The sequence below is a fragment of the Macrotis lagotis genome, chromosome 2 (genome assembly GCF_037893015.1).
Source record: "Macrotis lagotis isolate mMagLag1 chromosome 2, bilby.v1.9.chrom.fasta, whole genome shotgun sequence".
Taxonomy (NCBI): Eukaryota; Metazoa; Chordata; class Mammalia; order Peramelemorphia; family Peramelidae; genus Macrotis; species Macrotis lagotis.
In genome coordinates this window covers 222,831,029-223,119,386 of record NC_133659.1, presented here as the reverse complement: position 1 = coordinate 223,119,386, position 288,358 = coordinate 222,831,029, and the positions used below count along the sequence as shown (strand labels likewise).

Sequence of the window (288,358 nt, the reverse complement as noted above, 5' to 3'; positions counted from 1 at the left end):
TCAGTCTCTCACAACTCTAGCCCATCCTTTAAAAAAACAAAACTCTCACATCATTTCTTCCCCTTAAGACATGCACTTTGTCTCTCAGGTTTGTAACCTTGTTGTTACCCTCAACTCCTCACTTTCCCTCATCCCACATATCCAGTCATGTGCCAAATTGCAGATTCTACATCTATATCATCTCTCACATTTGATCTCTTTTCTCTATTCTATTATTTTACAAACTACTAGTTCAGATCCTCATCACCTCTCATTTATATTATTACCTCAGTCTCCTAATTGCTCTCCTTTCCTAAAATTTCTCCCTATTCTAGTACATACTCCAAATAACTGCCTGCCAAGGTGATTTTCCTTGAGTTAAGTATCTGATTGTGATTCAGTAGTCTAAAGGTTCTCTAGCATTCTGATCACAGTCTGAATTGCTGGCTAGGTAGTCTGTCTTACAAGATAATTTGATGTATTGATGCTCTTCACCACTTTTCCAATCTCATTTCGTGTTACTCCTCTTCCTAAACCCTGATATCTGAGTAGATTACAGAAATCTTTCACTTTAATTTATAAGGAAGCTAAAGAGATGAACTGAGCCAGGAATGAACATTCATGAGGCTGAAAACATAGATCCAGCACATTTGTAAAGCAAGTTTTCAAGCTAAACAAAGGGACTAGAACATCAATGCCTCCAATATCTCCATGCCTCTACACTGCTCGCTCTTGTCTTCCAGATATAAGCCAAACACCACCTTCTTCATTCAGTCTTGCCACACTTGGTAGCTAACTGTTTTGCATTTATTTTCTTCATATTTAATTTGAATAACCTTTTTATTTTGTACTTGCTTTCATCAACATTATAATGTAAGTCCCTTGTGAATGGAGAGTTTTATTTATTATATTTGTATCCTCAGTGCCTAGCAACAGTGTCCATGCTGGACCCATAGTAGGTACTTAACAGATACTTGTAGATTAATAAGGAGAACCCAAGAGCCTTCCTTCATCAAGATGGCAGACTGAGCCCACTCTTCCACACCCACACAGCACCCTAAGATAACACTTCTGTTTTTTGCATAAAAGAAAATACAAAGAAAAGAGACAGGAAAAAAGCCATCATAGGAAAACAAATAGCAAATAGAAAGAATTGAGTAATGTTTTCTTTCTTCTGAGTCTGATTCTTCTCTCATTTTCTCTCAATTTTGATCTTTGTTTATCATGGCTACAAACATAAAGCCTATATCAAACTGCTTTCTGTAGAAGATAGGGGCTAAGGGAGGGAGGGAGAAAAATTGTAAAACTCAAAGCCTTGCAAAAAAAATTATTGGTTAAAAACTACCATTGTATGTAGTTGGAAATATAAATAAAATATTTATTACTAGTGGAAAAAAAAAGGATTGAGTAGGTAAAAATTGTCACCAACGTAATGAATAAAAGAAAGTCAAAAGAAATCTCCTGAAAGAACAAAACTATAAGAGTCTACCTTCAGAAGAGAAAATGGACAAGCCCCAGGAACCTTCAGATTTAGACATAATAAGAAATATAAAGCCAAAACCACTGACATTCCTGAAGGAAGAATTCACAAATATTAGAACCGACTCTACCTACTGGTGGTGGAAAAATCTTAGTGAAGCAATAAAGTGTCTGATGAGTAGTAAAAAAAAGAGATAGTAAAGAGATAGTAAAAAAAAAGTTAAATAAAACTAGAACTCAAACAATAAAACAAAACTAGAATGGTAAAACTGGAAGACTACAGACCTCTACAAATTAAAATAACAGAACTAGAGAAATTAGCTTAGTAAGAAATAGTGGTTTCTGAGAAAATATTTAAAAAGTCTTTGTCTCCATATTCCAGGAAATAATATGAAAAAATTTTCCAGAAGTATTAGAAAGGCCACAGGGTGGAAATCTGAAGAATCCTCAGATAAATGCTTCCAAGGCAGACAATTAACATACAGTGACTAGCTGAAAAAAGGAGTAAATAGGATTTCCTATACTATTTTTCATTCCTTATTCTCACTTCTTCATCATTATATTTGGAGTAAAGCTGTTTGCCCTGGGTAGTCTTCAGTAGTCTAAAGGTTATCTAGCATTCTGATCACAGTCTGAATTGCTGGCTAGGTAGTCTTTTTAGAAAATAATTTGATGTATTTATCTATGAGATTAAAGTGGCACTCTCTTCCAGTGGTCCTCTGATTCTTTGATGTCAGGGGAAAGATATACACTTTCTACAGCACCACAGAAGCAGTTCTACCACCTATACTCATTGGGGACATAGTCTTTTGCATGCTTTCCCACATACTCTCGAATTACTTAGAGGAATCAAGAAATGACCAGAGAATCAGAGCAGGTTTTTGTTTAAGATCATCCCTCCTAAATGCCCAGATTGTGCAGTGGAAATAGTTGTTGAGAGTATCTGAAGAGTCATTTTGGGAACTGGTACCCTGACTTGAATTCTCTTGGGTCACTAACAGTTATCGTTTCAACTCTTAAATGAGAAACATCCCATTTCACGGAAATTGGCCCTTGTAGAGCTATTTATTTTGGCAAAAGGAGCAGCTTCATTTTCTCACTAATTCAAGGTTTATAAATCTCAACAGAGTCCTGCATTTAGAGTCAGGTTCTACCACTCTGATATTTCTCCTGCTTTCTAGAAGTTTGCTGGGGTTTTTTGATGGTTTGAACTTAATCCCCTTCACTATTAATTCCTCACCATAGACTTATTTCCCAAAATCAACATCTGTAAATTTCATTATACTTGGACATGCTCATTACTTATCTTGACTTCTTCCAAAGAAACTACTTAGTCCTTCAATTCCTCATTGACCTTTGGTCCACCCTCAAATGTGGCTAAGTTGATGTTGCATTTTCAGAAGTTACTTAAATCAGTCCTTTTGTTGCAATTAGATAATACACATTTCACAGGAAACTTTAACACATGGAGTTTACATTTAAAAAATACTTAATAATCAAATCAATATTATTAGCCATAGAGTGTTCATTGTTTTCATGTTTGACAAGTAAAATGATTTCATAGGCAAGTTTTCACAACTAAATCACTCCTTTCCCTTTGAGTTGAAGCATGTTGTGAATTTGAACATTCTTTTCTGCACTCATTTCACTTTCCTTACTCTTTTGAGTTTCCCTTCTAATCTTGCTTTGTTTTGTTTTAATTTATTTTGCTTTGCCTGACCAACTTACCCTTAGCACCAATCCCGTAATCCCTATTTTCTCACAGGTCTGGCCCGAAGGGTTTCAATCTATCTTGACCGAAGTAAACAGGGAGGTGAGTGCTTTCTTTCCACTTAACTACAACCATCCAGGGTTCTGGGGGAGACTGGGAGTCTGTCCTTTCCTTCATTTTGTTAATTTTTTAAAGTTAATTTTTTTGTTATTGTTCATTTTTACTTCTTCTAGGTTCTTTTGCTTCAGGGAGACAAAGTTAAGGGTTTTAGATTTGCTTCTTTTACTTTATTCTTTATTACATGTGTATAATCTGGACAGGCTTCTTGAATACCAGAATAAAGTTGATCAGTAAAGATAGGACATGTCTGAGTGGAGAAATTGGGTAAATATAAGGAAGTGGAAAATAAAACCCAACCCACCTTCTTAAAATGTTTGAATATTTCATCTAGTGCTTTCTGTGGGCTCTTTCAAAAAGCATGCTGGTGGCCTTAAAATTTCTATCCTTATCCTCACTACTCTTATGTTTGTGACCCACATTTTTCCTGTTTATTCTCCAAGCACTTTAAATTTACTCTGTATAAGGGGGACTAGTTATTTTCATCCCACCACATTACTTTTCCTCTTAACATTTGAGTTGTCAGATAAAAAAATAATCCATATCCAAATCTAATAATCTTTACTTGTTCCATTACAACTATATTCTTTTTTGTTTTGTTTTGTTTTTTTACAACTATATTCTTGCAAAAAGATTAACAGATAAATGAAATGTTCTCATTGAATTTAGATGTTGCTTACTAGAAAGAACATAGCTATTGGAACAAATGTGAAAGCCTCTCTATTTTAGAGAGGGCTTTATAGCAATGGGATATTTCTTCCAGACCCAAGTACCAAACCATTTGAAATAACTGTTTTCATCAGAAAACTCCACATATAAATACAGAATTTGTAAGCAAATAATATTCTAGGTTGCCAGAACATCTAAATGACTATAACTACTTAGAGTTCTAAAATATGTTTGGCTAACTTTACATATTTAACTTTCAAGATACTAAACTCTTACTTGAAACTTAGGACTTCTTTTATCACTTAGACCAAAAGTTTTAGAAGATTGAAGGTCACTAAAAAGAGAATGACTACATCCTTTCTCCTCTGATTTTCAAAGCTCAAAGTTCAATTTGTGATCATCCCTCAAGTAAACTGGTCAAAGCCTAGTTTTTAGTTATTCACTGCTTTCTTCAAACTAATGGCATAAATGACATTCCCAGCTGGATGACTCCTAAAGAAAGATTATCAAGGAAACTCTATGGACTATGAAAATCAGTCTTGAAAACCAGGAGCCACTACAGATAGTACTGAATCACTCTTTGTAAAGTACTTATGCCTGGAAAAGCAGAATATAGAAAATAAAGCAAGGCTAACAAATATAGAATTATTTTGCTTAAAAAGGAAAAATTTAAATCTTTAAGCTACAGGAAAAGTTCTGTGAAAATATATTGACCACTGATTTTCCATGTGCAGAGACAAAAATCCTAAGAAAAAAATCCAAAAATCCAATTTGGAAAGGTTTAAATTAGACAAAAGGAAAAAAGTTTTTTAATCAAAAAGGGTAGTTAAGCATTGAAATAAGCTCTTCAGGGAAATTATGAACTCATCTTCCCTGGAAAATCTTTAAGATGTTTATTTGCCTCCTTAATGAAGGAAGTACCATTTCATTTTTGTCTTTCTTTCCCTTGTGCCTAGCAAAGTACCTTACTCAGAGTATGCATTTAATAAAGCATTGCTGAAGGAATAGATTTATATTTCTTGGTTCGGGTACTGAACCATACATGCCTCTGTGAAATCTAGAGACATGATTAAATGACCTTTTCAGTTCAATAATTGATTGAATTCTGGGTAATAGAAAGCCAGAGGGGGCAGGCATGGAATTCTGGTGACTTCTATAGGTCAAAATGGTTTACCTTAACAAAATTCAGAGGAAGCTCACAATGTTAATCTGTACTAACCCATTAATACCCAGTTCTAAATCAAACACTGGTTTGTCAGGAGCACCCAGTATTTCTTAAAAAGCTGAAATCTGAAAGCATAGCACATATCCTCCTTTGACTATACCTCCAAGCTCTGACCCATGACCTAAAGAAAGTAAAGGCTTCTTTCTCTACTCATGATATTGTGGCAGTGTACATCTAAAAAATTGCCTAAGCTTTTGTGTGAATGAACATTGACATCAATCTTGGGTCTTTGATTAATTATTCATATTTGTTAATTGAGGACTAAAATGCAGATATCATGATTACCATAGAAGAGCTGACTATGTTAGAATATAGAATACAAAAGGAAGTTATAAGTCAGAATCCTTTAATTTGAAACCTTTGCACTCCCTCTGCTCATCAGGGAGCTGATGGGAACTTTCTAGTGGACCATTATCCCCCTCCCTTTTTGTTCTTTTAGAAATTCACCAGGTGGTGCAGTGGATAGAGCACCTGCCCTGGAGTCAGGAGGACCTGAGTTCAAACCAGCCCCCAGGGGCTGATTGTATACTTCTCTTATCCCAGTTATGAGTTATACTACATTCTGTCCCCTTTTTTCCTTGTTTCTTTCTGGGAAGGTAGGAAGGATAGGAGCATTTGTTGTTCACTGTTTGCCAAGTCTAGAATATTCCTTTTCTTCTTCCTTTTTCTTTTCCCTCTTAAGACCATCAAAATGGAGCAAGACCATCCCTAGTTACTCTCTTTGTCTTGTGCATATGACTCCCTCTGTAACCTCTGAAGGCTTTAGGGATCAGAAAGACCCCATTAGAACGTAAATGTTTCATCATTGTTTTAGCCAATTTCATGAATGTTTTCATCTCTTAAGGCTTCTCTTGACTCCTAGGTTTGCATCTCAAAGTTTCTACTGGGTTCTGGTCTCTTCAGCACTACTTTAAAATTTTCTGTTTTGGGGGTAGCTAGGTGGTGCAGTGGATAGAGCACCAGCCCTGGAGTCAAGAGTACCCGAGTTCAAATCCAGCCTCAGACACTTAATAATTACCTAGCAGTGTGGCCTTGGGCAAGCCACTTAACCTGTTTTCTGTTTCTTTAAAGATCCATTTTTTTTCTGTCTTTGAAATTGTACTCACTTTTATAGGGTAATTTATTCCTAGTGAGGGGCATTTATTTTATAGTCCAAGATATCCTCTCCTAAATGGTAGTAGCTGCCAAATCTTGTGTGATACTGACTATGGTTCTTTGTCATTTAAACTCTTACATTGTGTAGCATGTACTATCTTTTCTTTGGCTTGGAAGCTCTAAATCTTGACAGATGTTCCTGCAAGTTTTTCATTTCTTTCAGGAGATGATTAGTGAATACTTTCTGTTTTTGCTTTGCCCTCTAATAATAGTTTCTAAAAAGTTGATTTCTTGAAAAAGGGTATCTAGGCTTTTTGTTGTCATTGTTCTTAGAAATTTTCAGGTACTCTAATGAAATGATTCTCAAATTCTCCTTTTGAAGTAAGGTTTACCAACTTCTATTCTAAGCTATTTTTTCTCCTTTTAATTACAAAGCTATTATTTTGTCTCTATTTTTTTATTTCTTTATTTTGTTCATGTATTCTTATATTCCTTTTGTCCAAGGCTTTTTTTTCCCTTTGTATCTTGCTCATAATAATTGTGTAGTTAATTCTGTTCTTCTGGAGTCATATTTCTTCTTAATGCTCTGTGTCTTCTGCTTGCTCATATCCCAAGTCTCAGTTGCCAATTTGGGTCTTTGTGCCAGGGCCAGGCTCTATTCTTCTCATACTCTTGGACAGGATGGTCAGCCCTGCTTGTTTCTCTTTGCAGTGACCTGGGCTCCTACTATAGATTTCCATTCTCCTTTTGTAAACTCCTAGGCTTACAATATTACTAGACTTCTGGGACTCTGGATCAAACAGTTGGAAAGTAGTATAGTATGCAAGGCCCTTTGGAATGTTATTGGACAGAGTACTTGTACCCCTGAGCATTCTGATCTTGATATTAATGGTTCCTGACTACATGTCTAAGGTGAGAATGACCAAATCATTATAGGTTCCTCAACCCACTTGAGTTTCCCTATCCATATGTGCTCCAGGTTTTTTACTTTCCTACTTCCCAAGCCCAACACAGAACTTTACAGACTTGAGGTGCTCCTGAAGCATCTGTGGTCTCTACACAGTGCCTGGCAAGCAGTAAGTGGTCCTAGTTTGTTTACACTGGCTTTTCTGATAGGATCCCAGGCCTCTTGAAGGCAGGCTGACAATCTTTTACAGTGCAGTCTTAGACTGAATGGAAGCACTTACTTTCATTTTCCTTTAGGTTGGGGGATTTTGTTTTATTTGCTTGTTTGTTTTTTGAGACTGAGTCCTTCAATCTTTCCCAAACTAGAAGTCAGATGGCCTAGCTTTTCTGCTTCTCTTGCTTTGATTTTCTGTAGCCCCATGGCTATTCTTTCCTGAAGGTTCAACACCAGATGCCAGACTTAGCATGCATACCAGAACAGCTTTATTTGTAAAGTTCCTAGTGTTGGGCCCAGTATGTAATAAGCACTATGTAAATGTTGCTGTTTTAATTCCCGAATCTAAGTAATCTACCCCACACTCCTTCTACCCCCTCCCCCACTTGCATTTCTTGGTTGTTGTTCAGTTTCTTATTCTTTTTAGGTTTTCAGTGGAATACTTTTAGGAAAGTTGCCCGTCTCTTTAAACACAAGTGAGAGAACAGGAAGTTTTGCCTGTCAGATACAAGTCAGCCTTTTATTAAAACAAACATAGTTCATCTGAAAACAAATCAATTAAGGCTTAGGAGAAAATGAAATTCATAATTTCATAAGGGATCTCAGTGAAAGGAGAAGAGAAATTCAAAAAATATCCCTTTTGCTGGAGATAGGTCCTCAGTGAAAGAATTTTGCTAAAGTGGAAGGGTTTAAGGGCTAAGATGAAGGTAAAAGAGGATCGCTCACACCTTTCCTGATGAGAAAGATAAAAGGAATGAAATCCAGTTTTCCCCACTCTGGTCAATAATAATTCACTTAGGGACAGAGAAACAATGATGTTTAACTCTTTTTTAGAAATAGAATAATAACTCTTTACCTCTTTTAACCAGCATCATTTTCTTTGCAGGACTATGTTTTAATAAAAAAGCAATCATTGTTAGTCTTCCATTTACTCAATCTCCTTCAGTTTTCTTACATGTATTCCTGACAAGTCAATTAATCCCTTAATCTATAACATTTCAATAGCTATACCTCCATTTTTATTAAAGGAGGATGGGAGAGGAAAAGGTTTGTATGAGATGGATAACAATGTGTCTATTCAGCTGTAGGTTGCATTTTCTTTCTATACTATAAGATACAGCAAATACCCTGAAGTCATCAGGATAGAACTCAGAATGTTAAATGCAGGATGGCTATATGTTAAGAGAGAGAAAAAATTTTAAAGTATGTATTTGTTTATTGATTGTAATTGGATTGTTGCTTTTTTTGTTTGGTGATAGTGGGTGGATGAAAGAGAGAGAGAGTCTGTGTGTGTGTGTGTGTGTGTGTGTTGTGTGTGTGCGCGCGCGCGCGCGTGCATTTACATGCACATGTGTTTCAAGATGGTAAAGAATTTTGGTGTCGGGTTTTCATTTTAAATTGATAAAGGAAAAAATTCCAGTGTTTCATTTTTCTTAGGGCATCCTACAGAATATGCTCTATGTTGTTCACAAGTTATAGTCAATTTTAGCCAAGATATTTTTTCCTCTTGTTTGATTTTATGTAGAATATATTAAATTTATCATAGTAGTTCTAGTACTTTTCCCTTTTGTGTTTCCTCTTCTGTGTATTTTTCCTATTTTATTTGTTTAAATTGATTTTTTGAATCAACTGGACATTTATTTTTTTGTCTACCCCACCCCCCACTTAAAAAAATACCCCTATAATTAATACACAGTTAAGCAAAACAGATGTTCACATTACCCGTGCCCCAAAAATGTATATCTAATTCCCCATATTTAGAATTTCACTTCTTTGTCAGGAGGTAGAGAACATTCTTCATCACCAGCACGCTGGAATCATGGTTAGTCACTTCATTGATAGAGTTCTTAAATACTGTTTATTTTTTGCAGTGTTGCTGTTACAGTACAAAGTATTCTCCTGGTTCTATTCACATCATCTTCTAAGTGCTTTTTTGAAGGTTTCATCAGGCTTTCTTCTTTTGAGGGGAAGGATGTGGGAATAACACTATTATTCTTCTCCTTATCTATCTCTCAGGAGAAAAAAAGAGGCCTTTCTTGAAGGAAATCAGTTTAGTCAAGCTAAATAAAACCACATCTTAGTTATGTCTAAAAATATGTATTTCACATTTTGTATGTCTAGTCTATCACCTCTCTGAAAGGAGTGATCATCCATTCATAACTGCAAACCTCATTCTGAAATTATGATATTTCTTAATTGGAGGAGTGTCCCATAATAGTCTTTGCCTAAATGAACAGGTTTGTAAATAGTGTTTCTTTTATAAATTTTTTTTTAGGATTTTGCAAGGCAAATGGGGTTAAGTGGCTTGCCCAAGGCCACACAGCTAGGTAATTATTAAGTGTCTGAGCCTGGATTTGAACCCAGGTACTCCTGACTGCAGGGCCAGTGCTTTATCTACTGCGCCACCTAGCTGCCCCTCTTTTATAAATCTTGATGAGAAGTATTAGCATATGAAATATTAACCACAGCTTAACTCCCTTGATCTGACCTTTGAATATTCAAACCTATAAAGTATAAAAAGAAATATATTTATAATGATATTAATCAAAATATGACCTACTAGTTAAATAATTTAAAGAGCCTTAAAAGTCATCTAATCCAGCCTATCCCCTCTACAGTATCCCTGTTGACCTTTAAAGGAACACTTGGAAGTTGGGCTCTCACTCTCTCAACAGGGCAGCCAATTCCATTTTTGGACAGGTTTCATTATGAGATCATTCTTCTTTTAACTTTTTGAATCAAAACCTGACCTCTTTATAACTTCTCTCCATTGGTACTGGTTCTCCCCTGTGCCCTGGTTTACTTCCTACACTTTGAATTTGCCCTGCTGTCATTCAACTATGTTTCTGGAAACTCTAGACAACCCAAATCCCAAGGTCTCCCTTTTCTATTTGCATTACCAGTTTAGATGGTATTCAGGAGCTCCAGGTTGATTTCCTTCTCACTTAATAGTGTCATTTTGGGTATCCCATTTAGCCCACGAGGGACCTGAGCCTCAGAGAGTTTGAATGGCTTTTTCCATGTCACACAGCTACGAGATGTCAGGAATAGATTTTGAACCTAAGTCCTCCTGATTCCCAACCCAGTACTCTGTCCACCATCTGGATTAGCTAGAATATTCAGAAGTGATCTAAATAACATAGAGCATAACTAATGAATCTGTTCCCTTTCTATTCACATAGCTTCCTTAGCAATTTCCTCACTGTCCTTTGGGGGGAACTTCAAAAACTGACATATTATTTATATTACTGACAAAGTATATATCTAAGCTGGATAACAGAAAGGTGATTAGGATCCCTGACTCAAAATGTACTAGATTCTATATTGTTCTCTCATCTTCCACCACACTGAGAATCCAGACCACCTTTACAATAGTCAAGCCTAAGGTTTACAAAGAATTGTGGGCTTGCCCTTCCACCTAACCTGTGATCCCTATGGAGCTACAGGTCCTCCTAGGTCACTTTCTCAGGGTAAACCTTTCCTTACTTATGATTTTATAGTTTTTCAGTGTTTATGCCCCTCCTCACAGCCAAGAAGATGACATGTGCCCTGTGCCTCTTCCCCTGGTACCAGTAGTATGTCCTTAAACTTCCAGCAGAGAGAAATGAAGACCCCCAACTGTTTTTGTGATGACTAGAGCTGATCAAACCAGAGAAAATCATTGTCCTCAGATAAAGGAATCTAACTAGAAAATGGGAGATTTCAAACTGACACACAGAGCTTTTGTCCACCTAACTTAATCAGTGATGTAATGACATTATCCATCTCAAGCCTGCCAAGTTTATCTTGTCACATGGACCATAAACAAGTTGACAAATGTAAAGACTTTGGAGGCACTTATCATCCACACCGCTGTCAGTCTGCTAACTTCCTGTTCTGCAGCAGACTTTAAGATGCCAGGCAATCCAAAATAACAATCAGTTTGACTCACAAGATAAATATATAAGCTGTCAGCTAAGCTGTGAAGCCCAGCATTTCCTGCTCCAGAATGAAATGATCGATTAGTCTCTGAGCCTTGCCATCACTGCTGTTCGGAGAAGGGAGATTAGTAGGAATCCTAAGCCAGCTTCAGCACTTAGTCAGCGTGACTGCTTGAACATTCCCAACAGAACAGATGAATTTGCCAAACTCCTTGCTTCCTATTTTATATGTGACAGGAATGATTGCAGCATTGATTCTCTTGATGTGCACTATCAAAGTGTACTTACTTTTTTATAACTGAGAAGCAATAGAGCTGTTTTTCTTTTTTCTTTTTTCCAATTACATGTAAAGATAGTTTTCAACCTTCATCCTTTTTTACAAGCTTTTTTCTACTGCCCTCCCTTCCCTCCCCCCTCCCCATAACAGCAAGCAATCTGATAGAGGTTGTATATTTACAGTCATGTTTAATATATTTCTGTACTAGTCATGTTGTAAAAGAAGAATTAGAACTAAGGAGGGGAAACTATAAGGAAAAAAAGCAAAAGGGGAGAAGCTAAGTGGATAGAGCAACCGGCCCTGGAGTCAGGAGGACCTGAGTTCAAATGTGACCTCAAACACTTAATTACCCAGCTGTGTGATCTTGGGCAAGTCACTTAACCCCATTGCCTTGCAAAAAAACAAAAAATAAAACAAAAGGAAGAAAGAAAAACAAAAGTTTTAAATTTCAAAAAGTGAACATAGTATGTTTAGATTTTCATTCAGACTCCATAGTTTTTTTTTTCTATGGATGTGGATGGTATTTTCCAAAACAGGTCTCAAGATTGTCCTTGATCACTGAATTGATGAGAGATATTGCATCCATCATAATTGATCATCTCACAGTGTTGTTGTTAATGTGTACAATGTTCTCATCATTCTGCTCACTTCACTCAGCATCAGTTCATGCAAGTCTTTCCAGGGATAAAGCCATTTTTCCAAGCAGATCCTACTAGATGTCAGTTAATGTCTGCATACCCATGTGCCCACCAATCTAGATATGAGTTCAGTTCTAGATAAAAGAGTTCAATTTTATGGGATGAGAAGTTTGTGCATAAATCTAGGTTACAATCTAAAAAATAATCCTCTCCTGAATTTGTTGTGCTGTAATGATACATCTAAACATTCCTGAATTTTCCCTCTGTTTATTTGTCTATTTATTTATTTATTTTAGGTTTTTATGCGGCAAATGGGGTTAAGTGGCTTGCCCAAGGCCACACAGCTAGGTAATTATTAAGTGTCTGAGGCCAAACTTGAACTCAGATACTCCTGACTCCAGGGCCGCTCTATCCACTGCGCCACCTAGGCCCCCCTCTGTTTATTTTTTGCAGATGCCTTCTTCCATGCCATAATTTCTTTTCCTACCATCTTATTTAATTTGTGGAACTAGAGAAGTAGTGTTTATTTTGAAAAGATACTTTTTTCTCTCTACTTGAATTAAAATTCAGGATTTTTTAAAATAGATTTTTTTGCATCCTTTAAGACAAATTCATAAGATAGTCTAGGAGCTAACCAAGGCTTTTTCCCCCCCTTATCTCTTCTTGGGTAGTAAAATCTTAAGGCTACGAAATGAAATGCTTGTGTTCAAGCCAACACCTTATTTTCCCTATACACAACTTCACTTCCATTAGCGTGACTACTATTGATTGACTGACAACTGTGTATACACTGGAATCTCTAGGAGAAAAGGAACACATATTCTTTGTTCTAGGAGTTCACAATATAAATTGGAGCAGTAACTAAAGAGAAAAGTAAAAGATTTTTTTTAAGTAAACCACAGTGCTTTTTAAGTAAACTACAGTCTCTGGACATTTTTATTTTTTTCCCTTAGAAATTTGATTTTGTGATGCCATCATCTCTACCAAGAAAATTTTCAAGAATTACTTGGAAAAAGGGAGGGGTGGCTAGGTGGCACAAGTGGATAGAGCACTGGCCCTGGAGTCAGGAGTACCTGAGTTCAAATCCAGCCTCAGACACTTAATAATTCACCTAGCTATATGGCCTTGGACAAGCCACTTAACCCCATTGCCTTGTAAAAAAAAAAAGAGAGAATTACTTGGAAAAGCTAGTGAAGATCAAAATGACTGAGAAATTAAGTTTACCTAATGCATAGGGAGAGCGAAGAGTTGATGAAACCCCTGAGACACACACCTCTAAACATTTCCTCATTCCTATAAATGAGGCGACTAAATTAGATAAGACAGTCTTTCCCATCTCCAATATTCTGTGGTTCTAGCAATAAAATGAGGAAAAATCATAAGAAGATGCAGGATTGGAAATGACTTCATAAGCCATCCCATCCAATGCCTTCATTTTACAGATGAAGGGAACTGAGGTCCAGGAAAGTCAAATGACTACTTGCCCAAGATTCCACAATCCCTGAATATTAGTAGTCGAATTCAAACCCAGGGCCTCATTCCACTATACCACTAGGAATATAAATAAAACATACCATAGAATAAAAGGTAAGATAAGAGTTTTTTGATGGAGAGAAAAATTCTAAGATTAAAGTAAATTGGGGTTTTTTTTGTCCATTATTTTTGAAAATTATATCCCTGATTCATCCAGGTTGGAAGTACAACACAATTTTAATCCTATCTGCTTCATTTCTGACCTGGATGAGTTCACTCCTTCTTACAAAACCTTGTTGTTCCCCACTTCTAGAGGGTCACCATATTGTCCTTCAGAACTTTTTGTGTTTACAATGGTGTTAAAGTACAAATTGTTCTCCTGGTTCCTCTCATTTTAGGCTGCATCCATTTTTATTAGTCTTCCCAAGTTTCACCAAAACTGACCCTTTCATTATTTATTTTGACACAATGATATTTATTACATTCACATACTATAATTTGTTCATCCACTCCTTATTTGATCAATACCCCTCACAGCCCACATTTCATCACTACAAAAAGAGCAACTATAAAGAGTATTGTACAAATTGACCCTTTTCCTCTTTCTTTTACTGCTTTGGGGTATAGACCTAGTCATGTATGCTGGGTCAAAGGGTATGCACAATTTAGTAGCTTTGGGAAGGAGCACAGCTCCAAATTGCTTTCCAGAATGGGTGGACAAATTCTTTGTTTCACCGACAATGGACTAATGTACCTGTTTTTTCCTACATCTTCTCCAACATTTGTCATTTTCATTTTTTGGTTAAACTTTGCCAATCGGAGCATGAGATGGAACTTCAGAGTTGTTTTACATTATATAAATGCTAACTATTGTTAAGAACTATTGTTCTTATCATCATCATTAATGAATCAGTGCCAGTATATGAGAATATTTTCAGAGGTGGGCCTTAAGAATATATCTTTAGGGGCAGCTAAGTGGCGCAGTGGTTAGAGTATCAGCCCTGGAGTCAGGAGTACTTAAGTTCAAATCTGGCCTCAGACACTTAATAATTATCCAGCTGTTGTGGCCTTGGGCAAGCCCATTGCCTTGCCAAAAAAAAAAAAAAATACATCTTTAGATATCCTATTCAATATGTTATTCATTGATTTGGATGAAGACATTGATGACATCATGCTTAGTAAACTGAAGATGACACACAGTTGGAATGGTAATAGATAGATTAAAAAACATCCTGATGACTGAAACAATGGACTAATAAAATGAAATATAATACAGATAAATGTAAAATTCTATATAACTTAGCAGTTAACATGGGGGAAAAACAACTTAGAGTTCTTACTTGCTTAATTCAAATATCATACATGACTTGGCTCCTCAAAATTCAGTCTTAGGCTGAATTAATAAAAGTATAGTCTACAGGGTGGGTCATAATAGTCCTACTCTTCACTAGCCAACAAATCCAAAGATGAATAAAAGACAGTCCCTATCCTCAAAGGAATTTGCAAACTAGTAGAAATAAAACATGAACCCAAATTAGAGGGCATAATATAGAATACAAAGTGCTAGAATTATTTGGAAGATCTAAGAATTAATTATCACTTGGGTAATTTAGGAAGGTTTAAAGAAAGAGGTAGAAGTTGAAGTGGATTTCAAGGGGCAGAGATGAGATAGAAGGCATTCCTGCCTATAAAGGGGAAAAAAAGTGTTTGTTAATGAAACAAGATACCTACTATCCCTGCTTAGGAATCATTTCCCATTCAGGAATATGAAGAGATCTCAATTGTCCATGAAAATGCTAGTAAGCCCCATTGATCTATATTTTTACTAATTAATAGCTCTATCCTCTATGATTTCTAGATAAAAAAGAGAAAGGGGTTACATGGTCCAAATTTTTTTTTAAGTTTTTGCAAGGCAATGGGGTTAAGTGACTTGCCCAAGGCCATACAACTAGGTAATTATTAAGTGTCTGAGGCCAGATTTGAACTCAGGTACTCCTGACTCCAGGGCCAGTGCTCTATCCACTGCACCACCTAGCTGCCCCCATGGGCCAAATTTTATATTTAAGTTTGCCTCCTGTTTATGTTTATATATCAATGAGAGGTACAATGTATTAAACATAGCAAATTACATTAATACTACTCTGATGTCTGTGGATTACCCAAAGTTCAGTCTTGATTCTTTTAGTAGTACTTCTTGACTACTTACATTTTTTTTGATTCTGTTCTAAACCAGTAAAACATTCATTATTTAAGAATCTAGTCTGAAACATGGCAAACCAGACATTGATGCTGCATCTTAGTACAGGATTTAGAGTTTTCATATGAGGGTTCAAGAAAGACTGCTGAGTTTTCATAAGTTAAAATAATTCTTCTTTTCTATAACCAAATTCTACCTTCACTGACTTTCAAGAATTCATACATGCCAAAGGTTTGGTAGAAACATGTGAATTAGGATTACAGGACCTTAATTGTTAGAAAAAAACAAAACACCACACACACACAATGTTAGAGGTCATATAGTCCCTCTCCAGCCCATGCTTCTTTCTTTCCTCACATCCCTGACAGAAACAGGTTATTCATCCACAAGCAGAACCACTCTTGTTCTTGAGAATAAGCTATTTCCCAAGCTGACCATTCCACTATTGGATAGATGTAGAGTGAAACTATTACAATTTTGATGTCAATACTAATGTTGCTCAAGATTTCATCAACTTTTTGTCAGTCAGATCAGTGCCTACCCCATAGTAGACCCTCTATTAAATGTTAACTGAATGAAATCTTTATCTCCTGCCAGGAGCAATGGAGCATGCCTTTAATCCGTGCTTCCAGGGAAGCATAGGTTGATGAATCTGTTGAGTGAGCTCCAATGGGATACCTCAATCAGCTGTCCACACTAAACTGGACATTAATAGAGACAGCTGGATGGTGCACAGTAAAGAGCTCTGGACCCAGACTTAGGAAGACCTGAGTTCAAATCAAATCTCAGATACGTACTTGCTCTATGTTCCTGGACAAGTTACTTAAGCTCTCTTTGCCTCAATTTCCTCAACTATAAAATGGGGATAAAAACAGAATCTTCTTCCCAGGATTGTTGAGATCAAATAAGACAATATCTGTGAAGCACTTGGCACAGGGCCTGGAACATAAGAGATGAGCAAATAAATGGCCTCCCCTTGGGGAGCAGAGGACCATCCAACTGCTTCAGGTAGACTGAGTCTGCCCAGTCAGAAATGGATAGGATCAAAGGTCCCATGCCCAGGCCTCCACCCTGGCATACCCAATCTTTAAAAATAAGAAAAGAGAAATACTGTTCTAATGAATAGGAAGGTCCAACAGTTTTCTTGTGTTTTGTTCCCTGGGATTGCCTGTGAGATAACAGTTAACTCATTAGCCATCTTTGATCTTTCTTTGAAGATCTTTTCCCCATTTGCGCATCATTCATATCTTGACATCATTCACATCCCTTATTCCATTTGTATTAACCAAGTACCTGGTTTTTTTCCCCCATTCCTTTTATCAGCATCCATCAGAAAACTTAATTCATTTTATTCATTCCCCAGGGTAATTTCCCCAGGTTTTATTGAAGCCTAGGAAAGTCATTTCTTCCTGTACACAAAGTGTTCTTCACAAAAATTCTGTCTAGGGGTAAGTGTCCCATGCTAAAAATACAGCTCTATGAAGTCAGGCAGCAATGCACTAGAAATGGAAAACATTAAAAATAAAAAAAATATATTCTTCCTCCAAGGTAGTAGAACCTACCAGTCAGCCATGCTTTGTAAATGAGCTCCAATTTCTTGGGCCAAGAATTATTTTCATGCATGAAAGAACTTCTGAGTAAAAATCTATCCAGGAAAGCATCAAATATGAGGTCATCCTACCTCCCAACACCAGAAGTAAAAGATAATTATTAATTGACTGCCTTCAAAGCAAACCATTTAAGCACCTTCTAGGGAAACTCTTACCTAGTGTGAACAAGCTCATTAAAATGAAACATATCTAGATAATGATTTTTATCAGTTAAATTTGTGTGGAGATGTTTATGTATTGGACAAATCTTGGTGGCCTGAGTAGGCAGCATGTTCTGAAGTGAATATCCTTTGGGACTAATTTAGGGATATTTATGTATGGAGAAATACAGAAAAAGTGTGACTATTTCACTTACTAATTATGCCTATCTATCAAATAGTAGAATGGTTTCATGCCCTCCTAAAATAAAATGAGATGTCATCCTTGTACATTCTATTCCACTTCAAAAACTGTTCACAGTAGTTTCTGTGACATAAATGCTCAGTTGCTCCATCTTGTTAGTTTTAGCACTTCAGCATCTCTCTTCTCACACTATAACTTATGGAATCCTTATTACTCCTACCTGGATGATTACAAAAGCCTCGTAATAGGTTTCTCTGCTTCTGGTCTCTCACTTCTCCAGTTCCTCTTCCACACTCATTGCCAAGTAATATAGTAAAAAAGCACAGGTCTGATCGTACTACTACTTTTACTCAAGAAGCCATTAGGTGAAAGTATGGGCTATTAGTTATAGTATTTAAATTTTTTTTAAGGTCCATTGAAAGCTGACTTGTAGCCATCTGCCTATCAGACTAATTGCATCCCTCACACATTCTACTCTCCAGGTAAACTGGCTACATTTACTGTCTTGATCATGTTGTATTCCTCTAGCAGAACATAGGCTCCTTGAGGGCAAAGACCATCTCAAAAATGTATTTGAACCAAGATGGTGGCATAAAGGCAGCATTTCCTGGGAACTTCTTTCCCCCAAAACTCCAATAGTCAACAACAAATTATGACTCTAGCCAAAATTTAGAGGGGGCAGAACCCACAGAAAGACTGAGTGATACATTTTCCCAGTCCAAGATAACTTGGAGGTTCCGTGGGAAAGGTGTTTTACCAAGACTGGAGGTTGAAAAAAGCCCCAGTCACAGCACAGCCCCAGAACAGCTTGAAGGGGTGGGGAGAGAATTCTGCTACACCAGAATGAGTGTGGAGTGAGGAGCACTGGCCATAAAATCTGCAGGGAGAATCTAGAGAAACCAGCCTGCACCCCCAGAGCAAAACCCACAGGTGGTAAGGGGGTAAGGAAGACTGCAGAGATTTCTCTGCTCTCCCTCGGGATTGCACTCTGCTGCTAGCCCACACTCAGATACAGGTTGCAGTTTGGGCTTCCATACCGAGTAGCCAAGCAGGACTCTTCCTTACAGCTCCAGGGCAGAGGGAAGTGTGGTAGTCATCTACATATCAAAGCACAGGCAAAAGAGCATAAGACCTTGGAGGACTAAAGGTCCCAGTGGGGCGTCATCCCCCCCCCCCCCAAAAAAGGAAAAAACCCAAAGCCTTGGAAGTGCTGTCTTGGGCTGAGGAAATAAGTAAACAACAGAAAAAGAAGAATCTGACCATAGAGAATTACTTTAGTCCCATGGAAGATCAAAACATATTCAGATGACAACAAAATCGAAGCTTCCATATCCAAAACCTCCAAGAGAAATAGAAAATGGGATGAGCTCAAAAAAGACTTTGAAAAGCAATTAAGGCAAATAAATGTCCTTCAAATGGGAAATGGCTTAGCAAACTGTGGTATATGTATATCATGGAATACTATTGTTCTATTAGAAACCAGGAAGGAAGGGATTTCAGGGAATCCTAGAGGGATTTGCATGAACTGATGCTGAGTAAAATGAGCAGAACCAGAAAAACACTGTATACCCTAACAGCAACATGGGGGTGATGTTCAACCTTGAAGGACTTGCTCATTCCATCAGTGCAACAATCGGGAGCAATTTGGGGCCATCTGCAAAGGAGAGTGCCATCTGTATCCAGTTAAGGAGCTGTGGAGTTTGAACAAAGTTCAAGGATTATTCCCTTTAATTTAGAAAAAAACAGGTATCTTATTGTCTGATCTTGTTACCTCTTAGAATTCTTGTCTCTTCTCTAAGGATATAATTTCTCTCTCATCACACCCAATTTAGATCAAGGTACAACATGGAAACAAAGTAAAGACTGACAGATTGCTTTCTGTGGGGGGAGGGAAGTAAGATTGGGGGAAAATTGTAAAACTCAAATAATATCTCTAATAAAAATTAATTAAAAAAACTTAAAGAATACTAAGGAAAAAATAAAAAAAGAAAAGCAAGGGAGATGGAGGAAAAATTGGGAGAAGAAATGAGAGCAATGCAGAAAAATCATGAAAACCAAATCAATAGCGTGGTGAGAGATATATACAAAAAATATGGAAGAAAATAATATGTTAAAAACCAGTTTAGGCCTAATGGAAAAAGCAAAACAAAAGGCAAATGAGGAGAATACCTTAAAAATCGGAATTGGCCAGCTGGAAAAAGGAGATAAAAAAAGCTCTCTGAAGAAAATAACTCCTTCAAATGCAGAATGGAACTAAAGGAAGCTGATAACTTTGCAAGAAATCAAGAAGAAATAAAACTCTTCCAAAAAAAAAAAGCCCCAAATTAGAAGAAAATGTAAAATATCTCAATGGAAAAAAACAACCAACCTTGAAAACAGAGCCAGTAGAAATAATTTAAAAATTATTAGGCTATCTGAAAGCCACGATCAGGAGAAGAGCCTAGACTTCATATTTCAAGAAATAATACAGCAAAATTGCCCTGAGATTCTAGAAGCAGAGGGTAAAATAGAAATTGAGGGAATTCACCAGTCATCTCCTGAAAGAGATCCCAAAAGAAAAATTTCCAGGAATATTATAGCCAAATTCCAAAGCTCCCAAATCAAAGAGAAAATTCTAAAAGCTGCCAGAAACAGACAATTCAACTACCAAGTCAGGATTGCACAGGATCTGGCATCATCTACATTAAAGGCTCGTAGGGATTGAAATAAGATATTCCGGAAGGCAAAAGATCTTGGTTTACAACTGAGAATCAACTACCCAGCAAACTGAACATCATCTTTCAGGGGAAAAGATGGACTTTCAATGAAACAGGGGACTTTCAAAAACAACCAGAGCTGAACAGAAAGTGTGATCTCCAAGTATAGGACTCTGTTGAACTGTAGAGGGGGTGGAAGAGAGAAACTAACTATGAGGAACTTGATGATATTGAACTGTTTATATTCCTGCATGGGAAGATGACATTGATAACTCATATGAACTTTCTCATTTATAAGAGCTGTTAGAAGGAGCATATATAGATAGGACACAGGAAGGAGCAGAAGACAATGATATAGTAAAAAGATGGAGTCAGTGGGTGATAAAGGAAAGTACTGGGAGGAAGGGGAAGGAGATGAAGAAGAAGCTAAGAAATTTCACATAAGAGTCAAAACTTTTTCAATGGAGTGAAAAGGAGGAAGGCAAGGGGGGAATGAGTGGACCTTCATTCTCATCAGAAATGGCTCAGAGAGAAAAATAACGCCACACTTAATATGGTGAGGAAATCTATCTTACCCTAGAGGGAAAATGAGAAGAAAGGAATGGGATAAGGGGGAATAGGGGGAGGGAATGGGGGACTAGGTGATAGAAGAGAGGGAAGACTGACGGAGAGGGTACTCAGATACAACATACTTTTGGACAGCTCTAGGATGAAAGGAGAGACAGAGAGAATAGAATAGAAAAGAATAGAATACAATACAATACAATACAATACAATACAATACAATACAATACAATAAATGAGAGTGGGGAGGAACAGAGTGGAGGTGCAACTAGTAATAGCAACTGTGGGAAAAATATTGGAGCAACTTCTCTGCTGGACTTATGATAAAGAAAGCAATTCACCCCAGAGACAAAGCCATTGGAATCTGAACACAGACTGAGGTATATTTCTTTTCTCTCTCTCACTATGCTTGAGGTTTCTCATTTTCTTGGGGGGGGGGTATGTTTACTCTTATAACAAAATTATTATAATAATAAATTAATGTTCACTTGCAAAAAAAGAAAAAAACCAGGTGGGAAGGGAATTTAGGGAAGCCTGGAAGGAGATGCATGAACTGATGCAGAGTGAGATGAGCAGAACCAGAAAAACATTGTACACCCTAACAGCAACATGGGGATGATGACCAACCTTGATGGACTTGTTCATTCCATCAGTGCAGCAATCAGGAACAATTTTGGGGTATCTGCAATGAAGAATACTATCTGGAGAAAGAATTGTGGAGTTTGAAAAAAAAAGGACCAAAGACGATTACCTTTAATTTAGGGGGGAACCTCATTATCTTACTATGTAATTCTGCTATGTCTCATACTTTATTTTTCTTCCTTAAGGATGTGATTTCTCTCTCATCACATTCAACTTAGATCAGTGTTTTTATACCTTAGAAACATTGTGAAACATTGTGAAGACTAACAAACTGCCTTCGGGGAGCAGGGAGGGAAGGAAGATTAGGGGAAAAATTGTAAAACTCAAAATTAATAAAATAAAATAAATGTATTTTTATGTTTGGCACCCAGCACAATATCTGATACTTAGTAGACACTTCATAAACACATCATAAGTCCTTATTGATCCATTATTTGTTTACTCACAAAGGTAGAAAGTCTATTCTAGAGTTTTTTTGGTATGGTTTTGGGTTTCTGCTTTTTTTTTTTCTCCAGGGAGCTAAAAGAAAATAGATTCAATCATAAAAGAAAATAGATTCAATCACTGCCTCAACAAGCTGGGGGTGGGGGGATTGTTCACTGTATGAGATCAGATACTTCAGAACAAACATAGTTTCACAGACAAATATGTGCATTCACACACATTTGATAAGTGTTCAGTAATATCTTCTTGAGTTCCCAAATCAGTCAATCCATGGCTCCTTGAGAGTGGAGATCTATGTGTTACTTTTGTTTAGGTTGAAATGATTGAGACTAGGTGGTAACATATTACTAACAAAAAACTATGTAAGAGAAACAGTATGAAAATTATTACCCCCCAAAAAAAAGATTGACCAAAAAGAAAGCAGGTCCCCAAAATGAAGGATAACTGATGGGACAAAAGGTATCCTATAGTAGTAACTACAAATGTCAAGAGATCTAAAGCCCTAATGTGCTGGGTAAACCCACAATAGAGAACTAAGGGGAGAAAATCGACCTAAGGACCTGATACTGAGAAGGTGCAGATGAGACATGATCCACCCCATGGAGGAAGGCTCCATATCCATGAGATCTCAGATCCATCAAATGTGAGGTTGCCATCTCCAGTCTCTTAAAATAGGCCATTTCTTCTAGGGCATCCTTGAACCTATCCATCTAGCCAAGGCCTTCCATTTTTTCCTCCCTTAGGCTGTTTACCCCAAATGGTGTTTAGCCCTAAGCACAGTGCCTGCTACCCAGCAAGCACTTAATACATATTTGTTCATTTACCAAATTGTCTACCATGGGGAGTGAGGGGGAAAGGGAAAAGGTAGGAACAGGTGGAACTCATAAACTTGCAAATTGATGAATGTTGAAAACCACATTTGATGTAATTGGAAACCAAAATTAAATTAAATTTTAAAAAATAAATACTTGTTAACTTATTGATATGTGCATTATAGGAGTCCAAGTCCCAAGGCAGGCTTTCACTAGTATTCTCCCAATCAATGTGGAGTGCATTCCCCCTGTAACACAGACTTGCTCTTTGTTTCCATTTAGGAGCTGGTATGGTAGTAGACTGGGAGCAAGAGACTGGTCTCCTCATGACCTCAGGAGATGTGCGGATCATCCGAATCTGGGACACAGATAGAGAGATGAAAGTGCAGGTAAAAAAATACCAGATTTGTCTTGGCTGGTGGAACATGTTAGCCTCTTCCTTTTACCATTCTTTTAGAACCCTGGCATGTTCCCCAATTCCAGAGCTGCCAAAAAGACAGCATCAGCCTTTCTCCTCAGATGTTTCAGATTCAGGGTGTTAAGTCATTGGTTATATGATCAGAGACTCAGATCTGGAAGGAACCCTCAAGGTCATTTGAAGGATTTGAACTTATGTCTTCTATTTCCAAATCTAGCTTTCTTTTACTGCACTTCATAGATGGTGTGGACTATTATCATCTCAGTTTTTTTCTTTTTTTCCTGAAAGTTTAACTCTACCTTCAAATCCCTCTTAAGGTGCCTCCTTGATTTGTAATTATAGAGAAATAGATTCTTCCCTTTCAAGCAATGTATCATCATCAAAAGGGACTTGTGGTAAAACTTAAATATTTCAGGGGAGGAGGAAAGATCAACAAGAAGAAAACCATTACTTGGGACAAATGAATTCTAGACTTCAGAGCTTTTAGAAATTAATTACCCCTGGATGAACATTAATTATGACACTTTGACCCTGCAATGCAGCATAATTAAGCCTATGCTAATCCTAATTATTTCCAAATATTATTTTATCTGTGTAAATTAGGGAACGCCAGAAATCAGTAGGGTGAAAATATTTTAAATTAGAAAGATTAATTACTCAACTGTGTGCTTCTGAAAACATTTTTTTTGTTTTCAGTTTTAATGAAAAGTAAGAAGTAAATTAGTTTTGCTCAAGTCAGCCTGGGAAGTTTGATAGAGGGCCAAGAAAGAAGGGAAGAAAGCTAATATAGATCTTGTCAAAAGCATCAGAGGGAAAGGAGCCAGGTGCTGCTCTTAGAATAGTCCTTTAGCTGGTTTTAGGGTGCAGAGGTTAGCTTTAACCCCAGAACTCTATGAGATAAGAATTTTTCTAAGATAAGATTTTTTTCTCTGGGGGAAATAGTTGTTTCCAGCTGCTCTCAACTTGTGTCCTTGACCAACTTGGATTCCCAGCCAAGATGTTTGATTAGATAAAAATTGACATTGTCAGAGAAGGATGGGTGTAGCGCATGTGCTCACAAAACCAAAATAGAAAGGAAGTGTGAAGTGATCTAATGCAATGTGAGGAGGGCCTGATTATTTCCCAGTTGTTAGAAGATGCCCTTCCTTTTGTAGCTGTTAAATTAAAACTATTTTTTCTTTCTTACTGTTATTTCCTTTCTGTGACAAGCAGTACTGTCATTGGTGGCCACATGTGCACCTGGTGGGGAGCTACAGTCTGTAGAACTACCATCTAGGGCAGTAGCCCGACAGTACCACCTCGACACTCCACATTCTTATCCTCTGGACACCCTTGACCTTCTATTTTGGAACTTGTCATCTTTTGTTTCACACTCCCTCCTGTTATTAAATCACTTGCAGTAGAACTGCACAACTCTAATTGGCATCTTTTTCTGGAAAAGATGTTATTCCGGTTGGAAAATGTTCCCCCCAAATGACAGGTTTTTTTTTTCCTTAGTAAAATATAATTCCTATACTAAGTAGCCCTCTACACAGAGTGAACATGACTTCCCTAGAAGCTTTGTTTCTTCATCTTTGTTTGAAAGACCTCTGCTAAGAACATATTGAGAGATACAGAAAAGCTTCTCTTAACTAATCAATGGTTTTATCTATTTGAGTTGTTCCTTCCTATCCCCTGGTAGTATTTTATTTCATGGAGATATAAGAATGCTAATTACAGATTTGTACTCTGGTTTTGATGCATAGAAAAATAATAACTCTTTAATAGAAGCTCCTGTTTAAAGCAGTAACCTCTTAATTTTCATATATGTTAGATTTCTTTTTATATATGTGTTAGTTGCAAAATTTTTTTATGTTCCTGAATGCATTTTTATCTCCTGTGGCCCATTTTTTTTTGTCTGGTGCTCTTTCTTACCAAACATTTATCACCACTTCTGCCCTTCCAACAGCATTTATGACCATCAGGAAGGGAGGGGAGAGATATTTTATAGGAAGGAAAATTCCTCCTGGAGATTTTCCGTAACTAATTATAAGTTTTAGGAGGGAGATAACGAGAATTCTTCCCTGCTAAATGTGCTTTGTCTTTCTTTTTAGAAAGGAGGGTTATGTTGTTGAAAAGTTTAATTGGACCTAAAAGGCAGTCATTACTAGATTGTGTCTATGAGCCATGTGGCCTCCTGGGAAATGCATGTTTATGGTTTTTCCTTTCCAGGCTGGTGAATCTGAGATACAGTTGACCCCATTCCTACTATAGGGACAAATACCCCCATCCTCTCAGAATTTTTTTTACTTTTCCTCTCTCTCTCCTCCTAGGTTCTTCAGGAGTTTCAGACTACTTTTCTAGATGGACAGAACATCCCTAAATGTCTCACAATAAGGAAATGGGAGGGATTTCAGTCAGTAAAGACAATGTCAGGTTATGTTTGGAAAGAGTGATAGGGGATCAATCTGATACCTCCTTTAGCATTCTCAGGAAACCCCTAGAAAGACTCTTTATGAGAGGACTCTATTTCGATGCTCTATGATTGTCTACATCATTATCTCTCTGTTTGTGCCTTAGGATATCCCCACAGGTGCAGACAGCTGTGTGACAAGCCTCTCCTGTGACTCTCACCGCTCCCTCATTGTGGCTGGCCTAGGCGATGGCTCCATTCGGGTCTATGATAGGAGAATGGCACTCAGTGAATGGTAACTCACCAGAGCCTGCCCACTCTCCTACCCTCAAGTATTAGTGGTTTTTTCTGCTAGGCTCACTCCAGTTGGTTCCATGGAAAGTCAGGGTCAGTTCAGTGGCTGCTTCTTTGTATTTCTGGGACCTCTTTTCCTCAGGTACTTACTTCACTGTCTCCCTCAGATATGAAATATGAAGCATTTAGAAAGACTGGTCAGAATTTCAGGTGCTCAATCTGATGCTGCTTCCCCCCACCCCACCCCCACTGAGTCTTCATATACTTCATGGCAAAGGTCTGCAAATAGAACAAAACCCTTGAAGAACAATTTTCTAGTTACCCAGTCATAAATGTTGGAAATTAAAATCTTGTAGAAGCTAAAAGAGCTTCAATTCAAAATTCATTTCAAGTCATTAATTAAGAACTTCCCATGTGCTCAACTGTAAGATAAGTGTTCTTTCCTTCCAGGAGCTTACCTTCCCATAGGGGTATGTACATAACATATTAATTCGCAGAAGAGCATCATACAAATTAGGAAGTGAAAGGGACAATGGAGAGAAAAGGGAAAATGAGGAGGCAGAGATCCCCAGCATCTACACTAGAGAGTATATAAGGAAATAAGGAAACCACAGTCAAAAATATATAAGGCAGATTTCATGCATGTCTGTGGGAACTTTATGCTCAAGTTGGAGAGATAAAACATGAGCCAGCTTGCTAACATTTAAATGCTAAACTCTAGGGATGGCTAGGTGGCATAGTGGACTCAGGAGTACCTGGGTTCAAATCCAGTCTCAGACACTTAATAATTACCTAGCTGTGTGGCCTTGGGCAAGCCACTTAACCCTGTTTGCCTTGCAAAAACCTAAAAAAAAAATGCTTAACTGTGATATTCAGTAAACATTTATTAAGCACCTTCTACATGACAAGACACTATGCTAAGCACCAAAGATACAATAAGAACTAGAAATATAGTCCCTCTTTCAAGGGACTTAACAGTATAATGGGAGAAAACCAGACTCAAAAAGATCCTGGAAGGCAGGGAGGGGAACCTCACCAGAGGGTGCCTGGTATAGGGACACCATGTTCAGGAGTCCAAACCAAGTAGAGCTACAATGAAAAACAGAGAGTGAGCTGATGAGTCCAGGTAGACATGGTACACACTGTATCTGCAATTGGAAAGAGAACTTTGAGCTGAATTAATTTCTGATCCCTCCATCTACTAGTACCCTCCTTTCCAAACTTGTTCAGTCACATCTGACTTTTTTATGACTCCATGGATCATACTGTCCATAGGGTTTTATTGGCATTGATACTGAACTGATTTGCCATTTCCTTCTGCAGTGGATTAAAGTAAATGGAAGTTAAGTGAATTGCCAGGGTCACACAATGAGGAAATGTCTGAGACAGAATTTAAACTTGGGTCTTCCTGACTCCAGACCCAATACTCTATATACTGAGCAACCTGGTTGCCAAATTTCTTCCCTAACTACTTTGTATCTATTCTCTTTCATTATTTTCTATGTGTACTTGTCTCTGTCAGAATGTAAGATTCTTATGAAAAGGTATGGTTTCATTCTTAATATTTATATCCTCAGCTCTATAATAAGTGCTTAATAAAAGTTGGGATATCATAGGCATAGAGTAAGTATGCCAATTAGTCAGGGGTAATTTTTAATCCACTTACCCACTATACTAGGTTTGGGAATACAAAAACAAAAAAAAAATAGTCTCTGTTTCCAATAAATTTGTATTTTTAAGGGGAGATAGCATGTACTCATATAATGTTTGTCCTTCATTTTCAAAGAACACCATGACATCAAAGAGATGATGCCATGACAAGCATATGAATTGGATTTAAATGAGGGGGATGTTGTACTAAGTCACTAGCCTCACTTTCTCCTCCAGAGAGTGGCCAGATATGAAGCAGGATGACTGGAGATGGTCTTGGATGGTACACAGTCAGGGTTAAGTGACTTGCCCAAGGTCACACAGCTAGTCAGATTCAAACTCCCATGCTCCTGTCTCCAAGGCCAATGCTCTATATGTATAAAATAAAGACATATTTTAAAATGATATTGGAAGGAGGCACTAGCAAATAGGAGGATTAGGAAAGGATGAGTGTAGAATGGGACATTAGGAAACTACAAATCCTAGAGAAGGAAGTATATTCCAGGCTTGGGGAGCAGATTGAGTGGCTCACTGTTTGTGAAGCTGAACTGTAGAGAGCATGAAGGGGAGTAATACATGATAAAGGAAGAAGGTAAATTGACCAGGTAGTAGAAAGCTGTGAGATCCAGCCAGAAAATTTGATATATGAGCTCAGAGATAATAGAACATGTTCAAGGGATTAGGTGGTGACAGGAAGAACAACCCGAGTCTAGACAGGAGCTAGAAGGAAAAGTAGCACCAAATAAAGTGAATTTTTGAGATGGTGCAGACTGAAGCCAACCTAAAAATAGGCCAAGTTCTCAATGGGAGATGAATCAAAAGGTTTCCAAGGGAGGATCATCTCAAAATTAGCATAAAAATATAGTGAGCCAGATGGGTCTTTTTTTTGGTACACTGTAGAGAGAGCAAGAAAAGAAGAGTAAAACTGCTCTCACTTCTTGTCATACTGCCTGAGGAGTTACCCTTAGGAACACTAAAAAGAATGACTAGGGACACTTGGCTAGCCAACTCTTGAGCCAGGTCACATCAGAACCAAAGGTGACCTTCAGTCTAAACCCCTCAGTCCTTTCACCGGCCATCACTCCTATATTAACCACTCTCTCCTCTTACCTATCCTAGACCCTTGGTGAACCAGTGCAGTTCTACACTGTCCTGGTCTCTTGATTCCCTGGCCTCCTTATCTTATCATGGATTACAGTCAGCCAAGTCTCAGCCTGGATCACTCCCACCATCTTCTAAATATGTGCTGCAGAACAGAGGTGCAGAAAATTCCATAACCATTCTTTGTCCACCACAAATTTGTTACACAACCTCACCTGGACCCTCACTACTACTAGACAATCCCTACTCAGCCTTCCTTTTCAACTCGACATCCCAGTTTCCATAATGTCTCTTTCAAACCTTCTCATCCCTCCTCAAATCTCTCATGGCTCCCTCTCTCAGCTAAGAACCTTGCCTCAAATTTCACTGAAAAAAAGGGGGCTAGTCATGTAGAACTCTCTCCCCTCCCACCCTTATCTCATATGCAGATGTTTTCTACCACTATTTACTCTTTCACCCCTGTGTCACACAAAATTGCCCTCTACCTACAAAACTGGTCCCTTTCCATCCCATCTCTTCTAATAGATTGCTTGCTCTCTCTCTCTCATTCCCACTCTCACTTATTTTCAGTCTCTCTCTGTCCAGTAACTTCTTCCATTCTCCCTACAAATCCAGCTATTTCTCCCCACATGCTCAAAAAAAACCCCTCAATTTATTCTTCCATCACCACTATCAAACTATATCTTTTATGCTTTTTGTGGCTGAACTCCTTGAGAAGGCAACTACAATAGGTACTTCCACTTCCTCTCCTCTTACTCTCTTCTTAACTCTCCACAATCTTCCTATCTCATCATTCAACAGAAACTGCTTTCTCCAAAATGACCAGTGATCTCTTAATTACTAAATGCAATACCCTTTTCTCAAGCTTATTCTTCTTGACTCAACCTTTGCCACTATTAATCACTCTCTTCTCCTGGTTTTTTTTTTTACTTCCCTAGGTTTTGGGGTCAATGCTCTTTCCTGAGTCTTCTCTGCTGGATCTTCATCCAGGTCAAATCCTCTAACAAATGAAGTCCCACAGGGTTTTTTCCTGAACTCTCTTCTCTTTTCCATCTGTACTACTTACTTGGTGATCAGCTTCCATAGAACCTATTATCATCTCTATGATAATAATTCCTAAATCTATTTATCCAGACCTAACCTTGACAAACCTCCAAACTCACATCTCCAACTGTCTTTCAGACATCTAAAACTGGATGTCTGAGCTCAACCTATCTAAAAATGAGCTCATTATCTTTCTCCCCAAATTCTCCCCTCTTCCAAATTTTCCTATTACTGTCAAGGACACTACCATTCTTTTAGTTCCTCAGGTTCAAAACCTGGGTGTCATTCTCGCTCATCTTCTCACAATTAGTTAACTCCATATCTAGTCTTATACCAAGGGCTATTGATTTCACCTTTTGCAGCATCTTTCAAACATGTTCCCTTCTCTGATACTGCCACTAGCCTAGTACAGACCCTCATCAACTCTTGACTAGACTACTGCAATAGCCTTCTGGAAGGTCTCCCTGTCTCAGATCTATCCACATCAATCTAACCTCCATTCAGCCACCAAAATGATTTTCCTACAGTGCACATTTGACTTTGTCATCCTCATAGTCCATAAGCTTCATGGTTCCCTATCATCTTCCTTTATCAAATACAAAGTCCTCCAGTGTTCAAGGATCTTTAGAACTTTGTCTAACTTTCCACTCTGCTTATTATACTTCCCACCCCCACAATGATTTCATTGTAGTGACCCCAGCCTCTTTGTTGTTCCTCAAATAAGGCATTCCTATCTCTAAACTCTGGGCCTTTTCTCTAGCTGTTCTCCAGGCCTGCCAAGCTCTCTCTCCTTATCTCTGCTTCCTGGCTTCTTTGGTCTTCAATCCCCAGCTTAAATCTCATCTTCTGCACATAAGGTTTCTAGAGCCTTCCCTCTCTTTGCATTTCCAGCCTGTAGCAAAAAAGCTGGAAACCTAGAGGACAATTAGTATATGCTTGTTGACTGATTGAAAAAGTAAGGAGGAATAAGAGTAAAGGAAAGAAAAAAGTACAAATGGGGAAAGAATATATGGAGGGAAATAATTAATTAGTAATCTTAACTGTAAATGTGAATGGAATGAACTCTCCCATAAAATGGAAGCAGATAGCAGAATGGATTAAAAACCAGAACTACATCTTCTTAAAAGGCACCATAGACTAAGAAGTTGTATCATTATTAAACATATATACACCTGGTGGTGTAGCATTCAAATTCTTAGAGGAGAAACTGAATGAATTACAAGGAGACATAGACAGCAAAACTATAATAATGGGGGATCTCAACTTCCTTCTCTCAGAAATAAATCTTACCACAAAATAAACAAAAAGGAAGTTAGGAAAGTGAATAAAATCTTAGAAAACATATATAATAGACCTCTGGAGAAAACTGAATGGGGATAGAAAAGAATATACTTTTTCTCTGTAGTACATGGTACCTATACCAAAATTGACCATGTACTAGGACATTAAAAACCTTACATTCAAATGCAGAAGGGCAGAAATAATAAATACATACTTTTCAGATAGTGATGTAATACAAATTACATGTAATAAAGGGCCATGGAAAGAGAAACCAAAAATTAATTAGAAAGTAAATAACGTCAAAGAATGAGGTGGCACAGTGGATAGAGCACCGACCCTGGAGTCAGGAGTACCTGATTTCAAATCTGGCCTCAGACACCTAATATAATTACCTAGCTGTATGGCCTTGGGCAAGCCACTTAACCCAATTTGCCTTGCAAAAACCTAAAAAAAACAAACAAAAAAACAAACAACAAAAAATATAACTTTTCAAGGACCCCATCTTGCCTCTAGAATAAATTTACAAATGCCTCAGCCTGGCAGGTAGGGCCTTTCACAATTTGACTTTACCTACCTTTCCACATTAATAAAATATTCACCTTTACAAACTTTATGTCCTAGCCAAACTGGCTTGCTAGCTATTTCTAGAACCCAGTACATATCTGGCCTCTTTGCCACCTTCACACAAACATTTATTACTCATATCTGGAGTCTAAATCCTACTCAAGCCCTGCTTCTTTGGATAGTTTCTACAAGGCTAAGCTTAGATGCCATCTCTTAGGCAAAGCCTTTCTGATTCTTCCCATCCCAGTGAGCTCCATCATTCTCGTTCTCTCTGTCTCTCTTTCTCTTCTCCCCCAATCCCCCCCCCCCCAGTTTAAAAGTTTAAAAAATGTTTATTGAATTGGCTTCTCAGTTGGCTATTATCCCAAGCAGACTGAATGGAGTATAGTGAAGCTCCTGTTGTATTGCAGAATAAATGATCATGATTGTTCTCAGGCAGAAGGAGAAAAAGTATGTTCTACTTCATATTTTGAGCATGTATTATTTTCCTGCCCCAAAATTTCAATGATTTCTTTCCTTTGCTCACAAGTAAACACCTCAGTCTGATCTTCCAAATCCTCCCCAAACTCCTCTTTCAAAAGTGCCATGTTCTTTGCTACTTTTGAGCTTTTGTCCATGCTTGACCTTTATCTCTGCCTTACCATAACCATCCAAGGCTCATCTTAAGTCCTACTTCATCCAAAAATTTGATGGTTTCTCCTTCCTCTCTTGTTCTATAGCACTGTACCATTCAAATCCTTCATCATGTATTGAATCAAACTAATATTCACACATTTTTTCCTAGTTAGGTCTTGTCTCCTTAACTGTCTCCTAAGGGTAAAAGTTCCTTAAGATGAAAAACTATCTTACATTTGTCTTATCCCTTGCAGTGCTTACCACATATATGTGCTCAATAAATAGTTAAATGAAGGAACGGCTATGTAATCAGAAAATCATAGAAGTCAATTGGTAGGTACCATAGAGGCCACGTAGACCAGTTCTTTCATTTTATAATTTAGGAAACTCAGACCCTGAGGAATTAAATGACTTTCTCAGGATCACACTGTCAGTGAGGTAAAAACCATATTTATTGAGAACAGGGCCAAAATTGCTTTACTAACTATGGTCATGGGCTAATGATCATCCATCATAAAGCTGGATTAGAATGACCTTGAAAAACAATCAAGCATTGATGCAGTAGTCAATTGAGAAATTTGTACTTTTATACTTTTCCATTGGGAGCCATTTAGTTTTGAATCAGGCTAAAATAAAATTAAGAAGTTTAAAAAGAAACAGGTGTCTCATTAGATCACCTTAGATTCCTCTCCATTTTGTAAGATTCTCAACTCAAGAAAAATACTGCCTGCCTTTTGTGCCATTAACAGGAAAGCCCACACATTGATTACCTTTGCTGCTGACTGGAAAAGGTGGATAAGGCTAAAACATTTTCATCTCCTCACTAGAAGCAAATAGAACTAATGATCAGTGTTCCAAGTCAGAAGACCTAGGTTCTAGTCCTGGCCTTAGACTTGTCATTAATAACCTTAGACATGTCATTTATACATTTCAATTTCAAGAAATATAAAACACTGAACCTCATTCCTGTTCTTCTTGGGTCTACAGGCCTGTTTGTCAGAATAAATGAGTTAGAGCGATATGAGGTATGGGGGGAAGGGGTGTGTACACACACACAAAGCATTTGAAGGTTTTTAGGAGAAAGATGCTTATAAGGCCCTTCACCAAAAACCTTATAGAATAGAAAATTTGGAGAAAACACTGGAGGAGAAAATAGCTATGGGCTTTTAACCCATCCTCCCTGACCTACATTTTTTTATAAGAGGAAAGAACTTGAAATTATAGTTGAGACATTGACCCCATTGTCAGACCCCTCACCCCCCAGCTTCCCATAATATCCCATAAGGATATTAAGATATTACTAGTCCTTTTTTACTGTCCTAAAAATTTCCAAAATTTATAGATTAACCCAACATCCACCAAGGCCTAATTACACACACACACACACACACACACACACACTTAGCCTCTGCTTGCCTCAGTTTCTTCAAAGTTAAAAGGTGGGAATAACAGCACCCAGCTTGTGGCAAGGATCCAATGAGATATCTACAAAGTACTTGGCCAGAGACTGATACACAGTAGGTGCTTAATAAATGCTTTTTTTTTTCTTTCTGATTGATCACTCCATTATCCTCAAAAAAGAGTTAAAGTACAGGGATCTGCACCTTTGGGAGCAAAGGAAAGTGTAGCCTGTTCTTCTCCTATAACATTTTACCAGCCAACTCCCAATCTTGGGGTGAAAAGTGTTCAGGTGCTTTTTCCATGATACCTCTCTTTGTAGCCATCAAACCCAAGAACCATGAATCTAGACAGAGCCTTCTAAGTTGCACCAGGGTTTCCAGTTGGTAATTGAATGTCAAGAGCTCCCCCCTTCTTTTTCTCTAGCCGAGTTATGACCTATCGTGAGCACACTGCCTGGGTGGTGAAAGCACACCTTCAGAAGCATCCTGAGGGCCACATCATGAGTGTCAGGTATGAGGGGGCAAGATTTATAAAACACTGTGCTGTAAAAAGATGTTTTTCATCTCCATTAAAAATGTGTGTCTGGTATTTAAGCATCCAGGAAATGCATTTTGGCATTTCAGGGAAGTCATTAACTTCTGCCTAGGACTGGCCAAAGGGTCACTGATTAAGGCAGAAGGTTGGTAAGGAGATCTGTCTGTGTCTGTCAGTCTGGCTGGTCTTGTTTGTTGAATCCTTGGGGCATTTTCCTTAGCTAAGCTTCATTGCAAACAGTAAAGGGAACAAAGTAGGGAAATTCCCCAAGGGAGCATGTGTCCCCTGTTTTTCCCTTCCATAAATTAGGCAGACAGACTATAAGGAAGAAGATGAAACAGTATGTGTCTGTTGAGCATATTGCTGAGCAGGATTACTTCACCATCTAACAATTTTCTGCTCATAAATCCATGGCTGTTGCTTGGTAAATACTGTGCTGAGAGTAGTGAATATTTATTTGCCCATTAAAGGGACAGCAGAATGTAATTTACTGTCACAAAGCTACCATGCCTTCTTCACTGAGTTCTTTCCTTATTTGTGGAAGGCAGGTGGGTGTTAAAACTCTGCCATATTGAAAAGGGAGCTTAACACCATAGCTGTCAGATGTATGCTATTATTGGGGCATTGCTCCCAATCCCACAGAATCTAATCTTCCTGATAAAATATCAAAGAAATAATCCATGCGCTGCTTCTGCCCAGCACTTTATTTGATATTTTCAGAACCAAAAGAGATTGATATTTCTAGAATGGGCAATGATAGTTGCCAATGCCAATTTACCAAACACTTCTTTCTCTTAAGAAAAAAAGAAAATTACCCAACCCTGGTTTCCCAAATAAGTGAAGTTTAAAAGAATGCCAAATTTTCCATGTTGTTATCTGACTGTCATTCAGAGTCCAGGATATTTTGAACTTGAGCTATATTTATATAAATAGACAATTAGAGTCTTTTTTCATGTACCAGAATAAAGGGTCTCATTCTAGGTTTGAGATTGTACCTGAATCCCAATAGTCCTGGCCCTTAGTCCTTGATGAAGTGTCTTCCCTGGAGAGGTACCCACAGTCTACTCCTTTGTCAAGAGAATTCCTTCCATCAGATTGGCCCAAGTCATAATGCTTGAAAATGTTCCCTCTTGGCAGTGTCAATGGAGATGTACGTTTCTTCGACCCCCGAATGCCTGAGTCTGTGAATACCCTCCAAATAGTGAAAGGATTAACAGCCCTCGACATTCACCCACAAGCAAATTTGTTTGCATGGTAGGTGCCAGTCTTCTCTCTTCCTTCCTCAACAATCCTCCTTTAGTGCAAGAGAGAGAAAATGTCATTATTCTCCCAATTCCTGCCCCCACACACACATACCCCTACCACATACTTTCTTACTGTTAAATTCCCAAGAGGAAGAGAAAGAGGAATTCTTTATCATCCTAGACCTCTAAGTTTCATGGTCTCCACCTTCATTGCCTCAGTGTAAACAGCAGATGCACTTAGGAGGAAATGTTTATAATATCATGAACCAAGAATACAAAGTTTCTATTTCCTTGTTGCCCTAAGAAAGCTCTAGGAATTCCAGCATCCTTAGAGCTGAGGAATTTAAAAGTGAGAAGAAAAAAATGATCTGATTAACAACAAAGACAGCAACCACATACCTCTACCCTTGCTTAGGATAGGAGAGAAAAGGAATAGTAGTTTCTGAACCTTCAATTCATGCCGGGCCCCAATTTCCCTTCTCTCTGGTTTTGTTCCCCATCCACTGAAAGTGGATCTGAGACCCCTTACTCAAAGAGATCTTATTCAAAAGTTCCCAAGATGTCAAAGAGAGACACAAAGATCTATCTCTCAAGAAGGGTTGCTGAGCCCCAGCATCCATATTATAGAGAAAACTCTATTTCCTGACCTTCTAATGAATAGTGTCACTCTAGGGGAAAACAGTTTTAATCCACCCCCAACAGTAGATCTTTTCCAGCTGCCTCTAAGTGAATTGAAGAGAGTATCTATTTGTCTTCATTTCTGTTGACCCCTTCTGCTCAATATTTGGGGCAAATCCCATTTTAGGAGTGACTTGTTTTAGCTCCCTCTTGCCTTTATTTCACACACATATGTGCAAAAAGTAAAATCTTGACTCACACATGTTTTCTCTTTCCTGCCCAACAGTGGCTCAATGAATCAGTTCACTGCTATCTACAATGGGAATGGAGAACTAATCAACAACATCAAATACTATGATGGGTTTATGGGGCAAAGAGTTGGAGCCATCAGCTGCTTGGCTTTCCATCCGCACTGGGTCTGTATCCATGCATCACGATTTCTGTGGTTGAATGAATGTTTTGCTTTGTTAAACTGGATTTATACTTGCCCCCTGAATGGAGCTAATAACCTGTCTCCCTGTACCAATCAGCAGCATCCATTCACCTCTGCTCCTGGGATAATTCCAGCTTCACTCACCTGAGTTCTGGGGCCAGTAGATCCCAGGAATAAATGATCTATACCTATATTCTTCTGTCCCCATTTACTTCCAGAAAATCCCAAGGAAGCTGACAGTATTACTGAATAAAAGATAGCCTGTGGAGCTCTTCAGGATAGATACTATTATTGATATATTGACGTAGGTTCAAAAGCAGAAAAATCAGCTTCACTTGGCCCTCCTGTGAAATAAAACCAATAGCCTTCAGCAAATAATGATATCTGACTATCTTCCTGCACATTTTTTTCTCCTTACAAATGCAACCCAACAAGATCAGTTAAGTTAAGCTGTTCAGTCTGGCCATTAATAATCCATTCATTTAGTTAAGTGTTCTGTTTTTTTTTTCCATTAAGTTGCCTTCTTCCAGACTGAAACTCAAATTCAGGAATTTTTAACCATTTTTGTGTCATGGGCTCTGCCTATGGTGAAGTTTATGGATCCCTTTTCAGAATAATGTTCTTAAATGCAAAAATAAAATACATAAATATTCCAGAGAAAAATAATTGTAGTAAAATATTGCTATTATAATATTGTTTAAAATGTTACAGAACCAGGTTAAGAACCCCTACTCTAGAGGATTCTGGCCCCAAGATTTTTCCTGAAATGTATTGGATGAAATATATAGAATTTGTCCTTATAGGATTAGCCTAGAAAGAAAAATGCAAGGCACTATGGGTAATATGCAAATTTCTCTTAATAGAAGACAGGTAATGCATTGTTCCAGCTACAAGCTGGCAGCTAATCACAGCCATCATTTCTGGGCCTGCCTGGAATAGCAATGTGTACAGTAGGATTAATGAAAACCCTTAGGTGAAAGACAGACTGTGCACATCATTGCAATTTGCACCTTCTTAAATCCGTTTAGGATCAAGATAGCCAGATGACTTCATAAGTGATTTGCATATCGCTGCCCATAATGCTTTTTTGTCCTCTTGAGTTTTTGTGCTTGGGCCCCTGTGGGAAAGTAGGCTGAGCAAGCTGTTTATTCCTCTCTCATTTGCTTTCTCTTTTGCAGCCTCATTTGGCAGTTGGAAGCAATGACTACTACATCTCGGTGTACTCCGTGGAGAAGCGTATCAGATAACAGGAGCCTGCAGCCTCCCCAGAGACTGGGTTGTCCCTCCCAGGCAGGGCTGTATCTCTCCTGTCATGTACATAGTGAAATGATCGACTTGAATGTTTAGTGTTGGCTGCTACTGCAACCTGTAACTTGAACATTTTTTTCTTCTGACTTAGCTACTGATGATTTGAGGAGAGACAGTTGCCTGCTTTCTTTTGTTTTTGCTATAATGTCTAGAAAGTAGAGGAAAGGAAGGGGATTTTTGTTCTTTTTGTTTTCAATGATTGCTTCTCTGCTAAGAACACAACTTCTGGGCTCAAAGGACTTGAACAAACCACACCTGTTTTTGTTACCATTTTGGTTGAGGTTTTTTGTTCTGTTTGGTTTTTTTGGGGGTGGGGGGAGATCCCATTAGTTTTGTGTATTTTATCTTGCTAGAATCTTAACTGGCAAATAGCTTACAGAGGGAAGTACAGACTGGCCAGGGGCTTGTGTGTGGGGAAAAGCAAGCATACTTCCTATCTCTGCAGACAGTATCTGCAGATGGTAATGCCTGATCTGGCCATCTGTGGACTTAACTCTAGACTCTGGGCAGTTGTGATGAAGCCAGGGGAGCATGAGCCATCCATGCAGCTTCTCCCTATTTCTTTCCCTTCCTACACAGAGTCGGGAGTGCACTCTGTTTATTAAGAATGTTTGATGGTAGGAAGTAGGAAAGACCAAGAAAAGGATCAAGTAGAAACATCCTACTGAATTGTGTATATGAATGGAAACCCCAAGTAAGGCAACTTTAATGGAAGGAGATGAGGATGAGGAGTGACTGAACAACTTTCCTTTGTTGGTAGGAGTGCATGATGATAGGCGTGAAGAGGGATATGATTGTTTACTTTCTCCTTCTTTCTGTCAGTCCTACTCTGATTGTTATTTATCAAGTCTGTTTGTTTTTTAAGTTGTTCTCCTTCCTCACCCAAACAAATCCCATCAGCACAAGGTGCTTTGCTGGCTCTGGACAGATGGTAGAACCCTTTGGTTGTTATAGCTGTTGCCTTAAACCACTGGGTTTCATTTCTTGCAGAAGTGCTAATATTCAGATTACTGGCAGGCTCGGTAATTCTAAGCCCAGGAGCATGCCTATCAGCTTGTGTGCCCACATGTGTGTTTATATGTATAAGAATAGAAGAGCAACTGGACTCTTGAATCACCATGGGTCAGTGATGGGTATTTTTTCCCAGGACAACTCATTCCCTTGTTCCTGGTCCTTTTCTCCTATATCCTGGTATAACTGAGATATGCATCTTGCAGAATGTAATGCAAAAGAGACTTCCCTGGTGATTGCTTTAGGATATGGGTGTGTAGGGGTGTATGTGTGTGTGTGTGTATGTTTGTGTGTGTATATGTCATGTGCAGCCTAAGAGAAAAAAATACAGAAGGGATAGTGATAATTATTTTCCCTGTTAGGTGCCAGAAGAATGTAATCTTAAGCAGTGTTTAAGAACAAAAATGGCATTTACCAAACTTAACCACAATGATGATATTTTGAAAAACATTTTTTTCCAATTTTCTTTGGATATCACAATTATTCATAGGCTAGTGTAGTGGCCTAATTAATTCTGCAAATAATGAGGCCAATGATAGTGGTAAAAAAGTAATGAAATATTTTTGTTCGCTTTATTATGGAAGGCAATTCAACTTTACCCACAGGATTCTGTCTGATGGAGCTATGACCCAATTGTCCTGGATAAAATGCCAGGGAAATTCTTGGTCTTGAGCAACCCCTTGGTGAGTTGACTATGAGGGCTCTCCTGAGGAGGTACAGGGCAAATGAATTTCTCCTTCTAGCCACCCTGTAAAAATGTACCTACTAAAAGAAAAGCTATTGTAAGATGTCGATACTGAAATTCATGGTGAGGGAGGTTCCTCCCCACCTTGGCCTTCTCCAGGAATGATGAGGTTAGCTTGGATAAAATCATTTTGGTATCAAGAGGGCTATACAGTTGCCCACTCACTTCCATGGCTGGAGAATGACAAAAAGCAAACCACTGTGGAACTTTAATTTAAAATAGGTGATTGAGTTAGCAGTAGCTGGTAGACAACAATGTTGGTAGCCTGTGCAAATGATGTGTCTGTCCATCAGGCTACTCTGCTTGTCTTCATTGTGTCCAAATTTAGGGTTGAACCAGCCAGCCTCTACTGAACAGGAAGGTTCAGAGAAAGTTCTGTGAGGTATCCATCATTAGGTATTAATATAGCTACTAATCTGCAAATAACTGACTAACAAAGTTGAAACTCCAGAGATTTTTAACCTAATTACATTTCTCTTTGTTCTGAGACAAAACCTTTACCTGGCAAAATGTAGATGGTTTGGGAAAGAGAAAAAAAAAGTTTTTCTGCCTGCAGTCCCCAATTCTTTCCAAGTTGGCATAGCCAGGAGAGACTAAATAACTTTTACGGTTAGCTTTCATTGTGCGTCTGTGTGTTTGTGTATGTGTGTGTGTGTGCGTGTGTGTGCATATGTGTATGCGTGTGCACGTGGGCTGTATTTTCAGAGGTTTGATGCGAAAATTCAATCATGAAGTTAACCAAGGCTCTAGAGAGCATCCTACCTAAAGGTTCATTTATCTATTTATTTTACAAAAATTAAAAATAAAAAAGACTTTAAAAAAATGGAATTGTAATGTGAAAGTAAGAGCAATGACAAACAATAAAATGTTAATAAAAAATAAATGCAGAAATAGCTGGTCATCAGTTTTTTCCCGGAAGGGAGAGAGAATGAATTGTTTTATAGCATAACAATGTCAAGTCACCTCTCTAATGGAAATTTATGACATACGAAACATTTCCCTCATTGTCCCATAAGAAAGATAGAGCAATTATGATGATGTCTATTTTACAAAATGAGACACTGAGGGTCACAGAGATGACCTGAATTGTCCAAAGACAATTCTGTTGGAGAACAGTGGAGACAAAGCAGTATTACCAGTGGGAATAGGAGACTGTTGTGAAGGAAGACATCCTACAGATATACCAAAAAAATGGAAGGACAGATGGTCAAATGAAAAGCTGTACCCATGGGTTCCCCTTATTGAACATATAAAGTCATTCTAGCTGTAGCATTGAACTCATCCCCAGTCCATTATGCTATAATTTCTAATTAAGGTCATTCAGAGGCTTCCTTGAATAATTAGAAACCCTGAGAAGGAAAACTGATCCACCTGGCTCATGCTATGGCTGATTGCCAAAGAGAAGCCTCTTTTATTGGATGGTAGACCCAAGAAGTATGTGATCTTTTTTAATAAGCATATGTCCTCTGGGAAATTCAAGTTCCAAAAGTTATCACTCCATCATCATCTTTAAAAACTCTTATTTCTAGATTACTGACACTGGATTAGGTCTGAGTTAGTAAATACACCTGCTTTTTGCTCCTTCAAAATAGTTAGAAACAGTTTCAAGGGAAGAAAATTTCTTGTGGAAGAAAATTCTGCATTCTTTATTTTAGGCACAAGTCTACCAGAAACAATTTTTGTTCATTTTGATTAGCCAAACTTAAGTACTTCTGCTTAGAAAGGGAACCATAGGCAGGCAGAGTCATTCCATGGCTCTAAAAATGTTTTAACATTTCAAAAATTTAAGTCATTTCAAAACTATAGTATTCAGAATATTAGAACAAATTCCCCAGTGAGAACAATTTCAGTACTCAGGATAAAGTTCAGTTAACATTTTGCTTTATCAAACAGAACAATAGTTACTTAATATTTTGTCACATCTTTAGAGAATAATTTTCCTAAAATTTCTCAAAACCTCTTTGACCACTTCCTTTGAGGATTCTTTTTCCCAGCTGGTCAAAGATGAATTCAAGAGATATTCTGGGGCGGCTAGGTGGCGCAGTGGATAAAGCACCGGCCCTGGAGTCAGGAGTACCTGGGTTCAAATCCGGTCTCAGACACTTAATAATTACCTAGTTGTGTGGCCTTGGGCAAGCCATTTAACCCCATTTACCTTGCAAAAAAAAAAAAAAAACTTAAAAAGAGATATTCCCATTAACTAAAGTTGTGGAGGAGACTTTATTTTTCCTTCATAGGACAGTTGCCAAATCTGGTGGTTCAGTCTTTTCTCCTTTCTATCTCCTCTGTGTCCAAAGAACTGAAACCTTTTACCTGTAAAACTCCTCCAAATCTGAATGCTTTACCTTTGGAAGCCCATTTACTTCAACCCTCTTCACTTTACTATCCATCTTCTTCCCAACTCTCCCAAACAGTTTTCAGTTCTAGAACTTCCACTCCTCTGTTACTAGAAAAGGAATGTCAATCTACCATCTTAGATTCTCACTCCAGGTATTTTTCCATTCCAAAATACCCCTCCCTGGCTACATTCCCTTATAAGTGTAACTCGTTCTTTAACAAGCCTTTAGGTCAAAGAATTTTGGCTTTTATTTTTGTGATTCCAGTTTTTAGCACATAGTAAGCATTCAATGTTTTGCCATTCATTTATTTTTGTATTTATTCTACCATATTTCTTGCATCCAACCCCTTTTTACTAGTGGAATGAATCCTACTTTACCTCTTGCCTAGACTATTGCAATAGCTTTCTAATTGATCTCCCTTCCTCAGGCATCTCCCCACTCCAATTTATTGTAGATAGTGTCACACCCCTTTTCAATACTAACCTATTGGTCCTATGATTGCTTTTAAATCCTTGTACAACCTGTCTCTAATCTACCCTTCCAGCCTCATTATACATTATTTTCCTTCTGGATCTCTATAATCAACCAAATTGAACTTCTTGTTCCTCACATAAAACATCTCATTTCTAAGTTTATGTACTAGCTGTCCCAATGCCTAGACTGTATTCTCTTATTTGAGCCAACTCCTGAAGTAAAGAATTCTTTGCTTTACACTTGGAAAAGGCATGTCAGTCTATTCTCTTAGATCTCTACTCACTTTCCTCCAGATACTCCAATCCAGAGTATCCCTTCCAAGCTCCTACTTCCCCATGTAACCACCTCTTTCACAATCCGTGAGGACTAGGACTATATTGGTTTTTTGTTTTCCACCAGAAAAGAATCCATTCTTCACTTTAAGAGTTGCCTTAAACACCACCTTCTCCCAAAACTATGTCAGATTTCATTTATCTGTATATACTTGTCTCCCTCCATTCAGAGTAAGTTTCTTGAGGGTAGGGACTGTTCCATTTTTTTTTTGTCCTTTGCCTCTTTGTTTGTGGATTGGTTGGTTATTCACAATTTGATATCTATCAAATTCTACCTCATAAATGTCATTGAGATTTGGTGAGATGGACTCATTAATAGAATATATCTTATAAAGAATATGTTCAATTAAAAATTAACAAGAGAAGTAAAAGAATCAGTAAAATAGCACTGTGTATTAGAAATATTGCCTTGTGAACAGGTACCAGAGTAAGAATAATTAGGTGAGGATCAATGAAGGGAGAAAGAAAAGCAATTTTAGTGCTTGAGAGGATCATAGGCCCTGAGGACATACAGAAGCAATAGAAGGAGTTAAGAAAACATCACAAATCTGTCCCAGAGTCATGAGGACCTTTAACTCTCCAGATATCTTTTGGAGTTTTCTTGCTCTCTCTGCCAAAAGCAAACCAACTATCAAATGTTTTTACTTGCCTTGATAAAGAGTGAAGATTTCACCCTTCAAAATGTAGGAACAACAAGGGACCTGCTATTCTGGACCTAAGATCTGCTTGATAAGTGGAATTAGTTGCTGAAGTAGATATGTTCAGAACCCTGGGAAGGGACCCTCCTCCCTCCTTGGAATTCACAACCAACACAAAAGAGAACAGTCTAACATATTAAGACAGCCTTTAATGTTTGTGATTATAGATTTCAGAGTTCAGAGAAAACATAAATAGGATCTCATTGCCTGAGGTTCTATAGGAAAAGTCAGCCCCAAATAATTCTGATGAGGAAAGAGAAAAAAGAGAACTGCTACAAAAAAGAACATAACTACTAATTTAATTCATTAAGAATGCATGTATAGAAAACCAGGAACAGGAAGCAGGTAAGGATGAATATAAAATATGATCTTTTCTGTAAGGATACAGTCAGGAATGCCAAAATTCAGAATAAGCCAAGGTGATGATGACTACCAAAGGGAACACTTTTTTAAAAAGCATTTTTAAACCACTTTTGGAGCCAGAACAATGTCAAAGAAATTGATATTGCCATCCAACTTATATTTTGCTTCTTTTTTCCTTATGAAGGAGAATCAGTCAGCATATTGAAAGGAAAATTCTTTGGGCTTTTACCCTGATTAATGAGGCAAAATTCAGGACAGAATTAAGAGAAGTTTATTATAAATATGTCAAGGTAGCAACACATCAACTAGCTGATTGTCCAGATTTTATTGATAACTATTGAAATGAAATAAACGCAATTCATATAGGTCAATATCAGAAAAAGAGATTGGGCCCTTGCATCTTGGTTCCTCTCTAAGATAGAAGTAGTGCATGGCAATTTCCAGGTAGGAGGTGATGATTCCATGAGGAATAGGAGACTGACATCTCTTCCCAACACGGACAAGCTGGTCTGGAAACAATGGGTCACTGAATCAACATAACTTTAAGCAAGCAGAGTTTCCTGACCTACATTTGGGGAGCACCAGGCACAACTTGGGGGATCAGTGGGGGACCTCTGCCAGAACTTTAAGCAAGCATTTATTAAGCTCCTACAGTTTAACACTGTGCTAAGTGCTGTGGTCATCATTTTACTGCAGAAGGAAAAACTAAAATGGTTAACAAGAAGTTAAAGTCAAAGCTAAGCAAAGTATTGGTAGTAGTAGCACACTTAGCTGTCTTCAGTGAGTTAAAGTCAACAGGGTAGGATAAACTATATCCCCAAATACTGAAAAAATTGTGAATTTGTGCAAGTAAATTCTTCTGAGCAGATGTGATTGCTGAACTATTGTCAGTGATCTTTGAAAAATCAGGAGGGACAGAAGATGTGTCACAAGACTTGAGACAGGCAAATGTTTCCTCAATTTTCAGAAAAAAGCAAATGAAGTCTGAGTCTTCAAATCACAAGCCTAGGAGCTTGATTTTGATTTCTGGAAACTTACTAGAATATTAGGGTTTTTTAATTGTGATCATTTAGAATTGGAATAAAAAAATCATTAAAGTCAGAATAGCATCAACTAACAAGTCATGGAAAGAGTTAATTTGGGGAGTAGGGAAATATTTGTAGCAAGTTACTCTGATAGCCAAAAAAAATGAATTGATATATATATATATATATGTAATATAAATAAATGTTGCCTAATAGATAAATGGTCAAAGGATGTGACTAGGTAGTTCTCAAAGAAATCCAAACTATCAACATCCATACTGAAAAATGTTTCAAATCACGTAAAAGGAGATGCAAATTAAAACAAATTAGGAGTTCCATCTTATACTCATAGAATTGGTAATGGTTACATAGAAGGAAAATGACAATTTCATTTGCTCTTTCCAAAAGGAAAGAACTAGAATCAATATTTGAAAAAATGATGGAGCAAAAGATACAGTCTAAAAGCACAGCTCATTCAATAGTGTGGTATGGTATTCTTAGGAAGCAGTTACTTTCCCATCATTGGAATTATTTTAGTAAAAGACTGGGTGTTGTAAAGGGGATTCCTTATTCAGATACCTCTGAAGTTCCTTCCAACCACAAGATTCTATGATTCTGCAAAAACCATGAAGCATCTGCCACCACAAGCTTGAGAGAACCAAGGACAGCAGGTGATAAACTTAAAGAGTTATTGTCCCAAGAAGAAATACATTGTATGTGCTTTGGCAAGGGCCAGGCCTGCTATATCTCCCACCCAGAATACTAAGTTATCCTGAAATATTAGAATGTATTATCAGACACTTAAGCTCCCATCAACTGTGTCTCCCCCCATTTCTTTTGAGATCAGTGCAAGACACTGGTACCAGTACCAGTTATATTTAACCACTTAAAATTGGTAGCTTTTACAAAGGGATGTTTACTTCTAAGATAGAGCAAAAGAGGAAATGTATAAACATTTTCCACTTTACCTCCAGGGCACACTCTGCCCTATATAACCTTAGTTTCTGAGACTATAAGCTCAAAATTTAGCTCAGTTCCTATATAGCATTGATTCCATCAAGTTAACATCCAAAGGTAGCATCAACAATAAATCTTTGTTTTAGCTTTTACCAGAATGGTTCCAAAAAATTGATTCTAAAGATTGCTGCTTGCCTTTCAGAGCATCAGTGTTAGGCTGACTGCTAGCTACAATACTTGTCCTTGTCCCCAAGATCTGAAATTTCAAGATACCAGAGTATACTTGTGTTGTTTTTTCAAATTCAGTAGGTCTCAAAGCCCCACTTCCTTTACCTAAATCAAATAAAGAACAAAAAGGCCAAGGATCTAAACCCATTTCTTAAAAGCCAAATAGACTCAGAGGGAAGAACCCCTAAGGCCCTTCCTTTTACCACATAGTCTGAAAAAAGCACTGAGTCCCCTCAGACATGAATGAAGCAAAGAGCCAAAGTTGGCTTAGGCTTTTTTGGAAGACATTGATAGTTCTATATAGACAAACAAACCAAAATATCTCCCAAACCTTCATGGTTACCCAACTGGAACCAATTACAGAATGTCTCTTCAAGTTCCATAGACTCACCAAGACACTTCCCTGACAGCCAATAATCTGTCAGCACAATTGTCCTTGAAGCCATCTCTCAGATTCTCCACATGGGGAAGCTGCATCAGGCACACATTCCTACAGTACTCTCTCAACTTGTGCCTTTGCCCATTCCTTCCTTAGTATTTGAAATTGAACTCTCTCTCTCTCAACTATGAAGGAATAGGAATGAAAGGTATTATGTGCCAAGAACACTGGCATATGAAACACTGGAGATAGAAATTTAAAATCAAGAAGTCCCTGATCTCAAGGAGCTTACCTTAATTCTATTAAGGGAAGATAACATAAATAGGTAGGTAGATAGATGAAAGATAGATGGGTGGATGGATGATAGATAATTTATTAAACACCTACCACAAGTCGGGCATTTTGCTAAAGGTCAGAGATACATATACAAAAAAAAAAATCAAAAATCAAAACATGCTTAAAGATGGTCTCAAGGAGAATGTATTCTAGAGGGGAAGATAAAACATAAAGATAAGATTGAAATCAGGAGGAATGAGGAAGCAGGGGTGGGGGTAGGGGGTGGTCAGTGGGAAAAGGTGCCAGCAGTAGGAAGATAGAGTTGCCTGGACAGTGAATTTAGCTGTGATTGAAATAGATGTGACTAGCCCCCCCTCCCCCAAGAAATGGTGATCTGGGAACTCACCAGGAAGGGAAAGGATGTTTTGGTTTGAATGGAAGGAGTGGGGGGGGGGGTGTAGCCACAGGTCCTCTAGAAGCAATGGTAATACTGATTTCATTATAACTCCCAGAGTTGGAAAAAAGATGGTTGGGTTGTAAGTGAAGGATAGTCTGAAATGAGGTTATCTATATAAAGTAGGCTATGTGAATTTGCACTAATTCACACTAATATTTTAACTCTCCCAAGGGAGTTTCAAAATAAAGTGGATTATCTCCATCTTTTTTAAAAGTCCTTCTATTTCTTCAAGGTCTAATAAAAATACCTATTATATACTATACCCTTTGCTTGATGCTAGGTTTATAAAAACAAAGCAATCAAGGGAAGCAGTAATTATTGCCAGATATAAATGAATACAAAAAGTATACAAAGCAAATATAAAATTTCTTCCATGAAGATTTCTCTGACACCTTGCTAGCCTAGAGAAAAGCATTCATTGATTTCTACTTCTTGATCCAATATTATTTGAACTGGCGTTAAGCTTGCCTCTAATTTGGGGCATAGGAAGACTCATAAGAGACCAATTTTCCCAGAAAACCAGAGATATATAATAAGAGAATTTCTGAAAGTTAGAATATTCACTAAAATGCAAAACCCACAAAAAAAGATTACCACTCTTTCTTAATCTGGGCAAAGAGAACTGTCTATGAATAACAGTCACATATCTATCTCAAAGGGGCTACATTAAAAGCATCAAAAAATAAATAAGCACCACCTCAAAAATCATAATGAATCCTCAACTGGATCCAATGAGTTAAATCTTTGAAACTAGAAATCATTGTGTTTTATCCCTTTATATTAACATAAATAAAATCCTTCATATTAAAGAGATGGAACCACTAGAATTCAAGTGAGCTTTGTCAATTATATAATGAAACATCCTATACTGTATATTATTCTCCATATCCATTATCCCATATACTGGTAAAAGCTCTGATAAAAGGGACTACCCTTTCCCTTAGTTTTGAACAGAATACATTAGAAACTAGAAATATTAGTCCTGAAAATACACCAACACAATTTTAGAAACTAACAAAATTCCTTTATAAACCCAAAGTATAACAAATAACATTATACTCTTAGGCAACTTTTTGATTATACTCAGGAAAAATACCCTTGTACTCACTTCCTTTGAAACAAAAACCAGAAGATGCTTTGCTAAGTATTTTAAGAAATTGTACAAATAGTTGAATAACAACGCTTTTGTAGTAGTTCAGATGATGAGGAGAAACTATCTTCATCTATGCTTCCCATCTCAGTTCTATAGTCTAATTGTAATTCATAAACTATTAGTGTCCTGAACACTTGTCAACCCTAATCTAGTTGGCTGCCATAACCAGTCCTCTTCTCTAGTTACATGGATCCTCATCACCTGCAGTATGTTTTCTTATAGATAAGAGGGATGACAGATATGAAAAGAAGATCCAAATCAAATATATCAACCAAATTAACAGTATTTTATTAATTGCCTAAAGTTTATTCATAGGTAAATATCTTCAATACTTCAAAAAATATGTGGTTTCATCCTTGTGGGTACTACTTCCATTGCAAATTACAACTCTTCCATTCCGAAATGATGGGTTTTGTGAAATGCTATAGTCAAAAAACGTAACTGCCTAGTGGTCCATGAAGCTGGGGTTTGTAGAGAAAGTTCAAGAGGAGAATCAGGAATGCAGCTAAGAGAGGAATAAAGCTGGGGCCATGTCTGATCATCCTCCTTAAAATGGAGGTTCTGGAAGGAATCTTTGGGAGAGGTCAAGGGGCAGAGGGTGTGAAGGTGTGAAGACCAGGGGAAGAGTGAGTTTCCAGGGTATATAGGGTTGGGGTGGGGTGGCATTGTAAAAAAAGATCAGGAAAGTCACAGCAGTGCAGACTGGACAAGATGAATACCAAATTTAGGAACAGACAATGGGCCTAAGATTTCATTGACATGGGGAACTCCCAGGGGAAGAAACTTCCTCTACCAATGCAGCTTCAAGTCTTAGGAAGTTGTCTAGAGACCATGTGTCCCAAGTAGTATTCGAATACAAGATCTTCATAGTTTCCAGACCAGTTCTCTATCTACTATATCATACTACCCTTTCTATTAGTATAATGGGATATTAATGTATCATATGAACAAGTCCAAATTGTTCAAATTGATGTAGAATGAAGAGCTGAGAGAACAATTTATAAAATAAGTACAATAAAGCAAAGAAAGCCTTAAGACTGATGATGAATCATAAGTCCCACTTCTTAGCTGTGAGTTAAGATACTAGAGTTGCAAAATGAGACAAATTTTCAGACACAAGAAAAAATAATATTCCCATTTATGTAGTATTTTAAGATTTGCAAAGGACTCAGTGTGTTACCTCATTTGACTGATTTGATCTAGGGTTTTGTCATACCCAGTGAAAATTTCAATAATTATTTACTCAGCACCTACTATATATATATAGCCCTTTTGCCAGGCCCTGAGGAGGATTACCAAAAAATTTTAGATATGTTATCAAATCTGTAGAAGTTTGTGAACTAGTTAAGAGAATCAAGGAATAAATCAGCTAAATAACATTACAAGACACTCTCATCAGTCCTATATATGGATAAAAATGAGTTATAGAAAAAATAAGTACAGAAGTTCAGACAGTGAATTGAAATGGCCAGGATAGGCTTCATGGGATGGTTGGGGTTTTTAAAGCTTCTTAAATTAAATTAAATTAACAAAGATAGTAAAAAAATGATAAAGTTCAGTGCTAGTGGGCTATGGAAAAACTGACATACATTGGAATTATGAATAGGTTCATGGTAAAATATTGTGAAATCATGCAATAAAAGAGTTTAACATTAACTCTGAGAAGACACAATTTGCTAGAAACAAAGATATTATTGAAATAACACAGTAAAGCAGAAGATTCCTAGGCATCTTGTCACAGTTCTACTGACTCTGAAGGAAGGTCTCTCTGGGTCTGTGCTGCTCCTCCACAAGATGCTCTTGCCAATAACTAGCTGCCCTAGAGTTCAGTCAAATTTGGATAAGGAACTTCTTCATTCCTTTTAAAGAAGCAAAGAAGTGAAAGTATTTCTTTATCTTCTTGCCATCTCTACAAACTGTGAATGGGTTATTTCCAGTTTCCTATGCTTTAAGATTTGGGAATAGGGGCAGCTAGGTGGCGCAGTGGATAGAGCACCAGCCCTGGAGTCAGGAAGACCTGAATTCAAATACAGCCTCAGAAACTTAATAATAATTGCCTCGCTGTTTGACCTTGGGCAAGTCACTCTTAACCCTGTTGCTTTAAATAAATAAATAAAATTTGGGGGTAAGTCAGGATTGGAGTCCTCCAAGGTTTCACATATTTAACAAGCCATAATCATAAGTATTCAGCATATGAAAGGGGTATAAACCTTAATACCTCACTTTTTCCTGAGAGACTTAATTATTCAAGGGTCCCTTGCTCACTTCTCCCTCCCCAAATAAATATGAAAAATGTACCAAAAAATACACTGGGTACAAACAAGGAAAGGACCTTGAAGGAAATGAACTGAGCCTTGAAGGAAGATGGGGTTCCTGAAAAATGAGGAACTACACTTATCCCTTCCACATTATGACATTCCCCATTGAGGACTCCATCTAAAGCAGATCAGCATAAGAATTTAAATAGGAATTTTGGGAGGGAGTTTTGCAGAAGCCATGGACAACACATGAAGACCGGCAGATCACACAGAAAAAGTTTAAAAACTCAGAAATACATAAAATATATGTAGAATATTATATGATAACAATATATTTTATTTATTAATACCATAATAATTCAGTTTTCTTCTCTATTACAAAGGGAGAAACAAAACCTTTCATATAGATTTTCCAGATTGCAGGTTCACTGTGATGTGAAAAGGATAACTATAGAACATTACAGGAATGAAAGATAGTTTTTGCAAAGGCCTGGAGATGGAAGATGGAATATTGTATATATGGAATAGTAACCAGGCTGGTTTGACTGGTGCTTTGGATGTGTGAGTGGAGTAATGAAAAGAGGCTGGAGACAGGTTGTGAATGGCTTAAAATTCAGAATAGAAAAGTTATATTTTATCCTATAAGTATAGGCAATCAATGACACTTCTTCATCAAAGGAATGGCAAAATATCTCTTTCTTTGACAGCTGGGTGAAGGATGAATTTCAAAGGGGAAAAAGCAGATAGAAGGAGGAGACTATCGCTATGTGATTAATGGTTATGATGCATGAATGTAAAAGAACTCATACTATAAGAAACATTTACAATGACCAGTTCAAAAAATGTAGGAAGATTGATATGAGACGATGCATAGTAAAGCAAGCAAAAATCAATTGAATGAGGCAGCTAGGTGGTGCAGTGGATAGAGCACCGGCCCTGGAGTCAGGAGTACCTGAGTTCTAATCCAACCTCAGACACTTAATAATTACCTAGCTGCGTGGCCTTGTGCAAGCCACTTAACCCCATTGCCTTGCCAAAAAAAAAACAAAAAAAAAACAACCCAACAGAACAGTAAACATGTCAGCTACAACTATTTTTTTTAGAAAGACAATTAAAAAAAAAAAAGATTTGGTCCCATATAAATAACACACACATTTTTAATTTATTTTAATATTCAGTAAATAACAAATGTACAATTATAATCACTTTTCTGAAATAGTTTTTACAATTTCTTTAACCCTTTTATTTAAAAACAAATACACAAATGTACAACAAAGTAAAAAAAAAGTAGAATGAATGAATGAATGAAAAGAATTGACAGAATTTAGGAAGATGGGAGAAGTACAAAGGAGATAGCATTCTGGAGAAGTAGGACAGCAAGAAGAAAAGGGTGATTATTTTGAATGAGTGTGTTGTATTCTGGTTACAGAAAGAAGACCTGCTGGCTTCATACTGGGGAACAGTAAGATTAGATAGGTACCGTGATTCAATATATGACTTATTTAATATATTTGGATGTGGTCCCTGAGAACACAATGTAACCCAAATGGAGCCCACCACATTTACAGGATTCTCTGTGTGGAAACAATTCCTTGCAGGTTGGAGTCCACAAGCTTCCAGATAAGAAAGTTCTGAAATCAAAGCCTAGGGACTCTTACTGTCGACACTAGGGGTGAGAAACAATTTGTTCTCCTTCTACTTTGAAGGGGAGGAGAAAAGGAGAGAATCAGATGAAAGGTGAGGTGCCAAACTTTCTCAAATTTACTTGCTGTCAAATCTGCAGGCTTTGCTTGAGTGAGTTATTGTCAAATGATTTCTCATCTTCCAAGGGGTGACTGGAGGTATGGCAGACTGCCACCCCTTGACCTGTGAATCTATCACCATTCAATGGACTTTAGATTGCCAGGAATATGCTTGAGGGCCAAAGAGAATCTTGTCAGTAGGATGTGTGCTTTGTCTGTCAATAATTGAATTCCATGAAATTCAGCAGCACCAAGAGACCTGGAGAAGAATGTTCAATAGCCAACTGTGCCTGCTTAAGATTTATGGACAAAGAGGATTGCTAGAGCTTGGTAAAAGGAGGAAAGAACAGTTGTCATGGTAACCCTGAAGGTGCTACTGTGGTATTACATTGTCTAATCAGTCAAAACAACTGTACTAAATTATTCTTTGTTTTAAATAAGAAGTAACTCTTGCGTTTTATGCAGGTTTGTGGAGTGCATGCTGTAGTTGAAAGGGGTAATATTTTTCCCATTAGAATCAATTCTTTTTTGTCCCTGAGTCTTAAATGCAAATGGGGTACCCATAAAAGTGAAGAATTAACAACCACAGGCTGGAACTTGCAAAAAAGAAGAAGGTGCCAGACATTGCTCTACTGAGTTTCAACTCAATATTTTAGGCTAGTGGATGAACATTTGGGCCTAACCTGCCTGGTCTATCTAGAGGGAGATTAAATGGGCAGAGAATTGTGGGCATGTTGCATGACCTGACACAATCTTACCCATCATGAAAATTTTGGTATATAAGCAACCTGTCTTGCTGTCTTTGACATCATTTTGTATATGCCCAACAGTGGAATCTCTGGATTAAAAGATATAACTAGAGAGGAATGTGATTTTCAATGCATAAATTCCACATTGTTTTCTAAGATAATTGGATCTATTTAAAGCTCCACCAACAGTGCATGAGTATGCCAATCTTCCTACAAGCCCTCCAACATTGAGCATTCCCTTTTGTCATCATTATCAATTTGTTGGATTTTCACCTCAGAATTATTTTAATTTGCCTTTCTCTTGGTATTAGTGATTTGGATCAGTTTTTCATATGATTGTTGATAGTTTATAATTCTTTTGAACACTTAACATCCTTTCACCATTTATTTAGGAATAATCTTGAGCCATATATTTGTAGAAGCTCCCAATATTCATTGAACATTAGGCCTTTATCAGGAATATTTGATGCAAAGCTCCCCCGCCAAATTGACAGTTCCCTTAATAAGCCTAACCGCAAGGATTTGAGAGGGTAGTGCCAAAGTTTTTTTTAATTTTATTTAATCAAAATTATGTTTTTAAAATGATTTCTTCTTTGACTTTGGTTAAGAATTTTTCCCTTACAATCATAGTTGTGAAAGGTTTCATTCTCTTCTAATTATCAATATTTTTTAAGATAAATTCAACTGTATAGGAATATGAGGAAGGTATTGGGAGAGATCTCGGACCTCAGGATCCCCCCAAACCCCAGCTACCACAAGAGTATCACTGGTTGATCACCATGGAGCAAGAAGGAGAGGAGCCAGAAGTAAGGAAGAATGGACCTAAAATATGAGAGGATGAAACACTTGGTAGCTTCCACATTTTAATGAATTAGTCTTGCTAACTCCATCCTAATATTAGATGTTTTTACCTTCCAAAGAAGTCTAAGGACACTGAATCTATTCTACATTTCTGGGTCCTGAGGCAAAGTCCCATGAGCCTGATTATGAGCCTGTTTTTTTAATCTACTTCTGCAGGTGCATTTTAGCAGAGGATCCTTTGTGTTCTGTGACAGCCTGCCCATGAGCAGAAAGAATTCCATGGGAAACATCTATCCTGTACTTCATGATCATAATAGCTAACATTTACAGCATGTGCCAGGCACTATGGAAAACACTTTACAATCTTTCACCGGATCCTCACACTAGCCTTGGGAGGGAGGTGCTGTTATTTCCAAACACACACTTTACAGATGAGAAAACTGAGGCAAACAAGGATTAAATGACTTGCCCATGATCAAACAGCCAATAAGTGTCAAAGACCAAATTTGAAACCAGGTCTCCTGACTCCTGTCCCAGTACTATACCTACTTTGACACCCAGATGTTCTCATGGTATTTTTGTAAGTATGGTGGTACTGGAGAGCTAGGATGATTGAACTATCAATCAACCCCTGCAACAGCAGCCCTGAAGACCATTCTGGTACAACTCATTCCCCTTCTTTCATGTTGGCAATGCTTCCTTATTTGCTCATTCCTCTTCAGGGGTGTAGCTTTCCCTTTCCAAGAACTCCCTCCCTTTCAGGGACTTGATTTTTCAAGGTCCAGATGGCAAATAGCTACCAAGAAAATGGAAAAGGAAAGGAAATGCATCCACATGTTGCTTCCTTTGCAACCTGCTCTTCTTAACAGCTCATAATTTTATCTCTTAATCCACTGTCAGGTTCATAGCAATCACTCTATTTATTAAGCCCATACTATGTGCTAGACAAGTATTCAATACCAATCCCTTACTTGACTCAACTGTTCTAAATTAGTTTCAAACACTCTAGATTCAGTCTGAACCATCAACACTTTTGTCTCTTTAGCATAAGAAATGTTCTTTATCTCTTTCTCTAGTTCTAGATCTGTAACTATTCATTAAGATACCCAAACCACAGATTGGAATTTCTGTTAATCAACAGCTTCAACATTTTTTTTCGGTTTTGTTTTTTTGTTTTTTGTTGGGGTTTTCTTTTTCAAGGCAATGGGGTTAAGTGGCTTGCCCAAGCCCACACAGCTAGGTAATTATTAAGTGTCTGAGGCCGCATTTGAACTCAGGTACTCCTGACTCCAGGGCCTGTGCTCTATCCACTGCGCACCCCTAACTTCAACATTTTTTGCTAATTGAAGTAATAATGCAGATATGGGAAGCAAAGGCCTCCTAAACTCAGAGGGAAGCAAGAGAGGGAAAAGGTAGGACATGACCCACCATCCAATTGGCCCATATCATGACATCTCCTTCCTGATGTCATGGTTCTTGAGAAGACAAACAACAGGCAAAAACATCCTGGAGAGAAGAAAAACCAAAGGATGGAAGATCATCCATCTCTTTTTCCAGACCAAACTGGGTCAGCAGCAAAAGATTTGCAATTAGACAAGGTTCTAGTTCATGCTTTAAACATTTTCACTGTCCTGACTTAGGATCCTTCATAGTTGCTCTAAACCTCTGCCATCTATGTCCCTAATTTTACAACTCTTGATGACATCTGCTCCCAGTTTGTTTCCTTGTGTTTTGCTTGCTATGTTTGACATCTCTTACCCGCAAGGTGCGTCAGGTTCAAGGTCAAGCTGAAGGGAAGGGCCACCAATCATTCATGTCCCCATATTCCATGTTCAAACCTTTAAAAGAATTCCTAAAATTGGAGTTACATATTTAAGTTTGACAAAGTTCTTTCCTCATAACATTCCATTGTTTCAGGACCATCTTCATACCATCCTCTTGTTGTCTGGTCTGCACCTCTCTCCTGGCACTCCAACTTTCTCCCTGGGTAATTAGTTGGCTGGTTTTCACCAAATCTTTTTTTTTAATTTTTATTTATTTAAGGTAATGGGGTTAAGTGACTTGTCCAAGGTCACACAGCTAGGTAATTAGGTGTCTGAGGCCACATTTGAATTCAGGTCTTCCTGACTGCAGGGCCAGAGCTCTATCCACTGCCACCTAGATGCTCCATTTTCACCAAATCTTATAGCCTGACTCAGGTACTGTTCTTAAATTTCTCTTCCCAGACTTCATTCCTTTCTTTCTATCTCTAGAAACCATGATTAAAACAACACTTACTTGTTCATCCTTTTTTTTTTTTTTCAAAGAGAACAATGACAGCAGGAGGATAATGTCTTGACTTGCAAGAGAACTGGATTTAAGTGAGTCAGGACTGTCAGCTTCACTCTCTCCTACAGTCATCAGAGTCCAATGGCCCCATATGCAGTGGAGGCCTTGGCCTTTTTAAACTAAGGTCTTTCCCAGGTTTCAATTTGACAGAAGTAATGTCCCTTCAGTATTTAAAGGCTAAGTAAGAATTAAAGCAAAAGACGACTTAGTTTGCTTTCCCAAAAAGAATCAGTCTAAGAAGGGATGATCCATCTAAGAAGGGATGATCCTCAGAATTTCTGGTCATAACAGAAATAATTATTATTTACACTCATTCAGTCATCAAAGCCCAAAGTATGAGCAAATGAAGCTTGATCTGGGAGTAATTATTGGTTCATTATGCCTGTGATTTCCCAGACCAAAACACCTTTCCCCTCTGTGAGTTCTGGTTCCCTATTAGAATGTAAGCACCTTGAGGGAAGAAACTATCTTGTTTCTTGTATATCTTATATAGCATCCCCTTCCCTTCACCCCCTTCCCCTTTTGGAGGATGCACAGTGCTTTCCAGTTAGCTGTCTTTTGTTTACTGTTTCTGTTTTTATCCTTAGCTGAACTCAATTCCTATTCCAGGGCTGCCTATTAGAGGGTCCTTGAATCCTAGAGGTCAGGATTATCCCATCCTGTCGCAAAGTCTGTATAGGGAGATCTTTAGAACAGTGGTACAAGCTCTAATATAAATGGGGCAACTAAACCATGATGATTGTTGTGGGTACATATTGACTTAGGATACCACAGATTAACATTATCAGTGTTTATTGTATTATTATTTATTTTGTAGATAGAACACTAGACTAGGGATCAGAAAGACTCATCTTACTGAGTTCAAATCTGGCTTAACCATGTTTGCTTCAGTTTCCTTATCTGTAAAATGATCTGGACAAGCACTACCTTTGCCAAGAAAACCCCAAATGGGATCATAAAGAGTTGGACACAACAGAAAAACAAAAGAAGGAACAGTATCCAGGCATAGATCCACCTGTGTTACACATTTATGCTTCCAGAGGAGGATCATTTATTCAGCTTTCAAGGGTATCTCATTCATTCATTCATTCATTCATTCATCATGGTGTAGCAGAGTTGGATCTATGGGGACTGTTCTTTCTAACCCCCAAGTTAAGCCTCTGGAGCAAATCTAAGTGAGTACCAGGATAATGCATAACTAGCTCTTACCTACGCATTTTAGGTAAGGCTGGTAATAGCTCAGGGGGATTTGAATAATCTTATTCAATAGTCTCAGACAGATTTTTTGGAATTTAAGAGAGGTAATTAGGGAGAAATGGGGGTGTTCTGTCAGCTCCAGTCCAAATAAGATGGTGACTTAGACTCTCTTGGAAAGGGAAATTGTCAGTGTTTCTGCTCCCTGGGCTCCGGGGAAGCAGGGAGAGTTGTGTCTGATGCCAGGCAGGAAGAATTCTGGAGGTCTTCCTATCTGCAGAGCTGAAACCTAATGCAAGTAGGGGTTCTGTCTCAGTCATGCCTGATGCCATCTGGTAGTTATTTAAAATTACAGGGAGGTAGGGGAAGGAAGGAGCAAGCCACGGCAGTAGGAAGAACCCATCCCTGCTCCATCCCTTCTCCAACCCTAGTAAGGCTAGAGAAGTAAAATCTATTGGAGGAGGGTCAAGGTAGGAAGAAAGTCTAAGAACCTTCATAATAAGGCAATAATGTGAACCTGGAAGGTGGAGGGAAATGGTCTGGCCTTCTTTGCCTGATTTTTGTTCTTTCTCAATCAAATTTGTGTGCCATTTTTCAGACTTTAGGATTAAGATAATCCTTCTAAACTCAGACTCTATGGAGGTTCTATAAATCTTTTTTTTTGGCAAGGTCCAAAAATGTCTTTTATAAGCACAAGATATCCTTATGGGTATTATAAGGAATTTTCTAATTCTAAATCAAATAGTTATTAAGTTAGCAAGTAGTTAGGTAATATAGTATCCAGGGGATAGAGTTAGTTAGACCTGAGTTCAAATCTAGCCTCAGACACTTAATACCTGTGTGACCTTGGACAAATCACTTCCCCTCTGGTTTCCTTAATTGTAAAATGGGAAAATAACAGCCATCTTCAAGGGTTGTTGTGAGGATCAAATGAGATCATATTTATAAAGTGTTTAGGATAGTGTCTGGTACATAATAAGCACTACATAAATACTAGCTATTATTATTAACAAGTGGTTATAGAACCCCTCCTACTTTCTCCATACTAAGTGCTGTGGATCCAAAGAAAGGAAAAAACTAGGCACTGCTCTAAAGGGACTTAGTCTAAAGGGGAAGAAAACAGCAAATAATTATATACAAACAAGAAATAAAAGTGCTGAAGGAGAGATATTAGAGAAATATTTGTCTAGCTTTTCCTGTAATAGGAACTATTCTCTGTGCTTGTCAGATACTTTCTGTGGACTGTGGACTCTCCTCCATTGTTCAGTTTAACTCTCTTCTCAAATGTAAATTCATTAAGATAATAGAAAACAAACTTGGCCCCTTACCTCTAACCCCCTCCTCCACCTGTCAGGCTCCTGGCCTTCCAAGGTGAGCCTGACTCCAGTCAAATCCAGTTGGGTCACTTCCTGAACTCCTCCCCCTGACTCCTCATTGCACAAAAGGTGGGCTAGGTTCCCTATAAAACTTTGGCCAACCCTTTTCTACAGATTCAGCTAGATCCATGTTGATCTTTTGCCCGCTTCCAATCCCCTTCCTTTTTCCCTTTCTTGTTTCTGCTATAAACTTGTCAATTTTTTAGTATCCTGTGAACTTTTTTATAAATAACCTGTGAATTAAAATCTAAGCCTTTTCTTACCCTACTAAGAGGTACTGATGATTTGAGCCACCTTCCCCAGCATCAAGACAAATTGGATCTAATTAACAGAGGGAAGGCACTAGAATGAATGTAGAGTGGGAGACACTTCCTGTTGAAGGTGGCATTTTAACTGGAACCTGAGGAATCTAGGGAATCTAGAAAGTGGAGATGAGAAAAAACAGCCTCTATCCACAGAAACATCATGGAGTCAAGAACAGCAAGATGGACAGTGTCCTTTGTATCACAGAGTACATGGTAAGGAGTGAGGATGGGAGGAGAACTTCAGGGAATAAGATTAAGAAAACCAGAAAGGCAATGAAGCAGGAAAGCACTGAGCATAAAGAAATAGAGTAATTTTCTTTTTGTATTGACAATAAATCCTGTCCTTTTGTGCTGTTAAAATATTCTCCATTCTGTACATAATGGAGAGTTTTAGAAACCCTCTCTGAGTATCCCTATGTCTGGACCTGATGGTGGCCCTGTGCTTGACCTTAGCCATACCCTTGGAGCAGTGATATGGACAATGAATACTATATTACCATCTGGTATTAGCCACTTCTTTAGGATTCCTTAAGGACCATTTCTAAGGTATGTCAGTGGAGAATCTCCTCCTTAAACACCAACATCCCTCCCACCATATAAGTGTATTTAGAAGAGGGTTGGGCCCTCTGGCTCCTTTTATTCCTACTGTGACCCAGTGGGGCAACTGCTGCCAGTTTCTTTTCCCCTTCACACAATATCCATGTGATCCCAGCTCCAAGTTGTGGGACTCATGTAGTCCCCGCTCCATGAGATTGGATCCATGTTGATCTAAGCCCAGTCAACATCTCATGGCTGCTTCCTTTCCCTTTCCTTTTTTCCTTTCTTAACTGTCTTTACTATTCTTCCCCAGCTGTCTTTTCTTTTCCTAACCTATCTTCTTAAAAAACTCACTTTCTTTACCTTATTAAAGAAACTGACTTGTGCCTATCTTCTTAAAAACTCACTTTCTTTAATCTAACTTGTACTATTTCCTTAAAAACTCTCCTTCTTTTAACTTTGCTACCTTCTTAGAAACATTTTCTTTCCCAGCTTGTAACTGTCTCTTTGCTTAACCTTACTATCTTCTTAGAAACCCACCTTGTTTTTCATGTTAAAGAACCAAAATATGTTTCCCCACATCCCTCTCTTTCATTAGGAATCAGTGGTTTCTTGCCTTCACTTTAGCCTCTCTTTACCTTTAGTTCACAGCAGTACTGAAAACTTGCTATCTTGCTGCTTCTCCAAAGAACCTAACTTGTAAACCTTTTGTGCAACCTGTGAATTAAAGTCTAAGCTTTTCTTACCTCCCTGAGTCAGAGAGTTTGGTGATTTCATCACCCAAAATGAACTACAGTTATCCTTCTTGGATTTCCCCACCCCACCTACTCTGGTAGCAGTAGGAATGAGCCTGATGATGAAGTCCCAAACTTTGGATCAGCAACAGACACATAGGCAAAAAAAGTGACTTAATCTTCATCAGGGGCTACTTTGTCTAGTTTGGTTGGCCACTTATGGTGATTTAGAGTTCCAGTGGCTTAGCCTGCAATGGTAGCATAGAAATAGCCCTGAAGACCTGAGGACCAAGAGACAGAAGATAGCAAAGAGTAATGCAAGGAGATCATCCTCTTATTTAAGACAGTGGTGCTGAGTAACATCTGAGGTGTGAATTGTCCTGACTTTACTATGTATGTCCCATTCACATATGTACCTCAACCTCACACTTTTCTCTCATGTCCTCCAAGCAGGTTTCCAAGTTACATACCTCTTCTGCATGAAAGTTCTACATCATTTGTGAGTGAAGTCACTTTATTTGCTAAATTGTTTATTGAATGTCATAGGCTTTTAACTAATATATTCTTAGGGGACTTGTGAGTTCTAGTTTCTGGTGGATACTGACCAACTCTGATGTCCTTTTGGGAGAAGCTATGTTTATAAGGGGATATCCTTTACCTCTACATTAATGGATATCTTCTCACCCATAATCCGTGGCCATGGGCATACTACCAACCACATTCTCCGCATAGAATAAGGGATGTCTTATGTCTCTATGTCCTGGCCATAGCTTTAGCTTGTGGCTTAGCTGGGTTCTAATTATGGTTCTACCACTGTGCTATCTGACCTTGGGATGATTTCTTCAAACTTCTGGATCTCTTGTTTCCTCCTTTGAAAAATGAGGGAGATGGATTAAGTGATGGATTAAGTCATAGACTTCCACTCTATGACAACAGTTCAGAAAGTGGGGGTGCGGATCTGACCCAAGCCCCACACAGTGTGCCTAGTCTAGTGTTGTGGTCATTTGCTCACTCTACCAAATATAATCTATCCCACCCTGGTAGTGGCTACATGTCCTGGATTTAAATCTTTCCCTGTGTTTTAAAAGATCATAGAACTGACATTTAATATAGAGCTCTAAGGATTACAAAGTGCTAGTATCCGAATCAAATTTGAACCTGTAGCTTTCTGACTCCAGCACCAGTCCTCTATTCTTGATATCATGCTGCTTTTCATAGCATATCAAAACTAGAAGGGACTAATATTCTTGGCAAATCCCCCATTTTACAAATAAAGAAAATGAGGCCAGGGGCAGAGATATATTTAGAAATTCTTGCAGAGGAGGCAAATTTAGTAGTGTGAATGAGTGAGTGTGTATGTCTGTATGTCTGTGTTTGAGGAAGGGACTTGTGGTGATGTATAAGACAGAGCTTCCCTAGGTGTCAAATGAATTGTATAAAGGTTGATCCTAGAAGGATCTCATCTGACAAGACCTCATGAAAGGGTGCCAGAGGCATCATATAACACTGAGGGTTAACAGAACACTGTGAGGTAAGTTGCAAGGAAGTCACTCATTATGGAGAAGAATTACAGCTCCCCTTTAACCCAAATCAGTTCTCTGAGGCAAAAACCTGAGTTCCCTGGGGCAGATATGGTTCCAGATGGAATTAGAGGAAAAATCATTCCCTAATCTGGAAGTTCTAGAATCCGTGGCTCTTACTGAGGTCACTTCTGCAGCTCCCACATAGGCAAGCTAAAGGCAATAAAGGATCTGTTTTCCTGTACAGGCAATCAGGTGTATGTTATAGTCTCTCCTTTGGCTCTGGGTTCTCATAGCTTTCCTTGGCAGCTAGGATAAGCAAAATTTTTACTCCCTAATGAGGGCCATGGTGACATTTTAAAGGAACCATAGCAATGACTCACTCTCCACTGGATGAGAAGCCACTGCTTCTAAGACAAGTGCTAGCAGTAACAGACCTTCCTCTTCTTTCTCTCCTCTGCTGGCAGCATTTCAATAAGCTAAGTTAAGCTGCCTGTTCTTGTTTGAAAAAAAAAAAAAACAGAGAATAATACCTTGGCTGAGTCAACCAGCAAATCCTCTAATGCTTTCCCTCACCCTTAAGAGTTTTTGATGCAGTCTAAGGGATGTCAAGGTTGAGACTACCCCAGAGGGCCTACAGGGTAATCTAAACTTTTTTTATGAGAGGAAAAGATAGACTAGTGATGGCTAATCGAATCCTGGGGATGTAATTGAATGTAAACTTCTTGAGGGTAGGGACTGTTTCATTTTGTCCATGTATTTCTCATTTGTCCATGGTTTCCTCATTTGTAAAATGGAGATAGCAACTATCTCCCATAGTTGTTCAGAAGAACAAATGAGAGAATGTTTATAATACACTTTTCAAAGCTTAAAGTGTTATAAAAATGCTAGCTATCATAATGCTTGCTATTAATGCTTAGCAAAGTGCCTTACATATACAGTTGGAGTTTAATAAATGATTATGAATAAAGCATGGGGCAAGACCTTCCATGAATATTTCTTACTATGGACCAGCCCTATGGGAACATGTCTAGACTGTTGGGCAGAGGCTGTTTTCCTGCCTCCCCTCCCCAAAGGAAAGGACTATCTATGTAATTTCGTAAGAGAAAAGCTAGGTGGTACAATGAATAGCATGCCTGCCTTACAGTAAGGAAGACTTAATTTGGATTTCAAATCTGGCCTCAGACAACTAGTAGTACAACCCTGGGGAGGTTACTTAGTTCTATTTGTCTCAGTTTTCTCATCTGTAAAATAATCTGGAAAAGAAAGTAGCAAACCATTATAATATCTTTGCCAAGAAGTCCCAAATAGGGTCATAAAGAGTCTAAAATGACTGAAAATAATTCTGTAGAGGTAAGAGACAGTAACTGAATTTGGGGAGGGAGATACTAATGCAGCTTTGGGGCAAAGTCTTTTTCAAACTTTGCCCTTTTCAAACCGACCATAAGTTCTGTGTAAGTTGTGATACTCACTGGTAGGCAAATAATAGAGGCAGAAATTACAGGCAACGGGACTCCCTGCTCAATCACTGAATTCTATCATCAAGAAGAGTCAAGTATCTAGGGTTGTCTGGATCTGGGTTCCTACTTGGGAGATGGTGGACCCTAGAGTTAAAAGTCTGAGTTTCTGAAAGAGCATAGCAGTACTTTAGCCTAGGATGCTTACAGAGCCCAGAACTGGAGGTGGTGATTACAGTCAATTAATGAAGCAGCATTCATTGGAGCAGCATATGGTAGATATCTAGTAAGAGCAGCATCCAGCAATAATGAGTGAAAAGAATCTAGTAGATACTGAGAACAAGGTTGACAGGAGCTGTGTGAGGACATCAGGGTTCCTATAGCCTTACAGCACTGGGAGAGTGAATTGCATCATACAAGTCTTTGTCATATTGTGACTCTTTACTTGTAAAATTTTTATGTGTCCACTCTTTCTAGTGGCATTCTATTTATAGGAGTATGCTTCCCAAGACTAGGAGAAGGAAGATGTTTTGTTGCTACTGTTCTTAATTTGTCATTCAGAAAATGCTTGTTCTTTGAACTAATTGTGTCCTCCAATTGATTGGAGTCATTGTAATATACCAGTGGGATTCATAAGCTGTAATTTTAGGAGTATATCCTAAATGTACCTTATTATTTGTGGAAGTCATCTCCTTAGGAAATGTAAGTGGGAGAGAGGGGAAAATAGTAAAAAAAATTGCTACACATTTAAATATGGAGGACCCTGAAGAGGGAACCCCATCTGAAAGAAACCTGGCAAACTATTCCTCTCACATGAAGCAAATGGGAATGTGGCTGGGTTTCAAAGAACCAGCCTTAGTTGGTTCTATTGAACCAACAGAATTTTTTATAGTGCAATTTACCTGCTGAGTTAATTAAGATGTGACAGCAGGTTTTAAAAAATCCTTTTTGTTCTATAGTTCCATGTGTGCCATAGAGAGGGAGAAAAGGGGAGGCAAGTGTTAGGTTTCCAGGGATTTGGAAAAGTGATTCAGTTTTAACAAATACAATTGGACTTGACCAATCTAATGAAGCAGTTTTTGCCTGACTATTCACACTTGTTACAATAATTTTGTTTTTCTTTCTTTTTCAATGTGAATTGGAAGATAGCAAAAATTAGATTTTTGTCAATTGTGAACAAAGAAAAAAATTTAAGCCCCAAAATATAAATGGGTATCTTAGAAAGTTAGGGGGGTAATGGGGAAATAGTGCAAAAAGCCTGAAGGGGAAATTCACCTCTTCTCCTTGAGATCAATTCAGTTCAACTCAGAAAACATATATGAAGTGCCTAATCTAGGAAACAGACACTGGGCTCCAACTGAAGACTTAAAAATAAAGACAGTTCCTATTCTTCAGGTTCTTACATATTATCAAAAGAGCCTGCTTCCTAAGGTCAGAGCTGGGAAAGCCTGTATATGAAGAGGTAAGTTGAGTAGCTTCTGAGAGAGAGAAAGGAGGAGAAAATAGGCAGGACACTCAGTTTCACATTCAGCCTTAAGCTTAGTTAGGAACATAAAATACATTAATAAAGAATGGGTCAAAACTTAGTACAAGTTTGAATTGATGCAAAACTAGATCTTTAGTCCAAGAAACTGATCTAAGAAGCTAATCAATTTCCAACTTTATATTTGAGGAGGAAATTATGAGGGAGAAATTTAAGCAGTCTGCTATAATCTAGGCAGGCTCCAACTACGCTTCCTTGACTCTCACTGATCTCATTTCCCTAGCCCCCTTGCTGCCTTGTTTATAACCTCTGAACTCCAACCCTTTTTCTAAATACCACTTTTAAAGACTGGAATCATAATACTGTCATCTCTACTGGAAAAGATATGCTAATCTTCTCCCTTAGGGTCCTAGTGATTCCAGTAATTTTCCAAACCAAAATATTCCCTTCTGGCCACCAGTATTCTATTTGTGTTGTATTCTTTTAGAATGTAAGCTCATGGAAGGCAAATACTCTGATTTTGTATTAACATCCCTAAAACTCAGTATGCTGTTTGTCTAACTCAGAATCCAGCTTTCACATTATTGTTATATTATTGTAACCACTGTTTATTTTATTCTCCTGGTTCTGCTTACTTTATATCAGTTCATAGTCTGAATTCCTGAATTCATCATTTTTTTGTGTCACAATAGAATCCTATCACATTCATTAGTCTAGTCTATTATAGTAGGATATTGTGAAGAGAATTCTGAGAACCTTTGAACTCCCCTGGGTTTGATTTCCTCCAGAGAGAAAGGTAATGGCTCCAATTCATAAGGCTAGAACCTGGCAACAAATAAATGCTTTGACTGCTGAGCAAACTGAAAGAATGTTGAACTTAATGAAAAAAAAAATGAAGAGAAGAGAATGAAGCCTCTGGAACAGTTGATTCCATTAGGACTTAACTCTCATCTTATAGGCTATTTCCACTTCCAAAAAGCTTTGGCAAAGTCCTAGCCTTGCTGGCTTTCTCAGTGATCCCTCTCCACGGTTCTGTTCTCAATCCTATGCCATATATGCTGAACAACAGAAGCAGAGAAACTGTTACTGTTTTCTGTCCACCCCATCTTCTCAACACTGGACCATGCTGAAATACAATTTCAACAGCTCCATTTGACAAACACTTATTAAGCAAGTATTATGTCTCAGGCCCTGTGCTAAGCACTGGAGATACAAAAGCCTGAGTAAAAGTAGAAGCTCAGATTCTGAATTGTCCTAAACTTCTCTGGAAGGATTCTGACAGTCAGAACACTGCTAGTCCAGGGGCTGGGAAACTGAAGTCCCCTGATTCAATGTGCAGACTTCTAGAAGATATTTTTTCTGCTCTGGATATCCTTCTACTTCTAGAGATAAGACAATCTTTTCTTAACTGTCGGATTTTTTTTTTAGGTTTTTGAAAGGCAAATGGGGTTAAGTAGCTTGCCCAAGGCCACACAGCTAGATAATTATTAAGTGTCTGAGACCAGATTTGAACCCAGGTACTCCTGACTCCAGGGCTGGTGCTTTATCCACTGCGCCACCTAGCTGCCCCAACTGTCGGATATTCTTAAGAGTGTCTCATTTTGTTTAACTCCAAATATGAGGTGCCAGGCAATCGCAATCCTGAGTCAGACCTGGCCTACTATATGTGGATTTACGTAAATTATCTCCCTAGTATTCTGCTCTTTATGAAAAAAATAGTACATATTTCTCTACCATTTTAAGCATTTACATACAAAGTGCTTTTCTCACAACAGTCCTGTGAGGCAGTAGGTAACACAACCATCATTACAATCTTTTATAGATGAAGAAATAGACTCAGAAAGGATAAGAAACTTGTTTAAGGTTCCACAGTAACAAAGCATCTCTTCATCTGATTTACTGGCTTGATGTCTTTTAGATGTGCTATCTCTCCATATTAAAATATAAGCTACTTGAAAACAGAAGCTGTATTTCTTTTTTATTTGTATCCCCAATGCTTAGCAATGTGTTTTGCAAATAGTAATCACTTAATGAATGCCTTTTCATTCATTCATACATTTTTTCATTCATAGCAGAGCAGACACTCATACTAAAGTCTTTGGACTGCCAAACTAGTGCATCTCCTTTACATACTGACCTGGTTCAGTGAACAAGTATGACTTGGTGGAAAGTTGACTGGATTTGGAATCAGAAAATAATAAGTTAACATTTCTATAAAGTTCACTATGTACCAGGCCCTAGGCTAAGCACTTCACAAATCTGATCTCATTTGATCTTCACAACAACCCTAGGTGGCAAGTGATACTATTATCTCCATTTTACCAATAAGGAAACCAAGACGGGTTAATTGACTTGCCCACAATCACACAGTTAATAAGAATCTGAAACTAAATTTGTACACAAATCTTCCTGAGTGTAGCCTGGGTGTTCTATCCCCTGACCTTACTATCTTACTATCTTGGGCAAATTACTTCTCTAGGCCTCATCTATAAAAAGCGAGTTAATTTTCAATTTCCTTGCAGCTTTAAACCTATGATCCTCTGACTTCTACCTCCTCCCCTTCTAATCCCTCCCCACATATCCTCTGCAGCATCAGAGTGGTGCCAAGCATTCCAGGCAAGTCTCCCTTGGGGGAAAAGGTTTTCCAGATTACCAGGATGCTGACAAATTCTATCTTCCATTGTTATTTGCTCTAGTCTTCCAGGATTCTGCAAAATCAATCCCTGCTTCCTGATATGGGGTCACTCTTAGCAGGGAGGTAGAGAAATAGTGAGCTCAGAGGCTACTGACAGCATCAATTAGTGCAAGAAGAGTGTAGGAGAGGCCTTGTGGGCTTGATAGGGTGTCAAGTTCCCAGGCTGAGCTTTAAACAGGCAGGAGGCAAAACTGAATTAAGTTAGAATCTCTTATGCCCCTCCCCAAAGAGACTGCAGCCTCATTTTTAACACATATAGAGCATAGCAGCTTCATTGCCCCTTTTCCCAAGAGGACTCTTGACAAATGGTGAGATCAGGATTGGATAACAGGGTACTGGGAGAGAAAAGTAGAGAACCTAAGCAGTGGATATGCATCACCCTAATCTTATCCATCCCCAAATATTATGGGGAAGCATGAAGACATCATCAGTAAACAGCATCAGTAAACAAACTCAATGAGTCATCAAGGTGAGTGAAAACCAAAAAAACCTTTTGAGATCTGAAGCTACAATTAAGAGTATCTAGAATAGGGAAGTGGATAACCCTGATGCTCTCTGACACACACACACACACACACACACACACACACACACACACACACACACACAGACACAGCCCCAGATGGAGAATTGTGCTCAGTATGGGCACATTTTAGAAAGATATTAATATGCTGGAACATTCCAAATGAAAACGATGAGCGGACCAGAAACTATGTCACATGAAGATTCACATACTTTTATTACTTTTTTTACTATTTTTACCCAGGGATGTTTACTTTCAAGGAGGAGATTTAGGGGAAGACATGAAAACTGCCTTTCAAGTTCTTGTTCTGAAGGTCCCCAGAGGACATAATTCAGAATAATGGGTGGGAAATAGCTGAGTGGAATGGAATGGGTATTTGGCAAAGTTCAAATCACAGCTTTATTAGGCTCCACAGAATCACAGGGACCCCTTCAAAGAATTTATTATAGTAAACACAAAATCATAGGACTATAGAATGTCAGAGTTGGAAGGAAACTCTGAGACCACATGAAAAATGAGGCCTGGAGAGAGGTGAAGAGTTTTGCCCAAAGTCATAGAGTGAATTAGAGGAAAGGACTAGAATTTAGATTCCCTGATTCCTGCCACCATCACTACTACCTATGGCCTCCATTCTGATTCATGTCCTACTGAATGGGGTGGGATCAATTACAAAACTGCCTACTGGCTCCACTGAAAATCTGTATTATGGAACCATAGCTGGGCTTTCATAATAGCAAGGCAATCCTTCCTACTCATGTCATTCCATACTCATTGCAGGAGCTTTTCCTAAGATTTCAATATCTCTTTTTTTTTTAGGCTTTTGCAAGGCAAACTGGATTAAGTGGCTTGCCCAAGGCCACACAGCTAGGTAATTACTAAGTGTCTGAGACCAGATTTGAACCCAGGTACTCCTGACTCCAGGGCTGGTGCTTTATCCACTACTCCACCTAGCCTCCCCACTTCAATATATCTTAATCTGGCCTCATTTCTTCATTTTAAAATTAGGTTTTTGAAGAGAAAGCACCTGAGATCCCTTCTAGTTCTAAATCAATGAATGATACCTATAGTTACCAGAAGCCAGATTTCAGCCCACCTTCTGAACAACTGAACAGCTGTCCAAAATTGGAATGGGCTTCCTTAAAAGGCATTAAGTTCCCCATCACTGGAGGGCTTCAGTCTTATCTCACTTAAAAGATATAGAATAAAAAATTCCTGCTCAAAATCACTGCTGATAAGGTTTCTCTTTCAGATTAGACTGAGGGCTTCATGCAAAAGTACTGTGCCAATATTATTTTTAATATCTTCCTTTACTCTGCCCCCCCCAAAGGAATGAAAGGTGGTATGTTTAAAGATTCCACAAAACAATGGATTCTAAGAAGATTTAGTTGACTGTAAAAACAAGTCCTCAAAAAGCTCTCCAAGTCCGGAAAATTGCTCTGCAAAGAACCTCTGAATTAGCTCCATTAGATCATGCCCTCAGGAGCCATGCTCCAATGACTCATCAATTTTCTATTAGAACTACTCTAATAGCCTAGAAGGTTACTTTGTAGTAAAAGGAGGTCCACCCAAAATGAAAGAAGTCTCATTCTGGAGCATAATAATAGGGTTAGCCCAGGGTTTGGAAATTCCCAAGTCTCTTTCTCAGTTCCAGGCATTTTCTCATCTTAGGACTCTGATTTCAGCAAATAGACTGTGCTGTGCACAGATAAAATATGTCAATAAGAAGATCATTTTTGCTGGACCAAAGAGTGCATGAAGGTGAATGATGTCTAATAAGGATAGATATCATAATGCTTTCAATGCCAAAGGAGTTTGTAAGTGATTGAATGGTAATATAGAGTTTAAAAGGTGGGGGAAGAAAGAAAAATGATAAAAAGAAGGGAAAGGGAGAGAAAAGGAGAAAATAATGTTTGTGTGTTTGTGTTTGTGTGTAGAGTAGAAAAAGGACCACTAAGAGATGCTATTCAGTGACACTTTTAACACATTACTCCAGTCCAGGGCTTGACATATAGTAAGGGCTTAATAAATGTTTACCGATTGACTGATTCTTGAGTTCTGCCCCGCTCTAGGTTCTTTCAAGTACAATAGAATCTAATGCCAACCAGTTGGTGGGAATTCTGCCATGTGAGGTACAGGGTCCTCCCACTCCCAAACCCTGGGGAGCTCTCTGGGGGAAAGAGAGGCAGCCCCCATCCCTGGAACAGGTCATGGAGGTCAGTGTACTTCTGCAGTCCTGGGCAATGTTTTCCAAACTGTTTACTCATTGGTATACTCATAGAAGGAACTAGATATGGCAGGCACAGAATCCTAGAACTATAGAATGTTGGAGCTGGAAGGGACCTCAGAGATCAAGTAGTCTGTCTGACCAACTTCTTCATTTTATAGATGAGGAAAAGGAAGGCCACAAAATGGCAAGATCACAGAGTGAGCTAGTAGAAAAGAACAAGGACCCTGGTTTCCTGATCCCCAGTCTAGTGCTCTTTCCATTGCGTTAGGTTGATTCCTTTATATTTGTTTCTAGAATCAAGTCTAAAATCTTTCTTGTAGTCCAGATTCTAGGGTCTCCACTCCCCAGTATTTGATACAGTTGAGGGGGGTGCAACACACATAATATGAATACTGTGAGTTTTGAGGAAATATCTCAGAAAGAGTAACACCTGAGATCAAAGGAACAGCTAGTACTTTAATATCCTCCTTATTGGTAACAGCAGGATATATTTTATTTACAAAAGAGCCTCCATCATCCTAGAGATTTCTTGTCAATAGAGGAAATTCTGATAAAACAAATTTAAAGAAAAACATAGCATAAGATAGGGGGAAAACAGAGGAAAATACCTTTCCCAGAGAAACAAATGACTTTTAGCTACTCCTATGGCCTCAAGGTTTGCACACTTCCCCAACTTTTCAGATGTAAAGTGGTAATAATTGTGTGTTCTATAGTCAAAAAAGCTATAAAAACCTAATATTGCTTACCAACTCAAGCAATCTTCCTTAGTGCACTAAAAGTGCACTTTTCCTTTTAGTATAGATACTTACTTTTTGACTCCCAGTCTTAGAGACTTCATGATGGATTCTGGGCTCTTGTGGCATCCAGGATGGAAAACTTCCACAAGACCCACTGACCTCATGAATACCTTTAGACTGAGGTTTCCAGGTCTTATTTCTAGTCCTAGCTCAGCTACTGATTCAATGTATCATCTAGAAAACAAGACCCTTAAGCCTTTTTTCCCTACCTGTAAAAAAGGAGAGGAAGAAGGGAAGGAAATAAGCAGTTTTTAAATGATTATTATGTGCTCAGCACAGTGTTAAGCTGTGAGGATATAAAATGTCTTTTTGATGTTGCTTGTTTTTCATTCTGGAAGAAGACCACAACATCTGAAAGGTGACTTGCAAGTGATGTGGATTTAAATGAGGGAGGGCTGTGCAGTCATCATCCTCACTCCCTCCTCTGGAGCCATCAGGCTTCAGTGGCAAGATATAGATCAGGACGACTGAAAATGGTCCCAGATACTAACTGAGACCTTGGTCTTTTTGAGCTAAGGTCTTTCCCAGGTCTCAGTTTGACTGAGGTATTGTCCATGAGGTAAATGAGGCATGAATGACCTCTTACCTAGTCCAAAAAATATCAATCTGGGAGGGAGAGACCCTCAGGGTTTCTGACCCAAACAGAAACAATTGCTATTTATATTCTCTTTTTTAAAAAATATCTTTTTTTGTTTTTTTGCAAGGCAATGGGGTTAAGTAACTTGCCCAAGGTCACAACAGCTAATAAGTATCAAATGTTCTTTAAATTCACTCTTGAGCCCAAACCAGGTCAAGCAAAAAGACAATTCTAGTTTCAAGGAACAATATACAGAAGGGAATTTGGGGGGGGGGGAGAGAGAGAGAGAGAGAGAGAGAGAGAGAGAGAGAGAGAGAGAGAGAGAGAGAGAGAGAGAGAGAGAGAGGATCAGTAGAGGTGCAGATGTGGAGGCATGGTTTTGAAGTCCAGAAGTCAGGGACAGGGCCAGGACTGGAATGAAGGTCCATCTTGGCACCTCCATAAAATGAAGATTCATCTCCAAAGAAGGTATTCATCAATGAGAACCAGGGAGGGCATTAAAGATAGGATGGTCCATGTTAAGAAGGATGCAAAGAATAGCAGGAAATGATTATAGTAATCTGCTGTTTGATGAACTCAAGAGTCCCATTTCTGGGATAAAGAATCCCATTTCTTTGATAAAAACTGTTGGGAAAATTGGAAGTCAGTATGGCAGAAACTTGATTAGACCAACACCACACCCCTATACCAAGATAAAATCAAAATGGGTACAGGATTTGGACATAAAAGACAATATTACAAGCAAACTAGGAGATCAAGGAATAGTTTACCTGACAGATCTTTGGAAAGGGAAGCAGTTTATTACCAAGAAAGAGATAGAGAACATCATAAAAAACAAGTTAGAGGGGCAGCTGGGTGGCACAGTGGATAGAGCATCAGCCCTGGAGTCAGGAGTACCTGAGTTCAAATTCAACCTCAGACACTTAATAATTACCTAGCTGTGAGGCCTTGGGCAAGCCACTTAACCCCATTGCCTTGCAAAAAAAAAATCTTAAAAAAAATAAAACAAGCTAGAGAATTTTGATTACATTAAATAAAAAAGCTTTTGCACAAACAAAACCACAGTAACCAAGTTCAAAAGAAATGAAGTAAATTGGGAAACAATTTTACAACTAGTAGTTCTGACAAAGGACTCATTTCTAAAATATATATAGAGAGAGCTGAGTCAAATTTATAAGAAAAAAACAAAAACAAGCCATTCCCCAATTGACAAATGGTCAAAGGATATGCAGAGGCAATTTACAGATGAGTAAATCAAAGTGATCCATAGTCATATGAAAAATTGCTCTAAATCATTACTGATTAGAGAAATGCAGATTAAAGCATCTCTGAGATACCACCTCACACCTCTCAGACTGGCCAATATGACCAGGAAGGAAAATGATCAATGTTGGAAGGGATGTGGGAAATCTGGGACACTAATACATTGTTGGTGGAGCTGTGAACTCATCCAACCTTTCTGGAGAGCAATTTGGAATTACGCCCAAAGGCAATAAAAATATGCATACCCTTTGATCCAGCATACCATTACTAGGTCTATACCCTGAAGAGATCATGAAAAAGGGTAAAAACATCATTTGTACAAAAATATTCATAGCAACCCTATTTGTGGTGGCAAAAGAATTGGAAATTGGAATGTCCATCAATTGGGGGATGGCTTAACAAACTGTGGTATATGTATGTCATGGAACACTATTGTTCTATTAGAAACCAGGAGGGATGGGAATTCAAAGAAGCCTGGAAGGATTTGCATGAACTGATGCTGAACTAGATGAGTAGAACCAGAAGAACACTGTACACCCTAACAGCAACATGGGGGTGATGATCAACCTTAATGGACTTGCTCATTCCATCAGTGCAACAATCAGGGACAATTTCAGGATATCTGCGATAGAGAATACCATCTGTTTCCAAAGAAAGCATTGTGGAGTTTAAACAAAGACCAAAGACTATTACTTTTAATTTTAAAAAGTTATCCTATGTAATTTTGCTATCTCATATTTTATTTTTTTCCTTAAGGATATGATTTCTCTCTCAACACATTCAATTTTGATCAATGTACAGCATAGAAATAATGTAAAGACTGCTTTCTGTGGGTGGGTGGGGGGAATAGCATACAATTCAAAAAACAATTAAAAAAAAGAAGGATGCAAAAGTGGTTGACCTCAGGTGATAAGGAAAATTCCAGGATGAAATATTATGGTTTGAAACTCTTGAAGCCAGGAACAGGATATAAAGGAAAATGCAAAGGAAAATCAGCCCTTTCTACAATGGAGATTCAGTAATGAAAAGGGCTTTGACCTTTTCAGAAAAAGGTGTCCAAAATATATCTATAAAATTGTGATTAATTAAACCTGCTACTCAAATACTTAAATGGATCTATTATTATCATCAATTTGGAACTTTTTTTTAATGATAAAGGTTACTATTCATCCATGTCTGTCCATCTTGTGGCAGATACTTTTGGTCAGGTCCTTCTATTTGTTCCAGGGTGGGGTGGGGAAGGAGAAAGGGAGAGGGAGAGTCAGCACCCCATGTTCCTTACAATTATTAAATAACACCACACAAAAAAAATCATATTTTAAAAGATTAAAAAAAGACTTCTTATTGATGTAGGAGTCATCTATGAATCAGTGATCTGCATACAATTAGATCACTGACATCAGAACACATATCAGAATTAGTCAAATGTAAGGAGAAACAGTAATGAAAAAAGATAACACATACAATTGAAACAACTTAATACTCTAGTATTTAAATAAGAAATTGTTCTCAAAAGTAGGAAATGAACAACAAAGATGACAATACTAATAAAAATAATTTTATTAAAAAGTTTAACCAACATAAATTAGTTATGACAAAACCACCAAGAAAGTCTAGATAGTTGAATCAGTTATCATACAGAGAGAGAGATGGCTGCTAAAGGCAACATGGAGTCAGAATATGAATTTTGCAAAACTTTACCAAAAAAAAGTTGATGGACATTATGAGCAAGATCATCTCACAAAGCAGAAACAAATGATTGCAAGAAAAAAAGCAACTTAAAGAAAGCTTGGCTAGACACCCAACAAAGCAAAAGAATACCATAAGCATTAAAATAGGACAACAGAGGAAAAGAATTGTAAAAAATGATCTTAACAAACTTTTCTCTACCAAGGACAGCACAACTGCCACACTTAACTGCAGCCTCATAATCCTAGATACGATTTACCTTGTAGGGAAGATGGCAATAACACTGAAGCAAAGATAAGAAAAGCGGCTGGATTGGAAAAGTACAGAGAGAGAGAGAGGGAGAGAGATTTGCTTCGGATTCAATACAATTGTAACAGTATTGAAGGATAGATATACAAAGTATCTGAAGGGGGGGGGACTCATAAAGCTATGGAAAAAACCTTGGACCATGAAAAAAATGGTGACCAAGATTTTTTTGAAAGTTTCAGGAAAGGAAAGCAAATGACCAGATAATCATCCAAATCAACAAACATTTATTAAATGGTTACTTGTGCCAGGCACTGTTCTCTTGACCACTGGGGATATAAAGACAAGACAAAATGGTTTCTGATCTCAAAATGTTGTACTGGGGGAACATGTAAATGGAGTGGGTGGTTTGGATCATGGAATTTATTACATCTGGAAGAAATAATCTAGTCCAAAATCTGTGAAGAAACAGGAAGCCAGAGATAGGATTTTAAATCAAGGTCCTCTGACTTGAATCCAGTATGCTTTTCACTTCTCTCTCTCTCTCTCTCTCTCTCTCTCTCTCTCTCTCTCTCTCTCTCTCTCTTTTCCTCTCTCTTCCCTCCCCTCCCAACTTGAATCTGGACGTGTGAGTCCTTCAGTATGAGGATTGTGTGAAAACTCCACTGATAACAATCTAAAATTTAGCCTTTTTAAAATTGATCAATAAAGATCTATTGCATTTATTGATATCTAGTAATTTTCTAAAACTGTATTATAGCATTGTGGATTTTTAGAGCTGGGCTAAAATCTTTTGGTTACTGATAATAAGATGTAGAAGAATGGAGGTGGGAGAAGAGACAGGACAAACTTTGAGAGGAAGCAGCATCCATCCACTCTAAAGTATCATGAAATCAAAGAAATTTGAATGAGAACTAGAAAATCATTTGCCTTCACTCACCTCATCCCTTACCCCCTGGCTCAGTGAGGCTTCTCTGGAAAGACAAAAGACAGAATCAGTTCCAGTTTAGGATTCCCTGTTTCTCTTCTCCCTCTGCAAAAGTTCTTCCTCCAAGCCCCTGATTCCTTTCCCTTGTTTCCATATATCAACAACAACAACTATCTATCATTTATACGATACTTTAAGATTTGTAAAACATTGAATGTAGCTAAATGCTACAAACTGGGTAACTTTTAATAGATTCAGCCCTTTCTCCTCATCCTTGTTGTTTGGATGCAATAACCTTTCTGAAGTACAGCTACCAGTGGGAAGATTGATCTTATTGATTTCCCTGTGGATGAAACTTATTGATTAGTCAGGTTAAATCACAGGCCAGGAGCTGAAGGATTGCCCTGTCCCCCATTCAGTGGATGATCTCACACAGAGGGTGTCAGCTTTAATCCAGGAGAGGCCATAGTTAAATTTTTAGTGTGTACATTTACACCTCAGAAATTAGCAATCAGCTACAAATCAGAACTGGATTCATTATTTTGTTGCTCACCTAGACTTAAGTCTAGTATTAATATTAAGTATTACTAATATAGATTACACTTAAAAGCGTGCAAATATATTAATTTCCCCTCGAGAGACTGATTGTCAAACATTTACCAGCACATCCCAGTCTTATTCTATAAACATTACTTGAATTCAGTAGAAGTATCCTACAAGGTTCAAGAATAGAAATCATCATTTGGAGATTTGGTGACTGAAGATAATAACAATCACCACCACTACAACTGGTATTTATGTAGTACTTTAAGATCTGTAATTAAATATATTAATTAAAATAATAACAATAATGAGGAGAAGAAAGAGAAGGAGGAGGAGGAAGAAGACAAGGAATGAGAAGAACAAGGAGCAGGAGGAAGAGGGGAGGATAGGGGAAGGGGATGGGGAAGAAGAGGAAGGGAAAGGGTGAGGGAAAAGGAAAAGGGAAGGGAGAGAGGAAGGGGGAGGGGAGGAAAGGGAAGAGGGACTAGAGAAGAGGAGAGAGGAGAAAGGGAAAGAGAAAAATATGTTATTTACAGAGAGCTTTCAGTTTTCCAGAGTGGTTTACATCTGTTATATCATTTCAGCCTTATAACTCCTCTGGTCCTTGGACAAAACCAAATGAAGGCCCTCTCAGATGAGCCACTGTGGAGAATACAGACATGGAATTTAGATTTGGAATTTTGAAGACTGTCTGATCCTAGGTGCACAGAACTCAAAAGGTTCTTAAAGGTAATTTACTCAGGTTTTGTTTTGGGTTTTTTTAGACAAGAGGTCCAGATAAGGGAATTGATGTTTCCATTTTCCTTTTATTGAAAGAGGTTGTGGGCCAAAATGAATAGAGTGCTGGCTTTGACTTTAAAGCCAAATTGGGTTCAAATACTACCATTAGTATTTACTAGTTGTGTGCCCCCATATCTTCTCTGAGCATCAATTTCCTCATCTATAAAATGGGTATAAACATAACTGCAATGTCTCTCCCATTAAGTTGTTGTGAGGCTAAAATGGGTACCACTTAAATACTAGTTTACTATTGTCATTGTTTCACACTAGTGAAAATTTTTTTTACATTAGTGAAATTTAGTAGCTAGATCAGATCAGTAGGAAATTAGGGAAAGAGATAAGTTGTAGTGCCAAGAAAACGCAAAATTCTAGATTAAGGGTGAAAAAGGACCTTGGAGGCTATCTAATGCAACCCTCTCTTTTGAAGAGGAGCCTGAGACCCAGAAAGAACAGTGGTCCTAGGTCACTTAAGGTATCAGCGATGGTCAGTCCCTTCTGAACCCTGTATATTGTGTCTACAGGTGTATGGCTGTCTGAAATTGGTAGCAGAGAGGACAGTTGGAACTGTATTCCCAGTCTGGGGCTTCTATAAAGACCCCGACAGTGAGAGTAAGAGAGGGAAGAGTGCGGGCTCAATGGGCAAGGTCCACCTTTTCAATCAGCTGCGATTACCGAATCCGCAGTGAATTTCATCCCACAACCGGGTTACCCTGACTAGCGCCGCAGTGCCCTCTAGTGGGAGGTCCAAGCTTTACAGTCATAGGCCCCTTTCAGGAAAAGGGAAGAGCCTACAACTGTTCCTAGGGTTTTATAGCAACATAGCATTTTAAAAGGACTCAATACAACCGGTCCAATATCCTTGCCTGATAGCAGAGGACTCGAGTTCGACTTCTCGTCTTGCTGCTTGCTACTTCAAGCATTTAAAAATTTAAACAATAATTTAAATTATTAAATTAAATAGATTTATTAAAACCATCAGGTATCTCTGCAATGGAGAATACCATCTGTATCCAGAGAAACAACTGTGGAGTTTGAACAAAGACCAAGGACTATTCCCTTAAATTTAGGGAAAAAAAACTGATATGTTATTGTATGATCTTGCTATATATCTCTTATACTTTTTGTTTCTTCCTTAAGGATATGATTTCTCTCTCATCACATTCAATTTGGATCAATATAAACCACAGAAATAATGTAAAGACTGACAAACTGCCTTCTGTGGGGCTGGGGGGAGGGAAGTAAGATTAGGGGAAAATTATAAAACTCAAAATAAATAAAATCTTAAAAAAAAATCAGGTACTGGGGATATAGACACCCCCCCCCCCAATGAAATGGTCTCTGCCCTCAGGAAGTTTATATTTGATCAGGTGAGACAACAAGTACACATATAATTTTATATGCAAAATTAAATTAAAAATTAAGTGCATAGATAATTTTTAAAGGGGAAGGCTCTAGCAGCCAAGGGATCAGGAAAGATTTCATGTAGAAGGTACCTGAGTGAAGTCACAGACTTTTTCTAGACCTGTTTTCTTATCTCTGAATTAGGAGGGGTTAGACTTGATCCAGTTGCTCTGGTATCTGAGAAAGTTTAAAAATTTTTTCAATAACTATTTCAATATACTTGGTTTCCTTTCTAATCTTCTGTATTTCATTTTATGCTTTTAAAAACATTCTTCTGAAAAAAGGCCATAGGTCTGCTAAAGGGGCCCAGGACAAAAAAAAAGTTAAAAACCTTAGTCTCTTCTGGGACTAGCATTCTCTGTCACTTTTTCTGTTCTTTTTTTTTTAATTCTATGTTTCTTGAAGAACATCTTTTAAATTTCTGAAGCAGAATAGAATATAGATCACTGAATTCAGGAAGACCTGAGTTCAAATATCAGATACTTAATAGCTAGTTGTGCAATCCTGGGGATATCATTTAACTTCTACCTGCCCCAGTTTCCTAATCTGCAAAATGGGAGTAAAAATAGTGGCTACCTTAATGGGTTAGGGTAAAATGAGATTACATTTATAAAGTATTTTGTAAACCTTAATGCACTAAATAAATATTATTATTAGGTCTCACTCAGAATTACCACTAGAAAATCTGAGAATATAGCTCAAATATAGTTCATTTCTAGGTCCCCACCTCCCACATGAGCACTTAAGGTAACAATGCCCATATTGGTTCAGCACAGGGTTTTTTTTTCTTCCATTTTAAATTTATTTATTTATTTACAATTTTTCTCCTAATCTCCCTTCCCCGCCCCCAACAGAAGGCAGTCTATTAGTCTTTACATTGTTTCCATGGTATACATTGATCTAAGTTGAATGTGATGAGAGAGAAATCATATCCTTAAGGAAAAAAAAGTATAAGAACAAAATTACATAATAAGATAATGGGTTTTTTTTTTAATTAAAGGTAACAGTCTTTGGTCTTTGTTCAAACTCCACAATTCTTTCTCTGGATACAGATGGTATTCTCCATCACAGCTATCCCAATTGTGCCCGGTTGTTGCACTATTGGAATAAGCAGGTCCATTAAGGTTGATCATCACCCCCATGTTGTACAGCACAGGTTTTATTCCACCCCACAAAACAACCAACCAAACAGTCAAAAAATATATATACATGAAAGTGTAATAGGAGTTTGGATTGGAGTACTTCCCATGAAACTTGGTATGCATTCTTTGGCACTTCTGGTCCTTTACTAAAGGATGGGTGAGGGCAGAAGCTCCTTGTTAGTTCCTTGGTCTCCAACCCTCATAATAAGGGAATTGTAACAGAGGACTGGTGAAAGACCAAGAAGAATGGCTAATCTTTAGAGACCGTGAAGAGGTCTTTTCAGGATGGTCTTTTTGTTGGTACACAGTAAATACCAGCTCTGCTTAGGAATTCCAGCAGGAGCTGGGCATAAGGAGGCTGATTCCCTTTCTTGTCCCCAGCAGCAGCTATGATACCACACATATATAGCAATAAAAATAAAATTCTTGACTGTTTTTTCTCCTTTGTACATCTTTTCCTGAGAACAAGTTACCAAAAAGTAATCCTAAGTAATGAACGTTTTCAACCTTGATGACTCCCTCATGAGATCAAGAAGTCTCAAGTCAGTGACTCTGGTGATGGTTGCCCAGTGGGGATGTTTTCTGCAGCTATGCCTTTCTCTAAATAGTCCACCACAGGAAGATAAGTTGTATATGAATTTTGTTGCTGCTGAGTCATTTTTCAGTTACGTTTAATTCTTTGTGACCTTATTTGGGGTTTTCTGGGCAAAGAAAATGCAGTGGTTTGCCATTTCCTTCTACAGCTTATTTTTACAGATGAGGAAACCTGAGACAAACAGGGTAAAGGGACTTGCCTAGGGTCACACAGGTAGTAAGTGTCTGAGGTCAGATTTGAACTCATGAAGATGTCTTCCTGACTCCAGATCCAGTACTCTATCCACTGTACCACTAAATTGTCCCTTTTGTTTGCATAGGACTAGTAAGAAGGTATGGATCTAGAATTGTTGCTTGAACAGATTTGAGGTGAATTATCTGTTCAGTAGTTCACAAGTCTAGAAATCTTTACTGCTCAGGAGAATGTCATAGAGATGATAAATTATAGGTTTATGTTTTAAGTATATAATTACTCACTTATGAGTCTTTTGTGTACTGAACATTTCTTTTGTGGTGGAGAAAACAAATAGTTGTCCTTTACCTGATATTTTCCATCCATACATTGAGTAATTTTCCTAGAAGGGGCTCTGTTAATCCACTGGGGAAAAACTAGACATGAAAAACTAGGAAAAATTATACCTAACCTTGAAGTTCTTTCTTAGGCATATGGGAATAATGAGCCAGAGCAGTATCCCTTTCCTTGTATGTACTGCCCCCTTCCCCTGCCCCAAAACCAGGAATGGCAAAAGACTTACAATAATTCTTAACAATCAATACAATTCTTAACATTCTGGTCAGTCCCTCTTTTTATCCCAATAATTCATAGTTACACCTGGTCTTTTGGTACTAATCTAAAGGTATTGAACTCTCCTTGAAGGAAACTAATTTAGAGGTGCTAAAGACACAAACCCTTTTCTCATCAGGGCTAAACTGTCTAAATAAGCCAAAATACTAAAAAGAGGGGAAAGCCTTTTGTTCTCCCTTAGACTCCCCTGCTTTTCTTCCAGTTTTGGAGGCCAAAGGGCCATTCCCTTTTCTTTCCCAAGGCTGGCACTACCCAAGAAGTCTCCTTCTTTTGACACACAACTGGATTTTAGAACTCTGAAAAACAAGGTTTCCACTAATGCAATTTGATAGTGATGTTCAGGGCATCTCCTCTCATTAGAAGGCTGGCTTCCAGCATCAAGCTGTCCAAGAAATCCCCTCCTACTTTTAAAATAGATTTATATTGATCCTTATTTTTATATTACTGAGATTTTCCCCTTTATCTCTCCCTTTCTCCCCTCCCAGATAGCCCATCTGCTTACGTCACTGTGTATCTGCTATCTACCTTGCAGTAGAGACAATTGTGTGTGGGGGTACAATGTATAGAAAACTGAGCCTGAAGTCAGGAAGACCTGAGTTCAAATCTGACCTCACCAGGTACTTCCAATACTACAATTCAATGGCACCATGGTCACAGTTGTGTGACCCTGGGCAAGACACTTAATCTCTGCCTGCATCAGTTTTCTCAAATTAAAAATGGAGATCCTAACAGCACCTACCTCTCATTGTTGTGAGGAGCAAATGAGATATCTCTAAAGCTCTTATCACAATGCCTGACACATAATAGGTGCTTTTGAAACATTTCCTCCAAAAAAATGGGAAAGGAAAAATCCCCAAAGGGGAAAAGACACATGTCAGTCATCGACTCATTCTGGATCTCTGCTCTCACCTACAATTCACCATCCTTCTCACAAAAGGCAAGTCCATACCAATCAAGGAAGAGACCATCAAAGACAAAAGCTTGCCATCACCCCCAACCTAGCCCTCAGGCATCCTTAGTCCTCTCACAGAGTTGGCATCCTTCACAGGGCCAGGCTCTTCTAGGCCCACCACCATCTTGGGTGGTGCCTCACTCATCATGCTCATCAATGGGACTTCACAGATCCCAATGGGTAACCTTAACTTGCCTTTATATCAGGCTTGAAGATTTATACATAATTTCCCAGAATCCTGTGAAATCAGAGGCATTTTTTAGGATCACAGTTCGGTTTGCTCTATGGCATTCTGGCTTAAATCCACTGAACTAGGAATGGAGGGAATGGAGCTCAAACCAATAGCAGATTTTGTTCTCAGGGAGGGGGAACAAGTGCAAAATGGCTGCACAGCCCTACAGGTTGGTAGACAGCAGATTCGGTCCTATACCACCACCTCGTGGCCAAAAGAAGCAAAACTAGGTAAACGCACCAGACCCTGTGTCTCCCATCTGTTTAAACTATGAAGAAATTTTCTCATAGAGATGATAATTTGTGGCTAAGCTCAAGTCATAAAGCCAGCATGAATATAACTTCTAAAAATGGTAATAATGATTATAATAACAAAAGCAAAAGCAAAAACACCAATAATAATTCTTTATGGTTTGTAAAGGGCTTTACTTATCTCAGCTTATCATCCCAGATCTTGGCACAGAGCACTCTCATAGTAAGTGCTTAATAAATACTTATTGAATGAAATTGCAATTGGGAATTCTGACCTCTAGGGTAAATTCAGTTAAGAAATGTAGGGCACTGGCTTTTAACTCTGGGCAAGTCACTTAACCCCACTGCCTTGCAAAAACTAAAAAAAAGAAAAAGAAAAAGAAAAAAGAAAAGAAAAGAAAAGAAAAAAAGAAATGTGGGGCATACCTGGTTTGAATCCCCTGCTGAATGCACAAACTCCAAGACGGCTCCTATAGGGATTCCACTGCTGGGAAGGAAGCTTAATGGTTGGTCTATGCTGGGGAAAACTTACCTGTAGTGAGGGAAGCCTAGGATCTCATTTCACTCACGATGTACCGTCACATGGGTTACTTAATCTAGGATATCTCCTGAGAAAGGTATGGAGCAGATACCTAGGTCCGGCAGCATGACATGGAAGACAGTCTATCCCACTTGGATGTAGTCTCATTGGGACAGGAAGTAGCTCATCCCCAAGAGAATCTATCTAACTCCTACTATGTGATTCATATCACTTGACCTCTGGCCCCTAACATCTTCCCTGAAGGGATGAAGGATCCTTATGGGATCACTTATAAGGAGAGGTGATGAGCAAAGGGTGTGTTGGTAGGGGAAAGTGAACTCTGGGATAAAAGATCCACAGCAATAGAAATGTGGGAGTTGGGTTAGATGATGGTCTAGGTTCAGATGTGAGAGATGAGGCTGTTGTGCTGTATCATACAGGGATGGTGGGTCAGATAATATCCAGGGAGAAAATGCTTCATCCTTTGTCAGCCTGCTTGTCATGTCCTTTGCTATTATATAACATAACTTGTTCAGCCACTCCCCAATTGATGAACATTCCTTAAATTTCCAGTTCTTTAGCACCACAAAAAGAGCAACTATAAATATTTTTGTACACATAAATCCTTTACCCTTTTTAAAAACTATCTCTTGGATACAGACTTAGTATCTCACCACAATTTCTCAACTCTTCTCCAGGAAGAGGCCCATCTTTTGAAAATTCGTATCCTATCCAGTGTTATTATATGGCTATAAGCCTATGAAGAAAAAAAGTTGAGGACCAAAGGGCAAGGGTGAGTATGGGTAGGCTGCAATTCAATTCAAACAAGGAATTATGCAGGAGAAGAGGTATTAAGAATTAACAACACCCCTCCAGGAAACTTTCTCAACATTCATTCACACTACCAGGCTGTGACCTAGAGTGTGGTGCTACTTGGATTCTAGAGATAACTCTGGGGATTACTTCTCCTAATAACACCAGCTCATGAGCCAGTCTCCAATAGTTTGCTCCAGTCAGTAGACACACACAGCTATTAGTAAGGCATAGCAAGAACCATAGCTCCAAATATTTCCCATAAATATGGGTATACTTTCCTAGAAATATATAGAAGCCTGGGTTCAAACTTAAGAGTACCATAGCTGAATAGCAACTTACAACTCCTGACACTATACAACCTAGAAGTCCTTTCCCTCTACTGAGCAGCTCCATGCAGTTCCCCTGCTCAGCTGGATTCTCAGGGACTCTTTCTTTCCTTATTTTGACTCTCCAACCGGAGGACTTCTTCTATGAATCTGCTTTTTCCATAGGTAACCATATCTCTTGGGACAGTTAGATGGCATACTGGATACAGTGTGGGTATGGAGTCAGGAAGACAAATCAGGTTTTAGACTTACTAGCTGTATGACCCTGGGTATATCACTTTACCTTATTTGTCTCAGTTCCTCATCTGTAAAATAAGCTGGAGAAGAAATGGTAAGCTACTCCAGTATCTTAGCCAAGAAAACCCCAAATGAAGAGTTGGACACAAATAAAACAACTGAACAAAAACAAATGGTATCTTTTATGCATCATAAGCAAAAGAACAACTCTACTACTTTGGACAGATCTTGCTTAAGCAAACCAATACTAGAATTTAGATCAAAATGAAATTCGTAAAAATTATTTCTGACCTGAAATAGAGAGTACAAGTGTTACCATTTTTCTTCAACAAGATAGTATGTGCAAGAATAAATATAAGGTATGATGGCAATATGGTCCAGAAAAATTTGAGGAAGAAGAGAATATATTCATCTAGGTGAAGGATAAGGGAAGACCCTGCAAAGAGATGGTCCTGAACAAAGATTCTGAAAGCTGGCTAATTCAGAGGAATTTCATTCCTAGTGTATGGAGCTGTCTATATAAATATAAGGAAGCAACAGACAAAAATGTGAAAGTGAGGAAATAAGTTGTCTAGTTCAACTAAAAGCAATTTAACAAACATTTGCTAAATGCCTTCCATATTCAAGACAATGTACTAGACACTGGCACTACAAAAATAAAATAATCTGCTCCACAGAGCAGGTAAGTATAATCTTATCTCTGTATCTCTGTAAGTGTGGAGTGTGTATCTCTGCTACTGGTTGGAAGCACTGTATCCTACTGATCCATTAACTTAGATAATACGGATGACTAGAAGACAGCCAGGGAAGGGATGTTCTCTCCTTGTTCCCCTCTCAAGAAGGGCCTGAAACCTTCCAATACCATGAGCCTAGAGATACCACATAAAGTGGAAGTCTTGGCAAGAGCTCAGATAATTGGGAAAAGAAATAACTAAGGCTATGTCCAAGAATGTGGAAGCGAGTAGAGACTTGTCCTAGCACAAAATCACAAATCAGAAACAGAGAGTGGAGAAATGAGTTAAACAGAAGATATCAAATACTTTAAAGAAATATTTTCAGTTAGATGCCCAAGAGGTAAATCAAGAAGAGAGTATAATGTTTGCATTCTTTGGGAAGAAGAAACAAATATTGTCTCGGGACTCTAATATCTTTAAGAGTCATAGAGAGAGGGGCAGCTAGGTGGGGCAATGGATAGAGCACCGACCCTGGAGTCAGGAGGACCTGAGTTCAAATCTGACCTCAGACAGTTAAAATAATTACCTAGCTGTGTGACCCTAAGTCACTTAACCCCACTGCCTTGATAAAAAAAAAAAAGTCACAGAGGGAGTTAAGTATGACAAATACATGTATGGATTCATTTTGCTAGTTTATATCTATTTGTTTCAGGCATATTTTTTTTGAAAGGCACAGATTGGAAGAGAAGAACACAGATAATCATGACTGCTTTGCAATTAAGAATCACAGTTTAATAAACTACCCTCTTTGGTTCTTTCTCATGGAAAATTTTCATATTTGTTGGTGTCTATCAAGTTCAAAATTTAAAAATTTCAAATAAAAAATTCGGGAAGCTCATTTAGTGAAAATTATGGATAATCTATGGAAAGTCATGTTCATTTGGTATTCTCTTGAAATAAATAAAATGTAAATAAGACACCCCAATATGTTGGATGGATCCTCTATTTGAATTTATGAGAAGATATAGAGTTGGTAGGAATGGATGGATTTATGAACTCCATCATTTGTATGTGACAGAGAGCTTAGGTTTCTGAGCTCTAAAGCAGAGGTTGGCAAATTCATAGATAGCAGGAAGTCATCCCTAAGAAGATATGATCGTCAAGAGTCCTTCTAACGCTGGTTAGTAACTTATGGTCAGAGGCAGGAGGAGAGAAGAGAGGAGTTTCCTATCACTGAGGTACAGAGTTTGAACTCAGTTGCTACTACCCTCAGTGAAGGCAGGAGGTCCTACTCTTGAAGGTACAGTTGCTCAGTTCCAGCCCTGGACATTAACTTATAGACCTAGGAGGAAGAAAGGAATTTCTTTTTATTTAGGCACAAGGTTCAGTGATTTAACCTTTGTATTTCCCAAAGAAGTGAGAATGACAGTGAAGCTGCCTAGTTCACTCTGCCTAAAGAGGTAAAATTGTGAAGAAACACAGTCTCAAACTTTGGTTAGCAGCTCATGAATTAAAAATGGAATGGAATCAAGGATATTTGAGAAAGAGCTTGGAAAGTTCTTTATCTGATGCAGGAGTAAAAAAAAAAATAGACGATGGTACAAAAAGTCTTGAATGATGATAGATGAGGAGAAAAGGAAAAAAAGATCTTACAATGAATGAACCCAATTTTCTCAGTAAAGTGTGAGGCAAGATCTTCAGCTTGAAGGGATAGAAGGAAAGGGATGCAATGGAAGGTTTGAGAAGAGGTGAGAAGATATGGAACAAAGATTGAGGAGAATTTTAGGGAGGAGTAGAAATGGATGCAATAAGCATGGTTTTAGTGTGATTTCCTCCAGTTCCATTCAGCAGCATGTGAATAAGAGAGAATGGTAGGGGTAATTTAAAGTTCGGATTATTGGCAACATATCAAGGTGACAAGGGATTTGAGAGTAGAGGGTAGTGTAGAGTTTAACTGAGCTGGGTCACTGGGAGGGGGGGGTCAAGATAGGGAAAGGAATAGAGTATACCTAGTAGGATAAAGGGAAAATAGACTGAGAAAGAATAGAAGGTTGAAAGTAATGGAGATGAAATTATAAAAGACTATGACCAGAAAAAGTGACCTCTCCAGGTTTACACAGCCAGTACACAACAGAGGCAAGACTTGAACCCAGATTTTCTTGGCTCAGGGGCCAGTTTTCTATACCACTATACCACTCTCATCTGTTTCTAGGTTGTATACCCTTCAGGAGAATGTAAAATCTTGTAGAGCGGGTGCTATTTAGTTTTTGTAGTGCCAGTGTCTAGGACATGAGTTGTCTTGTATATAGTAGAAATTAAGGGCGGCTAGGTGGGGCAGTGGATAGAGCACTGGCCCTGGAGTCAGGAGTACCTGAGTTCAAATCTGGCCTCAGACACTTAATAATTACCTAGCTGTGTGGCTTTGGGCAAGCCACTTTACCCCATTGTCTTGCAAAAAAAAAAAAAAAAAAACTAAAAAAAAATTTGGGGAAGAAATCAAACAAATATTTGTTAAATTGCTTTACATTGAACTAGACAACCTATTCCCTCACTTTAACATTTTGTCCAGTGCTTACTTTACATAGACCATTCTCCATACTTCAAATGAACTTCCTCTGAATCAGTGTACCTTTCAGAATCTTTATTTAGTTACCACCTCCTCTCATGAAGTCTTTCCTTCTTTTACCTAGTGGAAAAGTATTCTTTCTTTCCTTAAATTTCCTGGACTACTTTGTCTGAAATTTTCCCCTTGCTTTAACATCTAATATTTATCCTTGTATTTGCAGGAAAAGAAAATTGTAACACTATATGTTCCATTTCAGGCGTGGGTCTACTAGAAGCAATTTTTATGAATTTAACTTTAATCTGAATTCTAGCATTGATCTTCTCAAGAGAGAAAATTGTCCAAAATGACAGAACTGCCTCCTGCCCTTGGACATGACTCAAACATAAGTTACCTTGCAATAATATCTTTAATTTATCCCATGTATATCTAGCATTTCTGTAGTTGTTTGACTGTATTAGACTTCTAGCTCTTTAAAATCAAGGGGGTATTTTAGCCTTTCATAGTGTATCTTAGCTTCTTAGCCTTTAGCTCAGTGCCCAGGACTTGACTTAACTATTTCCAGGAACCTTGAACTAAGGAAACCCAATTTGGAACATTCTATTCCAACTACCATTATGCTTCATACATTATGGGGATTGGGCTGGCAACCCCTCAATCTGGAAAATTCCTGTAAAATTTTTTGGCCCTTTTATGTATTTCTGAGTGTCTAAACTTTTTCTGTGTCTTCCAGCCTTTGCATATCTATGGCTTTTACAAAACTTCAGAAAAATTCCTATTAAGTTTCTTATGCTGCCCCATTAAAAATAGAAATTGTGATGGGGAAAAGTCAAATTATAGAAGGAATAACTGTAATAAGATTCTAATAGAACAGTACTCAATCTTACCTGAGTCTAACCCCAAATTACTGCCCTTAAACTACCCAGAACCCTTCCCTCTAAGGCTCTCCTGAAGTAATCAAAGCAACATCCTGATATCTAATAGTAGAGTCCTTAGATGAAACAAAACTTTATTAACAAGATAAAAGCTATTCCTGGGTTTGTGCTTGCCCTTAATTTTTGTTCTTCCTTTTATGTGTTCCTTCATTTTAGTAAGGTATTTTCTTGTAAACATGTAGGCTTATTATTGTTATAAAATTAATAAGAGTTTTAAAAACATGTTAATGCTATTTTCTAATGTAAATACCTATTCATACAACACACATAAGCAAAAGTTCCTTGGGGTCCTCAATAATTTTTAAGAGTTAGGAGTTCTTCATTCAACCTTTCTGGAGAGCAATTTGGAATTATGCTCAAAGGGCAATAAAAATATGCATACCCTTTGATCCAGCAATACCATCACTGGGTCTATATCCTGAAGAGATGATAAAAAAGGGTGAAAACATCACTTGTAAAAATATATTCATAGCAGCCCTGTTTGTGGTGGCAAAGAACTGGAAATTGGGTAAATGTCCATCCTTCAATTGGGGAATGGCTTAACAAACTGTGGTATATGTATGTCATGGAACACTACTGTTCTATTAGAAATCAGAAGGGATGGGAATTCAGGGAAGTCTGGAAGGATTTGCATAAACTGATACTGAGTGAGATGAACAGAACCAGAAAAACACTGTACACCCTAACAGCAACATGGGGGCAATGATCAACCTTGATGGACTTGCTTATTCCATCAGTGCAACAATCAGGGACAATTCTGGGCTGAGATGAAGAATACATCATCTGTATCCAGAGAAAGAATTATGAATTTTGAACAAAGACCAAAGACTATTATCTACAATTTAGAAAAAAAAACTGTTATCTTAAGTAATTTTGCTCTCTTATACTTTATTTTTCTTCCTTAAGGATATGATTTCTCTCTCATCACATTCAACTGAGATCAATGTATACCACAGAAACAATGTAAAGACTAATGGACTGCCTTCTGTGGGGGGGGGGGGAAGCAAGAATGGGGGGAAAATATAGGGAAAATAGGGAAAAATAGGGGGAAAAATAAATAAGATCTTTCTTAGATCAAAAAAAAAAAGATTTAGAAGTTCTCAGACCAAAAAGTCTGAGAACCACTAGTCTTTTTGTTGTTCACTGTTTTTTTCAGTCATGGCTGACTCCTGGCAACCCCATTTGGTATTTTTTTTTAGCAAAGATATTAGAGTGATTTGCCATTTCCTTCATCAGGTTCCCTCCCCCCCCCTCCTTCTTCTTAACAGATGAGGAACTAGTTAGTTCCTCTAATAGCTAATTAGTGTCTGAGGCCAGATTTTTAACTTAGAAGATGAGATTTCTTAACTCCAAGCCCCAAACTCTATCCATTGTGCCACTTAGTTGCCTTTAACCTTTATATATACACTTTCCTATAAAAGTGGGGGGAAGCCTGAAAAGGATTTTAGACTGAAGAAATATTTATTTCACAGAAGATTTTTTATCTTAAAATTTTAAAATTTATTTTTATATTTGAATTTATTATTTATTTTTAACATTTAAAAAAAATTTTAAGTTCCAAATTCTTTCCCTTCCTCCCACACCCTCCCACACTCACTGAGAAGGTAAGCAATATATTAATCATACAGGTGAAATCATGCAAAACATTTTCACATTTTTTTAAAAAGCAAAAAAAAAACGAAATTATACTTCATTTTGCCTGCATCACGTAAGGTTTGTAATGTGCTTTCAGCGTCCTCATTTGAATCATTCTATAAGCAACTCGAAGGCAGGGATGGTGACATTTTTTTTCTCTTTGATTCTACAAGAGTCCCTAATAATACAGTGGGCGCCAAATGCTTGTTGCTTCATTGTTGAGGTAAACGCTTAGTATTTTGAGCTACTGGTTAGACTGAATTAAGCTCCTTCCATCTAAGTCAGCCAATATACATTTATTAAGCTATTTATTTATTATTGCTAGGCATTGTTGTAAGCGCTGGGCATAGAAATATGAAAAAAAAAGACAGTCCCTGTCCTCAAGGAGCTTATACAATGTAATGGGGAAGAGACCCCCAGGGTGTTGAGGGTCTCTGTGTGTGTGTGTATAAATGTGTGTGAACAGTTTTGAGTCCCCCCCCCCCCTTTTTTTAAGGTTTTTGCAAGGCAGTGGCTTGCCCAAGGCCACACAGCTAGGTAATTATTTAGTGTCTGCGGCCGCATTGGAACTCAGGTCCTCCTGACTCCAGGGCCACCTAGAAGGGTCTCTTCCCCATTAGACTGTAAGCTCCTTGCAGGCAAGTGCCCTTTGTCCATAGGTATATATACATATATGTGTCCATCTATGTGTGACACAGACATCTCTACCGTCCCCTCCCCCGCGGGCTCCCTTGGGTGTGTCCTTCCTCACGCTACATCCCTGTGCCTAAAGCACTCGCAAACCTTTGGGGCGCTGGGTGACACCTATCCTGGTCCTCGTCCTTATTTGAGGCGTAAGCTCCTTGAGGGCGGCCGCGGCTTCTGATCTTCGACAGCCCGCACGCTCCCGGCGCCCGGCGCCCGAGGCCTTTGCTGATTGGCTCCCGGCGCTCCCTCTCCAGGGGTCAAAGGGCGCGTCCGGACGCCCGGGAGAGGCCGCCCGATCGAGGCTCCCTTCCCAGAATGCCTCTGCACTCGCCTCGCGGCCCCAGGCCCGGCTCCAATCCCCGCCCCCCACGCCGCCAGCCCCTGCCTCCGGCCGCTGGCTGAGCCGGGCCACGTGGGGGCTTCGCCTTCCGCCGGCGCTGGGCTCCCTCGGCCACCGTAGGGCGGCGGGGCGGCCCCGGCCGCCGGGGCTCGGGCTGCGCCGAGGACTCGCGGAAGCGGCGCCGGGCCGGGCAGGGCCGGGGCTCCGCGGCCGCCATGGGCAACCTGTTCGGCCGCAAGAGGCAGAGCCGCGTCACGGAGCAAGACAAAGCCGTGCTGGTGAGCGCGCCCGGCGGGGCCCGGGGAGCGGGCACCCGAGCCGCCCCTCCGGGCCGGGGGGCCTCCGCGGCTCCGCCCCCGCCGCGGGCCTCGGCTTCTTTCCGGTGTTCCAAGGGGTCTCGTGGGGGGTCGCCCGCCCGGCTGAGGACAGCGCGGGTGCCCGGGCTCAGCTTTGCCCTTCCGCCCCACCCGGCCTCCCCCTGCCCTCCCTGCGGGCGTCTTCGGGGCAGTGAGAGGAGGAGGGTGGGGTCTGGGTGGGGGTCCCCGGGACGCGCCCCTTTCCTTCCCAGTTCTGTTTTGAAGGGGCCGGAGCATTAAGGTTTGCAAAACAAAACCTGTCCGCATTGTGTGGCCCCATGACAAGCCCCTGGAGGGGCTGCCGTCGCCCCTGGCTTACACAGAAGGAAAGTGGTTCCTGTCCTCAAGTCTTTTTTTTTAGGTTTTTGCAGGGCAGACGGGGTTAAGCGGCTTGGCCAAGGCCACACAGCTAGGTCATTACTAAGTGTCTGAGTCCGGATCTGAACCCAGGTCCTCCTGACTCCAGGGCCGGTGCTGTATCCGCTGCGCCACCTAGCCGCCCCTCCTGTCCTGAAGTCTTGAAAGACCTGCCCCTCAACCAACATCTTTAAAAAAATTTGTTTGGGGAGGGCGGCTGGGAGGCGCAGCGGATAAAGCACCGGCCCTGGAGTCAGGAGGACCTGGGTTCAAATTCCACCTCAGACACTTAATAATGACCTAGCTGTGTGGCCTTGGGCAAGCCACTTAACCCCATTGCCTTGCAAAAAAATCTAAAATGATGATAAAATAAGTAAACAAATAAATAAAGCATGTATTGAATTCACTGAACACATGTGGTATCTCAACAGAGTCAGTTGGGGACTTGGAATTGACTATTGAATGAATGGGTGTTAGTTATAACTCAAATACACTCAATTTTTCTTTTCCTCCTTTCTAAAATGCGAGTTCCCAAGTTTTTTAAATCTATTAGGGACTAGGTATTCTAAAAATAGAAAGGATTAATTAGGAGGCTGGGTTGATGGACTTTTCTACATCCTTCTGAATTTGGCCTCAGTCATTTTATGATGAATTTATGAGCTACTCCTAGGGCACTCAAAAATGTTTGATCATAATTTTGATTATAGATTAATATGCCTTTTAAAGGGAAACTGGATATAAAAGAGAATTTCTTCCAGAGGTTTTTAAGGCTTTTGTCCAAATCCAACCAAAGCTGATGATGGGGTAAACTGTAATTTAGCTTTTCGTTGCTTTCACCTTTGACTGTGGGAATTTTTTTTTTGAGAGGGTGGGGATTGGAAAGAGTTATTTCTCAAATGTTATCAGTTTGCCCCTAAGCTTTTATACTTTTGTCTTTGTGAAGACAATTTCTTTTGGTAATTGAGAAAAGCACCATCAAGAAGCTTGCTACTTGGGGCAGCTAGGTGGCATAGTGGATAATGCATCAGCCCTGGAGTCAGGAGTACCTGGGTTCAAATCTGGTCTCAGACACTTAATTGCCTAGCTGTGTGGCCTTGGACAAGCCACTTAACCCTGTTTGCCTTACAAAAACCTAAAAATAAATAAACAAAAAGAAGCTTGCTATTTCTGAAAGTTATTCTTTTTATTGCTTTCTTAATAATTTAGTGTGTTTTGTAGATCACAAACTTGCCGTTTTTCTTTAAAAAGGAAAGAAAGCAAGCATTTGTTTTTGTTGTGTCCAACTTCTTCCTTTTGAGGTTTTCTTGGCAAAGAGGCTGGGATGGTTGGCCTTTTCCTTCAGCTCATTTCATAGTTGAGGTACTGAGGCAAGCAGGGTTAAGTGATTTACCCAAAGTCACACAGCTAGTAAGTGTCTGAGTCCTGGCACTCTGTCCATTGTGCCACCTAGTTGCCCCTTTATTAAGCTCCTAATAAGTGTCAAGGCACAACACTAAGCAGTTTACAAATATTATCTCATTTGATCTTTAGTCTTCTCCCTCTCCCAGGAACCATGTATAATCACAGGCTAAAATAAAAAATTATCTAATATTTCTTTGAGATATGACCCAAGGAAACTGTATACCCCAATCTCCTACTATTTAAATCAGAAGTTAAACAAACCAAGAGTTAACAATCTTTCAGAAGTAGTGTTCCAAGCTGACAAACCCCTTCTAAAGATAGAGCAAAGAGATCATGACTTTTATCCACTCTTTTGAATATGTAGGTGAGACATATGCACATGTTACTTGGCAGGTGGGCAGTGTTCAGAGAAAGAGAGATGGTAGTAATGACTGTTCCATTTGGTGTCTGTATAGTTATCATTGCATGAGTATGTTGTCTCAGTGTATAGGGATCAAGATTGTTGTTATCTCTCCTGGAGCAAAGATTCCCTGAGGATAACACTCCCATCCATGTAATTTGGTGTGTATGTGTTTGTGTGTGTGTGTGTGTGTGTGTGTGTTGCATGCACACACACACACACCATGTTTCTTGATAAAAATGGAGATCGGTAATATTGTCAGAAGCATTTTGGCTTGATAATGAGAAGTAGAATTCCCTACATCAATCAAAAGTTTTAATGAATTGCCATTTTCTTTTGCTTCTAATAGCAATTGAAACAACAACGGGATAAGTTGAAGCAATACCAGAAGAGGATCACCCAGCAACTGGAAAGGGAAAAGGAAATTGCCAGAAAACTTCTTCGAGATGGAAAAAAAGAGTAAGTGAGAGGATAGTGAAAACCACTGGGGTGGAAGGACTGAATTATTTGTAACATAGAATTTTCTGGATAGCTCTTCTTTGCTTTTTTTGAACGTCAGCTCACTAATTCCACATATGTTCCCTCTACCATTCAAAGGCTATGTTTTGTTAATGATGCAGAGGTTGTCCCTTTTATCAGGTTTCTACTCAAGGGGGCCTATTTGCTTTAGTAATTAACAGGCACTGAGCTTCCAACCCAAAATGATGTTGTGATTCTTTTGTTGCTTCCATCTGTGTCACTATATCTGTTGTTGGGTTTCCTTCTGCAGAAGGGCAAAGTTACTGCTTAAGAAGAAACGTTACCAAGAACAACTCTTGGATAAGACAGAAAATCAAATCACAAATCTGGAAACTATGGTATGTATTTATAAGTCTCCATATCCCTGAGTGGTGGATATACCATAAAACCATAGACTGTTTTGATAAAAATTAAACAAAAGTGCTCTTGTAACAAATATAATCCTTTGCCAGGTCTATATTGGAACTTTGACTTCACTACAGATATAATTGTTCTGAGAAGAATTAAAATAGCTATTTTGAAAAGATTGGATTGGATCTTGAGCCAGTTTAGAATCTTGTTATAGAGAAAAGAGTCATGAAGTATGCAAGTGAGGGTTAGCATCCAATAGAGATATGGGTTATATGGAAAAACAGTTTTCCAGCTGAGTAAGAGTTTCATACCACTTTCCTATTATAGGGGGGGGAGGAATTTTGACTTTTACTTCCAGAATATTGCAGGAAGTTAGGAAACTGCCTTGGAAAGAGAAATTTTACCTAACTACTGAAGCATTTCTAAAAGGCAACAAAATTTTATTACTATAGGCAGCCATTCAACAGATAACCTATCTTGAAGCCTAGATGGATTTAGTAATCCTGCCTCTAATTCTGGCTGTGTGACTCTGAGTAAGTCACTTTACCTCTTCATGCACTAGACCAAGGATGTCAAATATGCATATGACCCACAGCACTTCTGAGGGCTGCCCAAACCAGATTAAAATGTGATTAGAACAAACAACAAAATGAATAAAAATACAATAAAACATAAATGACATCAAATTTTATGTAAGTCAATATGTAGCCCACAAGAATATTTATGTATTTTAGTGCCTTCTTTCCCTTGCCCCCCCCCCCAGTTTCTAGGCAAATCTATGTATAATCCTCTAAATTTTCACCAATACTTTCACAAAAAATAACAGACTACTTTGGGTTTTGTCCCTTCTCTTTTCCTCTATCCTAATGAGACTAGGGCTAAGTATATTGTTTAAAAGTCTTGTTTCTGAAGGCAGGAGGGGTCATACATACCATCATTATTAGTCCCTGAAATAGACATGAATGACTGATTATGTACAAATAATAAAATTAGTTCCCATTTAGAAAGTGAAGTTTGGCCTTAGAATGTCTCCTGAACAAGTTAGAATTTGGTTTGTCTTGTTTTTTTCTCCAGGTTCAGAACATTGAATTTACCCAGATTGAAATGAAAGTGATCGAAGGTCTGAAGTTTGGAAATGAGTGTCTGAATAAAATGCATCAGGTAGGTCAAGCTATGAATGTACTCCTGAGATGGAAGAAGAACTAAATGAAGCAACAAGGGATGGGGCAAATAGTGCAGTGACCCAGAGACCTGTGAAACAAAAGGGTAGTTTCGGAAAGTATTATTGAACATCTGCCAGGGATAGAACGTTGTCTTGGTTGCCATAGCAAAAATAAATAGAAGACATAATTTCTGCCTTTAAACTATGGTTTTTTTTTTAAGGAGAAAAAAAAACATACCACTGTAAAATGACTTAACAACAGTTACCTATCAAATGTAAAGCAATGCAAACTAAATCTCTAAGTGCCAAAGAGTTGCAGAATAAAATGTGACTAATTTAAAAATTAATTGAGGCAGACTTGATATAGAACATGGGTTTTAATCTAGGTCTTTAAAAAAAGGAATAGTAGAGTTGATTAAAAGAGGATTAGATGTGGGAGGGATTTGTAATCCCACTGCTCCTCTTTTGAGTATCTAAAAAGAATGTCCCCTTGTGGCATAGGGATTTGGAGTTTGGAGAAGAGAGATAGTTACCCTAAGATATTTTATTTTTAATGGAGATGCAAGACTTCTATAAGATTTATATACATTGTTTTACTCTTCTTCTGATAAAATCTTTTAGAGGAGTCACTAACATTTTTTGGCTTGTTCAAAATCAATGAAAGCAGTAATCCTGGGAGATCAAGGGTAATCTCTTTACCTGACCTAATCTGCATTTCTTATCTGGCCAATAGAATTCATAGTTGATTTTAACTAGGGACCAAAGTAGTAGCAGCTTGGTATGTAGTGGCACAAACACTGGGTTACCCATTTTCTAGTCCTGGTTGTGCCACAACTGACACTTGTTCTTTTTTTTGGCTTCAGTTTCATCGTTATAATGAATTAGATTAGATGAGTACTGAGGTTCCTTCAAGGTGTAAACATTTTTTGTTATACTATTAGGTCATGTCTATAGAAGAAGTAGAAAGGATAATGGATGAAACCCGGGATGCTGTGGAGTACCAGAAGGTATGGATTTTGTATGTGATGGTATCTTGATCTCTTCTAAATAATAATAATAATAATTGTCACTTATCCACTTACTCTGTGATGTAAATTTGCAATCTTCAAGGTTATTTAGCATTTACTGATTTCTTTGATGTATTCCCTTGATTAGTGAAGTCTTGTGGCAAGAGACAATTTTATACCTGACCTTTCCCATCCTTTTACCTTGCTCCAGGCTTCAACTGTAAGGAGCAAGGACAGAATGACAAAAAGTGTGTAGTCATTGTGATCTTTCTCTTTGTAGCAAATTGATGATCTCTTGGCTGGCAGTTTTACTCAAGAAGATGAAGATGCTATCTTAGAGGAACTGGAAGCTATCACTCAGGTAACAGTTGAGTTGATTGTGAAAATCCCAAACTTCTGTTAATTCACATATTTGGATTATGAGTTAAGAACTTTTTCCCCAATTAATTTTCCTTATTATTCAAATCAGTGTAAATATTTACATCTCCTGAACATAACATTTAGCTGATGAAGTAGAGTCCTGGGAATATCCTGAAAAGTAGGCTGGTTAGAATTATCTTTTTACTAATGATCCACATGAATATTGAGAATTTGAACATAGTTTTCCTTGGAAATAGAGAATCAGTTTCCTTGTTCTTCTTTACCCTCCACTAACAGTGTTGTGAGCTTTTTTGACTTTTTCTATTCTGTGGTTCTGGTCAATGGTCATTGAATGGATGAATGAGGGCATGCATACATGAACAACCATCTCCATCCAAAAGAGACCTTTATAAGGAATTAGCCCAGGCCTTTCCTTTTCGTTCTCACTTCCTGAGCACTATTTATTCTTCAGGGTCTGTATCAAGTCCCCTCAGTCAAGGATTCCTAATCTTTCTGGGCAGCTCTCTCAGTTTGCCAGACTGTAGCTTAACTGTGTGAACTCATGTCTGCTGCCTCCCATTTACAGGCCCATCACAGAGCCTGAGTTATAAGGCTGGTTTAATAAAGCCCACCCACCTGTTATACTAGTGAAAAGCCCCAGGGTTATGGGGGCTTATCCTCAAAGCTTATTGAGATAGTGAAAGGGAAAAGAATTGGGTGTGAACTGTGATAAGAAGGAAGATAGACATCTACTAAGTGCCTGCTATGCTTTAGTTAAGTCCTGGAAGCTCCAGAGATAAAAGCAAAATAATTTTTACCCTCAAGGATGGGAGAAGGGAGTGGGAGAAGAAGAATAACATGCAAGACACACATAAGCCAAACACTTGGTAATCATGAAGTCTGCACTGGCAGTTAAGGGAATCAGGAAAAACCTCCCAGATGAAGTGGTGCAAAATTGAATTTTGAAGAAAATCAGAGATTCCAGGAGACAAAATGAACAGCATTAGAGATATGACATCAACCAGTGCAGAGTCAAGAGATTAGAGTGAAATAGGAAGTTGGGCTAGTTTGAGGAACCCAACTATGTGTAAAATACCAGGCTGTGAAAAGATTTGATTCTCCATTAAATAGAGCAGAGTTTGAGGAGAGGGATGACCTATACTTAAGGCAGCATGGAGGTGGATTGGAGTAAGGAGAGACCTAAACTAGGAAGACAATTTAGAAACTAGTTCAGTCATTTAATGGAGAGGTAACGAGAGCCTGAACTAGAGCAGTGGCTATGGGAGAGGAGAGAGAAAAATTGAAGATCAATGACAAGATTTGGCAGTTAATATACCTTATATCAGATTAGGGACATTGAAAAGTTGTGAACCTGTGGGACAGACGGGAAGGATTATTGGAGGAAGTGTAATTGTAATTGGGAATAGTAGGATTGTTACAGAAGATGGGAGTTCTGTTTTAAACATGTTGAATTTGAAATATCCTGTAGGACCAATTTTGACTCCAAAAGTATTTTTTCTACAACTTGGTAGAGATATGATATGCTTTGGGTACAGAATGAGTAAAATGTGTTTTCAGACACAACCAATAAAATGTAAGTAATTTGATTGACTTCTATCTTATAAAGGATTTTTGATGGACCAGGAGTTGGGTGATAATGGTACAAAAAAATCAACAGAACACATAAAATATACAGTAAAAAGCAAAAGGAAAGTCAAAAAAGGATGATTTTAAGGTTGATGTATGCTTTAGAACAAGGCTTTTATAGTTTCATTTGTACATGGAAATGTTCCTATTCATTGACAAGTATTAATAAAAAATATTAATTTTTTTAAAATGTCTGTTAGGTAATTGGTGTTCAGGAGAGGAAATAGGGATTGGATATAAAGGTTTGAGAATCATCTGCATAGAGATGAGCATTCACAGGAACTGGAGGATGCTAGAGCTCAATGAAATTGACTCATGAAAACCAGTTGTTAAATTTTCATTGTGAGCTTTCATCCCTCAAATCACAAGTTCCATAGATCAGGGCTTAATTTATTGTTTCGTTGATTATCTAGACTTTTAAAAAGTAGAAAAAAATAATATCAGATTAAACTTAAAATTGTATCCTGAATTTTTGGAGGACAGGTTTTTAGACATTTCTCACCTAAAGCAAAAGATTGACAGTTTGAAAGGGAAAGAAGGGAGATGGAACTGGGAGTAGCTTGCTGGAGAAGACAGGAGAGAATGAGATCAAGAGTGCCTAGAGGAACTGGCCTGGGTGAGGAGAAAGGGCCACCTCTTTATTAGAGCTTGGAGTAAAGTGAAATATTAAAAGATTTAATTAAGAGTTTTGAAATGCAGAAGAAGAGAAAAAACTTGATAAATGACTTGTGGGGGTGGCTAGGTGGCGTAGTGGATAAAGCACCAGCCTTGGAGTCAGGAGTACCTGGGTTCAAATCTGGTCTCAGACACTTAATAATTACCTAGCTGTGTGGCCTTGGGCAAACCACTTAACCCCATTTGCCTTGCAAAAACCTAAATAAAAAAATGACTTCTGTATAGCTGCTAAAAGGTACCATAGGATAGAACCAAAATGTTTAGAATTAGAAGGGAACTTAGGATAATAGTTCACATTAATAAAATTTAACATTTTTCTGTAAAATGCACCATGCAAGCATTATCCTCTTTTACAGATGAAGAAACTGAGACACACACACCCCTCCCCAAAAAAGACTTATTAACCTGTTCTTAATAATATGAGTGATATCTGTCAAAGTCCAAGTTTTGACCCCAGAGCTTCTGATCTCCAAATCGGATGTTCTTTCCACAGTGCTATGACTAGGTCAAATCTCATTTAACAAAAGAGAATTCAGGTTTAAATGAATTCTCCCAGGTCATAGCTAATTACTAGTCAAGTCAAGTTTAAGAAACTCCTGACTTTGCTGCCTTTCTAGTATTATTTTAATGACATTTCCATGCACTGCTTCTCCTTCTTTCTTTAGCACCTAGGTGCTCACAAATAGGGCTTTTGACTTGACCTGACTTGATAATGACATAAGGAATGGGGCCCAAAACCACAGCAGACCCTCCTGAGAGTCAGAAGCTATTGAAATTGGTCATTCTGAATCTAACTCTATATTGCAAGGACTTTTGATGTGGGGTACTTAGAAACTTATTTTTAAAAATACATCAATGCAGGTTGGCTAGGTGGTGCAGTAGATAAAGTACTGGCCCTGGAGTCAGGAGTACCTGGGTTCAAATCCGGTCTCAGACATTTGATGATTACCTAGCCGTGTGGCCTTGGGCAAGCCACTTGACCCCATTTGCCTTGCAAAAGAAAAAAATAAATTGATGACTGTACTTCATTATTGATGTCCTTAGTTATTTTATATATTTTATTTTATACATTTAGTACCATTATTCTAGAAGAGATCTATAGGCTTCACTATATTCTGTCAAATAACAGTAATAACAACAGCTGACATTTACCTCAACTTGTTGGGTGCCAGGTTTTAAAGTGCCAAGTGCTCTACTGTAATCATCAACTCACAACAATTTTTCAAGGGAGTGCTGTTATCCCTATTTTACAGATGAGGAAACTGAGGCAGACAGCAGTTCAGTGACTTGCCCAAGGTTGAACAGCCAGTAAGCATCAAGGCTACATTTGAATCAGGTTTTCCTGACTTCAGGCCTAGCTCTCCATCCACTGTGGCACATGGTGTCCTAGTTGATGTGTTTCGAAGACCACAAGGACATAGAAGTTCATGATTAGGAGTTTTAGTGTCATATAAAGCTGATAATTAAATAAAACCCTTTCTATTAAAGGAACTTGTTTAAGTAGAAGGTGAAAAGACAAAGTTAAGCTAGATTAGGGAAAGCTACCAAACCCTAAACGTTTCCAGAATTTTATTTCACGACATTTTTCTCTTTTGTCTTTGTAGGAACAAATAGAGCTTCCAGAAGTTCCTTCAGAACCCCTGTCAGAGAAGATTCCAGGTTTGTCTTTTTTTCCTTTTTAATTAATATTTTAGCATCTTTAAGGTTATCAAGAGAGCTGAGAATTTTTGTTGAATTTAAGGCATAACCAAACTGTAAAACCAAACATCAGCCTAGGCTTTCCTCATTCAGTTCTGACTGGGAGTGAGGAAGCCAATTTCAACCTAGGGAATGAGAATGATGAACTTGGTAATAACTCCTAACCCTCTTGCCTGGGAATTCCAAGAGGGAAAATATTTGCCAGTGAAGTCATTCTTCTGAAAAAATTGCATGGGATTTCAGAAGCATTGAGTTAATATATTTTTTCCTCTTGGCAGTGACATTATTTTCAAAAGAAAGTATGTCCTACAAATGGAGAATACTGTAAAAATAAGATACAAAAAATATTTGACACCCCCCCCCAGGAACCAACATAATATTTCATATATTCTCAGTAGAGTAGGGTTGTGCTCATTACTTTCTGTTTTAGTAGTGCTCTTCCCTGGGGAAGAGTGACTGCTTCTTCCCATAAGTTGGACTTAACTGACAAAAAATATCCATTGACCATCTGCCCTTGCTTTGCTTTCATAATTTTTCCATTTTTGCTATTTTTTCTTGCTATCATCTAAGTAGTTCTTGTCCTCTACTAGAGTTTCTTTTAGTACATCTGTGGCCAACTTTGTTCTTACCAAAATCAGTTTTCTTAGATTTTTTTCCTTTTATATTACCATTCCATCTTGTTAGCAAGTTTTTCATATTCAAGATGTGGAAACAGGCAAGATCTCTCAGAATGGAATGTTTTGCCTTCCCTATCAAACCTTGTTTTTCCATTAGGGTGGCTCTGTTTCTGGGTGTCTTGTATAAAAGTAACAAGTATTTTTTTTCCTCCACAGAGAAAGAACCCATCAAGATGAGGCCAAAACAACCAGAACGGGTGGCAGCATCTTAACCTTTTTTCCTCCCCCACTGGGGCCTTGAAGGCACTTCTTAAGGAACTATGACCCCTGGAGGGTTTGGGTTCTCAGTCCCAGGAATAGACATGCTCTGGAACTGTCCTGGACTGGACAGGGCAAAGCAAAGTGGACAGGGGAATGCTGACTGATGAGCAGCACATTTATTGCTCTTGTATCAAGATTTTCTTTTCTATAGCATTTTTTTTCCTGATGTTTTAAAGTCTGAATGCACTTTAGTAGTGCTGTCTTTCTCTCATCTCTGGATTAAATGGTGACTTGCAAACTTTTCAAGCCAAAAGCCGTTGCTAAAGGTTGTGATTTCCATGACAGTCAAGCCCCAGTCACAACACTCTTGGTGCTGTATTTACATTCCCCACCCCAGACCCTATGATGTGCTTGAAGGACTGCCTTTTCCATAGATCTTTTCTAAGCGTTTGGCTTCAATGGGAAAGAGCAGAGGATACTTCTTGAATTCTCCTGCCACTGAGAGAAGAGGCCATTTGATTTGTGTTCCTGTTGAATTCTGGGTGTGACCAGAGGAAGGAAGGGCAAAGGAAATCCTTCTAAACAGCATCTTTCTGTGCTGCTCTTGTTCGGCACTCCATCCTCTCCCTACCTGTTGGGATAGGACAATGGCATGTTCAAATCTGGATCAGTTTATCCACACTGAACCAAAAGCTTTAGGAGAGAGAACATTGGTGTTAGCTTCATTCTCATTATTTTCATTGTGGCATTAAAACTGGGATGGCCTTGGGAAAATTAGCACTGGACTTTATAGGATTTCCAATAATGTTCCTGAAAGGTTCCAATGTGTATTAGGAAAACTGTGATTCTAGCAGGGAAGTTCTTAACCTGTGAAAACCCAGAATGTTGGGTCTGTTTTAACCATTTTTCAAACCCTAAAATTCATTGAATTTGGCTGCTATATTCTCCCTGCCATAACACTAATCAGCTTAAGAAGTGTGGGATGAGAATTGCTTCAGTTCATTTGCATAGTTCCTGTTTTTAAATTAGGCAATAGAACTGACATTTGACTTTGTTCTCCATTTGAAACAAGCAGGAGCAGGATTCTAGCAGAGGAGCCTTCTAACAATGATTCTCATTAGATTTCCCTTGTAATCTCCTCTGTCCAAAAAATAGAGAAAAAAGTGTAGCATTGTTTTAATCTGGTCTCCACAGTCAGTTCTGATAAAGGTAGAATGAGGCTGGACTTTTGCCTCTGTAGAACTTGTAGTGGAATGTACCTTGAGGCCTGAAGTTACCTTTTTGGCAACCATGTGAATAAGTTAACTGGGGCCTGGCAGCAGAGATTTGGAGGTGGATTCTAATAATAATGTTATCCATATTTGACTAATCACCTTGGTACTGTCATAAATTTGAGTGTATTTCCTCATAAGTACATTGTTCTGTGATTCGGAAAACTAATGATCCTTGAGGCACCAGCTTATCTATCTCTTGTTGAAATAAGGGAGATAATTCATATCATCCCCTGGATGTTTAAACTAAGGATGTCTTATGTATATAAATTAGCCAGCAGGGGGAGGCTCGTCCTCTCATCTACAAAGTTAATCTTTGTAAGAAGAATCAGGCCTTGTCTGACTGATTTGAAACTGACTACCCTCTCCCCATTGCCTGCTCAGTAACAAAACCATAAATCTAGAACCAGAAGGGACCTCAGAGACTATTTTTACAGGTGAGGAAACTGAGGCTTAAGGGTATTAAGGGATGTGTTTAAGGTAATGGAGCTTACTATCAGACAAGATTTGAACTTAGCATTTCTGATTACAGAAAGCTGTGCAGAATTGTAATAAAGTAGTTAAGAAAGTGATAGTTTTCTTTGAAGGGAGGATCAGACAGTTGGGTTTTGTAGAACAAAGACATAGAATCATAGAATTTTAGTGTTGTAAGGGACCTTCAGTAATTATCTAGTTCATCTTTTATCTGAAAAAGAATCCCTATTTCAAAAGACTCAGTTAAGTTGCCATCTAGCCTCTGCTTGGAGAACTTCAATGCTGGTTAACCGGTTTTTCTTGACATGAAGCCTAAATTCGTCTCCTTGTAACCATTTGCTCCTGGTTCTACCCTTTGGAGCCGATAATAGTGTTCCACATGATAGACTTCAAGTCTACTCCGAAACCCTAAGGCTTTTCCTCTTCAGGCCAAATATGCCAGGCTGCTTTAACTAATCCATATATGTCATGGATTAAAACCCTTCATCAACCTGGTTGTCCTCTGGAGTCTCTCCATATTCTCTGTGTCCTTAATTTGTTTTTTCCTATAGCAGATATACCTAGTAGTGATGGAATTGACTGTTTGATCTTTTTGTTCAGGAAAAATGAACCCTTGGAAATTATCACCTCACTTCTTGAGGCCCCAGTTTCCTCACTTAGAAATGACCTTTGATGTCTCTTCCAGCTCTTTGACTGAATTGATCCTTGACTCATTTATTCATAGTTAGCCATATTCTTGGAGAAAATAGCCTTGGATCTTGAGATCCATATATTCCATAAGCCCTCCTTTTAGGTAAGTTTTAGTCTTCCCCACCAGACTATTAACAGAACTTCTAGTGGGTGCAAAAAAGAATGGAACAGGACAGCTAGGAGATTCTCTTTTTTTCTCTCTGCCCTATTATCTGAGCAAACTAGATTTGGAGGAATCCTAAACTTCATCTCATCCAACTTCCTTGTTTCACAAGTGGAAAATGAATTCCAGAGAGGTTTAAATGAGTCACCTATGATTCACAACTAGTAAGTGATAGGTCCTGCACTCTTTCTTTCCACTGCACAATATTACTTCAGGGGAAATCAAGGAAATGGGGAAGAGAATTAAAAGGTTACAAGAAAAGTCAGAGTATGAAAAATCTATATACTAGCTAATTTCACTGTTGAAAACTACTTACATTTCTGTAGTAGAGAGAATAGATTGTTTTGACTTAAGCTTGGAGATTAGGTCTTTAGGGATCATCTACTCACAATTTGAGAGGGGAATGGTGTAAGGAAGTGGTTAATGGAGCCATCTATCACATGCTACTGCTGTCACTGAAACACTAACAAATCCCATTTGCCTGAGATATACAGCAGCCAGTTTTCAAGGGCTTGCCTAGAACAGTTTCCTGTTCTAACCTCTGTACCAAACAGATTGTACTGTGTATATCCTTGAGAGAAAAAGCCGAATGTGTTGTGATCTTCATATGTTGTAACAATAAAGTATTTTTAATGGTTTCATCACCAAGTTCTTGCTATTCAGATTGTCATAAAAGAATCTATTTGATGGAGAAGCACATCATCTTCTCAGTGGCATTTGGGGTGAAGCATGTTTTAAAAGCTGCAGGTTTTTGGAGAATAGTAAGCCTGCCTTGTGATTAAAATTGCCAGTAACCTTAATTATAAGTTGCATTGTACAACTTGTACAAAGCATTGCAGAAGTCAATCCAAAGTGACAAAGACTAACCTGACAATAGAAAACTGATATATGGTGGGTGGCCATATACATATACACATGAGCATCATCTCAACCTTTTGGTTTGGTGATTCAAACCTTTTATTTTGTGTATGGGTAGTATATGTGGAGTACTTACTAGTAAAGCAGACAACTTTATGTACCACTATCCCTGAAGTTATTGTTTCTAATGTGGACAGTGAGTCAGAGCAAGAACCCTGAACCTATTGGAAGAGGAGCCTGTTTAGGTTCTCTATTGATGCTCCTAGTGCTGGCTTTCTGGCAGTAGGAATAAGAAGCAAAAATGATAGAAGCTTCCTCCTATATTTTTCCACTGCTAGTCAAGGTAAGATACTCAAGAATCAGTACTCCTAGGCTGTTTTTTGGTGTAACAAATTAAATTTTCTGAGTCTCATTACTTCACCTGAAAAGACAATCTGTAAATTTATAGAGGCATTTCACTTACAATATGCCTGAGAAAAGAAGCACAATATGTGAAAATCACAAAGAATTGGGGCTTGATGTAAGGAAAAAAGTTTCCTAACAACTAGAATTATCCAAAACTGGAAATGGGCATCCTTGAGAAGCAATGATTTCTCCTTTACTGGGTCTTCAAGCAAAAAAAAATGGATGACTTCTTGACAGGTATATTATTGAGGGATCCTTTTCCTCTGGTGTCCCATCCTTTGCTGAGATTTTGGGATATCCATTTCACAGGTTTCTCATGGAGGATGCATCTTGTAAAAGGGCATCAGAGGCAAAGTTTTAAGTACCTTCTATCTGCAAAACAATACTCTGTGGTACACTGGTTAGGTACTGTGCAGAATTCATTTTTTTTTCAAATTTTAAAAACAACTGGAGAAAGATACAAGGCAATCTTACATACTAAATTGTGTGGTGGAAATTCTAAGTAACAAAGGTCAAGATACTTCTGCCTTGCTCAGACTCAATCTGGGGTTATGTACAGTTCCAGAAACCACAATTTAGGAAGTACATTGTTGATATTTCTAGAGAAGAATAACCAGAGTGTGAAAACCATGCCATATAAAGCCTAGTTGAAGAAACTGGGGATGCTTAGTCTAGTAAAGAACAGAATTAGGGGCAAGATATTTACTATCTTCAAATATTTGCATTGGTGGGTTTTGTTTGTTTTTACCTGTAGAGCCATTTTGGAAATAAGAGGTGAAACTAAAAACTAATCATATTATCCTTCTCTGTTGGTAGTAAAATATTGTGTAGTCAGTATTTTGGAGATACTTGTGGGTCAGAGTCTCCAGCCCACTGGAAGAATTGAGCCCTCTTGGTCAGTCACTCTACTACTAGGATAAGAGCAGGCCACTCAAGGATAGAAGGGAATTGGCAGAGGTTACCAAAAGTCAATCTCTTTGATTTCTCTGCAGAAACCAGGTCCAGGTCTTTCAGAATCAGCCATAGATTGTGCAGCAAAGAATCTCAGAATTTCAGAATTATAAGGTACCTTCAAAGCTAATTCAAACATGAATAAGAAAAACCTAGTAAAGAGGGCATCTCCAATCCTCCCAAGGCAAACCATTCAAGAGTTATAGTTATTAGGAATTTTTCCCCATCATCAAGATTAAATTTTAACTCTTTGGGACTTCAACAAATGTTCATTCTTCACCTACAATGTGTAAGATTCTTTCCTTCCTCCTTTCTCTTGAAGACCCTATCCCCATTTAAGATTTATCTTAAATTCTGTTCCTTACATAATACCCTTCCTGAGCCCTCTTAATATTAGTACTGCTTACTACTCCCCTGCCACCAATTTTACTTTGTGTTTATTTCTCCTCTGTAGGATATAAATTCCTCAAGTGTGGCAACTGACTTGGTTATGATTCTTAGTGACCCCATTTGAGATTTTCTTGGTAAAGATACTGGAGTGGTTTGCCTTTTCCATTTCCATCTCATTTTGTAGATGAGGGAACTGAAGCAAACAGGTTTTAATGACTTGCCTAAGGTCACAAGGCTATGATTTTAACTTCCTGACTCCAGGCCTGGCTCTTTATCCACTGTGTCATCTAAATTCCTCTGTGCCTGCTACAGGTCAATCAGATGTGACTTCTATAAGACTGGGCAATTTTTGGATTATAGGAGACAGCTAACTTACCAGGGGTTCAAATTTCTGTTTCTGCAACAGCACATCTGCCTGCTGTTCATCAGAGATGATGATAAATTTAAACCTGCTAAAAACAGCACCCAGTTGGATCTGACAGCACTTGAGCTCACAGGCTGCCTGAAGGTGCCCTGTGTTCTCATAGACTCTATGGATGATTATGGGGGAGTCAGACTACCTCCAAATGCTAATGTTGGCACTTTAGATGTGGCCTTTACTACAAGTAGATATTTCTACCACATAACACCAAATTCAGCAGCTTATTAATCTAAAAATATCTCAAAGGATATTCCTTGTACCAACCTACCTTTTTGTGGTAGTATATATAACTCCATCACACTCTCTATCTCCAACCAAATTGATCTCAGGTAGATCAATCAAGCAAACATTGCTTGCTTTACTTTTTAAAAATATACATATGTGAATGTTTTTAAAAGTATATACAAATATATATATATATGTTGATAAATATTTGTATATATAGTAATATTGTACTTGACAAACACTAGCTAACATACATATTCCTGTATATAAAGGACAAAGAGTTTGCTTATGGGATACCAAAATGGAAATATTCAATGGGCAATTGATTACATAGAACTTCAATTTAGGAAAGAGACTAAGATTGTGAGCCAAAGCTGACTCAGTCCAGTCTGATGGTTCAGTATCAAGAACGCAACAAAATGAGATACTCATAGACAATCAAATAGCCAACAAAGAACTTTTCTTTAAAAGAGCATCGTAAGGGGTGGGTAGGTGGCGCAGTGGATAGAGCACCAGCCTTGGAGTCAGGAGTACCTGAGTTCATATCTGGCCTCAGACACTTAATAATTACCTAGCTGTGTGGCCTTGGGCAAGCCACTTAACCCCATTGCCTTGCAAAAACTATAAAAGCATTGTAAGAATATTTAACCTGTGTATTTGCCATGGTGGTAATGTCCAATTAGCAATATGTATAAAGCTGGAAGAGCCTTAGTCTTTTGAACCAGTTATGTCTTTAGGACAGTACAATTGCTTTTTATAGCAAAAGCAAACATAGACTGCATGGGGATAGACATTTCTCCAGCTACTGGGAGTGAACTACATGTGCTTGATAAATAATCCTAGAAGAGCTAATGAGATCATTGAGAGAGAAAGAATATTGGGAAAGAGAAGAAATCCCAGAGGAGAGTCTTGAGTTATGTTCATTGTATACAGGTGATGGCTCAGCAAAGTAATGTGAGAAAGAGCAACAAGATATATAGAGAATTTCAATATAACAAAATTATTTGGAAAAACAAAGGAAAGAAGGGATCTTAGAAAACTTCAGTGACCTATATGATCCTGATTCTTAAATCAGAGATAAAGGAGAAAATGAAACTAGAGACTAATATTTCTAATGAAGATTGTTGTAAAAAATTAATAAAATATTAGCAAACAGGCAACAACATATTTAAAAGAGTATTATAGTGTGATAGTGTTAGATTTCTATTATGAATTCAGGGTTTTTTCAATATTGCCCTTTTTATTTATTTCATCTCCTTCTTTGAAATGGTAAGCAATTTGATATATTTTATATGCAATCATGTAAAACATATTTCCATATAAGTCATGTTATGAAGAAAGAAAAAACATGAAAAAATAAAGTGAAAAATAGTATGCTTAGACCTACATTCAGGCTTTATTAGTTTTTTCTTCGGATGTGAATAGCATTTTTCATCATGAGTCCTTTGAGGATTTACTTGGACCATTAGATTGCTGAGAATAGCTTTTTTTTGTGCTGAAAACTATTGAAATTGATCAGAAGAGGGGCGGCTAGGTGGCATAGTGGATAAAGCACTACCTGGGTTCAAATCCAGTCTCAGACACTTAATAATTACCTAGCTGTGTGGCCTTGGGCAAGCCACTTAACTCCCATTTGCCTTGCAAAAAACCTAAAAAAAAAAAAAAGAAAGAAATTGATCAGAAGGCAGAGCTGTTGGGCGCTGGGCCAGAATGGCACAGGCCATGGTCAGGGCACCTTCTCTGGTGTGGTGCCCACCAATGAAGCTGTTGGCATGAACAAAAATGCAGCCAGGGATCCCAGTAATCTGGTCCAGGGCCTCATCCCGAAGACCTTGCCAATGCTCAGGCAAGGGCAGCCCACTCTCAAAGAAGTGAAGCTCTTTTGGTGTATACCCACCATTGTCCATTCTGGTCAGGAAAGAGTACAAATGCAATGGGCACTAAGGGGGTCAACCCAGATTCAAGATCAAACAAATGGTCTTTCCAAGGGACAACCACCTTGAGATAGCTCTATAATTTCTCCACTTGGGTCTACCTGAAATCGATTTGCCAGGGCTTCTTCCACCAGGGCCTGGGCAGGTAGCCAGCTGCGCTTATAGAAATCTAGTCTATAGAAACTCCTCATGTACTAGCTCTATGGCACGATGAAAGCCAGCCTCTGTGTCCTGATTTGGCTGGTTCCAGGTGGGGTTAAGCTGGGCAACCTGAGCGCTGAAGGTGCATATCGAGGCTTTCTTCCCTCCCACTGGGAAATTCCATCGTCCACTGCATCTACTTCCTCCACAAAATATTCATACATCTTATCATAGAGAGTGTCTACAATGTGGTCATCCATGCTGGTGATCAGCAGCTGGGCCAGAAGCCTCTGGCCAAAGTGCAGATAGACCAATGTGCTGCTCAGCTTCATCTGCCAGGGCTTCCTGGGCCACAGGTAGCTCAATGACTCGGTGAAAGATCTCTGGTGGTGATCATAGCGGTGTCTCTGCGGGTCATACTTGCCACCCACCACGTCACAGATGGCCAGCAGAGTCAGGTCTCAAGTGCACAGGATCTCGGCCTCCTGAGGGGACAGGGAGAGGGAGCTTTTTTCATTGGATGTGAATAGCATTTTTCATCATGAGTCCTTTGAGGATTGGCTTGGACCATTAGAATGCTGAGAATAGCTAAGTTATTCACTGTTGAGTTCCTTTTCCAGACTCCCTTAATGTTCCCCAGGCGAATGTTGGAAGGGCAGGAGACAAGGAAGACAAGGATGACAAGTTCTCCCTTTGTACACCAAGATCTCCAAGGTCTCTGTTTATTGAACCAAATAGCAGTGATCGAGGACACCAGGTGATGAAGGTTCACAGCACTCCCACACACAGCAGTCCCTAGCAATTTACTTATATCATCAATGTTGTTATTAAGGTGTACAATGTTTTCCTGATTCTTCTTGCTTTACTTTGTATCACTTCATATGTCTTTCCAGGTTTTTCTTATATAATACAAAAGTATTCAACAACTTGTTTAAGGAACATCCTTTCAATTTGGCTCTGGATATTTTCAGACTGCCCCCCCCCATACACACTCTCCTTATCCTCACCTTCTGGATTCCTCAAGTTCCACCTAAAAGTTCACCTTCTACAGAAAGCCTTTCCTGCCCCTCCCCCACCTATACTAGTGCCTTCTTACTGAAATGATCCTAAATTTATCGTGTTTATAGTTTGCTTGGGGCAGTTAGGTGGCACAGTAAATAGAGTGCCAGGCCTGGAGAAATACTCAAATTCCAGAGTTCAAAATCAGACACTTATTAGCTAAATCTCTTAAATTTGTTTGCCTCAGTTCGTCATCTATGAAATGAGCTGGGGAAAGAAATTGTCAACTGCTCCAGCATCTCTGTCAGGGAAAATTCCAAACAGGGGTCATAAAGAATCAGACACAACTGAAAAACAACTGAACGGCAACAACTGAAGCTTATTTACACATAGTTATTTTCATGGTGTCTTTTTTCTCTTTGATTGTGAACTCCTTGAGAGCAGAGACTAACTTTTATTTATATCTGGAACACAGTAGGTGCTCAATAAATGCATTGCCTGACTGACTCTATGGTAGCCTTGGAAAAGAACTCTGAGATGGCACCAACTTTAAAAGTAGGCAGGACAAAATAAGAATACTCACAAATGAGAAGCTCACTGAGTGTCAACGAACAGCAGGGCTTCTAAATACTTAAAGGAACAGGTAAGTGAATTAGAAGAAGCAATTGACAACAATACTATAATAATTGAGATAAAGTTTTTTTTACTCTAGATAAATCTAGCAAAAAGAGATATGCAAGATATATAGAGATAAGCAAGTTAAGATCAGAATAAAATTTTAGGAAAAAATATAATGGATCTCTGAAGATTACAGAATGTGATAGAAAGGAAAATATATGTGTGTGTGTATATATATATATATATATATATATATCAGTCATACATGGCACTTTTACAAAAATTGATCATGATCATAAAAATTTTATTTACAAATGCAGAAAAGCAGAAATATAAAATACATCCTTTACACAACACTAAAAAGAATTTGAATAAAATGTTCAATATTAAATGGAGACTAAGTAATTTAATCCTAAAGAATTGGTGGGTCAAAGAACAGATTGCAGAAATAATAGATGATTTCATCAAAGCAAAATACAAAGAACCAAATCTACCAAAACTTGTGACATACAATCAAATTAGTCATTAGAGGTAAATTTATAATGAAATAATTTCATCAACAAGAGAGAATGAATTAATTCAAGTCAGCAAATATTTATTAAGCACTTGCTGTATGACAGGCACTATGTTAAGTGTTAGGCAAAATACTTCATAACAGTACTTGCCTTCAAGAAGCTTATTGTTGAGATAACATGGTAGACAGAAGGTAAACTGAAAGGAAAAGATGCTAGTGTCAGGAATTACCAGAAAAGATCTGCAGAAGTTCAACTAAATCTTAAAAGAATATGGTATACAATTAAGAACACTAGAAAAATAAAAAATCAAAACATCAGCTAAACACAAAAATGAAATTCTAATTAAAAAAATTGATCATAATAAAATTTATTTAGCTAATTTGACGAAAAAAAGAGAGGAAAAGCAAATTGCCAATATGAAAAAGGGGAAAAGGATAACTTGCAATAAGTAAAGGGGAAATAAAAGAGGTTATTTAGAAACAACTTCTGCTCAATTTTCAATTGGTAACTTAAAAAAATTGATAAATATTTATAATAATATAAAATAATCATATTAACAGAACAGGAAAGAAACAACTCAAATGATCCAGTCTCAGAAAATGAAATTGAACAAGCCAAAAAGGAACTCCTAAAGAAAAATAAAAACAAAGATCATATAGATTTATAAGTAAATTCTATCAAATATTCAAGAACAATTAATTCCAATATTACACCAAATGGGAAAAACTGAGAAAGAAAGCATTTTATTCATTATTTTCTATGAGAAAAATATGGTCCTGATACCTAACCTAGGGAGAGATATAATAGGATAAAAGCTATTGACCAATATTTCTAATATATATCAATTAAAATTGAATAAACTATTAAAGAGGTTACAGAGTATTTTGAGGGGGAGAGAGAGAGAGAGAGAGGCTGTACAGCATTATCAGGTTAACAATACTAGAAATGTAGTGTTGGTTCAATATTAGGAAACAAAAACTGGCTAGGACTACAGATGGGATCTGTGATTTCATTGGTAAGTGAACCTCCAGGTAAGGAAACTCTTCTGACATTAATCTTAGAGAAACCCTAAGTCACTAAATGATAAAGTGACTTACCAAGGGTTACACAGCCACACATCTGAGTCAAGACTTAAATTCAGATCTTCATTGCTTCAAAACTGTCTCTTTTCACTATTCCATGCTCATATAAATTTAATGGATTATATTAATGACAAAATAATTAAACCACATGATTCTATTAATAAATATAGACATTATTGACAAATATAATACTTCTTTTTATTAAAAACATTAAAATATATAATAATTATTTTTTTAATATGGCAAATTGTGTATATCTATTGCTAACAGAGAAACACTCAGTGCCTTTCCAATAGGCATTCCAATAAGAATAGAAATAAAGCAAGGTTACCCATTGTTATCACTGTGACTGTGAAAAGTTGTGAAAAGCTTGATGAGTTATTGAATATGGGGGATGAGAATGAGAAGCTGAGGGTGACACTGCCTTTGTAAACCTGGGTGACTAGAAGGATACTGCAGTTTGGGATAAGGAGTTCATTTTTAGACATGTTGAGTTTGAGATGTCTAGCATTTTGTTGATAATACAATAGGACCTCAGGTTAGAGACTAGGCATTGTGTATGTATGTATGCATATGCATATATGTGTAAATATCATATGTATGCAAGTATGCACACATGTACATGAATGAATATATACTTGAATTGTCAGAAAGAATTTCCTCACCTGAAAGTTCATTATACCAATGACATTACAGGTCCTATCCCTGTACCTTATCCCTATCCTGTGTATATAGTTTTGTAATTTGTTGTTTTGTTGTTTAGTCATTTTTCGGTTGAGTCTGATTCTGTATGACCCATTGGGGGTTTTCTTGGCAATGATACTGGAGTGGTTTTGCCATTTCCTTCTCCAGTTCATTTTACAGATAATGAAACTGAAGAGAGTTAAATGACTTGTCCAGGATCACCCAACTAATGTTTGAGACCAGATTTGAACTCAGGTATTCATGATTCCAGGTCTGGTGCTCTATCTTCTGTGCCACCTAGCTGAGTCAATATTAGGAAATAATATATTTGAATATATGCACATATGCCTATGCATATACATATATATATATCTATGTATACTCATATACACTTACATAGGTAAAGGCTAGGGATATAAAGGTCAGTATGTATGTGTATATGTATGGTGTATATTTATATATGCATGTATATACACAAACATATATACATGGATAATTATAGTAGAATATCCTTTATATTTATCCATATATGTATACATATATGTGTTTATGTGTGATTCAATAACATAGATAATTAAATCTATGGGAGCTGATGAATTCACTAAGAGAGAGGGAAGAAGGGCTAGGACAAAGTATTACAGTATCCTTACAGTTCCAGAGATTTTGTGGATGATGACACAGAAAAGACTAAGAAGAAGTAGTCAAAAAAGTTCGAGAGAAACCAAGAAAAAGAGCAGTGTCACAAAAAAAATAGAAAAGAGAAAATATCTAAGAGGAAAGCAGTTAATGGTATCAAATTCAACAGAGAGAGGTCAAGAAGGATGAAAGTAGAGAAAAAGTCATCAGATTTGGCAAGAGGCACAGGTGAGGGATCAACCTGTAAAAAGTACAAATGCAGGAGACAGAATGTGAAACAAGGAGAACAAAGACCAGTCTGGCTAGAGCATGGTATAAGGGGGGAGTAATATCCAATTATCCTGGAAAAGATAAGTTAGAACCAGGTTATAAAAGGCTTTCAATACAAAAGAGAAAGAAAGGAATTGAGCTTTTGTTAAGCATCTTCTATGATCCAGGAGCCCTTCCAAGCATTTTACTAATATTATCTCATTACAGCCTCATAACAGTCTTTCAAAGTATAATTATTATAATAATAATATTATAAGTTAAATGACTTTCCCAGGATCACAAAACTAGCAAATATATCAAGTCAAATTTGAAATTGACTCTTCCTGTGTTTAGTTTCGGGGCTCCACTCACTGTGCCTCCTAACTGCCTCTAGGTAACCTCCTAAACAAGAGTTTATATTTCATCCTAGAGGCAAAAAGTAGTCAATGAAGTTTCTCTTCCTTCTCTTCTTCCTCCTCCTCTTTCTCTTTCTCTTTCTCTTCTTTCTCTGGCTGAAAGTACAAGGATTATTCAGGGCTTGTTGCCAGTATATTTCCAACCTAAACCAGTTTATTCATGCTTTGACAAACCTGTAGAGCCCTGCTTTGTCAGGAAACTCACCAGGCCAAACTTACTGTGGCCACTAGATTAATCCACTGCAGCTCAAATCAAAAGATTCCCCCAGGCTGAGCTTCCCAGGAAGCAGAGGTTACAGATATGTGCCACCAAGCCCAGCACTAGGAAGCTTCTTGGGCAGAGTGGTGACATGGTTGGATCTATTCTTTTAGATATCAGTTAGGAAGTTGTTTGGAGATCCAAGTGGAAAGGTGGAGCAATTGTCAGCAGGAAGACCAATTAGGAACCAACTTATGCTTTGAAAATACATGTAGATATGATAGAAGCAATAAAATGCCATGACATGATCCTGTAAGAATAGCCTTAGAAGTGCTGAAGTTCAGAAAGAGCTGAGGCTAGTGAGGAAAGCCGAAAAGTTCTTTTTAGCAATGATGGAGATGATTAAAAAAATGCTGTCCCCTCCAGGTAGAGAACTGATAAACTCTGAATACAGATGGAAGCATATATTTTTTTAAAAATTTATTATTCCTGGGGGTTTTCTATGTTTTCTTTTTTCAAAATGGCTAATATGATGTTTTGCATGATTTCACAAGTTCAAAAAGATATCAAATTGCTTGCTTTCACAAAGAGAAGTACGGTTAGGTGGGACAGAATTTACCATTCAAAATTTTTTAAAGTATTTAAAAAAAATTTTACATGTATTTGGGATTTTTTTTAAATTTTTTCCAGTCACATGTAATGATAGTTTTCAACATTCATCTTTTTGCAAACTTTTGAATTCCACATTTTTCTACGACTCCCTCCCCCCACTACAGTGAGAAATCTGATATAGGTTGTATATGTATAATCCTGTTTAACATATTTTCATATTAGTCATGTTGTGAAAAAGAATTGGAACTAAAGGGGAAAAACATAGACATTTTTAAATTTTAATTTATTTATTTATTTTGAATTTAAAAATTTTCCCCTAACCTCTTCCCTCCCCCACCCCCCATAGAAGGCAGTCTGTTAGTCTTTACATTAAAACATATAAGTTTTAAAACTTTAAAAAACTTATAAATGGAATATGGTATCCTTTGCTCTGCTTTTAGACTCCATAATTTTTTTCCTCTGGGTGTGGATGGCATTTTAATTGAGAAATATTTAAAGAAATAAATAAAATACTTTTAAAAAAGATAATGGAGAGTAGAAGAGTTATTGATGAGTTGGAGAAGGTTAAATACTCTATTTTCTCAAAAAGAAGAAAAGCTATTCTCTGAATAGTAAGTTTGACTTATTGTTAAAGAAATAGGTAATGAACTTTTTTTTTTGTCCTAAGAAAAAGATGATCAAAACTAGGAGAAATGTATGGAAGTCATAAAGAGGCAAACTGGAGACTCAATATAGGTGCAGAATTCATCCTTAATTGGGGCAGCCCTACTTTCTCTCTGAGATGAGATACTTCCTTCTTAGGAGGACCCACTTTCATGCTTCCATTAACTTCGTCCCTTTCTTTCTGTTCATGATGGTTCTGCTTCCACATTAGTTGGAATTCAGATAAAAATGACACTTTCTAGCATCCAATTAAAATGCTACACTACTCCAGGTGCAATTCCGGGTACTATTCATTTTGGTGTTTTGTTTTCCTGGGCAGGGGAAAGGATGTCATTTTGGTCCCATCATTTTCCAGAACCTCATTTTATCTTTTCCAGATAAATCAGAACTTTTTACATTCAAGAATAACACAGATAATTTTGTTTGCTTCATCATGATGGTGCAGAGATCTTTCTGAATTTTGACTCTTTTCTTTCCTCAAACTCTTTGAATGACAGTATTAATCAGGGAATGTGATTTATTTATGTGATTCAGTGCTGAAAGGGCTTGCCTGTTCGGTTTGGTAGTGTAAAACCTGTGTGGTCTGTTATTCAGGTTTGTAGGGCAAAGTGTTTCATTAGTAAAAAAAGAAGAAACAGTTTCTAGCTTCCTTTGTTCTTTTGTATCAAGTAGCGTTATTTTGTTACTGCACTTTTGAGAGGGTGATAATGTACTGCATTCCCCCCCCCCCCACCTCTCAGATGCTCCCATATAGAGATGGATTTAAATCCATGGCTCTAGGCTGGTTAAGTCCTGAGACAATCTGCATGCCCGAGCCCCTGGTTGCTTTCTCTGTTTTGTGTTACCTTTTTTTGAGCAGATGACCAAGCATAGACTTTGAGAGGGATATGTCCAGACTTGAAATTAAAGTGGTTAGAGGACTTTTGCCAATTGGAGGCAGGAAGAAGTTTCTCCATTGGAGAAAATGAGCACTAGTAGAAGATATGGATTAGATTTTGTTTGCAGAGTGAAGAGATGAGATCTGAGGGAGGGGGGACCAACTAGTGGGCTGACCTTTTTTTAATACTCTAAGTCACTGGGAAACCTATTGATAACCTACCAATAAACCAATGGGAAAATTATGTCATTGGTTCAAGCCATAGTCACCTAATAATAACAAAAAGATATAAACTTAGCATGTCACATAACAGAGAAAAGGATTACATTCCACTAAGGTAGGAATTATTTGTCATTTTCAAAACGGGGGGGGGGGGTAAAAAACTCTTCCTTTTATTGGTAGCTCTATTATATAACACTCCTCACTGTGGAGCACAAGAGTGTCTGGTTCTGCTCACTTTCCCATGTCATCCAGAAGGAAGTTGAAACACAGTCCTTATATCTACTAGGTTGGTTGAAAGATGGAATTCTCTCCTCTAGTTCCTCCTGGTTCTTTCCTTCCTTTAGAATGGCATTTAGTCTCAAGAACATGGTCAGCTTTACAATAACCTTAATCACCCCAGTCTTCTAGATGAAATCTAAGTAAATTTTGAATTCCAGTTTTAGGGTTCTCTTGAGAAAGTTACATATCTATATCTATATCTGTATCTGTGTCTATATCTATATATCTACAAAAATGTATGTATATTGAAAAATAGCCTAAATGGCAAAGATCTTGGGTAAATATCATATACATACAAACATATATATATATATATATATATATATATATATATATATATATATATATACTATTTCCCTTTTTTTGTATCTATGTACGTGTGTGTATGAATAGTCAGTTGGTTGTTGTCCTTCATTTTAGAAGAGCAAAATGACATTACTATATTGGGATCATGGTACAATGTGTCATCTGTGGCTGATTAGACCAATATGAGCCCAGAAGGTTCTACCACAGATTGGGCACAAATAGTCCATATAACATTTGAAGTGGAAATGTCTCTAAATTTGCACATCTCATGTTTCTTTAGAGCTTCTGCATTTCTGCTTTTCTCACTGAGCAGAATCTTTGTGGATATGGGTGCATTATGCTGGACAGTCTCTCATATCTCGCAATTGATTCCAGAGTTCTTTGAGAAAACATCTCTGAGAGACTCTCAAGTGTCCTTTTATTGCTTCTTGGGACTCTTGTGTGAGCTCTTGTCTTATGTGACAAATTAGTCATAAATTAGTCTTTTAGACAAACAAACTTCTGGCATTCAAACAATGCAACCAACCCATTGAAGTTGCATTCTTTTCAACTTTGAATACTTAGCAGTTCATCAGGAAAAAGAACCTCTGGTACTTTATCTTGCCAGGGCATCTTCAGAATCTTCCTAAGACAATTCAAATGGAAAAGATTTAGTTTCCTGGCCTAGTACTGGTTTTATATGCATACAGCAATGAGGTCAGCATATTGTCCTTATACATATAGACACACATACACACACACACACACACACACACACACACACACACACACATACACTCACTAATTCCCTGCATTTTAGTGGGGAGAGGGATAGTTCAGCCTATAGGGTAAGATCTTAGATAAAATTATTCTGTTCAGTATTAACAAGATAGCTTCCCTGCCTTTAAGGAAAAGAACTAATCTTAGCCTACATGACAGAGATCCTGGTGGATATTGCTTCTACCATGATGATCATATTTACAGAACATTGTTTGTTAGAGCCTTTATACCCCCTGAGAAATTTACCTTCTGACCCATCTCATCAATGTAATAAACCCTAGGATATAGAGTACTTGACCAAAAACCCTGAATGGATTTTAACCTTTTTACTGTACCTATAGCAAGTTTTAGGGTTTAAAGACAGATTCAGGAGGATTGAGTCAGATTAGAATTCAATCAATGAACAAACTTTAACAGCTTTGTTCTTTGTATGAGCTGGTGATTCATTCATGAGAAGAGGGTTTCTCAGAATTCAGCCAAGGCCTTGAATAGCAAGCTCTTATATCTATGAAAGCAGGTCTCAAGTCAGACATGTAATGTATCAGATTTTCCTTTTACCTCCTATCCCCACCTTCCCTTTTCCCCCACTTTGCCTTCATAACCAATTGCTCAAAGATCCCAAAGTATAGATCTTGTGAGCAGAGGTAACAGACAACCCAATCCCTCCCTAGAAATTCTGGGAAGTAAGCAGAGACTGCCTAGCAGGCACCTCCTACTATGGACCTGGGCATACAAAGAAAGATAAAAACAGTCTTTGTCCTTAAGGAATACAGAGTCTAACATCAGAGATTTTTTTGTACAAAAGGAGAAAATTGGGAATCCATTTTGGTGAACTATAATCCTCTCCTCATTCTCTCTTCCTATCTTCCAGAAAATGAGTTGTGCAACAAGATCATGGGTGTAGCCTATTATCACCATGTTATTCAATATTTTGCTAGAAATGCTAACTATAGCAATAAGAGAAGAAAAAAATTGAAGCAATTAGAATAGGCAATGAGGAAACAAAACTATCACCCTTTGCAGATGATAAAATGGTATGCTTGGAGAATCCTATAGAATCAACTAAAAAAAACTAGTTGAAATAATTAGGAAGATTAGAAAAAATTACAAGATATAAAATAAATTCACATTATCATTTCTATATATTGCCAAATAAGTCTAGTAGCAAGAGATAAAAATAGAAGTTCTATTTAAAATAATTACAGACAATATAAAATACTTGGGAGTCTACTTGCTAATTCAAACCCCAAAACTATATGAACACAATTATAAAACATGTTTCGCACAAATGAAATAAAATCTAAACAATTGAAAAAATATTAATTGTGGGTGGGTAGACTGAACCAATATAACAAAAATGATAATTCTACCTAAATTAATTTACTTATTTAACTCCATATGAATCAAACTACCACAGAATTATTTTGTAGCCCTAGGAAAAATATTAAAAATTTACCTAGAAGAACTAAAGGTCAAGAATATCAAAGGAATTAATGGAAAAAAACATGGAGATGGCCTAGCCATAACAAACCTCAAATTGTATTATAAGGTGGTAGTCATTAAAATTGATGCTGGCTAAGAAATAGAATGGTGAATCAGTAGAATAGATTAGGTACACAATACTGTTATAAATTATCATAGTATTCTAAGTGTTTGATAAAGTGAAACTCAAGCTTTGAGGACAAGAACTCACTATTTGACAAAAATTGCTGGTAAAATAGGAAAAGAATATGGCAGAAAGTAGGAATAGACCAGCATTTTACAAGGTAAGATCAAAATGATACATGATTTATAAAGAGTGATACTATAAATAAATAAATAAAACAAGGAATAGATTACCTGTCAAATTTATAGATAAAGGATTTAAGACCAAACAAAAGATAGAGAGCATTATGGGATACAAAATAGAGAAGTTGAAGTATATTAAAAAGATTTTGTAAAAACAAATCAATGTAACCAAGATTAGACAGAAAACAGAAAACTGGGGAAATTTTTTTTTTACAGCAAGTGACACTGATAAAGGCATCATTTCTCAAATATGGAAAAAACTGAGTCACATTTCTAAGAATACAAGTCATTTTCCAATTACTAAATGATAAAATGATATAAATTGGTAGTTTTCAGATGAAGAAATTAGAACTATCTATAGTCTGAAACTATTAAATTAAAAAATACTATAGCATCTGAAAAATGGTCAATCATTATTGATTAGGAAATGCAAATTAAAACAACTCTGAGGTACCTCACACCTATCAGACTGACTAAAAGGACAAAAAAAGTGAATGATCAATGTGGAGAAGATGTGGGAAAACTGGGACACTAATGCACTGTTGATGGAGTTCTCTGAATTGATCCAACCATTCTGAAGAGCAATTGAGAACTATGCCCAAAGGGTAATAAAACTGTGCTTATCCATCAGTCCATCAATACCACTACTAGATCTGTATCCCAGAGAGATCATAAAAAAGAGGGAAAGACCCAAATGTACAAAAATATTTATAGCAACTCTTTCTTTGGTGGCAAAGATTTGGCATCAGAGGATGCCCATCAATTGGGGAATGACAAAAAAAATTATGGGATATGAATGTGATTGAAACTATTGTTCTGTAAGAAAAAATGAGCAGCAGGTAGATTTCTGAAAAGCTTGAAAAGACTTGCATGAACTGATGCTGATTGAAGTGAACAGAAGCAGGAGAACATTGTTCTAATTAATAACAATATTATGAGATGAGCAACTGTGATGAGCTCAGCTTCTTTCAGTAGTTCAGTGATTAAGGACAATTTTAGAAGACATGATTAAAAATGGTTATTCAGAGAAAAACCTATGAACTCTGAATGAAGAGCAAAGCCTACTATGTTTACTTCTTACTTGTTTTGCTTTTTTAATGTTTTTTTCATCCTCTCTCTTGGTTTGTAGTTCTGATTCTTCTTTCACAACATGGCTAATATGGAAATGCAATAAACATTGATTATTATTTATTTTAAATCAATTTACTTGCTACCATGGGGAGAGGGGAGGGAAAGGAGAGTGATAGAAAAATGTAGAACTCAAAAACTTATAAAAAGATGAATGCTGAAAACTATCTTTGCACTTAACTGGAAAAGAATAAAACAATATTAAAAAAGAGAAATGTTCCCTAAATCACTGCTGATTAGAGAAATGCAAATTAAAATAACTCTGAGGTATCCCCTCAGTTGGCTAATGTGACAGAAAACAAGGATGATAAATATTGGAGTAGATATGGGAAAATTGGAACACTGATGCCCTGTGGGTGAAGTTGTGAACTGATCTTAACACTGTGCATATACTTAGGTCTAGCAATATCATTACTGGGTCTATTTCCCAAAGAGATTTAAAAAAGGATGAGGGAGATCTATTTATACAAAATTACTTATAGCAGCTATTTAGCTATTTTAGTGGTGGTAAAGAACTGAAAATTGAGAGGATGCCCATCATTTAGGGAATGATTGAACAAATTGTGATTTATGATAATAATGGAATATTACTATACTTTAAGAAAGTATGCTTCTAGAAAAACTTGAAAATACATGAAGTGAAACATTGTACACAGTAACAACAATCTTATATGTATGGCTGTGAATGATGTATCTATTTTCAGCACATAAAGATCCAAAACAATTCCAAGGAATTCAAGATGAAAAATGCTGGCCACCTTCAGAGAAAGAATGATGGGGTCCAAATATTATTTTTCACTTTATTTTTTCAAGGTTTTTTAATTTTGGTCTGTGTCTTCTTTTACAAAACTAATATGACCTAGCTGTGTGGCCTTGGGCAAGCCACTTAACCCCATTTGCCTTGCAAAACACTAAAAAAAACTAATATAAAAATATTAGGGTAGATAGGTCCTAAAGTCAAGAGGACCCAAGTTTAAATCCAGTCTCAGATACCTGACATTACTAGTTGTGTGACCTTGGACAATTCACTTAACTCCAATAGCTCCATCCAGGGTAATCTCCAATCATCCTGATTCATTTTTGACCACTGGACCCAGATGACTCCAGAGGAGAAAGTGAGGCTGGTGACTTTGCACAATACCTCCTCACTCAAATTCAATTCAAGTACATGACATGGCATCACCTCCCTGATGTCATGATGTTCTTTGAGAAAGTAGTACAAGTAATAACAGCAAACAATATGGAAATGTGTTTCTGCATGATTCCACAAGCATAACATATATCAAATTGTTTACCTTTCTGAGATAGAGAGAAGATGGAAAGGAAGATAATTTGGAACTCAAAATTTTAAAAAATGAATGTTAAAAATTGTTTTTACAGGTAATTGGGAGGAAACAAAATGTTATTCAAAAAAAAGAAAACAAAACAAAATGTACCACTTCTAGACTTAGAGATTTGCTGCATCTTCATTGACCTTTAATAGATTTCACTTGTGTATGTTTTGTGTGGGGACTATTTTTTTCCTTGCTAGTGTGGACATGATTTATCAGAGATTTATTCATTTGGAAAGTCATTCACTGCCTGAAGCAGGAATTTAAATTGGTAGGAAAACTTGACCAGTTCTCTTCATTTTAAGAAGAATCCTGCAAACCCAAAGAAATAACCCAATTCAAATTGATGCCCAAGTGAGACTAATTCAGAAATTGCTGCCGCAAGAACCCCTTTCTTCCTCCCCAAATTAGTCCATTTCCCACTAACTCTCAGCAATTAAATATTTTTGTTGCTAAATTGTTCTGGTGTGTCTGACTTTTCACAAGTTCATTTGGAGTTTCCTTGGCAGAAATACTGGAGTGATTTGCCATTTCCTTCTCCAGCTCATTTTACTTATGAGGAAATTGAGACAAACTCGGTTTAGAGGCTTTCCAGAGTCCGACAGACAGTAAATGTCTGACCCTGGATTTCAGCATGAAGTTGAGTCTTCTGATTCCAGGCGGGGGACTCTGTCCACTGCACCACTCAGCTACCCAATAAACTTAGGAAAGGCATTCACTCAAATGGTGTAATAAGAACAGTAGTTACAAACCATTCTTGTCTTCCACTCTCCACTCCCCCACCCTTACCTGAAGTACTCTTTCACACAAATACACACTTAATGAAGTTAAGTGGGCATAAATGTCAAGTAATATGGTAAAATCCATGCTTGTAGGGAGTACATGGGAGCCCAGGCAACTCACAACTTTGAAATTAGAGAACCTTGTTTTTTCTTTCTCTTCACAAAGTTCTTTTGAGCATGGTATCTAGACTGACTCTACATAGGGCATGGTATTTCATCTGGGCAGGCATCTCACTTGGATTTACTCTTTACAGGGAGGGCATGGAATCTCCACTGTAGTCAATTCTGTTGACTGAGTTGGCTTTTTAATCAAAAGACATCTCACTGGGCATAGATGCTGCTGAGCTGACTGCACTGGGCAGGTCTGTTGGCCACTGACTGGCTGATGCCATGTTGGACAAGCAAGTTATTTGGCCACTGGGTTGGTTCTTCATAGGGTACTTGGTCTCTAGTAAACAAGGTCAATTTGCTAGACTTCTTGGCTTACTTTTCAGAGGGAAGCTACAGTATCTATCACCTCCAATCTCTGGTTCTTTTGGGAGCTACTGTGCTTTTTTGTACTACAATGTTTTGTTTTGTTTCCTTTTGTTTTTAAATGGGATTCTATTGCATTCTTTAAGAAAAAGTAAAACCCCTTAACCTAGGTTTGGCAGAAGCCTTCCTCTAAGATCTCAGTATCTTTTCTTAAGGGTTTGTCACTTCCCAGGCAGGTGGGGATGCTATGACCTCTCCTTTTTTAGGAATTCTAATTGGTTTATGGCAAGGTTCCCTCACTAAGGGATCCCAAGGTTGCTTATGGTGACCAGATAGTTATATCTCACATATTTCTTTTGGAATTTTGCTAATTTGTAAAATTGCTAATAAAGACTGGGGACAAAAGTATTGAGAATGTACTCAATTCTGGTGCAGTTAATTTTCTTTTTTGACTTATTCACATAAAGATATTCAAAACCTCATATCCTTTCAAAGTGTGGATTGCTTTATTTATTTTTAATAACTGGTTTATTGTATGAGAACAGTCCCATGGCACATGAAACCAATGGCAGATGAATAACATTGGAGTCTTAACTGAGACCTGAAAAGGCTTCATCTTTATGCCTCATGATTTCCTGTCTTTGACCCTCCAAAAACTTTTAACTTTGTTGAAATATAAATAGGGCAGTTTCAAAGTCATTCAATCCAACATTCTCATCTTATGTAGGAGGAACGAAGGCCCCAGTAGCTTGCTCAAGGTCACATAGGAAGTAAGACATAGAATCAGGGTTTTGACATGAGCTATCCTTTTCCAAACCCAGTGCTTCTCCCACTGTGCTGTATTCAGCTTCCTCATCTATAAAATAGGGATAGTAAATAGTATTTATCTCCAAGGATTATTTAAATCAAATGAGAGAGAATATGTATAATGCACTTTGCAAACCTTAAAATCTCCATATGACTATTACATATTATTATTTTTCCTGGAATTGAAATGAGCCTTATTACTTTTTCCTTTTAAGAGTACTACTCATTCCCTTCTTCCAATCTACCAGTAATTCCCTCCTTCTTTCTCCTTTTCCCCTTCCATTTTTCCTCCTCCTCTCAGCCTGCTTTGGGTACACTTCACTGAATGAACTCAGACTGTGATGACAGCTCTCTGTGGATGTGCAAGTGAGGGGCGTCTTCTAGTCCTACGCCTCCTTCACTCTCCCACACCCTACTTCCCTGACTCACAGTTCTAAACCCAAGTGCTTAGTCGTGTGTGTATGTGTGTGACAAAGAGAAAAAAAATAAAAGATGCTAAAGTTAAAAAAGATGCTTAAGATAAAAGTTGCCCCATTATAGATACTTCAAAATAAATTAGTACTCTGTTTCAAAATCCCTAACTCCCCATTATGTCTCAGATCTCTCTTTATTTGGTTGCCCCCTTCTCCTCCCCCCCTCCGCCCCACTACCAAAAAAGAAAAAAGAGCAGGGGCAGTTGATGATGTATTGAAGTTGACCATGACTTCCTTTTCTTTACTCCATGGAAATCCATTTGAAAACATTTGTTTCTCTTTATCTTTTGGTCCATCCTACCCAGATCTCCCCATATCCTAAATTGATTTTCTGCCAGGGGATGTACCAGCAGAAGCTGGGGCTCATTGTTACTCTGGAGTTGCCCAGCTCCCTCTGCTCATTCTCCATATGCCATAAAACATTCTGTGTATTATGTGATAGCCTTGGTGTTCCCATGGCAACCAGCTCAGTTGTCTCCTCTCTGCACAAGATTAAGATTTTCAGGTAGGAATCAGCAGTGGGAGTGAAGTGTGGGGGGTGGGGGGGGGAGTTGGGATGAGGCCATAGGAGAAGGAGAGAAATCCAATTCTTTTAGAAAGTGACTATGACAGGGGGTGAGGAGAATCAGTAATGAAAAAGAATAGGTTATCATCATTTTCCAAATAAAAGATTATCTATAATATAATACAATTCTCTGATGTTTTATGCACCAGTTTCTAGAAAAATTGGACCACCTTTAGTATCAGTCTGTAAATTTTTATTGTGCTTAGTTTGAGGGTAGAGCACTGACTTGTCCCCTTCCTTGGTCTGGGTCCCCATATTACTGGGTTCAGCCCCTTCCTGTCTGTTTTAATTGTGGTACTATAAAGTCAGCTTGAGCCTGTTGGAAGTTGTCATGACAACACAGCTGGATTTCTGGACAGGTTAGTAGGGGAAAGGAAGATTAGTTTTCTCCCCCTCCTTCCCAACAAAGGCTTAATCAACCCTGTCATGCCAGTTATTGCATTCCCTCCCTAATAACAATAATGATAATAACAATAGACATTTATACAAGTTTTAAGATTTACAAAACATTTTTATAGATTGTCTCATTTGAACTTTATACCAATCCTTTTGAGGGGGATGCTATAGGTATTCCTCTAATTTTATAGATGAGAAAACTGATGCTCACAAAGGTTAGATGGCTAGCCCAAGGTCACACAGATAAGTAAGTTGGAGATGAGACCTGAACCCAGATTTTCCTGATTCCAAGTTGTATGCTATGTCCAGTCCACAGTACTGCCAGTTTGTGGCCATCGATGGACCTAAGCAGTTACATGGAGCAATGAATAGAGGACCTGGAGTTGGACATATTTGTTTAAATATGGTCTCAGACAGAACCTAGGCAAGTTACTTAACCTCTTCCCTTTGTTTCCTCCACTGTAAAGTGGGGTTAATAATAGCACCTCCCTTACCAGATTTTTGTGAGAATTAAATGATAATTGTAAAGCACTTAGGTCAGTGTTTGGTACACAGTAGACACTTAACAAGTACTTATTCTCTTCTCCCCTAAAAATGGTCAGGATTTCAATTTGGACGTTCCTCTCTGGAATAGCTATATGAGAAAATAGATTATAAGCCCCTTGAAGGCAGGAATTCAAACTAATGATCTTTATACCCCAGGGAGGTTATACAGATGTTTGTTGAACAAATGAATGAAAGAATGTATAGAAAGATAAATACCTGTTACCCTCATATATCACATGCCTCATGACTAGCTTTTTGTTTCTCAAGTTGACCTGTATTTGGCTTTCTCTCAGTTCTAGAGGTCATACTGTAGTCTGTTGGAAGCATGATTAATAGTTATGATTTGGCATTGGAGATTAGTACATTCTCAACCTCATGGTGAGATACTGAATGCTATGCTTTATTCAACTGTTAAGGGGAGACAAAAAGCCCTGAGCCAGAAGTCTCTGCCCCCAACTAGCTATGTTATTTTTGAGGAGGTTATTTTGTCTCTCTGAACTTCAATTTTCCCATATAAATGAAAATTATAAAAGATGCTTACCATTTCTAAAAATTAGATACTTTTAAATATAAGCAGGAAAGTATATTGGGAAAGCTGCCTCTGAAATCTTGTCCTTTATAACCTAGTCTTTTCCTACCTTCTCTCTTTCTTACTCTCTTCCAAGTTCCTATTCTTCCATTCTTAATATACTTGGGGACTTAGAGACACTAACCTCCTTGCTCTTCCTTTATTAGGGCATTTTTACTGGCAATCCCCAATACCTAAACTGTTCTTCCTCATTACTAACTCCAGATTAGGTGGCACAGAGGATAGAGCACTGGTCTTGGAATCAGGAGGGCAGGAGTTCAAATCTAGACTCAGACATTTGTCACTTAACTTGCTGTGTGACCTTGGACAAGTTTGCTCACATCCAAGGACATATACAATCATCCTGATTCATATCTGGCCACTGGACCAAGATGGCTCTAGAAGAGGAGAAATGAGGCTGGTGACTTAAGGCAGTAACCTCTTACTCAAATCCAATTCATGTGCTTGTCATGGTATCACCTCCTGATGTCATGATCTTTTTCAAAAATGAAGACCAAAACATCAAAAAAAAACCCCAACCCAAAACAAAAATATCAACTCCTTACTTCTCTAGCATGCTATAAGTTCCAGCTGAAATAGCCCCTTCTATAAGGACCCTTTCCCAAACTCTCTAATTCTTGTACCTTCTCTGTGTTTATTTCTAATTTATCCTGTATAAAGCTTTTTCGTACCTAATAGTTTATACATTGTCTTTCCCATTAGGCTATGAAGGCAGAGACACTTCCTCCCTTCCTTCATATCACTTAACACAGTGTCTGGTGCCCAATAATTTCTTAAAAATGCTACTTGACTGACTGACTAAAAATGACTAACTGTGATTATGGGCAAGTCATTTAAATATACTGAGCATTAGTATGTATTCATCTATAAAATGGGGATAGCAACACCTTTAGACCCTATTTTTCAGGGTGGTAGGTGGAAATGAAATAATATCTATTAAGAACTTTGCAAACTTTAAAGAGCTATATAAATATACATTTTCCCCAAAACCCTTTCCTCTTCTCAACTTCCCTATTACTGTTTAGGCATTACAGTTCCAATCACTTAGGCTCACAACCTTCATGCCAATCTCAACTCATTCTCACCCCAACATATCCAATCTAATGTCAGATCTTTGTCATTTTTGTTCTTACAACATTTTTCTATTTGTTCCCTTCTCTCTCCTGACCTTGCCACAACCCTGGTGCAAAGACTTCATCATCTCATGCCTGGACACTTACACTATTGCTATATGCTGCAATTCTGTTCTCACTCTGATCTATCCTTCATCTTCCACTCAGTTGTCAAAGCCATTTTATGTCTGATCTTATTACTACCACCCCACTGAAAAGGGTGCATCCTGGACCATCACCAGTTATCTTGATTTCTGACTTGCCTGAACTCCAATGACTTTGGAGGAGAGAGTGAAACTGATGACTGCTCAGCTCTGCCTCATTTAAATCCAATTCACTTGCAAATCAAGACATCGCCTTCCTGATGCTATTGATTCTCTTCTAGAAGGACGAATAATGATAATAACAACAACCACCTCTACTCATTCAGCTTCAGGGGTCTCCTATTCTAGGATCAAATATAAAGTCTTCTGACTTTTAAAGAGCTTTTCAATCAGGCTCTTTCCTACCTTCCCAGACTTCCCCCTTTACACTTCCTTCTTTACAGCCCACAATTGAGCTATGCCCTTCCTTTCCCAACCCAGGACCTTGCAAAGCCTATTCCACATACCATGAATGATTTCCTTCCCCACCTCCATCCCCTCACTTTCCTGGCTTTCTTCAAAATTCAGGTCAAATCCTACCTCATGCAGAAAGCTTGTTTCAAGTCTCCCTTGCTACTTTTCCAAGTATTCCTTTAGATATTATCCTTCTACACTTTCCAGATAAATAGATCAATCAATAGATAGCTCAATAGATAGTTACAGATACAGATAGATGGCCCATGTGCATACATGTGCGCACACACAATTTGCAAGATGTCTCCTTTTAGAATGTGAGTTCCTTAAGGGCAGGAACTGTTTTCTTTTCTTTTTTGTCTGACTTTGTATCCCTAGTGCTTAGCACTGTGCCTAGCACTCTAAATGGTAAATGCTTAATAAATACTGACTATTTTTATCTTAGTCTTCTCATTGATATTCAGATAGAAATTGTTCTGAAAGAAGTTATTACCTTGCTATTATTATTTTATATTTAATATTTTATGCATGACTGCTCAGGCAGGTGAAATAACTGCATTTTCTAAATGAATAAAAGTATTTAACTGTAATCTCATCTTCTGTAGGATTACTGAATGAAGCATTATCAGGATAATTCTAAGAGCAGAAGGGATGATGGGATATGTATATCATACTGTTCCCACAGTTTTGATTTCTTTTACTAGGTCTTTATATTTTGAATGCTTTTCATTCTATGATGTTTAGAAGATATTAGTATCTAGTATGTCAACATCTGATAAAAATATTGTTTTAACTTTTTATGGTTTCCATTGCCTTGGAGGTATAGACAACAGTTTTATCTGTAAAAATGCTGAAGTTTCAGTATGTATTATATGTAATTATTTGTTGAATCCTGAAGTATACTTTGAGGTCTTCATTTGTAACAAGGAATTTACTATCTGTTGGTTTATTAAAGAGACTGAATAAATCTTTTTATGTATTCTGCAGTTCAATTTCAACATAAGCTCTATTGTTTCATTGCATAATCTACACAGATTCATACAGTTATCATTAAGAATAGCTTTTCCATAATTTCTTGTGATAATGGCTTGAAAATGAATTGCTATTATATAAACCAGTCTATTGACCTCCATTGTGAGATTTTACTCATTGAGGATTCTTTGATTCTGCTCTTAGACCATTTTGTTGTTGTTCAAGCATGTTCAATTCTTTGTAACTCCATTTAGGGGTTTCTTGGCAAAGATACTTGGCAAAAATACTTGCCATTTCCTTTTCCACTGAGGAAAATTAGGGTCACACAGCTAGTAAGTGTCTGAGACTAGAATTGAACTCATAAAGATGAGTCTCCCAAGTCCAGGTCCAGTAGTCTAATTGCCTCTAAAATCTTACCTGTTTCATTGGCTCTACCTATGAAGGTATCCTCACCTTTACCTGATGGTAAATGACTTTCAATTGCATTCAACAAATCTAGAAACCTCTTTAATTGCCAGTCTTTTCTGTTGCTTTGTGAATTGTCAGCTTATCAGAATCTTTCAATTTTGACCTCTTTATCATATAATAAAATGATAATGACATTTTTGTTACCTCATTCTCATCTTTTTTTTGGAACTGAAATAGAAATGATCCTAGAACAAGTCATTTCTTATATTTGATATTTTGCAGATTATTATATAGATGATTTAAATAAGTACTTTTTTGCATTTGAATAAAAGCATGTTTATGTCAACACATTCTATACTGGGCTCACTGGTAACTCTAGTAAGATGGTAAAATAGATAAGATATCCAGACAAGATGGCAGGGATTATTTGTGGCACATGATTTTTGCTAGATTTTTGCTAGATGTCAAGTTTGTGAACTTGACAAACATCAATATGAATATTTAAATATACAAATGAGTAGAGATTGAATTGGACTTTAGGGGCATTTCCAGGCAGTATGTGCCAGATCTCCACTGGAAACTTCTGGGAACTGCAGGGGAAAAAATGAAATTCAGTAATGAAAAGTTTGTGGTTTGAGAAAACAAAGAAATTCTCTCCCTGGCCATGGGATAAGAACAACCGCTGATAACAATGGATTTTTAAAAGGAAGTGAGTTCCCCTTTCAGTCTCTCTGTTGTTCTTGGTCATGTCTTATGTCTGGACTATTTGAATCTATCCTTAGAAGGACCAAGAATGTTGTATACATTTTCCCTCATGTAGGCAACTTAGTGACCAGTCCCCATGATACTACTAGTACAGAGGGATTCAAATCAGGTAAGCCTGAGGCTAGGCTTTTAGCTGCCTCTTCATTTGTGTTTGTGTGTGTGTGTGTGTGTGTGTGTGTGTGTGCATGCGCACATGCCAGATCATAAGGGAGTCCATCATTCAGAGCTGACTGGCAGCAAGGGGAGTTTTTGCATCAGGGAAGACAATTGCTGACAAGAGATGGAGCCCAAGTCCTGGCCTGGTTTTCCAGAATATGTGAACTTAGAGGGAATTTTTAGAGCAAGATAGAATCAAGAAATATAAAGTGTCTATTCAGCAATCATGCCAAAATGTTTTATATTCTGATTGCTTAAGTCAGGTCAATGCATTCTTGTGAGAGTCTTTTATATTAAACAATTCTTTTGTTTAAGAAATAAATATCTATCCCATGCCCCATTTTCATTGTATATTGTGTGCCTTTCTTTTCTCCCCCTATAAGAGGACTTTAGATTTTATCTCATGGCCAAAGTTTTCACAAAGGGGAATATAAAGAGTCTGATCCTTCTTCCAATGTCTAGGCTTCTCTAGAATCTAGTCCTGTGTGTGTGTGTGTGTGTGTGTGTGTGTATCCACAGCTGAAAGCTGCCCTTTTTGGGAGATAGTTTTTAACTCTAACCTAGTGGACCCAGTAGCGGTTTTTAATTGTTAGACATATCATATGGAAAATCCTTGATGGCTTTAGATCCTGTACTATATTCTCTAACTGATACCAATTTATGTGGAGGATTGGTGAGCCTGCTTCTGAAAATGAGTGTTAGAGGGGTCCTTTTCCTTTTTGCTTCAGAGCATACACAAGTATCCTCTAACTCTTTCTTATTGTCTTACTGCATGGTGACAAAATTATCTTAATTAGCTACCAAACCAGAACCAAGTGTGCAATATATAGAAGGTTCAAACAGATAAATGTGTTCTTTCTTGCCTGATGGCAAGGGAGACAGGAACTCCTGTGGGTCTTCAAGTGGGAGAGGAGCTATTAATTCTTCTTTCCCGTGCAACCATCATATATCTGTGAATACATGGCACCTCTATATCTTCTGTTTCTTGTATATCATTCTTTTCTTAGGGGGTTTTTTTTGGTAAGGCAATGGGGGTTAAGTGACTTTCCCAAGGTCACACAGCTAGGCAGTTATTAAGTGTCCGAAGATAGATTTGAATTCAGGACCTCCTAACTCCAGGGCCAGTGCTCTATTCATTGTGCCACCTAGCTGCCCCTATATCATTCTTTCTTGATATTAAGTGAATAGGTATACTGAATACCCATTGTAAATTTTGAAAGATCAGAAAAACCATCACATGAACCCGCAGGAACCAGAGTTAATGGCAGTAGAAGTCAAAGAACTTGAGGAATAACCAATTTGAACACCCCAACAGTGGAGCAGTGGATAGAGTCTTGCCTGGAGTCAGGAAGACCTGAGTTTAAATCTGGTCTAAGATACTTAACTAGTTGTGTGACCCTGGGCAAATCACTTAACCTTGTTTGCCTCAGTTTCCTCGTCTGTAAAATGAATTGGAGAAGGAAATGGCAAGCTGTTTCAGTATCTTTGCCAATAAAGTCCCAAATGGGGTCATGAAGCGCCAGCAAGACTGAAAACTACCAAACAACAACAATGAATTTCTTACTGTGTTTGTACAAGCAAGGAAGCAACTTGTCCAAAGTTTATGCTACACTTAGAAGTGGACTAGAATTCTCAAGGTCAGGAACAAAATACCATCTCTTTTCTACTCCTCTCTCCCCCTCCTTTATGGTATCTATTTGAAGCCTGGGACTTTTCCCAGGAAAAAATATGTACAGTGGGAGAATATGCTCACAGTTTGAGTTACTGTTGTACTGTGGTCCTTCCTATATCTTCTTGGTAAATATCTCTTTAGAAAAACTGTGATGTTTATTGATTAACTGGCAATTTGATATGAGAAATAAAATATGATAAAGACTCTGTGATCATATTAGGGAAACCTCCCAGATCTATGGGATCATCCTAGAATTCTGAAAGGAAATCAACTGCCTTTTGGGAGCTCAACCTGTCTATGAATAGAAGGTAGGGAAAAGGAGCTCAGAATGTGCAAGATTGGGAGCAGGCATAGTATTATGTATGTACTTTAAAGATTTGATTTTCAAGGCAGCAAGGTGGCCCAGAGTATAGAGCACTGGCCCTGAAGTCAGTAGGAACTGAGTTCAAATCTGGTCTTAGACACTAAATAATTACCTTGGGCAAGTTGTTTAGCCCCACTACCTTACAAAAAAAAATTGGTCCTCATTGGCCAATCCCCACATTAAAGAAGATTCTATATGTAACTGTGAATACTTTGATTTTTTAAAACATATATGAAATTTAACACAATTGTAACAAATCTTGCTTGCTTATCTGTCTGCTATACTCCTATTATTTTATTTATTATTAATACATTTTAAATTTTAAAGACTTCCCAATTACATCTAAACATTTTTATATTCAGTATTTCAGTATTCATTTTTAAAATTTTGAATCCTAAATTTCTTTGTCTTCCTCTGCCCTTACTACCCTTTGATTATTCATATTTTTAATTAAATATTTTATTTATTTATTTTTCCAACTACATGCAATAGTGGTTTTCAAAAATTTTTTTACAAGGTTTTGAGTTTTACATTTTTCTCCTTCACTCCCTCCCCTCCCCTTCCCCCATCAGAAAGTCATCTAATATGTTATACATGTATAACCAAATTAAGCACAGATCCATATTAATAATGTTGTGAAAAAAGAATCAAATACAAATAAATAAAAAAATTAGAGAGAAAAATGACATATAAAAGACAACTTTTAAAAATTGAAGATAGTAAACTGTGGTCTACATTTAATTATTTCTCTGAATATGGATGGTATTTTCTATTACAAGTCTTTTAGAGTTGCCTTGATTATTGATGCTGCTGAAATGTGCAAGTCCATCATAGATGATCATTATCCACTGTTACTGTTGTTGTGTATAATGTTCTTCTGGTTCTGTTCACTTCACTCTTCATTAATTCAATTCAAGTCTTTCCAGGCTATTCTGAAGTCCCATACCACATAATTTCTTATGGAATAATAGTATTCCATCACATCCATATACCACAATCTGGCATCCCCTCAATTCCCAATTCTTTGCCTCTACAAAAAGAACTATGATAAATATGTTTGTACATATGTGTTTTTTATCCTTTTGGTGATCTCTTTGAAATACAGATATAGTAGTGATATTACTAGATCAAAGGATATGCATAATTTTATTGCCCTTTGAGCATAGCTTCAAATTGATCTTCAGAAAGGTTGAATCAGGTCACAACTCCACCAACAATACAATGTCGTATTGGCCAATCTGATAGATGTGAGGTGGTATCCCAGAGTTGTCTTAATTTGCTTTTCTCTACTGATTATACATATGAAGTCATGAAAAACATATTTCCATGTTGCAAAAAGAAAAAAATTTCTTAAATGAAAATGCTTTAATCTGCATTCAGTTATGAATTCTGTCTTTGAAGGTAGATAGTATTTTTTAAATCATATATCCTTTGGAATTGTGGTATAAAGATCATGATGAAATAATACTGTGCCATAAGAAATGAGCAGGATGCTTTTAGAAAAACTTGAGAAGACTAACATCATTATGAGGTAGACCTTTAGCTGCATCTACCTGGGAAAGATCTCTAAATTTGCACAGCTCTTATTTCAATTCTGCTTTGCTCATATTGCACAGCACTCCCTCTAATGAGGACATGCCATGTTGGGCATTCCTGTGCCTGTACCTTCCTAGATTTTCTATAATTTCTTAATTTTCACAATTTCCAATGCCAAGTTAGTTTTTTTTAAAATCATTTTCCTCAGTGATCTGCATTAATATATTTAGAGTTTAAAAGGACATTTTATTTTCATAATTTCTGGTAGCAATGACTTGAGTCTGAATTGCTATAATAAACTATTATTTCAACAAAATAATCTGTGGAATTTTCAAATGGACTTAGTCATTTGTTTGATGCCTCTTTTGCTTGAAATCAGATAGTGCACTAGACCTGGAATTAGGAAAACCCTGATTTCAAATTCATTCTTAGATCCTTATTAATTCTGGCATGAACAAGTCACTTATCTCTGCCTCTTTCCTTTCATAATAGCATCATCTTCCCAGGTTTACTGTGTGCATAAAATGAGATGTTATTTGTAAAGAACTTTGCAAATCTGAAAATATATAAATATATAAATGCCAGATATTTTTATTTTATGGGAACGTTGCCTATAGAGGGGATTTTGATTCCTTTCTTGGATCTTAGCATTTTCATCAATTTTAACTAATCCAGTTTATCTTTGCTATCACTAGGGGAAAATGATGTCTTTTCTAAAAGTATTTTTTTATGTTTTAAACATGTTTTCTACACAGAAAATCTAAAAATCCTACTCCTCCTTTTTGATGAGGAAGTATTTAACTTTCTACAACTGTCTTAGGATGATAGAGATGATAGTAAATATATATCATATATAAATGTTGCATGGGTTTTTGTTAGGATAATTTCCAAGTATGTTATTGTCCATTTTTATAGTTCCAAATGTATATTTTCAAAAAATGTTATCTTAAGCTGTTAGCTAATTTAAATACATCTTCCAGTAGCTTTGATTTTGAGTTTGCCTTTTGATATATTCCTTAATAGATTTTTTTTTTAGGTTTTTGTAAGGCAAATGGGATTAAGTGGCTTGCCCAAGGCCACACGGCTAGGTAATTACTAAGTGTCTGAGACCAGATTTGAACCCAGGTACTCCTGACTCCAAGGCCAGTGCTTTATCCACTATGCCACCTAGCCGCCCCTGATAGCTTTTCTTGATAATCGTATATTGCTATATTTTGCCTGAACCCTTGGATTGAAGGTCAAGGTTTCAGTCTCTATTTTTCATTGACATAAATTAAGAATTTTATATTTTCCATTCCAAATGACATTTTCATAACATTGAAGAGTTAAGAAACATGTTTTGTTTAAAATTCTTTTGCACTTGGCAAGTCTGAATATTTCAATGTACAAAGAACAGAAAGAGGATATTTTCTATGATGTTGAACTTCCATGATATAATACTATAGTAATTTGTTTCATGTATTTTTGATGGAGCCATATTAGTATCCTTTATGTACAGGGAGTGATTTATAAGATAATTTGGTATGACTCCCTCTTTCACTTGGAAAGTTTATTCAGTTCTATTTAGGAAGGATGATAATGTGTCTAAGGCTAGATGTAGAAGGCTGAACTGTCTTTCTTTAAAATGCCACTTTGCTACCTTGCCACTCACAGGTCATTCTTCCCTGGGGACAACTTCCTTGGATTTAAAATATTCTATCAGTGTGCACTCCTTACACCAGAGATTTTAGTATAAGACAGTACATTTTCTTTGACTGACTCTAGCCAGTCAGAAGACAGAATTAACAACACAAAAGCTCTTACTGAAATGGCATAGCAAGACAAACAACAAAATAAAGCAAAGCAACAAAACATTTCTTACATAAATAAGGTGAATGCTTTTTCACAAATACAGTATTAATAGCAAGACTTGTAGGAAAACAACTGTGGCCAAGGCACACAAGTTGAAGGACAATTCATTCCTCTGATGCTGTAGGCTTGCTGAGGGCTTCACTACTCTGGCAGAACTTTCACCTGAGAGAAAGTTGAAGTGTTTTGTCAGCAGATGTTACAAAGGTGAAGTTTGACTGAAGGAACTTTATCCCTTCCACAGGAGCACAGATCATGCTTTGTTCTCTCCAGACTTTGGGAAATAGCTTCCTTCTGGTTGTACCTCCTACTTCCCCCTTCCTTACTCAACTCTAGGTATTCATGTTCAAAGTGAATCTGACTGTTAGAGAAAAAGAGATAAGCTAGAGATTTGCATTTTCCTGCTATTTGGGGGAAGCAAATTAATAAGAAATGCATAAAAGATTTGATCCTACAGGTTACCAGAGAGTCACCAAGTTCCCATCCAGTAAGATTGTATATAGTTCAATGGGCACTTTTTTGTTATTGTTTAGTCACGTCTGACTCGACTCCATTTGGAGTTTTCTTGGCAAAGATAATGAAATGGTTTGCCATTTCCTTCTTCAGCTTATTTTACTAGAAAATTGAGGCAAAAAGGGGTAAGTGACTTGCCCAAAGTTATAGACCTAGTAAATGGTCAGACTTAAAATCAGGAAGACAAGTTTTTCTGACTCCAGGCACAACAGCCACTGAACCACCTAGCTCCCATTCTATTAACCACATGATATAAATTTCCTTTTCATAGGCCCTCATTTCCTTAAATATAAAATAAGGGAGTGAAAGTGGTATTTCCTTTCCTGGAATCACAATTTTAGGAAGGTCCCTAAACCTGTTTCAAATCACTCATGTCCCAGATACCATATCGTAGAAAATCTAAATGAACCTAGTAGGAATTCATCTGAACCTTACTAAGAACCCATTATACTAGTATATCATGAACCAATGTGAAATGTTTGAGCCAATAACTAGGAATCTTATCTAGTCCTATAATTTTTAAGTTTCACAGAGGAGTTAGATTGTTTATCCCTTATTTAATGTAATTTTTCTCTATTTAATGGTATGCAAATCTTTATATATCTTAATTGATCCCACTTGTGTTTTCATTTTGTTGATCTTCTGGTGGTTCAATAGATCACCAGAAATTTTCTACATCATCTTATCCCTCTCACCTAATTTCTTTGCTTTTTAGGCTTCTGTAGAAAAGTTTTTGAAGAATATTTAAAGAATTATTTACTTCTTTGCGCTTCTTTAACTCTTCATATAATCTCTGTTGTTTATATTTTGCTTTCAATTGTCAATTAAGGAAATCTAGAATTTTTTATGCACTTCTATTTTCTGAATTCCTTTTTTGAATTTTTTTTTTCTTGGAAACTATGAAATTCAAATTGCTCACTACCTGTTCTAGAAAGCTTGATATTCTTGCAATCTTCCATTGTCTTTCCACAGATCTTTGGTAATTTTCAGCACTGTCTTCTGCCATTAGAGTATACAAAACCAGTTCTTATGACCATTGCTTGATACTTTCATATTTCTTCCTCTGGTTCTAATCATGGTGACAGAAATTTTATATGGTTTTGTGTACAAATCTCATACACAAGAGGCTTAGTTCTGTCTTAAGCTTTAATAACTTGATTTGTTTAAGCTTCAGTATTTTAAAACTTCCCTAAGACTTTTGGGATACATATTCATACTTTGGATCAAATATTATGAGAAAATATGTTCATGAGATTAGGGCTTTAAAAATTACTCTAATAACTGAACTCTTGCTATCCAACCTAAAAAAAGGATTGTTTTTTGCAAGGCAAATGGGGTTAAGTGACTTGCCCAAGGCCACACAGCTAGGTAATTATTAAGTGCCTGAGACCAGATTTGAACCCAGGTACTCCTGACTCCAGGGCCAGTGCTTTATCCACTGCACCACCTAGCCTCCACTTAAAAAAGGATTTTAAAAAATTCCTAAGTGCTTATCTTATTTTCTTCCCCCCCCCCCCCCCAAGGCAATAGGGTTAAGTGACTTGCCCAAGGCCATACACCTAGGTAATTATTAAGTCTCTGGGGTCGGATTTGAACTCAGGTCCTCCTGACTCCAGGGCCGGTGCTCTATCCACTGTGCCACCTAGCCACCCCCTTATTTTCAGATTAATTGTAAGTGTTGTTTTTGTTTTTGTCATGTGTCCAATTATTTAAAAAATTCCATCTTTTTTACATTATCCACATTTCTATATGCATATATAAATAGATGTATATATAATACACACACACACATTTAATATCTGTCTTCCCCTCCAGTATAGCAAAGAATAAAAAGGAGAAGAAAATAGTTCATCAAAACTAAGCAAAAATTTGTTGCAGTGCCCTCATATCTATGCATCCCCATCTCATGCAAAGAAGAAGTGGAGGTCCCTTTTCAACTCTATTTATTTAAATTTCCTTTCTATCATTATAAATCCGAAGATATCAACTAATAGGAACAGAAAATGAGGGCTAGTAAGTAAATAAAGTTATGAATCTTTACTACAAAATTTTTTTTAAATTTCCAGTTTAACACTGTAGGTCTTATAGTTTCTTTCTTTCTTTCTTTCTTTCTTTCTTTCTTTCTTTCTTTCTTTTTAGGTTTTTGCAAGGCAAATGGGGTTAAGTGGCTTGCCCAAGGCCACACAGCTAGGTAATTATTAAGTATCTGAGACTGGATTTGAACCCAGATACTCCTGACTCCAGGGCCGGTGCTTTATCCACTGTGCCACCTAGTCGGCCCTGCTCTTATAGTTTCTTATCTTCAAACTTTTTCTACTCTTTTATGTTATTTGTTAGTGATCTATTAACATCTTTATTTTCTTTCTTTACCATAATTATTAAGCTATACTTGTCCCCTAACTCTTCCACCAGCAAAAAACTAAAAATAAAAAAATGTAATTAAGTACAGTAATGCTTTCATGATAGTTCTTATGTTCCCACAATTTTCTTTAAAATATAGTACACATGGAAAAAGAGATATGAAAACTCTCTGAGGAAAACAAATCCTTCAGAGAAAGAATAGAACTCAGGGAGATTGATGAATTTAGGAGAAATCAGGATTCATTACTTCAAAACCAAAAAAATGAAAAATTAGAAGAAAATGTGAAATATCTCATTAAAAAACAACTGATATGGAAAACAGATTTAGGAAAGATGATTTAAAAATTATTGGAATACCTGAAAGTCATGATCAGGAAAAGAGCCTTGACATCATTTTCAAAGAATTAATACAGGAAAATTGCCCTGATATCCTAGAAGCAGAGGGCAAAATAGAAATGGAGAGAATCCACCAATCCCCTCAAGAAAGAGATTCCAAAAAACCAACCCCTAGGAATATTATAGCCAAGTTCCAGAACTCCCAAGTCAAAGAGAAAATATTACAAGCAGCCAGAAGGACACAGTTCAAATATCGTGGAGCTGCAGTTAGGATCACACAGGACTTAGCAGCAACTAATTGGAAGCTCGTAGGGCTTGTAATATAATATACCAGAAGGCAAAAGAGCTTGGAATGCAACCGAGAATCAACTACCCAGCAAAAATGAATGTCCTCTTCCAGGGAAAAAGATGGATTTTCAATGAACCAGGGGAATTTCAAATGTTCCTGTTGGAATGGCCAGAGCTGAACAGAAGGTTTGATCTTCAAATACAGGACTCAGGTGAAGCATAGAGATTGGAGGAAAAGGAGAAAATATGAGGGACTTAATGATGATGAACTGCATGTATTCCTGTATAGAAAAATGACACTGAAAATACTCATATGAACCTTCTCAGTTAATAGAGCAGGTAGAGGGAGCATTTATAGTTGAAGCACAGGAGAAAGCTGAATTTGAAGATAAAATATGGTGTAAAAATGGAGTCAATAGAAAAAAGGGAAATGTAATAGGAGAAAAAAAAGGAGAGGGGGAATAGGCCAAGATATTTCATATAATAAGATTTTTCTTTATTACAATGAGCTATTGCAATTATATGGAAGTGGGGAAGACAAGGGGGAATGAGGGAGTCTTCTCTCTCATCAGAGGTGGCTAGGAGAGGAAACAGCATATATATACATATATATACATATGTACATATATATATGTATATATATATTATATACATATATAATATATATATATATATATATATATATATATATATATATATATATATATACTCAATGGGGTATAGACATCTGGAGTAAGAAGGAGAGGGGGGGACAGGGGGAAGGGGGGATTGTGAATGAAGGAAGAGAGGATGGACCATGGGAGGAGAGTGGTCAGAGATAACGCATTTTCTTTTTTACTTCTTGCAAGGGGCTGGGATTGGATGGCCTGTCTGGGACCATAGGGCCAGGTGGATTCTGGGCCTAAGGGGTGGTAGGTAAGGGGGGCTCAGGCCTCTTGGCCCCAGGACCAGGGATCTTTCTGCTGCGCTACTCAGCTACCCTACAGCAGAGTCAGAGTGAAAGGAGAGAGAAAATATAGTACATGGTAGTGGAGAAATAAGAAAGGAGGGAGTTGTGATCAGCAATGAAAATGGTGGAAAAATATGGAAGTAACTTTGATGATAGACTTATTATAAAGAATGTGATCCACCCGTGACAGAGGTGGTGGTGTTGGAACACAGACTGAAGCATATTTTTTATTATTATTATTTTGGGGGGGTGCAAGGCAAATGGGGCCAGGTGGCCTGCCTGGGGCTGCATAGCAGGGTGATTGTTGGGTGTCTGAGGCCGGATTTGGACCCAGGTGCTCCTGACTCAAGGGCCAATGCTCTATCCGCCACCTAGCCACCCCTACTATTGTTACTATTTTATTTTATTTTGGGTCTTTTTTCTTTTTTGTTGTTTTTGCAGGGCAGTGGGGTTGGGGTGGCTTGCATGTCACACAGCTGGGTGATTGTTCGGTGTATGGGGCTGCATATGGGCTCAGGTGCTCTTGGCTCCAGGGCTGGTGCTCTGTCCATTGCACCACCTGGCCATACCTACAATTATTACTATTATTTTTTTTATTTTAATTTTTTTCTCTCCCCTTTACTTTATTGCTTAAGCGAGTCTATTGGGGGGGGAGGGGGTATTTTGTTTACTCTTAAACAAGAATGTTTTATTAATGTATAAAAAATTATTTGTATAAAATGAGAATAAATAAATATTAAATATTAAAAAATAAAATAAAAATTACTTGCTCATTTAAATCTACAGTTCATAAAGTTTACTGAGGTTTCTTTATCTCTTCTGCAATTTTTTAAAGGTATAATGATGTTGCTTTACATTCATAAACATAAATTTGTTAAATCATCTCTTAATGCCTAGATACCTCCATATTTTCCAGTTTTTCTACTGCCAAAAAATGCCACTATAAATGTTTTTGTACTTGTGAGTCCTTTCTTTGATCTCTTTGGGTGTATGCAGCTATAAGTGGTATCACAGACTCAAAGGGTATGTGTAGATCAGTGACATTTGGGGTACAATTCCAAATTAATTTTGTTAATGACTAGACCAATTCATAGCTCCACTCCCAATGCCTTAGTGAATCTGTCCTCCCACATTTTGATTTTTTTTATTGTTATCTTTGCTAATGTGATGAGTATGAGGTGAAATTTCAGAGTTGTTTTTAATATTCCTTTTTCTTCTTCTTCTTTTTTTTTTTTTAGATTTTTTCAAGGCAATTCTAATTATGGGGTTAAGTGGCTTGCCCAAGGCTACACAGCTAGGTAATTATTAAGTGTCTGAGGTCAAATTTGAACTCAGGTACTCCTGACTCCAGGGCCGGTGCTCTATCCACTGCACCACCTAGTCGCCCCCTCCTTTTTCTTCTTATGAGTGATTTGAAACATTTTTTCATGTAGTTCTTAATACAATTGTCTTTATTCTTTTGAGATCTTGCTATTACTGTTCTTTGACCATATATCTGTTAGGAAATGGTACTTTTTGTTATATGCTTGTATTGAATTCCTAGATCTTGGATAATAAGATATATTAAAGAAATTTGGCTATAGATATTTTTCTAAGTTAAGTGCTTCCCCTCTGCATCTAACTGCATTGATTTTGTTTGTGCAAAAAAATTTAGATTAGGTAATCAAAATTGTTCATTTTAACTACATGATACTCTGTATCAATTGATTGGTCAATAACTCCACTTCTCCTTAGCTAGGAAAAGTAATTCCTTCCATACACCTCTAACCTATTTATCATATAAACTTTCATATCCATTATATTTTATTTTGGTATATAATCTGACATATTCATCTAAATAAAATTGCTTCCAGCAAGTTTCCCGGGAGTTTTTGTTAAATAAGGACTATGTTCACAGCCAGAAGAATCTATGACTTCATTCTTCTTAAAGCTATCTCTCTTTTATTTTTCTAGGCTTATCTCTGGTTACATGATTCTGATATATTTAAGATTCAAACTGCCTTCAATTCTAATTATGGGACAGTTAAGTGGCACAATGGATAGAGGGCATAGAGTCAAGAAGACCTGAGTTCAAATTCAGCCTCAGACACTAGCTGTATGAATCTGGGAAAATCACTTAACTGTTTGCTTCAGTGGTCTCAAATATAAATTGAACTTGAAAAGGAAATGGTAAAGCATTCCAGTATCTTTGCCAAGAAAACCTAATAGAATCATATAAAGTCCAACATGGCTGAAATGACTAAGCAACAACAGTTCTGGTTAGAGCTGATTATGCAAACTTGCCAACAAGCTTGATGGAGATGTAATTCTGTCTTTGTCATCCTGAATAGGACTTCCTGTTTAATTTTAGAACCCTCCCCTTTTACTACTAGTTCATGTTCCCTGACATCATTACACCCCTCCATCCTAATGTTGTGACAGCTGCCATGAAAACTCATTGTCTGGAAACCCAGGCCCCTACTTTGGGCCACCTACTCTGTGGGATGGTGAGGCAAAGAGGCTGCATTCAATTGAATTGTTCATCTGCCCACACTCTTCTGCTACACTTGGCTGTAAATATTAATAATCCATCCTAATTCATTATAGTGATTAGATGTATCCCAATTCCTTCCTAAATTTGCATGATGCTGTACTATAATATTTGATTGCTTCTGGGTCTTCTGTACCTAATCTACTCTGCTAATAAAATTGTTGGGTTTTTTTTAACTAATACCAGATAGTTTTGATGGATACTGATCTGTGGTATAATTTAAGCTCTAATACTATTAGATCACCTTCTTTTCCACTTCTTTTCTTTGTTTTCCTTGAGATTCTTGCTCTTTTATTCCTCCATATGAATTATTATTTTTTCTAGTTCCACAGAGTAATCCTTTGGCAGTTTGATTGTTGTGACACTGAATATGCAAATTAGTTTTTGTTGGCATTTTAATTATTTCAATATGGTTCAACAATGTACAAATAATTCCTCTCCAATTTTCAAAATTTATCTTTATTTCTATGAAGAGTATTTTTGAGATTGTATTCATGAAATTTATGTTCAGCTTGGAAAAAGAATTCCTAGTAATTCCATAGTAATTTTGAATGGAATTTTTTCTTTTTTAATCTTTCTGGGTTTTTTAGAAAGCCCCAAAATTTTCATGGATTTATTCTAAATTCACCTACTTTACTAAAATTATTGTTTCAATGAAGTGTAGCTGAATCTTTAGGGTTCTCTAAGTAAACCATCATGCAATCTGCAAAACTCAATAGTTTTATTTTCCTCTTTATCAGTATTTCTTCTTTGTCTATGCTTATTTCCTCAATTTATTTTTCTGGTAGGAGTGATATAACTAGTGATAATAGAACTATATCAAATAATTTCTTTATCTCTGCTCATATTGGAAAAATGTCTATTACCTTCTTCATTGGAAATAATGCTAGCTCTTAGCTTTTGATAGCTACTATTGATCATATTAAGGAACTGTCTATTTTTATAGACTATAAGAGAGCTATGTGGTTCAGTGGATAGAGAGCCAAACCTGGAATCAGGAAGATTCATCTCCTGAGCTCAAACTTGGCCTCAGATGCTAACTAGCTGTGTGACCCTGGACAAGTCATCTTTTTGCCTGTTTCCTCATATGTAAAATGAGCTGGAGAAGGGAATGGCAAACCATTCTAGTATCTTTGCCAAGAAAACCCCAAAAGGATAAGGAAGACTTGGACATAATTGAACAACCATGGTTCTTATACTTTAAAGTTTTTCAAAATCAGAAATAGATTTTTTGGTAGAAAGCCCTTTCTGAATCTTCAATAGATGATCATGTAATTTTTACTCTTTTATTAATGTGGTCTAAAACTATGTTTACTATTTTTTAAAAAATTATTTTAAATTACATATAAAGACAGTTTTCAACATTCATTCTTCTGTAAGTTTTCAAGTTATATATTTTCTACCTCCCTTTTTTTCCCTCCCCTTCCTATGACAGCAAGTAATCTGATAAAGGCTACATGTCCAATCATATTAAGCACATTTCTCTATTATTCACATTGTGAAAGAAGAATCAGAACAAAATGAAAAAATAACAGAAAGAAAAAACATAAAACAAATCCTTAATATGTGATAATACTTTGCTTTTTTCTCCTAATGAAGATGACATTTTCCATCACAAGTCTTTTTAGAAATATCTTTGATCATTGTACTGCTGAGAAGAACTAAGTCTTTCATAGTTGATCATCACACAATGTTGCTGATAATGTAAACAATGTTCTTCTGGTTCTACTCAGTTCACTTAACATCAGTTCATGTAAGTCTTTACAAGTTTTTCTGAAATTTACCTACTCAAGATTTCTTTCAGAACAATAGTAATCCATCATATTTGTATACCACAATTTGTTCAACCATTTCCCAATTGGTGGGCATTCTCTCTCTTTCCAATTCTTTGTCATTTATTATTTTCTTTATACCTCTGGTATAAATCCAACTAGGACAGAGTGTACACTATTTCTCACATTTGTAACCAACATTTTATTTCACATTTTTGCAATGATATTTATTAGAGATATTAAGCAAGTACTCTTTCTCTGTTTTATATCTCCCAAGTTATAAGGGACTACAATTGTTTCAAAGAAAGCTCTTGACAGAATATTTTCTTTAATTATTTTTTAACACAACTTATGTGTAATAAAGACTGAACAATGAGGGCCCAGTCTTAGTCTAGAGAATATATGGCATTCTCTGTCTGCTGTATAAACTCATGGCAACTTGGTAAGTCTGCTTCTAGAAATACAGGATGCATAGGACCTTTTCTTCACTGATTCAGATCATGAACAGGTATTCTCTTTTTACTGTTGAATTGCTTCATGGCAGCAAAAACCTTTTTAAATGGCAGCTGAACCAAAGGTAAGAGTGCAAACAAATGATCAGACAGTCTTTCTCATTTCACTGGTAGATTTTGAATGGAGAGGAAGAACTACTGTGAACTTCTTGGTAGGGGAACCCTTCTTCCATGCATATGCTATATTGCTATGAACAGTTTTTTCTTGTACAAATTTCATTCTTTCTTGATTTTAGATGAATGAGTATCTGGAGGCTATAGGTTGATTTTGTGAACTTTGAAAGGTTAAAAGAACTATCAAAGGTCCAGACACTGAATTTAAGTAAAGGGTTTCATGGTAGTTATAACAGTTGAATCCAGTGAGAATTTAGCATCTATACTTCTTGGTACATGTATATTATATTAAATATTATTTCATTATCTTTGGTGTCTTTAAGCATAATGTTGTTTCCTTGCTTATCTCTTTTTTTTAGCTTTTTGCAAGGCAAATGGGGTTAAGTGGCTTGCCCAATTCCACACAGCTAGGTAATTATTAAGTGTCTGAGCCAGATTTGAACTCAGGTACTCCTGACTACAGGGCTGCTGCTCTATCCATTGCGACACCTAGCCACCCCTTCCTTGTTTATCTCTTTTAATCAAGTCTGTTCTTCTTGCCTTGTCTGAGATCCTGATTATTATCCCTGCTTTTAAAATTTTATCTGAAGCATAGCAAATTCTGTTCCAGCTCAGTTTAGCTGTTTGAATCTTTATGTTTCAAAATATAATTCAGTTATTGTTAGGTTCTATTTCCTTTTTTAAAAGATTATTTATTTTCACATTATTACAATCATCTTGTTATGAAAGTAAACATAAACCCCCCTCCCCCCAAAAAGGTAGAAAAAAATTCAGGAGAAATGAAATGTACGTCAGTATGTGTTTAGATACCATTGATTTTGTCTTTGCAATGGGTTGCATTCTTTATCATAAGTTCATCAGAGAAGTTGCTACAATATTTTTTCCCAGAGTTGCTATTGCTAACTGTATTACCTTCCATTCTATTCCTCCCTACTCCCATTTATTCTATTCTCTCTCTCTCTCTCTCTCTCTCTCTCTCTCTCTCTCTCTCTCTCTCTCTCTCTCTCTCTCCTTTCACCCTGTCCCTCCTCAGAGGTGTGTTGTCTCTGACTACCCTCTCCTACTATCTTCCCTTTCTTTCATCACCTATACCCCCTCTCCCCTCTCCCTATGCTCCTTTTTCCATTCATTTCTTCTCCTTTTTCCTTTAGGGTAAAATATATTTCTATACCCTATTGAGTGTGGATGTTATTTCTTCCCTGAACCATTTCTGATGAGACTGAAGGCTCACTCATTCCCCCTCACCTTCCCCCTTTCCACTCCACTACAAAAACTTTTTCTTGACACTTCTATGTCAAATATCTTAGCCCATTCTACCTCTCCTTTCCCTTTCTCCTAGTACTTCCCTTTATCATCCATTGACTCCATTCTTTATACTATATATACTATTATATTCATCTCCTTTCTGTGCCTTGTCTATATATGGTCCTTTTAACTGTTCTTAAAAATGAGAAGTTTCATATGAGTTATCAATATCTTCTTCCCACGCAGGAATACATGCAGTTCAACATCATTAAATCCCTCATAATTAGTCCTTCCTGTTCACACTCTCTATGTTTCACCTGAATCCTATTCTTGGAGATCAAACTTTCTGTTCAACTCTGGTCATTTCAAAGGAAAGTTTAAAAGTCCCCTGTTTCACTGAATGTCCATCTTTTCCCCTGAAAGAGGATATTCAGTTTTGCTGGATAGTTGATTCTCTGTAATCCAAGCTCTTTTGCTTTACATAATATCATATTCCAGCGCCTATGAACCCTTAATGTAGAGACTGCCAAATCCTGTGTAATCCAGACTGTAATACCACAGTAGTTGAATTAGTTCTTTCTGCATTTGAATTTTCTCTTTGACTTGGAGTTTTGGAATTTGGCTATAACATTCCCAGGAGTTTTTTTTGGTGGGGGAATCTCTTTTAGGAGTTGATTGGTGAATTCCCTTAATTTCTATTTTTACCCTCTGCTTCTAGGATCTCAGGGCAATTTTACTGGATTATTTCTTGAAAAATGAAGTCTAGCCTCTTTTCCTGGTTATGACTTTCATGTAGCCAAATAATTTTTAAACTATCTCTCCTGCGTCTGTTTTTCCAGGTCAGTTGTTTTTCCAATGGGATATTTTCATATTTTCTTCTAGTTTTTCTTTCTTTTGGTTTTGTTTTATTGTTCCTTGATTTCTCACAAAATCATAAGCTTCCTTTAGCTCCATTCTATATTTGAAGGAGTATTTTCTTAAGAGAGCTTTTTAATCTCCTTTTCCCACTTATCAATTCTGCTTTTTAAGGTATTCTTCTCCTCATTTGCCTTTTGGGTTGATTTTTACATTTGACCTAAATTGATTTTTAAATATGTTATTTTCTTTAGTATTTTTTGTTTCTCTTTCACCAAGCTAACTTGGTTTTCATGATTTACATTGTTCTCATTTCTCTTTCTAATTTTTCCTATACCTCCCTTACTTGCTTTTCAAAGTCTTTTTTGAGCTCTTCCATAGCCTGAGACCAATTTTTATTTCTCTTATCCTCCATGGGACCAAAGTTATTTTCCAAGATCAGATTTTTCTTTTTCTGTTGTTTGCTCATTTCTTCAGTGTATGACTGATTTACCACACTTCCAAAACTTTTGAAGGTTTTTTTGGGATACCTCCCCCCTGCACCTCGATTCCTTCAAGATCTTATAAGAGGCTCTGACTGATCTCCTGGTCTGTGCTCTGGTCTATGGATGACCACGAGCACTCCCCTCAGCCCTGGAACTCTGAGGAGGGTCCCTGAGTCCTCTATGGGGACTCAGATTGTGACCTAGATCTGAATAAGTACAAAGCAACAGAGACCTGTCCCAGCAATAGCCAAGAAACCTCTGCATTCTCTCTCCACCTCCTTGTCATCTGTGGGCTGAGCTCTCTGGAAGCAGCTGCTGGGTGAATCCATAGGTTTCCACAGCTATGCTGAGGCTGTGCTGGCCTGGGCTGCCATTGAACCAGGAGCCTCCAGGGTTCCAGGCACCCTGTGGGTTGTTCTTGGAAGAATGGAGTGGTTTGCTCCATCAGCTGGCTTGGCCTGGGATGCACTACAGCTTTTTCCAACTCCCAGTCCTGGTATCAAAGACCTTTCTGCAGATCTACCAAGTTGTCTTGGACTGGAAAATTGTTTTATTCAGTCTTTCTGTAGGTTCTGCCCTTCTAAAATATGATTAGAGTCATAATTTTGCAGCTTTCGGAGCTTTGGGGGGAAGATTTTCTGGGAATTCCTGCCCTCACACTGCCATCTCGGCTCTGCCCTCTCTAAATTCTGCCTTCTAATCCATTTTGCTACTCTCCTCCAATTTACAAATTCATCTAATTTGCATTTAATGTTTTGAATGTTAATTGCACATTTATTTCCATTGTATCCTCTTATACTTTTTATTCTTTTCCTCTTTGATTCCTCTTTTTACAGAAATAAAAAAGGAAGGACATGAAGAAACAGAATGAATTTGATCAACTCTAGTAATTTATAACAGAAATATTCTCTACCTATTTCTCTATTCCCTCCTCTTATCACAAAGCCTGGATACTGATTTCTGGTTCTTATATTTTATTTATCTTTCAATTCCTTTTTATGATCAACCCTCCAAAAGATGAAGTTTGTTTTCTTTATGATTATTCCTTTCCCTACTATTCTGTCATATTCTCTTTGCTCTTTTTTATACTTGCCTACTTCCTCATTGAATTTGATATATATCTATAACAAACTCTTTTTTATTTGTATGTATTCCCTCTTTTATCTGCTTCAGATAAGGAGATCATAAAATGTCTACTCCTCCTACCCCCTTTTCCATGTTTGTGAACTCTTCTCACATACACCATTTATGCAAAATAGTAAGCTCTTTCTGTTGCTTCTTCATCTCTTCTCTGTTGTATTCACTTTATCCAACATTTTCTTCCTTCTTTTTAAACTGATACGGCAAAATAAGACCATATTTAATTCTGGGGATTGTCTTATTTAAGTTCTTCTATGACCCTTGATGATATTAGGATTTTGAAACAATGCTTGTCTCTTTTGCTTCTATTAGAATGTAAGCACTTCGTTCTTTTTTAATCTCTTTCAGTTGTTTATATGTCTTTTGCCTTTCTAGTTTTCTCTTGATTCCTTTCTTTGGATTTCAAAGTTTTGACTTAGCTCTAGTCTTTTCATAAGAAATGATTACAGGGACTTCCCAACAAGATGGCGGAGAGAAGACAGGCACTGCAATAAGTGCTCCTCTTTCCCCTCAAAAATAACATGAGAGAAACCTCTTTTTTTATTAAAGATTTTATTTATTTTGAGTTTACAATATTTTCCTCCCAATCTTACTTCCCTCCCCCCACCCCCAAAGAAAGCAATTTGTCAGTCTTTACTTTGTTTTCATATTGTACATTGATCCAAATTGAGTGTGATGAGAGAGAAATCATATCCTTAAGGAAGAAAGAAAAAGCATAAGAAATAACAAGATCAGACAATAAGATATCTGTTTTTTTCCTAAATTAAAGAGAATAGTCCTTGCACTTTGTTCAAACTCCACAGTTCTTTATCTGGATACAGATGGCACTCTACTTTGCAGACAGCCCAAAATTGTCCCTGATTGTTGCACTGATAGAAAGAGCATCAAGGTTGATCATCACCCCCATGTTGCTGTTAGGGTATACAGTGTTTTTCTAGTTCTGCTCATCTCGCTCAGTATCAGTTCATACAAATCCCTCCAGGCTTCCCTGAATTCCAATCCCTCCTGGTTTCTAATAGAACAATAGTGTTCCAATGGCATACATATACCACAGTTTGCTAAGTCATTCCCCAATTGAAGGACATTTACTTGATTTCCAATTCTTTGTCACCACAAAGAGGCTGCTATGAATATTTTTGTACAAGTGATGTTTTTACCCTTTTTCATCATCTCTTTAGGGTATAGATCCAGTAGTAGTATTGCTGGATCAAAGGGTATGCACATTTTTGTTGCCCTTTGGGCTTAGTGCCAAATTAAGAGAGAAACCTCTTAACAGAAATTCAAACGGGGCGGCTAGGTGGCATAGTGGATAAAGCACTGGCCCTGGAGTCAGGAGTACCTGGGTTCAAATCCGGTCTCAGACACCTAATAATAACCTAGCTGTGTGGCCTTGGGCAAGCCACTTAACTCCGTTTGCCTTGCAAAAACCTTCAGAAATTCAATCGACAAAACCCAGAAAGAGAAGCTAAGAGAAGAGCACCTACCAAGAAGGTCTGTCTCAGAGGACTGTGGGTGAACTGGGAGATGAGAGCAGGGGATCAGCACAGGGACAGCAGCTGGGGGAAGACAGAAGGCAGCCTCAGCCATAGAGACTTTCGGTGAGTGGTGGGTGTGAGATCCAACTTTAGCTGCGGAGTCTTCGGCCAGGAGGAGGGTAAGTTCCAGCACAGAGTCTCATAACACACCTGGAGAACAAACAGCTGAAACAGAGACCTGAGTTCCATACTTTCAGCAGAGCCCTGTGCCCAGAACAAACAATAAACAAACCCTCACTCCCACCCTCTCAGGTCAACAGAGTTCACTCAACAGAAAAAGACTAACTCCCTCCCTTAGGGCCCAGCCCAGTGTTCAAGGTCAACTCAGATTCTGTTGCTGAGGACCTCACTCCAGAGAAAGCAACCAGCACCTCTAACTGTTGGCCCCTGGAATTACTAAGACAAGTGAACAAAGCCTCCAGGATCTTCAAAAACAAACTCTGAGAAATGCGTCCCCACCCCCCCCAACACAAAATCCTAGAAAGATGAAAACAAGTCAGAGAAAAGGGGGCCCATGCAGAAATACTTAGAAGGACAGATTCTAACCCAGAGAGATCTAGCACTGCTGAGGAGAATATGAATTGGTCTCCAGCCCAGAAAGACTTCCTTGAAGAAATCAGAAAGGAGTTTAAAAATCAATTGGGAAGGGGCAGTGGATAGAGCACTGGCCCTGGAGTCAGGAGTACCTGAGTTCAAATCCTGCCTCAGATACTTAATAATTACCTAGCTGTGCAGCCTTGGGCAAGCCACTTAACTCCATTGTCTTGCAAAAAAAAACTAAAAAAAATTAAATGGGAAAACTGGGAAAAGAAACTCAAGAGAAAATTAACACATTGCAAGAGAAAATTAACATCTCACAAGAAAACAAATCCTTTGAAAATACAATTGGGGGGGGGTGGCTAGGTGGTGTAGCGGATAAAGCACTGGCCCTGGAGTCAGTAGTACCTGGTTTCAAATCCGGTCTCAGACACTTAATAATTACCTAGCTGTGTGGCCTTGGGCAAGCCACTTAACCCTGTTTGTCTTGCAAAAAAAAAATACAATTGGACAAATACAAAATGAGACATTCTCTCAAATCTTCAATGGAGAAAATGCAAAAATAAAACGATTCTCTCAAAACTACACTTGGGCAAATGGAAAACTCCTTCAAAAATAGAACTGACCAACTGGAAAAGGAGTTGCAAAAGATAAATGAAGAAAAATCTCTAAAAAAAAAGAATGGAATCAGTGGAAACTAATGCCTTTATTGTGTTAAACAAAAGCAAAAGATCGAAAAATTAGAAGAAAATGTAAAATACCTCATCAGCAAAACCACTGAACTTGAGGACAGATCAAGATGGGAGAACCTGAGAATTATAGGTCTTCCTAAAAACACTGAGGAGGGGAAAAAAAGCCTGGACTTAATATTACAGTAGTTAGTGATAGAAAATTGCCCTAATATCATGGAACCAGAGGGCAAAATAGTTATTGAAAAAATATATCGGGGGTGGCTAGGTGGCACAGTGGATAGAGTACCAGCCTTGGAGTCAGGAGTACATGAGTTCAAATCCAACCTCAGACACTTAATAATTACCTAGCTGTGTGGCCTTGGTCAAGCCACTTAACCCCATTGCCTTGCAAAAACAAATAAACAAAAAAAGAATACATCAGTCCCCTCTGGAAAGAGATCCTTAAATGAAAACAACAAGGAATGTTGTGGCCAAATTCCAGAACTATCAGATAAAAGAAAAAATTCCTACAAGCAGCCAGAAAGAAAAAATTTAAGTACCAAGAAGCCACAGTAAGGATCATGCAGGACCTGGCCACAGCAACATTAAGGAATTGAGGGGCCTGGAATGAGATATTCTGAAGAGCAAGGGAGCTTAGAATGCAGCCAAGAAGAATCCACTACTCAACAAAGCTGAGCCTTCTCTTCCAGGGAAAAAGATGGACATTTAATGAAATGGGAGATTTCCAAGATTTCATGATGAAAAGACCAGAGATAAATAGAAAACTCAGACATCAAACAGGAGGCTCAAGAGACACACAAGAAGGTTAAAAAAAACTGCTATCCAATCAGATGAAACTGGCTATCTACCCACTTGGGAGAAAGAGTCTCATAACTCTTGAGAACCGTAACACTATTAGAATATACATAGCCATAAGTGATGGACACATAACTTTTCTGTGATTCAGATAGAATGACTTAAAAACAATACCTCCTTAAAAAGGGGGACAGTAAGGAGAAGGGAGGTTGGAGGGAGACTGAATGGGTAAATCTCTTTACATCAAGAGGTACAAAAGAGAGGAAGAAATGAGGTCAGAACCACCTGAATCTTCATCTCATCAGACTTGGCTTAATGTTAACTTACACAACTTAGTTAAGTTAAGAAACTTATCTTACCTTTCAAATATTAAAAGGGGAAATGGGGAAAAGGGGAGGGGGGCAGGGAGGGGGAGAAAAAGAGGAACTAACAGAAGGAAGGGAAGAAGGGGAAAAGAGAAAGGGAAAAGAAAGGGGAGGGGGTTGATATAAGAGGGCAAACACACTGAAGGAGGCAATATTCAGGAACAAAACACCAGGGAATATGGATAAAGGGAAAAAAAGGAAAAAATATGAACAGAAGGGAAATAGCATGGAGGGCAATAAAGAGTTAGTAATTATAATTTTGAATGTGAATGGGATGAACTCTCCCTTAAAGGGTAAGTGGATAGCAGAGTAACGAGAATCCTACAATATGCTGCTTACAAGAAACTCATTTGAAGCAGAGAGATACATATAGAGTAAAGGTAAAAGGTTGGAGCAAAATATATTTTGCTTCAGCTGAAGCGAAAAAATTAGGGGGTAGAAATCCTTATCTTAGACAAAGCAGCTGAGAAAATAGATAGCACTAAAGGAGATAAAGGAAACTATATCCTCCTAAAAGGTACCATAGACAATAAAGTAATTTCAATACTAAATATGTATGCACCCAATGGGACAGCATCCAAATTATTAGAGGAAAAGTTGAAAGAGCTACAGGAAGACATAGACAGCAAAACTCTGCTAGTGGGAGACATTAATCCCCTGCTCTCAGATTTAGATAAATAGAATCATAAAATAAACAAGAAGGAAGTTAAGGAGGTAGATTGTTAGAAAACCTAGATATGATAGACCTATGGAGGAAATTGAATGGGGATAGAAAGGAATATACCTTTTTTTCTGCAGTATATGGCACTTACACAAAAATTGACTATGTACTATAAAAACCTAATGCCCAATTGCAGAAAGGAAAAAATAGCAAAATATATCTTTCTCAGATCATAATGCAATAAAAATCATACGCAATATTGGGCCAGGGAGATATAGACCCAGAACTAATTGAAAACTAAATTTTAAAGAATGAGTGGATCAAGCAACAAATAATAGAAAGAATTAATTATTTCCATCCTAGATAATTACAATAATGAAACAGCATGCCAAAACCTATGGGATACACTCAAGGCAGCTGTCAGGGGATATATTATATCTTCAAATGCTTACCTGAATAAATTAGAGAAAGAAGAAATCAATGAATTAAGTATGCAATTAAAAAAATTAGAGAAAGAACAAACTAAAACCCCCCAATAAAATACCAAATTAGAAATTTTAAAAATTAAAGGAAAAATTAATAAAATCAAAAGCAAGAAAAGTGTTGAACTAATAAATAAAACCAAGAGATGGTTTTATGAAAAAAAACAATAAAATTGATAAACCTCTGGTCAATTTGATTAAAAAAAAGAAAGAAGAAAACCAAATTGCTAGTATCATAAATGAAAAAGAGGAAGTCACCACCAATGAGAAGGAAATTAAAGTATTAGAATTATTTTGCCTAACTATATGACAATAAATGTGACAATCTAAGTGAAATAGATGAATATTTACAAAAATATAAGTTGCCCAGATTAAATGAAGAGGAAATTAAAAACCTAAATAGCCCTATCTCAGAAAAAGAAATTCAACAAGCCATTATTGAAACCTTTAAGAAAAAATCTCCAGGGCTAGATGGATTCACAAGTGAATTCTATCAACATTTAAGGAACAATTAGCTCCAATTCCAAATAAACTCTTTGGAAAAATAGGTAAAGACTGAACTCTGCCTAACTTTTTCTATGACACCAATATGGTGCTGATACCTAAACCAGGAAGAATTAAAACAGAGAAAGAAAATTATAGACCTATCTCCCTTATGAATATAGATGCAAAAATCTTAAATAAAATCTTAGCAAAACAATTATAAACAAGTTATTACTAGGATAATACATTATGATCAAATAGGACTTATCCCAGGAATGCAGGGTTAGTTCAATATTAGGAAAACTGTTAGCATAATTAATTATATCAATAACATACCTATCAGAAATCATATGATCATATCAATAGATGCTGAAAAAGCTTTTGACAAAAAACAACACCCATTTCTAATAAAAAATACTAGAGAGTGTAAGAATAAATGGTTTGCTCCTTAGAATAATAAGCAGTACGTATATGAAGCCATCAAACCATCAATGGGGATAGGCTTGAGGCATTCCCAATAAGATCGGGGTGAAACAAGAATGCCCATTATCACTGCTACTATTCGATATGGTATTAGAAATGTTAGCCTCAGCAATAAGAGAAGAAAAAGAAATTGAAGAAATTAGAATGGGTAAGGAGGAGACAAAACTCTTACTCTTTGCAGATGACATGATGGTATACCTAGAGAATCCCAAAAAGTCACCTAAAAAACTACTAGAAATAGTTAGCAACTTTAGCAAAGTGGTAGTATATAAAATAAACCCTCATAAATCCTCAACATTTTTATGACTAGCAAGATACAGCAGAAAGAGTTAGAAAGAGAAATCCCATTTAAAGAAACCTCAGGGGGTGGCTAGGTGGCGCAGTGGACAGCACCAGCCCTGGAGTCAGGAGTACCTGAGTTCAAATCCAACCTCAAACACTTAAAATTACCTAGCTGTGTGGCCTTGGGCAAGCCACTTAACCCCATTGCCTTGCAAAAACCTAAAAAAAAGTAACCTCAGACACAATAAAATAACTGGGAGTCTACCTGCCAAAAAATTTTGAAAACAATTACTAAACTCTTCTCACATAAATTCAGATTTAAATACCTGGGCAAACATCAAACGTTCATGGATAGGTCAAGCTAATATAATAAAAATGACAATTCTACCAAAGCTAAACTACTTGTTTAGCGCCCTACCAATCAAAATTCCAAAAAATTACTTTAACGAGTTAGAAAAAATTGTAAGTAAATTTATAGTTTATATGGAGAAATAAAAAGTGAAGAATTTCCAGAGATTCAATAAAAAAGTGCAAAAGAAAGTGGCTTAGCTTTACCAGATCTAAAATTGTATTATAAAGCATCAGTCATCAAAACTGTCTGGTACTGGTTAAGAAATAGAGTCATGGATCAGTGGAATAGACTAGGTGCGATATCAGGAAATGATTATAGTAATCTGCTACTTGATAAACCCAAAGAGTCCAGCTATTGGAATAAAAACTGTCTCTTTAATAAAAACTGTTGGGAAAATTGGAAGTTAGTATGGAAGAAACTTAGATTAGACCAACACCTTACACCCTATACCAAGATAAGATCCAAATGGATACAGAGAACTGAGTCAAGTTTTCTTTTTCTTTTTTTAAATTTATTTTTATTAAAGATATTATTTGAATTTTACAATTTTCCCCCCAATCTTGCTCCCCCCCCCACAGAAAGCACTCTGTCAGTCTTTACTTTGTTTCCATGTTGTACCTTGATCCAAATTGGGTGTGATGAGAGAGAAATCATATCCTTAAAGAGAAGAGAAGTTTAAGAGGTAACAAGATCAGACAATAAGATATCTTTTTTTCCCCTAAATTAAGGGGAATAGTCCTTGCACTTTGTTCAAACTCCACAGCTCCTTCTCTGGATACATATGGTACTCTCCTTTGCAGACAGCCCCAAATTGTTCCTGATTGTTGCACTGATGGAATGAGCAAGTCCTTCAAGGTTGAACATCACTCCCATGCTGCTGTTAGGGTGTACAGTGTTTTTCTGGTTCTGCTCATCTCACTCAACATCAGTTCATGCAAATCCCTCCAGGTTTCCCTGAAATCCCGTCCCTCCTGGTTTCTAACAGAACAAAAGTGTTCCATGACATACATATACCACAGTTTGCTAAGCCATTCCCCAACTGAAGGACATTTACTGGATTTCCAATTCTTTGCCACCACAAACAGGGCTGCTATAAATATTTTTGTACAAGTAATGTTTTTACCCTTTTTCCTCATCTCTTCAGGGTATAGACCTAGTAGTGGTATTGCTGGGTCAAAGGGTATGCACATTTTTGTTGCCCTTTGGGCATAGTTCCAAATAGCTCTCCAGGTTTGGATGAGTTCACAACTCCAACAGTGTAATAGTGTCCCAGATTTCCCACATCCCTTCCAACAATGATCATTATCCTTCCTGGTCATACTGGCCAATCTGAGAGGTGTGAGGTGGTACCTCAGAGAAGCTTTAATTTGCATTTCTCTAATAATTAATGATTTAGAGCATTTTTTTCATATGGCTATGGATTACTTTGATCTCCTCATCTGTAAATTGCCTTTGCATATCCTTTGACCATTTGTCAATTGGGGAATGGCTTTTTGTTTTAAAAATAGGACTCAGTTCTCTGTATAGTTTAGAAATGAGTCCTTTGTCAGAATCATTAGTTGTAAAGATTGTTTCTCAATTTACTACATTTCTTTTGATCTTGGTTGCATTGGTTTCATCTGTGCAAAAGCTTTTTAATTTAATGTAATCAAAATCATCTAATTGGCTTTTGGTGATGTTCTCCAACTCTTCCTTAGTCACAAACTATTCCCCTTTCCATAGATCTGACAGGTAGACTAGTCCTTCATCTTCTAATTTGCTTATAGTATTGTTTTTTTATGTCTAGGTCCTGTAACCATTTGGATCTTATCTTGGTAAAGGGTGTGAGGTGTTGGTCTAATCTAAGTTTCTTCCACACTAACTTCCAATTATCCCAGCAATTTTTATCAAAGAGAGAGTTTTTATCCCAATGGCTGGACTCTTTGGGTTTATCAAACAGCAGATTACTATAATCATCTCCTGTGTTTACACCTAGTCTATTCCACTGGTCCACCACTCTATTTCTTAGCCAATACAAAACAGTTTTGATGACTGATGCTTTATAATACAATTTTAGATCGGGTAGGGCTAAGCCACCTTTTTTGCACTTTTTTTCATTAAGCTCCTGGAAATTCTTGACTTTTTATTTCTCCATATGAATTTACTTACAATTTTTTCTAACTCATTAAAGTAATTTTTGGAATTTTGATTGGTAGGGCACTAAACAGATAGTTTAGTTTTGGTAGAATTGTTATTTTTATTATATTAGTTCTACCTATCCATGAGCAGTTGATATTTGCCCAGTTATTTAAATCTGATTTAATTTGTGTGAGAAGTGTTTTATAATTGTTTTCAAAAAGATTCTGAGTCTGTCTTGGCAAATAGACTCCCAAATATTTTATATTGTCTGAGGTTACTTTGAATGGAATTTCTCTTTCTAGATCTTCCTGCTGTTTCTTGCTAGACATATGTAGAAAAGTTGAGGATTTATGAGGGTTTATTTTATAACCTGCAACTTTACTAAAATTGCTAATTGTTTCTAATAGTTTTTTAGATGATTTCTTGGGATTCTCTAGGTAGACCATCATGTCATCTGTGAAGAGTGAGAGTTTTGTCTCTTCCATCCCAGTTCTAATTCCTTCAATTTCTTTTTCCTTCTTTAATTGCTGATGCTAACATTTCTAATACAATATTGAATAGTAGTGGTGATAATGGGCACCCTTGTTGCACCCCTGATCTTATTGGGAATGCCTCTAGCCTCTCCCCATTGAATATGATGCTTGTTGATGGTTTCAGATAGATATTGCTAATTATTTTAAGGAACAGTCCATTTATTTCTACACTCTCTAGTGTTTTTAATAGGAATGGATGCTGTATTTTGTCAAAAGCTTTCTCAGCATCTATTGATATGATCATATGATTTCTGATACGTTTGTTGTTGATATAATTGAGTATACTAACAGTTTTCCTAATATTGAACCAACCCTGCATTCCTGGAATAAATCCTACTTGATCATAATGTATTATCCTAGTGATGACCTGTTGTAATCATTTTGCTAAGATTTTATTTAGGATTTTTGCATCTATATTCATCAGGGAAATAGGTCTATAATTTTCTTTCTCTGTTTTAACTCTTCCTGGTTTAGGTAACAGTACCATATTGGTTTCATAGAGTTAGGCAGAGTTCCATCTTTCCCTATTTTTCCAAAGAGTTTATATAGGATTGGAACCAATTGTTCCTTAAATGTTTGGTAGAATTCACTTGTGAATCCATCAGGCCCTGGAGATTTTTTTTTTAGGGAGTTCAGTCATGGCTTGTTGAATGTCTTTTTCTGAGATAGGGTTGTTTAGGTATTTAATCTCTTCTTCATTTAACCTGGGCAACTTATATTTTTGTAAATATTCATCCATTTCACTTAGATTATCAAATTTATTGGCATAGAGTTGGGCAAAATAATTTCAAATTATTACTTTAATTTCCTCCTCATTGGTGGAGAGTTCACCTTTTTCATTTATGATACTAGCAATTTGGTTTTCTTCTTTCTTTTTTTTAATCAAATTGACCAGAGTTTTACCAATTTTATTGGTTTTTTCATAACACCAACTTTTGGTTTTATTTATTAATTCAATAGTTTTTTTGCTTTCAATTTTATTAATTTCTCCTTTAATTTTTAGAATTTCTAATTTGGTATTTAATTGGGGATTTTTGATTTGTTCTTTCTCTAATTTTTTTAGTTGCATTTTTAGTTCATTGATTTCTTCTGTCTCCAATTTATTCATATAAGCATTTAGAGCTATAATATATCCCCTGAGGGCTGCTTTGAATGAATCCCATAGGTTTTGGTATGTTGTTTCATTATTATCATTATCTAGGATAAAATGGTTAATTCTTTCTATAATTTGTTTTTTGGTCCACTCATTTTTTAAAATGAGGTTATTCAGTTTCCAATTTGTTCTGGGTCTATGTCTTCTTGGCCCAGTATTGCATATGACTTTTATTGCATTGTGATCTGAGAAAGATTCACTATTTCTGCCTTTCTGCAGTTGATCATTAGGTTTTTATGTCCTAGTACATGGTCAATTTTTGTACAAGTTCCATGTACTGCAGAGAAAAAGGTATATTCCTTTCTATCCCCGTTCATTTTCCTCCATAAGTCTACCATATCTAATTTTTCTAACAATCTATTTACCTCCTTAACTTCTTTCTTGTTTATTTTATTATTTGATTTATCTAGATCTGATAGTGGGAGGTTGAGGTCTCCCACTAGTAGAGTTTTGCTGTCTATGTCTTCCTGTAGTTCTTTCAGCTTCTCCTCTAAGAATTTGGGTGCTGTCCCACTGGGTGCATGTATATTCAATATTGAAATGACTTTATTGTCTATGGTACCTTTTAGGAGAATAAAGTTTCCTTCCTTATCTCTTTTAACGCTATTTATTTTTGCTGCTGCTTTGTCTGAGATAAGGATTGCTACCCCTGCTTTTTTTACTTCAGCTGAAGCAAAATATATTTTGCTCCAACCTTTTACCTTTACTCTATATGTATCTCTCTGCTTCAGATGAGTTTCTTGTAAGCAGCATATTGTAGCATTCTGGTTTTTTAATCCACTCTCCTATTTGCTTATGTTTTAAGGGAGAGTTCATCACATTCACATTCGAGGTTATCATTACTAATTCTTTATTGCCCTCCATGCTATCTTCCCTCTGTATTTTTCCCCCTTTCCCCCCTTTTATCCATATTCCCCAGTCTTTTGTTTCTGAAAACCACCCCCTTCAGCCCCTTCAGTGTGTTTGCCCTCCTATATCACACCCTCCCCTTTCTTTCCCCTTTCCCTTTTCCCCTTTTCTCTTTCCCTCCTTTTGTTATTTCCTCTTATTTCCCCCCACTCCCCTTCCCCTTCTCCATCCCCCCTCCCCTTTTCCCCTTTTAATACTTGAAAGGTTAGATGTTTTATAAGTTAACTGAGTATGTGTAGGTTGACTTTAAGCCAAGTCTGATGAGAAGATTCAGGTGTTTCTCCTCTGCTCCCTTCTTCCCCACTATTACCATAGGTTTTTTGGTACCTCTTAGTGTAATGAGATTTACCCCATTCAGTCCCCTCCCTCCTCTCGTCTCTTTCCTGTCCCCCTTTTTAGGGCGGTAGTGTTTTTTTTAAGATCATTCTACCTAAGTCATAGAAAATTCTGAGTGTCCCTTCTAGTTCTGTATATTCTATCGAATAGAGTCAAAATTCCTGAGAGTTATTAGAGTCTTTCTCCCAAGTGGGGTTAAAGCCAGTTACATTCCATTAGATAGTAGTCTCATGGATAGGTCACGAATGTCCCTCATTTCTGGCTAGGTGTATTCTCTCTGTTAGAGTTACATTTCTCAAGGTTTATGAGAATCTTTTTTTTCCCCCCGTGCTGGGATATAGCCAGTTTCAACTTACTGGATTGCATTTTTTTTCTTTTACTGCCCCTCCTTTTCTTTTTTTTTAACTTTTTCATGTGTCTCTTGAACCTCCTGTTTGATGTTCAAATTTTCTGTTTAGCTCTGGTCTTTTCATCAGAAATTTTTGGAATTCTTCCATTTCGTTAAATGTCCATCTTTTTCCCTGGAAGAGAAGGCTCAGCTTTGCAGGAAAGTAGATTCTTGGCTGCATTCCAAGCTCCCATGCTCTTCAAAATATATCATTCCAGGCCCTTTGATCCCTTAAAGTTGATGCAGCCAGGTCCTGCGTGATCCTTACTGTGGCTCCTTGATATTTAAATTGTTTCTTTCTGGCTGCTTGCAGGATTTTCTCTTTTATCTGATAGTTCCGCAGTTTGGCCACAACATTCCTTGGTGTTTTCATTTTAGGATCTTTTTCTGGTGGGGATCAATATACTCTTTCAATAACTACTTTGCCCTCCGATTCCATGATATCAGGGCAGTTTTCCATCACTAGATCCTATAATATTAAGTCCAGGCTTTTTTTCTCTTCATTGTTTTCAGGAAGTCCGATAATTTTCAGGTTGCTCCCCCTCGATCTATTCTCAAGGTCAGTGGTTTTGTTGATGAGGTATTTTACATTTGCTTCTATTTTTTCTATTTTTTGATTTTTTTAACTGACTCTTGCTGTCTCATGGAGTCATTAGTTTCTGTAGACTCCATTATTTTTTGGGGGGGGAGTTTTCTTCATTAACCTTTTGCAACTCCTTTTCCAGTTGGTCAATTCTACTTTTGAAAGAGCTTTCCATTTGACCAATTGAGGTTTTGAGAGAATTAATTTCTTTTTGCATTTGCTCATTTGAGGATCTGAGAGAATTATTCCCATTTTGTAATTGTCCAATTGATGATCTGAGAGATTTATTCTCCTTTTGTGTTTGTCCACTTGTACTTTCTAAGCTTTTTATTTTCTTGTTGCAAGGTATTAATTGTCTCTTCCAAATTTTTAAACTCCTTCCTTATTTTTTTCAAGGAAGTCTTTCTGTGCTGGAGACCAGATTGTATTCTCCTCAGAGGTTCCAGGTCTCTCTGAGTTGGGGTCTTTCCCTTCCAAGAATTTTTCTATGGATCCACCTTTCCGCTGACCCTTCTTCCTTATGCTAAGACCTTGAGTTGGGTGGGGCTGGTTCACCTGGGCTTGGGATTGCTAAAGGCTTTACTGAATGCAGTTTCTCTGGCTAGCCAGTAGGAGGTGCTGGTTGCCTTCTCTGGAGTATCTGTGACCTTGTTTGAGGCCTTCTCCCTTTGCCCTAAGGGAGGAGTTGGAGGTATTGAATTCTTTTGCCTTCAATCAATGGTGGGCTTTACCCTGGCCTGAGGTCATTCCTCAGCTGGGCTGGTTCTTTTGCTCACACACCTGGGCCTGAGGCAGAAGTAGTTTGCATTTGTTTCAGAAGAGGCCTCTGTGCAATGGAGGCATGCATTCAGAGTTTCTCAGACCCCAGGAGCCTAGGGATGGTGTCCACAGCTCTTCTGCACCAGAACTCTCCCCCAGCCTGGTCCCCAAGCTCCAGGGGGACAGCACCAACACCAGCACCTCTGCTTCCCCGCGGACCCAAGCCCCTTTTGTCCAGCCCCACCGCTGATCCAGCAGGTCCGGCTCTTGGGCCCTCAGACTCCTGGTTCCAATTCAGCTGTTAATCTGGCTGATCCAGGGCTGATCCTCCCTCTGAGCCCAGACTCACCCGCCCAAATTTGGCCAAAGCTGCTGCAGGAGACAAACCCTGAGGTAGATGTTCTTTTTCCTGGCTTTTCTTTCTGGGTTTTGTGGGTCGGATTTGTTTTAAGAGGTTTGTTTCATGTGATAGATGGGGAAAAGATCAGGAGACTTTAGAACTGTGCCTGTCTACTCTCCGCCATCTTGGCCAGCTCAAGTTTTCAAAAAAAACAAGCCATTTCCCAATTGACAAATGGTCAAAGGATATGCAAAGGTAATTTACAACTGAGGAATTCAAAGCAATCCATAGTCGAATGAAAAATTGCCACCTCACACCTCTCAGACTAGCCAATATGAACAGAAGGGACAATCATCAATGTTGGAAGGGATGTGGGAAATCTGGGACATTAATACATTGTTGGTGGAACTGTGAATGCATCCAACCTTTCTGGAGAGCAATTTGGGATTATGCTCAAAGGGCAACAAAAATGTATATACCCTTTGATCCAGCAATACCATTACTGGGTCTATACTCTGAAGAGATTATGAAAAACATCACTTGTACAAAAATATTTATAGCAGCCCAAGAGGCCCCAAGCCTTGTTTGTGGTGGCAAAAAACCCTGGAAATTAAGTGAATGTTCTTCGATTGGGGAATGGCTTAACAAACTGTGATATATGTATGTCATGGAACACTATTGTTTTATTAGAAACCAGGAGGGATGGGAATTCAGGGAAGTCTCGAAAATTTGCATGAACTGATGCTGAGTGAGATGAGCAGAACCAGAAAAACATTGTACATCCTAACAGCAACATGGGGGTGATGGTCAATATTGATGGACTTGCTCATTCCATTAGTGCAACAACCAGGGACAATTTTGGGCTATATGCAATAGAGAATACCATCTGTATCCATAGAAAGAATTATGGACTATAAACAAAGACCAAAGACTATTACCTTCCAATTCTACTATCTCATACTTTAGTTTTCTTCTTTAAGGATATGATTTCTCTGTTATCACATTCAGCTGAGATCAATGTATAACATGGAATCAATGTAAAGACTAACAAAATGCTTTCTGTGGGGCATGGGGAGGGAAGCAAGAATGGGGGAAAATTGCAAAACAAAATAAATAAAATCTTTCAAAAAGTAAAAATAAAATAACATAACATAACATAAAAAAAGAAATGATTAAAAGTTTTCTTTTCTATAATAGATCTAATTTTTTAATCCTTGTAGTACTACACTCATTTTGCAAAGTAGGTTGCTCTTTGTTGTAGTTCTTTATCTTTTGCCTTTTGGAATAGCATATTCCTAGTTTTTCCTCTTCTATATTCATTGAAGCTGTTTAGTTTTGTGTGATAATAACTATGATTCCTCTTGACTTGAACTCTTTTTCCTCTAATTGATTTTTAATTTTTTTGACTTGTTCTTTTGCTTATTTTCCTTCATTCTTGAAAAGGAACAAAATAATATCACCATGTTGGAGTCAAGATAGAGTGTGCCTGAGTCTGGCTGATCAAACCACTACAAGCTTGGAATGCTCTATCACAGGTCAGGCAAAAATAGTCCATGTGAACATTTGGGATTGGAGAAGTCTCTAAATTTGCACAGCTCACATTTCTTTTGAGCTCCTGCAATTCTTCTCTGCTCATAGAGCATAGCACCTTTTTTGATGCAAGCAGGTCATACTGTGCAGTCCTTTGCCAATATCTCATATGTTACACAATCAATTCCACAGTTCTTTAGTATCTCTGTATTGCTTCTTCTAAAGTAAGTGCCTTCATTGCATGGGTTCTCTTGTTGGTTTAGATTTCTTTCAAAATATGATCAATGAATCCCATTTTCATATGGCCCAGTTGGTCTAGCATCAGGTAGACCTGAGTTCAAATTTGACCTCAGATACCTAGTAGTTGTGTGATTTAACTTATAACTCAGTTTCTTCATATGGGAAATAAAAATAATAATAATTACACATACCTCCCAGAGTTGTTATGAGAAACAAATGAGATGATTGTAAAGTGCTTAGCACAATGCCTAGCAAAGAGCAAATGTTATATTAATGTTATTGTTAATATTATTATTATCCTAAAAAATCTATCCAGCCTTCTCTTATGATTTCTAAAAATAAGATGTATATTTAGTAGCAGAAAGACATTCAATCAGGCTCTACCCCAGAATTCTTCCATGAAGATTTAGAAAATGTACTAATTAACTAATTAGGCAATCCAAGAAAAAAGTAGTGATTTTTCTAGCCCAGGTTGCAAATGGAGACTGGAAATAATAGGTAGGTGATCGACCCAGGAATAACTGTGTAGTGCATTTCAACAAAGGGAGAGGCTATGCATCAAGGAAAAAGAGAAGTTTCAGATCCAGCATAGAGGATTCTGATCTTGTTATGGGGTCAAGATTTAGGTGCCAACTAGCTGCTCTATCCCTCACTTCCTAGTTCCAGGTTAGGATTATAACAGTTAATACCAAGAAGACTAGGCAGGGATCAAACCTTGACCAGAATCAGATTACTTTGAGAGTGCTAAAATTTTGTAAATCTCCAACTTGAGCTTTCCCTGAAATCCTGGGGAAGCAACAAGTCAGGAAGCAGATTAGAAGAATGAAGAAACAAAAAAGAATTCTACCATAAAGAGATTTTATTGTTAAGACACAAGTCTGGAAAAAAGAGAAATACTCCAAAACATCTACAAGTAAAGCCTCCAAGAAAAAATAGTTTGATTACCAGTTCATCTAGAATTCCTGGAAGAGATGAAGCAAGAAGTAACAAAAATTAATATTCTTATAAATTAAATGAAAATTCCAGAAGAAAAAATGAAAAAGGAAAGACAACAATGGAAGAATGAATTGGAAAGGGAACTAGCAGCTTGGCACAAGAGAGAGAGATAAAACTCCATGAAAGTTAGAATGAACCACAAAAATGATAATAAGTGCATAAGATATTCTATATTTGCCTCTGGAATTTTTCTCATCATAGTATTCCTTCATATTGTATTCAGTGTTTTATTCTTTTTTACTTATATATTGTCTTTGATTAAGCCTTTGTTTTTGTTTTTGTTTTTGCTTGGGTCAGTTCACCCTTAATTTGGAGATGCCTGAAATTATCCAGAATGTTTGGAGGTCTGTATTTGAGGTATAGGGGCTTAATCTGTCAATTCATTATGTATAATTCTAGCCATCAGGTCATATTGGCTAAGTACTTGATAAGTGAATGAAGGCCATTCAACACCAGGAAACCAGAGCCTACCCAGGCATCTTGCTGTCCGCTTTGCTGATACCCCCTTCTCTGTACCTAAATCAAATACCTTCTCCTATATCAAGGAAGATGAAAATCTACTAGGTGAATTTCAGTGAAAACCTTTGCATATTAAATAGAAAGGATCGAAAAATGAGGACCATAATTTAGTAAGTGCAGTCAAAAATGCTTTTCTTTCATTTGCATCTCTGTAAGATATTTTTTCAGCCGTGACAAATAAGTAACCACAAATTTTGAAATAAACTGAACTTAGAACATTTGAATCATTGTACCTGGAAGTATTAAACCTAAATTTTAAAAAGTGACAGAGCATATTTAATCACATTAATTTCACTAAAATGTTCTCTCTCTAATTTTCTCTTAACACTTTTTTTTGTGAGAGCAAAAAAGGGGTTTGATTTTATCAAAATGTTTTATAATAATACTTATTTCTGTTTCGTTCTTTTAGATTTCTATTTTAATTTCTTCCATAATATACAGGATATTAGGACAATAACACATATGTCTTTTATAAATATCATAAATATATGTCATGAATGCACAAACATTTTTTTCCTGATTAAAAAAAGTGTGATCAAAAGAGTTTCAAGGACATTGTAATAAAGGATATGGTCATAGAACATTTTTTATTCTCTTTTTTGTCTATTTTTAATTAATGTGTTTAGGGGAGGGGTCAAGAGAGAGAGAAGAAAAATGACAGAAATTAGGTCAGAACATAACAAGTTAGAGTTTTTTTCCATTATTAATAATTTTGAAGTCATATGTTTATTATGCCCTAGATCAAAGTATCAAATAATCTGCCCACAGGAAACACTCCTAGAGCTTCCAGTACCCAATTAAAATGTAATTGGGAAATATTTAACTAAATAAATAAAAATATAAAGGATCATGGATAAAATGTGTTTTTTTAAGTTAATATATGGCCTGCAGAGATTCTTATAATTTAGTTTGAGATTTACTTCCCTAAATCAATTCTGAATTTGGCCATGATGGGTTTTTATAAACTTGCCCTACTGTACAAAGCAGAGTGGTGATTGGGGGTTGGATGGTTGAAGAGAACCTTTTGTGTATATGTCATATTGACCTTGATGAGACCACTGTAGCAGTGACTGAGTATACTGCCACCTGGTGGATAAACAATATAATTATATTTCCTTATTGGTTATCAATAATGTAAGATCCTGTCTCTTTATAGGTTTATGAAAGGCAACCCACAAGCTAGTATAGGCTGCTTTTACTATTGCAATACCCTAAATGTCACACTAGACATACCAGTAAAATGTATTGTACAACCCAAACTTGTACCACACGATTTGAATAGAGAAATCACTGAAAGTTTTCTTCAGTATGGAAAACAGATAAAAGACAGTCACAGATGTAATGGCAGCCAGCAATGTCCTTTGCTGGCTCTGGCTTTCAAGTTCCAGCTTTGTTTCAACTGGTAACCTGGTTATCTTTCACAGTCTAAAGCTTTATTTATAAACCAATTTTCACACTCTAGAGAAATTCAGCTCAGTTGCCACTTAAGTTGGTACCAAGAATAAATTCCTGTTTTCAAGAATTATAAATCATTTAAAAGAAATATGGGGGGAAGTATAACAAGTTATGATTGTTATTGTGTAAATATGGAAGGTAGAACTCTAAATCTGAAAGACTAAAGCTTTCCCTCATCTTTTCATGGTCAACACTTGAATCTGTGAGTTGGAAACTTAGGTCATTGTGCTTCAATAAAGATGAGCAACTGAGATCATCCTTCCCCTACCTTGCCTGGGTCAAAAGGGCCCAAGCCCTTTGGGTCAAAGAGGACACTTAAGTTTCAGTTATGTTAATGATGGTAATGAAATTAAAGTAGAAAATACAACAGAAGATTTTGATTCCACAAATAGATTCTTGTAAGGTGACCTAGTGGAAAGAGCATTAGTCCAGAAAACCTGTGTTTAATTCCAGACTTAGACATGTACTAGCTGTGCAACTCTGAGCAAGTCATTTAACCTCTATTTCCTTATCTGTAAACTGGGAATAATAATAATAATAATAAAGCAGGACCTGCTTCCTAGGATTATTATGAAGTTAAAATGAGATATTTATAAAGTATTTTGCAAACCTTAAAGGTGATATAAATACTAATCATTATTATGCTATTTATTATTTTATTATCATTATATTTATTATGATCATTATTATGAATATTATAAAACTGAGCTAAACCATATAAGTCCTGAAAACAAGACGTAGCACACTGCAAATACGAAAGTGTTCAACTTGGAATAAAGAAGATCTGGGTCCAAATGCTGGTTCTGTCATTTAACCTAGAGTCAAGAAGACCAAGCAATGCACTTAACCTCAATCTGCCTCATTTGCCTTATCTGTAAAATGGGGATAAAAACAGTACCCCTCTCTCAGAATTGTTGTGAGGATTAAAAGTGATCATATTTGTAAAATGTGTAGCACAGTGCCTGGCACATAAATGTTTTTCCCCTTCATTTTTGAAGAGGACCATGATTTCACAGCTGATATCCTAATTTGTACTTGAGTTGGATATAAGAAAGACAATTATGCACGAAGTCATCAGCCTCACTCTCTCAAAATCAATAAAAATCAATAACTGTCAATGGCTGGGAATACAGTGAATCAGCAGCCTCAAAAATGGTTTGAGGAGCCCTCACATGAGAGGTGCTAGTCCTCTGGAAGGTATTTAACAAATGTTTGTTTCCTTCCTTTTCCTTCCAATAAAATCACAGGTCCTTGAATTTATTTATAAAAATAAAATCATAATAATGATGGATTATGGGGCAGCTAGGTGGCTTAGTGGATAAAGCACCAGCCTTGGAGTCAGGAGTACCTGGGTTCAAATCCGGTCTCAGACACTTAATAATTACCTAGCTGTGTGGCCTTGGGCAAGCCACTTAACCCCATTTGCCTTGCAAAAAAAGAATAATGATGGATTATTTGCTCAGTCCTTAGGACAGTACTTTGTATATAGTAGAACTTCAATAAATGTTTGTTGAATTGAATGAAAGAGTAATGACCTCCATAATCAAGTTATGGAATATCATACAAAAGTCATTTGACCCGGAAACCAGAGTGACAGCATATCTTTTCATTATACATTGTATAGCACCAGAGAGCTGTTATCCTCTATTAACAATTCAAAAGACAAAGCTTCTAAATGTTCACATCACCAGGGGACTTTTATCCCAATAACAGATTACAGTAATGTTTTTGGCAATAGGCTGATGCCATTATAATGTGTTTTGACTCATCCCGCTTCTTCCCTCCCTCATCATAGTGAATCATTCACTGTTCAAGCAATTCTTCCTTTGAAATTTGTCTTACACCCATTCCTTCCTTTCCATTTGATAGAGGCATAGAAGGTTAGAGCAGAATTTAATTTAAACTATAATTTTATAAGAAACACTAGACCAACTTGTTCATGTCCCGTAAAGGAATCTCTAGCTTTAGGATCCTATGTTGACCAAATTCAATTCTGGAGAAAGATGTCTTCTGAAAAATGGTCAAACTCTTTTCTTGCCCCTACACAACAATCCTTAAAGCTCATATTTGGTTCATTTTGAGGGTATTTGAGATTGGAAAGCTACCCAAGGTACAATGTGGTTCACAAAAAGACAGCTATTTATTTCCTTCACAGAAAAGAAATGTTTAAAACAGAAAAGATTCATAAGTATACATTGACAAAGTAACCTATTATTCCCTATACTCTCCTTGCAGGTAATTCACCTTAATCTTGGCTTTTTATAGTACAAACAATTCCATCCAGGTCCTTGTCTTCTTGTCATTCAGTTCAGGGTCTGTGGCTTCCTTTTAATGGTCATCATTGCCTCTGAGAAGTGTGATAGAAATTGAAGGGAGCAACTCCTATAAAACATCCAGAACAAAATGAGGTACTCAGGCATTCTCATTCTTTGAACATCACAAGATTGCCTTCCAACATGGAAATATCCATCTTAGAATCACTATTTGGAACTTAGTATGCTGCATCTACCCTTTGATCTGACCATAGTCAAAAAAGAATAAAGGAAAAATAATCTTATATGAAATTAAGTGGTTCATTGGATTACCTTTTGCAAAGAAATATATATTTCAAAGGTAAAGCAAGAATAAACATGCATTCCCCTTAAAACTGAGCACATACACTACTTCATCTTCTGGGAAAGGGAATGGAATTGGGTTTAGAGCTTAGTTTCCAAGTTTCCATACCAAAGCTTCTTACCAAGTTCTACGTTCTCTGTCTTCTTTGGCAGGAATATAGAATATATCCTACCTTCAAAATTAGCTAGAGTTTTTAGGTCCTTTGAGGATTCCACCAATAGGACTAAAAAGTACAAAATAAATAGACCAAAACAATGCACCCTGCCCTCTCCTCCATATCTCTGGGCCACAGTTCATGGCACCTATGCTCTAGGTATAATTGAATCTTTACCTTCTCCCTTTGCCTCATAAAAGAGAAAGAGGTATCCTAAGTACTGTCATTATAAATTCCCAGACTGTTCGTCATGTAATCAAGAGAAAGAGGCTGTCCTATCCATGTAGTGAGGAAATTCAGAATGTCTTCTCCTAGAAGCAGGTCCCTGACATTCTGCTTTCATTTTAGGTGAGGTGGTTATGGCCAAAGCAAAGTCCTGGTTACAAATGTATTTTATTCTCTTTAAAAAAAAATAAAGAATTGCTATTTGGTCACATGCTCAGATAAAGAAATACAAAGCAAAAAAAGCCCACTTGGGTCTGGAGATCTCTTCTTATGCTCATGATGTGCTCTAGCTTTAGCTGCCATGAGCAAGTTGCTGGGAGGGTGGAGGTGGACAAACTCCTCTTTCCCCCACAGGAATTTCCAAAGAAAGTTCCACTTCACAAGTTCTGAAAAAAAGGAAGGAAAGAAGATTATTTTCCCCTTCCTTTAAAGTCTGAATGTGAAGTTCTCCCTGATTCAGTGGGCAATTTTCTTTGAAACAAGTATCCCTTGTGTCTTACAAGACCAGGGGTTATAAGAAAATTGGTTCATCATTCCCAAGCACAGTTCCTTCAGTGCTAACTCTTATGTATCACTAGAAGCAGACAGTAGAGCCCAGAGTCCTAGGTACGGTCCTATCAAACTCCAATAGGGTACAAGAAGATTGGGGAAGAAAGTCTCCAGTTACCCTCATTACCTGGGTAAAGAAACTAAAGCATCAAGATTGTAAAGTCCAACCTCTCATGATATAATTTGGATACAAAATCCAATACCCTTTCGATATACCATACCTTCATATTAATTTAGATTATTTAGATCATATTAATATAGATTGATTTAGATTTTTATTACCTTATGGCATCCATTGAAGAAATATAGTCTTACCAAAAGTGGGTGCCAGCCTAATAGGATGATTTGTCTGAACTGATACAGAAGTAGAACTAGAAAAATAAATTTGTACAATGACTACAGCAATGGAAATGGAAACAATTCCTTCAGAAACCTTAAAAATTGGGGTGGCTAGGTGGCGCATTGGATAAAGCACTGGCCCTGAAGTCAGGAGTACCTGGCTTCAAATCCGGTCTCAGACACTTAAAAATTACCTATCTGTGTGGCCTTGGGCAAGCCACTTAACCCCATTTGCCTTGCAAAAACCTAAAAACAAAACAAAACAAAAAGAAACCTTAAAAATCAAACACTATGTAATGTGATAAGTAAGCTTAATCCTAAAGAAAAGATGAAAAAATGTGGAAGATTATTCTTTGCTACAATGGATAATTTGTGGGAAAAGGGTATATTTAAAAGTAAAATTTAGGCAAAAACAAAAAATAAAAATAAACCTTTAAAAGGAATAACCCTGGTCACATCCAGTGGAAAATTATTTTTGATAGTTCAATGAATCAATGCTTTATTTTTATCAGTGCAAGCATTTATTCCCTCCAGTGATGTAAGACTACAACCCCTCTGCACCATCTCACACTATGAGACTCATAATCATATGTGCTCTTGTAAATCATTCATTTGAGGTAGGAGAAACCAATTCTATGAAATCATTCTCAAGAGCTCTTGACATTAATATACATTTATACGACTTTCCCTTACTCTCAAAACTTGACTAGAACATTTTCTTTTTTTATTTATACATTTCTTTGCAATCTCTTTTAAGCTAAATCTTTTACATCACTCTTCACTGGAAATATTTTTATAGCAAACTCAAATCATGCATTTATTACTCTTTGAGTGAACTGTGAGTTAACTTCTAAGTCTGGGTATTTCAAGCTTCACCAACATATAGCAGTATGGAAAGAAGAATATGAGTGTGATGAAGGTGTTTCAGAAAGAAGTTTCAGAACATTAAATTCAATGTGCAATTTCCTAAAGGGAATCTAGTCTACTATTGTCTTCCAAATCTATTCTGGGTTTACCTCATTGTCCTTTTATGCTGTCAGTCAAAAAGGACTACTCTTCAGTCTCCTTTGCTATATGTTCATCCATATCACACTTACTATCTATAGGTATACCCCCCAAGTCTCCATCTTGGGTTCTTTTTTGATACTATCTCATTGTGATCTCCTCATTTCCCAAAAGTTTGATATCTCTGTGCAGGTGATTTCCAGTTCTATACATCCAGTTCTAATTTTTTCCTGGGTTCCAGTCCTGCATCACCAAATACCTACATCTCAAACTTAACGTGTCTAAAATAGAACTAATTTCTCTTGTCTTCTCTCTGTTCTTCTCTCCTCTCCTCTGTTGTCTTCTCTAACTTTTCCCTCTTTCATTCCCTTCCTTCTCTTTTCCTTCTCTTCTCTTTCATACTTGGAAAGGATGAATCCCCCCACACACACTTTTCCCTCTTCACATTTCCCCTTTACTATTGAGGGCACACCAACAACCCAGATTCTCAACTTCCATGTCATCCACTCTCTCTCTTCATATTCAGTCTGCTGCCAAACCTTACCATTTCTTCATAAGCAAAATCACTAATCTATGACCTCTTCTTTTCAATCCCTCTTCTTTTCAATCATGTAACTGCTACCTTAGTATCTAGGGTCTTATAAATTTTCAGCTGGACTATTTTCATAGATTTCTTTTTTAAAAAAATAGTTTATGTTTCCAACTACATGCAAAGATAATTTTCAACAATCATTTTTTGCAGGTTTTGAATTTCACTTTTTTCTCCCTCCTTCCCTTCCCTTCCCCCTCCCTCTGGCAGAAAACAATCTAATATAGATTATACATATATAACCAGGCTAAACATAGATCCATATTAATCATGTTGTGAAAGAGGAATCAAAATCAAAATGGGAAAAAACATTGAGAGGAAAAAAGTCATAATATATAAAACAACTTTTAAAAATTGAAGGTAGAAAGTTTTGACCTGCATTTAAACTCTATAGGCCCTTCTATAAGTATATGGATGGATTTTTCCATCACTTATTTTAGAATTGTCTTTGATCATTGTACTGCTGAAATGAACAAATCCATCATAACTGATCATCACCCAATGTTACTATTAGTGTTTATAATGTTCTTCTGGTTCTATTCACTTCACTCAGCATTGGTTCATGCAGTTCTTTTCAGGCTATTCTCAAGTCCCATCCCTCTTGATTTCTTACAGAACAATAGTTCTCCATCATATTCATATATATCACAATTTGTCCAGCCATTACCCAATTGATGGGCATCCCCTCAATTTCCAATCCTTTGCCATTACAAAAAAAGAGTTGCTATAAATATTTTTGCACGTGTATGTTTTTTATTTTTTTTGTAATCTCTTTCCAATACAGACCTAACAGTGGTATTGCTGAATCAAAGGGTATTATTGCCCCTTAGGTGTAATTCCAAATTGCTTTGCAGAAAGGTTGGATCAGTTCACTGGTGTCCCAATTTTCCCATATCCCCTCCAACATTTTCCTTTTTAGTCATATTGGCCACTCTGATAGATGTGAGATGGTACTTCAGAGTTGTTCTAATGTGCATTTCTCTAATCAATTATGATTTAGAGCATTTTTTCATGTGACTATAGATACCTTTAATTTCACCTGAGAATTGCCTTTTCATATCCTTTGACCATTTATCAATTCAGGAATGATTTATATTCTTATAAATTTGACTCAGTTCTCTATATATTTTGTAAATGAGTCCTTTGTCAAAAACACTAGCTGTGAAAATTATTTCCAACTTACTGCATTCCTTTTAATGTTAGTTACATTGGCTTAATTTGTTGCAAAACCTTTCCAATTTAATGTAAACAAAATTATCCATTTTCCATTTCATAATGTTCTTTATCTCTTCTTTGGTCATAAAATGCTTCCCTTTCCATAGATCTGACAGATAAACTATTCCTTGTTCTCTTAATTGGTTGATAGTATCATCTTTTATGTCTAAATCTGGTACCTATTTTGAACCTTATCTAGGTATAGGGTGTGAGATGTTGTTCTATGATTAGTTTCTTTCATACTATCTTCCAGTTTTCCCAGAAGTTTTAATCAGAGTTCTTAATACAGAAATTGTAATCTTTGGGTTTATCAAACTATAATCATTTAGTACTATTTCTTTGCACCTAATCTATTCCACTGATCCATCACTCTATTTCTCAGCCAGTACCAAACCATTATGATGACTAATGATTTATAATATAATTTTAGATAATATATGTTAGGCTTCCTTCCTTTGCATTTTTTTCATTGATTTCCTTGAAATTCTTGAACTTTTGTTCCTCTATATGAATCCGGTTACTATTTTTCTTGGTAAAATAATTTTTGGAAGTTTAATTGTTATGGTGCTGAATAATTTAGGTAGATTTAGATAGAATTATCATTTTTATTAGTTTGGCCTATCCATGAGCAATTGACATTTGTCCAGCTATTTAGATCTGATTTTATTTCTATGAAAAGTGTTTTTTAAGTTGTTTTCATACAGTTTCTGAGAGTGCCTTGGTAGGTAGATGAGTATCAAGTACTTTTTGCTGTCTCTTTAAATGGAATTTCTTATTCTATCTTCTGCTATGTGTTTTGTTAGTAATATATAAAAGTGCTTATGATTTATGTGGGTTTATTTTATATCTGTAACTTTTCTGAAGTTGATAATTGGTTCGAGTAGTTTTTTAGATGATTTCCTAGGATTCTCTAAATATACTATCATGTCATCTACAAAGAGTGAGAGTTTTGTTTCTTTATTACCTATTCTAATTCCTTCAGTTTTTTTTTCTTCTCAGTGCTAAAGCTAACATTTCTAATACAATATTGAATAATAATTGTTTCACCCCTGATCTTATTGGGAATGCTTCTAGTTTTCCCCATTACATATAATGCTTGTTGATGATTTTAAATAAATACTGCTTATTATTTTAAGGAGCACTCCATTTATTCCTAGACACTTTAGTGTTTTTAAAAGGGATGAATGCTGTATTTTGTCAAAAGTTTTTTCAGCATTTATTGAAATAATCATATGATTTCCTGTTATGTTTGTTACTGATATGGTCAATTATGCCGATAGTTTTTCTAATATTGAAGCAACCCTGCATTCCTGGTATAAATCCTTTTGATCACTGTGATAAATTGTTATAATAGCTTTGTTAATATTTATTTAAAATTATTGCATCCATATTCATAAGGGAAATTGATCTATAATTTTCATTCTCTCTTTTGACTCTTCGTGGTTTTGGTATCAGCATCATATTGGTGTCATAGAGTAGAGAGAGACAGAATTCTTTCTTTACCTATTTTTTCAAATAGTTTATAGAGAATTGGAATTAATTGTTCCTTGAATGTTTGATAGAATTTACTTTTGAATCTTTTTCTTCAGGAGTTTATTGATGACTTGTTAATTTTTTTACTTCCATAAATTTCTAATGGACTTCCTTTTTTCAAGTCTCTCTTTTACTTTCCTCAATAGTTTTGACAATAGGTATTCTTTATGCATTTTCTTATTTTTTCCTATGTAGTTAGTTAAGTTAGCTGCTTGTAAAGGATTATGGATCTCTTTCCATTAGCTTTATTATGTTCTGGATCCTCATGTGATCAGTATCATGTCATGCACCTACTCATTTCTAAAATATAGAGAGGATTACATCAAATTTATAAGGTCATAAGTCATTCCCCAATTGATAAATGGTCAAAGGATATGAAAAAAAGTTTCCAAATGAAGAAATTAAAGATATATATATATATATAAAATCATATGAAAAATGCTCCAAATCATTATTTATTAGAGAAATGAAAATTAAAACAACAATGAGGTATCATCTTACACCTATCAGACTGGCCAAGATAAGAAAAATGGGAAATGATCAATGCTGAAGAGGTTGTGGGAGGATTGGGACATTGATGCATTTCTGGTGGAGTTGTGAACAGATCCAATCTTTCTGGAGAGCAATAACATGCCCAAAGAGCAATAAAGCTGTTCAAAACCTTTGACCCAGCAATTCTAATTCTAGGTCTATATCCAGAAGAAATTATAGAAAAAGGGAAAAGCCCTACATATTCCAAAACATTCATAGCAGCTCTTTTTGTAGTGGTAAAGAATTGGAAATTGAGGGAATGTCCATCAATTGGGGAATGGCTAAACAAGTTATGGTACATGAATACTATGGAATACTATTGTTCTATAATAAACCATAAATGGTTGGACTCTAGAGAAGCATGGAATGACTTATGTGATCTGATGCTGAGCGAAGGGAGTACAACCAAGAAAACAATGTGCACATCAACAACAGCATTATGAGATCAACAACCTTGATGGAAGCAGCTCCTCTCAGCAGTCCACTGAGCTAGAACAACTGTATTAGACTGATTATGAACTATATTATCCCCATTCAGAGGAAGAAAAACAAAACAAAACAACCCCCCCCCCCAAAAAACCAACCTGTATCTCTTCCCCTTAATCCTAACTCCTCATTCTGAAAATTGCTAATTTGTAAACATGTGTATGCAATGCTAACCTGACTGTTCACTGCTGAGGGGAGGGGAGTGGGAAGGGAGAGTGGAAGAAAATTCTGTAACTTAATTTTGCACATGTTGATGAAATGAAATAAATAATTAAAAAAATCACATACACTTACAAGAGCATCTGTATGACTTAATAATCTATGGATAATCTAGAACATGGAAGGCTCTTAATAAATGTCTGTTTATTGATTAATTAATATGTTGTATACATATAATTGTCTTGTAATGACTTCCAGTAGCTTATTATTTCCCGTTAAAAATATGAGCATTCCATTTATTTGTATTGTTATTTGGATCTTACTGTGTCCAATACCTACTGATTATTTACTCAGAGAATATATTCATTGAAATATAGCTTTGAATCTTCTGTATTCTATATTTCTTTGACACCTCTCATTCCTTATTGCTGATTTTCATTTTCCAATCTATCTTTATCTTTGCACAGAAAGTTACTAAGTATCAAAGAATATATTGATTTAAGTTGGAGGGACTTACTAAATTTTTAATTAGATTCTCTAGTTTTTCATACTTTGCAACAGATACATATGAATATATATGTATATTTTACTGTGATTATTTTCATGGTAGTCTTTTTTTTTTAGGTTTTTGCAAGGCAAACGGGGTTAAGTGGCTTGCCCAAGGCCACAGGACTAGGTAATTCTTAAGTATCTGAGACCAGATTTGAACCCAGGTACTCCTGACTCCAGGGCTGGTGCTTTATCTACTATGCCACCTAGCCGCCCCCCATGGTAGTCTTTTTACAAATTCTTATCATAATATGGATAAGTTGCCCCCCCCACTGAAATAATATTTCTTGTTTCCTTTGGATATGGAATAAAGCAACTCCAAAAATTTCTTTATTTACTTTTCCAAGTAGAACCTGGAATCATCCTTCCATTTAGTTGCAATATCATACTGTCTTTTGGTTATGTCTATAATGAGAATGTCAAGATTTATACGACTAGAATTAAAAGTATCTTCCCTCATTCATATTGGGCATTTTCTTCATGTTTAAAGTAGTGGTAGTCAATTAAAATTTATATAACAGTCTAAAGAATATGTGATTTTTAGCACTCAACTGCTTTTCATCACTAATACTATCACTACAGAAGAGAAAGAAGACTATACAGAACCAAGGACCATTTTATATTTTCTTTTTGTTTCATAGGTTGCCTTGATCAAAGAATTCATCACAAAGTGGCCTGTCTACTGGTGCTAAGATTTGGGGTCCTTAGATCAATACTCAGAGAACAGACAGACTTAGAAAGAATGTTAGAGGCATCTAGTTCTCTCCTTGAGGAAATTGTGGCCTATAAAGAGTTTAAATGATTTTTATAAATAGTCTTTTGCATTCTAAGCTGGAGAATCTAATGATGAATATGAGAAAAAATTTTAAATTCTTATGATATAATCATGAACAATCTCAATGAGTACCAAAGGAGCTCTCTAAAATAAGGATCCTAGCAGCAACTACATTAATGGCTCATAGGGCTTGGAATATAATATTCCAGAAGACAAAAGAGCTCAGAATGCAAGCAAGAATCAACTACCCAGCAAAACTGAACATCCTCTTCCAGGGAAAAAGATGGACTTTCAATGAACCAGGGAAATTTCAAATGTTCCTGTTAAAATGGCCACAGCTGAACAGAAAGCTTGATCTTCATATATAGTACTCAGGTGAAACACAGAGTGGAGGAGAAGGGTAAAATATGAGGGACTTAATGATGATGAGCCACATGTATTCCTGTATAGAAAAATGATAATGATAATACTCATAAAAAACTTCTTATTTAATAGAGCAGGTAAAAGGAGCTTTTATGGATGAAGCACAGGAAAGAGCTGAATTTGAAGATATAATATATTATAAAAATGGAGTCATTGACTAAAAGGGAAATGTACTAGGAGTAAGAGAAAGGAGAGGTGGAATAGGCTAAGATATTTTGTATAATAAGATATATTTTTTATTGCAATGAGCTATTGCAATGATATGGAAGGGAGGAAGGTGAGGGGGAATGAGGAAACCTGCACTCTCATCAGAGGTGATTTCTTTTTTACTTTAGCAGCAAGGGGCTGGGATTGGATGGCCTGTCTGGGACCATAGGGCCGGGTGGTTGCTGGGCCTTAGGGGTGGTATGTGGGCTCGGGGCCTCTTGGCCCCAGGGCTGGTGATCAGTCTGCTGCATCACTCAGCTATGCTACAGCACATTTAAGAAGAGGGACAGAGTGAAAGGAGAGAGAAAATATAGTGGGGAAGTATGAATGGAGGGAGTTGCAATCAGCAATGGCAACAGTGGAAAATTATGGAAGTAGCTTTTGTGATGGACTTATCCTAAAGAATGTGATCCACCCATGACAGAGCTGGTGGTGTTGGAACACAGAAGCACATTTTTTCGTCATTATTATTATTTGGGGGGGGCTTGAGGGGAGGATGGGGTTGGGTGGCTTGCCCAGGGCCGCAAAGCTGGGTGATGGTTGGGTGTCTGAGACCAGATTTGAACCTGGGTGCTCCTGACTCCCAGGCTGGTTCTCTGTCCACTGTGCCACCTGGCCACCCCTATTATTATTATCATCATCATCATCATCATTTTATTTTGTTTTGTTTTTTGGGTTTTGCAGGGCAGTGGGGTTGGAGTGGCTTGCCCAGGGTCGCGCAGCTGGGTGATTGTTGTGTGTCTGGGGCCAAATTTGGGCTTGGGTGCTTTTGACTCCAGGGCCAGTGCTCCGTCCACTGTGCCACCTAGCTGCCCCTATTATTATTATTATTTTTTAAATTTAAATTTAAATTTTTTTCCTCTTTTCTTTATTGTTCATAAGGTTCTATATTTTTTGGGGGAGGGGGTATTATGTTTATTCTTAAACAAGAATATTTTAGTAATGTATTAAAAACATCATTTGTATAAAAATAAAATAAAAATAATTTTAAAAAATTAAATTTAAAAAATGCATCTTAAAATAAGGATCCTAGATTTAGAACTCCAAAGTCATCTAGTCAAATTATCTCATATTTTTGTGTGCTTTATGAATCTTTAATTATTAGATATTTCTAGAGTGTATAATTTTTTTTTATTTTCTTATCCTTTCATTTTCTTATGTTTAATTGGATTGCTTAACTCATTCACATTATTGTTTTTTGGGTTTACTTCAATTTCTTTCTTTTAAAATTGATTTTATTTTCTTTTAAGGAAGCAGTTCCTAAGATTAATTTTACTTACATGACTTAAATGCTAATGCAGTGCCATATTGGATCAATAGTCGAATAGAATCCTGGGAGTTACAGGTTTTCTTCAGTCTGGAAAGAGGATGAGCAATAATAAAATCTATGATAGAGCAGGGGAGTTCAGGAGCACAGGAAGTGTGAAATGTGTCTCTGCATGGGGAAATGGAGTAGAGATGTAGCTGTAGGATCTGAGAGCCAGAGTACCAAAGAGAAGATGCTACATCTCAAAACTTACCATTAGCATAAAGAGCTGTAGCCTTAGAATATACTTCAGAAGATTTCTAACTGCCTTCCCCAGGATGCTACTGAAACTTGATGAATTTTTTCAAATCCATTTATTATTCTTAAGGATTTTCTTTTTCTTTTCAATTCCCTTTACTTCTTATTTGTATTTTAACAAAGTAATAGATAAAGATAAGGTGATTTTAATTGTATTGTGAGTGAATATCTTAGAAATGGAGAAACTCCTGGCTATTTGGATATATAGAAAATATTTGCAAATCAGGAATTTTCCTCCCTAGCCAGAGTTGTTAGATATTTTATATAAAAAAAGTTGTTAGATAATTTTCTCTCTAACTGGGAGCTTGAGTTATTAAAATTTTATTAATAACCAGTATTAATTTGTATTTCTTTAAAGTTCTCTTAGCTAGTAGAAGAAAGAATCCATGTGGATCCAGGTCATTGCCCTTGAGTTAAAAATTGCAAGCTTATCTAATATCTCCAGCAGCTTTAAACAAAAGCAGCTTGGGAAATTTCCATCCCTCCCTCTTGTGGAAGAAAATTCTCAACTCTGCATTTTAGGCACAAGCCTGCCAAATTTTCATTAATTTAGATTATTCTAATCTAAGGTTTTCTGCTTAGGGTGCAAGAAGACCATAGATGGTCAGAGTCATGCCATAACTCTAGAAATCTCTCTCATACATGCAAGTTATTTTTAAGTTACAGTTATATCATTCTATGACAAATACAAAATTCCATGATAAAACATAATTGTACTCAGAGCAAAAGTTCAGATTACATTTTTGCTGCATCAAATAGAGCAATAGTCAATTAACTTTCAGCATACTCTCAGAGAATTATTTTCCTAAAACCATTCAACCCTTTGACCCCACAATTTTAAAGATTCTCCTTTGAGTTAGAGAAAGATAAACCCCAGAGATGCTTCCATTAATTGAAGTAATAAAAAAAGACTTCTCTTTTTCTTATGATTGCCCTTAACCAGGTTAAGGTGGGATCATTTAAGGGATTCTGGTCTTTGCCTGTTAACCATCTCAATTACTTCAGGGACTCCTCTCTTCCTGGACTAATCTGAAAGGAGGAAAAGAGGAAATTGTTAAAGAAAGACTGATTAATAGTTTTTCTTTCATATTAGTTCAAAGGATTTAAACTAGAATATTTTTAATTATTTCCTTTATATTTATTTTTTTTAAAGTTAAAGGGGAGATTTTAGTCTATTTCACATTTCTTGAGAGAAAGAGAGATAAGAAAAAGGTATGACAAGAGGAAAGTTCGGGCCCCAAATCAAGTCCTATAGAAAGACAGACATGGTATGGACAATTTTTTTTTTCTTTTCTGAAGGAAATAAAGAAAGTCAGCATCAGACAAACACTGCTCCCCATCAACAGCATCCTCTGGTCATTTCACTAGTTTATCTCCATAGATTCTCCTTCTCCCCTCCCTGACTCCCATTTACCTTCTCTCTACCAAATTTACCAGCGGAACTCTTTTTTTTTGTCTCTTTTTGCATCTGGAGTGCTTAGATTTGAAAGTTGTAATTGTCCCAACTAAATTCCTATCTCCCACAGGAAGTCTTTGGCAATCTCTCCTAATCCCAACTTTTCATTATTTCCAAATTCTTGTGTCTTGTTTCTACTTATTTGTTTGCTTGTTGTTTTCCCCTTAAGATTGGGGAATTCTTGACAGCAAGACTCTTTTTTGTCTCTTTCTGCATCTGCAGTGCTTAGCATAGTGTCTGGCATTACTGTTGACTTTGTTGACTGATGCACTGACAATCACAGTGTAAATCAACAATGGCTATGAAAAAAACAGTGCACTCTCTTCTCTCCTTGAAAATGTGAGGGACCATGGGAGTAAAACGTTGTATATGCTATCAAATGAATTTGTTTTGTCAGTTCATTTTGCTTCACTGTTTTTCTTTGTTAAAAAGAAAGGTTCAATTGAGGTTGGGTGAGAAATGGTATATCCAGAAATGACTATGATAGCCACAAGAAGTCCAGAGCCCCTGCCCTTGGTAACTTAACCCATTCAGTATTGGAACTCTTGTCCTGTGCCAAGCAGACCTGATGGGTAAATCAGTGAGCTCAAACTTAGTTCAGATATCAAACCAACTCCATACAACTTAGAGCATGTTTTCAGCTAACTACACTAACCATCTTCCTGTCACCCATCTTGTTATTCATTATATACCTCGTGTATATAATATATATATAATATATGATATATACAATATATATATATATATATATATAATAATCCACCTTTTCTCCTAGAAATTGAAAAGAAATCAAATCTATTTTTATTTCTGGACTAGATGTCCCAATTGACTCCCCCATGGCTTCATTCATCATTCTAAGTCTCAGTTCTGTGACTGAAATTCTTCCATGCGCATCCTTACTCTCTCTATATGTTGACTTCCTCTGTTATAATGGAAATTTTTTGAGAACAGACATTGTTTAACTTTGATATTTGTATTTTCTACATTTAGTACAATGCTTAGCCCATATTCATTCATAAATTATGTAGATATGATTTCTCCACCACAGTTATTTCTGAATATATTGGATTATGTCATATAAATATATACATATAACATATATCCACACATGCACATATATACATATATGTATGTATGTATGCATTTATAGCAGTGTAATCTTAGCCTGAATTAGTAGAACTATAAGATCAGAATTAAGGACATGGTTTATGACTCAACTGTTTGTTCTGTGTCTAAAAACCATTTAAACCACATAAGGAATATTATTGTTTTCTTTGTCCTTTGTTTTCAAAGAAGACCATGACATCAGGGAAGAGATGGATTACAAGCACATAAACTGGATTTGAATGAGGTGGTGCTCCAACCTCATTTTCTCCTCTAGAACCATCTGGGTCCAGTGATATGTCCAGATATGAATCAGGACAACTGGAGATGTTCCTGGATGTGAGACAATCAGGATTAAGTGATTTTTCCAAAGTTATACAGCTAGTGAAGTGTCAAGTGTCTGAGACCAGATTTGAATTCCCATCCTCCTGATTACAAGTCTAGCGCTCTGTCCACTGGCCTAGAATATTATATTCAATTCTGAGCACTAGGAAAACACTAACAAAAAAGAGTTATTTAGAAAAGGACAACCAAAATTGTGAGGGGCAAATAGCATTTCTTGAGGTACATTTTCAAGTAAAATAATGTCCATAATAACAAAACATTGTCATTAAGAAAAGTGAATATTATATTCTATATATTCTGTTTAAGAAGGCAAGGAAATGAACTTTTTAATGTAGAAAGATTTCCATTCAAAATGGTTGAGGATTTCTTACTTTGTTTTTTAACATTTTGTCACTTATATGAATAAGGTTGTAGACATAGACCAATGAGTCTAGTTCTTAGGAACAAGGGTCACCTTCAAAGGCCTTAGTTGACTTTGATCCTCTCTCTTTGTGGACCTTTGCTCTTGATCTGATTCCTTTGCTGCTAGTATCCAGTGTGAGACAATGCTTTAAGTCTTACACCAGCTCCCTCTGAAATCAGCATGTGACCCTGTGAAGAACAACTTTAGTCCTTTGTCTAGGCATTTACTCTTTCATTTTAGGTGGAAAAATGGAAGATTATTACTATATGAGTTTCAAAAGGTTAGAAAAACAAATCATCTAAGTGTCTAGGTGTCTAATGGAGAAGCGAAACACAGAGTACAGAATGAGATATACATGGCCATTGTGAAAATTTGTCTTACTTGACTACATTCATTTGTAACAGATTTATTTTTCTTTTTTTTTAAATCAGAAATAAAAACAGGCAGCAGAATGAAGTGTATAGAACTAAGGGGATAATTTATTCAATAATTTTATAAAAATATAATAAAGATTGTAATATATTGATGAACAATTAAGACTTAAGAACATTGAAAAATACATTGACTAATCAAGATTCCAGAGGACTGGTGATAAAACAAGTTGTTCATCTTCTGGCAGAGAGGCAATAAATCAAAGGTACAGAATAAGGCACATTTTCAGATATGATTGATATGAAAATTTATTTTGCTTCTCTATGTCTATTTGATAGGATGGTTTTGTTTTTCTTTTTTTTTCAATCTGGAGGGATTTTATGGAAAGCAGAAAGGAGGAATAGTGATAGTTACCCAAAATGAAAAAAAGATATGAAAAGAAGGTCACTGAAGTCTTTTTTAAAAATGTACAAAAAAAAGAAGTGAATAGAAAATGCAGATAATCAGGATAGCTGTGAAAATAACATGTTGATGATTGCACATATATAACCTATGCCAGATTGCTTGCTATCTTAGGGAAGGGGGACTGAGAAAGGGAGAAAGAAAAGCCTGAAACTCAAAATTTTATTTAAAAAAAACACAAATATTGAGGGGCAGCTAGGTGGTGCAAGAGATAGAACAACAAAAGCTCTGGAGTCAGAAAAACTTGAGTTCAAATCTGGTCTCAGACACTTGATACTTACTAGTTGTGTGTCTTTGGGCAAAGCACTTAACCAAACTGCCTTGAAAAAACTAAAAAACTTGATATATTTGAGAATGAAAAAAATTAATGTTGAAAACTAACTTTACATGTAATTGGAAAAAATAAAATACTATTTACATCAAAAAAATTTTAAAAAGAAAATAATATGTTGAGGGGATTTTTTGCATACTTAGAGAGAGAAACCATCTGGACATGGCACAAATTTATGCCTCCATGTGTGACCTCCTTTTCTAGTCGGCTTTGTAGATGGAAATACATGTTTTATTTGTTTTTTTAATTCGTTTCTGAACAAAAAGAAAAAAGAAATTATAGATGGTAGAAGGCAGTATAAGTCAGTGGAAAAAATAAGAGGAGTCTGAGTGTGAATCCTGACTCTCCAACTGCCACCTGGGTGGCATCAGACTTCAGTCATCAATGAGTGAATAGGCAACTCAGAATTTTTTTTTATTTTTATTAAGTGACTTAGCTGTGAGTAGGATCACTACACTAAATATTCTATACAAACTCCACGTTCTATGTATAACCCAAAATAGAAAACACAAGTGAAACCTTATCAGTTTAAGAGCATCCTTTTCCTTCTTTCCACAAACCACATATCTAAGATTCTCCTTTACCATCTCCATACATATACAGATTCTCTCTTGGATAGGACAGCATGAATGAACACTGAGTATGAAGTATCTCAATGATTTCCTTAATTTCTCACTTGATTTTGGCAAAGTTTCTGCAATGCAGTGAAAGCAGTCCTCCAGAGACTCATACTATCCATTTAGTAATTGTGTTACCATGGGTAAAACACTTCTGCATCTCTTTGAGCCTCAGTTTCTTCAACCCTCAAAATCAAATGTTTTCTTCCCTTTGTGCTGTCTCTTAATCTGTCATCTCTGCTGAATTATTCTTCCTTGCCTTCTGTGCCTTCATCCTTGCCCACCTTTCCCTCTGATCCAACTGGCTGGAGCTCTTTGTCATAGCTACCTACCTCTTTGCCCAAATGACTATCTTTCCTTTCACTTTCAAATAGGAGGAGAGTGAGGATAAGAGAGGCTGATTTTGCTATTGGAAAAATATATGTAATAATTTTTTAAAAAACTCAAATGGGAAATCATATTTTATTCTAGAGGCATTGGGAAGCCACTGAAATTGATTGAGTAGGGGAGTCATATCTTCAGTTCTAGGAGTCATTTGCATAAAGATGCTAGCTAAAAAAGGTGAATACTGTGTATGTGTTTGAGAGACAGAAAAAGACAGAAACAGAGAGACAGAGATAGAGACAGATGGACAGAAGAGACAGAAACAGAGACAAAGAGAAAGATCAGAGAAGAAGAGGACAACTTTGGAGAATACCCATCATATGGATGATGAACTAGTAAAGGAGAATGGCAAAGACCATGAGAAAGGTCAGAGGAGAACCAAGAACTAAGAGAACTACCCAATGTAGCATATAGACTTGTAAATAGAAATTTTTTGCTAGTGCAGAGGACAACCTGATCATAGATGCAATCACTCAGGAAGAAGGAGCAATTAATTTTATCCCACTATGAATTTGGGGATAAATGCGAGAGATTGCCAAACCTTAGACTTGTTCTTCCAGGGATGTTGATGCCATGGGTTGACATGAGCCAGAGGAAGCCAATGAGATGAGGTACAAGACTGGTGGTGCTCACCACAGGGAAGAAACTTATAGCTTAAAATACAGGAAAGAGAAGGATCTTGGCAAAGAATGAAGTGCATCTAACAAGGTGAAGAGTAAAAACATATTTCCCAGAAAATTTGTAAAAGGATTTTAAGATCAAAAAAGGAAGGGAAATGGAAAAACTGCCACATAGAACTAATGAACTTGGTACCATGGAGAGCAGCAGCTACAAAACAGAAGGAAGAATACAGAAGAGAGGACCAATAATTTATGGAAAATTATATATAAGCTCTCAGAGTTCTACAGGAAAAATATACCAATTATGGATAATAAACAGAAAGTAGATGTGCTAGAACATGGAGGAAATGTTGACTTCATAGACATCATTGAGATGAGATTCATGACTGGAATTTAGCTCTGGTAGTATATACTTTACTCAAAAAGAAGAAAGTGGGTGTGAATGGAGAAGCACTGCATAGTGTCTATATATTCATGAAGAAAATCTGACATCTGAGGGAAGAAACATAATGGATTCAAGGAAGGTAAATTACAAAAGTAGCATTGTTATAATAATATATTTCAGATCATGTTGGCAAAGACATATAAGATGAGGAGATTGGAAAACAGAAGGATAGGAAGATAGGGCATAAGAGCACAATATATTATTTATAAAGAACTTGAACTATCTGGATATTTTCTGGCACTGTTTGCCAAAAAGAAGTACAGCAGCTAATAAATCACAAATTAACAACAACAACAATAATAAATAACTAGCATTTATAAAGTACATTAAAGTTTACAAAGAGCTTTATAAATATCTCATTTTATCCTCACAACAACCCTGGGAAATAAGTGTTATTATTATATTCATTTTATTAATAAGGTACCGAGGCAGGTAGAGGTTAAATGACTTGCCCAGGGTCACATGGCTAGTAAAAGGTTACATTTGAATTCAGAATCCTGATTTTCCTGATTCTAATTTCAGCATTGTGCCTGGTGTGTAATTTTGTTGTTCTATTGTTTAATTGTGTTTGACTCTGTGACCCTGTAAACCACACTGTCATGGGATTTACTTGGCAAAAATACTAGAGTGCTTTGCCATTTCCTTCTCCAGTGGATTAAGGCAAGTAAAGGTTGTGACTTTCCCAGGGTCATACAAGTAGGCATCTGAGATCAAATCTGAACTCAAGCCTTCCTGACTTTAGGCCCAGCACTCTATATTCTGATCCACAAGCTGCTTTGTAGGCAAACAGAGATTAAGTGACTTGCCCAAGGTCACATAGCTAGTTTGTATCTGATGATAGATTTGAAGTGAGGGCTTCCTAATATCAGGGGTCAGTTAGATGGTTCAGTGGATACGGTTTGAGACCTGGAGTTAGGAAGACTCTAACTGTGTGACCCTGGGCCAATCACTTAACTATATTGTCTCAGTTTCCTCATCTGTAAAATAAGCTGAAGAAACAAATAACAAGCCACTCCAGTGTCTTTGCAAAAAAAAAAATATGGAGGAATAAAGAGTCAGACACCACTGAAAAGTGACTGAAGCATTCTGATTCCTGGTCCAAGTGCTCTATCCACTGAGTTACCTGACTCTACTATCTAGCTGCCTCTCTATATAGAGGAAAATAAAATATAGAGGAAATGAGAAGGGAAATGGAAATTTTAGACATCACTCTGATCCAGAAGTACTCATTGCTTCTTTCATTGCTGAAAGAGAAAGAAGATGAATCTTGGGAGCAAATGGCAATTCTACCCTAGATTGTAATCAAGAAAGAGAAGAAAGTCATGAATAATCTGATTTGGGATAAGGATATTTCAAAGGTTTAAGGGAATGAACAAGAAGGATCCAATGGCCAACTACTTTGAAGTAGAAGTTGTCCAAAGAAGGATGGTGTTAGGTTCCTGCCAGCTAGCTTATCCTTTACCCAGGTGATAGTTGAAGAGGTGGGAGACAAAGATGGAAAGTTCTTTTACTCAACCAAATACAAGTGCGTAAATACCCTTTTTCACTCCCAATCCCAAGGCATTCTCTAATAACAAGTCAAAGAATGCCTGGTGCTTGTGGACAGCAGGTGTTAAAAGTTTACTTAGTATTCCCACACATACAACAGTCCCTTACAGGATAGAAAGTTCTCAAGATGAAATTCAGAAAACTTAAGCAAGAATAACTTGATTAAGAAGAAGAAGGAAACAAATGAGATGTCCAAGAGACCCATATAGATGAATGGAAAATTCATCAAATAACTCAGATTTTAAAAAGATAAATAGTAAGGAGAGGATTGTACTAGGTAGTCTAAGGTCCCTTCCAGCTATTAGTTTCTATAATTCTGAGTGATTATGAATTTTAATTATTTTAAAGGCTAATAGGAATGATTTTTCTTATGATTCATTGGTTTTTATATTTTTATTTTTTTTGTTGTGGTCCAGTCATTACAGTCATGTAATTCATGAACCCATTTGCAGTTTTCTTGATAAAGATACTAGAGTGGTTTGCCATTTCCTTTTCTAACTATTTTACAGAGGAGGAAATAGAGGCAAAGAGGGTCACATAACAAGTAAATTTCTGAGGTCAGGTTTGAACTTAGGAAGATTAGTTTTCCTGACTCCAGGCCTGGTACTCTATTTTTAAACATGCTTTTCTTTTTAAATTTTGAATTCCAAATTCTCTTCCTCCTTCTTATCCCCTCCTACTCCTACTGAGAAGGCAAGCTATACAATATTAATTATACATGTGAAATAATGTGAAACAAATTTCCATATTAGCCAAATTTTTTAAATAGCAAGAAAAATAAAGTAAGAAAATTTATACTTCAATTTGTACTCACAGTGCATCAGTTCTCACTTTTTTTATCATGACTCCTTTGACATTTGTCTCAGATGATAGTATTGATCAGTGTAGCCATGTCTTTCACAATTTGTCATCATTACATTGCTATTATCATGTTCAATGATCTCCCAGGTTTTCTCACTTTACTTTGCATATGTTAGTATAGGTCTTGCCATTTTTTTCTGAAATCACCACTGGGCATTTCTTAGAGCACATTCCATCCCTATCAAATTCCACAGCTTTTTCAGCCATTTCCCAATTCATGAGCATCCCCTCAATTTCTAATTTTTTATCATCACAAAAGAGCTTCTATAAATATTTTTATACATATATTTATTTTTCTTTTTCTTTAATCTTTTTAGGATACAGAACTATTAGCGATATTCCTGGGTCAAAGGTTATGCACAGTTTAGCCCTTTGGGCACAATTCCAAATTGTTCTCTAGTAAATTTGAACCAGTTCACTACTCCAATAGCAGTTAATTAGTATATCCAGTTTTCCCTCATTTCCTGCAACATTTAATTTCTGGTAAGTGTGAGGTGATATCTCAGAGTTGACCTAATTTAAATTTCTCTAATTAGTGATTTAGAGCATTTTTTCAAAGCACATAGACATATTTGATTTCTTCTGAAGTTTATATCATTTGATTGTTATCAGTTGGGTATTATTTTTATAAATTTTACTTCATTCTCTACTTAATACTTAATACTAGAACTTGCTATAAAAATCAGTGGTACTTACTATAAAAATTCTGATATTACTTTATTGTCTATGATACCTTTTAGCATAATGTAGTTTCCCCAACCATCTTTTTTTAATTAGATCTATTTTTGCTTTCTCTTTGTCTGAGATCATGATTGCCACTCTTGGTGTTTTTGTTTCTGTTTTTTACTTTCCAGAAGCATATTAGACTCTGTTCTAGGCCTTTATTTTAATTCTATGTGGATCTCCTTTAAAAAAAATATTTTTGAATTCTGACTCCTAATCCATCCTGCTGTTTTTATTTTATGGTTGAGGTTATCTCATTCACATTCATAGTTACAATTATTAACTGTGCATTTGCCTCCATCTCACATTTGTTTTTCCTTCTCTTTCTTCTCTCTCTCCTGTCCCATCTGAGAAGTCTATTTTGCTTCTAACCACCAACTCCTTTATTCTACCCTCTTTTATTACCCTCCTTTTTCTTATCCCCTTCTGTCTGAGTGTATTTGTTCTTCCCTCTTTGAGCCAGTCTCAATGAGAGTGAGGTTCTCATATTTACTGCCATTTGTTTTCCTTGTGCACCTCTTTTATATGAGAAAAATATTCATTGTTCCATAGTCTATTCCTCTTTTTCACCCCTACGTTTTTTGGAGATCATTCCAACATAAGCAACCCACACCCCTCTGTCTTTGTACACTTCTTCTAACATCACTAATAATGATAAAGTTCCTAGGAGTTACATGTATCATCTTCCCATATGGGAATGTAAACAATTTAATTTTATTGAATCCCTTATGATTACTCTTTGCCCTTTTTGCTTCTCTTGAATCTTCTGTTTGAATGTCAAATTTTCTATTTCACTCTGGTCTCTTCATCAGGAATACTTTGAAGTCCTTTATTAATTAAATGATAATTCTCTCCAGGTTCCCCCTCCCAAAGGATTATAATCAGTTTTGATGTGTAGATGTTCTTAGTTGCAAACCCAGGTCTTTTACTATCTAGAATATCATGTTCCATGCCCTCTTATTCCTTAATATAGAAGCTGTTAAATCTTGTATTATCTTGATTGTGGCTCCATGAAAATTGAATGATTACTTTCTGGATGTTTGTAATATGTTCTCTTTGGCGTGGGAGCTCTAGAATTTGGCTAGAATATTTTTGAGAGTTTTCATTTTGGAATGTCTTTCAGGAGATGATTGGTGGATTCTATTCATTTCTTTATTTTTTAGATTGTTTTGGTGGGGGTTTTTGCAAGGCAATGGGGTTAAGTGGCTTGGCCAAGTCCACACAGCTAGGTAATTATTAAGTGTCTGGGGCCGGATTTGAACTCAGGTACTCCTGATTCCAGGGCTGGTACTCTATCCATTGTGCCACCTAGCTGCTTGGATTCTTTTCGTTTCTAATATACCCTCTGGTTCTAGATTATTAGGGTAGTTTTTCTTATTGATTTCTTGAAATGTCTAGACACTTTTTGATCATGGCTTTTAGGTAGTCCAATAATTCTTAAATTATCTCTTCTCAACATATTTTCTAGGTCATATTTTTTCTTATGAAATATTTCTTCTGTTTTTGATTCTTTTGACATTGTTTTATTGTTTCTTGATAGCTGAGTCTTTAGCTTCTATTTCCCAATTCTAATGTCTAAGGAATAAGTTTCTTCAATGAGATTTTGTATCTATATTTTCATTTGGCCAGTTTTGCTTTTTAAGGAGTTCTTCTCTTCAGTGGATTCGATATCTTTTTTTTCCCATTTGACCAGTTCTATTTTTAAGGTGTCATTTCCTTCAGTATTTTTGTGCAATTTTTAAACCAAGCTATTGAGTCTCTTTTTATAATTTTATTGTGTCATTCTCATTTCTTTTGACATTTTTATTTTTACTAAATCTCATCTCTTTCTTTAACTCTCCTAGGAATGTTTGATGAGTTAGGGTCCAATTAACATTTTTCTTTTTGTATCACTTGTACAAAAATATTCATAGAAGCCCTGTTTGTGGTGGCCAAGAATTGGAAATTAAGGGAATGTCCTTCAATTGGGGAATGGCTTAACAAACTGTGGTATATGTATCTCATGGAACACTATTGTTCAATTAGAAACCAGGAGGGATGGGAATTCAGAAAAGCCTGGAAGGATTTGCATAAACTAAAGCTGAGTGAGATGAGAAGAACCAGAAAAACATTATACACCCTAACAGCAACATGGGGGTAATGATAAACCTTGATAGACTTGCTCATTCCTTCAGTGCAACATTCAGGGACAATTTGGGGCTGTCTGCAATGGAGAATACCATCTGCATCCAGAGAAATAACTGTGGAGTTTGAACAAAGACCAAAGACTATTACCTTCAATTTAGGGAAAAAAATTATCTTATTATGTAATTTTGCTATCTCTTATACTTTATTTTTCTTCCTTAAGGATATGATTTCTCTCTCATCACATTAAACTGAGATCAATGTATACCATGGAAAAATTGTAAAGACTAACAGAATGCCTTCTGTGGGAGGTGGGGGGACAGAAGCAAGAATGGGGGGGAAATTGTAAAATTCAAAATAAATAAAATCTTTCTAAAAAATATTTTTTTTCTTTTTGGTACTGTCTCAAGGGTCAAGCTTTTTATGCTATTGGTTTTCAGAGATAGTCCTGGGGGTTGCCAAGGTTTTGGTGATTTTCAAGTTGATGTGATTCTTGGTGAGGTATGGTTATTGCTCTCTTCATCAGCACTCTGGTCTTTACCCAAGAAAGTCCCCTGGTACCTTTAAGCCACAAACATTAGAGTTTTCTTTGCCTTGGAACTGTGATCAAGGCCTCTGTTCCTTTTGACTGACCTCCAATGCTCTCTCCACCCTGCATCTTAGAATTCAGTAGAAGATCCCTTGTAATTTCTTTGTGACCAGATTTCTGACCCCTTAGCCATCTCCGGGCTGAGAGTTTCCCCAAAGCTGCTGCAGTCATTGTTGCCATTTGGTGTGACCCTCAGACAAGCCTACTGAATTTCTCCTGCTGACCTCTTGTTTCCTTAGGCAGAAAAATGTCTTACTCTAACTTTTTTTGGCTCTGATTGAGCTGATGGAGTGGGGGTGGGGGAGAGATTTTTAGGAGAACTTAGGTGGTGGCTACCCCTCATCCACAATGTTGGCTCTGTTCTCCTTCCTTGTAATTCATGGTTAAGGATAATCTGCTTCACTGTTTCCCTGAGGTAATGAAAATATTTAAAATTTGCAGTAAAATTTATTGATACAGATCATAGCTTTAGAGACCATTGAGTTCAATGCCTTCACTTTCCCAATCTGAAAAATGAAGGAAAGAGTGGTTATAAGATTTGTCCAGGCTCATATTGTTAGTGAGTGTGAAAGAATTGGGTCTTCTTGACTCCAAACCCAGTGCTCTATATACTGTATCACCTTGCTACCATGAATAAAAATTATCTAACCTAGAAATGGCATATAAGCCCTTACTGTACGAGATCTGGCATTGTTTGAAACACAAGGAAAAACTCCTCAGGTTTGACTATATTCCCAAAGTTTTAGTATGTTGCTTCATAGATGACATTTTCTTTTATAAAATTAGTTATTGTTTATATGATTTCTACTTTAACCCATTCATTCTTTAGGATTATTTTATTTGGTTTCCATTTAAATCTAAATCCTTTCTTCAAAATTTCAGCCCCCAATATGTCATGATTGTTAAACGTCTATTTTCCTTCATCATATCTTATAATTTTAGTATAATTTTTTTAGGGTTTTTTTTTTTGCAAGGCAAACAGGGTTAAGTGGCTTGCCCAAGGCCACACAGTTAGGTAATTATTAAGTGTCTGAGACCGGATCTGAACCCAGGTACTCCTGACTCCAGGGCTGGTGCTTTATCCACTATGCCACCTAGCCACCCCTTAATTTTAGTATAATTTTAATACTCTTCTTTTACAAAAAAAAATCAAGATGGAGAAAAAGGGAATGTGATCACTACTAGTAATTTATAACAAGATTAATCTGATCTGACTCCTCTGTCCCTCCTCTCTTCCCTTAGCCCAGATCCAGATCTCTGATTTTTATTACTTCTCTCCCCGAATAGTACTCTATAATAAGTTTGTTTTGCTTTCTCTTCCCTCCCAATATTTACCTTCTCTCTTAACACTCTTTTCCCTTCTCCCTATTTCCTTATTGACAATGATGTAATTTATAGTAAAATATGTGGATATTTGTATATTTAATCTCCTTTTGCCCAGATCAGATAAATTAGAGGGTCCTCTAATCCCCACTTTGCATATTCCTCTTCCGACATGTCCCAATTATAACTTAGACTAAGTTGCTACCTTTTTTTCCTCATTTCTTTACTAATATATTTCTTTCCTCCCTTCCTTTTCTTTATACTCAGAGCAAACAAAATGTACCAAACCAAGCCCAGCCCTTCAGTTGTATTACTTTGCTCCCTAAATAAAATGAGATGCTAAAGGGATACTTTCCCTTTTAGTATGTAAGCACTTGACCATTATTGAGCCCTTCAGATTGCTCAATTGAACTCCTTCTTTTGTCTCCTATGTTTGTGTTTTGAAGATTATACAGTGATAGTTTTCTCAACAGAACTGCTTGAAAGTAATTTAGTTTATTAAAGGTTAGTTTTTCCCACTGTAAGATTATATTCAGTTTTTCAAGATAGGTTAATCTTGGTTATATGCTTTTCTATTGTTGCACTTTGGTCTATCATATTCAAAGCTTTCCTTTCCTTTATAATAATTACCAAATAATCCTATGTGGTCCTGACCCCAGTTCCTTGCATTTGTTTTTGTTTTTGTTTTTCTTTCTGGGCGCTTAAATTTTCTTTGACCAAGAAGCTATCTATTTTGGCCATGGCACTTCTGGGTATGTTCTTTTTGGAGTTTCTTTTTGTAGATTGCTGTTGCATTCTTTGTCTTTTTTTTTTTTTTTTGCTCTCTATAAAATTTTTTTACAAAATTATTTCTTGAAATATAATACAAACTATTTTAGGGCCATGCTTTTTCAGGGGATCCAGTGACTTCTAAATGACTCTCTTAGTTTTCTTTTATAGGTGATGTGTTTTTGTAATAGATACTGCATGTGAACTGCTAATTTTTCAGTGTTTTAGATTTATTCTCCTATTTCTTCTTGTTTCATAGAATCGCTAAATTCTCTTTGCTCCATCCTATTATTTTTGTATTCCTTTCTTAGATAAGATTTCTACCTTTTTCTAAACTATTTATGCATTTTCCAAATGCTCTAATTTCATACTTTAATATTCCCCTTATTTTCACTCTTTTTCTGGGGTTTTACTTTTCATTATTGTGGGCTATTTCCTCTTATAGCATTTTATCTTAGAACTCTTTTGTAATCCATAGCATTTCTTAATTGTATCAGAAGTTTTACTCTAACTCCTCATGTCTTCATCCATTTACCTGGACTTTGTGCCTATACTCTTAGATGAGTGGTTTGTTTTATCTTTTGTCCAATTTCCAGGGTGAGGTACTCTAAGTGTGCTAAAGCTTGCCCTTGCTTAAGCTCAGATGCTGATGCTCTTCTTCTATTCCAGTTGGGGGAATTTGATAGTACCTGGTTAGGAAACTGCCTGATGCTAGACCCTGCCTTCTTTTTTAGTTCTGACCTGGGATCAGAAGCTGGACCTGATCCTGACTACTGGCATAGTCAAGGACCTCAGCTGACTTTTTGCAGCCCATACCAGAAGCTCACTGTGAATCTGGTCCATCTCCTGTCAAAGACTCAACCCAGAGTTCATGCCAGTTTCAAGGCCTGTTTCCCTTACAGTGAATTTTGCAGGTTTCTGGACATTTCCCCATGCAGTCCTAGCCCAGATGAAGGTAATCACTTGTATTTCTCCTTGATTTGTTTTATCTTAATTTTATCCAGCAATCTGCCTTATTATTGCCTAGTTGTTTCCCTATGGGAGCTTAGATGAAAGCTTTTCCATCACTGATTTTGCCTCAAGTCAACTATAAATTTTTCATCTTTGTATCTCCACAATTTATAGAATATTTAGGTCTTAAGTGCTTAAGAAATGTTGATCCAACCATTCTAGAAAAAAATTTAGAATTATTCTAACAATGTTTCTAAAATGACCAGGCATATTCCCCATGGAAGTAAATGATAAAAAGACTAGTATATAATATATAGAGAAAATAAATAAAAATAAAAAGAACTAGAAAAAATTAAAGCTCATCACTTGCAGAATGACTATGTAAGTGGTAGCACATGAATGCAATAGGAATAAGAAATGATGACTATGTGAAAATATGTTTTGCATGACTATACATGTATAGCCTATGTCAAATTGCATGTTGTCTCAATAAGAGGGGGAGAGGAAGGAGGGAGAGAATTTCAAATTGAAAAAAGGATTTGAAAAAATTTTACATGTAATTGGGAAAAATAAAATATTAAAATAAAAAAAGAAATGACTATGATATGGTAGTTAAATAGCTATCAGGCACTGTACTAAGTGCTAGATATATAAAAACTAGCATGTAAGTATTCACTACTGTCAAGGAACTTAACATTCTAATTGAAAAAGACAAAACTAAGGGCTAGAAAGGAAGAGAGGGGGCATACATATTTGCAGAAACAAAAGAGCAAACAAGGAAAAGAATTCTGGAAGGAGTCCAGACATCAAATTAAGCATGATTGGGTCCTTCCTAAAAGATAGTGGTCCTAAATAGGAATGCACCAATCAGGAGAGGAGGGTATAAGGCAGAGGTTTCCCTAGTATGGCCATGACTTACCCAAGGTCACACAGGTAGCAAGTAGGAGAAATAAGATATGAATGCAGGACGTTTCATTCTAAATCCAAGGTATTTAATCTTTCTGAGCTTCAGGCTTCTTATCTCTTAAGTCAGAATAATAATACTTGTCTCGATGGATTTTTGTGAAGATTAAATTAGATAATACCTACAAAGCATTTTTCACCCTTATATGTATTGAAAGGATATCCTTTAGAGGATAGACATCTGGTAATTGAAAGATGTCAGAAAGAAGTATTAGCAGGCTAAGGAAGGCAGCTATAATGCCTATGAGGGGCAAAGAGGTAGTACTGAATGATCTTGGCACTTTAAAAGTCTTGGAGTAGGTAAAGAGCTGGGGGAGAGAAGCCTCTACTGAAAAGAAGAAACAGACAAGCTCTTTTCTTGACCAGTCAGAACAAATTAACCCACAACTACCAATCAGACAGTAGCTGCAAACACACTCTTGCCATTCTGGTTCAACTTCCTAAGCATTGTGTCCCAATTTGATAAAAGAATGCAAAAATCCCAGGATGCTAATTATGCAAATCACTTCAAATATTCCCATTCCCTAATACTCCTCAGGAGATCTCTTTAGCAATCTGGAATTCAATGATATGAGATAAAATAGAAGAAAGAGGACACTTTGGTTTCTAGTTTAGAGCCAAAGAGGATGGCCTATTTTCAGAGTGGGGTCATATGTATGTATAAATATATATTTGTGTATGTGTATACATATATGTCTGTGCTTTTACTGACATTTGTATATATGTATGTGTGTATTCATGAATGCATTTGTGGTGGTAATTGTATAGCATTTCTTCTGAGACTTTGCTGCTGCTGCTGTTGTTATTGTTGTTCAGTCATTTTGAACATGTCAGACACTTCATGACCCCATTTGGTATTTGGTTTTGGCAAAGATACTGGAGTGGCTTGCCATTTCCTTCTCCAGCTCATTTTACAGATGAAGAAACTGAGACAGAGTTAAGTGACTTACCCAGGGTCACACCGTTAGCAAATGACTGAGTTGAATTTGAATTCGTCTGACTCCAAGCTTGGCTCTCCTATCTCTGAGACCTTAGCCTTCTCTCTTTTTAGTGATGCTTTTTAAGGAGTAGGAGATATTATTATTTAATATGACTCCCCTGACTCATCCAGTGTTAGGAACTTTGGCTTTGATGAGAATCATTTCTGTCTTATAATCAGAGTTCTTTAGTAGGACTCTGAGTCTTTGAAAAAAAAATCTCTTCCCTCAGTAGCATAGACATAATTCAGAGCCTTTGTCCTGACCCTCTCAATCGGGACAGAATCTAAGAAAAGGAGACCCAAAACAGTCATCCCTGACTATTCATTAAGCCCCCATTCAATCAGTTACCGAAATCCATCTCTCCACAAGTACAGTTTTTAGCCAAAATCAGGCCCTCCAACCTCTTACCTAGACTATTGCAATCACCTTTCCACTAGTCACCCTTCTTCCTGTCTCTCAATTCTCCAATCTATCCTCCACACAGTTGCCAAATTCACACTCTAAAATAAAAATCTGACAGTCACATTCCCCTCCCAGCCTCACCTTTGCTTATAAATCTTCCATGATTCCCTATTGCCCCCTGAAGACTGGCTTTTAAAATTCTCCACAATTGGAAGATTCACTACATTTCCAATATTATTTCATATTGTTCCCTATCCTATATTCTTTGTTCTAGTCAAACTTGTCTGCAAGTTACTTCTCATTAATGATGCTTTATCTCCTCCTTCTAGTTCTTCATATCCGTAATGTGCTCTCTTCCAGCTTCACCTCTCACTCCTGTTTCAAAGAATCTTTTCAAAGCATGACTTAGGTACTACTTTCTATATTAGGTCTTTTCTGTCTTTCCATAATTTCTCACCTTCTCCCTCATCCCTCCAACTTCCCAACCCCTTTCCAAAATGTGAACTCCTTGAGGGCAAAAACTGTCTCTTTTTTTTGTCTACAGCACATAGTCTTTTACATAGCAGGAGCTTATTAAATATAATACATCATATCATATACATATAATAATAATACCATATAATGTATCTAGCACATATACCAAGGAGATTAAGATAAAAATTATTTAAATGGTTTAATTTTTCCAATTACATGTAAAATTTGTCAGTATTCATTTAAAACATTTTTGAGTTTCAAATTCTCTCCCTCCCTCTCACCCCCTCATTGAGAAGGTAAAAAAATTCTAAATACATGTGCAGTCATGCAAAACATTTCCATATTAGAAATATAGAAGGATACATAAATACATATATAAAATGCTGATGAAGAAAAGGAGAGGCTTGTTTGTTTGTCCCTCTCTATCAAATATAAGTTGAGAGAGAGAAACGCACCAGAGTTCAGCCAAGAGAGATCACCTGAATATCTTAACCAAGAAAGATGATTTCTATCTAGATCCCAGGCTTAGGGCAACTTCTTTAGAACACTACTTTAGGGCTCACTCAAGCAGCAGCCAATGGAGAAGTAGGTAACTTGTGACATCTTGCAGATAACTTGTGATTTTTAGGAGACCAATGACATCAAAGTTTGCAACCAAAGTCACAAGTTGCCTTGGAACATTGCTTTCCCTGCTCAAGTATCTCTTTACCAAAATCCTGCAATTTTGTGATTATTTTCTCCCACAGATGCTGAGTACATTTGTGGAAGACTATGCTCCAAGTTTCTGGGTATGCTACTGTGTCATGATTATTGACTTTGTATTCTATTGAATAAATATTTCCTGATTAAGAGTAAATGGGGGGGGTGGAGCCAAGATGGTGGCATGAAGGTAGTATTTCCGGGGAACTCCTTCCCCCCATGCCAAAAATACAAAGGATGACTCTAGCCAAAATTTAGAGGGGCAGAACCTACAGAAAGACTGAGTGATACATTTTCTCAGTCCAAGATAACTTAGAAGTTCCATGGAGAAGGTGTGTTTCACCAGGACCAGGGGCTGGGAAAAAAGCCAAGGTGCAGCCCAGCCCAGACCAGAGATCGCCAGCAACAGCTTGAAGGGTCAGTGAGAGAACTCTGCTGCACCTGGGTAAGTGTGGAGTGAGGAGCCCCAGCCACAGAATCTGTAGCCAGAACCTGGAGAAAGCAGCTTGTATCCCCAGAGACCATAAGGGAAGTCTGCAGAGATTTCTCTGCTCTCCCTTGCAGTAGGACTCTGCTGTTTGCCTACACTCAGATATATAAGTTTGGGCTTCCATACTAAGATAGAAGGATCCCTCCTTATAGCCCTAGGGCAGAGGGAAGTATGTGGGCCATCAAAGCACAGGCAAGAGAGCATATGACCTTGGAGGAATACAGGTCCCAGTGGGGTATCCCCCCAAAAAAACCCAAAGTCTTGGAAGCGCTGTCTTGGACTGAGAAAAAAGAAGAATATGACCATAAAGAATTACTTTAGTCCCATGGAAGATCAAAACACATACTCGGATGATGACAAAATTGAAGCTTCCATATCCAAAACCTCCAAGAGAAGTAGAAAAATAGGCTCAGACTATGGATGAGCTCAAAAAAGACTTTGAAAAGCAATTAAGGGAGACTGAGAAAAAATTGAGAGGAGAAATGGAAGTGCTGCAGAAAAATCATGAAAACCAAATGAAAAGCTTGGTGAAAGATATACTAATAAATCCTGAATAGGGGCAGCTAGGTGGTGCAGTGGATAGAGCACTGACCCTGGAGTCAGAAGTACCTGAGTTCAAATCCAGCCTCAGACATTTAATAATTACCTAGCCATGTGGCCTTGGGTAGGCCACTTAACCCCATTGCCTTGCAAAAGTCTAAAAAAAAATACTGAAGAAAATAATATGTTAAAAACCAGTTTAGACCTAATGGAAAAAGCAAAACAAAAGGCAAATAAGGAGAAGAATGCCTTAAAAAAGCAGAATTGGCCAGCTGGAAAAGGAGATAAAAAAAGCTCTCTGAAGAAAATAACTCCTTCAAATGCAGAATGGAACTAAAGGAAGCTGATAACTTTGCAAGAAATCAGGAAGAAATTAAACTCTCCCCCCCAAAAAGCCAAAAAGTAAAAGAAAATGTGAAAAATCTCATTGTAAAAACAACTGACCTCAAAAACTGATCCAGAAGAAATAATGTAAAAATTATTGGGCCTTGACAAGAAGAAGAGCTTAGACTTCATTTTTCAAGAAATAATACAGGGGCAGCTAGGTGGCACAGTGGATAGAGCACCAGCCCTGGAGTCAGAAGTACCTGAGTTCAAATCCAGCCTCAGACACTTAATAATTACGTAGCTGTGTTGCCTTGGGCAAGTCACTTAACCCCATTTGCCTTGCCAAAACCTAAAAAAAAGAGAAGAAAAAAATAATACAGCAAAATTGCCCTGAGACCCTAGCAGCAGAGGGTAAAATAGAAATCGAGAGAATTCACTGGTCACCTCCTGAAAGAGATCCCAAAAGAAAAACTTCCAGGAATATTATAGCCAAATTTCAAAACTCCCAAATCAAAGAGAAAATTCTAAAAGCTGTCAGAAACAAACAGTTCAACTATTGAGGCTCCATAGTCAGGATTACACAGGATTTGGCAGGGCTCATAGGGATTGGAATATAATATTCCAGAAGGCAAAAGTTCTTGGTTTACAACCAAGAATCAACTACCCAGCAAAACTGAACATCTTCTTTCAGGGGAAAAGATGGACTTTCAATGAAACAAGGGACTTACAAACTTTCCTATTGAAACAACCAGAGCTGAACAGAAAGTCTAATCTCCAAGTACAGGACTCTGGTGAACCATAGAGGGAGTGGAAGAGAAGGACTAACTATGAGGAACTTAATGATATTGAACTGTTTGTATTCCTGCATGGGAAGAAGATGTTGATAACTCATATGAACTTTCTCACTTATAAGAACTGTTAGAAGGAACATATATAGACAAGGCACAGGAAGGAGCGGAATATAATGGTATAATATAATAAAAAGATGGAGTCAATGGTAAAAGAAAGGACTGGGAGGAAGAAAAAGGAGATGAAGAAGAAGCTAAGAAATTTAACATAAGAGTCAAGAAAAAGCTTTTACAATGGAGTGGAAAGGGGGAAGGTAAGGGTGAATGAGTGAGCCTTCATTCTCATCAGAAATGGCTCAGGGAGGAAATGACATGCACACTTAATAGGGTGAGGAAATCTATCTTACCCTAGAGAAAAATGAGAATAAAGGGATGGGATAAGGGGGAATGGGGAAGGGAAGGAGGGAATAGAAGAGAGGGAAGATCAGGGGAGAGGGTACTCAGATTCAACACACTTTTGGACAGGGCCAAGATGACAGGAGAGAGAAAGAATAGAATAAATGAAAGTGGGGAGAAATAGAGTGGAGGTACAGCTAGTAATAGCAACTGTGGGAAAAATATTGAAGCAACTTCTCTGGTGGACTTACGATAAAGAAAGCAACTCACCCCAGAAACAGAGCCATTGAAATCTGAACACAGACTGAAGTACAAATTTTTTTTCTCCCTCTCTGTTCTTGAAGTTTCTCATCATCTTGGGGGGGGTGGGTTAGGGGTTTATGTTTACTCTTACTTTTTTACTCTTATAATACATTCATTTTACATAAGTGTATGGCATTGAAACACTGTAGAGACTATCAGACAGCCTTCTTTTGGGGGGATAGGGAAGGGGAGGTAAAAATTGAAGAATTCAGAGCCTTGCAAAAAAAAGTTGGATACATATTACTATTGTATATAATTAGAAAACAAATAAAATGTTAAAATTTTTTTTAAAAAAAAGAGTAAATGGTATTCTCTTGACTAGTTTATTTAAATGGAAGCACAAGTGAAGAAACAACATGACCACCCCTAGGACTCTTAGAATGAACAATCCCCAAAATGTCTAGCATGAGCAAATTGAGGGAGTAAGTCAACCCAGAAAGAGAAAAGGAGGTTGAGTACCAAGATCTATATGCCTAACCCACAGCAGTGTCATTAACCCAAAGCCATTTAATCTTTTCTGTGTAAATTGAAATCTTATTTATTTATTTATTTATTTATTTATTTGTTGATTTTTGATTTTTCAAGGCAATGGGGTTAAGTGGCTTGCCCAAGGCCACACAGCTAGCTAATTATTAAGTGTCTGAGGTCGGATTTGAATTTAGGTACTCCTGACTCCAAGGCCAGTGCTCTATCCACTGCGCCACCTAGCCTCCCAAATCTTTTTTGTTTTAAAGTGATTATGGATCTCTTCCAGGAGTCTCTTCAATAGTTCAGGGCTTGATGCAACTAGCACAGTGTCATTGACAAAAAGGAGCATTTATCTGAAAACTTCAACATCTTCAGTTTGGACTCTGTTAATTATCTCTTCCCTTACAGAAGTGAACACCTATGGAAAGTGTTTCTCTCTCTCTCTCTCTCTCTCTCTCTCTCTCTCTCTCTCTCTCTCTCTCTCTCATGACTTGTCTGGTATTGATGATCAGAAAGTCAGAAAGCAAGGTTATTTTTATTGTTATAGCTTTCAAAACATAATAATTTTGCTTTTAGGGTGACAGTGCTTTACCAAATAAAATGCCTCATGATCAACAAAAACCGATGTAACCCCATATTCTTGATATTTTTAGCCAATTGGGAAATATTGAAATTTGATCCAGCTTTTGATATTACATGTAAAAGCTTATTTATTACCTATTAACGCCTTTATCAAAGTTGTCTTCTACTCATAAACAGATAATTCCCATAAAGATTTTTGTAGAAATGGGAGAGCAAATAGAATTTCACAATTGTTAGAATTTTTTCTGTCATTTTTATATAATAAAGGTTGAGATATTTTTATGTACCTTTGGTTTGTCCTCCTTCAGACACTTTGCAAAGCAGTTCCACAACAGCCTCACATTTATGTTGCCTCTAATACAGATTTTCTATGTAAACACAATATTGAATAATAATGGTGATAATGAGCATCCTTGTTTCACCCCCTGATTTTACTGGCAATGTTTCTAGCTTATCCTATTACATATAAAGCTTGTTGATGGTTTTAGATAGATATTGCTTGTTGTTTTAAGGAAAACTTCATTTATTCCTAGATTCTCAAGTGTCTTTAAATAGGAATGGGTGCTATATTTTATCAAAAGCTTTTTCAGCATCTATTGAAATAATCATGATTTGTGTTAGTTTTGTTATTGATATGGTCAGTTATGCTGATAGTTTTCATAATATTGAACCAATCCCACATTCCCAGCATAAATCCTTCTTAATAATAACATATTATCCTAATGTTAACTTGCAGTAATCTCTTAGTTACAATTTTATTTAAAATTTTTGCATCCAAATTCATTAGGACAGTTGGTCTATAATTTTCTTTCTCTGTTTTGACTCTTCCTGGTTTAAATATCAGCACCATATTGATGTCCTAGAAGGAATTTGACAGAACTCCTTCTTCACCTATTTTTTCAAATAGTTTACATAGAATTAGAATTAATGTTCTTTAAATGAAAGGCAGAATTCACTTGTGAATCCATCTATCCCTGGAGATGTCTTGCTTATTCAATTTCTTTTTCTGAAATGGATACATTTAAGTATTTTTGTAAACATATCCATGAGATCATCAAACTTATTGGCATACAGTTGGGCAAAATAACTCAGAATTATTACTTCAATTTCATCTTCATTGGTGGTAAATTCACCTTTTTCAGTTTTGATACTGGTAATTTAGTTTCTTTTTTAAAAAAAAATCAAATTAACTAAAGGTTTAACTATTTACTTGGGTTTTTCAGGAAACCAACTCTTAGTTTTATCTACTATATTAATATTTTTCTTTTGATTTTATTAATTTCTCCTTTGATTTTCAGAATTTCTTGTTTGGTATTTAATTAAAGATTTTTAATTTGTTCCTTCTCTAGTATAATAGATCCTTTGTATCTCTTCATGTGATGAAATTTACCTCATTCTGCCTCCCCCTTCTTCCAGTCTCATTTTCCTTTTTTAATGTCTTAAATTATTTTTAAAAATCATCCCATCAAAATCAATTTATATTCATACCCTTAGCCTAAGTATACTTCCTCTAGACGAGTTACAATTCTCAAGATTTATGAGAATCTTCCTCTCATATAAGGATATAACTAGTTTAATCTTATTGAATAGTAATCTTTTATTCTTTTCCCCTGTTTACTTTTCCATGTATCTTTTCAGTGTCCTGTTTGAAAATCAAATTTTCTGTTCAACTCTGGTCTTTTCATCAGTAAAGTTTGAAAGTCATATATTTCATTAAATATCCATCTTTTGAATTGATTTGAATTGATTTGAATTGAAAGATTTTGCTATGTAGTTGATTCTTGGTTATAATGTTGATGCTGCCAGGTCCTATGCAATCCTGACTGTGGCTTCTTGGTATTTGAATTGCTTCTTTTTGGCCAGCTGCAGCAGTTCTCCCTAATATGATAATTCTAGAATTTGGTTAAAATATTCCTTGGCATTTTCATTTTGGGATCCCTTTAAGGAGGTGATTGGTAGGTTCTTTCAATGACTAGTTTGCTCTCTGGTCCTAGAATATCAGGGCAGTTTTCCTTGAAGATTTCTTTTTTTTTTTTTTAGTTTTTTTTTTTTGCAAGGCAAATGGGGTTAAGTAGCTTGTCCAAGGCCACACAGCTAGGTAATTATTAAGTGTCTGAGACCAGATTTGAACCCAGGTACTCCTGACTCCAAGGCTGGTGCTTTATCGACTGTGCTACCTAGCTGCCCCCTTGAAGATTTCTTGAAAGATGTTGTCCTGGCTCTTTATCATGGCTTGTAAGTAGCCCTATAATTTTTAAATTATCTCTTCTGGATCTATTTTTCAAGTCATTTGTTTTTCCAATGAAGTATTTTACCTTTTCTTCTATTTTTTTCTTTTTCCTTTTTTTTATTTTGCTTAACTGATTCTTGATGTCTCGTGAAGTCATTTACTTCCATTAACCCCAACCTATTCTTCAAGGAATTATTTTCTTTAGTAAGTTTTTAAATCTCTTCTTCCATTTGATCCATTTTATTTTTTATTTGCCCAATTATATTTTTCCAGGATTTGTTGTCTTCTGTCAATTCTGCTTCCTTTTACAGGATGTTGAATTACTCTTGCATTTTCCCCTAATTTTTCTATTTGATTTTTAAAAATCCTCTTTGAGCTCTTCCAAGAAGTCTTTTGGACTGGAGATCAATTCATATTCTCCTCTTCAGCTTCACATGTAGTTCTTTTTCTCCCATCCTCTTTTGAGATGATGTTTTGCCCATTCTTATATTCAATGAAACTTGCTTTTTCTGACCTATCTTAATCATTTTGAGTTTTGTTGCAGGACACTATCCCAAAGTTCTTGTGTTTGGGGAGGGGTCCCATCACAGATCTTTGGTGTTGGGAATGCTAAAGGCCTGCTTACTGGCCCAGGACCATTCCTGCTGGGAACATCAGCTGCCCACTCTTTGAACCATCCATGTTGGAAAGTCCTGGGGTTTACTCTCTGGGCCATCTGCACAGAAATGCCAATAGCTTGTTCACTGGGATAGGCCTTCCAGGTTGGGAATGCTAGGGGCTTGCCATTTGGGCTGAGCATCCAGTCATGCTGGCTGAATGGGGAGTCCACCTGAGTTGGAGTTCTTCCAATGGGCCTTCTTTGCCATTGACCTGTTAAGTCCATACTCCAAGGACCTCCACTATAGATATCTCCTGCATCTGAGAACCTCCTGTAGATGTCCTCCTTGCCCTGTGACTTTTGTGCTGATTTTCCCCTGCCCTGGGTAGTATAGTCATACTCTCCACCCAGCCCTCAAACAGACTTTGCTGGAAGATGCTCCACGCTCTCCTTTTGTGTGTTCTGTCATTCCAAAAATGTTTAGAAGCTTGATTAATGTTGTTTCTGAAGGAAACCCAGGAGAACTTAAGAAAGTTCCTGGCTTCTCTCTACCATCTTGACTCCCACCCACCCCAATCCTCATCTCCTTCTGTTTGCCAAGTTTGCTGACTTGGGTACTTACTGATTTTCTAATTGTGGTAATAGATTTCTACCAGTTAAATTTCTGAATAAAATCATATGAAAATTTAATTTCATAGGGAGAAGTTTTCTATAAGACAGTTGGTATCAGTGTCACATCTGTTATCTATTTCCATTTTAAATGATCAATTATTTATTTAAATAGTTCATGATTCAGTTATTTCAATTATATGCCATATCCTTTTCTCACAATTATTTTTATTAATCCTTTTTTGTTGTTTTTTTATTTTACCCTGGCAAATTAGTGATCTGAAAAATATATTCACGTTTAACTTCCATATCAATAACAAGCTTTTTCCTATCTTTTAAATTTTAATCTATTTCATTTGGGGGAATGTTAGTACTTACCCCATCTAATGTCTATCAATTCTTTTCTTAGATAAAAGTGATCTTGATTTATAGGTGTGAGCTTTACCTAGAGAACTTGTCTGTTTCTATACAGAACCATGAGAAATAATACAAATCAGCAAAGAGTTAGGTCCAAAGCTAAATAGAATGAAGAAAGAGGACTATATTGCCTTTGAGCAATGGTAAGCTTCCTTTAATGACTACAAATTTTCCTTAGATATAAAGGTTCATCATTTTAACACCATCATTTTAATGATATACTGTATAAATGTGAGAAATGGAATATAGTAATTTCTGAAAAATTGAAGATTAATGTTACACAGAAGAAAATAAAGAGATGTAATGGTGAAGGTGAGCATGCTAGAATAAATAAATAATGAGGGACTTAGGGTAAAAGGAAGAAAAGACATTTTTAAGAAATGTATATTAGGAAGAATATGATTATATGAGCAGAAATGACATGTTGGAAGTTTGTTTTCCTGGTACATTTATTAGGTCAGGAAAATCTCAAGAAGGTCTATTACAAGTTGAATGGATTCTTTGTGTCCAACTTAATGTAAGACATGAAAAAAGAGTCACATAGGATGGATTGAGTATTACATCTTTGAAGGGAATTTCCAAAGCAATTGGTTCACAGATTCTTTTGAGTGTGTATACATATATATATGTATATATATATATATATATATATATATGTATATATATATATATATATATTTGTAGTAACACTTTTTTCTAACACCAAAAAGCTAAAAGGAAAGTGGGTACCCATTAATGCCTAAAACTGAGTGAGTGCATATAGTAGAATATTATTATGTCTTAAGAAATTATGACTATAAGGAATTCAGTGAAACTTAGAAGACTTATTATGAACTGATTCAGAGTTGATTAAGCAGAAACAGGAAAACAGCCTATATAATGAATAGAGCAATGTCAATGATAATGCTAAAAGATGGTCATATTTTTTATTAACTGTACTGACCAATCTCCATTCTTGAGAACTAATGATAGGACATAGCATCCTCTCTTCAGCAAAAGGTTAGGTCACTTAAAAAAATTTCTAGATTTTGTTTAATAGTTTTTATTTGTTATCAGGGAGAGTTTAGTGAGTAGGGAAATAAGATGGAAGGACAGAGGGGGTGCTTAAAAGGGAAATGAGTGCTATATAAAAGCAAAAGTATAAAAAAAATTTCAAAGTTGGGAGACCTCAGGAGGGACTATTCTTAGTGATTAACCTCTCCCTATCTCTCTTAGGTCCATACCTTAGAAGGGGAAAGTTCATGCTTGTTACTCAGTGACCTGTCCTTAGCACTCAGATTAGGGTAAAGTTTTATAATGCTATGCTTACTTCTGTTTTCTTTGTGTTGAATGCTAGCTCATAAAGTAGTTTTGCAATAATCTCTGGAGGAGGGGGAGTATAATAGAATTATTCAAAGGCTCCTTCACAGATAAAAAAATGGGACCTATTTCCCCACTTCCCAGAAACCTAATCAGGTTTCCCCAGTGGTGTTGAGTGTGGAGATGCAGAGAGAAAGGAGCTGGGGTTTCCCAATAGAACCATAAGGCTTTAGGATGAGAATTACCTCATAGGGATTCTATTTTTCCCAGACTTAGTTTATACTACAGCACTTGGATATATCTGCCTCTTGGACTCCTGTAAGAGGGAGAAATTATCTTAAGAGCTGCTTATTTGGGATTATGAGCTGTCTCAGTAGGAAAGGATCTCTTGTCAACAAATTTTTTCTAAGACCCATTTGTTACCAGGCCAACCTTTCCTTCCTCTCTTGTCTAAGAGAATTTTCCCATAATTCTCTTTTGAGTCTCATCCTCAAGCTATATTTGCTGTTTTCTAGGTTCTTCTAGTCTAGTTTGACAAATCGAATTAAAAATAAATTTACCCCATCCCTTGGACTAATTAAAAGAAATATATTTGGTGTTAAAATATTTTATAGGGGCGGCTAGGTGGCGCAGTGGATAAAGCACTGGCCCTGGAGTCAGGAGTACCTGGGTTCAAATCTGGTCTCAGACACTTAATAATTACCTAGCTGTGTGGCCTTGGGCAAGCCACTTAACCCCATTTGCCTTGAAAAAACCTAATATATATATTTTTTATAATAACAATAACAATAGTCCTCTGTGGATGGAGAGATAATTTCCTTTCACATATTTTCTTATTGAAGATAGTACAATTCTTCAGGGAAATGAGTCCTAAGAGAGAACCCAAATTTTGAAGCACATACTAAGTATTTATATATATATACATATATGTGTATATATGTATATATATAAAAGGAATATGAGCATGTGTATGTATGTGTGTGGTATGAACTAAGAACAGTTTCAGATACATAAAACATATAATAATATTGTTGACTAACCTTGAACAAGAAAGGGAGACCTGTGCTTGCCACAGATTTATTAATTATTTGTTTAGAAGTGAAGTCAGAAAGACTTATGTTTAGACATTTATTAGCTGTATGACCTTGGGGACAAGCTTCTTAACTGCTCTCAGTCTCAGTTTCCCTGACTATAAAATGGAGATAATAATAATACCTATATTCCAGAGTTGTGAGGATTTAAAGAGGTAACATATGTAGGAACATTTTGTATACCTTAAAATGCCACATAAATGTTAGCTGTAAATAATATGTGACTTTCAACAGCTCTCCTTTATGTCTATCTCCCTTCTATAAAAATGTTCACTGTCCTTGATTTGCTTACCTCTAGGACTGTTCTTAAGATCAAATGAAATAATAGATATTAAGTACCACAATGCTCCAATGAGTCTGGATAATCTGCCACAATAGTTCCACCCAATGTTCTATATCCCTTTTCTTTTTCTCTTGACATTGTGTGGATGTAAATGCAGTTTGCCAACTGTCCATCTGTCACTCTCACCACACGACATCTCTGATGATCATTCTTTCTGCATAATTCTTTATTTGCAATCTGTTACATCCTGCTCACACCCACCATGCACCTCTCCATTGTCCTCATTGAGGGTGATTCTGAGCCTTAGTTCTTCAGAGGCTGTGGTATTCTATGACTCAACCATACAACATCACCAATAGAATATTGGTATTAAAAAAATGGGTCTTTATTTCTTCAAAAGAAATCCAGCCCACTCGCCTCCTTTTCAATTTTGGACTTAACTCACTAATCATTTTCAGTATTTATCTGTGCTAGGACTGACATTTTTATAATATAGCTTCTCTGACTTCCTCCCCTGCCCCAGACAACCTGATTGACTCCAGCTTCTCCAACACAACTTTCAGTCCTGGGAGCACAGAATGTTCAAGTCCAGTATAGTAAATGCCTCTCAGATTTGGAGGATGCCTGAAACTACATGTTTTGCACCATGTATGGAGTAGCTAAACTCCACCATATCCTTTCTATTGATCCTTGCTATGTTTGAACAAAGTAAAACTCCTTGGTTTAATGACTCATGAGTGCTGCATTTTGTCACAACATCAAACCTGAACTGTGAGGATGCTGGCTTTGGTGTCACACCCATAACATTGTCCAGTACATACAGCTTGTATATGCAACCATTATTTTTTGAACAGTGGGTGTTCATCATCCACTTGACTTTTCCTATGTGAATAGTTAGACTGAACTCTTGAGAGATTATGGATATTAATTAGGAAGTTCTGCAATTTTTCAGGGCTTGATGAAATCAGTGCATAATTATGTGCTAATATAATAATCTATGGACAAGGAGTATATGGAGAATTTTACCATCTAAGGAAATCTTTTCCATTAGAATTTTGAGCAAAAAATTCTTCATAATATTAACTTTGATAAGAATATGTCTCTTATTTAGACTTCCCTTGATATTACTATCAAAAGGTCAATAAACAAAGTTATCTTTATAGTTCCATTTTATAAAGAAACATGAGCAGCTTGGTAGAGAGTTTGCAGTAATATTTTTTGCTTTAGGGGCAGCTAGGTTGCCCAATGGCTAGAGCACTGGCCCTGGAGTCAGGAGGAGTTCAAATTTGGCCTCAGACACTTAATAATTACAGAGGTGTGTGACCTTGGGCAAGTCTCTTAATCCCATTGCCTTGCAAAAACCAAAAAAAAAAACCCACAAAGAATATCTTTTGCTTTATCTATTTAAATACTTTCTTCTTGAAAATAAGTAATAAGCACAATGAGATATTGTGTTCCTTGCATCATTCATTCATTTGTGAGACTACAAACAGGTGATCTCGTGTAGAATATCATTTGAGACAGGTAGGTTGTACAGGAATACCTGAGTTGAAATCTCATCTCAGATACATACTAGTTACGTGAACCTTGGAAAGTCACTTTATCCCTTCCAGCCTCAATTTCCACCTGCCAGGGTTGTTGTGAGGATCAAATGAGATAATAATTGTAAAATACTTGGCATGATGCTTGGCAAATAGAAGGCTTAATAAATGCTTATTTCCTTCCTTCTTTCTTTCCTTCCTTCCTTCATTCCTAGCAAAAGCCTGACTTTTCCTTCTCATACAATTATGCAGGATACCCTTGATGTATAAGTAGGTTATTCTAACAAAAAAATTATAGCATTGGGAAAGTAGACATATGGTTCAATAGTGATTTATATTCACTTGTTCTCAGTTTTTTGGTATTAATAATAATAATGTTGGGAAACCTCATACAAAATAAAGTCAGCCAATATAGGAGGGGGGTGGTTGGAAAGGAAATAAATACAAAGACATTTTCTGCATAGGCAGAGGGATCTGAGTCTTGTTCAAATTAAAACCATCATGGGATCACAGAATCACTTTGTTTTAGAGTCATTAGTAACATCAGTAATTCTACTACTTCATAATTGGAAAAGAGTGCTCACTGTAACACATCCAACCAGCAGTCATCCAGCCTTGGCCTGAAGATCTGCAAGGAGAGGTAACTCTCTGCCACCTATGACAGTCCATTGTATTTAGGAAAGTTTTCCTGACATGAAACCTTAATTTGCCTCTCTACAGCTTCTACCCTGCCATTCTTGGTCTTTTCTCTAGACCCAGTAGAATATGTCAAATCCCTTTCCCACACAACCTCAATACAACAAAATACAACAACTCTTCAAACACCTGAAGACAGTTTTCATACTCCAACTTCCAAGGCTTCTTCAAGCTATCTACCTCCAATTTCTTCAACTGATCATCATTATAGAATGGTCTCAAGGTCCTGAGAATCTAGGGATAGTACACTGGACTTGGAATGAGGATGTTTTCATGAGTTCAAATCTGGCCTTAGATACTAATTGTGTGACCCTGGGTAACTCACTTAAGCCTGTTTGCCTCAGTTCCTCATTTGTAAAATGAGCTGGAGAAGGAAATAACAAACTTCTCCAGTATCATTGCCAAGAAATCCCCAAAATGGGTCATAAAGAGTCAGATATGACTGAAATTACTGAAGAACCACAAAGCCCTTTGCCATCTTGGTTGTATTCCTCTGTTATCCTTCTCAATTTCCAAATTTCCAAGTCCCACCCCCCCCCCCCACACACACACTCAGACTCCATCCCTCTCTTTGTCCATTCCTTTTCAAGATGCTTCTCATAATAATAATTGACATTTATATATCTCTTTAGAGTTTATGGAGAGATTTTTGAGTCTCAAAACAACCCTATGAAATAAGTACTATTAGTATTATTTTCCCAATCTTATGGATAAAAACTCATTTATTTTTGCTCACCCTACTGATGTCAGAGGTGAAATTTAATTCCAGATCTTCCTGACTCCAAGTTTAACATTCTATCCACTCTTCAATTCTATTTTTTTTGTGATTGTTGCTCCACTTTAGATTCCTTCACCTTACTCAGTTACATTTCTAGAACCCAGAAATGGGTTACTGCTGTCAATTCCCAACTTTTCTGAATAGGCTACCTTTCTGTACAGTTATCCTCCCCTCACCCACCAGGTGGCAGTGAAGGTTATTTGATGTCAAGGGACACACTAGTAATTTCAGCTGCCATAGAACTACATTTCCCAATCACCCTATTTCTACAAGTTTTGCATTTTTCCACCTTTTTAAATTTTTTTGTCTTTGCCTGTTGCCCTCTTTGGAGCCATGTTGGATGAACTGAATTGCATAAATATTCTACCTATCCTGTCCTTGCAGCCATGTTTCTTGTCTTCATTATGAGTAATGGTATCCCATGCCACTTTGCCTTAAGAATAGTTACTTAGAAATTCCACTTTCCTGACTTTTTATGGCTTTTCAACTCTGCTTATTAAATTCTAGGGCCAACTGCAGTTTATTCATCACTTAAAATAGGAATGGAAAATCCATTTAGGGGAAAACAAATCACATGGCTTTCATTTAAGTATCATCTCTAACAAAACTTCAAAGATCAGAGAGCTTGGAAATCAGAAATTCTCAAATGGATCTATGATTTTATTGTTATTGGTATTCTTGCTATAAATTAAGATTAAAGCAATCATCTATACCTGGCCAATCTGTGAGAATATTGTTCATGACCACCATTTTTTCTTTGCTTATGATATTAATACATGGACTATTTGTTAATTATCCCTCACTTTCACTATGTGATCAGCCCATCTCTCTTTTTTATTTATACCTTTCTTTGATTCAAATCAATTCAACAGACATTTATTAAATGATCATTCTATGTGAAAAGAACTGTGTTGGTTTCTGAAAATGCAAAAACAAAACAAAACAAAAAACATTCCTCTCCCTCAAAGAGCTTACATTCTATTTTGGAGTGGGGAGAAGAACTACATGTACACAGATAAGTAAATGCAAATTTCAAGAAGAAGAGAGCTCTACTAGCCGGGGAAGAACCAGGAAGTTCTCATGTAGGAGTTGGAACTTGAGCTGTGACTTTAATGACATTCTTTACTCCACTTATTCATAATTCTCTGTTTGTAATGTGTTGCAACCTATTCACACCCACTATATGCCTTCCCACTGACCTCTGAGCACTAATTTTTAACTCTTTAGGAATTAATAATTTATTTCTCACATCTATATAACAACACCAGAAGAATACCGGTCTGAAAAAAAATGGATCATTAAATGAAATGTAAGTCTTTAAAAATTTTGTGACCCTGAATTTCTGAACTTGATCAAATTAGAACTGCTAAGGAGACAAGAGACTCTAGCAGACTGTATCCTAGAGTAAACCAGTGAGCTGATGCTTTTTCTGAACTTATTTTTGGAAAAATAAAATTGTTAGAGAAATAAAAGTTAGAAGAGCAGAATTCATTTTCCAGAATCAAGCAGTGTATCCAATTTCCAGAGAAATGTTCCTCTTCTGCTTCCTGAAATCTTGATGGGCAGCATTATTAGGTAGAATGTTTGGAGCTGTGAGATTCCAAAGATAAGGTTAAGAGCTGAAAATAACTGTTGGAAAAACAATGCAAGTGCCACACTAGAACAACGCTTTATCTTCCTTCCTCCTTTTCAAATAATGAAGCAGGTAACTGTCTAGTTTTTCAGAGTTTTGTCTTCCCTGCCTTTCTCTGAAGGAGAAGTAAAAATAAAGAAAAGCTGTTTCTGTCTCTCCATGAGCATCCAACAACCCTTTTTTCCTTGTTGTTCACTCTGTTCATTTTTATATTTTATTCCCATTTATACAAAAGAAGTTCCAATGGCCTAAGTAGATACTAGAAGATAGAGTTGGATCTCTGTAAAAACACAGACAATGGTCTTGCTTCAGTGTAGCTAAGATATGAAGAGAGACATGTTCATTTGGAAGACTCACATGTAATGAGACAACATTCAAATCATGTTCCAATCAACCATAAGTTTTCACAAGCATGAGAGCTTCTTTTTCTGTGTGGAGTTTGCAAATGAACTTTAATTTATTACTATTATTACAATAATGTTATAAGAGTAAACATAAATGCCCCTCTCCCCCCAAGAAGATGAGAAACCTCAAGAAGAGAGAGAGAGAGAGAGAGAGAGAGAGAGAGAGAGAGAGAGAGAGAGAGAGAGGTACTTCAGTCTGTGTTCAGATTCCAATGGCTCTGTCTCTGGAGTGAGTTGCTTTCTTTATAAGTCCACCAGAGAAGTTGCTTCAATATTTTTCTCACAGTTACTAGCTGTATTTCCCTTCACTCTATTCCTCCCCATTATCATTTATTTTATTCTCTTTCCTTTCATCCTGACCCTGTCCAAAAGTGTATTGAATCTTAGTACCCTCTCCCTCGATCTTCTCTCTCTTCTATCACCTCTTCCCCCCCTTCCCTCCCCCCCCATTCCCCCTTATCCCATCCCTTTCTTCTTATTTTTCACTAGGGTAAGATAGATTTCCTCACCCTATTAAGTGTGTATGTTATTTCTTCTCTGAGCCATTTCTGATGAGAATGAAGGCTCACTCATTTCCCCCTTGCCTTCCCCCTTTCCACTCCATTGTAAAAGCTTTCTTTGACTCTTATGTAAACTTTCTTAATTTCTTCTTCATCTCCTTTCCCTTCTTCCCAGTACTTTCCTTTATCACCCATTGACTCCATCTTTTTTACTATATTATACCATTATATTCCGCTCCTTCCTGTGCCTTGTCTATATATGCTCCTTCTAACAGCTCTTATAAGTGAGAAAGTTCATATGAGTTATCAACATCTTCTTCCCGTGCAGGAATACAAACAGTTCAATATCATTAAGTTGCTCATAGTTAGTCCTTCTTTTGCACCCCCTCTATGGTTCACCAGAGTCCTGTACTTGGAGATCAAACTTTCTGTTCAGCTCTGGTTGTTTCAATAGGAAAGTTTGAAAGTCCCCTGTTTCATTGAAAATCCATCTTTTCCCCTGAAAGAGGATGTTCAATTTTGCTAGGTAGTTGATTCTTAGTTGCAAACCAAGGTCTTTTGCCTTCTGGAATATCATATTCAAATCTCTATGAGCCCTCAATGTAGATGCTGCCAGATCCTGTATAATCCTGACTATGGAGCCTTGGTAGTTGAATTGTTTGTTTCTGGCAGCTTTTAGAATTTTCTCTTTGATTTGGGAGTTTTGGAATTTGGCTATAATATTCCTGGAAGTTTTTCTTTTGGGATCTCCTTCAGGAGGTGACCGGTGAATTCCATAAATTTCTATTTCACCCTCTGCTTCTAGGATCTCATGGCAATTTTGCTGTATTATTTCTTGAAAAATGAAGTCTAGGCTCTTTGCCTGGTCATGGATTTCAGGTAGCCCAATAATTTTTAAATTATTTCTTCCAGATCTGTTTCCAAGGTCAGTTGTTTATCCAATGAGATATTTCACATTTTCTTCTAATTTTTGGCTTTTTTTGGAAGTTTCATTTCTTCCTGTTTTCTTGTAAAGTCTTCAGCTTCCTTTAGTTCCATTCTGCATTTGAAGGAGTTATTTTCTTCAGAGAACTTTTTTATCTTTTTTTCCACCTGGCTAATTCTGCTTTTTAAGGTATTCTTCTCCTCCTTTACCTTTTGTTTTGCTTTTTTTCCATTAGGCCTAAACTGGTTTTTGACATATTATTTTCTTCAGTATTTTTTTGTATTTCTTTCACCAAGCTGTTGATTTGGTTTTCATGATTTTTCTGTATCACTTTCATTTCTCCTCCTAATTTTTTCCTCCGCCTCCCTTAATTGCTTTTCAAGTCTTTTTTGAGCTCATCCATAGTCTGAGCCCATTTTCTATTTCTCTTGGAGGTTTTGGATATGGAAGTTTTGATTTTGTCTTCATCTGAGTATGTGTTTTGATCTTCCATGGGGCTAAAGTAACTCTCTATGGTCAGATTCTTCTTTTTCTGTTGTTTACTCATTTCCTCAGCCCAAGACTAATTTACAGCACTTCCAAAGCTTTGGGGTTTTTTAAGAGGGGGACATTCCACTGGGACCTTTATTCCTCCAAGGTCTTATGCTCTCTTGCCTGTGCTTTGATATATAGATGACCACAGCACTTCCCTCTGCCCTGGAGTTGTAAGGAGGAGTCCTGCTTGGCTATCTTAGCATGGAAGCCCAAGCTACAACCTGGATCTGAGTGTGGGCAAACAGCAGAGTTCTACCCTGAGGGAAAGCAGAGAAATTTCTGCAGTCTCCTCTGACCCCCTTACTGTCCCTCCTCACCCCTTCAAGCTGTTTCTGGGCTGCATTGCTACCAGGGCTTTTTCCAACTCCCAGTCTTGGTGAAACACACCTTTCCCATGGAACTTCTAAGTTATCTTGGACTGGGAAAATGTATCACTCAGTCTTTCTTTGAGTCATAATTTGATGACTTTTGGAGTTTTGGGGGGGAAGGAGTTCCCGGGAAATGCTACCTTCTATGCCGTCATCCTCAATCTGCCCAACATGAGAGCTTCTAAAACAGGAGAGAATAGTGTAGAACTATGCTGTTGTTTTCCCTTCATTTTTTGAAGAGGACCAATGACATCATGGAACAATTTCTTGATTTTCCTTGAATTGGACTTAAGTAAAACTGAGTTGCAGAAAGTTATCAACCTAACTCTCTCTTCCAGAGTCACTGAAATCCAGTGGCAAGACAAAAGTCAAGGTGGCTGACAAGGGGTCAGGATAAAGTTGATGACTTTGGTGTCTTTGATGTCTAACTAAACTCTTAAGCATTCCATAGTGCCTGTTTCAGTCATCTTCAGGGGCACTGGAACAAATTCTTTTCATCTACCCATTTCACCAGAGGAAATGTTCACATGCTTGGGGTAGACATCCCACTAGGTCACTGATGCATCTGAGACCCATTGGTTATCCTCAATTTGATTGCCAAGACAGTTCAACCAGGATGTGGCTACAAATTTTTGGAGCCACCAGGTGAGAGTTGAGTGCCAAGTAGATATTAAGGGTGAATGAGTATCCCTAAAAAAGCTTGGCAAGCCTTCACACCAGAGGTGTCAGACAAATACCTCTAGCCCTACTAGCAATAAATCCTTGAAGCAAAAGAAGTCAAACTTGGAAAGGGGCTGATTTTTTATCTGTCAGGATGTTCATCTTTCACCACATGGGAAGACTGGGTCCAGAACCTATAAGAACCCAGAACTAAGGTCTATGTGTGGAAGAGGTTCCTGGACCATAATGACCTCTGACATGGAACATGGTTATTGCATATTATCTATGTATTTCTTATTATTGGTCACTCTCTTCTTAAACTGAGTCATTTGTAATTTTCCAAAAGTAAATCAGCCTGAACTTCTCTCTTTCTGTTCAATTATGGGCTCAATGTACTGTCCATCCATATAGCACTTGAATACTGAATACTGAATTCTATAGATGATATAGATATATATACATATATATATATATATATGTATATATATATATCAATAAATTAGCTCTATGGTGTTATCTATCAAGCTGCACATCATAGTCTGAAAAAGTCATTCTTCATAGCAAATTAAATATTGACGTCTATATTCCAAATAGAATAAATTATATTTTCCCTCAGGAAGCAAAACAAAGTTCATTGAGGTTTTCTCAATAGGAACTCTTAGGGGCCAACTGACTCCAAACTACATTGACTGGAGGCACTTCAAAAAATGAGTTCCAAAAGCTGTAGCAAAGGAATTGCAGGTTGGCTCTTGTAGAGAAAAATCTCAAAATCTGGATAAGAATTTAACAAACAGATTCAAGGGTTGGAAATGCCAGCATTTTTATGGGAGTCCAATTTCTGCTTGCAAACAGGGTGACATTTTGCAAAGGTTACAATGGAGAACAAACCTGATTGGACTTAGAGTAAAATGTTATCTGGACTTCTGCCAAGAAATTACTTTTCTCTCAAGGGTTTTTCTTTGCAATGATTTTCTGAGGAACAGCCTAAAGTTTTCAATGAATAAGTATCATGGTTTCAATTTTCTTCCAAAATTGAGGAGTGGAAGTGAATTTTGGCAGAAGAGACAATGTACCCATGGCTTGATGTTAAAATTTAACTTGAAATCTCACAAAAATCTTACCAAATATTCCAGGGAGAATATTCCAAAATAAAAATATGATGTTTAAATTATTAAAAAAAACCCTTGGCAAAGGTTTTCAATGAAATATAGAGAAGAAACTTCCTACTTTCCCACTCTCCAAAAAATTTTTAACATCCACCATTAATACCAGTATCATTAATATGAATTAATGATAAAAGGGGAATTGGGGAAGGAGAATAGAGGAATATGGATTAGTGAAAGTAAGATCAGGAATTCTTTCCTTCCTTCCTTCCTTCCTTCCTTCCTTCCTTCCTTCCTTCCTTCCTTCCTTCCTCCCTTCCTTCCTTTCTTTCTTTCTTTCTTTCTTGTAAGAAATAAGGTATTTTAGGGGTAGCTAGATGGTGCAATGGATAGAGTACCAGCCCTAGAGTCAAGAGTACCTGAGTTCAAATCCTGCCTCAGACACTTAATAATTACCTAGCTTTGTGGCCTTCAGCAAGCCACTTAACCCCATCCTTGGAAAAAAAAAAGTAAAGTATTTTACTTTTGTAATGAAAATTATCAGTCAATAATTTTTTATGAAATCTGAAATTAAAAATAATTATGCATTATATACTCCCCTCTCTTTCAAAATATGTTCAGTCACTAGTCCTGGTGATCACATAGAAACTTGAAGGAGGTGTGACTTCTGGCCATATGTAATGTAATTACTGGACCAGGACTCAATGGATATACTAAAAGGACCACTCTTTCCTCTCATTTAATTTCTTTCTGGCTTTAAGGCATGAGGATAACTATCTGTGGGGTTAGGAGGTGATGCCTTTATCCTACCCTGCTGTGAAATATGAATACATGTCTGCCTAAGCTATATAACATGACTAGGGTCATGTTAGTGAATTATCTTGCACTGTGTATATAAGAAAAATAAAGGCATTATTCTTCTTGGTCCAAGTTAGAAAAAACATTTTAAAAAAAATTTTCACTAAGCAGCATTTAAATTGAAAATCTCTATTTTTGGGGGTGGCTAGGTGGCACAGTGGATAAAGCACTGGCCTTGGAGTCAGGAGTACCTGGGTTCAAACCTGGTCTCAGACATTTAATAATTACCTAGCTGTGTGGCCTTGGGCAAGCCACTTAACCCCATTTGCCTTGCAAAAACCTAAAAAAAAAAATCTCTATTTTGAGAAAGTTCATTTTACGGCAGAAAAACAGGTTCACAAAAATTACTCTTATTAAAATGAGTTCTATTTTCAAACTTGATGTAAAATTTCCAATTCTTAGGGGCAGCAAGGTGGCGTAGTAGATAAAGCACCGGCCCTGGAGTCAGGAGTACCTGGGTTCAAATTCAGTCTCAGACACTTAAGAATTACCTAGCTGTGTGGCCTTGGACAAGCCACTTAACCTTGTTTACCTTATGAAAACCTAAAAAAAAAAAATTTCCAGTTCTTATAAAGAAATTTTCACTAGTCTGTTGTCCACTTCTGCAGGCTAATATTCCTTTATTATTATGAAAGACTTCATAGAAATTGGACAGATTACCATTCACTATTTTTTCATCTTTTCAGAAAGAATCCAGTACACTTGCTAGACTAAAACTGACATCTTTAAAGGCGTGCAATGAAAAGATTCCCAAAATGATTGTAAGGAAATCACTCAGTGCCAATAATGTCATCAACAGGCATGTTTTGCTACTCTTTAAAAAAGAATAGCTGAACAAGTTAAAAATAGATTTAGTGAAGAATATGCAATGAATTGGAGTCACTGTAAATGGATCAAATATATCCAGGGTCCTATTTAAATAATTGATCTGTGCACCTGCCCAGAATATAAGACTTAGCTCAGAATCTAAGACAGCAGGAGCTTTAGCATAAGCTTTCTTATGCTAAAAATAAAAGGTTTTTTAATAACCATGCCTAGATCTTGAATATAAGAGTCAGAAAGTACTGCAATTAAATAACATATTGTAATGTAAACAAGCATATTTGTTCACATAGAGGATCTACCACAAAAATTAATATCAAAGTCAGAAGACAATAGAAGCTAAATTCTCTAGTTCATGAGACATATCATTTAAGGATTCTAACTTTTTTTTGGAACATGAATTCCCATAACAGGGGACACTAAAATACTTAATATCCATTTTTTCCCTTGAAGATTAAGTCTTTCATTTAGAAAGTATGATGAAAGCTAGCAACATTGCACAGTTCTGCCTCCCTTAAAGCCAGTTCACTTGCATGTCAAGACATCACCTTCATGATGTGATTAGTCCTCTTTGATAATGAAAAACAAACAGAAATGATGAAAGGATGACATTTATTGAAACATTAAGAACTCCTAATGGAGTCACTAAAGTGACTGGTACAAATGAATAAACAACAAAGAAAACTGCCTCACCTGCTCCTGTTTGACCAGCTCATCCCAATCAGTCTTTAAGATGTGTAGCAGGTGCTCCCCTCCCTTTCAAAATATGCTCAGTCACTAATCCTGGTGATCACATAGAAACTTGAAGGATATGTGGCTTCTGGCCATATGTATTGTAATTCCTGGACCAGAACTCAATGAATATACTAAAAGGGCCACTCTTTCCTCTCATCTACTTTCTTTCTGGCTTTAAAGCATGAGGATAACTATCTGTGGGGTTAGGAGGTAATGCCTTTATCCTACCCTGCTATGTAGTATGAATACATGTCCTGCCTAAGCTAGAATAGAGCTGCCTCTTTTGTGTCTTCTTTCCTTTGATACCAGGCCTTGTGAGAACTACAAAAGCTTAGTGGTCTGTTGAGATCTGAATCAGCAGCAATTCCTGGCAAGACAAATAAAGTGGTATCCTCTGATGAGGCAATAGCTGACAGCAAGGAGGAATAATTGTATCAGGTAGTTCAAACAAGGCCAGGAAAGAATGGTTCAGCAAAGGGAAGATTGCGTTGGAGCAAAAAGAAGAGTAAAGAAAAATATAAAGAAGAAGATATCATTGTTAGGTGAAATGGCAAATCAGTACCGTTCAAAAAATGTTTCCTGCTGAACTGAGGTTCAAATACTGGCTTTCCAATAAATAATGTAATTGACATAAATACATAAGCAGTAAAGTTCTCCATCTTAACTTCTTCCATTGACCAGTTTAATTGATTTCACTATTAATGCTACTTTAGAGAATTCTGGTCTAATCATGCTATTATTCTTTTGTACTTAGCATGTGGTTTGGTTTTTTTTTTTTGGTGTAGGATTAAAGGACCTGTAAATACTAATTCATGTATGTAGAGTAGGTATCTTTCTAAATCTCCCCTTTTTAGTATAGGGAAAACCCTCAACTAAATAGAATATTACTCAGAGTTGAGGTGATGAATCAATGAATATGAGATCTGTGAAACTACTTCCCATATCAAGGAATCAGGTTTCCCACAATGAATTCAGTACATATTCATGAACAGCCTGATTTGGTCTCATTAAATCTTTTCTGTTTGGTTTCATGAGATTCTTCTTTTTGGAAATGAAACTTTTATTCTCAATCCCAGACAAAAATAAAAGCCATATTCTTCCATGACATTGGTTCAACTTGTTAACTAATACAATATTCAGATGAGTCAAATTGATCATAGAACAGAGAAATTTCTTGTGCTGAGGGCAAAATTGTATGTCTTCAGTTCTGAGACTTTTTACATCCCTACTTATGCCATTGAATGGCCACAACTGCCTCATTTTCCTTGAGCATCTCATTCATGTGAATAGGAGCCTCTGGGTTCCAGGCCAAGGACAAGACAACACCGCCTTGCACATGGCGAAATACTATTTTGAATTTGAGCTACAGAGGCTACCTTGGTAATGGTATTTTAGGGGAAAGTTATTTAATCTTTCTATATTTTCAGTTCCTCATATATCAAACATAAATAATAAAATCTGGTTTATCTAACCCATAAGGATGATATAAGGGAGAAAAGATTATAAAAATATAAAATCTCATATTCATAAAATGAGGAATGGAAACTTTAAAGAATTTAATTTCAGAAAAAATAAATCAACAAACCATAAGTGATCAATCAAAAGGAAAAATTAGTCAAGGTGGATTTATAAGTGAATTCTATCAAATGTTTAAAGATAATACATATGCTACAAAATTTTCAAAAAATTAAAAAAGAGGGGCAGCTAGGTGGTATAGTGGATAAAGCACCGGCCCTGGAGTCAGGAGTACCTGGGTTCAAATACAGTCTCAGACACTTAATAAGTACCTAGCTGTGTGGCCTTGGGCAAGCCACTTAACCCCATTTGCCTTGCAAAAATCTAAAAAAAATTTAAAAAATTAAAAAAGAATTATATGAGATGGTAATCAGAAAATTCTCAAAAAGCTAAACATTCTATCAATGAAAAATATTTTTGTGTCTATCTTCTGTTGCCAAATATACCTCTTCTATCTTCTCTTAGCTTTAATTTTTTTTTCTAAAAAGACACTGAATCTTTGATCCCATGAGATAATATCCAATAAATAGTCATTAATGATCTTTGTTTAATGCTAGACCATTTCTTCTCCTACATTCTCTATATTCAAGTTCTTATCAATTCTTTTGAGTTTAATAAGAGCTATTCTTTCTCCCATACTCCAATCCTACATCGCTTTCATGTCCAAAATAAAACTCATTATTATTTCCCACCCACACTCATGACTCTTCTGAACTTCTCTATTTCTATTGAAGACAGTACCATCCTTCCAGTTGCCTCACCTCTACCCCATAGAATCCCTAGCTTCCTTTAAAGCTCAAGTTCAAGTACTGCCTGCTATAGGATGCCTTTCTTAGATTCTTTCAGTTTCTATTTACTTTCTATCACTAAAATTATCTTGCATATATACTTTGTATTTATTTTTGTATAGACTTATGCTAGGTGCTGCCCTTATAAGATGTGAACCATGTGACTACTGAAATGGGAAGAAAAGGCACTTTTATGAAAAGAAGAAATAAATCACCTTGGTAAGAATTTAAGGTATTGCCCCTTTCATAGTTGAGCAGTTGGTTGTCTTAAAAGGGGTAGGAACAGAGTTTTTGTTGAATAAAAAACTTATCAAATCTATGTATAAACATAGTTTTCAGATGGTATATAAGGAGAGCCAAAAAAAAGAGCCAAAAATTCATTTTTGAATAATAAAAATGTAAATCACCTTATAGAGCATTTAAGGTGATTTCCCTTTCATAGGGAGAGAAAGTGATTTATTTTCTTTAAACTAAAACCATTATAATAAAATATAATTATGAAGAAATAGTTTTCAGACACACTGAATTTAAGAAAACCAGTTTTTGAGGACTAAGAAAGAGTTGAGGCTTCAGAATCATAGAACATCAATTCATTACTTGTGTAATCAATTTAAGGCTTAAGAGGCTAAAACTTACTTATCTGAGCCACAGAAAGGATGAGAACATGCAACTAGCCTAAATAGTTATCAAAGAAGTAATAGGACCCACATATGAGGCAGGAATACATTATGAGAGAAACCAACTGGTAGAATGGACCCCCAGCTGAGGTAGTCTGCCATAGGACTGGAATGATGTTGTAGATCTTGCCACTGAATATTTCAATTATAAACTGATGGGAAAGAAACCTAGAAGAGAGAATGTAGACTGGTAGAGAGAAGAATGAAAAACTCTGATTTGCACCCTCCCTTGTTTTATTTGCACAAGCAACATTGGACACTGGAAGCAAACTAACTGTGATGCTCTGACTTTATTAGAATTGTTCCTGCTGACATGTGATTTTTCTATCTGATCTTCAGCTCTGGCCAACCCTAAATTGTAGAAGTAACCAGACCTAGATGGTATCTTGAATGTCCTTCCACTTTTTGATAGGGCTATCTTGCATATGTATTTTTCTCCAGGTACATGGTTGCAGAGTCAACATCATTGAACTCTTGCCTGTGTCATCCAGCACCAGATCATTAAATGGAGATAATAGAAATACCTACCTCCCAGGGTTGTTGTGAGAATAAATGAGATAATATTTCTTTTTTTTGAGATAATATTTCTAAAATATGCAAAAAATCTTCATGCATGATATTAATGAAAGTTATTGTTGTTATTGGGTTTCTTGATTTGTGGAAATAGCTGCAATTGCTTTATCTATTGTGTGTAAATTCTATTTGAGAGCATTTTGACTTTTGGAAGGACAGGAGAAAATATTTAGTCCACCATTTTGTTGATCAGAAAACTTTTCAAAGTAATTTAAAAATCTTGGGAGATAACATCATCCTGAAAAATAATATTTATATTTATTTGCATTTATATAAAACATTGTTTGCAAAGTGCATTTTGAAAAAACCCTCCTTTTATTCTCACGACAAAACTGGGAAGTGTTATCATTATATTCACGATTAACAGAAGTTTAAGTGACTTGCCTAGGGTCACATAGCTAGAGAGCATTTGAATCTGGATTATCAACTCAGACTTTCCTGATTCTAGGTCCAGTGCTTTATCCACTATGCTACCTAGCTGCCTAGTTAGAACTATCCTTCACTGCCCATATTGTCTTCCCTCTCACAGCATGAATAATAGGTTGGCATTAGAAAAGAGTTCTAGTATTAATGCTAAGTACTATCAGTAACAGTGAAACAGTAGTACTAGCAGTACTAGTATGATAGAAAGGAAAGAATGGTTTCAATTTTATTCTCTTTGTGTAGCACTTTGATATTTTGAGTATCTTTTATCTCACTGATGTGGGTATTCCTTTCCATGATACAGATTGCTATTCTTTGTGAATGGTCTTTGTGAGTTACTATGGCTAAAAAATGTATCATTGTGAAACCAATCTGGTAAAGACCCATTCCATGATTCTCTGGGCTGGTTCTTACAGGTCTCATGGACCACAAGCTATAGATATATGGCTTGTGTTCAGACCCTATTGACTTTGCACACTATTGTGGGTTAATAAACACTTTTATGTCACTGTTGATGGTGATGATAATAAGGAACAAGAGGTATTTTTTCTGTTCATATCAAAAATGGGGGGGGGGGCATGCCTATTGATTCCATAGACTTTTTCTTTAGTTTTTAGAAGACAGTGGGGTTAAGAGACTTGCCCAAGGTCACACAGCTAGGTAATTATTATATGTCTGAGACTGGATTTGAATTCAGTTCCTCCTGACTCCAGGGTCAGTGTTCTATCCACTGCGCTACCTAATTGCCTCCATTCCATAGACTTTGGGGATTGGAAAAGTCTTTGAAAAGTCATTTAGTTCAATTGGGTTCTGCCTGTGTTTTTCCAAAACAATCCAGAAAATGTTGAAATAATCTTAACATATTGTGGAGATGTGGTGCAAGATGAAAAGTTTTATGTTTATTCATGAGAATTGATGGGGGCTATGCATTGATGGAGAGAGAAAATAATTAAAAGTTGGAAGAGAATGAATGAAATTCATTCTTATTATTAAGTGCTTACCATTGAGTTAAGCATTAGAAATACAAGTAGAAAAAATTAAGACAATGATTGCTCTCAGGGACCTCATAGTCTAATAGGGTAAAGCAACACAAAGAAAAGATTTCAGCAGCAGATCAGATAGAAAGACTCAATAGTCCAGAAGGTGCAAGGCATGTATCAATGCATCTTCTTTAATTTCATTTGCTTAGATAAAATCATACCTTTGTTTCTGCTGTTGAACCATTTGGCATTTTGGGTTTTTTTATATGACTGCTGAGAAGGAAAGGGACAATTATCAGGTTACATCTGCTTTCTTAGATGATGTTCTATGAGGTTGGGCTAGAAGCAAGGTTGGTGGTCTAATGGGGCACTGCTATTCCTAGGGCTCCTAGGATGCAAAAATCTACACTGGGGTCTCAGGTCAGGTGGTGAAAGTGATTTGAAGCACCTGACAACACTACCTCTTGTAACTATCATTCCATGAGAAGCTTTTCTTTGTGGAATCAGGAAGACGGCATGTGTTAGGTTAACTCTGAATTATGAGAGTCAATGAGTACTCTGTAAAGAAGACAGAGAAAGAAAGAAAAAATTTATTTCTTATTCTAACTGCTTTAACTAATACTGACTTGCCTATAGCTTTGATGGCAGATGGTCAGCAGTTGGTGTTGATGTTGGTAATGGTCTGTTGGCAGATCTTTCTTCACAGAGTTGCTCCCTCAGATGATTACATCAGTCTGATTAAAAGACAGAATCGAAAGAAGGGAGAAGAGAGGTAAAGAAGATAGAAAAGATCATAAAAAGAGGGGAGGCTAAAGAAAGAAGTCACCACTTACCAATTAAGTCTTCACGTTGTATGGTTTTATTTTGGAACAGTGCTTGGGAAGCAATATTTGAATAGTTGGCACGTATATTATCTTAAGGCTTGGAAAACACTTTATATATGTAAGATATACTACTGACACAGATACATTTATTTATTTATTTGTTTATTTAATAAATTAAAGAAACTTCTCCCAATAATAGTTACTAATACCTATGTATTAAATCTTAAGCTCCTAGAATTAAATATTAAAATTATTGAATAAACAATTTATTAGAATAAATAATAAAACAAATAATAAAGATATTATTTACACTATTTTATTTAAAAAGATCAAACCCTCACTATAATAATAAATTAACTTATTAAAATCTAATTGCATTAAGCTCACACAAGACACTAATTAAAATCTCTCAAAAATCCTTTTCATGTGTCCTCTTAAGATAAAAATTAAATATCCCCCTAAGTTTTATAAGAGGTATGTTGAATAAATTCTTTAAAAATGAAAAAAAATGAGTTAAATTCAATCTCCCACAAAATAAATTATTTTAGTCCTTTTTAATTTGTCCTCATTTTAGCAATTATAGATTCCATTACAGATTTTTCTAAATTTATTGCAAATTATCAGTTTCTCACAGACTCTTCATGGAAACATCTTTATAATATTTCTTCATAAAATAATCCCTGATGGTTCTAAGAAGAAAGGATTTTTCATCATCTTTTTCTCTGTCTTCTCCACAGATAACTCATAGATCCTCACAGATTAACATTAGACCCCCCCCCACACACACACACACACACCCTACCTGACTCCATGGAGAGAAACATCTCATAAAATGACAGTTCAAATTGTAACTCCAAAATGTCAGCCAAATTGCCTTTTTATTTTCCTCTTAAAATTCAATGAAAATAGTTTAAATTTATTAGTCTCTGTAGGAGAACCTAGTAAAACAGCTATTATTTTCTCCCCATGGTCAAAAATTTTCAGTCCCCTGAAAAATCATTTGTAGTACTTTTGTTTTACATATCATAATACAGATTGCTTTAAAAATTATGGGCTGACCTCTCTAAATTTTAAAAATTATCTCTTTTCTTAGAAGTCTCTATAAATGAGGTTTTATACAAGAAAGACACTACTTCTAGGCTCAATCTTTTCCCCTTATCTGGCCTAGGATTTTCTACACTTCCAGTAAAAGATATTGAATTTCTTTATGTAGTGTCTTCCTCAATAGAAGCTTAACTTTTGGAGCCATTGTCTAACTCAAACGGTATAATTTTATCTGTTGTACAGTCTTTTCCCTTCAAAGATCTCTTAATTAATTGTTCATCACTATACTCCTCAGGGAGTCTTGACTGATTCTCCTTCAGAAAATAATTTCTATGAATTATTTTTATAGACATCTCACCACCACCACTACCACCACCACCACCACCACCACCACCACCACCACCATCATCACCACCACCATCACCATCACCACATCATTCTGGTATTATTGTATACCCCAACAAATTACCCAGTCTCTCAGTGGCTTAAAAAAGGACTAGTTCTGCATGTTTTTTTTTTTGGTTGGTTCCTTGAATCTGAAGTTATTGATAATGAACTTAAGCATAATATTGTAATTTTGTTTCTGTCAAAATTTTTAGAACCAAGGTCCTAACGAGTTGGTAAGCTTTCTTCTTTTTTTCCTGTTAATATATTAGTTTACTAACATAATCAAAGAGGAATTAAAGTTAATTTGACAGGCTTTGTTCCTGAAGTCATGTTAGCTCTTTGTAATCACCTTTTATTTTCCAAGATATTGACTAGTGAGCTGTTTAATATCTTTTTTCAATTGATATTGTATATTTCCAATTATGTCTTATGAAAGTTTTTCAACATTTAGCTACATGCATCTGCATATTTATAAGTTACATAATTTCTTTCCACCTTTCCTTCCCACATCCCTCCCCTCAGTGGTGAACAGTTTGGTGAGTATTATACATTTGTGTTTAACATATTTACAGATTAGTCATTCTCTGTATGAGGAATTAAGACTAAGAGAAAAGAAAGAAAGCTATTAGATGGGAACAAAAAAACCATAAGGAAAATGTTTTAAAAAGTGAACATTGTATTCATTTAGATCCTGTGGCTGTTTTTGTTGTTTTTGTTGATTTGCTTTTCTTTGTCTAGATGTGGATAGCATTGTCCATAACAGATCTCTGAGGGATGTCCTAGATCTCTGAACTGCTGAGAAGAGATACATCCTTCAAAGTTGATCAATTCACAATGTTGTTGTTAATGTGTACCATGTTCTCTTGATTCTGCTACCTTCTCTCAGCATCATTTCCTATAATTCATTCCATGCTTCTCTAGAGTCTGACCATTCATAGCTTCTTGTAGAACAATAGTACTCCATAACATTCATATACCATAATTGTTCAGCCATTCCCCAGTTAATGGACATTCCCTTAATTTCCAGTTCTTTGCCACTACTAAAAGGGCAGCTATGAATATTTTGAAACATTTGTGACTTTTCCCATTTTTTATTATTTTTTTCCTGAATATAGACCTTGCACTAGTATTACTGGATAAAAGGGTGTGTTCAGTTTTATTTCTCTTTGGGCACAGTTCTATTTGGGTCCCCAGAATGGTTGGAGCAGTTCACAACTCCATCAACAGTGTGTGTCAATGTCCAATCCTCCTACAACCTCTCCAACATTGATACTTTTTCTTTCATGTCATATTAGTTAATCTGATAGGTGTGAGGTGGTATCTCATAGTTGTTTTAATTTGCATTTCTCTAATCAGAAATAATTTGGAGCATTTTTTCATATAATTATATATAGCTTTAATCTCTTTATTTGAAAATTGCCTTTTCATATCCTTTGACTATTTATCAATTCGGGAATGACTTGTAACCTAATAAATTTGATTCAGTTTTCTAGATATTATTGAGATGAGATCTTTATCAGAACAACTAACTGTGAAAATTATTTCCCAGTTTTCCATTTTCCTTCTAAACTTAGTAGCTTTTAAATGTTTTTTTAATTTAATACAGTCAAAATCATACATTTTGCAATTTATAGTGTACTCTATTTCTTGTTTGGTCATAAATTTCTCCACTTTCCATAGATCTGATAGATAATTTCTTGATCTGTTCATTGGTCTATAGTATCACCCTTTATGTCTAAATCCTATAACCATTTTTACCTTATTTTGGTATAAGGTATGAGATGTGGGTCTATGCCTAATTTTTCTCATACTATTTTCTAATTTCCCCAACAATTTTTGTCAAATATTGAGTTCTTATTCCAGAAGCTTATGTCTTTGGATTTGTCAAGCTATTACTATATTAATTTACTATTGCTTTTGTACCTATCCTAATCTACTGATCTATTACTCATATTTCATAATCAATATCAGGAAGTTTTGATTACTGTTGCTTTATAGGACAGTTTTAGATCTGGTAGAGGAAGGCCACTCCACATTTTCTTCATCAGGTCCTTTGATATTCTTGATCTTTTGTTACGCCAGATGAATTTCATTATTATTTTTTTAGCTCAATAAAATATTTGAAACTTTGATCAGTATGGCACTGAATAAGTAATATAATTTGGAGAAAATCATTATTTTTTATTATATGAGCTCAGCCTACCCATGAGCAATTGACATTTTCCCAATTGTTTAGACATGATTTTATGTGAAAAGTGTTTTGTAATTGTGCTCATACAATTTCTGGGTTTGTCTTGGGAGATAGATTCAAAGTATTTAATGTTGTTTGCAGTTAATTTGAATGAAATTTCTCTTGCTATCTCTTATCTTTAGACTTTTTTGTTCATATATATATATAGAAATGCTGATGATTCAAGTGGATTTATTTTATATCCTGCTACTTTGTTGAATTTGTTAATTGTTTCAAGTAGTTTTTAGATGATTTTCTAAAGTTTTCTAAGTATACCATATCATCGCCAAAGAATCAGTTTTGCTTCTTCATTATCAATTCTAATTCCTTCCATTTTTTCTTCTCTTATTGCTAAAGCTAACATTTCTAATACGATAATGAATAGTAATGGTGATAATAGGCATCCTTGTTTCACCCCTTATCTTATTGGAAATGTCCTAGTTTATCTCCATTACAAATAATATCTGTTAATGGTTTTAATAGCTACTGCTTATTATTTTAAGGAAAACTTCATTTATTCCCATATGCTCTAGTATTTTTAATAGGAATGAATGCTGTATTTTTGTCAAAGACTTTTTTAACCCCTATTGAGAATATGATTTCTATTAGTTTTGTAATTGATATATTCAATTATTGTTTTCCTAATATTAAACCATCCCTACCTACCTTGTAAAAATCCTACTTGATCATTGTATATTATTCTAGTTATATCTTGCTATAATCTCTTTGCTAAAATTTTATTTAAAATTTTGCATGAATGTCCATTAGGGAGACTTGCCCTTTGTTTTGGTTCTTTCTGGTTTAGATTTCAGCATCATATTGTAGTCATAAAAGGACTTTGGCTGAACTCCTCCTATTTTTTAAATTAGTTTATAGAGAATTGGATTTAATTGGTCCTTAAATGTTTGGTAGAATTAACTTGTAAATCCATCTGAATCTGGAGACTTTTTATTAGGGAGTTTATTGATGATTTCTTCAATTTCTTTTTCTGAAATGAGGTTATTTAAGTATTTTTTCCTCTTCTGTTAATCTGACAGTTTGTACTTTTGTAAATATTCATCCATTTCATGCAGGTTATCAAATTTATTGGCATACAGTTGGGCAAAATAGTTCCGAGTTATCTCTTTAATTTCCTCCTCATTGGCAGTGAGTTCACCCTTTTCATTTTTGATACTTGTAATTTTGTTTTCTTCTTTCTTTTTTTAAATCAGATTGACCAAAAGTTTGTCTATTTTATTCATTTTTCATAAAACCAAGTCTTAATTTTATTTATTAGATCAATGATTTTCTGATTTTCAATTTTATTAAACTTTCCTTTGATTTTTGGAATTTCTAATTTGATATTTAATTGAGGATCTTTAATTTATTCATTTTCTAGTGTTTTAGTTGCATACCCAGATTTATTGTTCTTTCTCTATTTTATTCACATAAGCATTTAGAGATATACAATTTCCCTTAAAAACTGCTTTGACTGCATGCCATAAATTTTGGGATGATGTCTCATTGTTATCATTTTCTTGGATGAAATGATTGCTTATTCCTATGATTTATTGTTTGATCCACTTGTTCTTTAAAATTATTTAGTGTAAGGGGCAGCTAGGTGGCATAGTGGGTAGAGTACTGGCCCTGGAGTCAAGAGGACTTGAGTTCAAATCCAGTCTCAGACACTTAATAATATCACACTAGTTGTATGATATTGAGAAAGTCATTTAACTCCTTTGCCTTGCAAAAAAAAAAGAAAAGAAAATTATTTAATTTCCAATTAATTTTTGATTTATCTTTCCATGGCCCTTTTTACATGTAATTTTTATTGCATTATGATCTGAAAAGTACTTATTATTTCTGTCTCTCTACATTTGATTGTAAGGTTTTTATCTCCAAGTATATGGTCAATTTTGGTATAGATGTCATGTTCTGCAGAAAAAAAGGTATATTTTTTTCTGTCCTCATTCTGTTTTCACTTTCTTAACTTCCTTCTTGGTTTTTTTATGATTAGATTTATCCATGTCTGAGAAAGGGAGGTTGAGGTCTCCCATTATTATAGTTTTGCTGTCTATGTTTCCTTGTAATTCATTCAGCTTCTCTTAGAATGTGGTCACTATACCACTATATATATATATATATATATATATATATATATATATGAAATGTTTAATCATGACATAACTCCATTGCCTATGGTGCCTTTTAAGAAGATATAGTTTCCTTCCTTATCCCTTTTAATAAGATCTATTTTTGCTTTTTCTTTGTCTCAGATCAGGATTGTTACCCCTGATTTGTTTCCTTTCACTGAAACATAATATATTTTGCTCCACTCTTTTACCTTTACCCTTTGTTCTCTGCTTCAAATATGTTTCTGGGGTTGTTGGCTAGGTGGCGCAGTGGATAAAGCACCAGCCCTGGAGTCAGGAGTAACTGGGTTCAAATCTGGTCTCAGACATTTAAGAATTACCTAGCTGTGTGGCCTTGGGCAAGCCACTTAACCCCATTTGCCTTGCAAAAACCTAGCCCCACCCCCCCCAAAAAAAACAACAGATATGTTTCTGGTAAGCAACATACTGTGAGATTATGGTTTTTATTAACCACTTCCATTTTATGGGAGAGTTCATTCCAATCACATTTAAAGCTAAAATTATTAATTCTTTATTTCCCTCCATTTTATCTTTCTTCATTTGTACTTTTCTCTTTACTTTTTTCCTTATTTCTCCTAACCTATGTTTTGTTCCCTTTCCCCTTGAACTTTTTTTTTAGATGTTAACATTAAATTTACTTTCACTTATAACTTCCCTTCCCTTTTATTAGTCCCTTCTTCCCTTTTCTTTCCCCTTCCCTTCCTACTTCCCTGTAGGGTGGGATAGATTTTTTTAAACCCAATTGGGAATGTATGTTATTCCCTCCCTAAGTCAAATATTGAGTAGGATTTAATCAGTATTCATACTCTCCCTTCTTTCCCTCTACCATAATAGGTCTTAGTGCTTCTTCACCTAGTATTATTTATCCACCAATGCTTAACCTTCTAGTATAGTTCTTTTTATGTTTTTTTCTTGTACTTACATCCCCTTTGTCAAAATATATGCCTTTTTGTATGACCTGATAGAAATACTATTCTCAAAGATTGACTGATTGATAGCTTGTGATTGATAAGCAGCATTGATTCATAGTCACTAAATACCCTCCCCTCTTCTGTGTCATTGGAAATACACTTCTCAAGCATCATAAATCACATAAAATTATAATCATTTTATACCTTATCCCTTTTCAAATACCCTCCATGGACAAACAATGTTTGTGAACCAAAGCATCATGCAAAATCAAATAATTTCATGAATCATTAGTGCCACTCCCCACCCCCAAGCATATTCTCTCCAATTGAAGTCAAAGCAACAAGCAAAGTGTATCTCTTCATATTTTCATGTCCAGTCCCTCTAAGTATATTATCTCCCTCTCTTTAGTACTCTAACCATAGCCCTCTAACCCTCCCCAACCTGTTACACTCTCTCCTACTCTCCCTTTAGCAACCCAATCATGGTATTAAAATCCTCATTAACTAAAGATGGATAAAGATAAAAATCACTCCTTAATCTCTTTATGTCCAACCCTTCTAAGTAGGTCCCCTTCCTCTGCCCCAATTGTATTTACAAACCTCTTAAGCATCTAGAAAGTAAAGTTATTTCTTATTTAATCACTATAGATTTAATCACTAGTAATTATTCTAAGTACTAGAATACCCTGAAGGTCTCTCTTTAAGAACTTCAACTGCAAGGCTTGAGATACATTAGCACAGTATCACCCAGCATAGAGTTCTCTCATCAGAGAAAATGTTAAGCTCTATGAGCAAAGCAGAATTAAAGTAACTCAAAAGAAATGTGAGATGCATAAATTTAGAGTAAACACCCCAGGTGTTCACTTGGACTATTTGTGCCTAACCTTTGTTAGAGCATTCTGAGTTCTTGTTGGCCTGATCAACCACAGATGCATTGTAATTTGTCTCAAACATAGTGAAGTCATTTTGTTATTCTTTGAAAATGAAGGATCAGAGCTAATCATACCCATATCCTCTAAGTACTATCTTTTCAACAATGATCAACCCTTTAACTTTCCTAAGAGAAACATAATTCTCAAGAATTACAAGCATTATCTTCCCTGGAAGGATTGTATATTATTTGACTAACTTTTTTTTTCTTTCCCTGTTTCATTTACCTTTTAATACATTTCTTGAGTCTTATATTTGAAGAACAAATTCTCTATTCAGTTCTGGTCTTTTTAAAAGGAAATTTGGGGAGTCCTCTATTTCACTAATCATTCATTTTTTCCCCTGACAGAACATGCTGAATTTTACAGAGTAGTAAATTCTTAGATGTAATCCAAGGTCCCTCTGAAATATATTCCAGGCCCTTTGATCTTTTAATGTTGAAGCTAATAAGTTCAGTATAACAATAATCCTGATTGGGCTTCCTTTGTATTTAAATGCTTCTTCTTTGACTGCTTGCAGTATTTTCTCCATTTGAGAATTCTGGATTTTGGCTATGATATCCTTGGTGTTTTTATCTTGGGGGTCTCTATCTGGAGGTGTTCTGTGTATTCTTTTTTTTTTTTAGGTTTTTGCGAGGCAATGGGGTTAAGTGACTTGCCCAAGGCCACACAGCTAGGTAATTATTAAGTGTCTGAAGCTGGATTTGAACTCAGGTACTCCTGACTCCAGGGCCAGTGCTCTATCCACTGCGCCACCTAGCTGCCCCTTGTGTATTCTTTCAATGGCTAGATTGTATATGTGGACAGTCTCAACTGATAATTTCCTAAAAGGTAATTTCAAAGCTCTTTTTTTTTTGATCTAGGCTTTCTGGAATACCAATAATTCATAAATTATCTCTTCCAGATCTATTTTCCTAAAAGGTACTTTACATTTTCTTCATTTTTTTCAGTCTTTTGACTTTGTTTGATGGAATCTTGGTGTCTGATAGATTCATTGGTTTCTATTTGTCCAATTCTAATTTTTTAGGGTTTTATTTTCTTCAGTTAGTTTTTGTTTTCTTTTGCAGTTGGTTAATTTTACTTTTTGCTGTATTGTTTCCCTTTCCAATTGGTCAATTTGAGTTTGAAATGAGTTATATTCCTTTTCCAGTCATTCAATTTTATTTTTTGAAGAGCTGTATTCTTTTTTCAATTGGTCATTCTTTTTTTTTTTTAGGTCTTTTTGGGATTTTTTGCAAGGCAATGGGGTTAAGTGGCTTGCCCAAGGCCACACAGGTAATTATTAAGTGTCTGAGGCCAGATTTGAACTCAGGTACTCCTGACTCCAGGGTTAGTGCTCTATCCACTGTGCCACCTAGCTGTCCCCATTCTTACTTTTAAAGGAGTTGATTTCTTGGGTCAATTTTTTCATATTTTTCCTGCATGACTCTCATTTCTTTTTTTCCATTTTTCTTCTTCCTCTCTTCTTTGATTTTTAAACTCTTTTTTAAATTCTTCTAAGAGGTTTTAGATTTGAGTCCAATTCATAGGTTCCTTTGAATTCCCATGTAGATAATATATCACTGCTTTCTTCTTCTGAGATGGCATTTTTATCAGCAGCATGATCGCTTTCTATGGTTAGGACTCTTTTAGTTTTTTTGCTCATTTTGGTGTTTGAGTTCTGCTCCTAGGGCATAGGGCTGGGGTCTGATTCTTGGCTTATCATAGGCCCAGATGATGTCTATACAGCCCAGGAGTTGCCCTTGCAGAGCTTTATTTCCTCCATTATGTTCAGGCTCTGCCAAACCCAGTCCTGCCTTTTGTTCCAGTGTTCCCAGGGTTCAGATCTTATCTGCAGTTGATAACCTCTGCTGGCTAACTATCTGGCTGCTGGGATCTGTGCTATTGCCTAGCATCCTGGACCTGAACTAGCCTGTGGTTAAAAGCCTCTTGTTGACTTTCTTGCTCTCCCACCTAACTGGGCTTTATTTTCTCTCTTCCCTGAAGAGGCATTCCTTCACTGAAGATCCTCCACGATGTCTACAGTTGAAAGCCTGTTTCAATCTTTTCCTTTTTTGGTTGGATCTGTAGTTTTAATGTCTGTGTGGAGGCTTCATTTAGCCTCAAATAAGGAAAAGCTCTGGGAGCATGATAGCTTCATGCCACCATCTCAGCTCTACCCCAGAACTGTTTCAGTAAGTATTCTTTAAGTTGTTTTTAAAACATGAAATATATTGATTATGAAAAAACTATATCTTTTACATCCTGAAAAATTCTCTTTCTTTTTAGGTTGTTTTATTTTTGCAAGGCAATGGGGTTAAGTGGCTTGCCCAAGGCCACACAGCTAGGTAATTATTAAGTGTCTGAGGCCAGATTTGAACTCAGGTTCTCCTGACTCCAGGGCCAGTGCTCTATCCAACTGTGCCACCTAGCTGCCCCCTGAAAAATTCTTAAGCACAAATCGGTATGAAGTCATATTCCATTCCTAAATAAACATAAGTAAATACAGTATAAAACCTGTGACATTACTTCTTTTAATTTTCTTTTAATTTTATTTCTTTCCTTAACACTTCTTTCTCTTTTATTCACTGAGAAAGTAAGAAAAACAAAATCAATAACAAATGTGGAGAGTCAAGCAAAACAAATTTCTGTACTAGCCATGACTGAAAGAGAAAATTTGCTTCAGTCCACACTGAGTCCATCATCTTTCTAACAGGGGTTGATTAGATAATCCTATTATGTTGATCCAAGTTTCTAAGTCTTTCAAAGTCCTTTATCATTACATTATTTTTGTTGTGTAAGTAGTTCTCCTGGTTCTGCTCTCTTTACTTTGAATCAATTAATTAAGGTCTTCTCAGGTTTTTCTAAAACATCGGATTTATCATTTCTTACAGAAAAATAAAATTCTATTGTGACATTATTTCTAATGGTGGTATACATATGAACTAAAAATGACCCATATTGACTTCAGTGACGTTTTTTGTTCGGGTTTTATTTTTCCCAACAAGTTTCATTGAAAAGTTCAGGTTATGGGTCTCCTTGAGGTTGAAAAGGTGTAGTTCTTAATTTTTTTATACCTGATAAAGTTAATATTTCTTTGAAATATGTTTTTTTGTTATTTTTCCCAGTTGCATGCAAAAATAGTTTTCAGCTTTCAGCTTTTTGTAAGCTTTTTAAGTTCCACATTTTTTTATTACCTTCCCTTTCCTTCACCTTCTGAAGGCAGTGAGCACTCTGATATAGGTTTCATATGTACAATTATGTTTAACATATTTCCATATTTGTCATATGGTGAAAAAAGAATTTGAACTAAAGGGAGAAAAAACATAAGAAAGAAAAATCATAAAAGAAAATTTAAAAAATGAACATAGTATACTTTGCTCTGTATTCAGACTCCATAGTTTTTCTTTAGATGTGGATGGCATTTTCTATCACAAATCTTAATTTCCTTGGTCATTGAACTGCTGAGAGGAGCTGAGTCCATCATGGTTAATCATCTCACAATGTTGCTATTTAGGTGTACAATGTACTCTAGGTTCTACTCACTTTACTAAGCATTAGTTCTTGCAAATCTTTCGAGGTTTTTCCGAAATCTGTCCTCTCTTTTTCATTTTAAATTTATTTATTTATTTATTATTCTAACTATATGCAAAGATAGTTTTCAACATTCATTTTTTATAAGATTTTTGAATTTCACATTTTTCTCCCTCCCTTTGTTCCCTCCCCTTCCCCTTGACAAAGACAATTCTGATTATAGGTTTACATGTATAATTATGTTAAACACATTTCCATATTAGTCAATGTGAAAAAAGAATAAGAACAAATGAGAACAAAAAGCCATGAGAGGGCAAAAAATAAACATAAAACAAAAATGGAAAATAGTAAGCTTTGGTCTGCATTCAGACTCTATCATAGTTCTTTCTCTGGATGTGGATGATTATTTTCTTTTTATTTGTTTGTTTGTTTGTTTGTTTGTTTGTTTGTTTATTTATTTTGCAAGGTAATGGAGTTAATTGACTTGCCTGGGGTCACACAATTAGGTAATTATTAAGTGTTTGAGGTCACATTTGAATTCCAGTCCTCATGACTCCAGGAATGGTGCTCTATCCACTGTGCCACTTAACTGCCCCCGGGAATAATATTTTCCATCACAAATCCTTTAGAATTGTCTTTGACTGTTGTATTGCTGAGGAGAGCTACGTCTATCATAGTTGATCATCATAATATATTGCTGTTAATGTGTAGAATGTTCCCCTGGTTTTGCTCACTTCATTAATCATCAGTTCATCTAAGTCTTTCCAAGTTTTTCTGAAATCTGCCTGTTCATGATTTTTTTTTAGATTTTTGCAAGGCAAATGGGGTTAAGTGGCTTGCCCAAGGCCACACAGCTAGGTAATTATTAAGTGTCTGAGACCGGATTTGAACCCAGGTACTCCTGACTCCAAGGCCGGTGCTTTATCCACTACGCCACCTAGCCACCCCTGTTCATGATTTCTTACAGAACAATAATACGCCATCATATTCATATGCCATAATTGGTTCAAGCCATTCCTCAATTGATGGACATCCTCTCAATTTCCAATTTTTTGCCACTTCAAAAAGAGTTGCAGTAAATTTTTTCTACATATGGTTCTTCCCCCTAACCTCCCCAGCTTTGTTTAAATCTCTTCAGATTACAGACCTATTAGTGATATTGCTGGATCAAAGGTGTGTGATTAGTGTTTTTTTGTTTATTTGTTTGTTTTTAGAGCCAGGAACAAGAATTTACTAAGTGTTTACTTTGTATCAAACTCTGTGCTAAGCATTTTACAACTATTACCTCATTTGATCCTCACAACAACCCTAAGAGATGTGTTACTATGATTCCCATTTTGCAACTAAAGAAACTGAGACAGATAGTTGTTAAGTGACTTGTCCAGGGTCATAAAGTGAATAAATCCAGATTTTAAGTTGCTCTTCCTGAGCTCTATTGTAGATTTCCATTCCCCATAACATTTAACTGCCTTGGATAGGACCACTGCTTAGTTTGGATGGGACAATTGAGTCTGATGACAATGGATAATGAATATGAGGCAGGACTGCTGAATTCCTTTTGGTTCTGTTTTACTTTTCTTCCCACTGCCTCCAGAGGGGAAGGATAAAACAAATAGAGAAGTGAAACTCAAGGGAGGTAAATAGTTGGAAAGACAGTATCTTGATTCCCTCAGTGAGTCACCAGACCACAGTGTAACCTCTTCCCCAGGCTACTAATTGAAATGGCAGGCAAAATTAATAATCTGCAACTTGGAATCTTAGAAAAATCATGTAGAATGGGAGAGGTACCATAGAGAGAGAAATACTCCAACCGTCAAAAGGGAATATGCAAACTTTGAACTACAGACAATGAATATGACTTTGATTCCTGGAAAATTTCCACCACCCATTTTTTTTTGAAGGCAAATGGGGTTAAGTGGCTTGCCCAAGGCCACACAGCTAGGTAATTATTAAGTGTCTGAGTCCAGATTTGAACCCAGGTCCTCCTGACTCCAAGGCTGGTGCTTTATCCACTACGCCACCTAGCTGCCCCTCCACCACCCATTATTAAAGGAGTGATTTTCGTTTTTCTATTTTTTTTAGTATATTAACATTTCATTTGTTTTCCAATTATATACAATAGTAGTGTCTATATATCATTTTTGTAAGGTTTTGAATTTTACAATTTTTCCCCCACCCACCCTCCCTTCCCTCCCCCACCCACAGAAGGTTGTCTGATGGTCTTTACATTGTTTCCATGCTATAAATTGATGTGAATTGAATATTATATAAGAGTGAACACAAGAGTAAATATAAACCCCCCTCTCCCCCAATAAGGTGAGAAACCTCAAGAATAGAGAGAGGGGAAAAATGTGCTTCAGTCTGTGTTCAGATTCCAATGGCTCTGTCTCTGGGGTGAGTTGATTTCTTTATCATAAGTCCAACAGAGAAGTTGCATCAATATTTTTCCCTCAGTTGCTATTACTAGCTGTACCTCCACTCTATTTCTCCCCACTCTCATTTATTCTATTCTCTCTCTCCTTTCATCCTGGCCCTGTCCAAAAGTGTTTTGTATCTGAGTACCCTCTCCCTCAATCTTTTTTTTTTTTTTTTTTTGCTATTCCAAATATTTTAATAAGAGTTCTCCGCAAGGCATTTAGAACACCAATTTGTGAGGATAAACTCCATTGGAGAGAGAGAATACAGAATGCAGGTAACCGCGGAGCTGAGGAATTTTCTTGATTTTGGGCAGGAGCTGAGAGTCCACTGCTTTCTGATCAGCCTTGCGCTGCTCTGTAATCTCATATTTCTCTTTCTCTGTGTCAAAAATCTCTCCTTCTTGGTGTCTGGGTTTACGGAACCTCTTCTTCTTAAAGTAAGCATCAGTAACATGATTTGGAATTTTTACACCAGAAAGGTTAACCCTAGTAGAGGCAAGTAAAGTTCAATGTCATTAAGTTCCTCATAGTTAGTCCTCTTCCACCCCTTCTATGGTTTACCAGAGTCTTGTACTTGGAGATCAAACTTTCTGTTCAGCTCTGGTTGTTTCAATAGGAAAGTTTGAAAGTCCCCTGTTTCATTGAAAGTCCATCTTTTCCCCTGAAAGAGGATGTTCAGTTTTGCTGGGTAGTTGATTCTCGGTTGTAAACCAAGATCTTTTGCTTTCTGGAATATCATATTCAATCCCTATGAACCGATAATATAGATGCTGCCAGATCCTGTGTAATCCTGACTATGGAACCTTGGTAGTTGAATTGTTTGTTTCTGGCAGCTTTTAGAATTTTCTCTTTGATTTGGGAGTTTTGGAAATGGGCTATAATATTCCTGGAAGTTTTTCTTTTGGGATCTCTTTCAAGAGGTGACTGGTGAATTCTCTCGATTTCTATTTTATTCTCTGCTTCTAGGATCTCCTGGCAATTTTTCTGTATTATTTCTTGAAAAATGAAATCTAGGCTCTTTTCCTGATCATGGCCTTCAGAAAGCCTAATAGTTTTTAAATTATTTCTTCTGGATCTGTTTCCAAGGTCGTTTGTTTTTCCAATGAGATATTTCACATTTTCTTCTAATTTTTGGCTTTTTGGGAAGAGTTTCATGTCTTCCTGACTTCTTGCAAAGTCATCAGCTTCCTTTAGTTCCATTCTGCATTTGAAGGAGTTATTTTTTTCAGTGAGCTTTTTTATCTCCTTTTCCAGCTGGCCAATTCTGCTTTTTAAGGCATTCTTCTCCTCCTTTGCCTTTTGTTTTGCTTCTTCCATTAGGCCTAAACTGGTTTTTAACATATTATTTTCTTCAGTATTCTTTTGTATATCTTTCACCAAGCTGTTGATTTGGTTTTCATGATTTTTCTGTATCACTCTCATTTCTCCTCCCAATTTTTCCTCCATCTCCCTTAATTGCTTTTCGAAGTCTTTTTTTCAGCTCATACATAGTTTGAGCCCATTTTCTATTTCTCTTGAAGGTTTTGGATCTGTCAGCTTCTATTTTTGTCATCAACTGAGTATGTGTTTTGATCTTCTATGGGACTAAAGTAATTCTCTATGGTCAGATTCTTCTTTTTCTTCTTGTTTACTCATTTCCTCAGCCCAAGACAGCACTTCCAAAACTTTGGGGGTTTTTGGGGGGGACACCACACTAGGACCTTTATTCCTCCAAGGTCTTATGCTCTCTTGCCTGTGCTTTGATATGTAGATGGCTCCCATACTTCCCTCTGCCCTAGAGCTATAAGGAGGGATCCAGCTTGGCTACTTAGTATGGAAGCCCAAACTGCAACCTGGATCTAAGTGTAGGCTAGCAGCAGGGTCCTACCATGAGGGAGAGCAGAGAAATCTCTGCAGACTTCCCTTATGGTCTCTGGGGGTGCAGGCGGCTTTCTCCAGATTCTTGCTGCAGATTCTGCCGCTGGTGCTCCTCACTCCACACTCATTCTGGTGTAGCAGAGTTCTCTCACTACCCCTTCAAACTGTTGCTGATGATCTCTAGGCTGGGCTTGGCTGTACTGTGCTGCAGTTGAATCTTTTTTCCAACCCCCGGTCCTGGTGATATACACCTTTCCTGTGGAACTTCTAAGTTATCTTGGACTGGGAAAATGTATCACTCAGTCTTTCTGTGGGTTCTGCCCCTCTGAATTTTGGCTAGAGTCATCATTTGTTGGCTTTTGGAGTTTTGGGGGGGAAGGAGTTCCTGGGAATTGCTGCCTTCACACTGCCATCTTGGCTCCACCCTGATTAATGGTTTTAGTTTGGATTGACATCTCCAATAAGACACACTCCAAAAGAGGAAAAGCACAAAGTGGTTTATTATTATTTTAACAAAGGTAAAGTCAAAGGAAGCTTGCAACAATAATAACTAATGATTCCTAATAGTATTATAACTATAACAAATGTAATTAAAAAAATGAAACAGATAGGAAACATTATCAAAGATAGTCAAAGATATAGAAAATTTTTATCAAAAATAATCAATCAAGATACCAATCAGACAACCAAACAAGCAGGATCCAGAAAACTCCAACTCATGGAAGATACCTCAGGTTGGGAAACTCCAGTTTTCAACAGCCCTTTCCATAGTCCAGATCAGAAGTGTCCCAGACAGAGAGTCCTCTTCATGGATGAGGTTCCAAAGGGATCTGAGTAAGGCTTGTGTAATTATAGGATTCTAAACAAAGAAGGCATGGTGTCAGGTATCTATGTAATTCTGGACTCAGAAGATCCATCCTGAAACTGGTCAGGTTTCAGGAGGGATTTTTCTTCTCCAGATAATTGGGGAAGGGGGTGTATTTACAGGACTAGCTACGTTCCCAGTAAAGGCTACCCGCTTTATCGAGGACTGGCTAGGTTCCCAATTATATGAGTGTTTTACTGCAAGGTCATCATGCCCCAGACTTGTTTTACTATTTTTGTTCAGGTGACGCCAGGGACATGGAAGAGCTTCATTGATTAATCATTCAAAAGAGAAGGCATAGTTCTATTGTCCTTTGAACATAGGTCCAAATTGCTCTCCAAAATGGTTGCATCAGTTCAAAATAATGTGTATGTCTGAAGTTTCTATCAGGTTCATAACGAATCCTGTCAGAGAATTAATACACTGAAAAAATATTTCTCCTGAAATACTTTAGCAGCTGAAGGAGTTTTGGTTTTTTAAAATTCCTGATCTGATAAAATAATCAATGCCTATCTGATAAAATGATCAATGATTGCCATGCTCTTCCTTATCTTCGAATTAGCTTCTCCCAGTGCTAAAAATTCAGTGCTGATTAGTTTCAAAGGTTTGTTAAATTTATATTCTCTAAGTATGTATAATGAGGTGGCAGTTCTTTTTTGCACATGAGAGCATATGTCAATACTTCTTAGTGACATCTGTAGCCAGCTTGGGTCAGAAAAATTTATTCCTTACTAGATCCAGAATTCTCTCTTGACCTCTGTGTCCAAAATCATCATGTAGTTTTTTCATGGCCCTAACATAATATGCTCTGGTTAACACCATCTGTTTATTGGTCCTATGTGGGAACTATATTGAACAACCCCAACTTCTACCATTGGTTTAACAATAGGATATTTCCTGGGGGTCACAATTTTCTGTCCTCATTTGAATTCCATTTTGCCATTTCATAGTTTAGATTATTTTGTAATGTCCTTAAAAAGTCATATGTTCTCTCTGCAGATTATTCAAAGATAATTAAAATGAAAAGGGTTTTAATTAAATAAGAATGATGTTGGTCTGGTGCATGTGAAGACCCCATCAACTTACTATACTGATGAAACTTCTTCATAAGAGGGCATTATTCCAGGAAAATAGTGATAACATATAAGGGAAATAGTTGGAGAGATGGTGGAGTGTGTCTAGACATTCAAAAATTGATTTCAATCAGCAAACTATGTGATGAAGGGAAGGCTCTTTGATAAGTTTTAAAGGCATTCAAAAAAAGCTGTCCGCATCAGCCATTCCTTCTTTTCCTCAGTCACCCTTGAAGAAACAGTTGATTTTCCCCCCTCTCATTGCAGATTATTGTAAAGGAAAAGGGATTAGGAACTTCTCCTTTGCATGAACACTGAGACTTGTAACTCAGTCTTTGGCATTTATGCTTATTCTTTTTCATTGCAGGTAAAAAGAGTGGAGCTTCTATGACCTTTCTTTATTCCAGTGTCCTAAGCAAGATTTTTACTTAACCCAGCAACAGTGTCCCAAGGTATAAGGTTTGATTTTCTGGACCCATTACAGTGAAAGTTGAGAGGACCTATCCAGCAGTCATACTGTATCTGGACATTGATTTGATGGAACCATTGCTATATAAGAACTGAATTAAATTTTGAGGTGATAAGGAGAGGAATTTGCCCTGTGTCTAAGCTTCTAAGTGGGGTGAGATGTTGATAATTTTGTCCTTGTTATAACTTTGAAATAAATATTACTTTATAAAAGCTAATTGATGTTAGATGATTAAATTCATCTACAATTGGCGCTTTCACTTGTTTTTCCTTCATACTCTTCTTAATTCTGCAGTATAGCTTCAACAGGCACTGCTCTCTACCTGCCATTTTTAATTGACAAACCTAATGACCCTTTCTCAATTCTCATTCTTTCTGACTTCTCTGGAACCTTTGAAACCGTTGATCATACTCTTTCTCATACTCTCTTGTCTCTCAGTTTTCAAGACACTGATTTTCCTCCTCTTTCAAACTGGTTCTTCTCAGAAGCCTTTGCTAAATATACACTGAGTTCATGTCTGCTAAAAATACTTACAGCTCTGTCCGGACCCCCTTTACTTCTCCCTCTATACTATTTCACTTGTTAGAGGCAATTAGGTGGCTCATTTGATAAAGTGCTGGACCTGGAATCAGAAAGACCTGAATTCACATCAGGCCTAAGAGACTTACTAACTGAATGACAATAGGCAAATCATTTAGCATCTATCCTTCTCTGTTTCCTTACCTATAAAATGGGGATAATAATCATAGAACCTTTCTCTCAGGGTTGTCATGAGGACATAATATTTGTAAAGTGCTTAACATAGTACCCAGAATATAGCATATGCTAAATAAGTGCTTATTTCCTTCTTTACTTGGTCTTCTTATCAGCTTCCATGGATTAAATTATCATTTCAATGCAGATAATTCTCAGATAAATTTATTCTTCATCCTTGCTTCTCTTTGGCCCTACAGTCTTGCATCAACAACTGCCTCTTGGATGTACTGTAGACACCTTAACATCAAGATATCCAAAATCGAATTTACCAGTTTTTCCTAAAAAATTTTCCCCTTTCCTCAAATTTCTCTATTACTGTCAGGGACACCACCATCCTCCCATTTATTCAGGTTCAAAATTTAGATGCTATCCTTGACTGTTTACTTCCTCTCAATCATCATAACTAATCTGTTGCCAAATCTTATCAATTCTACCCTTACATACTTTTCTCCTCTGTCACTGCATTTACTTGGTTGCAGTTTCATACTTGAGCTATTGCAATAACCTTTCTGGTTGATCTACCTGCCTCAAATCTCTCCCCATAGAAATCATTCTCCACTTACTTATCAAAGTGATCTTCTCAAAGTGCAGATATGTCACCTCTCTCCCCAACACTACATAAACTTCATTAGGTCCCTATCACCTCCAGGATTAATTATAAAGTCCTCTGTTTGGCTTTCAAAGTGAAACATAATCTACCCCTTTCTATCTTTCTACCTTTACTCCTTTCCACATACTCTATGATACAGTGACATTGACTTTCTTGCTATTCTTCACATAAAACTCTTTTTCAACTCAACATTTTTTGGGAAAATTTAACATTATTTTGATACATCCTAAATATAGGTAGTCCATTATCAAGTCTACTGAGTACTAGTCCTTTCATAGGTTATAAAATTATTTATTTCAAGTGTCACTTAAAATTATTGTAATGTTGTAGTTATTTGGAATCTACTATCCACTTTAGTAGTTCATGCTACACTTTAAGTTTTCACTATTACTTTTGAATGAGGTTTAATGATTTCAGATGGATTAGACTAACAGATGCCAAAACCCTGCCAATTATTTTCTGCATCTAGGAGACAATATAGATAAAGGCTGGAATCAGGGATACCTGAGTTCAGATGGGATTCATAACATTGAACAAGTCATTTAATCACTGCCTGCCTCAGTTTTCTCATCTATAAGATGAGGATAACAATAACACCTACCTCTCAGGGTTTTTGTGAAGATAAAATGAGATAATAATTGCAAAGCACTTCACATTCTTTAAAAGCACTTGCTGGATATCATTACCATTCTTCCATCTTTGATCCTACATGCAGATTCTATAGACCTCAACTTCCATAGCACCAAAGTCCTTTGAATGTCCAACTTTTACTCTGAGACAGCTCTTTATGATATAAGGGATCTAGCTTCTCTCTTACTTGTAGGAGAGATGCTCCTCCTGTCCCAATCTTTATTTAAACTCCTTTTGAACTCTTTTCTCATTAATATCTAAATGTTCTTATCCAATTCCTCTACCTCAGGAGGGGGTATGTAAAAAAAGAAATTTCCAGGTATTGTTTCCTATGATCAAGGTGTTATTATCTTGCATGGTCCAGTGGATCCATTGTAATTTGCAGAGTACAGACTGACTGGATTCCCTAAGCCTAAACTTACTAAGAATCATCTTACAATTTCTCAGTTCTTTGATCTTTCTTTTCAATAGTCTTATAATGTCCTTATTTAGAAGTTCACTCCTAAAAACAGGACATTGCTACTTATTTTTATTAATTCCAAAAAATCATAATAATTATTAAATGTATCAGCATTTACTTTTAAAATATTGATAACATAACATAGCAAGTCAATAATTCTAAACTAAATATTCAATCTATATAGTATAGTAACTAAATAACTAAAATGAGATAATTAATATGTATGAAACAAAACCATAAACTAGGCAAGTAAATGTCATTAATCAACAGCAGCACTGTTAGACACTTTACATTTAGGTTCTATGTGGAAAATACTTATGTAAAAGAAATAAGAAAAAATTAATTGTAGATAAAGTAAAATGTTAGACAAAATTGCAGGTAAGGTAAAATAAGATAAAGTTTTCATGATGCAACCATATTTACCTGTGGTTCACCTTTGAGGCTTATAATTGACTTGTTTTCATAATTGACTTTATAAACTCTAGGGTAAAACAGTTTTATGTGTGGATATTTCTTATTAATGAATGAAATTTCAAATTTTGTCATCAATTAACCAGTTAGCACAAACCCCAAAATTAGTTCATTAAATATAATTTATTTAATACACTGGAGAATCTTCCTTTCCCAATAACAGTTACTTATATCTATGTATTATGTACCTTTATCTCCTAAAATAAAATATTTTAAAGACATAGAATATATGATTTATTAACAATGAAATCAATAATAAAACAAAAACATAAATAATTATTAACAATATTTTAACTGTGAGAAATATCACAGCCAGAGTTACCCTCTGAGGGTTTAACTTCACCATAACAATTGATAAATTCACTTCTGGAAATGCAATTCTGTCATTCACTTTACTCATAACACCAATCAAAATCTCTCAAGAATCCTCTTCATATTTCTCCTCAAGATAAGTTAAATTCAGTCTCTTAGGAAATAATTATAATAAAAATAGATAACATTTGTGAACCTCCTACTATGTTTGAAGGGCTGTCCTAAGCACTTTACAATTATTATCTCATTTGACCCTCACAACAACCCTGAGAGATTGGGTGTTATTCTTAGCTGTGGTTTTACAGATGAGAAACCTGAGGCTGAGATAGATTAAATGACTTGTCCAGGATCACACAGCTAGGAAGCACCTTGACTCTGAGTTGAAGGTCCTATGCATTATGCCACCCAAAAACCTTCTAAATAACTAATTTTAGTCTTTTTTGGTACTCTCTTTAGTCACAAATAATGTACTATAAACTACTAGTTACTCAGAGAATCATCATAGAATTTTCATAAGATAGTAATTGACAGTTCTAACAGGAAAGAGAAATTTCTCCTCACCATTTTTCTCTCCGACTTCTTACAGATCCTCACAAATCAATGTTGTATCCACACACTTCTGACTTTGTAAAGAGAAGAATCTTATAGAATGACAGTTAAAACTCCAGCTCCAAACTACCCTCTCCTCAACATTACATTTGAGTCTTAAAGATACATTAACTATTTCTGTAATAATCATGGAAGATGGTAGTAAAACATGGCTATACATACATTTTCTCATCTGGGCTTACAAAACAATTATTTTATATTAGATAAATGGTATTATTATCATGATTTTACCAATGAGAAAACTGAAGCTTAATCTCTGTTAAATTTCTTTCCCATGATCACAACAGCTAGTATGCATTGGAAGTCAAATTTAATCCACTGTCTACACTGTCAAACTCCTTCAGGTTCAGTAATCATTCAACAAATATTAAGTAGCTTGCATGAATAATCCATTATTACTCAAAAGAGATTGCCTGAAAAGCAGTATGGCATAATGAACAGAGACCCAACTTTAGAAACACCTGAGTACAAGAACTTCTTCTGACATATTTCTGACGCTGAAAAAGTCAAATTCATATAGTGTCCTGAGACATCTCTCCAAGACTACAAGAAATAGAGCAAGGGCTGATCTTCATGGCTAGGGTAGTTCTCAATATTAACAGTATCAAACTCAGAAATCCTGCAAGATACATATACATTTATAAATATATAAATATATAAATATATAAATACATATATATATATATTTATATATATATATATATATATATATACACACACACACAGAGAGAGAGAGAGAGAGAGAGAGAGAGAGAGAGACTTAGAAAACCACAAACTGACAGTATCTATCTTTTACTATATTTGAATTTATTTTGTTAAATATTTCTCAATTACATTTTACTCTGGTTGGGACAACACTCAGAAGTGAGGTCACAAATTTAATATCTTTGTCTAACACTAATGAAATTCCAGGTTTGGGACATTACCCTCTCCCAATAAAATCCAAAGAAACAAAGCAAAAGAGAGCTTGGTCTAATAATACAAACTAACTAAAAAAGAAGAAAAATCCTTTTTGTCTGGATTATAATATGAAGCTATATGACAATTCTATTAAATTATTTTGTTGACAGGAATATAACAATTATAAGAAGAATTAGCACTTTAAAGTATGCAAAGTGCTTTACAAATAGTCATTCATTTGATTGTCACAACAGCCTGGACCATAGATGCTATTTTTATACATTTTACACATAGTGAAACTGAAGCCAAGAGAGCTTCATGACTTGTCCATGGTCATACACTCTTATCTGATTCCTTAAAAGAGAAACATCTCTTGGCATAATAGTTAAAATGACAACCCCAAGCCATTATTTCCTCAACATTCCATTTGGTCATTCCGGGGTCAACACAAGCTAGCAAATGTCTGAGATTAGATATGAACTCAATGTCTCCTTACTCTAAGTACATTCTATGCACTAACCACCTGAGATTGGCACTACTATTGAGTTAGTCAGGATTAAGGAGTAGAAAAAAAGAATAGGTTAGATGGGTTTTGGAAAATTTTAGAGAACTTTCAATGATCCCAGGGTGTTCCCTGACATGAAAACTCACCTTTATAGTAAAAATATTCTCAGTTATGCAAAGTCTGTGAATTTTCAACACTTCAGTTTTTGAAGAATGAAAGGTATAGTGCAGTGGATAATAAGAGAGATATGGTTGGTGTAAATAAGTGTGGGTAGGTGGTAACAAACTCCCAATGCACAAGATAGAGCATAAGGAATATCATACTGAGCCTTTTAGGTCATTTCATAAAAGACCTAGAAGAAGATTTTTAGCATTTAGGGGTAGAATTTCTCTGGAGTTTGGACAATCCATGTGTTCAAGAAATATTCCACAGATAAATTGAAGAATATGACTTTTTTGGCTACATCTACAATTTTGATGAAAATCAAATCACATGAAAAATAATTATCCATATATTTGTCTAAGCAAAGGAAGGAGATAAGCATTTCTATATCACCTATGTGCTATCTAGCTCTGTGTTTAGGACTTTATAGATAAGATCTCATTTTATCCTCACAATAACTGGGAGTTAGGAATTATTATTATTATCCTTATTAAACAGTTCAGGAAACTAAGACAGGTAGAAATTAAAATGACTTGTCCAAGAGGGTACATTTAAACTGAGGTCCTCCTGACTCCAGGCCCAGCATTCTATCCATTTTACCACTTGCCTTCCTCTAGGCAAATTCCAAATATCCATATATCCATATATTTGACACTCCATGGATTTATTTTTCATCTTAATATCTAATATAAAGATTTTGTAAATTCAAGCCAAGCCTTCCGTCAGCCTTTCCTTAATCAAATTAAACTTCTCATTCTTGCTCTCTTCCAAGTACCCTAAGAAGAGAAAGTTAGATATGAAGACTGAAGAAAAACATATTTAAAACTTTAGCTTTAAATAAACTTTTTAAAGCACACTCACACACACACACACACACACACACACACACACACACACACACACACACACACAGCCCTCTCCAACAGTCTAGAATTAGAAACAGTCAATCCTCTGCAAGGAAAGCCATCTGCATGAGAAACACAGTATGTAAATGTCTTGGTTTCTCACTAATAGCATTAAAAAGCTGATAATTGCAGGTACAATTCTGCCTTGTGTTCTGTTTAGAAGGATTAGTGAGAATGAATTAAAGCCTTGTTTTCTGGAGCATCCTCTAATTTCAGTTAATTATGAAGAGCAAATTTCCTTGCTTCCCCCCAAAAATTACCTCCTAACATAAATTGAGTCATTTAGAAGACAGTGACAAGAAAACAAAGGTTTGGGAAGGAGATGATAAATTAATAATAATTTTCAGATGTTGTTCAGTCATATCTGACTCTTTGTGATCCCAGTTTGGATTTTCTTGGAAGAGACAGCAGAGTAGTTTGACATTTCCTTCTCCAGCTTATTTGACTGATGAGGAAACTGAGACAAATAGGGTGAAGTGACACAGCTAGTATGAGTCTTCCTGAATCCACATCCGACACTCTACTGTGCCACCTAGTTGCCCAATTAATAATAATAATAATAAAATTTATGTAGGGCTTTGACATTTATAGAGCTTTTACATGCATAATCTTCAAGAATCATAAAATCAAAAATCACAATTTAGTAGGATCCTTAGAAGCCCTCTAGTCCAATACCTTCAACAGAAAATTGATCTCCCATTTTGTAAATTGAGGAAACTGAGTAGCTATTTGGAATCAAACAATTAGAAAGAAAACCCATGTGTTAAAAGCATTATGGAATCTGATCTAGAAAAAGAAAAACATGGTAATGGATGGCCTCATGGGGCCTGGCATAGCAAAGCTTCTAATCCAGTCAGATGGATTGGATGTTCTCAACTACATTCTCCTACTAACTAAATAAATATGTTTCCTATATTGAGGAGGAGACAGAAAAATTATGTGTGTCTGCTTTGCGATAACAAAGGATTTTGATCCAAGAACTATACCTAAAAACCTAATTAAGGCCATTTTCCCTGAGATCCTTATTATATGTATACTTACCTATTCATATACTGTCCCCTCAGTAAAATTTTAAGTCCTTGAGGGCAGAATCTGTTTTTCCCCCTTTGCTGTTATTTAGCTTTTTCACCTAGCACAGTGCCTGTCATTCTGCTTAATAAATGCATGCTGGGTTGGATTGGCATCTGTCTTCTCTTGGCACTTAGACTTGGCCATGTGACATTCTGGCCATGCCTTTGGAACTGAAGGCAGTATAAAATATTTCAAACTGAAGATGCCAAGTGATTCTTATCCCACACTTTTGTCCCTACAATCAGTTTCTTATTTTTGGCATATGAACAAGGTCATCTCATCCATCACTTTCTCTATATGACCTTAAATACAATTGATTTTTTCAAGGTTTTAGTTTCCTCATCTACAAAAAGCAGGGGTTTGGATTAAGTGGTCTCTGAAATCCTTCCATCTATGATCCTATGAATGAATGGATGGATGGATGAATGAATGAATGAATGAATGAATGAATGAATGAATTTCATGTTTACAATGCACAAAATACCAAACTAAGCCAAGGGGGATAAAGATAGGATCACTGGACAGTTTCTGCTCTCCAGAAGCAACATTCTAATGAGGAGATAACACTTATGAAAGGTTTCAGCTTGATATTATATGAAAAAGTCCCATGGTCCCATGGTCCCATGGTACAGGGGCAAAACAGATCTTAATGCATCTTCTTTATAATGTCATTTCCACTGATAAAATCATATCAGTTTCTGATGTTGAACAATCTTACAGTACCAAGGACTTTGGTGACCAGAACTTTCATTTCCAGGTTTCAGCTGCTATATTCTACAATCATGTGCTTTCCTCTTTGGGTTGCCCAGGGAACCTCCCACCTCAAGGATCCCATTTCTCTCCTCCTTAAATGTAATGGTTCAAGGACACTTTGGTCCGTGTCTACAGGGAGGGCACTTAACAGGGCTCTGGGATATAAGCAACCCAGGGGTACATTTAGGGAGGTCTTAGTCACCTGCTCAAGCTATTTAAATCATCTATTGTCAGTTAATGTATTCTAATGAGCAAGTGGGTGACATAGCTGGTAGATTGAGGATGACACTGTAATATAATAAGAGAGAGAGAAAAATCCACCCAATGAAACTTTGAAACTCATTGTTGCGCTGTTGCACCCCTGGGCTCACCCTAACCATGCCTCCTACATGCACCTGGGGAGGGACTCCACCGGGGACATTATGTAAGTCTTGTGTTACCACAGTAACTTCTCTCCCTACCCCCCCCTCCAACCTCGGTGCTGCCTGGAGGAAGCTGCAGTTTGCCAGCTTCTAAAATGTGATCATCTCAGCCTTGTATGTAAATTACCCCATCCATCCATCCATCCCTCCCACCACAGGCAGACACTTCTATCCCACTCCTCAGTGCCAGCTACCCTGAATGGGGAATTATCTAGAGTTGTCCAAAATATTGTGGGATTCTGCTCCTGCTCAGAGAAAGAAAAAATGCTTTATCATCTAGAATACCTTGTTAGGAATCAATATTTCTAATTAAATTCAGTGTCAATTTGACAATCATTTATTGCCTATCATAAGGGTCAGTATGCTAAACAATAGAGATGGCAAAACCAAAATATTTCCTGACCTCAAGGAACTTACATTCTATTTTTTTAGAAAAATATTTATTTGTTTTTAATTTATGGAATAAAAGAAGCATTTCCACAACAAAGTATAATTTTAAAAAAGGTAATTGCATATGAAGTTTACATTCTATTAGGACAAAGCAATATGTACACATGATAGAGGTGTGATGGAATCAGCTCAGAACTGACTCTCAAAAGATGATCATTAAAATTTCAGGGTGAGCATTTATGCCTTGAAAATGTCCAAAGGCTACAAATTAGGGCTTGATTTATTGTTTTGCTCATTATCTAGACAAGAAAGTTATGGAAAAATGTCCATAATGCAACTTAAACTAAAAAGTGTGCCAGACATACTTTTCCCCCAGAGCCTTATCAAACATTTACCAGTTCACTTATGGGTGGGAGCAGGGGCAGTTAGGTGGTGTAGTAGATAGAGTACTAGGTCTGGAGTTAGGAAGTCTTATCTTCCTTAATTCAAATCTATTTATTAGCTATGTGACCCTGGGCAAGTCACTTAACAGTGTTTGCCTCAGTTTCATCAGCTAAGTGAGCTGGAAAAGGAAATGGCATATCACTCTGGTATCTTTGTTATGAAAAGCACAAACAGGATCACTAAGACTTGAATACAATGAACAACAACTTGTATATAAATAATAAAAATATAAATATAAAATAATTTTAGGATACAAGGAGAATATTTTCCAGGACCATACCATCTACCAGTGGGAATATGCTACATAAATTGCTAAATAAAAACATAACAAGATATATACTTATAAGTAAAAATAAAACATGAGAATTAGAGAGCAACAGTAGATCATATAATGTGTAAGGAAGGCTGTGAACATAAAAGTTCCAGAGGGCACTGTGGAAGGGCTAAGAAGAGTAGAAAAGGGACAGTGGAGAGATGGGACTAACTAGGATAGAAATGAGGAAACGGGGAGAGAGTTTTGACTTAGATAATAATATACTTCTCATAGTAGCAAAAGTAATAAAAATTTAATTATTTGGAGAAATAGTTATATTTGAGAAAAGGGCACAAAAAAGAATAGGGATCCCTTGTCCAATATGGTGGCAGGAAATATATCCAATCTCTAGTCCTGCCTGATGGTGAAAGGCAAGGGTTAGTAGAATCCCAGGGCTATGTTGTTTATAGGAAAGTAAAGCATATATTTAACTAACAAATGTTCCATAACAAATGCAAAAAAAAAAAAAATCTCTGAATTTTGAAATGGCCAATGGATAAATTCTTTTTAAAATGTTACCTGCCTTAGGGGCTGCAGTTTTGACAAAAGTTTAAGCACCTATATCAGTTTGGAATTGGAATTTTTGATGCCTTGGGGTGAAATCTTATCATCATCATCAAGTAGTCCTGAGATCAGAAAACTGGAGTTTGAACCTTAGCTCCTAGCCTCAGCTTCCTAATCTATAAAATGGGCATAATGTTTTTTACACTACCTCCTTCATAGGATAATATTGTGAGTATTCTAGGCCAGACCAATTCTAGGCCAGTGCAGTAATTCAGCCTCAGGTTTTAAATTGCAATAAGGCACTTGGGGATCATAAAATGCAATTAAAAACAACTTAACTGATAGGAGATTAAAAGAACAAAGCTTCTAGAGTTTAAAGAATGTAAAAGAAAAACCCGATGCTCCTCCTTCTGTAGTCACCCCAGCAACAGGCCAAGCTAAATCTGGAAGACATTCCCCGCAGGCAATTGAAGTTCTGAAGAAAACTCTTGACAATCATTCCCCTTAAGCAGGGCCTTTTTTATACCTCAAGTGGCCAAGCAGTCAAACAGCCTCCCCACCCACTTAGAGAACTAGCTCAACCTACCGACTGCCAGAGCAACCTCCCGGAGTGTAAAGCAATGAGTGGGTGGGCCTTCCAAAAAGAAAGGGGAAGGGAGGAGGCAGAACTGAAAGCGAGAGAAGGGAGAAGGGGTTCCTGTTACTAGCTATACAATTTATTAACATTGTAATCAATAATAACATAAAGACATAACTATTTACATTATCTTTGCTGTGAGAAAGAACATAGCCCAAGTTACTTCCAACCATCACTGGTAACTGTAGATGACTTTTCCTCACTTCTGCTTTCAGCAATGCGTGGGCATAGCACCCTACTGAAACACCTCCCCAGCCACAGCTTCCAGATCCCCACTTTTTAGTCCCCCCCAAAACTAGTACAAATTCTTCCCCAATGAGGAAAAGTGCTTTGTAAAGCTTAAAATATGGTATTATCACTCCAATATGTATTACTGTTACAATGACATTATGAACACAAATATGAAGTCAAAAAACCTGAATTCAAATCCTGTCTCAGACACTTGCTAATTCTGTGGCCCTGGGAAAGTCATTTAACTTCTGAGGGGCCTCATTTTCCTCATCTATAAACTGAGGATAATAATACTTATGTCATTGTCATTGTGGATTTGTTTGGCTTGACTATATGCATTTATAAGGGAAAGGGGGGAGTTGAGAAAAAAAGAATGATAATGATACCCCAAAAAAGAAAAACAACAAGAAAAGTATGTCAATGAAACATTTTTAAAAGTACAAACAATAGTGCAGAATGAAGTTCAGAAAGAAATTCAGATGAGCAGGGCTGTCTCAGAACAATCCTATTAAATTTACATGCTATAGGGGCTTCTAGGTGGTGCAATGGATAAAGCACTGGCCCTGCAGTCAGGAGTATCTGGGTTCAAATCCGGTCTCAGACACTTAATAATTTTGCCTAGCTGTGTGGTCTTGGGCAAGCCACTTAACCCCATTTGCCTTGCAAAAACCTAAAAAAAAAAAAATTACATAATATCCCCTTCCTGACTAGAATGGGGGGGGGGGAATGGATGTTCTGAATCTCACCCTCCCAACTTGCTCTGACAGACTCTATTTCTTTTTTTTTTTACTTTATTTTTACTTTTTTAAAAAATGTAATGCAATGGGGTTAAGTGACTTGCCCAAGGTCATGTGGCTAGGCAATTATTAAGTGTCTGAGGTCAAATTTGAACTCAGGTACTCCTGACTCCAGGGCTGGTGCTCTATCCACTGAGCAACCTAGCCGCCCCCCAACAGACTCTATTTCTAGAGGGACAGTTAATTATTTCTTTTTTTCAGGTTTTGGCTTCTAATATTACTAATAAACCCTTATCTAGTAATCTCCCTAGAATTTATTAACCAGTTGACATATCCCCACCATCAATCAACCAACTGCTCTCAAATAGCTATTATAAAGGAATATTTGCTGAGAAGGCACTGTAAGCATAGAGGTTATTAAAACATTGCCACAAACTAAGGGCTTACCAAATTTGTAAAAATAAAACTAATTCTCCTCTGATAAATGGTCAAAGGATAGGAACAGGCAGTTTTTCAGAAGAAGAAATAAAGTCATAAAGTCACATAAAATGCTCTAAACTGCTATTGATTAAAGAAATGCAAATTAAAACAACTTTGAAATACTACTAGAGATACCTCCAGCAATGATGAATGCTGGAGGAAATATAGAAAAATAGGGATACTATTGATAGTATTGATATTGATATTGATACTATTGATACTACTGATAGAGTTGTGAAGTAGTCCAATCATTCTGGAGAACAATTTGGAATTGTGCCCAAAGGGTTATAAAACTGTATACTCCTCAACCCAGAAATACCACTACTAGGTCTGTACCCCAAAAAGATCAAAGGAAAAGGAAATGGACCTATTTGTACAAAATATTTATAGCATTCGGGGCTGCTAGGTGGCAGTGGATGAAGCACCAGCCCTGGAGTCAGGAGTACCTGGGTTCAAATCCGATCTCAGACACTTAATAATTACCTAGCTGTGTGGCCTTGGGCAAGCCACTTAACCCCATTTGCCTTGCAAAAACATAAATATATATTTATAACATTTTTATGGTGGCAAATAATGGGAAATTGAGCAGATGTCCATCAATTAGGGAATGGTTGAACAAGTTATCGGACATAATTGTGATGGAATATTAATTATGCTAAAAATGATAAGCAATATGATTTTAGAAAATCCTGGTAAATCTTATATAAACTGAGGCAGAGTGAAGTGAGAAAATTCAGTAGAACATTGTACATAGTGACAATATTGTAAGCATAATCATCTCTGAAAAAGTTACTGATCAATAAAATGGCCCAAGACAATTTCAAAGTACTCACGATATGGGAGTGATGATCAACCTTGAAGGACTCGCTCATTCCATCAGTGCAACAATCGGGAACAATTTTGGGCTGTCTGCAAAGGACAGTGCCATCTGTATCCAGATAAGGAGCTGTGGAGTATGAACAAAGCTCAAGGACTATTTCCTTTAATTTAGAAGAAAACAGATATCTTTTTGTCTGATCTTGTTACCTCTTAGAATTCTTGTCGATTCTCTAAGGATATGATTTCTCTCTCATCACACCCAATTTGGATCAAGGTACAACATGGAAACAAAGTAAAGACTGACAGATTGCTTTCCATGGGGAGGGGGAAGTAAGATGGGGGGAAATTATAAAACTCAAATAATATCTTTAATAAAAATAAATAAAAAAAACAAAAAAATTAAAAAAAACAAAGTACTCATGATAAAAAGTACTATGCATCTCCAGAGAGAGAGAGAGCTGATGAAAACTGAGAGCAGATTGAATTATACTTTTTTCCACTTTATTTTTTCTTGGAGGATTTTGTGTGTTTTCTTTGCAGGATGGCTAATATGGAAATATATTTTGTATGACTCCATGTGTATAATCATGTCATATTGTTCGCCTTCTTAAGGGATTTGGAAGGGTCAGAAGGGCAGAAGAGAATTATTTTTTAAGTTATTTATTATTTTATTTTCTCCAATTATGTGTAAAAACATTCATGATTTAAAATTTCAAGTTCCAAAATCTCTAATTCTGTTCCCTCCCCTACTATTAAGAAAGCAAGCAATTTGATATGGGTTACACTCATGCAGTTGTATAAAACACATTTCCATATTAGTCAGGTTGTGCAAGAAACATAAATTCCCTCAACCCCCCAAAACAAGAATAAAGTAAAAATGTATGCTTCCATCAGTATTCAGACTCCTTTAGATCTTTTTCTGGAGGTGAATAATAATTTTTCATCATAAGTCTCTGAAGTGTTTTGGATCTTTGTATTTCTGGGAAGAGCTAATTCATTCACAATTGATCACATTATAATATTGCCATTATTATGGACAATATTCTCCTGGTTCTGCTCAATTTCATTTGCGTCAGTGCATGGAACTCTTTCTGAGTTTTTCTGAGAGTATCCTGTTCATCATGTCTTATAGAACAGTAGTATTCAATCATAATCATACATCACAATTTATTCAGGCATTCTCTAATTGATGGGCAATCTTCAGTTCCCAACTTTTATCCAACACTAAAAGAACTACTGTAAATATTTTTGTACATATAGATCCTTTTCCATTTTTGTTTTTATCTTTTTGTATACAGACCTAGTAGTATCAATGTTAAATCAAAAAAATATACATAATTGAATGTCCCTTGGGCATATTGCTCTCCAGAATAATTAAATCAGTTCACAACTTCACCAACAATGCATTAACAAACAATTGTTATTTTCCTTTTCTGTCATATTAACCAAACTGATAGGTTTGGGGTGGTACCTCAGAGTTGTTTTAATTTGCATTTCTCTAATCAATAGCGATTTAGATCATTTGAAAATATGACTATAGTTTTGATGACTTTGAAAATTTCCTGTTCATATCCTTTGACCATTTACTAATTGGTCAATGGCTCTTATTTTTAAATTTTAACTCAGTTATCTATCTATATTTGAAAAATGATACCTTCATCAGAGGAACTTGCTATTTTCTTCATGGTTATGAATACTATTTCCCTCCATACTATTTTCCTCCTGCTCATCCTACTCTCTTCTTTCATTCTGTCTATTCTCAAAAAGATTGTGATTACTTGTGATTAACAAGTCCCCCAATCTGCCTTCCCTTCTATCAGCACTCCCCCTTCTTTTATTTCCTTCATCTTCTGCTTTCCTAAGATGGATTTTTACATCTGAGTGTGTATGTTACTTCCTCTTTGAGACAATTCTGAGTTTCTATTTCCCTCTCCACTGTAAAAGTTCTTCTGTAACTCTTTTATGTGAAATAGTTTATCCCATTCTACCTTTTTTCCCTTTACCCAATACATTTCTTTCTCACCCCTTAATTTTATCATTTTAGACATTCATTCCATTATATTCAACTCAAACCCATGCCTTCTGTATATGTGTATTTCTATTTATCTATGTCTATATCTCTATCATTCTTTCTATCTCTATACTGCATTCATAATAAGAAAATTCCTGGAAGCTGCATGTATGCATGTATCAATAATTTAACCATTATTGAATCCTTTATAATTTCTTTTTCCTATAGGCCATTTTATGCTACACTTGAGTCTTCCCTTTGAATGTCAAATTTTCTATTCAGCTCTGGAATGCTTGAAATCCTGTGTCTCCTTGAATGTTCATTTCCCCCCATTGTAGGATTACAATCAGTTTTCCTGGTTAAGTAATTCTTGATTATAATCCTAACTCCTTTGCCCTCTAGAATATCATGGAACTTAAATTTTTTAAAATGAATAATAATTTTTGAAGTGTAATTGGGAAATAATTAACAAAATAAATACAAACATATTTGACAAAAACAACTGGGGAGGCACACTCTCTCCTTTACATATTCTTGGTACATGGCATGAGTGGTTCAAAACCAAAGGGACAGATATAAAATATCCCTTCAAAATGTAGAACACAATCTCTCTTCTTCATGTACACAAAATCCCTGAAGAAAGCAGACTCAGACTTGAAGCACATTAAAACTTTTTGTAGACAGTTTTGCCACTGGGAATTCTTTTTTTCCTTTGTTCTCTCCAAGATAACTTCTGGTATGGCATAGTGAAGGGAAGAATTAGTTCCTTGTTTGAGAAACATACTATTGCAGCTGCCTGATTTACTGCCAGTATGAATCAAGCAGGACACTTGTCAGTGTCATTTATTCACTGGACTCACCTATTGTAGCTATTGGAAGCCTTAATTACTTACTCCAGTTGCTGAACCTCTGATCTTTCAACTTTCATAGTCAAAAAGTCATGACCTCATTTATTTCACCTCTGGATATCTGAAATGAGGAAAGAATAAACACAGAAGACAAAAGAACCAAAGTGGGGGTGGGGGAGAGCCAAGATGGGAGAGAGAAGACTGGAAGTTGCCTGGGCTCTCCCCAGTTTCCCCTTGGAAAAAAATGTTAAATCAAGTCTTTAAAAGAATTATAGAACAATAGAATTCATAAAAAAAAAAGACAAAGTGAAACAATTTTCCAGCCCAAGATAACTTAGATGGCCTTCAGGAATGGTCTGTCTCACTTGGGTAGAAGGAGAGTAGGGCCCATCGCAGGCCGTGTCTGGGAAAGCTAGGAGGAGGCCCTTAAGCCAGAGTATAGATTGGCACCTAAGGTCCCATGGTCCTTGCTCAGAAGACCAATGGTACAGCATACTAGTTTTAAGACCCCAGTCCTAGCACAGGAGGCAAATTGCTAGTCCTGGAACCCAGGAAACAACAGTACAACTTGGCTTAGCTATTTTAGCACAATGGGAAAACCACCAGCCCAAGAGGCCCCATTGCAGAGAACCAGTGACTAGGCCCTCAGACCTCCATTGTAAGAAGCTTGGGATATTGCCCTCCATTCCCCTGGGAGCATAGCTCAACTTTAAAAAATGAGCAAAAAACAAAAAAAAAAAACCACCTGAATTTAGAAAGTAACTATGGAAATGGATTGATAAGGCCTGGGAACAAAAGGAGTATGAGGAGATCATGAGGGACTACATCCAAAAGCACCTCAAGCTCAACATCAGAGAGGAAGGCATCATTACTATGTCCACCATTACAAAGGCAGAGTGCCAGCTCAAGGATAAATTTGATGGTGACGTACCAAGCCACCTCCAAATAGTTTTTCCTTCTACTGTGTGTGTAATCTGAGCTCCTTTGCCCTCTAGAATATCATAGAACTTAATTTTTTTTAAATGAATAATAATTTTTGAAGTGTAATTGGAAATAATTAACAAAATAGATACAAATATATTTTACAAAAAAAACTAGGGGCACACTCTCTCCTTTACATCTTCTTGGTACATGGGATGAGTGGTTCAAAATCAAAGTGACAGATATACAATATGGCCAACATGGCCAAAATGAAGAGTGTACTGAGCACAGAAAGAATGCTACTTTGCAGCTAGCAATGGAAGCTCCTTTCTCAGAAGGAAAGAGATGCCTATCACAAGACCACAGCCTACCCAAGGAGGAACAATAGAGTGTTTTGGGAGAGGGGATATTAGGCATCAAAAGGAAGCAAGCAACCAGCCCTGCATCCCTGAAACCTTTTGCAGATCAAGGCTAAGTATAAGGTGAGAGAGGCAACCCTGAAGGCACAGTCCAAGAGGAAATCAGAGACAGAGAGAAGAGTAGAGAAAGATGCCTGAGTTGCCCAAGACCACAGAGATTTGGCAGTAGTGCATTTGGGGGGACAAGTTGACCCAGTTCAAGAAAGACAGGGTGAAAGTCCTCAAGGCTATGGAAGTGACCTGGAACAATATGGAAAAGAAGAAGTTCATGTGAATTAAGACAGTATTGCAGGACCAAAAGAGGTATGGGAGAGAGGACTAAGTGAGATATGGACTTCCCCATAGCTACCAATTCTTTCAAGAAGATGAAGTTTTCAGGGGGAGTCCAAAAGGCCTCCCATGAATAACTACCAGAAGTTCTCCCAGGGGGGAGAAATGTCCAATGGGGAACTAAACCATCTAGCTTTCTCTCTCTCTCTCTCTCTCTCTCTCTCTCTCTCTCTCTCTCTTTAGTTTTTTGCAAGACAAATGGGGTTAAGTGGCTTGCCCAAGGCCACACGGCTAGGTAATTATGAAGTGTCTGAGACCGGATTTGAACGCAGGTACTCCTGACTCCAGGGCCGGTGCTTTATCCACTATGCCACCTAGCCACCCCTATCTATCTCTTAAAGAGGGGATGGGGGCAGCTAGGTGGCACAGTGGATAAAGCACCGGCCCTGGAGTCAGGAGTACCTGAGTTCAAATCCGGTCTCAGACACTTCATAATTACCTAGCCGTGTGGCCTTGGGCAAGCCACTTAACCCCGTTTGCCTTGCAAAAAAAAAAAAAACTAAACTAAAAGAAAAAAAAGAGGCTGGTGGAGATTGGCTGCCAGTACCAGCAGATTTTCCAGGATCAGAAAGAGCATTATAATAAACTAGCAGAAGAGCAACAAAAGCAATACAAGTTGCACTTGGACCTTTGGGTCAAGAGTCTGTACCTACCCAGGACAATGCTGCTTACAAAGAAAACATCTTAATAATTACCTAGCTGTGTGGCCTTGGGCAAGCCACTTAACTCCATTTGCCTTGCAAAAAACATAAAAAAGAAAAAAAGAAAGAAAAAAAACATCTCCAGTAAATGCAGGACTATGAAAGGAAGATGAAGAGGAGGAGGAGGAAGAGATAGAAGATGAAGAGGATGATGATGATGATGATGATGATGATGATGATGATAAGAGAATCTCTACAGACAAGTTAGGAGTATTCCTTCTGAGTTAGAGAGTGAGAAATGAAAAAAGAGAGTGAGGATGGGAATGAGAATAAAGATGATAGAGGATGAAGATGAAGACAGTGAGTCAGAGGGGAGCAGCTCCAGTTCATCCTCTTCAGGAGACTTATCTAAGTTAGATTCCAACTGAGTTCAGGGAGGAGATCAAGTCTGCCTTTGCACCCCAGGAAGTCTTTGGGAGGCTGGTATGTGTTCCTGTGGGGTAGGGAGGGTTTGAAAGGAGAGTTCCCAGTGTGACTCCAATTTTTTTTTCACCCCTCTAGTTCTGCTCCCTCCCACCCCCATTTTTTTTTTAAAGCAAAATGCATGGGAGGGATAAGTGTGGGGTAAATCCAGGCTAGGACTCTGCAACCTTAAAGAGATAATAGCCCTGTGGGGGAGCTTCCAGAGGACTGGCCATCAGACTGTGCCAGGGTCTACACTTCCTTACTCCTCTATCCCACTCTTAGTTCCCCAACCCCTAGTTGCCTACCCTGGACCATGGATCTCATTGCACTTTCAGCTTCAAGCATGGACACTGGAATAGGAATGAAGGGAAGGAGGTCATGCAGAAAGACTGGAGTGGGGAGGCCTTGAAGGGTGGAATGTGACTCTTCTCACTCCCCACACTACCCATTCAGGGAGAGCTTTTTTGAAACTGTGTTCCAGCTTGCCCTCAGCCTCCCCTGTGTGGCCGGTTGCCTTGACCACTGCATTAGAGCTGGGGGTATGAGGATATTTGCAGAGAGTGCTTTAAGAAGATGGGGGTGAGGGCGATTAGGTGGCTCAGGAAATAGAGTACCAGCCCTGAAGTCAGAAGTACCTGAGTTCAAATTCGGCCTCAGACACTTAATAATTACCTAGCTGTGTGGCCTTGGGCAAGCCACTTAACCCCATTTGCCTTGCAAAAAAAAAAAAGATGGGAGTGCTTTGATCCAACAATACCACTACTGGTCTATACCCTGAAGAGATCATGAAAAAAAGGTAAAAACATCACTTGTCCAAAAATATTCACAGCAGCCCTTTTTGTGGTGGCAAAGAATTGGAAATTAAGTAAATGTCCTTCAACTGGGGAATTGGGGAATGGCTTAATAAACTGTGATATATATATATATATATATATATATATATATATATATACACACATATATATATATGTATGTTATGGAACACTATTGTTCTATTAGAAACCAGGAGGGATGAGAATTCAGGGAAGCCTGGAAGGATTTGCATGAGCTGATGCTGAACGAGATGAGCAGAACCAGAAGAACATTGTACACCCTAACAGCAACATGGTATGGATGATCAGTTTTAATGGACTTGCTCATTCTTGCTCATTTCATCATTGCAACAATCAGGGACAATTTTAGGGTATCTACAATGGAGAATAGCATCTGTGGGGGGAGCTAGGTGGCACAGTAGATAGAACACCAGCCCTGAAGTCAGGAGGACCTGAGTTCAAATCCGGCCTCAAACACTTAATAATTACCTAGCTGTGTGGCCTTGGGCAAGCCACTTAACCCCACTGCCTTAAGAAAAAAACAAAAATTAAATTAAAAAATAATGAGAATATCATCTATATCCAAAGAAAGAATTGTGGAGTTTAAACAAAAACCACAGACTATTACCTTTAATTTTTTTAAAAAGGTAACTTATTATATAATTTTACTATATCTTATATTTTATTTTATTCTTAAGGGTAATATTTCTCTCTTAACACATCCAGTTTTGATCAGTGTACAGCACAGAAACAATATAAAGACTATCAGACTGCCTTCTGTGGGGGGTGGGAGGAGGGAAATGAGATTGGGGAAAATTGGAAAATTCAAAAACAATAAAAAATGTAATTTCATTTTAAAAAAAGAGTTGAGATCCAAAGAAAGGTAAAGCATAGTCCCTGTCTTTGAGAAGCTCACAATGCAAGGGAGAGACATCATGCAATCAGCTATGAGCAAATCAACTCCATGCCAGATAAATAAGAAATAATTAATGGAGGAAATGTAATTAGAATTAAGAGGAATTGAGAAAGACTTCCTGTAGAAGGGGAGATTTTTAGCTGAGACTTGAAGGAATCCAGGGAATCTAGAAAGCAGAGATGAAGGAGAGCATTGTACATAATAAAGATTCACAGTTTCATATATGTGAGTATTCATATTCATAAAGTGTGTTTTCCAAAAGCTGTAATAGTGTAAAACTACATTAGGGCTTTTGGGACATCCTGTCTAAGAATCATGAGTATAATTCTCTTATTCTACTCTTCTTTATAAATTCACAAGAGCATACAACAAATACTCAAAACATAAAAAAAAGTAACCAAGGACAAAAAAGATCACCAAGTACTCATGGAAACATGTAAACAGAAAACACATGATAAATTCAAAGGGCTTCCAGAAGATCATAATAATACAGAAATCCATATCATCCATCACTCTATTATGTTCTCCCAGGAGGCAAAACTTCCAGACATGTGGGATTGCTAATCTGATTGTACTTTCCTCACAACCAGTCCTATGTGAACATCACCTCAAGGTACAGATATCTAGCCAATATGCATGCCTCCTCCTCCTGGAAGTGATAATTTTCTCCTCTGAAAAGAGCATATTTGCAGAGAGCACCTCTTCCTCCCAGATAGCACCCAGACTCTAGAACTCCTGAACATATGATCTAGTCACCAAGGCTTTGGAGATATCCATCTCAGCATTGCTAATCAGTCCTGAACTCAGGGAGGGAAATACAAAACCTAAGAGTCAATCAGGGATTTCAGATATAATCTCAGGGTCATCCAAGTCAATGCCCTCCAATACCAAGTTATTTTTTTCTGGTATGTTTGGCTGAAGTGACTAGGGGGAGGAATGTACTCAATAGCACCTGCACAACATTCCTGGTACATGGTTAGGCTATAACTATTTGAAGGTTGACATTCGTCAAAAGAAGGATTAGTAGGAATTTGTAAAAATATTATTTCATTTGAACCTCACAACCACCATAGTAGATGGGTACTCTTATTATTCTCATTTATTAGTTGAGAAAACTGAGGAAAGCAGAGGTTAAGTCAAGGTTGATAAACTCAAATAGAAATCATAGCCACTAAATCATACCTAAGGTACATATCCTTGAGGTGCATATTGACTTAGAAAAGCACAAATTAACATTATTTTTTATTTTATTTTTTTATTTATTTTGGTAAATATTTTCCAATTATATTTTAATCTGGTTCAGTCTATGAGTGTTCTCCAAATGTGACCACATGTTTGACTTTCCTGGGTAAAATTTTTTTAGTCACATAGTCACTAAGTTCACAAGAATGGATTTGAATCGCCCTCAGTCTTCCCTACTCCAAACTCAGTGATCACTGTGCTTTTCCCTAGCAACTTGGAAGGAGCAAGGATGTTAGTCCATTCTCATGTATGTTCCCTAGAATACACCTTGCCAGTCTCACTCTAAACTCCAGAACTTCCCTTACTATCCCATTAAACATTCTCTGCTTAAGCTTACAGGAGTGTTTTGAGGACAGTCTTTGGAATGTTAGTATTATTACTGTTAGTGTAAGAATTATTAATGAGTAAATCTTTGTATACATTTAGTAAGTTTCATATAAGCTGATATATACAGTATGTTTACTTACATATACAGTAAGGTTTCGTATAAGTTTACAAAATTCAATTTTACAGAGGGGGCAAATATAGGTACACAATGGGGGAAGTGATAAGAAGGAGAAGGTATACTGGGCAGTATGAAAAGAAATCTAAAACCTAAAACATTAGAACTGAAAGAGATTCCATTCTTCAAGCATATTATGAACCCATATGTTCCAGGTACTACATTAAGAACCAAGGAAGCAAATCCCTATCCTCCAGGAGTTTACATTCTATGGGAAGCCTACCACATGCACATATATATGAATAAATGCAAAATTGTAATATATATATATACCATATACAAAACTACAATACATAATAATACACAATGAATAAATACAAAATAATGTTTGCTTAAGAGGTAGAAGAGCACTGCCATTCTGCAGTCCATTCTTATCAGTTTACAGATGAGGAAACTGAGACTTAGGAAGAGATAATTACTTATCTAAGATCATTTATCTATTTAGGTTAGGGTCAGGAATAGAAAATTATCTCAACATCTACTTCATATTTTCTACTATAGTCTGTTGTTCAATCTCCTCCATCAACTCTTGGCACTGGAATAGCATAGGCGGGTAGCAATATTGAGAAGGTGATGGACAGGAGAGAAAGTATCTGAGCAGAGTATTTTTAATGACAGAATTATCTGCCATCCAGAGAAGTTACTCTATCTACTTGTCTTCTTGGCTGTCTGACTAATTGAGATTTGGGGCTTCCCAGGCTGCAATGTTCCCGGCAGTGACAGACACATCTGTCAGTACTTTGAGAACTGAGTTGAGAAAACGAAACTATCCTTGTGAAAGTCCACAGCAGGATGAGTATGGAAGAATGAATGAATATCTTATTTAGTTAATATCATAATGAGTAAAGTAAGAGCAGCTATTTGCTACCATTGGACATGAACTAGGACATCATGATGAGTGAGTTTTTTAATAAAAAATGAGAAAGTTTTCATGATCCCTCTATAGATCAAACTGAAGTCTCTAGAACTATGATGGTGTCCTCAGAAGAGTAAGCCTGATCCCTCTTACATTCCTGTGACTTTTCTCCTTGACATTTAAATATCTTTTAATAATAATAGCTAGCATTTTTATAGAATCTACTTTAAGGAATTCTCTGCTAAGTACTTTACAAAGATAATTTCATTTAATCTGTACATCCTTAAGAGGAAGGTACTATCATTATCACCAGTTTACAGTTGAAGAAACTGAAGTTGAGTAATATGTTCAAGGTCACACAGCTAATATGCATCTGAGGTCAGATTTGAACTTGTCTTCCTGACTCCAGGTTCATTGCTCTAATCACTATGCCATATAGATACCTAATTTTAAAATATTCAATTTACTCTAGGCTAGTCCAGTACTGGGAACTAGGGGAGATATTAGTGTAGTGAAAGTTGAAACTCATGAAACTTATGTAGGAATGGGATTTCTCATGGAGCATGCCTTGAATTGCTTTGGTTGCTTCCAGGAAGCAATGGGTTATCAATGAAGCACTTGTTACTTAGGAAAGATCTAAAAAACCCCTGTGGTCCTTTGACCATTTGACAAGTGAAAGTACAGAGAGATTGTATCAAAGTTGCAAAGGATAGGATTGACCACGAAGTCAAAAGGAATGGTCCACTTAGTGGACCTTCAGAAGTTTTCATTATTTATTTATTTGACTGTGTTCCTTGTGGCAAATAGCTCTCCTTTACTAAGTTTCCCATGAAGAAGTGGAGGAGTGGCATATTATATAAAGAGCCACAAGTATAGAGTAAGTTCAACTTGTGATTTTCAAAGTTAATCTACTTGCTTATTTCTTTCTGACATTCCTTCTATTCTCTTGTCTACATTTAAAAAAAAAGTTGCCTCCATCTTCATCTTTTTTTTTCCTTTTTCTTTTTGCTACCCTATTTCTCTCTTATATTGTCTTCTCAGTACAAAAACTTTTTATGTCAAGGAAAAAATAATTCCCAAATTTACTGCATTTAATCAATTTTTCCAACTCTGTATGTTTCACGAATAAGGGTAACCTAGAGTAATCCTAAAATGGATGTACCTAGACTTGGAGATAGTCTTATGAGCTGGAAAGGTTGGAAGGCATTGGTTCTCTTAATTGTAGATAACTGGCATAAGGAGTTTCTTCAAGAGAAAGAATAATCACAAGAAGAAGAAAAATCAAAGCCCTGGTTTGGTTTGCCAGAGGACTATGAACATAAAGAAAATTATTTGGAAAGTGCAGAGTAGAGGTAAAATATGCATATTTAGCAGTCACACAAATTGTATCACATTTTGATGTTTTCATGATCCACCTCCTAGGTGGGTCTAACAGAAGTTAAAATTTATTACTGCTGCTTCTTTAAGTTTTGTTTTGTAATTTGTTCTTTGTGTTAAGCATTTCTTTTTTCTGGAGGAAATGAATATCTATTCAATTTGTGGTTCATATCCTGCATTGAGTGCTTTTCTCTTCCTCCTTTGGTGAGACTTTAGATATGAACCTAAGCTTTAAGACATTTTCATTTTGTCTGCAGGGAAGGCATATAAAGAATCAAAGAATTCAATTTATAAAGAGACTTCTCTCTCTCTTGAGGCCAGGACTTCCCAGTACTCAAATCCAATGGACATTTATTAAGTTCCTAAAATATGCCAGGCACTGAGCTAAGCTTTGGCAATTCAATTAATAAGAAATAAAGATATCCCTGCCCTCCAGAAGCTTACAATCTAAAGGGTGAGACAACAAACAAAAGGAGGCAGAAAAGGAGTTATACCTAACCTATATGAGCACAGGGACTATGTCATAGAATCATAGATTTAGATGTAAAAAGGGATGAATCTTAGCTCTTCATTTTATGGATGAGAAATCTGAAACCCAGAGAAATTAAATGTCTTGTCCTCATTATTAAATAGAAAGTAATGCAGCCAAGATTTAAGTGTAAGTCATCTGACTCCAAAGCCAGCATTCTTTCCCTCTATTTGGAACTCTTTTTGTAATTCCTTTAATGCCTAGTAAACAGTGTAATACTTAGTTGTGAGGCATAAATGAGATGATGTGTGTAAAAGCACCTTGCAAACTTTAAAGAACCGTGCAAATGTTGGTTATTATTATGATTATTAATAAATATGTATAATAATTGAATCCAATAAGGATTGTTCCATTTGGCTAAAGTTGGAAGTTGAAGTTGATTCAATCCAGCAAGCATATATTAAGTCCTTTCTATGTGACAAACACTAAGAAAGGTATTAGTAATACAAAGACAAAATCAAAACTTTTAAGGAGCTTCACTCTACCATTTTGCAAAAGTAGGGTGAAAACTAACCAATAAAGAAGTATGGAGCAACACTTTTAACTCAATCATAAAAGTCAGATAAATTTGGAGCTGTTTGAATGGCCAAATTCAAATAGTGGTTTGCTAAATGTTCAGTGTCACTTAGGCAAGTTTCCAGTAGGGTATCCCCAGGTTTCTTTGACACTTAAAATTTTTACCAATGGCTTAGAGATATGAGTCATGCTTATAAAATTTACAAATGACACAAAGTTGAAAGGACACAATAAGTTGAATCTAATAAAATAAAATTCAGTAGGGATAAATATAAAATCATACCCTTGGATCCAAATAAATCAATTTTGTAAGTAAGATCATTACTAATCTTCATAGGATCATGGAAGTAGAAAGAATCTTAGATGTCTGATCCAACACCCTTATTTTACAGGTGAGGAAAGAGATCCAGAAAGGTAAAGTGAATTGCCCTAGGTCCTTTTATATCACATTGCCTCCTATCGGTACAAGATGAAGGTAGTAAATAACTGTAAGAAATGAACTTCTTTTGGTAGGGGTAGAGATTGGAAATTGAGGGGATGCCCATCAATTGGGGAAATGACTGAACAAGGTGTGATAAATGAATGTGTAATGGAATATTATTGTTCTATTAGAAAGGATGAGCAGAAGGATTTCAGAAAAACTATGGAATCTGAATGCACAATGATTCATATTATTTTCGCTCTTTTTGTTTTTTGATTTTCTTTCTTGTGATTTCTCCCTTTTGTTCTAATTCTTCTTTCACAACATAACTAATGTGAAAATATGTTTAACAGGATTGTACATGATTAACATAATACATTGCTTGCTGGCTTGGAGAAGGGTGAGAGAAGGGAAGGAGGAAGAAAAATTTGGAACTCAAAATCTAATGAATATTGAAACTATTTTTACATGAAATTGGAAAAAAATACTTAGTGCAAAAAAATAAGAAATGATAGGCTTGATGATCTTAGAAAAACATGGAAAGATATGCACAAAATAACGAAGAGCAAAATGAATAGAACAATGAGAACATTGTATACAATTACAACTTGAGTAAATAAGTCATTGACTGTATTAAATACCCAAATTAACTAAGAGGATATTTGAAGGAAAATACTAAAGCATCCAGAGAAAGAATTATGTCTATTTGTGTCTTATTTGTGCCTAATGGTAACCATTTCAAGGGTAGGAAGGGAGGGGAGATTTAAAATACATTTTCATAATAATTTTTTTGTATATTTAAAAGGAACAGTACATTTTACATAAGATTTTAGTTTCATTTTTTAAAATTATATTTGTTATGGAAATACTTATTTTATTCTATAAATATAAAATTAAAAACTAAATAAATAAAAATTAAAAAGATCATGGGGGAGGGGGAATGGTTAATATACTGCAAGCCTAATATAAGTGAAATGTACCAATGCAAAAGCTTGCAGAATAAATGCACTTTTATAAGGAGAGATATATTTTCCAGAAATAAAGAAGTGATAGGTCTTCTACTCTTCACTTATGAAATCACACCACAATTCATTTATGGTTGTAACTGACTAATAAGGACATTGACAAACTATGGAGAATCTCCAGAGGAGAAAAGGTGAGTTGGTAAAAGGTCTTGAGACCATGCCATGTGAAGACTCCTTGAAAAAAACAGGGGATGGTGAATCTGGAGAGGGTTAAAGGGAAACATGCTAACTGTCTTCAAGTATTTGAAGACCTATCATGTAGAGAAACAATTATCCTAGAATCCCAGTGTTGTCTTTGGTAGGAATAGAGGTGCTGAGATAGTTGAAGGCATGCCTGAAAGGGATCACTTCTAGTTATATTTACCTGACAAGTGACTGTCATTCAGTCTCTGCTTGATGATGTTCAAGGAAGGGGGACTCTATCACCTCTTGAGGCTACCCATTTCCATTCTGGACTGTTCTAATTATGAGAAATTTTTTCCTGGCATCCATACTAGGTTTGCCTCTTTGCAACTTCTACCCATTTTTTTTTTTTGGTTCTGCCCTCTGTAGAAAATAGAATAAGTTTAATCTTGCCTTCATAACTACCCTTCAAACTTAAACATAGCTATCATGTCTTCTCTTCTTCAGGCTAAACATGACCAGTTCCTTTAAAGCTTATAATCATGGATGCAATGTCATTTATCACCCTGGTTGTCTTCCTCTGGAACACCCTCCACAGCTTATCAATATCCTTAAATTGTGGTTCCCAGAACTGAATATAATATTCTAGATGAGATATCAGAGAGGTGATACCATGACAAATACATGAATTGGATTTGAGTGAGGGGGTGCTATGCTAAGTCATCAGCTTCACTTTCTCCTCTGGAGTCATCTGAGTTCAGTGACTAGATATGAATCAGGATGATTGGAGATGACTCTGGATGTAAGGCAATTAAGGTTTAGTGATTTGCCCAAGGTCAAGCAGTTGGTGTCAAGTATCTAAGGTTGGATTTGAACTTCTGTCCTTCTGACTCCAAGGCCAATGCTCTATTACCTTTCTACTTCTGGAAAAATTCTATTTAAATTTTTAAGGCAATGGAGTTAAGAGCGACTTGTCCAAGGTCACACAACTAAGCAATTATTAAGTGTCTGAGGCTGGATCTGAACTCAAGTCCTCCTGATTCCAGGGTCAGTGCTCTATCCACTGCACCAGTTTAGCTGCCCCAAAAATGCTACTCTTGATGCAGACCAAGATGGTATTAACTTTCTTAGCCATCATATAATAGTACTGCCTCATATTGACTCATACAGTCAATCTATAAGCATCTATTAAGCACCTAGTAGATAGTGTGCCAGGTCTGGAATCAGGAAGACTCCTCTTCCCAACTCAGATCTGGTCTCAGACACTTACTAGCCAAGTGACCCTGGGCATGCCTCAGTTTCATTCTCTATAAAATGAATTGGAGAAGGAAATGGCAAGCCACTCCAGTATCCCAAATGGGATAAGAGTCAAGCATGACTGAAATGACTGAATAGTGTGTCAATCACTGGAGTCCACTAAAACCTCCAGATCTTTTCCTGAATAATAGATATCCATGACTTCTTCATTTTCAACTTATAAAATTGCTTTTTTTGAACCCAAGGATGAGACATCATTTATCTCTACTGAATTTCAATTGATCAGATTCAGTTGAGTTTTTAACCTGTCACTGTTCTTTCTGATACTAACTTTGTCATACAGCATGTTAGTTTTCCTTTCCAGCTTTGTTTAATTGTATGTTTAGTCTATATCTCTCCATCTTCTCTGCAATAAAAGCTCTGCTAAAATCTAAGTAAAATGTATTCACAACATTTCCCCCCTTCTGTTAGTTAATAATCCTATGGGGAAAAAAAAGAAATTAGATTGTTCTGATGTGATCCATTAATGATGAAACTATGTTGGCTCTTTTTTTAAAAATTGAAGACAATGGGGTTAAGTGACTTGCCCAGGGTCACACAGCTAGGCAATTATTTAAGTGTCTTAGGCCAGCTTTATTTATCTATCTATCTATCTATCTATCTATCTATCTATCTATCTATCTATCTATTTAGGATTTTGCAAGGCAAATGGGGTTAAGTGGCTTGCCCAAGGCCACACAGCTAGGTAATTATTAAGTCTCTGAGGTCAAATTTGAACTCAGGTACTCCTGACTCCAGGACTGGTGCTCTATCCACTGTGCCACCTAGCCACCTTTAGGCCAGTTTTAAATTCAGGTCCTTTTGACTCCAGGGCTGTTGCTCCATCCACTGCACCACCTAGATGCCCTATCTTGGCTCTTTTTAATATCTGCTTCCCTTTCTAGAGATTCATTAACTAGATAATAATTGTTGATTGATTTGTTGTAGAATTTTCCTAGGAATTTAAATTTAATTCAAATGCTTATAGTTTGCAGACTTTTTTTTGGTCTTTCCTTTTGGAAAATTATGATTTTTCCTTTTACCAATCTGTTGGTATCTCTCTTATTTTCTTTTTTCCCCCTACTTTATTTATTTTTTAAGAGAGATTTCATTTATTTTGAATTTTACAATTTTTCACCTAATCTTGCTTCTCTTCCCCCAACCCCCCACAGAAAGTGGTCTGTTAGTCTTTACATTGTTTCCATGGTATGCATTGAATGTAATGAGAGAGAAATCATATCCTTAAGGAAGAAACATAAAGTATAAGAGATAGCAAAATTACATAATAAGATAATGGGTTTTAAAAAAAATACAGATTAGTCTTTGGTCTTTGTTCAAAGTTCACAATTCTTTCTCTGGATACAGATGGTATTCTCCATCATAGATACCCCAAAACTGTGGTCAATTGTTACACTGATGGAATGATCAAGTCTATTAAGGTTGAAGATCACCCTAATGTTGATGTTAGGATGTACAAAGTTCTTCTAGTTTTGTTCATCTTGCTCAGCCTCAATTCATGCAAATCCTTCCAGGCTTCCCTTCACATCCTTCCTGGTTTCTAAAAGAACAATAGTGTTCCATGACATACATATACTACAGTTTGTTAATTCATTCCCCAAATGAAGCACATTCACTTAATTTCCAATTCTTTGCCACCACAAACAGGACTGCTATGAATATTTTTGTACAAGTGATATTTTTACCCTTTTTCATAATCTCTTGAAGGTATAGACCTAGCAGTGGTATTGTTGGATCAAAGGGTATGCACATTTTTGTTGCCCTTTGGACGTAATTCCAAATTGCTCTCCAGAAAGGTTGGATGAGTTCACAGCTCCACCAACAATGTATTAGAGTCCCAGATTTCCCACATCCCCTCCAACATGGATCATTGTCCTTTCTGATCATATTGGTCCATCGTAGAGGTGTGATGTGGTAGCTCAAAGATGCTTTAATTCACATTTCACTAATAATTAGTGATTTAGAGCAATTTATCATATGACTATGAATTACTTTGATTTCCTCATCTGTAAATTGCCTTTGCATATCCTTTGACCATTTGTCAATTGTGGAATGGCTTGTCTTTTTAAAAATTTGACTCATTTCTCTGTATATTTTAGAAATGAGTCCTTTGTCATAAATACTAGTTGTAAAAATTGTTTCCCAATTTACTACATTTTTTTTTATCTTGGTTACAGTGGTATTGTCTGTGCAAAAGCTTTTTGAGTTAATGTTGTCAAAATTGTTTAGTTTATTTTTAATGATGTTCTCCATCTCTTCCTTGATCATAAACTGCTTCCCTTTCCATAGATCTGACAGGTAAACTATTTCTTGATCTCCTAGTTTGCTTATAATATTGTTTTTTTAATGTCTAAATCCTGTATCCATTTTGATCTTATCTTGGTATAAGGTGTGAGGTGTTGGTCTAATTCAAGTTTCTTCCACAATAATTTCCAATTTTCCCCACAGTTTTTATCAAAGAGAGAGTTTTTATCCCAATAGCTGGACTCTTTGGGCTTATAAACAGCATATTACTATAATCAATTCCTGCTATTGTGCCTAGTCTATTTCACTGATCCACCACTCTATTTCTTAGCCAATACCAGAGAGTTTTGATGACTGATGCTTTTTAAATATAATTTTAGATCTTCTTTTGCACTTTTAGACCTCCTTTGGCATTTTTTTCATTAAATTTTTGGAGATTCTCAACTTTTTCTTTCTTCATGTGAATTTATTTACAATTTTTTCTAACTCATTAAAGTAATTGGAATTTTGATTGGTAGGGAACTAAGCAAGTAGTTTAATTTTGGTAGAATTGTCATTTTTATTATATTATCTCGGCCTATCCATGAGCAGTTGATATTTGCCAAGGTATTTAAATCTGATTTTACTTGTGTGAGAAGACTTTTGTAATTGTTTTCAAAAAGTTTCCAAGTCTACTTTGGCAGGTCGACTCCCAGGTATTTTATATTGTCTGGTTACTTTGAATGGGATTTCTCTTTCTAGCTCTTTCTGCTGTATCTTGCTAGTCATACATAGAAATGTTGAGGATTTATCCTGCTACTTTGCTAAAGTTGATAATTATTTCTAGTGGTTTTTTAGATGATTTCTTGGAATTCTCTAGGTATACCATCATGTCATCTGCAAAGAGTGTGAGTTTTGTTCCTTTCTTCCCAATTCTAATTCCTTCAATTTCTTTTTCTTCTCTTATTTCTGAAGCTAACATTTCTTTTTTCCAAAATTATATATTGAATTTATTACACATTTAAAAAAAGCTCTACATAATCAATCCACAATTTCACATACATTAACTCTCCTTCTGTTTGACATTGTATATGGAAATGTTATATGGAAATTATGTATATGTATATGTTATGTGTATAATGGAAATTAAGAATTTAAAAAAAAAAGAGGCTATGGTCCTGTATAACCACTTCATTCTGCAGGCCCAGAAGTGTTAACTGACTTTTGTATGTGTCTTATCTCTTCTACTAGACTATAAAAACCCTAAAGGGAGTTATTATGTAGTCAGTTGGATCCCATTCTTTGTGACCCTATTTGGGGTTTTCTTGGAAAAGATACTAGCGCAATTTGCCATTTTCTTTTCCAGCTCATTTTACAGATGAGAAAATTTAGGCAAACAGGTTTAGGTGATCTGCCCTGGGTGATACAGCTTGTGTCATGTGTCTGAGGCTGAATTTGAACTCAGGTTCTCCTATCTCTAAGCCAGAGCTCTAAACATGACTTAATTCATATTGTGACTTGTACAATATATAATAAATAATGTTTTTTGAGTTACAAAGAACTCAATAAACCTAGTCAGGCAGACTCTGCTCAGAGATGATAAAAATCATCAATTACTGTACAAAATGATGAAAAGTTCTATGGTTAAAGAAAAGGAACCAAACCTATTCACAGTATAGACATTTTCTGAAACAATCAAATACTAAATTTTCAAAAAGATTTAAACAAAGTAGTAATGAAGATACAGTGTACAAAAACATCAATTTCTTCTCTACTCTTTTTTTTGTGATGGTAAGGTTTATAGGCAATTAAGATGGAGAGAGAAGCAATCCCAAAGAGGAATGTTTGCAGGAACCACAGCAGTCAAGCTGACCATTTGTGATACCTTTTTTATTGCACAGTATCAAAGCATGCATGACTTCTCCCACATGAATCAACCAGGCAACCCAGTACCCATAGTACATGAGTCCAAGATGATTATCCACCAAGCACTGAGTAAAGAGTCCGAGAGAGCCAAGTTTCTGAAGGGGGATGATCTGAGGCCAGAAGACTACCCATGTGTAGTAGCCGAAGCTCCCCAGGATGAGGCCACACCAGCAGAGTTGGCTTCTCCTGAAGTAGGCTGCCCCGCGGCCCCCCGCCTCCATGACTGCCTGGGCCAGATTGTGCTGGACCATGCCAGACCAGAAAGGTGAAGCTAACATTTCTAATACAATATTTAATAGTAGTGGTGATAATGAGCATCCTTATTTCACCCCTGATCTTATTGGGAATGCCTCTAACCTAGTCCCATTGCATATAATGCTTGTTGATGGTTTCAGATAGATACTGATTATTATTCTAAGGAACAATCCATTTATTCCTATGCTCTCTAGTATTTTTAGTAGGAATGGGTGTTGTATTTTGTCAAAAACTCTTTCAGCATCTACTGATATAATCATATGATTTCTGATAGGCTTGTTATTGATATAATTAATTATACTAACAATTTTTCTAATATTGAACCAACCCTGCATTCCTGAGATAAATCCTGTTTGGTCATAGTGTATTATCCTAGTGATAATTTGTTGTAGTTGTTTTGCTAAGATTTTTATTTAAGATTTTTGCATCTATATTCATCAGGGAGATAGATCTATAATTTTCTTTCTCTGTTTTAACTCTTTCTGATTTAGGCATCAGCACCATATTGGTGTCATAGAAAGAGTTAGGCAGAGTTCCATCTTCACCTATTTATCCAAAGAGTTTATACAGAATTGGAAACAGTTGTTCCTTAAATGTTTGATAGAATTCACTTGTGAATCCATCTGGCCCTGGAGATTTTTTCTTAGGGAGTTCAATGTTGAATTTCTTTTTATGAGATAGAGTTATTTAGGTATTTAATTTCCTCTTCATTTAACCTGGGCACCTACATTTTTGTAAATATCCATCCATTTCACTTAGATTATTAAATTTATTGGCATAGAGTTAGGCAAAATATTTCTGAACTATTACTTTAATTTCCTCTTCATTAGTGGTGAGTTCACTTCTTTCATTTATGATATAAGCAATTTGGTTTTCTTTTTTTAAATCAAATTGACCAGAGGTTTATCAATTTTATTGTTCTTTCATAAAACTAACTCTTGGTTTTATTTATTAGTTCAATAGTTTCTTGCTTTCAATTTTATTAATTTCTCCTTTAATTTTTAGGATTTCTAATTTGTTATTTAATTGGAGGTTTTTAATTTGTTCTTTCTCTATTTTTTTAGTTGCATATTTAGTTCATTTATTTCCTCTTTCTCTAATTTATTCATGTAAGAATTTAATGATACAATATATCCCCAACAACTGCCTTGGCTGTATCCCATAGGTTTTGGTATGTTGTTTCATTATTGTCATTATCTAGGATGAAAAAATTAAATATTTCTACAATGTGTTGTTTGATCCACTCATTCTTTAAAATGAAGTTATTTAGCTTCCTATTAGTTTGGGGTCTATATATCCCTGGCCCAATATTGCACATGATCTTTATTGCATTATAATCTGAGAAAGATGCATTTACTATTTCTGCCTTTCTGCAATTGATTATTAGGTTTTTATGCCCTAGTACATGGTCAGTTTTTGTGTAAGTGCCATGCAGAAAAGGAAGTATATTCTTTTCTATTTCAATTCAATTCTATTCAATTTCCTAGGCCTAGGTTTTCTAACAATCTATTTATCTCCTTAACTTCCTTCTTGTTTATTTTTGGTTAGATTTATCTAAATCTGAGAGTGGGAGGTTGAGGTCTCCCACTAGTAGAGTTTTATTGTCTATGTCTTCCTGTAACTCCTTCAACTTCTCCTCTAAGAATTTGGATGGTATACCATTGGGTGCATACATATTTAGTATTGAAATTACTTTATTGTCTATGGTACCTTTTAGGAGTATATAGTTTCCTTCCTTATCTCTTTTAATACTATCTATTTTTGCAGCTCCTTTGTCTGAGATAAGGATTGCTATCCCTGCTTTTTTTTCACTTTAGCTGAGGCAAAAAATATTTTGCTTCCAACCTTTTATTTTTATATCTATCTCTCTGTTTCAAATGAATTTCTTGAAAGCATCATATTTTAGGATTCTGGTTTTTAATCCACTCTGCTCTTCACTTATGTTTTAAGGGAGAGTTCATCCCATTACTAACTTTTCATTGCCTTCATTTTATCTTCCCTTTGTTTATATTTCTCCCCTTTTTCCCTTTATCCATATTCTCCAGTGTTTTGTTTCTGACTACAACCACCTTCAGAGTGTTTGCTCTCCTATATCCAATCCCCCTCCTGTTTTTTTCCCTCCCCTTTCCCCCTTTTAATCTTTGAAAGGTAAGATAAGTTTCTGAAATTAAGTGAGTTCATATAAGTTAAGTTTAAGTAAGATTTAGTCAGTTCTCTCCTCCTCCCTTTTTCCCCCTCTATTGCAATAGGTCCTTTGTACCTCTTAATATGATGTCTCCTCCATCCTCCCATCTCTTTACCGTCCTCCTTTTTAAGGAGGCATTGTTTTTAAATCATTCTATCTGAGTCACAGAAAAGTCATGAGTGTCCATCATTTCTGGCCAAGCATATTCTCTCTAATAGAATTGCAATTATTGAGATTTATTAGAGTCTTTCTCTCAGGTAGGGATATATCCAGTTTCATCTTCTTGGATAGCAGTTTCACAAATAAGTCATGTATCCATCACTTCTGGCTAAATATATTCTCTCTAATAGAGTTACAATTCTTGAGAGTTATTAAGTGTTTTTCTCCCAGGTAGGGATATAGCCAGTTTCATCTTATTGGACAACAGGTTTTTTCTTTTTTTTTTACACCCCCCCCACTTATAACTATTTCATGTGTCTCTTTGCATCTCCTGTTTGAAGTCCAAATTTTCTATCAATCTCTGGTCTTTTCATCAGGAAAAGTTGGAAGTCTCCTATTTCATTAAATGTCTATCTTTTGCCCTGAAAGAGAAGACTCAGTTTTGTCAGATAATGAATTCTTGGCTGCATTCCAAGCTCCTTTGCTTTTTGAAATATTGCATTCCAGGTCCTTTGATCCCTTAATGTTGATGCAACCAGGTCCCGTGTAATCCTTACTGTAGCTCCTTGGTATCTAAATTATTTCTTTCTGGCAGCTTTCAGGACTTTTTCTTTTTATATGATAGTTCTGGAATTTCACCACAATATTACTTGGTATTTTCATTTTGGGATACCTTTCTGGAGGGGATTGATGTATTCTTTCAATAACTATTTTTCCCTCTGGTTCTATGATATCAAGGCAGTTTTCCCTCACTAAATTCTGTAATATTAAGTCCAGGCTCTTTTTCTCTTCAATGTTTTCAGGAAGACCAATACTTCTTAGGTTATCATTCCTTGATCGATTCTTGAGGTCAGTGGTTTTACTGATGAGGTATTTTACATTTTCGTCTTTTTTTTTAAACAGACTCTTGTTGTCTCATGAAGTTATTAGTTTCCACAGACTCCATTCTTTTTTTTTAGAGAAGAATTTTCTTTATATACCTTTTGAAACTCCTTTTCCAATTGGTCAGTTCTATTTTTGAAAACATTTTCCATTTGAACAATTGAGGTTTTGAGAGAATTATTTTCTTTTTGCATTTGTTCAATTGTATTTTCCTTTTTTTTTTTAGGTTTTTGCAAGGCAAATGGGGTTAAGTGGCTTGCCCAAGGCCACACAGCTAGGTAATTATTAAGTGTCTCAGACCAGATTTGAACCCAGGTACTCCTGACTCCAGGGCTGGTGCTTTATCCACTGCGCCACCTAGCTGCCCCCCCAATTTTATTTTCCAAGGATTTGTTTTCTTGTGGCAAGGTGTTAATTTTCTCTCTGAAATTTTGCAATTGATTTTTTTTGTTGGCATTTAAATGTTTATTGATTAATTGACTTGCCAGTGGAGGTGTCTTAAAGACAGCTGGTGATGGAAGAATACAGCTCAGAACAAAAATATGATTAATTAGATGTGGAATTATTTTTTAAACGTTATGTTTGTTTTCCAATTATATATATAATAGTAAATTATACCCACCATTTTTTTCAATGCTTTGAATTCTACAATTTTCCCCCCTCCTCCCTTCCCTTCCCCTCCCCAAAGGCTATCTGACATTCTCTACATTGTTTCCATGCCATACACTGATGTAAATTGAATGTTATAAGTGTAAACATAAACCCCCAACCCCCAAGAAGATGGGAAACCTCAAGAATAGAGAGAGAGAAAAAAAATTGTACTTCAGTCTGTGTTCAGATTCCAGTGGCTCTGTCTCTGGGGTGAGTTCCTTTCTTTATCATAAGTCCACCAAAGAAGTTGCTTCTATATTTTCCCCACAGTTGCTATCACTAGCTGTACCTCCACTCTATTCCTCCCCACTCTCATTTATTCTATTCTTTCTTTCCTTTCATCCTGGCCCTGTCTACAAGCGTGTTGCATCTGAGTACCCTCTCCCTTGATCTTTCCTCTCTTCTGTCACCTATTCCCCCCTTCCCTCACCCCATTTCCCCTCATCCTGTCCCTTTCCTCCCATCCTTCTCCAGGGCAAGACAGATTTCCTCACCCTATTACCTGTGTATGCCATTTCCTCCCTGAACCATTTCTGATGAGAATGAAGGCTCACTCATTCCCCCTTGCCTTCCCCCCCTCCCCTCCATTGAAAAAAGCTTTTATTTGACTCTTATGTGAAATCACTCAGTTTCTTCTTCATCTCCTTTTCCTTCTTTCCAATACTTCCCCCCATCGTCTATTGACTCCATCCCTTTACCACATCATGCCATCATATTCCACTCCTTCCTATGTCCCATCTATATATGCTCCTTCTAACCACTCTTATAAATGAGAAAGTTCATATGAGTTATCAATATCTTCTTCCCATGCAGGAATACAAACAGTTCAACATCGTCAAGTTCCTCATAGTTAGTCCCTCTCTTCCACTCCCTTTATGGTTCACCAGAGTCCTGTATTTGGGCATTAGACTTTCTGTTCAGCTCTGATTGTTTCAATAGGAAAGTTTGAAAGTCCCCTGTTTCATTGAAAGTCCATCTTTTCCCCTGAAAGAGGATGTTCAGTTTTGCTGGGTAGTTGATTCTTGGTTGTAAACCAAGATCTTTTGCCTTCTGGAATATCATATTCCAATCCCTATGAGCCCTTAATGTAGATGCTGTCAGATCCTGTGTAATGCTGACTATGAAGCCTCAGTAGTTGAATTGCCTATTTCTGGCAGCATTTAGAATTTTCATTTTGTTTTGGGAGTTTTAGAATTTGGCTATAATATTCCTGGAAGTTTTTCTTTTGGGACCCCTTTCAGGGGGTGATCGGTGAATTCTCTCAATCTCTATTTTACCCTCAGCTTCTAGGATCTCAGGGCAATTTTGCTATATTATTTCTTGAAAAATAAAGTTTAGGCTCTTTTCCTGGTCGTGGCTTTCAGATAGTCCAATAATTTTCAAATTATTTCTTCTGGATCTGTTTTCAAGGTCAGTTGTTTTTCCAATGAGATATTTCACATTTTCTTCCAATTTTGAGCTTTTTTTGGAAGAGTTTTATTTCTTCCTGATTTCTTGCAAAGTTATCAGTTTCCTTTAGTTTCATTTTGCATTTGAAGGAGTAACTTTCTCCAGTGAGCTTTTTTATCTCCTTTACAGCTGGCCAATTCTGCTTTTTAAGGCATTCTCCTCCTCATTTGCCTTTTGTTTTGCTTTTTCCATTAGGCCTAAACTGGTTTTTAACATATTATTTTCTTCAGTTTTTTTTTGTATTTCTTTCACCAAGCTTTTGATTCGGTTTTCATGTTTTTCCACATTGCTCTCATTTCTTCTCCCAATTTTTCCTCCACCTCCCTGAATTGCTTTTCAAAGTCTTTTTTGAGCTCATCCACAGTCTGTGCCCATTTTCTTTTTTTCTTTTAATTTTAATTTTTAATTCTCATTTTGTACAAATGATTTTTTTTACATTAATAAAATATTCTTGTTTAAGAGTAAACAAAATACCCCTCCCCCCATGAATATAGACTTGCTTGGGCGATAAAGTAAAGGGAAGAGAAAAAAATTGTAATAAAAAAAAGAATAATAGTAATAATTGTAGGTATGGCCAGGTGGTGCAATGGACGAAGCACCAGCCCTGGAGCCACGAGTATCCAAGTCCACATCCAGCCCCGTAGACCCAACACTCACCCAGCCATGTGACATGCAAGCCACCTGATCCCCACTGCACTGCAAAAACCCAAAAGAAGAAAAAAAAGACCCAAAATAAAATAAAATAGTAATAATAGTGGGGGTGGCTGGGTGGCAGACAGAGCATGGGCCTTGAGTCAAGAGCACCTGGGTCCAAATCCAGCCTCAGACACCCAAAGATCACCCTGCTATGTAGCCCCAGGCAGGCCACCCAGCCCCATTTGCCCTGCACCCTCCCCCAAATAATAATAATAAAAAATGTGCTTCAGTCTTTGTTCCAACACCAACAACTCTGTCAGGGGTGGATCGCGTTCTTTATGATAAGTCCATCACAAAAGTTACTTCCATATTTTTCCAACATTGCCATTGCTGATCGCAACTCCCTCCTTTCTTATTTCTCCACTACCATGTGCTGTATTTTTTCTCTCCTTTCACTCTGACTCTGCTGTAGGGTCGCTGAGTGGTGCAGCAGACAGATCCCTGGTCCTGGGGCCAAGAAGCCCTGAGCCCCCATACCACCCCTTAGGCCCAGAATCCACCTGGCCCTATGGTCCTGGACAGGCCTTCCAATCCCAGCCCCTTGCAAGAAGTAAACGAGAAAATGTGTTATATCTGACCACTCTACCCCCATGGTCCATCCTCTCCTCCTTCATTCACATCCCCACCCCTTCCCCCTGCTCCCCATCCTTCTTACTCCAGATGTCTATACCCCATTGAGTATATATGCTGTTTCCTCTCCTAGCCACCTCTGATGAGAGCAAAGGTTCTCTCATTCCCCCTTGCCTCCCCCTTCCATATCATTGCAATAGCTCATTATAATAATAAAAAAATTTTATTATATGAAATATCTTGGCCTATTCCCCCTCTCCTATTTCTTTCTCCCATTACATTTCCCTTTTTTTTTCTACTGACTCCATTTTTACACCATCCTGTGCTTCAACTATAAAAGCTCCCTCTACCTGCTCTATTAACTGAGAAGATTCAAATGAGTATAATCAGTATCATTTTTCGATGCAGGAATACATGCAGTTCATCATCATTAAGTCCCTAATATTTCCCCCCTCTCCTCCAATCTCCATGCTTCACCTGAGTCCTGTATCTGAAGATCAAACCTTCTGTTCAGTTCTGGCCATTCCAAAAGGAACATTTGAAATTCCCCTGGTTCATTGAAAGTCCATCTTTTTCCCTGGAAGAGGACATTCAGCCTTGCTGGGTAGTTCATTCTTGGCTGCATTCTAAGCTCTTTTGCCTTCCAGTATATTATATTCCAAGCCCTATGAGCTTCCAATGTAGTTGCTGCTAAGTCCTGTGTGATCCTGACTGCAGCTCCACAATATTTGAACTGTGTCCTTCTGGCTGCTTGTAATATTTTCTCTTTGACTTGGGAGTTCTGGAACTTGGCTATAATATTCCTAGGGGTTGGTTTTTTGGGATCTCTTTCTCGGGGGGATTGGTGGATTCTCTCCATTTCTATTTTGCCCTTTGCTTCTAGAATATCAGGGCAATTTTCCTGTAGTAATTCTTTGAAAATGATGTCAAGGCTCTTTTCCTGATCATGACTTTCAGGTATTCCAATAATTTTTAAATTATCTTTCCTAAGTCTGTTTTCCATATCAGTTGTTTTTTCAATGAGATATTTCACATTTTCTTCTAATTTTTCATTTATTTTTGGTTTTGAAGTATTGATTCCTGATTTCTGTTAAATTCATCAATCTCCCTGAATTCTATTCTTTGTCTGAAGGATTTGTTCTCCTCAGAGAGTTTTCTCATCTCTTTTTCCATCTGGCCAATTTTGCTTTTTAAGGCATTCTTCTCCTCAATAACTTTTTGAACTGTTTTATCCATTTGACCTAAGCTGGTTTTTAGCATGCTATTTTCTTCAGCATTTTTTTGGATTTCCTTGACTAAGCTGCTGACTTCATTTACATGTTTTTCCTGCATCTCTCTCCTTTCTTTTCCCAGTTTTTCTTCCAACTCCTTCATTTGATTTTCAAAGTGTTTTTTGAGCTCTGTCATAGCCTGAACCCAATTTCTGTTTTGCTTGGAGTCTTTAGATGCAGGAGCTTGTGCTTCCTCATCTTCAGACTGAGTATTTTGATCCTTCTTGGGCTCATTTGCAAAATATTTCTCAATGGTCTTCCTCTTATTTCTCTTCTTGCTCGTTTTCCCAGCCTGAGCCTAGTTTTGGGGTGCTTCCTGAGCTTTTGGGACACTCCCACAAGGGTCTCAGTGTGTGAGGCTCTGTCCTCCCTCCTGGTCTGTGAATGACCATAAGCGCCCCCCTCTGCCACGGGGCTGAGGTGGGGGGGGAGCCCTGCTGTTCTATGGGGGGGGGGGCCTAGACTGCTATCAGGATCTGAATATGGTCAGAGCCCCAGAGTCCTGTTCCAGGGGCAGAGGACAGAGCTCTGCAGTCTCTCTTCACTCCCCTCACTAGGTTCAATGGGCTATTGCCCTGGGGGCTCCTGCTTACTGGCTCCACCTGCTTCTGTTTCCTGAATCAGGGCTGGGGAAAGACCAAGCTGCTAGCTGTGTGCCCTGAGGGCTGGGTTCTACATGCTCACTCTGGCAGAGGTCCTCCACTATTTCCCCACTTTGTGCCCGGTGCTCCCCGGGGTGCAGCTCAGGAGATTCCCCCGCTGCTGTGAGTTGTGGCTCCCAGCACCCTGGGGCTGCCTCCCGGAGGCTGAAGTTCTTTCTCTCTGGCAGGCAACCCCTCTGGCGGGCCGCCCCTCTGACCCTGGGGGACAGAGCCTTTCTGCTCTTTTCTAAGTTACCTTGAGTAGGAGAACTGCTTCACTGGGTCCCTTCGTGGGTTCTGTCTCTCGAAAGTTTAGTTAGAGTCCTTAGTTTCATGTTTTATGAGAGACTGCCTAAGACTTGATCCCTTCTTGTCACCATCTTGGCTCCACCCTGCCCCCTGCCCATTTTCTATTTCTCTTGGAGGTTTTGGATACAGAAGGTTCAATTTTGTCATCATCAGAGTATGTGTTTTGATCTTCCATAGGATTGAAATAATTCTCTATGGTCAGATCCTTCTTTTTCTTTTGTTTACTCATTTCCTCAACCCAAGGCTAATTTACAGCACTTCCAAGGCTTTGGGGTTGTTTTTTGGGGGGGGGGACACCCCACTGGGACCTTTATTCTTCCAAGGTCTTAAGCTCTCTAGCCCGTGCTTTGATA

The 288,358-nt window shown here is 36.8% G+C and overlaps 2 protein-coding genes and 3 pseudogenes across 9 annotated transcripts in view; 3 read left to right on the top strand and 2 right to left on the bottom strand.

Moving 5' to 3' along the window:
- RPTOR (regulatory associated protein of MTOR complex 1) overlaps positions 1–41,501 on the top strand; it is a 552,432-nt gene extending 510,931 nt beyond the window's left edge. For 2 of the 8 annotated variants that reach the window (XM_074224961.1, XM_074224958.1), the window contains exons 30-36: positions 3,224–3,271; positions 23,293–23,399; positions 25,988–26,115; positions 34,194–34,280; positions 35,442–35,558; positions 36,453–36,582; positions 37,778–41,420. In XM_074224961.1, coding sequence (XP_074081062.1) covers positions 3,224–3,271; positions 23,293–23,399; positions 25,988–26,115; positions 34,194–34,280; positions 35,442–35,558; positions 36,453–36,582; positions 37,778–37,846 — 686 coding nt within the window. In that variant the 3' untranslated portion in view covers positions 37,847–41,420. Of the gene's footprint in view, positions 1–3,223; positions 3,272–23,292; positions 23,400–25,987; positions 26,116–34,193; positions 34,281–35,441; positions 35,559–36,452; positions 36,583–37,777 lie in introns of all 8 variants that reach the window. The other 6 variants (XM_074224960.1, XM_074224956.1, XM_074224962.1 and 3 more) reach the window with 6 other exon arrangements.
- Positions 41,502–91,324: 49,823 nt separating this feature from the next.
- On the top strand, positions 91,325–105,263 carry CHMP6 (charged multivesicular body protein 6). The gene is made up of 8 exons (XM_074224955.1): positions 91,325–91,484; positions 94,070–94,179; positions 94,490–94,577; positions 95,665–95,751; positions 96,694–96,759; positions 97,040–97,120; positions 101,046–101,100; positions 101,973–105,263. The coding sequence occupies exons 1-8, from the start codon at positions 91,422–91,424 to the stop codon at positions 102,026–102,028; spliced, it is 606 nt and encodes a 201-aa protein (XP_074081056.1). The 5' UTR covers positions 91,325–91,421; the 3' UTR covers positions 102,029–105,263.
- A 4,251-nt stretch (positions 105,264–109,514) lies between these two features.
- Positions 109,515–110,473, bottom strand: LOC141512097 (MYG1 exonuclease pseudogene; annotated as a pseudogene).
- Positions 110,474–151,963: 41,490 nt separating this feature from the next.
- On the bottom strand, positions 151,964–254,923 carry LOC141512096 (magnesium transporter NIPA2-like; annotated as a pseudogene).
- Positions 254,922–265,118, top strand: LOC141512095 (nucleolar transcription factor 1-like; annotated as a pseudogene).
- Positions 265,119–288,358: the final 23,240 nt, after the last annotated feature.

Excerpts from the sequence above, each read along its gene's own strand:
- CHMP6 (XM_074224955.1), top strand. The coding sequence starts at position 91,422 with ATGGGCAACCTGTTCGGCCGCAAGAGGCAGAGCCGCGTCACGGAGCAA. Across the intron at positions 94,578-95,664 it reads TCACAAATCTGGAAACTATG|GTTCAGAACATTGAATTTAC; the intron begins GTATGTATTTAT and ends TTTTTTCTCCAG. Across the intron at positions 101,101-101,972 it reads CCTGTCAGAGAAGATTCCAG|AGAAAGAACCCATCAAGATG; the intron begins GTTTGTCTTTTT and ends TTTCCTCCACAG.